Source organism: Sylvia atricapilla, chromosome 3 (genome assembly GCF_009819655.1).
Source record: "Sylvia atricapilla isolate bSylAtr1 chromosome 3, bSylAtr1.pri, whole genome shotgun sequence".
Classification (NCBI taxonomy): Eukaryota; Metazoa; Chordata; class Aves; order Passeriformes; family Sylviidae; genus Sylvia; species Sylvia atricapilla.
Window position 1 is genome coordinate 32,246,381 of NC_089142.1, and position 275,480 is coordinate 32,521,860.

The window sequence follows — 275,480 nt, forward strand, 5'->3', positions numbered from 1 at the left end:
TCCAGAAAGGGAATTCTCATGATCCAGCTTAGAATTAAAATTATAGCAATAGCTAAATTCTAAAGTGAAAACCCTGAATTAACAACTTGCTTACCGACACATTTAGACTAGAGCCCAAGAACTACACTACCTTAAAGATTGCCTGTCTCATAATTATTTGATTGGAAAGCCCTCTCCAAGAATTCAAGACAATAAACTTCAAGTCTTGGAAATCAAATGATTATATGACAGCACCCCATCTTATTGTATGCCCTAATGGAATTTAACATCACACTGCATCTCTATAGAGAAAGACAATGATAAATTTTATTTTGCTACAGAATCCTCAGAAACATCTTTGCTAGATCACAACTAGATTACTCTCTTGACAGCAATGATAAATGGTTGTCATTTCCATGTGTTAAAGAACTTTAAAAGTAATAAACTAGGGATTCTAGTGGTCCAGTAAATAAGTGCACATTTTGTTAGTCCTGCATGACTGTGGGGATGGTGAGATATTGGAACAGGCTGCCCAGGGATGTGTAGATGTCCCAACCCTGGCAGAGTGCAAAGTCAGGCTGGATAGGACCTTGAGCAACCTAGTCTATTTGGAGGTTTCCCTGCCCTTGGCAAGGATTTGGGACTAGATGGTCTTTAAGATCCATTCAAATTCCTTAGCAATCTATGATTCCATGATTCTGTGATTCTCTCCCCATTCCACCAGGGTAAAGTGAGCGTGTGGCACTTGGTTGCCAGCTGGGGTTAAAGAAGTCACAAATTTCTAAGGCACAGGTTTTACAATGTCTTGTGCATACCAGCAGTACATTTCTTTACCTGACAGTGTTTCAGCTTTCCATCTCCTTGGGCAGATGCTTCGAATGGGTTCTCAGATCAGCATGAAGCCTCTGCTGTCTTTCAGGCAGTATGGCTCTGACTGACAGCTCCCAAGTGGAAGTCAATAAAGTAATAAAATATTAGAAACCTAACTCACACCTCTTTAAGCCTGGTTCAGCTGGAAGTACAAAGTCTTTTCTAGTGGGATCTGCTGACATTTCTCATGTGCTGGTTCACCCCAGTAGCTATCTGGCTAGCACACATAGAGTCTTTTAGATGCTTGAGAACAGCAGGTAGAAGCTGCTTAGACAATAAGGGTAGAAAATGAGAACAGTAGGAAAGACTTGCCCAGAAGAACACACAGGATTTTATATTACTTTAAACACTCCTGAGAAATGACCACATGTGTACGTCAATGCAAGAGAAAATATATTCATTGTTCAAATTTATTGCATAATATCTGGGCATTTCTACTAGTAGCTACCTCCTGGTTGGAAAAATGATTCTGTATTTCCTTGAACAAATACGAAATTATTGAAATTTCACTTGCTTGGGCAATCCAGGTCCATACAAAGGTCCAGTCATGCTGAGTTTCATGGAAGGAGTAAGAAACTATTAATCACAATAATGGGGGGCAAAATCAAACCTCTGAAGTGATCATTGAGCTTAATTAGAAGGCCTAAGTCTGCTCAAAAATGGTTTTATTGCTAAATTCACCTCTACAATTTCTCTTTCCCTGAATATAATTTGTAGACAAGTTATCCATCACTCCCATTGACCTGATTCCCCTGAAAGAGCTCCTATACCATCTCAGCTTCCACCCCAAGCAGCTTTTCCCAGGATAATATGTAATAGCTTCTGAGTGGTTTATTCTTCCTTTTTTTTGTTCTGTTCTTACTTTGCTCTCTTTCCACCTGCAGTCAAATGTTGCAGAGGAGTTGGACTTCCTCTGTCAGGGGCAGTTGCCCATGGCAAACATATCTCACAGAGCTCATCAGAGACAGGGTACTCACTGACAGAACTTAGTGCCTTTCTCAAAGACTGGAAGCACATATCAGCATGAAAGCTAAACTCTATAAACATGACTCAAAGCACCCAACTGGATGTAAACTAGTTATTTAAGTCAATTAAAGTGACAGGAATCAAGCACTAATAATGGGGGAAAAAAAGGGTGTCTTAAAATACTTCCAAACAGATTTGCTTCCTCCTATCCTTGCCCCACTGAAGTATATTTATCTGCAATACAGGAGGTTCATTCTTTCCTTTGCTTATTTAAGAAGGACAGTTTTCCACCTTGATAATATATCAGCTGAAAAAGAGGAATACATCTTTTATGAAAGGTCAAACAGAATACTTGAAAATTTATCAAATCAATACTGAGGCTCAAAATGCTGCTTTCAGACAGTAAAACAGAAAGCCCTTTCATAATATGGCAGGACATTTACCATGTTGCATACTTATTTTTGGTGTGAATTTTTCATCAGCTTTATTGAAAACAGCCCTTGGCCTACAAGTGAACTAGGAACATGCATGAAGGCTAAATAGGGTGGTCTAAGCTGTGCGAATAAACACTGTCTTATGCACTAGACTCTTCTATGACAAGAATGCACCTAATCTGTCTGGCCATCATGCAACATCACATATGTACTAAAACCTGTGATTACATCCATTCAAATTTAGTACATTTGGAAATAAACACGTAGTTAGCTAGACCATCAGCCCAGTTGTAATCTTGGATAGGATATTGTGAATCATTTCCCATTTGGCTTTAAGAGATACAATCCCTTTTACAGAGACACTGTGTGAGGGTTAAATATATTTCAGAGAATTGTTGGAAAAGTAGAGAAGAGCAGAACAACTTTCTCTCTGTTTTAGAAAGACTAGTATATTAATTTGGCTTTCATAAATTATTCTTTTTTCTCTTTAAAAACTCTAAGTAAAACCTCTAATTTGTTTTAAAAAACCATAAAAAGGTTTTGGTTTGGAAGCTGAAATATGCCTCTAAGCAGTGAGGAAGTACAGAGTGAGCCTTTGTAATATAAATGATCTCTTAAGAATCTGAGCTCTGTGCCAGAACTGAAAATAGTTTTTACCCAAAGAAGGAACATTTTCTTCCCCAAACAGGAGCACTGAAAGAAAGAAATGGACTCACACCCAACCTATGCATGTTATCATATACCAGTTGGGTTGGTAAAATGAAAGGCCTATTTTTGTAATCTTTTTCTTCTTCTTCGTTGATATACAAAGGATTTGGGAAGATAAATACAGCAAGTTAGGATGGAAAGAGGACTCTCAACAGTTCTTTTGCATGCTTTAACCATGCATTCTCAAAAGGTCTGTTTCTTTTAGAAAAGGAGCTGCTGTCATTAGTGTTTGATATAGAGATTTCTCAGATAATACAAGAAGTGAGAACAAACAGAAAAACGAGAATAATGCAAGTCATCATTTCTGTCCTCAATGTGCAATCCCATTAACAAATGAAATTTACTAGAGAAAACAGGAAATAAAAATCTGGAGCTCTAAAAGCCTGAATTAGTGCTTTTAACTAATGACATTAAATTAATTTTATTCATCTCCAAATCAAGGTATATGGTGCTTGTTTTGCAAGTGTCTGAGATTTGCTATTAAGCAGTACAAAATGCTTTATTACTGAGAGAGAGGAAAGAGGATCTGGTGCTTATTACTCACATTCTTTTCACTGAAATCTGGTATACACTTGCAACGCTTGCAAGTGGTGCTGTTCCCCACTTTGCCTAAGACATTTATCTGCTCTCAATATTGATCTTTCAGACTGCAAACCCATTTTGACAAAATTTCAAGTCATGAAAATATAGGACCTCAAAGATTACTTTATTCTGCTTGAGGACAAAATCCACTTATAGACACACCATTAAAATTACTTCAGAGGATAAAATACTGATTTTGAATGAGTGTGTCATTTACCAATAAAACATAAAGAGATGTTGGGTGGGAAGAACTGGGAGACAGAGGCCATTACTGGGAGACGGAGACAGAGAGGAGAGGAGAGTCCTGGTTTGGAGTAAATTAGGGAAGAACCTCCAAAAGGAGTCCCCTAAACCAAACCTCCACCACCCCTTCCGCCCCCAGCCCTGGGTTCGGGAAGGAAAATACCTCAGAGGAAAAGTGGAAAAAACGATTTCTTGACAAAAATACACTCCCCAACACCAAATAGTGTGAAACGGGTTACTGCGATGATGAGGAGGGTGCTGACGCGTCTGTTGCAAGCCCCGGGACTTCTCCAACTTCTCAGGTCAGGTCAGGTTTGGAGCCGGTTCAAATCTTGGGGGGAAAAAGAAGGAAGGAGGGGAAAAACCAAACAGAAGCAGCAGGGGGAAAAAACGGCGGCAGGGGCAGCCGGAGAGCAAAGCAAAGCGAAGCGAAGTGAAGCAGGCAAAAGCAGCCGAGCTAGCTAAAGCAAGAGCCAAAACAGAGGAAAAAAAAAAAAAAAAAAAAAAAAAAAAAAAAAAAAAAAAAAAAAAAAGAACTGCAGGCTCCCACCCAAGAGGGCAGGATTCAGCTGCGAGACATAACAATGTATCCAAGATATGGGATGGATATATGGGATAGGAGGCAGATCAACGAGGAAGAGGAGAATTTTTGTAGCATATCCAGTCAGATGGGAGAAGTATATTCAAAAACAAAGGTGTAATAGCTCTCTTTAGTTACAGTGAAAATGCTCTGATGGTCAACTCCAATTACCCTCTGACATGGTGATGATGTAAGCTAGCTGTCACTGAAGAATAGTCTGGCCCTAATGTCACCCAGGTTTTTCAAGCAGAGAGATTAGATAGAGAAATAGCAGATTTCTGTTGTCGTTTTTCAGTGGGGTAAAAGGAAATAACCTTTGAAAAAAGCTCCTCCTCCTCCATAAGGAGATTTTCTTTTGAGCTGTTTCAGTATTTAGTCTGAAAAAAAAATTACTCTAGGTGATTCTAGTAAGTGAAAATCTTAAGTGAAAAATTATCTTTCTTGAGTGCAAATTATAACTGGGTACATTACTCTCCCTAACCCATAGCCGTAACCAGCTTTCTGAACTCTGCAGGGCGTGTGACACCATTTGGTGGGCTCCTTCTGGACTGAAGGTACCCCAGGGGCAGAGGACGCCCTAGTGAGGGATGGTGATGATGGATGACATCCCCCCTGCAGCCAGGCTGGTGTGCTTTGCCTGCAGGGAAGGCTCAGAACAGGGCAGAGTCTTTGCACAAGCACAGCTGAACAGCATTTCTGTGGCGCCAGAGCTGCATCTGGACTGTTTCCAAGCTGCACCATACAAGAGCTGCAGATTTGCTATCTTTGCAGCAGGGCTGCAGCAGAAGTACATTTGGAATATGTGTAAACTCTAGTACAAAAGTCAGTTTCAGATGAGGAGGCTCCCCTGTAGCACCTGCTGCATCACAGTGACTCACAGAGCTGACAGCAGCCACAGCACCAAGCAGCAGACATGATTCTACACAGATGTCACAACCCAAAAAATCCTGCCATCATTATGATAACTGTTGAACAGCACATGGGCTTTACATTTTCAGCTTCATTCAAATTTGACAAAAGTAAAAGCAACTGAAAACAGAGTTATACTGGGAAATACAATCTGGAGCTAGGACAGAAGTCAGACTCCAGATTTGGAACTGGCATTTGAAGAAAGACTTCCATATCCTTCTGACTTATATATTTGTATTTTAACTTAGATACAGCTTAAGGTCTGCAGATTTTTCTTAAGTATAGGAGGGATTTCTTGTTTTGCCAAAAATTTCTCAAGACTACTACAAAGATGGGAAAGGGCCTTGAGGAGAAGCTATGTGAGGAAAGATGAGGCCACTTAGCTTGTTCAGCCTGAAAACAGAGACTGAGGGGACACCTCAGTTTACAACTCCCTCGTGAGGGGAAAAGAAGGGGCAGATACTACTGATCTCTTCTCTGTGGAGAAAACTCAAAATCTGTGGAGAGAACTTGAAAAACTGTATGCAGTTTCCATTTTTGTAATTGTACTGCTTTTCCTTTCACTGACTAAGAAAACAAGATTTAAAGCAGATGCTGTAATACAATCAAATCAGGATAATGCAACCCAAAACAAGAGAGATAAAAAAATGCAAAAAAGGAGTTTCGATAGACAAAGCCTCAGTTGTTTTTAACGTTTGTAATATCAAAGGCTGGTAGTTTCAATGGCAGGGCAGAAGCTCAATACCTACTTGGAAATTCCCTGACTAAACCAGTAACACAATCAGGTCTATCAGCAAAGGGAAGGACTGTACAAGCTGGATTGAAGTTGTTTTAGTACTGCAGTAATATTTCTGATTTCCTTCTGAATTCACCAGTCTTACACAATTTTTGTGACCTTGTTGTCACCTACTTTAATACATTCTCTGGGGAAATATAGTGGAGATGAGAACAAATGGTAATGTATTTTTTAAAGTGCCTTAATTAAATGCCCAAATACCCCAAAATTACATGGAAGTACATATAATGGAGGAGGAGGAGAATTCCTCCTCAGACTTGGAGAGGTTTTTTTCCCTTACCTGTTGGAGCCACAGGAATAATGCAACAGCCTTGCTTGAGATAACAACCCACTTCAAACCAGGTGGGTTATTAAGGAGAGGGGCAATTAAATGTAACCAATGACATGAAAGATTACATCATCCATTTGTGAGAGGGTGTACCCAGAAAGGTGGAGCCAAACCATTTCCACACAGATAAAAAGGAGATGCAGGAAGGATGTAACATTTTGTACTCCTATGGGGGTCACACGAAGAATCATGTGTTTGGGAGTCACATGCATAAAAGCTAGATGCATAGGAGGGAGAAGCATGGAAGGTGGATGCATGGAAGCTGAAGGAGTGGAAGTAATTCTGCTCTGCTCTTCATGCTGTAAAACGAAATATGTGTACATATAAATGATTATATATATATATATGCATATACATTTTAGCACATAGGCTCTGGTGCTGATCAGCATGGAAGTAATAAGCTTATTCCAAACCTGTTTGAAGCAGCAGTCAGTTTTGGCTGGTTTTTATAAAGTCATGAGGGATGCTGAAAAAAATGAGAATCAAAATGATAAAACCTTGAAATCAGCATATGTGTCAACTGAAAAGCATTGTTTCTGATTTCTTTAAATGAGTTGTTAAATAAACCCACAATCAATTCATAAGCCTTTCTTCAGTTCCACAACAGAGACCTCAGCACAATCGCCTTGACCCTCACACTACAGTGCAGTCTGTGTCCCAAGACATTATTTGTGCAAATACACGTGTCTTCCACCAGCTGCCTCCTCTAAGTGAGTGCAGAGAGACAAAAACACTTGAAAAGGCCATGGGAATCATGAGAAGGCTTTAACTTACTTTCTAAACATCCATCTAAAACATAATACAGGAAATCTGTGTATTCCCTCTCAGAAAATTGCCTACTATGGGAGAAGTACACTGCCTTTTCTGATTCAGCATCATTTGCCATGTGTTTCAGGTTTGGTTGATGACCTCCTAGCTGGACTGTTATCAAGATGCTGTGAAGAGCACCCCAGTCCTGGTTCCTCCAATGTGGCCTTTTGCACCAGAAATGTATGGTGGGCTGTTTGCTCCATTAGCTGGCTTTGCAAACTCCCTGCGTAGCTGATCCTCCAGCACTATGAAATGCTCAAAACTACACTCAGGATTTCATCTGGGATGGGAACCACTTCAGTAATTCATGTCCTTCTCCCAACACTACTTTCCCTGGCCAGTACTTCAGAGCACAGCCCAGATTTACAACAACTTGCTCCACATGATGGTATCCCATGATGTGACTCCTACTCCATCCTGGCATGTTCCCAGTTAGCTTCCTGAGCCCAGTGCAAAGGCAAGGGAGAGTGGGGCTTTTCTTGGAAGCCTTCCCAGAGTCTTCAGGCCATATGTAGGACCCTGTGCTGTTCACAACCTGCCAAATGAGATGAGAGATCAAACTAAAGCAGATTTACCCGTGATCAATTTACAGACTTTTCAACATCTCCAAGCTATGCAGCAACTGGACAGAATTTCTCAGAGGGCTATTTAGGATGCAAAATCTAATGATGATCAACAATTCTGAGCACTTCAGCTCTCTATCCTCAGCTCACTTTCTTCTCTCAGACAGGTACACTTCAAATAAACAAATAAACAAACTGATATCTAGTTGGGATGTCTCTTTCAAAATGACAAACTCACAAGGAAAAGTACCTGGCATAAATAGTTTAGTACCAACAAAGGAAAAGAGAGAATAAAAATTAAAAGCTCTTATCAAGATTCTTCTCATCCTTCTCTTGTACAAATATAAACATCAAGAAACTTGAATCAAAATTCTTTCCAGACCTATTGAAGACTAGTAGCTAAGACATCCTTTGGAAGGTGCTGTTTAGAGACAAAAGTGATTTTGAGGAAGATTTAGGTTCCACAAAGGAAGACTTCCTCTCTCATCTAGTCCACCATTAATTTTACTTCCCTAATGAGATCATAGTATGTGCACACCTTGGGAAGGAGTTTTGCATTTTAGAATGGAAAATAAATGCAGCTTCTGTGAGATGTCCTTACAGTGAGTAAAAATAAATATCCTTTTAAAGACCAGAGGAGTTCTCTGTTCCTTGGATACATAACTACACAACATTTTTATTAATCAGTAATCTTTCCCTGTTCTACTCAACTGCATAATGATTCCTATGACTAGCAGTACAAGTGCAGTATTCATACAGCCTTAGCACAAGCAGCAGGCTCACAAGCCCACAGGGCTGATCATGACTTCTATGTCCCTATCATTATATAACAAGAAGATACTGAAGTGATCCTGCACACAAAGATTACTGCTTTGCCATAATTTATTATTCAGCAACTTTTGTGAAGTACATTACATTAGTTCCAGGAACTCATTCTCCTCTGATTCCTGAGTTTTTCAAACCAGTATTTTCAACAGGTTTTTCTCAGCAGCAAATCTGGATTTAGGGCTTAGAGAATTAATTTAGTCCCTGAATTATGAATGTCAAGGCCAAGAATCACTGCATTATCAGCAGATCTAGAAGACAGTCTACATATGGAGAACCTATTATGTTGGCATAAAAGGGACAAGGGAAATAGGCACAGTTCCCAACCTGCAACTCCTCACTGAGGTTAAAGGCCAGCCAAAGTAAGGTTTGAGCTAAGTCTCTTCTACAGGTACTTCTGGGTGGTGATTCAGGAATCCAAATTAGGCTCCAGCTGTGAATTACCTTCACAGGATCCCCATATCTCCACCAACCATAGCTGGAGTTCTGGGAGACTATCCTAAATCTCATACCTAGGCATGACTCATATGGTAATGAGTCAAACAGGTTTGGTAGTTCCAGTCAGTCTCCACAGGTGCTGTCCTTGGGTCTATGGCCAACTTACAGACAGTATTCCTTTCCCTGATTTGGGCAAGGAAGCTACTCTTTGTCTCATGGTTTGGACCTTTTTATTTCAACACCATTCATCATCACTCCTGTGACCCAGGAAAGAGTGGAATTCCAAAGATAGTGAACTTCATTAATTAAACCAGAGATTTTTTTTTTCCTGAACTATTACTGCAGTGCATGCAATAGAAATGGCAAGATATCTGTTATATGTCAGGAGGTCTTGCCAAAATATTTTCAAAAATAATCATTTCATGATGCCTGATTAAGTAACACAATTTGAACATCCCTTTCCAAATACAAGCTGTGCCTTTTTAGATGTATTTCTTCAGCTGATTTAACTGCTTCTCTGTCACAAGCTCCACAGTCCTTCTAAGAAACTTCTCTACATAAAATTATCTCATCTGTCTTCATTGGGCACATATAATTATTATATATGCCTATATATTAACTTAATATATATGCCTATATATTAACTTAACCAATATGTCTACTTGACAAAATGCAGTGCTGCACAGAGAATCCCAAAGCAGTTCCAAAGAAATCAGAGAGATGCCTGGAGCTGCATCAGCTTGTTCTTTCCACAAGACTACAATATCCAGCCTTGCAAAAGTCCTCACCTCTCTGCACTAGGGCTGCTCTTCTGGCTCTGGTTCCCAAAGTAGCTCATACAATAAACGACGCTGCATACATATCTTCTCCCACTTGATTTCAAAGCAGACTTTTTTGTGTATGGAGAGAGGTGGGAGCGAACATAATTCTCAATAAAACCAAAGCAACTAGTCCAATATAATTTAGAGAACATGGTGAGTAGGAGACAGCAAATCCCATGGAAACAGCCTCCAGCCGAAACATGGCATCCACTGTTTCTGTGTCCTAAGGTGGTGAAGGGTTCTCTCTCTTGCATGTTAGAGGCAGCCAGGTAGTGACATGATACTTGAAGCTGTGCTGCAAGAAGGGAATGTGACAGTGAGGCATAAATTAACACTAAAGTGAATAACATTAACTTATCTTGAGAAATATTAACTTTAGCTGTTTAAGGCTGACTTTTAATCTGAGTTAGGAAGCTTCTTTTTCCATAGGAACAATTGGGTTCTTTAGGGGCTAATACTCATCCCAAGGTAAGTTTCTAAAGTAAATGGAATGAATCATTATTCCTTTATTTTCCCCTGTTAAGGGCTGCTATAATTCAGATCCTCATTACATGGGTTTTCCTCTAAGACCAAGACAGAAAAAAGTCTTCCTGCACGTTCCCTTCTACACCAGGAGCCATCACACACAAAGTCACTTCTTATTCAAAAGCCTTTCTTTCACTGAAGCCTCCTTCAGTCAGTCTTCTCTCGAGATGTGAACTGAACAAAGATTACCTTTTTTATTTCCATTAGCTGATTTCTATTCATATATGGTAAAATTTTACAACGTCATTAATCAAAACCAAATTTAAATAAAAATCCTATTTCATTATCTTTTATTGTTGGTTCTATTGCTCTTATAGTGCTGAATAATGTTATTGATGTACTTGTGTGCCACCAAATGATAAATTAAAAAGCATCTCATGAGTGGAACTTCTTGTTTTGCATTGAGCCCTGGAAAAATTTTGTTGGATTTGCTATAGTATGGTCTATTTTATTTCAAAATACTTGGAATTTTCTCTTTTATTTCCTAGAAAGGCTATTGACAATTATTTTATGCACAACAGCAAAGAGTTGTAGCCATATACATATCCACACTAATAACCATATTAATAACCCAGTTATTAATATAGTCATGAGGCTGGTAGAACTCTTATGCACATCAATCCTTTTGCAAGTAGTTTATACATTTTGAACAGTACTGTTGCATATTTTGCAAAGCCTCATTCTAACTGCCATCCTTTCATATTAGTGCAGGCCATTTTGCCAATCTTGTTCTTTTTCTACTTTGCTTTTATCTACTTCTCTATGCCTTTTGCATTTCTGTTTGATCCTATTAGCACTGAGATCAATCACAAGATTCCTGCTGGGAGCAGAATGGGATGCTATCTTTGTGATGTCTAAATCCTATATTTGACACCATTTTTCTTTGCACACCTGCTGCAAACTGCTATCTGTTCTTCTAACTCTTCACTTTAAGTCTTCCATTGTTAGCTCTGCTTACCATTTAGAACAAATGAGAATTTAAATATGAAAAACTTTTTGAATAATATCCTTTTCTTAATATCCTAGAATTTTTGTACAGTTACTTTTTTAATCCCAATTCATACATATGCAAGCACACTACTGGTTTATTTACAGAAACTCTACTGGACAGAAGGTCAACTTCTCAATGTTTTTCACAAAACCTGAACAAGTTTACCTACTTGTTCCCTGGATGTTTGTGGGTTTTCAGAGTGAATAAAAAATATGTCCGCTTAGAAAAATGTATCAATATAGATAGGAAAAAAATATCCAAATTCAGTCTCTCAGATGATGAAAAACAATTCAAAGGTTGTAAATAAGTCTTTCTTGAAATTTTCTTATAGACAAACACTTCTTTGTCACAATACTGTGAAATGTCTTGATAAATGGACTTAGAGTCTTTACACAGGGCAGAAGAGAAAATTATATTTTTTCGCTTCAATATAAGCTCACTATTAAAATGGAAGTAATTAACAACTATGCATAGTGTCATATAATTTTTGCTGTCAAAGAGGGTATGGTGCACATACAGTTGCTCATCTCACTGAACATACCAGGAAAATTATTTTAATAATGCCACTGCATTGGTTTTAATCCAGTTATGATTGATAGTCAGTCAAAGAGCTGCAAGGTAAATGCCATTTTAATAAAAACAACTGTTATAACTGATTTCTGCTATTTCACTACTGCATTCCTCTTCAGCAATATTGAAAATTAAAGCTGTTTCTCTGGTGCTGTCAAGACTATCACTTTTCTAAAACAAAACTGAAATACTTTTTGTTTGCTGTTTTCTGAAAAAGTAGTAACTTTTGTTTTGAAACAGATGTCACAAGAAATTTTAAGATGGCTTTTCCTTTGGACTGGTATATAATTACACAATTCACTGAAGTTTTAAGTTCTTATGTTACCACTGAAAGTAAGATATTTCTGACCATAGCATTTCATTTGTGTGGATAGAAACAGCCCCATCTTTCAGGTATTCCATCTCACTTTTCCAAGAATTAAACTCAAAATTTCTACACATTTCATTAGGTTTACTTAGGACAAAGCTGTTGCATCCAAACACGTAGAAAATAAGCCATGAAGCCTATCTGGATATATGAATTTGATATAATTTGGGTCACTGAAGGACTTTTCAGAAGACTGGAAAATCATTAATTGTACACCATTATCCCAAAGGGTAACCAGAAATACAGAAACGAAATGATGCTCAGCAAAACGACAGGTTCACTTAGGAAGGTATAAAACAATCCAAATTCAGATGCAGAAGTAATGTCCATTAAGCTGACTTTATGAAAAACAGCTTGCTATCAAAATCAGTTTTACATCTCTAATACACGATTTGTAGGTGAAAGTAATTACATAGACATAATATGTAAAAATTTTATTATTGTATCTGATTTAATATTATCTCAAAAAACCCTCAGATTCAGAGAGTCTCGCAAAATTTTTCACAAAGTCCAAGAAGAGAAAATGAAGAGAGAACTGAAAAATACATTAAGACATCACTTAGTCCATCCCTGCTCAAAAGCTTCACTGGCCCAATGTCTGCAAGGGGTTTGCCAGACTTGTTAAAATCTTTTATGACAGGGATTCCTTCAGATCTTCCATGTAATTTCTATCCAAGTTTTCTGAATTTTTCTGCACAAGAACATTTCTCTACATTTAGAATTTAAGTATCTTTTCAGTCTATACATTTCTTTTCCTTGAATCTGGAGCTTCAGCACTATTAAGTGAAACCACAGGGTTACCCAAGACCCAGTGTGCTTCCCTAGGAGGGACAGATAGATGAGGGAGTTAAAAAGGAAGACCGCCATCTACAAGGAGTGTGTGTGGTCCTGGGTCCTGTGTAGCACTATCCTATGAATATCAATTCAATTCAATATAATTCAGTTAGAATTTGGACTTGAAAAAAATAAATACTACACAATTTTTACTTACATTCTAATTTGCCATTGGGATAATGAGTCGTGACTTTTGGGTTTTTCACAGCAATCACTAAAACAAACTAATAACTATTTGTGGGTTGGTTTTTTCTTTCCAAAGTAAGTGAATAATCTTCTGTAATTACTTGTGTCCAGGAGCCTCTGACTGAAAAAATAAACCACTGCATAATTTGATAACTACTGCTCTTTATAAAGGAGCTGGCAATTTTGAAATGCAGTGCAGCTTTCCAGAAATAAGTAAGAACTACACAGACATTTTATCAGACAAGATAAAAGAGAACAAAAACCCTCTCACACTTGTTAGCAGGCACAGATGAGAGCAGGCACCACTTGGCAGCTGAAAGACTGAAGCAGCTTCCTGTGTCCCAGGACTGCCCAGCATCTGGAAGTGCTCCGAGTGTCACTGTTGGTCACCAGCAGTGCTGGACCTGACCACGTTCTAATATAACCTGGCCATCAGAAATTGGGGAAAAAAGATGTGTACAGAGAGAGTCAACATCCAGGAAACAAGAGTATATATAAAGCTCTCATCTCTATGCCTGGGGATCATAGAAAAGGTTAGATTAAAAACAAATGGGAATTGACACCACATTCCATACAAAGTCACCCCCTGGGATGACAAGGAAGAGGATAGTCATTGAGATATCCTGCTGTGTCTGTGCATGGTTTAATTCAGTTTGACTGCCACATCAAAAATGCAGCTCGCGTGATATGCTAATGACAGCCTTCTGAAATGTAATGCTCTCAACAACAATTTATTAGCTTGGATAGGATCTAGAAAGGAATAAGGCATTATATTCATGAGAATAATTCAAATAAAGGTTAAATACTGTCAAAATGCAACCATGCTGTTCTCATAACAAATCTGTGGGGGCTTCCACCTCTTTAAAATTTTAATACATTTTTAGAACTCTCTTCAATGCTTGTGGCTAGAATGTTGGAAAATGGCTCCTGGGAGGGTAAGGTGGACTGGTTCATATATTATTCCAGTGCTGTGAACATTTAGCAGCCTCCTGAAGTAATCAGTTATGATGGAGAACTACTTAAGTGTTTCTGTGCTGTAAGACTTATCCAGAAAATCTTAAACATGTGAATTATTAACCACGTCTCATCAGGTCTCCTTGGAGTACCAGGCTTCTCACAAGTTTTCTGATGGAGCTCCTCTCCAGTGTGCACACTCTCCCAGTATGCAAATACACACATACACACGCTGTTAGTGTAATGCGTTTGCCACAGAATTTATTTTAAAAAGCACCATATAACCCATTAGATAATAGGGAATGGTGGGTGAAAAAAAAAACCTGGTTCAATTCCACTCATGATAGTAAGTTCTTGATGCAACATATTTGCTGAAACATCCACAATCAATTACTGAGACAGAAATAGGAGTGCAGAAGCAACTGCCTTGGAATAACAGACTGTTGAAGCACTCAAAACCATTTCTTATTTTTTTCCATAGGACAGAGCTTTCTATGGCTTTTCCTACGGGGTCCTGGGAGTTTCTCTAAGAGCAAGCATTGAACTCTGTTCACACTATGGCAGATTCCTAGTTAAATAAACGGTGTAGGAAGGTTGCTATGAAACATGCCTAAGATCCCTCCCCTTGAAGGAAAAGCTTGTGTAAACAAAAACTGCTAGTGAGAGCAATGAGATGCACTCAAGACAATGCCAGCTTGCTCAGGCACTAACTCATGTTTGTTGGGGTTCTAGCCGCAGGTAAAAATCCTTAAGATTTAGGAGTGTTACTGAGATGTTTTGAAAATGCTGTGTTAGCCTTTCCTACCAGTCTTTTTTCCCAGTCTCACTTTCTATAGCTAAAGCAAAAGAGGTTGTGGAAGAGCAGATCTGTCCTGGCGATTCACTATGCTGCCTGCTTCCCACTTCTGCCTGCCCACACGGGTGGCATCTGCCCCAGCCCCACATTTCAGCCCCTCACCAGAGCTTTGCCTTGGGACTACTGAACACTGAACAAACCACACTAACACAGCTCATTTCCCTTCCCAGCACACAGCTCCAGCATGCAAAACAAAGACCAACTACTATGCAAATAGAAGAAAAAAAATCTTATGGCTTAAATTTAAATCTGTAAACAATTACAGATTTAAAGAAGAAATTGAGTTCACTATACAGGATGGATAACAGAAATAATGATGCTTGTGTTTACTTCTGTGAGTTACGTATTGCTGTAATAAAATGGTAAAGCAAAATATGAACTAGATACTGGCAAATTAACAGCTTATTGATTATGAAATTTATGGAATATTAATATGATTACCGCTTGTTTTCAAGCGCTACTTCTTTCTATAAGTGAGGTTTTAGAATTTTCAGAGTATATGATATTTCCAATCCTAAACAGTTCTCTTTTGTCATTTAACAGAGAGGCAAAGTGCCTGGGAGCACAAGAGCAGGAAACCAGCACTACAGAATTCCCTCTCAGAAGGCATTTAAATTTTATGTAGTAAGCCAGGTCTATGACAAAAGTATGTGTAATGCAGTGTAATTGTATAATTTCTCAAAGTTTTACATAATGACTTTCTGTTTCTAAATAATACTTCATTATTGGGAGCAGGAGAATGTAATTGTTCTCTGGGTACTGCTGTTAGCTCCTAAGGGCACGATCAATCCTGCCGAGACACATAATTCATGCACTGTTTGCTTCTGATACAGCTACATTTACAAAAGCAATGCAGTGATTAGATTCCTCCAGAATAAATGTGTCTATAAATCCCTGTGTTGTGTAAATATTATTAACAGCTACACCCAGTAAAGGACTTGAGCCACTGACATGAGGCTGAGGCAAAACTAACAGACCTCCAAACAAACCGTAATTTTAAAAAATAGTAATAATAAAAAAAATCTCCTCTCTGCTATGGCTTAACCCTGGACATTTACAATCACAAGGCACCCTCCTGTCTACTGTAGTCTACTTAGTGCCTGGGGTGCTGCTCCAGCTTCAGTGGGAGCTTCTCAAACCCTTTTCCCACATGAGGGAGACCTGAGTCATGGCATTGAGCATGCTTTCATTTTTTGAAAGACTGGATCTGATAGATGTTTAGCACAGCAGGAGCAGAATTAGATGCCTTCACAAAAGCAACCAAGGACACTCTTCAAAAAACAGTGGCTATTTTATCAGCCAGTGAGTGCTCATGAAGGGGGATCACTCCCCACAGCACCTCATGACACAGGATAATAGTGCCTTCAGCTACCTCAGGCTAGACATGATTGTAAGTAATGATTCAGGTACTTATAGAAATTACACTACCTGAACAAAGAGTAAAATTCATGTGTACAAATTATGACATCTGGAACAGATCTACCTGGAGGAAGATGAGTGTTTTAGGGCATAATTCATCTCATTTAAGCAATGAACTGAAAACTCATGATGTGCATCACTCCTTGACATTGTTTTTCCCTGCACTAACTATAACTGGAGCCCTAAAAAGCTAAATCAAATATAAACGTATGCACTGCAGATTGCTAAATTTAGCTGAAATCAGTTTTGCACCAAGTGTTTATTAATAATTTAACTAACCAGAAACATAGATGAGAGTGAGTCAGTGCATTGTTTTAATATTATTTATGTTACCATTGGACTATGCAGAGAGCAGAAAGATGAAACAGGGACTGAATAAATATAAATCTTTCCTAATCATGGAGAAAGTCATATTTATGTATGCCCTTGTATCCAGAAATACCATATCGATTTTCCATCATTTCCACATATGCCATTAATATACAGAAATTAAATTCTGAAGGCAGTAATTTTTAAAAGAGAGAGAGAGAGTGAGCGGGAGTAGGACTTCAATAAACCTATAGGATTCCTGTAATAGTCCAAAGAGATTTTCACACTCAGCTTTGTAACTACTCTTGTTATTGGGTTCCATGGACAGTGTCAAGGAATCTTCTCAGGACATCAATATAATCAGTTTGTTTCTGCACATTTCCAGTTCAGTCCTGGAGAAGACTTTCTAACCTTACAGTTTAGAAAGGCTGATTCTTAGATCTTTCTCTCCATTTGCAACTAATGTGTATAGTTCTTACAGCTGTACTGAGTTTTTTGTTCCACAGTGGCCTATTTTCAATGTATATAATTTAGGAAAAGCCCACCTATATGAAGGCATATTTCCAGGGTTCATGTAGCATCTAGTAGCACTGAACCTCAATTCCATCTTTGCAGAAATGACACCTAAATTTCCTGCTGGGTGACATAGAAACTATTATATTTAAAAAGTAAATGAGAACTACACATTTACTGCAAAAAACCCCAAGGTAATTGAACTGTACATCACCTCTCATTGGTGCTACTCTCTAATTTGGAATATGTCCTCATCCACCCCATGAGTCTCACTAGTATGTTTTTTGCTTTCTTTTGACCCATAGCCTGCATTTAAGAGCATCACTTACTGTCTTCTGAGTGTTAAATTCACAGGTACTTCAGACAGGCACATATTGTAATTTTCCTGCAAATGACCCATTTAAAAGAGAGGCAAAGATGTTAAATATCACAATGTCATAGAGAAATAAAAGACAAGAAAAACAACAAAAATCAAGGGAAACTGTTGGCAAATCCCCAATCAGGGTTTGCAGTTCTCATTAGAAAAAATAAAGATAAGAAATAATCCTTAATTGAAAGAAAGCAGGACTGACAGATCAGCACTCATAATTCGTGTATTTCACCTTTGCTTTCTCCCTGAGCAAAACAAGTTGTGGCATAAATAATGTTGACTGTGTTTCCTGTGGTCTTTTTCAATTACTCATGTTTTAACTTCGCTCTTTTTCTTACTTATTTCCCATATTAATCACAGCTTGCCACCTTTCTGTCTTTTTTTTTTTCTTTCATCTGCTATCTGCTGTTAAATTTAATTTTGTTAGTGTTTTTGTTTTCCTGCTTCAGCTAAGGCCCTCCTCATTCTCATGCAAGCCCTCAGTCCAAGTGGTCTCTCCAATGTGAGCAGAATTCAGCTTCACAGCAGAGAGAGGCACACCAGTATGTCTTTTACTGCAGTGGATGAAAAGGGTGTGTCAGCAACAAGGATGAGCATGTGGACTTCAGGGAAGAGCTTGGCTACCCTCAAAAAACACAAGTAGATGAATGTCCATGCAGGAGATGGAATAAGGTAACAGAGATAGTTCTACCTGGAAAGGCAGAGACAGAGCAGGCATCTTGGCTATCTGCCATAAGACAAGATCTCTCTCCTGGCTCTCCTTTTACCTTTCCAGCCACCTGAATGTGCACTTTCAGCTGAATTGCAGAGGGCTTGATATATTTGATTCCCAGTTTGACAGATTGGGGCCCACTCAAAGCTCTGAGCAGTTTGCAGTAGTTACTTAGATAATGCTCAACCAGGAGCATAAATACCAACACATGCTCTTGCATGATCCTCTGTTATCAAATGGAGATGACAACCATTTACTTCACCCTGTGGACAGTCAACATTAAAACCTTTGGAGGAGTATGTGTGACCCCAACCAAACCATATTCAGTGGTGTACCCTCAAACCCTTGAAAACGCAGCCACAGAAAAGCTAATTATGGTGTGCTAGTCCAGATTAATGTGTTGCAACCGCAGGTAGCACTCAAAAGATTTAGCCTCTTAGCTCTCAGCCAGTAATTTCCCTGAAGGAAACAGAACAGTTGTGCCAGCTCCTGCAAGCCTTCCACTATCAGCAGCACACAGCAGCTCCAGTACCCTGCCAGAATCAGTCAGTCTTTAATACAAGAAGCAACCACAAGGGAACATAAAACCTTACTGCCCTTCCGTTTCCCTCTGTACTGTAGGACAGCAGCCTGAAGGAAGCTGAGGGGTGACATGGTCTAACCAGAGATAGCCTGGCCTTGAAGGACACAGGGAAGAAGTCTCCTAAGGTCTCTTCCACCCCTGCTCCCTAGGATTGCTGACTGGTCATATTAGAGAATTCCTAAATGCATGTCTGCCTTCAGATTCTAGCCTCTAACCAATTTAAAATGCATAAGAATATTGTCTTGAGACTTTCCTCTTACTGAAGGATGTCTCCCACTTTAAAAAGATATATTGGCTTAGCAGTTAGATGACATTCTGAAGCCAAGTTCAAACACATATATGGATTGTACTGTTTCCTTAAAAAAGTTTTCACTTTTCACTGAAAGTAGGTAGTACTTTTCATTTTCAAGGGATTTTTTTTTCTGACTCTTAAGGCCCTTGGCAAAGGTAAATAACTGCAAAATAAACCTTTTGAAGAGCAGAGTTCTAGCATCTATGTGTTCTATGAGAAATTGGTTATGAATGTATAATTTAGGGCTTCAAGGAAAATTTTAAAGCTGGGTATAAATTAAGGACCTAATACTGTACTCACTGAAGTCTGTTAGAACATGACTGGACTCTAAATGACCACTGGAGGTTCCTGTTTCCCCACAGAAATTCAATGAGTCAAGCATTATGCTAATTCTTTTCAATTATTAAATACAGGCATCCTTAATATCAGTGACTGCAAATTGCTCCCACACATAACAAGCTTTGTTAATTATGTTCCAAGGTGGCAGAAATCAGGGGCAGGGGAAGTGTATTTGAGCATATCTATACAAGCATAGAGATACGGTTGAAGAAAGATTTCTTGCTGTTTATTATTATTTGTCATTATTGTTTGTATTACTTCAGGACCTAGAAATTCAAACTAGGTTTCTGTTGTGTGAAGGGCTCTACAGGCTGGAACTGCTCTCCAGGCCACCCACAGCCTTAGCAAGAGACAACAGGCGCTTACAGGCAGATAGGAACCCATCAGACAGTATCGACTGCTGAGATGGACAACAGCATCTGCATGCCAGTGACACATCCTCATCAAGTCCTGGCAGAAGTTACAGACACAGAGAGATATTTTAAGGCAAGATCCAAGGAGAGACAATAAAGCTGTTTTGCACATATTTACTTTGGAGTGCACTGGGCAGCATGAGTTTTATTGGTGTACCCCTGAAAGAGGTAAGGAAGTAATACTGATTTTCAGGGACCAGGGGCAGCAACCAACATCCTAAGAAAGAATGAGAGCTGCCAAGCTGATTCCTGTTGGAATGCACCCCACACCCCCAGCAGATGTTTCCAAATAAGGAGAGAATTTCAATTTACCTCTACACATTTTAGGAAGTGTACCTCGAATTTTCCATACCCTCCTGACTGTAACTGGCTCAGTTCCAGCACAGGAGCATGAACTGGGCTCTGAGAGTGTAACTCAAGGCCTGTTGTTAATCTCATTGGGCCAAGAGCCAAATAACCCACCTAAACTATTGAGTAATAAAGAGAGAGAACAAAGAAACTCCATGGTTTTCGAGGTGTTGTAGCAAGTGGGAGACTTGTGTTCGGCTCTGCCTTTGTTTCTGTATTATTTCTTTCCCTTATTAAAACCTTTGTGATTTCTCAAGACACACTTGATGATGCCGTCTGGCAAATCGATTTTAGCCACTTCTCTGCCAAGGGCTGGACCCTCAGAGGTTATGGGAAAACCCATAGGTTCAAATGACTGTTTAACTGTTTGCACTTATTAGCCACTGTGGGTACCTTGTTTTATTGCTTTAACACATCATTTCACCTTAAAGGTTGTAAGAACTTGGGTTGTTTAGGATAGATGTAGTATCGTTCTCCTTTGCCCATATTACTTCTACCTGGAGCTTGTAGTACAATTTTTTTTCTGTGCAGCAGTGGAAAACTTTCTGCTGAAAATTGGGGATAATAGTTCCTCTTTTTATGTCTCACTCATTGGAAGTTCCCTGTTTTCTGGGAAACAGGGGCTGCCTTTTAATTTCCATTTGTGCAATTCCAGTACAATAGATCTGGACAAGGGCCCCTAGAAACTCCTTCAGTACAAGTAGTAAAAACAGTAACAAGGTAATCCTAACCTCTCAAAATAGCTTCAAAGAGTCAACACAAACTTTAAAGTTTTAAGTCATGTCAGGAAAAGCCTAATGGCAGTTTACCCACAAGAACCTGATGCTCTTCACTATTGGCAGCCAGAGGCATCTAATGGCATGTTGGAGGCAGCACAACAAGACAAGATCAATGTGACACAAAAAGAAAAAAAAAAAGTACAGCCCAGTGGTGTGTGGAGAAAGCATTGTGAGGCTCAGGGGAAGCAGCTGCTTTGTCATCTGTAAGGCTCTGTAAAATACCACAATCTGAAAAGAATAGAAGAATTTTAAAAATAGTACTCCATTTTCCCTTCTTTAAAGATTTTTCACCCCCATCATTTTCTCTTCTGCAAAGTTCTGCTCCCTCAAAGCCTTTTAACTTTAATATTAAAGTGACATATCACTTTTTTCCTCTTTCCTTTTATTTGGGGGGGTGTGGGGGAGGATTTGAATATTTTCCTTCACTGTTGGATTTATTTTTTCCAGTCCAAAGCTGGTTTTGAAATTCTAAGCAGGGTTAGAAGCTTTGGTATAAATTCAACAACCTTCTGTTTATCTAAAAAAAAAAAATCTGTGATTTAAATCTCTGTCACACTGTGAAAGAGCATTAACATATTCTTTTCAACTGTTTCACTGAAAGTCTTTTAACAGGTAAAGCAGGACTAGGCACAAGAGAAACCTCACCTTCAAAGGTGTTGGGTCTGGTTGTCTCTCAGATACATTCCCCCAGCACAAACTGCCATTCTCAGTTTGGTAGAAGGATACAGAGTCTTTCTCCTTACAGTTGTCACTTCAAGCCTGGGTGAGTCTGGCAGTCAACATTAGCCATCACCTCATAAACAGGTTCTGAATAAACACTGAGTATCAGACTGTGGTTGATATGAGCCATTTTTTAACCATTCTACCAGGACCTGAGTGGAAATGGTTATAGGTGGGTTCACATTTAGAGTAAATCACTGCTAGAGCAGCAAAAGTCCTCACCTAGAAAACAGGGGAAATTATCCTGATGGAATGAGCAGAGCAAAGGACTCAGGGAGCAAACTGTCCCCACTGGCAAACAGGAAACAAATGGCCTACCAAGGAATACTTTTATTAAAGGCAGAGAAACAAAATGCCTTTAACAGGCAGAGAAACGGGGGGAGGGGGAGAGGGGGGCGGGGAAAGTCATTCTCAAGCACAACTATAATTTATAGTTTTTTCTTCCAGAAAGAGAGCAGCCATGGCAGCTGGATGCCTTCCTCTTTCTCTGCCAGTGTTCACTGTCCATGCAAAATTTTACAGCCTTTCAAGACCCGTCTCAGCTGAGCAGGTTGGTGGTGAGTGGCCCTGAGTTCTGCTCCATCACCCACCACCTCCCATCAATCCTCCTCCACTGCCATGCAAGTATGTCACCCACACAGCACAGGGACAGGGACAGCTCCTGCGTTCCTGGAGGCACTTCTGCCTGCTGCTAAAAAGAAAGCAGATGTCACCCACCTCTGAGAGCAAAGACAAATTGCCCTGGAAGCATAGGGACATGCTGATAGCTTTCCAGTTTCTCCAGAAAAGTGACTTCTGGGTGGGGGTATGTAGTAAAGCACCCCCCACCCTCGAGTGGGCATCTCTGTATAAGGAAAGAGTTTCAGTTTACCTTCAGATATTTTAGGAAGTTTAACTAGGAAGTTTTGTGCCCTTCTCATGGTAACTGGCTCAGTGCCAGCACAGAGGCATTGACTGGGCCTGAAAAGTGTAACTCAAAGCCTGCTGCTAATTTCATTGGGCCAAGAGCCAAATAGCCCACCTGAACTATTGAGTACTAAAGCGAGAGAACAAAGAAGCTTGATGCATTTTCAAGGTGTTGTAGCAAGTGTAAGGGATCTGTCTCTATACTGTGCACGGCTTTACTCTTCGTTTTTGAATTATTTTCTTTCCTTATTGAAACTACTTTGATTTTTCAAGACACACTCGATCATGCCGTCTCACTACTTGATATAGGCTATTTCTCTGTAAGGGCTGGACCCTCAGAGGTATTGGGAGCCCCAATAGGGGTAAGGAGGAAACAGGCAGGGGTGAGGGAAGGAAGAGCAGATGGGAGCTGGTCCCCTGGCAGAAATGCGAATAGTCAGGTCCAGATGTTCAGTCCAGTCACAATGCTGGAACTTGAAAGGAAACAAGAAAACTGAATTAGTGCAATGCTGTTTCTTTTTTGCAGGCCTGGGTGCTCCCGGGGAGTAAAAAGGTAGCCTTCACAAAGCTTAAAAAACATTGTGCTCCATCAAGGGCAGAATTAAAAATAAATAAATAAATAAATAAAAATAATAAAATAATTTAAAAAAATTCCTTGTTTCCAATGGCAAAATTGTTCCTCTGCAATGTACTGCAAGTACATCTTGACAACAAATGATGCTACTGAAAATAGCTCATGCAAAATTTTGAAAGAATGATTCCCAAGATCCTTAAATATTTACCTTATTGGACTCAGTTAACATCTTTGATGCAGAGAAACATAAGGACATAAGGAGACAAGACCAGCAAGTTCTGAACCAGCTCTTGTAAAAGTAGAATTCTCGAGAGCAAATAGCATCATTATTCAAAAAATGGCATTTCACTTATTGTAGGTATTATAAGAGTGTCTACTCTGTTCACAGAAATCTGCTGTTGATTGGAAAAGCCACTTTTCAAAGGAGTGACAGAAATTACCTGCCCCTTCTCTGTGTCTAGCATTTACTTTTCTCCCTTCATTTAGCTGCTTTGATAGCAACACTAATTTAACTAAATTACTGCAGTCTGCTCAGGCAGAGACAGTTATATCAATAAAGAAGTGTTAATATATATATATGTGGTATCAACTAATACTCACATCAACATGGCAGTTATACAGATTTAATATAGCCTTATTTCTTCCCCAATGACTGAAAAAGGTCTTCAGAACAGCTATAGTAAGCATGTACAATAGTTGGAAAACTTTTATATCAGTTCGACATGACTGATAAAATTGAGATGAAAAATTTCATCTGGGATACAAACAGCCAGAAAAGTTTTAAAGGTATAAGATGTTATTTTACTGGTGGATTTATTTCAAGTCTAAAGCTAGACAGATTTCAGACAGTGCGCACTGACAAAATGACACATTCAGTGGTTCTGCTTTGATTCTGGTCATTACAATATTGCTTGATTCTCCTTTCTATTTTTCCAAGGAGAACAAAAAAAGTGTGAGCCTGCCTTTTTGTTTTCTACCTTTGGGCAGCACTAGGACAGGGGAAGTTGGCTCATGATGATGTGAAATAACCAATAAGTAGATGGATATATGACAGCAGAGCTGGCAATTATTAGTCGATAATGGAAACTGTCAAGGGTTATGTAAGAAGGAAACTATGCAGAGTCATGAGTAATCCATAATTTTTTATTTCCTCATCTCCAAATAGTTTAGCTTGTATTCAATATCATATAAAACTGTCGTGGTTTCACGTTCACCAAATTTTGTTTACCAACTGGGAGGTAGGATTTTGGGAGAAAAAGGTGAAACAGGCTCAAAAGTAAAACAGACAGATTTTATTAACATACACTAAGAAAAGAAGGAAAAAAAAATTAGATATTCAAACACCTTCCCCCATCCCCTACCACAAACTGTTCACTTTCCCACTCAACACAGAGAGAAAACTATGATTTTCAGTCAGTTGCAACCATTTAAACACAGTCCTGCATCAGTTTCAGGGAGGAGCCTCTCTAGAGTTTATGGAGATATACGCCACAAGAAAAGGTCTGGTGGCTTTCAATGTCACAAACCTGCAACCACCCAGAATTTTGCAGATTCTGTGCAATCTCACCCATATAACAGTTTCCCAAGCTGTTGATGGGCCTCCGCATGTTTGGGGTACTGTTTTAAGAATGCTTTTCTAGTACAAACCAAGGATTCTCTTCTTCTATCTCAAAAGAAATAAACACCTCCTTTTATGCCCATGAGCCGGGGCCTAATCACTTCCTCCCCAGAATCATCTTTGTCGCAAAGGCTGAGACCTCCTTGTTTTTTCCCAGGAGCTGGGGACATACTCTATTCAAAATTCTGAATTAAATCTCATGTTTATCAGTACACACAACTCTTTGGCTAGAACTTGCATTCACCCAAACAGCATTATGATATTAAAAGAAATAGTCCATTTCTCCATAATTCACATCCAAAGAAGTCCGGTCAGAAATGTCCGCTTCCTCCATCTCTTCTTCCAACAGTCTTTCTCAGTTCTTTCACTGACTTTGTCTCAATGCTGTCTCTCTACATTTCAAATCGCTCTGTCTTCCATGAAGGAGGGAAAAGGGTTAAAGTCTTTGCCCAGAGTCTTTTTTCCTCCTCTCCAGCTAACTCCTGGAACTTCAAGGCCGCAGGTGATGGTGGGGAGAGGAAGGGGGAGAAGGAACATGCTTATGAATGCTGAGGGACGACCTTCCTCCATGCCTGGTCAAATCTAAAGCCACTCAAACTTGGATCAGCTCCCTGGAGCTCCAGAGAAAGATTCTCAAGATTCTCTCCTCCCTCGGACCAGAGGCTCCGGCAGCCAAGCCAAGAGCACAGTCACCTTTGCCCCTGGGGCAGGGCCAGCACTGCCAACCTGCAATCCTCCTCCTCTCTCCATCAGAGGAGCCGGGGACAGAGGGGACACGCCCAGGGGACAGAGGGGACACTGCTGGTGGACAGAGAGGACACGGCGAGGGGACAGAGGGGACACGGCCAGGGGACAGAGGGGACACGGCCAGGGGACAGAGGGGACACTGCTGGTGGACAGAGGGGACACTGCTGGTGGACAGAGGGGACACGGCGAGGGGACAGAGGGGACACTGCTGGTGGACAGAGGGGACACGGCCAGGGGACAGAGGGGACACGGCCAGGGGACAGAGGGGACACGGCCAGCCCCGGCCGCTCTCCCACAGGCAGGGCCCCCCAAGTCCTGGCCAGGCCTGGCCCCGGGGGCCCAGCTCAAAGGTCTGACTTACAAGGGGATGTTAGCTCCTTGCCAGCCAGAAAAGGAAAGGACCGAGTCACTTGGGACTTTTGATTTAAGCCAGAATCTCCAGAGGCATGTACAACACTCCTATTCATCAACCAAGCTGTCAATCCATGCTATAACTTCCTTAGAAAAAAAAAAAAACCTTCAATTTCAAGCTAAACAACCACAAAAACTAAGTTCATAATAAAGAGGCCTTGAGTCAAAGAATTCTTAAAAAACTTGGTCTTGAAATTTTTGTAATATCTTGATAAATTATGGAGTTAATTTGGTTGGTTTTTTCTTAAAAGTGACAGCACTGGCTGTTTGAAGCTCTGAGCATGCAGTAGCCATTCTCACGAAGATGAAAGGAGGACCAGAGAGCACAACTCGCCCATTTCAGATAATGCTGATCACAGATGCAATCAAAGCCATCTAAAACTTCTTTTTGGAGCTGGTGAGAAAATTTTCAATTAACAGTTCCCACCTTGACTTACTAAAAATTGATGTGAGGTTTTATTTGAGGAAAAAAGCTAAAAAATTTTTGTATTCAAAGTACTTTGTTTTAAAATTTAAGCAAAATCATTGTATTCTTTTACCTGAGATGTGTGCTCTAAAGATTTTTAATCCCAAACATTTTTAAGATTTTAATTTTGCACTGTAACCAAACCAAAAATTTTTAAGACTTGAATATACCCTCACTTACTCTCAGGGTTTTTTCTCTCTGACAGCTGAGTTTTGAGTAGTTTGGTTCAGTGGACATAAAAGTCACAAGTGGCTTGCAACCTGCAATATAGCAACTTGCAATGTGATATATCAACATGGTGCCATCTTTCTTCTGCAAAATAAATAAAATTCCAAAATTCAAGGAAAAAATTACATCAATTTTTTTCTTACCAACTTTAAGCATGTTATTCATATTTTCTTCCACTAACATATTTCCTGTTGCCTACCTCTATTTTGATCTCTAGAAATTTGCTGAAAAAGGTTGTCCACAAAAATACTACATGAAAAAGTCAAACATCTGAATAAAAGATAAACTCAGCTCATTAATAAATTTTTGTGCAGAAGTCACCCTTCCCTTGCTGAATCACTGCCATGTGCTACAAACTTACCGTGAATATCTTGAGACAGAAGTCATTACTGTAGCATTTTAAAGCCTCAAAACTTTATGAAAGTTTTAGATATCAGATATTATTGGTCTTACTGAGTCTCGCACCATGAAAGCTGAAAGTTTGTCCAGTGAAAACCAAAGAAATATGTCCCTATAACTCTGATGCACTAAAGCTTTATAGCCACGTTTTTCCAAAGCACAAGTTAGGGACCCTATTAAAGTAAGCATTTAAATTCATAGCTATCTTTGCTTACTTATAAAGGAATAAAACAAGTCTTACTCTTCAACATATTCTTCCACTTGGAAGGCACTTGCAGACAGTAGATTTTAATCTGAGTTTTCCAGAAAGATGATATCTACTTGATCTCTTTTGCTAGAGCTCTCAGTGAAAACAGACATTATGCCAACAGAATCACTTGGTTTTATCTTTGAATGATGTTTTGAAAAAGATGTGATGTTAAAGGTTTATTTCTTAGCTGAGAGAAAACGTAAGAAGGAATGAAACAATTATTCCATAGTAAATTTGAGTCTAGATAATTTTACCTTCCTCTCTGGGTTATGACTTCCATTTCTACTGCCAATAAATTTCGAATTTATTGTGGTTGGTGTTGGCTACCTCAGCCCTGTTATGGCTGGTTATCTCATTCTCACAATCCATTTGATACAACCCAATCCATTAGTAGTCATTTTTCCTCTAAGGAGCACAGCCATTATTTCCTGTCTGATATATGAACAGAAATAAAAATAGCAGAGAAAAATCAGCTGACAGACTTCACATTGTAGATACATAGTCAGAAGCTTTCTATGCAATAAGCAGCATTAACAAAACCTGAATTAATCATAACTGACTTCAATAAATATATATATAAATAAATAAATGAAATATTCAAATGCACCAATGACACCCTGGGAGTAAAGAACAGTTCAAAGTTTCTCTCAGGAGTGACAAATTAAATCACTCACTCTATAAGCAGCAGAGATGATGAAACACGGTGTCCTGCAGATCTGCATCTCAAGTCTCTGCTCTCTCTGGACTCTGACATCTAAGCAACAGGATTTCACATTCACCTGACGGGGCATGAACCCTCTCCCTCCTCCACCTGACCATCTATTTTCACATAGAGGTTTATTATTTTCTCATGGGGTTTACTATTGTTCTTATCTTTACATTTCCGACGAAATGAAACCAGCGCATGTATAAAAATGTTTGGAGCCAGTGTTAGCAGGACTGTGGACAACTGATCACTAGACAAATGCAGCATGTTTTCATATTTGCTCAGGAAAAAAAAAAAAAAGGCAAGCTAAAATAAAACCTATCTTTGAATCAAAAGTTGGACACAACAGTGATTTTCAGGGATAAATGGGTGGGGAAGGGTGGGTAGACAATAAGTGGGATGACACATGAAATTATTCAGAAAAGACGCAAAGAAATAGAGTTTTGACAGAAATTTAGGGAAAAAAGATGGAAAATACCTATATCTAATGGGGGAAAAAAAACTACTGCCATGTTCTTCAGAAATGACAGCAGGACTCTGCTTTCTGCTTCAGCAGCCTGAAGACAAAACTCTGTGGCTTCCACCCCACAAATGGTCTGAAACACATTTGTTGAGAGTGAAAATAAGAGTCACAAGCACAATAGATGCCTTATGCCCAAGTTCTCTTGTCACTCATCTGTTAGCACAATTTTCATCTAAGTGATTCTCAGGAAACTTCTGATCTCACAAAGAAGGGAAAAAAAGAAGTGGGGGGGGCAAAGACACTTGCGTTTAACATCTCTCTTTCTGTCAGCTCTTCCAAGAAGGAAGACAGAGAGCTGTTCCTTTTACTTACCAATAAACTAATGTGAGTAAACAAAGTAACAAGCAGCTTTTATGAACATGCATTCAGTTTGGGTAATGGACTTTCTGTATAGGATATGCACCAACCCTAGAAGTGCTCAAGGCCAGGGTGGATGTGTAGGAAACACTGAAAGTAAAAAGGACTCTTAGGACCTGAAAAAGCAGGCCTCAAACAGAAAAAGATGAAAACTCAGAAGCTTCTGTAACTGAAAAAGTTTGAAACTGGAAAAGATACAGTAGTATAGCAAACAAAGACATGGGAAACAAAGGCTGAGTTTCTAGGTTTAGCTTGAAGAAAATATATACTTGACAAAATAGTAAAAGTTTATAAGCTTAATAAAGGCATTATGTATTGTTAATAGCAAAGCATACAAGTGAGCACTGTTTGAAGCAGGTGTACATGTGCTGTAATTGATTAGTTAGAACAATTGTCTTTAAGATTTAATAGTATGTTATTGGCTGGAAAACTTTTAAGGTGGTTTGTAACAAAGTACTTGCAGCTGCTGCTGGCAGATTGTGACCTGCTGCCATCCTATAGCTATGCAAAATCCTGTAATGAGACTGATGCTTCTTTAAAGATGGAGAAGAGCTGCCCCAGCAGCCCCATGCTGTTCTCACCTGCTCCAACACAGGATGGGGCTTTGAGCAACCAGGTCTGGTGGAAGGTGTCCCTGCCCATGGCAGGAGGGCTGGAACTAGGTGATCTTTAAGGTCCCTTTCAACACAAACATTTCATGATTGTATGATAAATGTGTGTTTGAATGCTACTTCTGCTCACAGTGTGAGTAGAATCATTGCCTCCCTGAGCTATGGTTCTCCAGAGTTTCTCTGGCTATTGCACTGTGCTTGACTGTGGTTGTTCTGGAATAAGAACAAAGAGGAAGACTTTGGAGGACTGGGAAATGACTGACTCAAATCTAGTTTCTGTTAGTGCCCATCTGCTGGCCTCTATGAAATTAATCTATCTCCATAACACTTTATTATTACTTTAATTATTAACTTCAATCTTATCTAGCTGGGTCTTTGAATAACATGTAAATCAGAGTACCACACTAGCTAGAAATGGGCCAAAGTAGTGCCAAAATCTGTATCACATCAAGCTTTCAGCAGGCTCAATTTCAAGGCACAAATCTAGACGGATGTCATGAATATTCTACAGCAGAGGAGGAATCCTGTTTCACAGTGAGTCTTGGTAGCTCAAGCCAAAAGTAGGAGCCCCATTTCCTTTAACTTGGAAATGTTCAACTCAGTCTCTCCTCCCATGGAGGTGGAGAGTGTAAGAAAAGGCCTCACTTTCAACTGCATGATTGCTGTGGTGACAAAGAAGGTATCCATAAATGCTTCCCTCAACAGCATGAGCAGACATATGCTAAGGTATAAAAGGCAAGATGTGAGCTCAAGTGGATCTCCTGCCTTTGCCCACAGAAAGGAAAGAATGTGTTACTTATAATCCACGTCCTCAGTGATAGTTAGGCACCTGCCTTGTGCCATCCTCATCAAGTTATGTAGATATTTACCTGGAAAACTCTTCTCCCCAAAGCAGTAGAGATGAGACACTGCATAGGAGATTAAAAACACAAACTCTATTTAAAAGAAACAAATCAATTTTAAAAGAAACTCCTACCTGTTCCATCCATCTCTAACTAAAATTTACTGCCCTGACATAAAAGTCAAAGTTTTAACAGGGATTTGAAAACTGAACTACATCAACTTTTCTTCTTGAGATACAATCCTGTAAGAACAGTGCATTGGTTCTGTGCAGCATACATGTACTCTGAAAGGGTTTTTGCAGACCTAAGAAATCAGGCTTAGCATAATGGTGTTTTCCTTCCTGAGGTACTTAAAAACTTTGCCATGGACCCAGACTTGGTGATTTGCTGCAGGACTCACACCAGTTCAGCCCTCTGCTTGTCAGGACTGGCAGCATCAGCCTCCTCAGGTCACTCCCATGACTACAGCCTGCCTCATGTTATCCTGAAAAACACTCCAAGAACATGCTGAGCAGGGGAATTATACTGCATGGCCATGACTCATTTATGCACAGGAGTTCTCCAGAAAACATGAGGCAACTATTGGAAGAGTGAGCCCTTGTGGGGTTATGTACATGGCAAATCTCTCAAGCTTTACTTTCATCCCACTCTCAGTGCTGTGGGTCTCTGAACTTCATCAGAAAAAATGCTTATTAATGATTCAGCTCTGGGAACTCCAACTGATGTAAAGGAGAATATGTACCCTTTGAAAAAAGATCTGATAGAAATCTTCTCTTTCAAATCTCTCCTCAAGACCTACCTTTGCTGCGACATCTATCAGCCAGGTAATAATCCTAACATGTTAACAGCAGTCAGGGACAACCCAGACCTCTTATTAAAGGTGTTTTGCAATGACTCATAAACACCATGCTGAGCCTACAGATAATTTATATCATCTTGTGGTTTCACTCCCACCTTCTTTCCTCCCTTATTGTCTCCTTCCTCTTTAAACTTATTTGTTATATTCTTTACAAGGAGGCCCTGTCCTATGTGTATGTGTGTATATATGTATGCTATGTATGTATGTATGTATATATACACATACTTACCTTTCACCTCCACCTCCACACATACCCTTTCTATTCTCAGAAAAATTACCTGGAACTTCCTACAACGAGCTTCCACACACAAAAAATTCACACTTTATATACATTTTTAAGGCTTAGAAATCAAAAGTAAACAGGGGAGATTTTCCTAAGATAATTTCTAGAATTTGACAAGGAGAATATTTTGGTTTTAAGTGATTTAAATTGATTCCCTTAAATATATGGAATTACATTATTTGAAAAATGTAATAGCAAGAACAAATAAGACTCCGCATCTGTCTGAAAAACTCTCTATAAGGAAAATGTTCAAACACAAAACTCTTAATGCTTTTTTCCCCTCTTGGAAGTCACACAAAATAAAACTTAGAATTATATGTCATCATTCTAAGTGAATTTTAGGATTTACAGAATCACTGCTTGTTTTACTACTCCTATATACATTGTAGAATTGCTTACAATATGAAAGATGTTTGATAATAAAGTGGTAGGTAGAGCAGGACTAACTAAAAATGGTTTTAGTCTATTAGTGCTAGAGACAGGGATAGTTTATTGCTATGGATGAAAGCCAGTCCTCTCTGAAATCAGATGGCATTTTACCACCATGATTTAGTCCAGGCTGCTGTTCCAGGACACAGACCGGGGTCTCAGGTCTCAGTTTCACTATCTGGCTTGATTACTTCAACCAGTAACACTGGTGCATGGAAAAATTAAACATAAACAATAATGAAATATCAGCTCATTATCACATTTGGGACAGAAATCTTTCACACAGATGGCCCCATGTGTATATGGCACTCCAATAAAGTCACAAGGATTTTTGAGAGCAGTCCTATTGATGACACAGCAAGCTCCCAGTTCACTCACAAGTGCAATGCACTATTCCACAGGCTACTCCCTACATGGAGCCTACTCAGTCAAAACTACAAACTTCTCCTTTTGGATGTCCAGCTTCCCATTCTTTCTTAGGAGGCTGTCAGTGGCTTTTCTCCAGTGCATAAACACATCTCCTTTAGGACAGAGCAACATGGCCTCAGTCCAATTAAGACTTCAGGCTTCATAGATAAAACTTCTGGTGGAAGTTTTGAAAAAACACTGCTTTCCCTCCCCACCTGAAAGCTCTTTAAAAGTCACGTTCAGTTGAATGCTACATCAGTGCTTTTTAAAATAAGCAACCAAGTGAAGCTGAAATGTGTATAGTCTAGGGGTTACAGTAGAGATTTAGAAAGTCTCTGGAACAGCCTTCTCCCACCCCCATACATGTCAGAGTAGCCTCCCTGCTCACCCCTTCTGAAGCCACCCTGGTGTCCAGGGACTTCACTCACCTGTAGGGCTGAGGGCCACAAACCAGCAACTAGAAGGCAGGCAAAACTGATGCAATGCTTTCATCCTATACAGAAGTTCCCTGAACAAACCTGAATCCCACAATGCCTGAAAAAAAAACCCCAAAAAACAAAAAACTAAAACTGAAACTCACCCAAGTGAGTCTCATGCTGTCCAGACAACAGGAAGCTGTTCTCCCAGAGGAGACACCTCTGTTCACTACTGCCCTCAGATTCCCAAATAGGATTTTCCTTATCAGATACAAGGAGCACTCTCAAAATTCACCATGATCATAGTCCAGATGAGGGAGTATCAAGGTCAGAGACAGCCAATTTGTAAAGCTAAGTTATGCTAAAGAGAACACCATGCTGTATGTTAGATTATGCTAAAACCTTGGCTGCTGGAAGGCCTCTCAATATCTTACTGTGTCTCAGCACTGATCTGAAGGTGAGGATTACTTGTCACGTTCTGTAAAGCAGGCAAATTAATTGGGTGTACACAGTAAAATGGCTTTTTTTAAAAGCCCTCACTTGTCACTAAGACTGAGCAGCTGCTCAGAGGAGAGAAGTAGCTGCTGTGGCTGAGATATTGTCATTCTCAGCTCCTGTTTCAAGGCATTTGTGGTATTCTGAAAACCATTATCAAAATTATGTGGCAGAAATCATTGCAATATACTCAAAGAAAAATAAAAAAGGAACAGCTGCACCAAGCTGATGATCTAAAATATATAAAAGGTATTGAAATCAGGTTATTCTAGTTGTCTAGTTGCTTCTTGGACCATAGGATGTATTTGCAGGCAAATCTCCTGGCTAAGTTATGGATTTTCTTAAACATGTGTCTCTTCTAAAATCCGAGCTGGTACCTTGGACACCTGAGCCAAAAGCCCCTTTCTGTCTCTAATGACACACAAAATTTAAACCAGTAAAATATTTAGTACTGTTGCTGAACTGCAAACCAGCTCTAAGTTTTTGCACACACACTAAATATTTTGCATAATAGAAGAGCTCAAATACTATGTTATAATACAGGAGAAAAACTCCTGACCAGAATTTAAACAAGCTCATTAAACCATACTTGACATGCCTCGAGAACAGATCAAACAAAGGGATATTCCATTGTCCTTAAATATCACTACAAACATCAGAAATTATTTCAAAATAACATTATCTGTGTATGAATCTATCCACCCAGACTGAATTAGGTCCTAATTGAGTATAATGGCATAGACTCATCACCTTCATCCTTTCTTTGCTGGCTCCTAGAGTCTGGGAGGTTTTTTTGATAAACTACAGAAAGAGACAGATGTTAGTGTCCTTCTAACTAGACGGCTTTCCATATATCCTTATATCCACAATTCACCTTCAGCACATTTTAAGTATTGCTTTAATAGCCAAAAAAAAAAAAAAAAAAAAAAAAACCACAAAAAAAACCAAACAAACAAAAACCACCACCCAATAAATTACCTCTGTTCTATTGAAAAAAACTACCTGAGTGTGTCACCTTCCACCTCTTTATACAATCAGAAGGATGAAGGCCATCAGACTACTTCAGAGGCAGTGAGTAGCAAGCCATGGCTCAGTTCCCCAAAGCCCCTGAAACTGGGACAGGGATGAATTCAAAGTGTCCCAAAGAAACCTTTGGGGTTTACCAGTCACCATTCTGGCTGTCCTTTATGTAGCTTATTTCACAAGGTATTCATTTGAGGGGGAAAAGCCTCTGACAGCTTGCAAAAACTGATTAAAGAAATCTAAAGGAAACTGAAGCATCCACCTGGACTCTCTAAAAGAAAAATAAAAGCAATAAATGCCTACCATTTGGTGCAATGCAGTGTATTCCAAGGGCAAGAACTTTTGTTCTTCAGAATTATTTTTATAATGTCACCTCCACCAGGGATGATTTAAGAGCTTCTAGATAAAGGAATTAATTTCATCAGAAGCAGAGACATCACCTCAAGTCTCTCTTTAGCTTCTTGATGAATAAAACACCCTCCCCAGCCCTTTCTAGCACCTCACTGCTACATTCAGAAGTGGGACTTTAAAGCAAAAGGAAATTATTAGTGTCTCAGTGTAAAAGCCATCTTTAAGAAATTAAGAGAGCAAGTGCAATGAGAACAGATGAGTTGACGGCTTTAAGGACCTTTAAAACTACCTTAAACCAGGTGTATCCAATCTATTCTTCTGAATACCTACTACTACATAGCAATGCTGTGCCTGCTGCAAGTGAGAACAAATAGTACCATGTATTTTCAGAAAACAAAGCCTGATGTAGCATTTCAGGTGTCTCACATGTAGAAATTACCACTTGCTAAAGCTTAATTGCCATTGTTACTTGCATGTAGGCATCCTCTCAAACTAATTTATACCACTTCCAAGGGCATGATCTCATGTAAAAACCTAAATAAATCTTCAGTACAAATTTCTCTCTCTGTACAGGGGAGATTTCTGATTAGTCTCACCCACCAAGCCCTTCTTCTCCCAGTATCTACCGGTTCTCCTTAACGAATGCCAATGACCAGCCAAAGGAATGCAGGGGCTGGGAAATCATTTGCAATTCACTCCTTCTGCCAACAAAGGTAGCTGCTAGAAGAGGACATCAATCTTTTCCCCTTGTAACCCTTTTTCAGAGCTACAATAAGGAAAAAGAACACTGCACATTCCCAGGCATGAGGCACCCAAAACAGCACTGTGGTGAGTGGCCACAGTCTGGGCTTGCACAAGTCCCTTGGACAGGAACAAGGATGAACCTGAATTGTCCTACAGAAGTTCCTTCAGTTCATCTTTGGATATTCTACATGTAGTTTATTTTGAACATTGAGGTATTCTTTCCTATTCCACCAGGACCTTTTCACTCAGAGATGGTTAATCTAGAAAGATATTTTGTACATGTCTCCATCATCTCCATAGGATTCAGAGTCATCCCACTTCTAATGTACAGACACTGGAGGAGCAGCATTGTTGCATTAAGCTGTGATAAGGAAAGCCCCAGTTCACACAACACATACATTTCCCAAAAGCTAATGGTAAAAAAAAAAAAAAAAAAGGAACTCAGACTGTCACATGTTCAGAGAATAATGGTTAAAACACTGGAAAAATGGGTATTCATCTTAAAAAGGGACACTATTACAAAATTACTTATTCAGCTCAAAAAAAAAAAAAAAATCTGCAACATCAAGATAGAGGGTGCAACTGTGCTACAAATGCTTCAAGGAGAAAACAATAAAGAAGACCTTTCAAAATTCATGGACACTGTGGACACATGAAGAAAGTGATTACTAAGAGATGAGATTTCCAGCCATCTGGAGACTGAGGTTCTGGAACAGATTTCCAGAAAAAATGTACTAGGAACAGAACAAAACCCCCCAATCAGTTTTCAAGATGGGGCTGGATGTGCTTGCAAAAGAGGGTTATTTGGAATGGTTTCTCACACAGAAATGCATCTCAGCACACTGCCTGCTTTTTCCAAGTTAGGAATAACTTACAGACATTTTGAGGGAATCAGAGCACACAAAGGCTGTTCTAGCAAACCTTTGGTTACATCACCTTTTTATGAGGTACAATAACAAAGTATATGCAAACAGTACAACAAATTTAGGAAAAAAATCTGAAATCTTTAGGCATGAAGAAGCAGAAAAAATTAAAGTTTTAAATGCTCATTTAGGAAAAAGTGCTATCTACAGTGCACAGCATATTGAAAGGCAAAGAATGCAATTAGTGCTTGCTGCTGTATTTCAGGAGTTCTTGATCATTTCGTCTTAGCATGTAATTTACATATTAATACTGAAAATGTCATTTGTTTGTTCCTTGCATTATCACTCTTTGATAAGCACATGTCATTATTGCATACAAATAAGGAGCTTCCACCTGTCTGACAGAAAACACAGCCAGAAGTTATTTACAAAGGAGCCCTAGTCAGTCTGTTTCATGCCATAATGAATCTCCTGTCTCATTAGTGGGCACCTTTCCTTCCTCCACAGCAAGCAGGCAGAGAAAGATCCTGACAGCAGAGCTTGTACTGCTCACTGCATGCCAGGAAGTACCATAAGGTATTTTGCTATAAGACACACAGAGGTGCTGGAATCATGCTCATGTGCCTCCTCAAGGCACCACCTTGTACTTACATTCCTCACAAAGAACAAAACTTAAAACCCATCTTTGAAGAAAATCAAGGTTTGGGAGGGAAAAAAGAAGTCCAGGAGAATGACAGAGTGAAGTGCTGGGGAAGCCTGAAAGCAGGGGTCAGCTCAGCAGAGCCACAAACTCCTGCTAGTAGAAGGTTTGGAGTCACAGCAGCCACCTGAGTCCCCTGACATAGGCCAGCCTTTGATCACTCAGGCAATTGTGAAAAATAGCATTAATTCCATATATTTGACAGAATGGCTATAAGCACAAATATTTTAAGACACTTTGGTCAAACTAAAGGTCCATTCATTCCTGTAGCCAGTCTCTGGCTGTGGCTACCAGCAGATGCTCCTGCCAGGAAACAGGGCACACACAGAGCCCTGCTGACCATGGCTGATATTGCCAGCAAGCAGGTGTTTGAGGCTGCTCTGTGCCAGAGTTGGTTCTCAATGGCCTTGATTCTCCAGATCCATCCAATTTGCAGTTCTACTTTTGCATCTGACACATCATGTAGCAATGAGCTCCTGAGCTCTATTACAGGCTGTGTGGAAAAGTACCTCCTCTTGTTTGTTTTAGGCCAGATGTCTAATAGCACCATTATACTGTCCATACTGCACAGGCAAGGAGAGACAGGGAATGATCATCTCCATCTGAACCCCACCATATACATCTCAGTAATTTAATCTTCCCATGTGCAGAAGCCATTTCAAATTTCTGGTGAACGTTATTGTCCTTCTGTATCTTATCTACTTCTACTACATCATCTTGAGACTACGAGATCAGAGATGAGCTCTATATTCAACACTCCACATATGTATCTGTGACAAAGAGATATTTTATCTTCTATTCTTTTCCTTTTAACTTTCAACATTTGCCTTGCAGTTATCAATAATCATCATAATGATTTTTTTCAGAAAATTATGTATGATAACTTCAAATTCACATAGCTAATAGGGAAATTACAAGTTCATACATATATATGAGACTGCTTTTCCCAGGTGCATTATTTAAAATATCTGGGCCTAGACTTCATCTGCCCTTTCTATTTTACAGTCAGTTAACAGCAAGAAATCCTTCTAATGCTCTTTGCAGTTGGTCTGACTTTTGGTTATTCTGAAATATTTTATTTGATCAAGCAGCAGTTGTCATTACATCACTTATCCCCTTTCTCAAATCATCAATGAATGCACTAAACAGAACAGAGGCTGGAGCTGTGCATACTCCTCTCTATTGTGATACAGAGATCATTTACTCCTACCCTGTGGCTTCTTTCACTTAACCAATTATTAATCTGTGACGTCTTAATATCATCAATACTCTGTAGTTAAAAATATCATTGAAAGTTGTTTTTTTTTTATTTTTTATTAACTACATTACCCTTACACATATATCCTTCACAGAACTAGAATAGATTTGTGAAGCTTAACTTCAGTCTATGAAATCTGCTTTCACCCTTCTCCTCTACGCTGTATTTCACCCATCTGATTTTTCTGTCATTTGTTACAGCTTCTACCAGTTTGTCCAACACAAAAGTCAGAGGTACTGTTCTTTTGTTCCTTGAATTCTATCTGCAACCCTTTGATAAAATCTGGTGTTACATTTGCCACTCCTGAACCATCCAAAAGAAAAAATAGTTTTAAACAATAAGGTAGAAGCTACAACTAATTGTTCAACAAATTCCACCCTGAGTTCTACAGGTGTATGCTTGGCTCATACTGCCTGATATCGTCAGTTTGATTCTTCCTTTTCCACTGAATTTTCTAAAACTCTTCTGGTGTCTTTTTATATTGAAACAGTTCCTCAGAGTTGCCTCCTACAAAGGAAGGTTTTGTGGTTGGGCATATTCCCCAATAAATGCCAATGAAAAGAATTTATTTTAAGCTTAGTCCCCTGCTTTCTCTCCCTGTGGGCTCCCTGTAATTCTCTCCTGCTGAATTTGAGATGTCAGTATCCTCATTCAAAGTCAGTTACTCTAGTTCATACCTTTTCATTTTAGACTTTTATTACTGGCAGAAAAGTATTCATATTCATATGAGTTTTTACAGTACACATGAACTTGATTGAGTTTTCTGTCTCATGCTTTATGAGATTTTTATTTTTAATATTGAGCAGTGAAAAAGGGGACTTTATTTGCCTACACACTATCACTTACACAGCCTCATGTTTTATAGCATCCTATGCCCAAGTGAAGGAATACTGCATACCAGAAGATTTAACCACCTCAAAGATAACAGAACAAATTAAAAATTCAAGACAGTTAGCTCTTTACTCTTCTGTAAATTAGTTGTTCTCTCTTCCTCCCCTTGAATATAAAACAAAAAACATCACTCTCTGTATTTAACTTAGAAGATGAGACTACATTATTTAGGTATAGTCTTAAATGAAGAAGGAAGATTTATGTTTCTGCTCTGGGTTTATCATGGGTCTCTGAAGAACCAGTAAATGTTCAATGTTGTAATTATACTGCCACATTCTGTGATTTTTTCCTGCCTGAGAGACTCCATGGCATATGCCCTCTGCTCATCTGCAGTTATGAAAATATTTTAGCTGCCATTTGTAGAGTGAACCAATAGAAAGGAATGAAAGCACTAAAGAATCCTTTTAAAACTACATAAAATACTCTGGCTGAATTTACCACCACCATTTCAGTGCTTACTTACAAAAGAAGAAACACAGCATTCTCTCTCTCCAATGATACTTTTTGTTTCACCAGATATCAACATTGGATACTGCTTTGATAGTGAAGCTGACAAACTATTTTTATTCACAATTCTACGTCCCCAAATATTTTTTTTTATATAAATAGTAACATTTGCAACTATTTACATTTAAGCACATACCTTCTAGCAGCATTATGTCTAGGCCTATCAACTCTAATGGTCGTTTTATCCAGGTCTCTTAAAAATAAGATGGTGATCATTTCAGACATATTTATCTATTGGGAAACTTCTGGCTTTAAACAGGCCTACATTGATATTTTTATTTGATATGTTGGTGTATAATACAAAGCATTTTTTGTTGGGTCCCTCCCTGAAGAAGTCCACATGGGGTTATGCTCATCCTCAGCTGCCTGAGGCACAAAACCACCAAGACGATTAGTCCCCTGGGTCAGCACTCAGGCATCTACAACTCAAAATTACAGCTCTTACTTTTTACCCTGAGCACACCCAAGTACCTGACAAACCACAATGGAGGGGAAAAGAATATACAGACACACAAATATATACATAATATATGGGAAAACCAAAAAACAAAGTTTGGCAAAGAGTGCATGCATTGGCTAAGCTAGCACACAAGCTAAAGAGTAAAGTCACTCAAACTCCACCTAAAAATGAAACTGCAACTTTTTGTTGTCTCCACGCACAATGAAAATAATATAAATATAGATTAAGTAGGGGGAAGGTTACAGAAGACTCCATTGTAACTTCTGGGATCCATCGATGGGCTGAACCTGTGTTGTCCCCATAGAGATGCCAGTTGGGTAAGAACCTTATTTTATGTTCTCTAATCACCAATGAAAGCCTGAGTAGGCTTTCATTGGTGATTAGAGTTTGTCTGGATATTGCTTCAGATTCATATTTGCAGTCAGTATATTACTGATGGCAATCTCTGAGCCTTAACCTGTCACAGTCTTCTATTACCAGAGTGTTTGATGATGAAGTATACTTACTATTCCATAAAGTGAGAGTTTGAATCCTTCAAGGGTGCTGGCAGCTGCTGGCAGCTGCTGGCAGTGGATGACATACTTGACAAAACTGATAATAAAACAACAAAGAGTGGGGACACTGTCAATGTGTGACCCTGAATTATTGGTCAAACCACCCTCTGACACAGTGGCTGTTTAGTGGGGTCCCTATAACAGAGCCCTGACAGACTAGTCATGCACAAGGATCTCATCTTCCCTGGGGGCACTGTTAGATTGCTCAGATATTAAAGGTTCAAGGAAACATCTCATTTTTACTTGACAGTACACCACTTACAGCCCAACAGCAAGCATTCTGCTTGCAGGTTTGGTTTGAGCTAAAAACCCTGAGGAAAATTTTCACAATTAATATAAAGAAGAGCTATCTTGAAAGCAAGTAGAGCCTGGTCACCACTAACAATAGTGTGTACCTGCAAGCTTCTCAGGCAGCTCACAGGAAAACCACAAAATCAACCTGAGTGTCAATGAATTTATAAAGCATGCACATACTTGGCATCACAGGAACACAACTTTAAGTGCTCACTTCCCTTGAGGTGGGCCAGAGGCATTCCCCAGGCTGAATGCACTGAGGTAGCTCTGCTACCCAGCAGAGTAGGGAATGGAATCCCATTTCTTTGATGAAGAATATTGGCTGAGATAAGCCTTCAGAGAAAGTCCAAATGTGGGGAGAAGGGCCTCCATTCTCAGTATCTCATCCCTCAGCAGCATGAGCAGATAACAACTGAGCTTGGAAAATTTTGGGAGTTCACAGAGCTTACCAGAACTGGGAAAGCAGCACTGAGATATCTCACCTAAGTAAATGCTTCTGCAGATGTGGACACCTTTCTGTGACTCAACTCAGCACAAAAGCCTGCAGCTGCCAAAATACATGACTCTCTCTCACTACTAACCTAAATGGGGCTACTCACAATTAAGAATTAATTGCATGAGAAGAGATTGCTTGATGAGGTTCTTAGACTTGTGTGTTTCCAGTCAAGTCCTCAGTGGATGCAAATTAGCACAGCTTCAAAGAAATTAATTGATTCTGAAGGTGTGGCTTCCATTATTTGTGTGTCTTAGATGGAAGGAAATAGAGACAAAGCAGTTCTGCATGAGAAATTTATGTCTCTACTAACATACTTGTAATAGATAAAGATGGTTGGTATGGCAAAATGTATTTGGATTGCCATTATGTTCTTTTTAAGACTGTTAGGCAAACTAATTAGTCATGGTTTAAACATCAAAACTCTGTAGTGGGATTTGAAACTGATTAAAAGATACAAAGGTAAACAATTTAGGCATGTAAATGGTAAGAATTTAAAAATAGCGGTAGAAGACCAGTACTATTTAGTGTATTTAAGTTATTACTAGTCAGGAGATGATTGTGTGGAAGTCTTTGGAGGTCATAAAAATGTTGAGATGCATCAAGTCTGAAGGAGGTTTCAGGAATTAAAAGGGATGTAATTATGCAAGCAGATAATTGCCATCTCTAAGACAAAGTGATACTGGAACACATTTCTCTCAGAAAGGGTGAGCACTGTCACTAGCAATCCTATCCTTAGAAGCAGCTCGAGCAATTTAAAACAAGCCTCAGCTGATAAGTAGGAGGAACCCATTTCCTTCCACAGAAAACCTCAGTTTACCTGCTCATTGCTAAAGCATCAGTCAAAAATGGAGCATCTTACCCATGAGGAAAAACTAGCAGAACTGAGGTTGTTCTGTCTGGGCAAGAGAAGGCTCCAGAGAAACCTTTCAGTACTTAAGGGGCTTATAAGAAAGAAAGACAAGGATTTTTCAGTAGGACCTGTAGTGATAGGGCTATGGGGAGTGGATTTAAACTGAAAGAGGGCAGGTTTAGATTCAATATTAGGAAGAAATTCTTTATGGTGAGGGTGGGGAGGCACTGGAACAGGTGGCCCAGAGAAGATGTGAATGCCCCATCCTGAAAGTTCAAGGCTAGGTTGGATGGGAGTCTGAGAAACCTGCTCTAGTGAAAGATGTCCCAGCCCATGGCAAGGGAGTTGGAACTAGGTGGTTTTTAAGGCCCCTTCCAAACCAAGCCATTCTATGATTCCCTACCTTTTCCTTCCTCTCTCTACATGCCTCTGCTATAAAATCTGTGGGCTGAACCTCAACCATTCTGCACTTGTTCACAGAAACCCTTTGCAGCTGCAAGTGTCATTCTGGGAGAAGCAGCTGAGTGTACAGGCAAACAGTAGTTACTTTAGCAAATTTTCACATGGCCATTTCACACTTCAGGCACGACAGCTTCAGAAGATGATGGACTCTTGCATACCAGCATTTATACAAAAACTTCTGTTCCCCACTGACCTTGAGTCTTGTATATCTGTGGGAGATGTATGGTATGTAATAACAGCAGTGCTGGGGGAAGCTCAGTCAGTCACTGCTTACACACACAGGTAAATGCATTTTATTAACTGAAAGCTTTTATTTTCTCCTCTGGGCTCATGGGAGCCCCTTATGGCATTTTTCTAAGGAGGAAATGGAACTGAATAATCTTTCAAGAAAAAGACAACATAAAGCTTCCAATTAATTCAGCTCTATAAAATGCCAAACACAGGTTCAAAAACCAATTTAAAATCTTCAACATAAGATCAAAAAATACTACAAAAGGATGTAAGTAGTATTTAAATAGGAAGGTTCTCTTCAGGAGTCAAACCACAAGTTGACAAATTTCTCTGTTCTTAACCAGCAGCTTCCTTTTGAAGTAACTTTCACATTGAGATCTGATGGAATAACTCAGCGTTACAAAACAGGAAAGTACTATAAATTATGCTCATTACTTTGAGGGCTACAAAAATAAAGTCACAGATAAAAATCTCAAGATGTGCACAGCAAAAAAACTTACTAGTCCCTGCCTACAGAGATTCTAGCTGATATATAAGTGGACAAAAATGTACAGGAAAGCAATGCAATAAGAAAAATTAATTCCATTAATTAGCAGCCTGTTTTGTGGGGTCATGTATGAAGAAATAGCCAGTCAAACAAGTATTTGTAACAGTTCCCCCTTAAACCAAATTATGGTTACATTTGGGCATATTTGAAATAGAACACATGCACTGTCAGCCCCTGCCAAATGCAGCCATCATCATCTGAGAACAGCACAAGGTAGAGAAAGAAGTAAAATTCCAAATTCAATCAATCTTGTCCATGAAAAAAAATAGTTATGTCAAATGGCTGAACCATATAGGTATAAACATACATTGAGACAGTGATGCGTATCAGGAGAAAAAAATTCCCAGCATTTTAACATTCCTGTGATATAGCACACAGTATGTATAATAATGTAGCTAAACTTAAAATTGCAAACACATAGTAAATACAAAGTTCAAGTTCTCTGTAATATCAGACAAGAAGTGGTATTTAGGCCTCTAATTAGGCTTCTACACAGAAGTGAATTTTATATACAAAATTTGTATCATATCCACATATTCATATATCCATTTCTCTTGTAGGTTTGTATAGTCACTGCAGAGAACATCATAAATGATGGAGCTTCCCAAGAATACTAAGTTCTTTGCAGCTAACTCACAAAATACATTCTTAAGTTTGTGCAGAATGTGTGCTGAAATCGTGGTGTTTTTTTCTTTGTCATTAGTTAACAACTCTCCCGAGCAAAACACACAGTTGTGGTTGCTCGTGACACCTGTCATACCACTAAGCTCTAATCTGTGAATAAGTCAAAGACATGAAGTTATCAAAAGACCAATAGCAGTTATTTAAACATTAAATAAGAAAAATTTCATACTAGTTCATTAAAAATATAATGACAAAAGTATAAAGTAATAAAAAAATTTAAAAAGCTGTTGTTAATTCTACTTTTGTCTCTAGGACCTCTCTATTCTCACACTGGACTTGCAAAAAAAAAATTTTTCTTTAAAGAGTGCTGTTGTGTCAGAAAAAGAATTAATTATCTGGGGCTATTTCTGTTACTCCTAGAACTTGCCTTATGGGATTAGCTGCCCAGAAATGACACTGGAAATATGGATCCTGCAAAATAGAGTATACTTTTATCTAGTTCCAACAGTATGAACTATTTTCTGCTTGGAAGGAAGGATTTGTTCAGTGAGGATATTGCATCTGATTATGTGACACTGCATGGTACCAGGAATAAACAGACATCAAAGAGAGCACTGTGAATGGAATAGCTTCAGCAAAGACACTGAAAAAACAGGTAGAAAGGACATGGAAGAGACCGAAGCAGCATATATCTCCAAGTAAGTTGTGCCAGAAAAATGGAATGACTGTAAAAGAAGAGGTTTAAGTATTACAATCTTTTAATTGTGAAGAAGTAGATATGTTTCACAAGTTTTCACTTAATTTGGGCAGATGAAACTACAGTGTGAAAGAACCTTGCCTTTCACACACAAGTGTGACTCCTGGCTGCCTGGCCCCAGGCTGGACCAGCTGCTTTGCTCTTTCCCTGGACCCTTATCCTACCGTAACATCTTAAAATTAATTCAATTTTAGGTAATGCTTAAAAAAATGTAACTAGCAGCCCTTTTCCTTCTTTTCTTCTCCATTTTCTTTCCTTTAACTGCCAGATCTGCCAGAGCATCTATATCTTGCTGGCTGGGACATTCACCTAGATGGTGGCAGGCAATTGGAATTCTTTCAGGTGGTGAAGAGAATGGAGTTGTATCCCATATAGAGTATTCTGCCCATTCTTAATTACATTATATAGATTACATGTAAGGAAGTCATTGATAACTTTCTCTGGTTATGTCTTATAGGTGACTACTGTTCCACTTCTAAAGAAAATTTCTGGGACAATCTACTTACTTCAGTATGTCTGGAAGGAAGAACCTTTTGGAGGCACAGGTAGGATGAGCAGGTTGAGTCCAGGCTAGGATGAGGATGTGAGATGGAATCTTACACCCCATAGCCCCTCAAAGTGATTTGAGACAACTTTCCCCTCCAAGTGCTGACATTTCTTACGAGACATAGAGCCCTTCTGGGGGCAGAAAGGACAGGCATTGTAAGGCTGTGGATTTCCATAGGGCAGGAGGTACCTTAAAGCTGGACTATACCCTGACACACAGTTTTCCAGCACCCAAATCTGTTGATGGACCCGGATTAGTGCTCACTTCACTGTGTCGTGTCTCCTGGTGAACCCCTGAGGTTGTCACTGACATGCTATGAGTAGAATGTACAGATATCCATATTGCTGATGCTGCCACATAGGAATTGAAAGGCTTTCTGTCAGCACTGGGACCAGGAAGTATAACATTCTTTGTTAGCTCAGTATTTTCTTTCTTAAAAAATGCTAGGACACTGACATTTAATGCTGCCTGATTTGCATACAACTAAGCTATACAGTATGGTAATTTCTGCTTCGTTGTTTTACACATTATTTCTATTGTTGTCATAGTCTTTTGAGATTTGCCATTTATGCCCTAAGCACTAAACAACACACTAGGATGCCACTTACCTTAATCTTTTTTGGACATTTTTCATATACAACATTCCCTGCATAATGACAGGTTCAGTACTGTTAAAAAAACAGCAGGAGAAAAACCCAATTAAACTTGAAATTTTCCACCAAGAAAGGCACATATGCAGTATGCCCCCACCAGATGACTTGCTCTGTCCTTGCCTGTACAGGACACATCTACAGGAGGATTTTACCCCTTGGGGTAAAATTTCTCATTCACAACATTTCTCATTTCCTAAAACTGCTACCTTTCTGCGGAAGATAAATGTGAATAAAACATAACCATAATGGCATTCTTCAAATATATATACTGAATTTACATGAAGGGCTAACATTTCAAAAGGCTCTCCAGACCTCTGAAAGCTGCCTGGGCTTTTGGCTTCAGCTTTGTTGTACACACTAGAATTACTTCCCATGTTGGTCAGGCAGCTTTGGGGTGCAACCCCACCATACATGGGTGATCATTTAATTTTCACATATGCAGGAGAACATTTTTATATTCATAGAACTGGACTCCTCCTCTGACATCCCATCAGCTCTTTAAAAACAATCATATTAAGGCACTCTTGGTGTGATTCACAGGGAACCCAAACCCCCATTTATAGCAAACCTAGGATGCCATTTGTCTCCCACCAATTCTTCTGTCCTCAAGTGTGGAGAGTCTTGCTACAGAGTGGCTGCATAGAAAAGGCCACGATGCTATGCAGCTGGTTGGAATTTAGGCATCAAGGTCGGAATGCAACAACAGGATGTACATCCTGCTTATGTGATAAGTTGTAGCTGCAAGATAAAGGAACTGAAGGACATGATAAGGAATTTGTGGTTGTTACTAAGAGACATGTATGTAATACTTAGGTAAGGATGTAGGCACCAATAAGAATGTTCGCATATGTATGAGCTAATTACTGTCTGTATAAGTATGATGACTTTAAAGCAATAAATCGAGACCTAGCTGACCATGACAGATGAGGCTGGCCTCCCGCGGCTCCGACACTCAAGCTCAACAATTTTGGCAAGCAAGTCTTCTCCATTTCCTCCATACTCAAAGTAGCATTTTTTGATCTACGTATCTTTCTGCTCAGTGATTCATCAGCTTATCCCATTTCAGGATGGGCTGAGTCATTTGTCTCTCTGTCCAACAATTAAGAGCCTAGATCACTTTCTTACTCAACAATTAACTCCAAAGCAATTAACATTAAAACAGTTAAATCCTACCCTCAATTGAATCATTGTTCTTCAGTTACTATTTTGATGTCAGGAATGATGACACTGAGACATAAATCCCAGGGAACTTGGGTAAAGTAACACTCCTCTGAGAGTGTCCTGGTTTTGGCTGTGATAGGGTTCATTTTCTTGGTAGCTTTTTCAGTGCTGTGGTTTGATATTTAGTATGAGAATAATATTGATAACACACTGATGTTTTGGTTATTGCTAAGTACCCTAGGTCAAGGACGTTTTGCAGAACAGATTTTCTGCATTTACAAATAGTCAAAATATTGCTGATGGCTATAAAGATGAAGAGACTTATTGACTGTGTAGTGAAAGACATGGAAATTTGGGAATCTTCAGGACAATGGATAGTTTTATCTTACTCACCAATGAAAGAAAAGCTGAATGTCTCAGGCTTCTCCATCATTACTGCAGAACAAACAGTAACATTCAGAACTCTATACAAATTCTGTCCAACAGAATGGACAATGGAAAAAATCAGCTGCCTCAGTTGAAAGCTTCAAGTGCATTGACAAAAGCAGCTGTGCCATCTGAATTAAAGAACACAATCACTTGACCATTGCCTTCCTTTGAATCTGAAGTACTGCAAACATCAAGCTTTGGGATGCCAAGCTTTCCCATGAACAGCAGTGGTAACAGTGCTTCCAGTTTCGTCTTTACAATGATTTCCAGTCTTGCCAGTGCATCATCATCTGGAAACTCTGATGGTTTTGAGAGCATTTCTGCTGGTTGTAATCCTCCTGCTTTTGAGGCTACATCCTTGCCTAGCAATTCATCTGCTGTGAACTCTTCAAGCACCACTGTGCTTACAACCTTTGGGACATTTAATGCAGTAGTAGCAACTTCTGCCTCACAGTCCAGCAGTATTTTATTTGGATAGACTGCCAGTGTCTCTGGACATAACATCACATCAGCAGCTTCTGCACTCAAAACCAGAATACATGACAAAATTTATTTACACCAAAGAGCAGCTGAAGAATTGAAGCAATTTGAAACAGAAAAGATTGCAATGGGAAAAATTCCTCTTGAGCCACCTTTGCTAGAACTTTTAAATGTTTAAGACTTCCTATTTTATTTTGAAATAATATATTTTTGTAACTTCTCTTATAGCTCAACTACACAATTTTGTGGTTGAATAATGAAACAAAATGTTTCCATTTCACTTCATTTTTTTTAATCTTCTGCAATAATAAGCTCTCAGGTAAAAAAAAAATAACAACACCAGGTTGAATGAGGATTTGAGCAACCTGGTGTAGGGGAAGGTGTCCCTGCCCATGGCAGAGAAGTTGGAACAAGATGATCTTTAAGGTCCCTTTCACCCCAAACCATTCTATGGTTGTGTCCTTTCAGTTTCCCATGCTCTGTCAGTGAGCAGGTGCACAAAAAGCACGGAGGTAGCAAGGCCAGGACAGTTGATCTGAATTGTCCAAGGGAATATTCCATACCATAGAATGTCATGCCCAGTATCTAAACTGGGGAGAATTGGCCACGAGGGAGATGTCACTGCTTGGCAACGGGGTGGGCAGCAGTCAGTGGGTGGAAAGGAATTGTGTTGGGCATCACTTATTTCTCTTGGATTTTATTTATATCCCTTCTCCTTTTCCACAAATTTTTGTTCTTCTTATTGTGATTATTATCATGTTTATTAGTAGTAATATTCTTATATTTTACTGTATTTAAAGTCTTAAACTCTTAAATTGTTCTTATCTCAACCCACGGGTTTTACCTGTTTTTCTGATTCTCCTCCCTACCACACCAGAAGTGAATGGGGGAGTGAGATAGCACTTGTGTGGTTGATGCCTGGGTTTAAGCCAGAACAGAGTCAAGAGTCCAAGAGTCCTAGGTAATAATCTCTACCCCAACAATATTTACACAAATATAACTAGAAAGCAATTAGATAAAATGCATGACGAGTGATAGAAGTGACACCTTTCTGTCAAAATGTGGTTCTTACCATTACCCAGCAGTTGTCAGGTCCATTTTTCCCCTGTGTCCCTGGAAGGTTACACTTCCCAATATCCAGTGGTCTGTCTGCAGTGGGACAACTGAAGAGAGCATTTACTTAGAGTGGATAATGGCCCAGCAGAAGGGTGTTTTCTATTTTGCCTGTCTGAGAGCTGAATTTTGAAAGAAGAAAAAGCTCCTCTATTCCCCCCCAACATGCACATACATTTCTTATCCAACGGCTCATCACCTGAGCTCATTAAATGGTTCTAGGGCCCAAATCTTACTCCTACCCCAGCATCAAGAGGGTAGAGACATAGTGAAAGAGTTCCATTTCCACAGGGTGTTACACTGTATCCCTGTGGGCTGTCTATTCCTAATACCAATCCTACATACCCAAGAGTCCCTGTTAAATTCAGAGCAGAAATAATTACATAGCATGAGCTTAAAAATTATATTTCCAGGGTGGGTACTTAACACTGGGTCCATTGCAAAATATGATACAGGATTTTGGTGCCCAGTCTGTTTCATGAACTGCTGAATATCACTTCCCTGGGAGTCTAGAGACACCTTGTGTGGAGATCACAGATAGGTACTGTATTTTACAGACAATAAGTGCAAAATCCATGAAGGAAGCCATAGCAACCATGCTTTCAATGGATTGACTTTCATACTTAAGACAGAGCATTTATTTAAATGCATTAAATAAAGTTGTGTGGACAACTTCCTAATGCTCAGATTTTTAAATAGGAATTTCCATCAGATGTTCTAAAAATCAAAGGAATAAGCATACAAATTAAGATGGATATGTTACCTAAATTATCAACCTAGCTTGGTCACTGGGAACAGTGAGATCATATTAGCACTACCATAGCCTACATATTCTGCTCCTCAGCAAGAATGGCTCCCACATCATCCCAGCTTTTCTACCCAGGAAACTGTAGTCCTTCACCTGGACTATCAGGTGAGCAGTAAAGATGGCTTTGTGCCCTGTGATCCTACCCTACAGATCCTAAGTATTGTGGGAAGTATAGTCATAAAGAAAGGGAAAACGATGTAATCCCAGACCAAGATGTCAGGCCACCACAAACCCTCTTAACCAACAGCAGAAAATAAGATAGCCTAAAAAATTGTACACACCAGTGGAAGTCTTCCTGGAGGTATCTCTTGGATGAGCAAGGACAGAATCAGCCAGGATCACTTGATGTAAATGACAATTGCTTACCAAGTTCTCCTTGCCTGAACTTTCTTTTGCTCCTGGAAACCTGATGTAACAATATTTTATTACCAAGGGCACAGCAAAGGAATAGCTGAAATTCAGCAGCTACATCAGCATCAAGAAATACCCACAGAGGAGTGCCCCTCAACCTATGTTCTAAAGGTAAAATATACATCACCAAAGACAAAGGGACACTTTCCCTATTATGCATTCAAAAGATGAAAATTGCATTTCAAAGGCCTGAATGTGCTCCTAGAAGGGAACAGAGAAGGGAAAACAGCTCCTTTCACCTTCAGGAAGTGATCATTTATGCCAAAGCCTTCCAGCTGGGAAGCTACTGCTGGAATCGTATCAAGCATTTGACTAAGGACACAAAAGTACATGAAGCCCCTTTTGATATTTAGGTGACAATGTTTGTTCCTGCAAATTATATCCACCATACTCACTCCCAGCTTTTGTAAACATCAAAAAAAGTTGTGGTTCGTGGAATTTACAACTTTAATATTCAGATACCTTGTTTTGTGACTTTTACTACCAATTGTTATCTCTTATGAACCAGGGTTGTTTGTATCAATGTGAAATCCAAAGCCAAGCTAGCAGAGTCAGTCTTCTATCCCCCTCACCAGAACATTGCACTTGCATTAAAATAATGGCTCAGCATAAGAGCCTAAAAATCTGAATAGATCAAAACTATATATATAATAGGGTTTTTTAAATACTCCTCTTTAATAGCTTAGTTCATCTACTGAGAGTAATGAACAGAACAGCTTATCTAATATTTGCTGAGTTACTGGAGTTTACAAAGCCATCTGGAATCAGTTTTACTTTGTGTGTTCACATTATTAATAAACTATCCAGCTGCATTTTTCTCTCTGCAGGAGATATGTGCTAGGTTTAGGTTTGAATGAAGTGTTTGTATTTGTGGTCCAAATCCATCAAGAGAGAGACAACCATAGTCTGCAATTTTCTAGTTCAACACAGCATGGACTATATGCTCCAGCTTTACCAGAGGCAAAGTGTGGCAAACCAACACAGGAATGGCTATAACTGTTTTACATAAAAATATTTCTCCCTTCCAGTTCAAACCCAATGTGTATGTAATTTTCAGAGTTGAATCTGTAAATTACGCACTTCTTTGCTCTGTATTTCTCAGTTTCAGAAACTTCATGGATTACAAGGAAGAATGTGCTCACCAGGGAGAATTGTTAGCACTTTTTAAAGACTTAGCCTCAAAACCAACTTCAGAAAGAAAGCAAAATATTGTTTCTTCTTGATAAAATATGAGAAAGGATTTTCAATTTACCTCTGGCTTTCTTGCTTTTGGCTGATTCATTGTTGTCGACAGATAGGTTTATAAGCAATGAAGAACATTGTTAAGGTTATTCAGAACTGAGTTTATTAGTCAAGCTAATCCGGAAGCTTTAGAGGAATTAATGCAGGGATTCAGAAAGGATATTAAAATACTCTTTTGATGAGCATCAATCAAAATATCTCTGAACACCAGAAATCTAGGCATTTTCTTAAGACAATGAAAGAGATAAAGAAAAACTTACCTCCATATATTTTAACACTGAAGTATTCCCAGAAGTGCTTAAAATTCTGGCTAATGCAAAAGAGAACTGCACTGAGAAGAAACTGTCTTAATTTTATGTTTGGCAAATGTTTCTACTAATAAGCATTTTAATTAATTATAATAATATTCTAAAATATTTTAAAATACAGAGTGGATAGTTTTATCATTGTTTATATTTTGCTTTCACATTTTCATGAAGACTGCTCATATTAACCTCAGGAAGAAGAATGTCTTCACAATCATACTAAATGTTCTTCTCTATTTTTTGATGTATCCATAGGTTCAGAATCAAACAATGAACAAGTAACTAAAAATAAAAGTAATATTTATATTTGTTCCACAGCTGACCTTTTCTTAATAGCACAGGTAGGATCCAACCCCAGTTGCTACAAAAACAGTGCTTTAAGTTAGATATCTGATTCTGGAGAATCTGGGTCCACATATATTTTAGCAATTGTCAAATTCAAACTAGATATGGTCCCAACACAATGCTCCCAGTATTTCATGAGCAGATCCATTTTATTTGCTGTTATTTCTTCTCTTTTCTTGCCTTGCTGTAACAAATACTTTGTTCTCTCTCTCAGTGATTAAAAAGAATTGGGAAAGAAGTAGATAAACCAAAGTCTGTATCACGAGTGTTGATTATTTCCAAAACAGCTCATGAGTGTCTTATAAGAGATGCTTCCATTTGCACGAATAATTTCCTGAAGATATTTGTTTGCAATGAACCAAAATGTAACACTTGAATGAAGAATTATGGTCTACTTAAAAAAAAGTATTTCTAATCAAATAACTTTCTTTCAAAATGAAGTACAAAATCATAAATTGATTCAATATACAAATTTAAATTTTCAAAAGCATCTAAAATTTAAGTCTCTTAATAGCCTAAATACATTTTTAATTAAATTTAGAAGCTCAAATGTCGTTGGCTCTCAATGACCCAAGATTTTGGTCCTTAAAAAGGCAGTATGAGGTTAAAAAAAAAAAAAAAAAAAAAAACACACCACCACCCACTGTGGAGGAACACATATTTTTTGAACCCAAGTACCTTTAAGAATCAGGCTACTTGTAAAACATCTCCTTTGAAAATGTGAAAAAAATGAACTCAGCCTAACCCAGTAAACAAATAAATGGTCTGAAGAAATTAGGTGTCAGTTTTTCTCCTCTATGGCATTAAACAGAAAGTACATTTTGTTTTGAAGTGCTTTTCTTCTCAGTGAAGGACACAGCTATACTCTGTTCTATACAAGAATATGAGAAAAGAAACGAAATTACTTCTGCATGTATTCTCCTGAATAAATGTTGGACCAGATTTATAAAGACACACATTAAATAAAAAGACAATTTAGTGAGTCTTTGATTTCAAAAAGAATGTGTTACCTGGACCCCACCTCCAATGCAGTAGTTAGAATATATAGGAAAACCTTATTTAAATTCATGCTAATATATTGTTAGAAGGGATGAAAGGAATAATAGGGGCTTTTTATACTATTTATGAAGAAAACAGAGGTCCAGTTGAATCTTGAGCTCTACTCTCACTTTGAGTAATCTAAGAAGTTTATTCAATAGTAATTATTGCTCTTGAATTTGAAAAATCCTTATTTCTGATAAAGGGAAACTTACTTCAGGTCAAATGATGAGATGTCTGTTTCCTAACTGAGATTTTTCCAGAGGAAAGCATAGTCTCCAGACATACCAGAGGTTCAGGGGGGTGCCTTTTCAGGCCATCAGAACTACCTCTTTTACTGTCTTAATGGCTAGGAGGAAGCAAAGGAGAGAGAGCGAAAGAGATATACTTCCACAGATTCCTTTGACAGGAATTTTCTAACTTTATCACCTAAAAGTCAGCTCCCTAAATGTCAGCTAGTCCCCTGGGCTCCTTTATAGTCGAAGGAGAGAAAGAGGCACCTCCAGGAGGTAGTTCATCTCAACCTGAAGTAGATATCTAAGACAGGTTCGATGAATCACTAGCTCATTTCTTTTTTATCCTATGGCTATGAAGAAAATATGACAAGTAACTTTTCGATGTCTGACTTTGTCAAGATGAATTCTGACTTAGTGTCATTTTTCACTCCACTCTGTAATGTCACTTGTGGATTTTCTTTAGCTTTGTGGTCTTTGTGACCTGGTTCCCTTTCTTGCCAAGTTTTGTGATGCCTGACCTGACCTCACTCACTGACATGAGCCAAAGCCCACTGGATGATCCTCTTTTCTGTGAATGATCTTTGGATCAGACCTCAAGGGAAAATCAATATGAGTCATCAAGATTATGACAGAACAGCAAAACGGTTTTAGTCCAGTCATTGTAGGAAAAGTTGAATCTCTAAAACAGGGCCAACGTATTGCTTATCCCATTTCAGTCCAGAAAGTCTAGCAGTTTTTGACTTCATATCTTGTGCTGTCATGCATAGCCTGACAAACTGCATCCAAATTGCTCCATGTGGTTGTCATTCACTTCTGGCCAGTAGAAAGGCCTAAGAAATGTGCAAGATGCTCTCATAAACCTGTACTGCAAGAGTTTTTCTGCAATAGTTCGATAAGAAATGGACTTTCAACCTGAATTCTAGAATTCCTTCTATTCTGAAATTCATCAGAAGCTAATAGATTTGGGTATACATAAAAGTGTTGTTAAAATGTGTTCATGCTTGTCATTGAGGTGAAATCACATGACTAATTTAGTGATTTTTGCCCTCTCCTGAGAACAGGAGCAGATCACCACAGTCAACTATTTTCAGTCTCATACAGCAGTAGACAAGAAAGCAATCATAGTGAGGCTGTATTCAGTGAGAATGTATGAAAAGTCTCAAATTTTCCCTTGTAAGAGCAATGGCAAACATTTTTTACTGAAATCAGAAATAATTTTGTTGTGCTCCAATATACCTTGTATCATTCAAAATTACAGGGAAGAGAAGCCAGAGGTTAAAATGGTCTTGAAAACATGTCATTAGCAGACAGAAATTGTCAATCATGGTGCTGTATTGAATATAACAAAAATGGAAAAAAAAAAAAAAAAGATCTTGACTTGAGACCATCCTTTCTTTCTTTACATGTGGTAAAACTGTCATACAGAAAACTTTCTGATTTCTGTATATTAACAGAATTCTCACTGGAAGACAGTTTTTATCAGAATAAAAACCTGAAATATGGAAACATCTTCATAAATGGCTAAAGATGGGTAAACAAATCCAAAAAAGCCATGGAAGTCTAACTGAGAGCTTCCAATTATGTGGATTCAAAAGGGTAAGAATAAGAATAAATAGCAGCATTGCACCCGAATTTTCAAAAATCTATGATATTAAGAATAACATCAATTTTGTGAAGAAAATCTATTCACAGATTTTTATTTAAAATAATTTCTAAGCAAATTGAAGGAAAACATTTCACACTTTTATTTCACTATGTTTACCAATGCAATGGGATCCTATGAATCCATGTATTAAACACAAAACTGTGAACTTCAGTAACCAAACTTTGATGTTCTTTACACAATTGAATTAAAACTGGGGGATCTTTATCACTTACTCATTAGAATTAATGCGGTAAAGATGCAGTAAAAAGTATCATTATTGTAATATCATTATTAATAATTTATTACTATAATGAAGGAGCATTTTAACACCAAACAAAAATATTAACAAAAGGAAAGAAGGAACTATATTACTTCTAAAGCTACTCTCTTGCAGATTTGGAGTAGATGGATGATTTAAACCTCAAGTTATGCTTCATTTTTCCTACTAGTTCTCTTTTAATGAACACATAGGTTATAAATGGTGCACCCAGTTCTACAGTGCAGAGAAGTTTTTATGCCACATGTGATCAATCCCTGTCCTGAAAAGACATGCAATGGAATGTCCACGTGACCTTCCCAGGAACATCATTATTAAAAAGGGATGCTGAAGAAAATCAGCTGAGTTTTGCTTTTTATTTCCTAAAATGTTGAAATCTTCATTGGAAGCAATGAGCTACATGTGAACTACAGTGAAAGATGAAAATATTCATACCTGTAATCCATCTCCTGGCTTACAGACCAAGGCCTTCAGGGAGCACAGCAGATCTACATCATCTTTCTAAATGTCAGTTTTGTGCTTTGACCTCTGGCTTAGCTATCAGATAAAATTCATGCATAACCACATAACTCCCCAGCAATTACATTAAAGCAGATGCTGAAAAATAGGCATTTTGTTGAGGGAAAGTCATAATGAACTTAGACAAACATAAAGGTCCCTTCCACATCTACCTTTCCCCACTAAATCAGACCTTAGGCAATACCTTGCCAGTCACTTTAGAAGACATTCGTTGCTCATTGTTAGTTGATGTTAATTTTACTTTTTTTGATCAGGTCAAGCCCTTTCTGGTCAGAGGTCTGTACATTTATAAGTCACTTTCAGATCTAAGGACAAAAAGCAGTAGCTAAAAATGCTATCATCATCACCACTGGAAAGGATTCAGATTTTGACTGAGAGGAACTTAAAGAATACACTGGGGCTGCAGAACATATACTATACATATACATACACATACACACATATAATGTAAAGCTGTTACTGAAAATATCAATGCAGACCTAATGAAATCATTAACACTGACAAATTACATGCCTGTATTTTGCAAATAATCTATACATTTTTTATTTTAGCAGTTTTTGAACTGAACAAATCTTACAGGAATCAGTCTCCAGAAATAAAGCTCTCCATTTTTTTGTATAGGTATTACAGGCAGTAATTATTTATATGTTCGAAAGTCATTTCTTTTGCCAGGAGAAGGCAGTTTTGTGTCTCCAGGTCATAAAAATGACCTGGAAAATTATGAGAAGAACCTAGAGCCTTGGTGTCATGAGAGCACCTAACAAAACTTCCCACAGGGCTCACCAGCTTCACCTTCCTGGGGTTTGACTACAGCTGCCAACATAAGTCTGGGCCTACAGCAGCCTGTCCTCCTCTCTGGAGTTCAGCAGTGGATAAATTTAACAGCCCCTTGCCCATATTGCCTCACTAGCAAGGCTGTAAAGCTGCATGTGCATCACTGATATGGTTGTTTCTCCCTACTTTGTTTCTATCAGCACATGACACCATATTTAATATAATGCTAAATTTGGAGTGATTTTCCTACAGCACAGATTTTAAAAGTATAAGCAAAGAATTTCAAGCACTTCCACACAGATGGCAATGCAGTGTGAAAAATTATTCCATTTTCCCACACTCAGATTAAAGAGATTAAATGCCAAATGAACTGGAGATTTTCCTCTGAGGAGAAGAAAAATGCAAAAAGAAAGTTAGAAAAAAACCCAACATCCAAAGGAGGCCAGAAATCCCCATTTATCACCTGTTATACAATCATCTTTATTGCAAGACAGTAGGTTGATTCACTGGACTATGTCACACGAAACCACTGTATTTTGCAAGCTCTTACTGCCATCTTATGCCATGTTTTGTCACTGCACAATCCATAGCATACTAAAAATTGGAGAAAAGAAAAGCTTTTTTACATATAGCATTGCCTTTCACAAGTGTTTTGTGATCTTATCAGCACATTATCAGCTGGCTCTCATCTCTGCACTTTCAGTTCTGCAAGAAAATATTGAACACCAAATTTTCTTTGAAGATGATGAGAACTGAGAATCCCTAGCACTTTTCAGGATGGTGTTAGAGAGGTTAATAAAAAGCTCTCCCCTTCAAAACTATTTCTTCAGTAGCTCATTGCTTTTCAGATATATGGCTTGATTTGCACTGATTGACTCTGTGGTTCCCAGTACTGCTCAGGGATTACAAAATAGATGAAGAAAGAACTGTAGCTTTTGTTCTGTTTAAAAAAAAAAAAAAAAGCACCTTATAAATGGTGAATGGTGTACCACATTCATGGTACACATAATTTGCACTAAAATAATTTATTAAAGTTGCTGATTTTAACAGCACTAAATGACAGAACACCAAAATGAGTAAGACACAAGGAAAAATAATGGTCTATAATGAGCAATCATATTTTATGCCACATAAACTCCATTTTCTTAATTATGCAATCCTCCTAATTATTGCAATCCCATAGCACAATTTCGCAAAACAGCTAAAATTTGTATTTATTTTTCAGTATGTGCTACAATAAGTCCTTTTCAACACACTTCAATAATCACTTTCAAGGACAACACAGTCAAATGAGAGCTGCAAAATATTTAAATATTTGGCTTTCCCTAAAAATGTGGCAATTACTGTTATCTCAGTAATACATCCACAGGAGAGTTATTAAATGTAGTAGGATCCTACTATTTAAAAGTAAAATTACCTTCTTCTGTGCTCAGTTTCCTGAGAGACGACGATTACACCCCCCCCCCCCCAAAAAAAAAATGACAAATTGATGTGATATTCTCCATTCTGGATTACACATCCAGCTCTCCTGTCCCCAGGATAGGAAAGACACTGACCTGTTGGAGAAGTCCAGAGGAGAGCCATAGGGATAATCAGAGGGACAGAACACCTCTCCTATGAAGAATAGCTGAGACAATTGGCATTGCTCAGCCTGGAAAACACAAGACGCCAGGAAGACCTTACAGCAGCATTCCAGTACCTTAAGAGGACCTATTGGAAAGCTGGAGAGGAACTTTTTACAAGGGTCTGTAAAGACAGGACAAGCAATAATGACTTTAAACTGAGATGAGGTTTGGATTGGGTATTATGAAGAAATTTCTTACCATGAGGATGGTGAGGCACTGGAACAGAGGAGTTGAGAATATTCCATCTCTAGAAGTGCTCAAGGCCAGGTTGGATGGGCCTGAGCAAGCTGGCCTAGTGAAAAATGTCCCCACGCATGGCAGGGGGGTTGGACTACAAAATCTCTAAGGTGTCTTCAAACCCAGGCCATTCTATGATTGCCTGGCTGGAGCCCTGTTACAACCCTCTGTTCTGGGGCACACTATGGTGTGGTGAAATCTAAAGTTATAGGTTGTTGCATTCTGCTTAGTTGCAAGGAGAAAGAGTGAAGAATCTCACCTAAAAAATTCCCAAAAGATGCCAGATTGGTATAAACAGAACCATATGGTTAATCTTATAATTATTTATTTTCCTTAGCATTTTTATACCGCTCTGTGATCTGTCTTTTTAAAGTTCTAATTCATTATTCAGGTGCAAAATAGGATCCCTCATGTAAAAGAGGGATATTACAGTCATACATACTCAAGGTCATTCAAAACACTGGAGCTTTTATTATTTTCTCCATAGATCTAAACCTTGTTAATTAAAGGCCTTATTAATACAAAAAGAGGAAGAGTAAATTTAGAGAAAAATAACATGAATTAACTTTTCTGAGAGAACAGGGTTAGGGTTTTCAGGGAAATATTTTCTGAGGAAGGACATAAAGCAGAGGGTGATAACACAGTGAATTGAGGGAACCCCAGAAAGGTGGGTAAAATCAGTAAAAGGTAAAGAAGAAGATGAAACACACATCGGTTGAGTAGAGTGAGCGGGGAAATGGAGGGAAGAAAAACCCAGAGCACATAGACAAAATTCAAGGTCTTCAAAAGTGAGGATTTGAACTCTTATCATGGAAAGTCTGAGAGGTAATTAATTAAAGCTTGCCAAAAACAGAGAAAGAACTTTTCTTTCATTTTCCAGTAACTTCTAATGTGTGGAGAAAAAAGTGTTGGCACAAAAGCTAGGAAGACATTCCTAACACCATTCCACTTACTCTTTTAAGTCTGTCACTGTGTCACTACCTGTTTTCTTTCTAACTTTCATCTCCCTGAGTACATAAAAGCAAATGCAGCCTTTTGCTGTCAGCTGCCCTGGTCTGAGCCTCTCACCTCTGCTTCCACTTTGCATCCAAAGTCCTGCACACCATATTGCAGCTAATTTCTGAATTGCCACACCTCCCAAAGCTATTCCCACATCTTTCTTTCATCATCTACAACTTGATCTTTGGACGTGTATATTTGGAAGAAGTATCTGTCACATGCAACTTTACAGTTTTTTTGTTTATTAATTACTTCAGATCAATAGGCATAATTAACAGTAATCTTAAAGTCATTGCGAAGATCCGTAACAAAACTAAATTTTCATCTTATCGTAAATATTTAAAAGATGAGAGACACCATGCACTGATTTTTTTTTTCCTTCAGAAAAGGTGAAGATCACCCAACGACTGGCCTAGATTTAAAGCGATCAGTTCTTTAACTTTTCCTCCAGCAACTGTGCAATAGCAAGATCTCATCTGCATTGATATCTTGGAAAGGGAAGGTTAAGGAAAAGAACTCTTCAGCCTGTGTGCAGTGAAAATATGGATTTCCTCGATTCAAGAGATTCAAATTTGGGAGTCAAATCTAATAATGAGTGCCTGGGTAATTTAATGAAAGGCAACATTTGTTGCATCCCATACTCAATTAATCTTGTGCTTCAAGACATGAAACTGTAACTTTCCCTGCAGAAAAATAAGTTGTTTTGTCTCTGTGACGTAGTAATGTGACAGTGGGATAGGTTCAGTACACTTTAACAAATAAGCAATATATAAGGAAAGAATGACTTCTAATTTTTAAAAAATATTTCCTAATTCAAGCTTGAATTAAAAACAACTAAGCATTGATTTTTAAAAGTTACCTATATTCCATTGTGTCATTCGCATTACATTAAAAGATTGAGAATGAGCAGACAAATGCCACAAATAGGACCGATAAAAACTGACATGGGGGAAAAACAGCCCCGGGCCCAGACTCTTCAGAGTTTAAGGTTTGTTGGCAAATCAGACTATACCTATCAGCAAAGAACAGGGTCTAGGAACTGAGTCCCAGAAAGAAATTTGGGATAAAAACTCCTTTCCTTTGCATTTCGAAGCTGGGACCAAGGTCTCTGCAACCAATTGTGAGAGAGGGAAGTCACAGAAATGGTGCAGAAGGAATTTTGCTTGAAAAGAGAGACCTCAGCTTGTGGAAAGGAGGAGACTATGGGCTACAGTGTCTCTTCCTTGATGCTGATTATAATTAAGTACTGAATCAATGCATTCCTTGAATCAAAAGGACGTATGCAAACATGAGATGGTGAGGACAGATAAGGATGTGCAAAAACTCTGTAATATCAGAGGGTCTTTTTAGAAGTGGGTAGCCTAAAATCTGCCAAGGGCTGCTGAGAAAAGAATAGATTTGTTAATTTCCAGCCTCTTCTAGTCTAGCATTTTCTGTTAATACAGGTGGCATATAATTTCATCCTTTTTTATCAATAAGAATAATTAATCAATAAAGATCTGCCCAAGAACATCAAGAGGCATCCCATAATATGAAATCTTTCCATCAAGACAGCAGAGTTCCTCAAGAGTTTGGTAAACTCACATCTAAACTTTTGAAAGCTGTGTGGCCTTTCACAGATGTCAGGACACAGGAATTACTTTTGCCCTTAAAATCCAACATTGCATAATTCTCCTCAATTTTATGTCTGCCTCCACAAAGCTTCTTTTAAGTATTCCTGCTGAACATATAATTGCTGTAACTGTCAGGTTCTTGGTGAAATTATCAAGATTTATTGCCTTGCTAAAAAGGAATATTTGTGGAAAATTAACATCCAGATGTTTAGCAGCACTTTTATATGAGAAGCATTCATGTCTGCTCATTCACAGTTATCATGAGCTTCTAAGAAAATATAAAATTATAGACTGGAGAAGATATATGTTCTTCCCTCCAGAACTTACAAAAGCTCAGATAACATTTTAAAGAAATTGTATTAAAATTATTAAGCACATAAATTTTAATGAAGAGTTTAATATAAGCCAGTATCTTAAAATTACATTGCAATTATTACATTCTGTAAGACTATCTTCAAGCTACAGCTTTCTTTATAATTTATTTTTAAAATATTTCACGTACATTTTTGGCAAAGATTTATTTATTTCTTACAGAAAATAATTCCTTGCAAATGCAATTCCAAAGACCACTTCAAGTAGCCACTTTGCCTTTCTGTAGTGTTCATACCTTTGAACAGAGACTGTGACTCTTTACAATTTTAGCTGCTGCTGAGCACAGAACATATAACATTTCAGTGATGTCTACCAGAGGGAATAGATTTAAATCTTAGTTCTACTAGCCTGAAACCTAACTTTCTCTCTGACAGCATTATTAATATCAGTATGTTCAATGATTTAAGGCTTCATTTAGTCATGACTGAAGTCAACCTGTCTCTTAACTGATTTCAGTAGCAGTCGTATTCAATCGTATTAAGCTCTTCATAGTTTTACAGAAACGGACAAAAATTATGTAATTACTTCTACTTTGTACTGTGGGCTTTCAATCAGTAGATTAAATCAACACCAACAGCTAACTACAATCATAGAAGAAGATAATTACTCACCATTATATGTTAAAGTTCACTTTGAAAAGCAGAGTAAAGAAATCTCCACTTGTATTAATAAGACCAATCAAAAACTAGAAAAGGTCAGATTACATCTGCTCTCAGCCTGAGACAGTAGCTTTGTATGGAGCTACATCCAAAACAAATAATCTTGTCAAATCACTACTTAGGAGGAAGTCTATTTTAAATAGGGTAAAAATGTGATGAACGTGTTCATATTTTCCAGAAATACTGGAAAATTTTCCAGCTACTTCCTCTACTCTGGCTGCAAATTCTGAGCAGAGACTCACTAACTGACATCCTGAGCTACAGAAATCATTAACATCCCTTGGAAATTCTGGAGGCACAGCCGAAGTGAGAGGACTGAAGGCATTTCCCTTTCTCTGCAGACCTCTGTATGTTGTAAAGGGAAAATTTTCTCACCATCCTCAACTCCTATGAGCCCTAGTATGCTCCCCTCAAGCCTTGGCAAGTCTGCTTTTCTCATTAGTCCATGAGGGGAAAAAAGCCCTCTGACACAGCTTTCCTTACTATAGGAGATTTTACAGAAATCATCTGAATTCTACATGGGCTCCATCTTATCCAGTAAATGTTGATCTTGAAAATAAAACACCAACAGGGACAGAGCTACTAGTGTTGGTCTCTTTTTCTTCCATGTTTCTTCTTAAAAGATAAAAGATACTCAAGTAAAAGTTTAGAGCTTGCTGGTGTTTATTATTAAGAATTCAGTAATTTAGAATTATGACAAAATAATTTTAGATTTTGAAGGATTATATTCCATTTGTTTGATGTAGCTTTCTGAATTTTGAGTTTCATATGGTTCTGAAAATGAAACAGACCAGGCTTACAGGGGATATTTATTTGCCCTACAGAGCGACTGTCAGTGCTGTGTAAGAAGTGAGTGACAGACTGATTTTGCATAAAAACACTGCAAGGAATAACCAAGTATACTTAAGTATGACACAGAGCCTCTGCTCATTAAATGTCTTGCAGCACAATAAGTAAGGAGCTGAGACACAAGACAATGGAACAACATCAGTCAACATTGCTACTGCAAATTGTCCTTTCACAAAAACAGCATTTGACAGCAGCTGTAGCAGAGATTTCCTCATCACACACATTCCAAACCTTAAAAATCTTACCTCACTAAACAAATCCAGATCCATTGCTAAAAGACATAAGCAATGTAGCACTTCACTGCTACCATACAGAAATAGATCCAAACATAAAACCATCCGTTTCCTAAGGAAAAAGCCAAATCCCACATACGATTTAACACTGTCTCTATTTCTTCACAGTCTGTAGTTAAGTTTTCAATTTCTTAATTCAACGATAAGTTAGCAGAATTATATTCACAATTAAATTAGCCTTTCCAACTCTAAAACAACAGGTTAATCCATCAAATTCAAAGATGCCTCCTACTCAAAATGTAAGTCAGGAAAAGCTTATTATCTGTAGATTTGGCTCTATATTCAAATTCTGAGCGACAGACTCTCTATACACTTAAACCTGAGCTTTGCAATGTATCTTTAAAGAGTAGAAAGGAAAAATGTGCCTATAGTAATTAAATTATCCCTGGTGTATGATGTTCTTTTAGTGTATACTAACCACTCAGTCACATTTGACCTTGTTGCACAGAAAGGTCTTTTTCCATAGATTAGTTTTCATTTCAGGTGATTTTATATCTGGCCTTTGAAAGATCTTCTGGGATTCAGCTAATTAAGCTCTTAGATATGATACCATTTTGTAATATTTCTACAAAACACACTGTGTTCCCCAAATTTTAAAGATCCCACAGCACTGAATTTTGAAGTATGTAAAACCTATGAGATTTCATTGTGTATCTACATACTGAGTACAAATACCACCATAGATTTTGTTTCATATAGGCTGTCTCATAAAAAGGCAAATCACTTTTAATCAATGGTTAAATCAGAATTATCTTGAACATGAAAAAAAATGGAGAGTACATAATTTGGCTTCATTACATTATCCAAGAGTTCTTTAAAAGCTTTATTAATGATTTCTTGATAAGCATCATTTAATACTTAGAGTGCGTCGATTACATATTTAAGTAATTCCTCAACAAATATCTTGGGGGGGCAAAAAGGTACGTACAGGTGTGACAGACTACTTACAAAAGCATTTAACTCTCTGTTTAATTAAATAATTTATTTATGAAGAATATACATTTATCATTTCCTCTGCACTCATTTTCCTTTTCATATTTTGTTTCTTAAAGCCAGCAATACCCAGAATATTCATGCATGCTCTCAAATTGATTTATTTTAAGTGACTAGGCACTGAATTTTTTGGATTTTGTTACAAGCTGCTTCTTTGACTTGTCATGTAACTTTGATCAAAGTCAGTAGCACTCAAAGTTTTAGGAGCCTCTGCTTCTGGTTGTTCCTGCTGGGAAACATGGAGTGTCATCTCCAGAGGTAATGAATACCTAAGAGGTTCACTCTGTTTCATTTGAACACTTTAAGTGTTCAGCAAATACAGAGAGAAAAACAGATTCAAAGGCAGAAGAGTCCAAAAGTTATGAAGCAGGCAGAAGTCACTGATACCTCTTAAGGCAGATGTGATATTAATGACGAGCAAGGAAATTTGTACAGAAGCCGTCTAATGTCAGGACATGAAGCACACACCACACCAAGCAGAGTAATGAAAGAGAAAAAAGACAGGGCTTCAATTAACTCCCTCAGTATTTCTGCTTCCTGACACCTCCAAGAAATCTTCATCTGAGTGTTAAAATCAGATCATGATGTCTTTGCATGTCATGTTTTTATCTAGGAGGAGAGCACAGCAATATTTATCTGTATCATGTAACACAGACTTTCCAATATTTGCAATATGAATTCTGAAGGCTGCAAGACCTTGTATAAACATACAGTACCATTGCAGCCTCTGTGCTAATTACAGATTTTAGGTGATCCAAACACAATGTACCACACTTGTATACAGCAATGACATATCCAGAGTCCTTCCCAAAAATCCTCATACAAACGAGATCAGACATACAGAGCTCATCACTGAACTACTCATTTCATAGTCACTCTGACCAGCTGAAGAACTGGGTTGAGAAACACCTCATGAAGTTCAGCGAGGGGAAACACCAAAACCTGCATCTGGGGAGGAACAACGCTATGCGCCAGTGCACACTGGGGCTTCACTGGCTGGAAAGCAGAAAGAGACAACAGGTGGATCATGGGCCCCCATATGGCACAACAGGCCAGTGGCATCCTGGGCTGGATTAGGGGAAGCATTTCCAGCAAGTCAGGGGAGGTGATCCTTCCCCCTTTGCTCAGCACTGGTGAGGCACACATGGAGTGTTTTCCGGATTCCCCAACACAAGGAAGTTATGGACATACTGAAGAAAGCGCAACAAAAAGCCATGAACATGATGAGGAGACTGAAGCACGTTTCTTAGGAGGAAGGGCTGGCAGAGCTGGAACTACAGCCTAGAGAAAGATCAGGGACATCTTATCAGTCTCCATATACATGCCTGATGGATGGAGGACAAGGAAGCCAGAATGCCTTCCGTGTTGCCCTGTGGCAGGACGCAGTGGATACAGATTAAAACACATGACACTCCTGTAGAAAATAAAGTTTCGAACCGTTAATGACGTGTTTTAATGTTAGGTTACATGGTTGTTTGTTAAAATGTTTCACGAGTTAAGGTGTCTACTTAAGTAATCACTGTTGTTCACTGTTGTAAATGTTTGTATCAACTGTTAATGCTCCTGGTTGCTCATCCCCTACTCAGTACTGACATGAGTTACTGTTCCAAGTTTACTAGGTTAAAGACTTATTCATTTGTATCCCTTATCGTTCCAAGTTTACTTGTTAAATATTGTTGAATAAATTCATTTGTATACTTTTACCCCTATCACTCGTCCCCCACTCTGTACTGCATCCATTTTGTCACTGCATCCTTCCCCTCGGGCACTGCCTCCGCCGCTCCCCGCACACCCCTAATGGAGACAACACCCCCTGACACGCGAACCAGAGAACTCCCACGGACCACAGTGCCCAGAGGAAGTGGAGTGGACACATAAAAACCCCTAGAGCCAGCGAGTTATTACCCGGACAGGACTGCAAACTACACCAGTGAACAGAGAAAACGTCGGGCTACTTGCTGGGGCTCCTTGCCTGGTCACCATGACTCGAATAACACCCGCTCTGCAGGACCACTCCAGACCTACAGCAAGCTAGAGGTCTTCCTGGAGACTCCTGGGAGGTGAGAATACCCGGGTGTGCCATACTGGCGTGCCAGGTGACAGAACTGACTGTCTCCTTTTCCAGGTCATCTTAGGAGCCGTGGAGGTGTGTGCCGGGCCCCCTTCCCCAGGCTGTTCTTTTAATAATAGCTGAAGTCGCTCCGGAGCTAGTCTCCTGGCCTATTCGTAAAACTTCAGGTAAACATAAAACCCCTATATTTTTATTCTGAAGATGGCCAAACGCTGACTTGGGTTGCTCAGAGAGATTCTGGGATCTCCATCCTTTGAAATAATAAAAATTCAACTGGACGCGGACCTAGGCAACCTTCTCCGGATGAGCCAGCTTGGGCCAGGGCATGAACCTCGTCTTCTTGTCCTGTGCTTAGTCACTTTCATGGCTGGGGGCCACGCTCAGGCACTGCCACGGCACCCAGGACACGACAGGAGGACACAGCCTTAAACTGCACCACAGAGGTTTAGGCTGGACATTCAGAAGAATTTCTTCACGGAAAGGGTGATTCCAAATCGGAGTGTTCAGGACGAAGGGGGAATCACATCGGGAGGTGTTTTAGGAAAGACCGGACGTGGCACTCCGTGCCATGGTGGTGCCCGGTCACAGGCTGCGCTCGATGATCCCAGATGTCTTTCCAACCTTCCCGGCGCCGTGAGGGCGCCGAGCGCGGCGGGCGGGAGCGGGCGGGCGCTGTGACGTGGCGCCGGGGTTGCCATGGTGCCGTGAGGGGCCGCCATAGCCGGGCCATGGGGCCGCCGTAGCCTAGGCCATGGCGCCGCCCGCGCCGCCGCTCTCACGCGTCTTCGCCGAGCTCGACCCGGCCCCGTCCCCGCTCCCGGAGGGACAAGTCGGGCTCCCGGCGCTCTCCGAGCGGGAGGTGCACGTGAGCGGCAGCGCGGAGCTGAGCGCCCGCCCGGACCGGGCGCGGGTGTCGCTGCGGCTCAGCAGCCGCAAGGAGGCGGCCGCGGCGGCGCGGAGCAGCGTGTCCCGCCGGCTGCAGTACATCGCGCACATCGCCCGCCTGCGCGGCGTCCCGGTGAGCTCCGCCGCCGGGGGGAGGCCAGGGGGGCAGCGGGCTGCGGAGTTCCCGCTTCCCGGGGCGGTTCCCGGTTCCCGGGGCAGTTCCCGGTCCCGTAGGCAGCCGGCGGGGTGCGGTGCCGTCCCGCTGGAGCGGCCCGGAGGAAAGGCGCCCGCGGAGGGTCTTGGTGCCGGCGGGAAGCGCAGGTTCGGAGCTCCCTGTTCCCTGCCTCGGGAACCCCGGGGACACTGCTGAGAAAGTCTGCCTGTCTTTGGAAGGCTGCAGCCGTGCCAGCTCCAGCGGAAAAGGTGGAATGTCGCTGCCCGGGCTTTCCAACAGGTTGCTTGTAGAGCATGTGAAAGTCATCCTGCTTCCACTCCCACGGCAGTGGAATCGCCGTCCCTGGAGGCGTTAAGGAAAGGCCGGAGGTGGCTCTCAGTGCCATGGTCTAGTTGACACGGTGGTGTTTGGTCAGAGGTCTTTTCCATCCTAATTCCTTGATTTGTTCGTGTAATACAGCATTCCCCCGTGCGTGCGAATGACACTGGTAAAGTTGTACACAGCAGCATAACCTGTACCTGTGTGTGTCAGAGTAACCGTGTGATTACCAGAGCTTAGCAGCAAATACATACAGAGTTCTTTCCTCTCTCTCTCTTCTTTTGTTTTACTTAAGCAGAGAGGTTTTGAAAAACATGGGATATGATCAAGGTAGCTGAAGTGACAGAAGCCCCTTATGGACCCCAAAAGTTCCTTTACTGTAGTGAGTTTTTTAGCCTCTAGAAATAATTTCGCAACAATGAAAAAAGCATAGTCTTGCCTTTAAAGCTTTGTCCAAAGAGTAAATGCTCCATAAGGCTGATATTTGTCCTAACAATTGTGCTGATGATGTTTTTGGATTTCACGAAACAGTTTTGGACAGTGTTTCACACATAGGGCTCTTAAAACCAGGGGGAGGAAGCTGATCTTTTATAGAATAAGTAGTTGTTTTTGAAAGTTACTTCTTATTGAAGCTCCTTAGGAAGGTCATGCCTTTTTGAGTGTGCTCACAGATAAGCTGGGGAAAAGGGAAATGATAGTTTGCTATGGAGACCAGATTATTCAGTGGAGTAAAAGAATTACAGAAGGGTTTTCTGATACTGCATGGATGTTACAGTGCAAGTCAGAGTTAGTAAATGCAAAGTAAGAGAGTACATTACTCTGCCTAAACAGTGATGTGCCCACAGTGAAATTGCTTACCCACATTTCAGATGCTGCATGCTTTTGAAGAGAAGTACTGGCTCCAGCTTTTCATTTCCCAAACAAAATAGGATTACCTGGCTATTTTTTTAGCTGTTATGCGGTCGCTGCAGCATCTATAGAAATTGTTCAGGAAAAAAGAAGGCAATAAAGAAGACCACTTAGCCCCTGAAAAGTTCATATTGCAGCTCTGGGACTAGATGGCAAGGGGACATGGAGGCTGCTCTGGGCTGGGTATTGATCATGGCTGAGGACACATCTGTAACAGGCGGCATTTGTCATGGGTTCCATTGCCATCAGGATGACTCGTTCAGCCTAATTAGTGCATTTTTGTAAGGGATTACAGGTTAAATGCCTTCAGTTTCTACTAAGTGAGTTAGCAGGAGTTAGAAGTGGTGGATTTTAAGAGGAATGGGAGAAGACAAAGCAATTCAGCGTGCATTCATTCTTATTAGTAGAGAAAATGTTAAGCTTTGTACCTACCACGATTATCAGCTACCAGGTTATGGGGCATTTTCGTCCTGACTGTAATTAAATAGCTCTTCATAGAGTGGCTAGTTTAGAAAAGATAGTTGCAGGCATTTACCCTACAGTGAATCAGAACAAATTACTCCCAGTTTTGACCTGAGACTGATTGAATTGGAATATTGCATGGAACATCCAACACTTGCTGGCTGGCGCACAACAGGAGTGGGCAGGGTGTTAAACAGGTAAGTGTACTTTAGAGGGGCTGTGTGCACCACTCCAGGCTAGAAAAAAGGATTGCAAACTGAAATAGGACTTGAACAAACAAATGGTCTTATTTGGGTTTATAACGATCAGGTTCAGAAATGTAATGTGAGCAGGCAAGCAGGGTGGAGAGTGGGCTGTTTTTACAATGTGAGAGCATTCAGTGTCTTATTATAGTTACAGTAATTTCACAGTAATCTTTTTCTGTTTCAGAGATGCTGTGTGTTGGAGAATGGAAATGTTCTTTCCACTTAGTTGAGAGACTGTGAAATGCTGCTTGAGTTCTGGGTTTCTCAGTGTTAGCAAAGTGTTAGCTCTAGGGAACTCTGAGAAAAACAACATGAAGTTATTTTTTTTTTCAGAGTAGTTCCCCACGGTATAATTTTTAGTGCTTTGTTCCATCCAGTTTTAAATCACTCTACTGCTGGAGCTTTTATTTGCCTTGCAGCTTTTCCACTAACAACTCTCACTGCTGGCAATTTGTTCTTAACTGCATTTGCTAACTTTACTTGCAGCTAATACCATTCTAGACAACTGTAAAATTAATCACTCTTCACAACCTCCATATGCTTCTAGTTGTTGCAAGCTTATCTAAGGCCTCTTTAGAAATCATCTAACTATGCTATATATTTATTTTTAATTAATCCACAGGACAATTTCCTTAACCCTTATTGTTGCTGTAGTAGGAAGTTAGTGAGATCAGAAGTGCATAACCTTTGTAGCAGCAGCAGGAGCTTGCATTAGCAGATTGTCAGGATGCCTGGGGGCAGCACCTGATTTCCATATACATTTACACAGGATTTTAATCAGAAATAGATGCACATAGTGGCATTTATTTATAGAGTGCTGTAAGTATATGCGGCACTTCAGAGCACAGAATGTGGTTTCCCCATTGATTTTACTTTCCCTGCAGCCTTCAAAGCAATCTCCCTTAATCAGCCCAGATGCTCAAAAGTAACATTTTCTTCCTTTTCTCTAGGAGAAAAACAGATTTTATATTTGCCACCTATGATTTATTTGGGGAGTGGTGTGGAGAGGACTCTTGTTTTCTTTAATGGCTATATCTCACAGTTGGCATTGGCGCTTTGTTTAAAATAACAGTGATAATATTTGTTGTACCTGTCAGAGTGTTATTGAACAAAACAAACCATCTGGCAAGCTATATCTGGTAGGCTCTGGGTTAGAGGTTGTCTGAACTGGGATACCTCCCTTGGATTTATGTGCAATATTCTCCATATTTTAAAACTTATTCAGGGGTCACAGTTATTTATGCAAATCCATTCAATCAGTTAAAAAAGTTTTTAAAGTTTGCTCACTCAGTTGCAAAATCTTCCAATGGGAGTATATCCTTGAATGAAAGTAAAAACCTGTGTAAGGCATCACCTTTTTTATATTACCACATATTTAAAGAAACATCTCCAGAGTACCCTGCATTTGCTGAATACAAATCTGCTTTTTGTCTTTCTTGTAATAACTGTTATATATACTTGTTATCTCTTCATTGAGCAGCAGAAATTTTTTCACCATAGGTTTTTGGGTAATCGTTCTTTCATCTCGTGCCAAACAGACAAAACAGAGTGAGGGGATGAGAGGCTGGAGCACAGTTATCCAATCCCAGAAGGTGCTCACCATCCTTAACTATCTGCAGACACTGTGGATGAGTGTCAGGAGACAGGAACATACATCAAGGCTCTTATTAACAATTTCCATGGTGCCAAGAACAAAAATGTCATGATCAGATGGAAGAAGCCAAATCTTTTGATTGTTGAGGTATTTTCATAATTTAAAGTTATACTGGATATATCAGTCTAAATGTACAAATAGATTTTTAAGAGATATTTTCAGGTGTCTCCAGATATTTTTTTATTTACAGTTACACACATCAGCATACATTACCCAATGGGCATTAGTGTACATTCCAAACTATAAATGCTTTCCCTTGCTCAGGCTTGGCTTGTGTGTCATGAAAAGGTCTCACAGTTTTGTTAAGTCATTAGCCAGGAGCAGAACACATAATTTTATATGCAGATGGGCTGTTCTCTTAGTGTGTTGTTACATACATATCTCCTCGAAGTGTGCTTTTGCTAACTTACCCATTTATTTTTTTTCCCCTGTTCTGGGGAAAAGGGCAGTCATTCCTATAAAACAGCCTGTGTCATGAAGGGGGGCACAATAGTCCTGTGATGAAGACATTGTTCAGAAGGGTTGTGTTGAGTTGAAAAGAGTAAAATATAAAGCAAAACATATTTCTGGACTTGATATGCTCAATAGAATATTGACTATCTTTTTCATCTTTGTTTATTTTAGAATGCCTGCAGCAGTGATGTGATGGCACATAAAAAATAGGCTTTTTAAGCAGAATTCAAGTGTGATTCTGTTAACAGTCATTCAGTTGAGATACCAATATTGTTATATTTGTTTGATTTAATTTTTTTGTTGTTTTTGTTTTTGTGATTCTTGGCCCACAGATTTAGAAAATGGAGAAAGTTATTCCGGATGTCCAGAACACCCGAAGTGCAGCTTTCTCTAAGTCACAGTGAAAAGTATTTCTTCTGTGGCTATTGCAATCAAATGAGTATTTCCTCAGCCAAAATATGAATAGTAGACATAAACAGTAGGGAAGAAAAAATTTTGCTTTTGAAGTAGTCTCAGTCTTGATTCCAATTTAAAATTCTATTGTCTCCTACCTGTCTTTTCCATATCTTTGTGTGAACATAGTCACAAAGGGAAGGGAAGTACCTAACAGAAAATGTATCAACAGAAGGCCACCTTGTTATGACTTCAGCAATTATTTCGTCCATTTATCTTCAGTAGCACATACTGTCAAATTTGGTGGGATTAAAACTAGCTGTGAAGGAAATTTTTTAATACATGGTGCAAAATGATCTTTCACTCTATAATATCGATCTTGCCATAGCACTTGGTGCCACAGGATGGCAGTGTCCTTAAATACACAGGAACCTTGGGAGGGCACAGCCAAATTCCAAGGCTTGGATCTGCTCAGCAGGAAAGGGAACCTGTTTTTAAAAAGGATTGAAGAGGGACAACAGGGGAAAACAAATGGATTTTTTTTCTATGTTTACAGTTGTTTTACAGCACAGCTATTTCTGTAAGATACGACTTGTAGAAGTTTTTGTTTGCTGTGTGGTAATGTCTATAAGATACATCAAAGTTCTGGGGGAAAAAAATCTTTCTTGACAATTGTAATTGGATTCTATCATAAATAGTAAGATTTGCCCCATTTTGTAAATTAAATGAGCTGTGGGTGCTAGACTTGTCTTGATGATTCTCTAGCAAACCCCAGCCAACTACATAAAAGAAAAAAATACAGCTTTTATGGACTACTGGCCCTTACTAATCCTTGCTCTTACTAGAAGAGGTTTTCTGAAAATATCTAAAAAAAGAAGACTGTTGTGCTTGAATTTGAGCACTACCAATCAGTCATGATACAGATTTTGAAATTTCAATTTTTCATAGATTGCCACACAGTAGTAATAAAACCATATAATACTTTTAAAGGAACATGCTTCTCATAGTTAATGTAATTTGCATAAACTTATGCATGCATGCATGGTGGATGATAATCTTGAAGACTAGAGTGTCTGTAGGAAATAATCTGACACAAAGCATCTTTTGAAATGTGTCAACATTGAAGGCAAATATTTCCTATGCAAATTAATTTAGTAAATAAAACTTGTTTAGTAACTGGAAGGGCTGGGTATCTGCTTTACTGCAGTTCATGGGTGTTACATGCAAAGCTGCAATTAAGCTGTAGGCTGTGCTATATCTGCTGTGTTATGGTAATTTCACAATAAATTGTTTGTTCAAACTTTATTGCAGAAGGAAGTGGATGAATGGCAAGCTGGTCAAATATTCACATGTAACTGCAGTTATTCTGTATCTTCCTGAGTCCAGTATCTTATTTATATGTCCTACAGGATTTGCTAGTGCTCAGTGCAGCCATTATGTTGACCAGTGTAGCTGCTGTTGATGCCAAGGTATCACTGGTGGAGCAGCCTTTTCCAGGGGTTACCATTATGCCAGAATAATAGCTGCTCAGTCTATGTTCATATGACCTTGCTACGAGCTGCTGCTGCTGCTGCAAAAATATCTTAAAATAGGGGCCTAAAAAGCACTTCTCACATACTAACTTTCTAAAAGCAATTGAAGCTTCTAGATTCCTTGTACCAGATGAATTTACAGTTGCACACTAATGCACACAACTTCTACCTAGCAGCCACTTTTATGACCTAATTGTTCTCTTCAAGGGAAGAGCAGCAAAATCATATTATAGAGCTACTGCATAATTGACTTAGAATAATGCAAGAAGTTTTTAATATCCAGCTAGTTTTTAACTGAAAATACTTACGTGGAAAATTCAAAATTTCTGTTGCAAAGTCATAGGTAATATGCCAAAACAATTGATCTTTTATAGGACACCATGTACATACAGCAGAGCCTGATTTCTGTCTTCTAAGGTTATATTCCTCTATTTTGTTTTAGGAAGAAAATATGACTGTAACAGAAGATTTTAGTAGAGTAGAAAATACTTACCAAATGGAAGCAGAGGTATGTATTCAACCTAACCAAAAATAAAAATAAAATAAAAGAATTAGAAGTGTGTCAAGGACCTATAAAATTTGCAAGTCTTTTCTCAGACCAAGGAGCATAGCAGCAGCATAGTCCGAAAAAACTTTTTAAGGACTGCAGTTTATAGCAGAGTTCAGCTGCAGTCTTCTGTTGTGTGCAGAGCTTGTTTTCCTCTCAGATGAATGTGTGCTTTTTAAACATTACCTGATGCTACAGACAGGCATATTTGGTTCTGGGGCAGTATGAGCAAACTAACAATTCTGAACTCTCTTTCACCCATAGCCCTTCCTGCCCTCTGCTTCTTGCAAGGAGTTGGTGAGTTCAGAAAGCTGCCCCAGTTAATAACCTGTTTTATTTTCTCCAGCTCAGCTTTCTTTTTTTCATTATTTTAGCTCCTTGAACTGGGAGCAAATGCAAGATGTGCTTAGACCACAGTTGCACAGCACCTGAATTTGGGTCTGTTCTATACAGCTCTGCCATCAGCTTGCTCTAAGTAAAGCTAAGCTAATTGTTTCCTGGATAATTGGCTCAGAATTTTGTAGGTAAAAAGTGCTCTGTGAAATGCTGATATTATGGGAATAATCCCATTTACTTCAGTATCTGCTAAAGGAAGTATATATTTGCACATTCATGTCATAGTAGGAAATAAATGCTGTGCTTGAAACATTCACTGAGAAAAATTATGTATGTTCAGCTAATGTATATTTTTAGACCATAAAACTTTAATCACTACCCAGCAAGTTTAGAGATTCTTACCAATTAAACCTGGAAGCCTGCAATAAAATGATAGCTGTTTTATAGAGCTGTGGTTTACAGCCCTCTTAAGCAGGTTCAGCCTCCTTAGTTTGCTTGCTTTAAGGCATATTCTCATCTAAATAACACTAATAAATACAGAAATGAATGAGAATTTGGAGAACAAAATTTGGATTTTAAAATTGATCTTAAGATACTTAAATGGTGTGCATCAGTGTCACGTTCTGAATGACTTCAGCTTCCTCATGGAGATACCTACTACCTTGAGAGGTTAAATCACCATGTTTTTTTCATGATCTGACCTTAAAAATTAAACATTAAAAAACCCCTCTATTATTAATTATTATATGAATTATTGTTTAAGCTACAGACAAGCTTAGGCTTACAACTTCAGTCCTAAGTGGTAACTTAACTAATTATCCATCTTCTGCTATGAGTTTTTATCTAATGAAGATTATATGTGGAAAGCTAATTGCTTGGATTTAGTGTTGATCTGTAAGCAGCTTGGACCAGCTGTAATTGCTGTTGCAAAGTTGTGTGATTGCCTGGGACCCGGGGGTTGGAATTGGAAAAATGTGGCCGCAGTGCTGCTGTTGTGGCTGCCCTGCATGCTGAGGTAGCACTGTGGCCACTCTTAATGCAGAGATTAGTCCCTCCTTGCTTCTCCCTTTATCTACATCCTTGTTTCATGTGCAGCTTCATAAACCAATGAAGTTCCATTGACCAGCATGTTTGCCTACTTTAGCAATATAAATGAATTTAAAACTCACTTCCACTCACTTCTCTGTTAAAGAGTTTGCCATTATATCTGTTGTATGTAAAGTCTTGGAAGTCCTGCGTTACTTCACTCTATAAACTACCATTTGTCTCCTGTAAAGAATTTTTAGAAGACTGAAAAATTCCCTGGCAAATAGCTATTTAAAAGTATAATGAAGCATTCAAGATACTCTTTCAGCTGTAAGGAGATAATTTTAATTCATGCTGTAACAAAGGAAAATATGCAGAAGAATGACGTTGTGAATAAGATCTCGAAGCTCTATAATATCTTTATCATAATAGTTCATTTATTGCATGACATTGTCATAGGAGGAAGATTATATTGGTTTTGTGCATTTATTAATACACTTGCCTCCTTATAAGCCATAACTTCTTGTCATTTACAGCCTTATCCAAACCTTGGAACATCTCTTATAGTTTTGCATACCTGATGTTACTTTTTCACACTTATAACCTTAATAACTGATGAAGTTAAAACATTTCTTTGCATTTTAATATTCAAGTATTCTCTGTAATTGTAAGTGGAATTTATTAGATATAGCTGTAAGTGGAAACTGTGATTTTTTTTTTTAGGAGGGGGAAAGCAAAATCAGCTATTGCTCAGTTGTTTTCTGCCATTGAGTGTACCTGTTCAAGTGTTTCTTTTTTAACAGTGAAGTTCCTGAATGCCCAGAAATGGCCCAGTCTGAGCAATTCATCTCCTGCTTAAGACCCATAGTTCTTTTGTTTCATCCCCTAGAAGCAATAAGTCTTATAAATGCTGATGGCAATCTGGAAAACACTATGGCAGTCCTCAGGGTGAGACTATCCACAAAATACAGCTATGACAGTTTTCTGGCAAAGCATCACAGGGGGATGTATGCTTTTTACATGTATGGCAAGAAATCCCACTGAAGAAAAAACTGTAGGTGTAGTCTTCAGTCTCTGTTCAATTGACACTGTACCTTCCAGAGCCACTGAACCAGTGCAAGGATACAAACCAGGATAAGGTTCAGGTACTACACCAAAAGGCTCTCAAGGATAACAAGATGGGAGCATTAATTTCTTTGTGATAATTGTTAATATCTACTTTTTTACCTTACTCTCTATATGAAGAATCCCCCCTCCCTGCTCACTGAGAGACCCAGCTTCCTTGCATTCTCTCATTCTCCACAAGGTAAAATCTCTGGAATGCACACAGGAAGCTGCTGCAGCGCAGCTGACAAGTTGTAATTTGGATTTCTGTGTCATATCCCTTCACTGGGGTAGAGTGGTGCATAGACTGCGGCAGCCATGGGGGCAACTGTATGTCACAGGTGTTGGCAGTAGAATTCTCTTTACTGCAGGTTTTTCTTCCACTCCTGTGGAAGCCGTATTAGTATGCAAAAAGAAGGAATTCGGGGATAAGAGAGAGTGTGAGCCTGACTCATGGTGAGAGCACTGTTCTGGAAGTGAAGATGAGGCTTTAGTTTTTCTAAAGAAAGAGTCAGGGATCCAGGATTTCTGATTCCTGAATGCTGTGTCAGTTCAATATCATTTCTTCAGTCCTGGCAGCTGTGCTTTACCACAGAGAAAAGCTGCCTCCTACCTGGAAAGTTGCTGCCTGGCTACACTTTGCACCAGGAAAACCATTGGGCTATGGATCCAATGCTGATAGTGATTCCTGCTTCATAGCATTTGGGAAGGACCTGAATTTCTAATGCACCTTCATTTAATGCTTCCTAAAGCCAGAGACAGCTAGGTATTTCAATTGTTTTTAACCCAAAGTTTGAAGTGCCCAGTTCCCTCTCAGCACTGCAGTAAGTCTGTTCAGACAACAAAGGATTTGGAGCCCACCGCAAGCTTTGGCTTGGCTTAGCTTAATCTCATAGCTGAGGTTTTTTTAAACTAATGCTTGGAATTAAAATGCAGTTTTCCTTCATGCACAATGTTTTCCACATCATTTTGCATGAGCTTCTGCATAATTAACATCTAGCAATCCAAGAAGGGACAAACCAGGATGCATCCAGTCATGTGCACCAAGGAGCACATTTGTTCTTCAGATTGTCTGCATACCAAGAATGCTGCATTTCCTCAGAAAGGGATTTCTTAATCTTCAGTTTTAAACCATTTAATTAACTTATTTCTGTTGCAGACTTAATGGTAGTCTCTAGGACTATATAGAAGTCTTATAAGTTCATAAATGTTGGAGTTGTATAAAGGACTAGTATCTGTAGTTACCTTATAGATGTCTGGCCTTCTAGTGATTTAAATAAAAGTGTTGAGTCATAGTGGAAAACGAAAATATTACTCATGTGATGTCTGTTCGCTCACTCCCAGGTCTGTATCATATTCAGTGATTTTGGAAAAATGCAGGATGTTTGCAATCTACTCATTGAAAAGTTAGGAACTTCTGTCACCATCAGTCCACCTCATTTCTACCACACACCAGAAGCCACAGACACCCTTCGGTAAGTTCTCTCACACGCCAAAAATCTTACAGCCTCAGTTAATATGAATACATAATTTATGCTGTTTGCAATGGGAGCAAGTAGTTTCCTTCACACCTATTAATATTTATGTTAGAGATTTCAGTATTTAAGTATAACTTATAAATTAATGCTGTTCAGCCTAGAAGATAGAATTTGTTCTTGTCCCTGTGCAAAAGCAGAATGTAATAAAAATTATTTTCCCACTGATTTTCACTGGAGTATAACCTGCTCTGTATCTTAGGTCAATAGAACTTGGCTTTGATTACATCATCATGTGTAGATTTCATTTGTATTTATTCATGAGGGTGCATGTGTGTTATCAGGTGTTGATAATTTTAAGTACCCTTGCCAATTCCCATTACTGTTAGCTGCTGACAGGATCTGGAAAGAACCATGTGTTGCACTTCCTCAGCATCAAAATATGCTGCCCTGAAGCTCCCAACTGTTCACAGTCCAGGATTCTCCCACTAAGTGGGAGGAACAGAAGGAAGTTTAGTTTTGGTTGGGGTTTTGCCTCTTTTAAGAAAAGAGGCCTGGTCCAAAAAGTAAGCTTAATTAGCTGCTGTTAAAGGTTCCAGACATGCCAAAAGTGAAAGTCAGAGGTACCTACAGGAGATCAGGTAATATGGCCAGTGAGGTTAAGCAGGTGCTAGTATGCCTTGCAGCTGAGCCACTGAAATGCCTGGAGCAAGGGTTGAACTCTTACTCTGCACAACTCAGCGTGGGTGCCTGCAGCACACAGGAGTTAGGAATGCTTGATCTCATCTGAACTAGTGAGGGTGCTGGCATTTCCTCCACACACACTCCCCTCAACACCCAAGCTGTGGCCCAGAAGCTGGGGGAAGGTGATGTGCCTTAGCATCTCTGCAGTTACAAAACCCATGACATTAAGAAAAGAGCTTGGCATGAACACTGGTAGGTCAGTTGGACCTGCTGGTTATTGTGCTGCTGCTTCTGCCTCTCAGGCGTCAAGTGTGCGTCACTGCCGTTGGGAACACGCGCCGGAAAGCCCAGGAGGTCTGTCGACTCTTTGGCCAGGCATTGGGAAAGCCTTTACTGATAAAAGAAGAAGAAACAAAAGAATGGGGAGGCCACATAGACAGTCACCTGTCACACTCTGCTGATTCACAGACTCTCCAGGAAAGAATCCAGAACGCTACTGCTTATGCTTCTTGTAGAGTGTTTGCTGTGTTTGAGATAAAGGGAAAAGAAAACAGGAGAAACAAGTTGCTCTAGAAACCTTCAAGCCCTACACATTTCTTAATAAAAATTGTATGCTTTCTTGTGCTTTTTGATGTTTTTTTACTTCACTCTTATGGTAAGTCTATCCCCTAAAATTAAGATTACAGTTAATTCTGAAAATACATTTCACAGTTGCTTATTTTTGTTCCCTGGGCCCTGTAAAACAGCAAGATATTTATGTGCCAAATGTTTGGCACTCCTGGCTGAAACTGTGCTACATTTACACCTTTCCTCCCAAAACTGGAAGGAAATTAATCCCCACTGCTGAGTCATGGCAAACTGAACATGCAGCATGTTTGCTTCTGACAAAATTGAGTGTTCAACATAAAGCCTGCTTAGGAATGTTTTATTTGATCACAGGAAAAATATACATTTTATCCTGGAGTCTCTTTGCTCAAGCTTAAAAAGGACATCTGTTGTCTGGATGTGCATTACATGTACAGACACTGAAGTCCTCAGTCATGAGGGTAGAGTTTTTTCAACCATGGCTGCATAATGTATTTTGATCCATCATATCCACTGAAGTAGGTTTCCATATCAGGGTGATGCACCTGAGAAAAAAATATTTCGAGTTGAAGAAGCATCAGAATTGATAATAAATATAAACTGATACTTGAATGAATTATTGAAGTTACTGCACTGCTTGAAAACTCCTGATGAGTTTTTAATGTACATAGAGGCACTTTCAATGGAATTTTCTGTGTACCATAACCAAATTCTGTCGCAGCTCTCTCCAAGTACTTTACAAATGTTGAACAGATCTCATGAGATGTTACAAGCTATATTTACACTAGCATCAGTGTTTAAAATCAGCACCGTTTCTTACTGAAGCAGTTCCCACTCATGTTGCTCTTACAGGTATCTGGTATTTCTTTTAGCTGGGATCAGTTATCTAATCCAATGAGGCAGCAGGAGCAGTAAAGAAGTGGTGGGTGAAATGGTGAAGACAGACCCAGGTGATGGCCTTAGGTCCAACATGAAGATGCAAACCCACCAAGGACAACCCAAGCCTTGTCTTGATGCAGGAAGCCCACAGTGAGTGGCACAGAACTCTCAGCTGGGAAAGGATCATGATAAGTCTAAGCATTTTCTGATGTCTCAACTCTTCAAGAAATTACCATGCCTATGTAGGCTGTATAAAAGGCTGAGTGAGGGCAGTCCACAGACCTTTTGGAACTTGAGGCATGACTCACCATCTGAGTTAATAATCTCATATAGATAACTTTGAAATACCTGGTTTTGTGAGCTTGTTACCAACAGTTTCTCTAATAATCTGTATGGAGAATTAACCTGCTATATAGCTGAATAAAACAATTCAATACCTTAAAAGCTAATTCCACAAGGTAAATATTTAAGATGAAGTATCTGTTTCTCCCCATGGAATATAAAGTAAACTGAAGGTAGCCAGCTAACTGGCATAGTGAAAGGTGCATTTTTTAGACAGTGTGGGCAGAATCCAGTTTTAAATATTTATGATACTCATCTGTAACAGCATAGTTTCTGCTCCTAAATTCAGGCATGTTGGCATATTCTTTATTAAAATTGGTGGCTAAAACATAGGACTGAACTAAGGCTTCTCCCAAATAAAAGAAATGATTATGTCACACTGTGGTTGAGAGGGGTCTTTTATGTGCAGTGGCACAGTTTTGAGAGAGAGTGTGGAGAGTCTTCAGGCCAGTCTGACTTATACAATTCCTTTGGGAGGATTTTCCAAAAGGCATAGGGTACCAATTTGAATCTGCTCTGTTTTACTAGACCAAGCCTCTCCTCTTAGAGGAATGGTTACACCTACTTGCTGTTATTTTAAATACAGACCCTGCCACTATCCACAAAGAAAGCATCCACAACACCAGAGGAGTCCCTCCCAAAAAGCCATCTGTATGTGGCATGCATGCCTGAAGGCTGTTTTCTGGATCAGAGTCTCAGACTAGTTTAAAAATCCAGTGTGCCTTGCATAAGCTGGGAATCAAAAGCTACTTCAACCCTGATACGCAAAACAGAATTTTTGGCTCCCAAGCAGTTTTGCAGTTAAAAAAGGAGACATTCTTCAGTCTGGGCAGCAGCTGAGCAGGAGCTGTTTGAAATGCAGGATTTTCAGAGTAGAATTGAGAAACCAACATACTTTGCAAGATCCCCAGAAATCACCAAAAAAAGGTCTGTGTCTGCAACAGCCTATACATAATGGAAATCAAGTTGCTCAAACACTTGCAAACCTCAGCAGTTGGGTACTTTAAAGTGGGTAGTACCTGAGTTTGGTAATTTTTCAGCTTCCAAAACCCCATCCTTGAAAGTACAGCAGTAATTTGTTTATCTGCTTTCTCTATTAGTTTTCACTAACTTTACATCCTAGCTAGTATCTATTAAGCCAAAGTTCAGCCAGCTTTTAAACATACAAGATAACAATCAAGTTGCAACTGAATCAAAATAAATATTACCTCTAATCCCATAATAACTGCTATCTCTTCCTCAGGAACATAAGCTGTAGATTTGCGAAATCCATTTGCTTTGTTAATTAGAATTCGATAGTGAGGAGTATCTTTTACATCCTATAAAAATAGAAAGAAAACAGACAGCCTCAAAGAGAGAAGATGACTAAAGATTACATATTATAATCAATTCACTTTCAGTGGGCTTACAGAACCTAAATCCACTTGAGATACATGTGTGTGTGTATATATATATGTTTATATACATCTATACAGCCAGTTCATTTTTATACTTTTACCAATGTCAGAATTAAATAATCAGAAATGCAACACACAAAGTTCTCGGTATATCTGAAACATTTTTTAAGAGTCAGGTGTTTAATTAACCTTTTTTTCCCACAGACCTTGCATGAAACGAGACTTGCAATATCCTTGCTTTTTGCACATAGTCCCCATGGCCATCTGCTACCACCCTTCTTCCTTCACAAGTGACAGCTGAACTCCAGAGAGGAAGAGACAAGTTCAGAACACAATGCCATCTCCAACAGCCATGGTGCCAATCCTGGAGAGATCTAAGGCAACTTCTATGTGCATGTATATATATGAATCTTCCAACAGAGAAGTGCCTATGAAAACAAATCCTGAGCCAGGAAATATGGGCCATGATATTTGCTGCTATCCATTGGCATTTCTGCCCAAAGCAGCCCACAATCTAAACACAAAAAAGTGATGGATCAATACAGATGGAATTTATGAAGCAATCAGTATTGATCACTGAACAGGCAGTGATTTTGTAAAGATCTGGAAGTCAGAGAAAGGCAAAGAAAAGTTGGGCTGAAAACTTGGCTGTTTTGAGGGATTTACAAGGACCAAGCTTAGTAAGCTGCTGCCTAAAGGTCAGAAGGCATTTTGCAAGGTGCTTATGACATGATAGGCAAAGGCAATTAAAATCCCCAAGCCAACAAAAGACAGGTAAACCTCTTGTCATCGCTCTTAATAAAGATGAACAGAGGGCTGCTGAGACAGCAGAACAATGGTACATAAAAATAATCACTGTCTGCTGGGAAATTCTTGGGGGTTTAGCTGGTGATAACACTACTAAGAGGAGAAAAGAAAGCAAAGATGAAGGTGTTTTAGAAGCTAAAGATGAGTGACAATTGGATAAAATTACATCAGGGAAAGAACCAAATGCACAAAATGGGTCTGAATGTCAGTTCCCAGCTGAACATGAATTTTCTGCTATAGGTGAAGATTTTCATGTTTTCCTCATTTTCAGTGCTCTGACTTAATGATTAGTGTCTTCCTGCCACTTGAGCAGCATGTCACTGGCATGCAGAGTATGCAGCACTGCATTACCAGATTGGCACTGTCAACAAAGATTTAGCATCTGATTTTCAAACACAAGAACTTAAGCAAGAGAAATTCAAAGGCTTTAAGAATTCTAACAAAAATGTGGTTTATATAGATTTAGACTCCAAGTAACCAGATCCTCAAAAACATTGCTTTCTCACTGAAACTGATTAAGCACAGAGGATTACTTGCATTTCTTAGGTGCAGTGAAGATGCCACCAATTATGGATAACCAGATAAAGGACTTAACAGTGTCTCAACTTTAGTTACACAGCAAGAGAAACCCATTTAGACATCATAAGTTGACACTGGTACTTTAAATACAACACTGTGTATAAAAAGTGAGTAGTTTTAATTTGAGATATGTCCACTATAGCCCTGACCAGCAAAGCTTAGCCTCTAAGTGGTGTAGAAGCCAAGCTGTACTGGGACTACACTGCAGAAGCAGCACAGGTACCACTCAGCTACACAGGTGATACAGAACTCTGGAGTATTTGCCACTAGGATAGCAGGAAGCTGGTCTGTAACAGTGTTTCTGAGGGTATTTTAACTGAGTTATTCTGTGTATGTATTAATAAAGCAGGAGTTTGGTACATTCAGACCTGTTCCACTGGAGAATATCTGGGTTGTAGTTGTTCTTCTGGAGTGTTAGCTTTTACATCCCATCCTACAATGACTCCTGAGTAGCCAAATCTTCTGTGAATTATTACCTGGCCCACAGAGAACTTAATATATTCAGGCTTTGGACTGTGAACATGAGTTGATTCTAATTTAACAAAGAAAGAGATAAGGAGAAAAGGATAAAAGTTTGATCAGTTATTTAAAACATTTTAACAGAAATTATTCTGACTTCTACCTGAAGAGAACTGACAATTAGATTAATAGAGAAAGAAGAACAGGTGCTTTGTTTTTTCTACCAGAATATTAATTTCTGTATTTTACAAAGGAACTACCACTAAGAAAGAAAGACACTTCTATTTGTATGCACTTGATATTACATAGGGGTGTTAACAGAGTTTTAGAAAGCATTAACAGGTGTATACATTGACAATTACTTAAGCCTCACATACAGTATTTTACACTGCTTACATGTAAGTAGTGTAAAATAATATTGTGACACTATTTTTTGCCAGTTTAGGTCACAGAATTCTTTTGTTCAGTCTGATTACGACTTTTCCAGGAACAAAGTAGTCAATTATTTATTTTTCCTTTTATGAAATTGATTTAAATCAGTTCATTTGAATCAAGTGAAAGCTGTACCACTGTTCAGTACTTCAACACAAAATACATACACTGATGTATTCAGTAAAATACACACACATAGTTACAACATATTGATACTATTACACGGGGAAGAGGCCTTGGATTTATATCTTCTGTTTTGTTTCCTGAGTATTATCAATCATGTTTAGAGACATAAAAAAGGAAAACAGTTGGCCCTTTACAAATTAAAAATAGAAATACACTATAGAAACTTTATAGACAACATCAGGAGTAAAACATGGAAGGATTACAAAAACTTCAATACCTGCAAAATAAGAATGGGGTTTTGCTTCATTGTCACCACTTTTAGTTTTGTTCTCTCCATAGTACCAATTCCTAAAATGTAAAATTAATAACATATAAACAAGTTCTTTAGGAGGTGAGTTTTAGTAGTAATCAGAAGCAGGATACTGCAAAGCCTTTACTAGAAACATCTCTATAACTTGAAGCCTGCATGAGTTTTTCATTTAAAACACTTCTAAGGAATACACAAGAAAAAGGAGGGGGAAAAAAAGATTAAAAAACAAACAAGAACAACAAACCCACTGCCACAACTATGAATCTAATTTCTTTGAATATGTTACTTTACAGTTGCATTAGAAATTTTATATCAGAGGAAACACACTAATTTTATAGAGGTGAGCAAACACTACTGTGCACCCTAACAGTGTGATTCTTCATTATCTTTCGTAAAGTCTTTAAAAATTGGTTTATACTGGTACGGACAAGATGTCTGGCAATGAGTTCCTACCTAAGGCTGCAGTAGGTGTAGTTTTTCCTTCTGAACTAGATTGAATTTCATCTGAATTTCAAGGGTGGGGAGTAGGGCACAGAAATGTTTAGACAGGGGAAACAGCTAACATTTTTCATTGCTATAGTGAAAAATTGAAAGTGTAAAGAAGCAATAAGAAAATGGAACATTTCCTTCTGCTGGCAATGTAACAGCAGCAGGCTATGAACAGAGATGTTTGGGTGACATTCTCCATGCATCCTAGCCAGCAAACCACTGTTGCCAAAGAAATACAGGTTGTCCTAGTCTCCTCCCTCTTTGATGGTGTCTTTCAGTCACTCCCTTCACCCTGGAAAAAAGTGAGAGCAGGTTCCTGTGCAAACAATGCTTTTTACAAAACTTTTGGTTTAGCTCAGATATGTAGAAAGACTTAAGGCTGACAAATACCTCTTTACAGAAAGAGGAATGGGCAAAATCTTAACACGTCCAACTGCTTTATTAAAAGCAGCAGCTGATATAGAATGTTTCAAATGACATTATTTTTAGGATAACAAATCCTTTCTAAAATATTCAGAAGACACAAACAACTATATACAAATAATCAATGGATCATTTAATCTTTGCAGACTTTACCTTTAGATATGCATGGAGCTTGCCACGAAGCTGAAAGGCAATTTATGGTGAACCTAAGAGCACAGTTTCTGATTCCATTCATAGACCATTCCCCTTGGTTTTGCTGGGAGCAAAACTAAGTCAGGATCCCCCACAGTTCAGAGGACTTGGCACCCTTGATTATTGTACATGACTTGAGAATAAAGGACCTTTGAAGGTCCATACAAAGCAAAACCTTTGGAGTATTTCTACTATACAAGAATTAAATCTCACAAATTAGCCCTTCAACGAACCAAATGAAGTCCATGAACAGTCTTAAAATGGTGTATGCATAAATTTTACTTTTTCTAACCAATCAGTTACATGGACAATAATCAAAATTTCACTTCTTAGCCCACAGATTTTTCTGTCTGTGATGCCTAATTCAGATTTTCTTAAACCACAATATAGAGCACAAAATAGTCATCCAGTGCTTTAGCACCTGATCCTACAAACATGTAGTTGCTTATAGTAATTAATTTGGCTAATTGTTCTGCCTTCAGTCAGATAAATTTCAAGGATAGCACACAAGATTACTGTCATGAATTATGTTTAGTTTTGCATGGAGTTCAGTTTTGACATTTGTGTAGAATGTAAGCACAAGGTTTTCCTAAAACTGGTAGAAAGTTCCAGATCAAGAAGCAAATAAGAGTTACTTCCTCTTTGTCATTTATTTCCCCCACAGCACACCTTCCTGCTCAGAACAGACCATGTCTGAAATCTCTTACGTGCAGACAGTTACAACCTACCTTGTCTTTGAGACCCACAGCTTTAAACGATCTATCCACACATCTGGACTCAAGTAAGATCTTGTTGAGATGCTCCAAGAGGCAATTATCCTTTAGAAGTAAAAATTATCATCATATTGTTTTTAAACCTTCTCTAGCATTCTTATACAGATTTTTAATATTTAAACTTTGAAGTTTCACTTCTGTAGCGAAGAGAAAGAAAGGGTCAGGGACCATGAACAAATTCTCCTCAAGATTAATATCAACACTGCAAATGAATAGTCTTTCAATCATCACTTGCACCAGTAAACTGTATGTAAATTTTGGAAAATACCATTTTTCATTACAAGATTACTTCCTTCCTGTACTCAGACCATAGGAATTGTTAAATGATATTCACATTTTGCAGCTTCAAATGTAATTTGAGAATAGTGAGCAGGAGATATTTTAAAAAAGGTGTACATAATCAAAAGACTATTAGAAAAAGCCTACAGGTTTTTGCATAAATCTAAATAATAAGTGATTGACTCATGCCATAAGACCTGAAAATTATTTCACTCTGTGTTTTTATGCATAAGACAAGCTTAGTTCTCTTTTCATCAGGCCAGTCTTTTGCTCTTCCTGCTTCATGCTTTGGAGTTCCACAGATGAACCACAGAGCCAGCACATTGCACAGGCCACATTTACAACTGAGTCTCTCTTAGCATGGCTCATTTTCAAGATTCTAATGGACACCACTGTCAGAAATTTGGATCTGATATAATAGTCTCCAGTTTTTATTTGGAGATACATGTGTGGGATTCTGTCAATACACAGCTTCTTAATTCATAGACAAAATGGCACTCCTTACTTAACTCTTATTGTCACTGCCTTAAGCAATTTACTGTGAGTGAATTTTGTTGGTTAAGAGTCTGTACTGAATCATACTATGCAAGAAAATATTTTATAACAGTAAATGTCAAAAGGTCATGGAAAATTAGAACTAATGTTACTTAATCAAACATTTGATTTTTATCTTTTGAAAGTGACATAACCCTTAGTAATGTATATTGGGATGTCCCAAAAAAGAATGAGATTAAGGCACTCACGCAGATTAATAAGATATTTTTGTGAAGAAAACAACAATTGCTATTTGGATTTTGAAACTATATACAGTCATATTAAGCCACAAAAATGCCTGAGGTATGATTTAAATGGTTTTGTATAGGAATATCCAATCCACCCACACTCCAGCTTTCTGGCACAAAGTGTCATTGGGGATGAGAAAGAGAACCCTTACAAATAAATGCAGTAGGGAAGGTGAGTCTTACAACCTTTCTGTTATTTGGATGCGCTCGGCAGGGTCTGTTCTGTACCACTGAGATATGAAATACTGTGCAGGAAGAGCAAAGAGCAGCACAGAAATCTGCAGAGCTGCAGCTGCATTGATGGGAGGCATTCCAACAGGAAGTTTCGTCACAGACACTTCACTGCTCCCTACTCTGAAAAGAGGAAGAGAAAATTTTTAAGGAGACACAAAATACGTAGCTGTGAGCTTTGCTAGATGTGTAGTACTAAAAAAGTTTCCTTCAGTTTGCTTTGCTTGTTCCCAACATAATGTAAAACAGGTACTCAGGCATTTTGGTTACAGCTGGAGCACACTTAATTTAGCCCACTTTAACTGCATTAAATTTGATGGTACTGATAAAAGCTAATAGAAGACTGAATAAACTGCCTCACAAGACAAAAAAAAAAAAAACAAAAAAAAAACAAAAACAAAAAAAAAAAAAAAAAAAAAAACAAAAAAAAAAAAAAAAAACCCAAAAAAAACCAAAACGCTTTCAAGAATTATACAGGCTTTTTTTTTTTTTTTTTTTTTTTTTTTTTTTTTTTTTTTTTTTTTTGTCTCTAAACATAAAAAAAAAAAAAAGGAACTGGGAATTTGTATGGTTGTCCAATTTGCAGTAAAAAGCTGCTGTTCATGAACCAAATTTGTTGTGCTGCTTTGTCATCTGATTCAGTGCATTGAACATGTCTGGCATACCAGACTGATGGCCTCAAAAATAATCTGTTTGGATTCAGTAATAAGTGCACATCTGACAGAACTAAGGGGTTTTTCTTTCAGGTTGAGGGCACTTACAGCATTGTGTCAGGTTGATAATGTGCCAGTCTAGTCCCACTAGATTAGAAGAGTTTGACATCACCTCTCATTCCCATAGGCGCCTGAAACACCATACCAATGCATACTCATGATTCTTTCCTCCTTCCCCAAATGATCAAGACACTCACCTTTACCTGAGGAGAACATTTAGTGTCTTTACATCTGTGAGGCTTTTTCAAATCAGAACTGAGACATGCTGAAATTTGAGACTTGTGTCTCAAACACAGATGTTCTCACAGTACCCAGGTTTACTGCAGCATTCACCCACTCTCTGTTATCCAGGAGCAGCTGTTGCAGCTCCTACTCTCTCCTGGAGTGGAATACTCAGCCTACAATCAGAAGCAATTCACTACATTTGTGTCCAACTTGCTTCTAGATCCCGCTGTCCTAATTTATGTAATATGCAAAATAATTTGGGTTACTGTAATATACACAACACATGGGCACATGGGAAGGTAGATTTATGAAAAACTGCCCAGCAGAAGTAGTCAAGATCACAAAACAATGCCAAAGGAGGCTCAAAGAATATTCCAAGGAATACAGAACTATCTTGTTGTGTGATGAAGCCTTACCACAAACTGTATTTTTCACTTCTGCATCATCTGCTTTAGAGCCACCAGCAAAGAAAAACATCTCCTAATCTCCCTTTAGACATTATCAGTAGTCGCAGAGTACTTGTTCAGCCTTGTGTGTTGTGAGGAGAGGAAGAGTCACAGTTCAACCAAATAGCCACGAGCACCCTGCGAGGCTGGAGGGCTGGACAGGACCCAGGGATCGCTGTCACACTGCCCACAGCACTTACACAGCACGGCAGTGCAATTTCTGCCGCTGCACACCTTCCTCCTATTTCTAAAATCGGCTTTTTGAGCAGCCGGATCCCCCAGACAGAAAGGATAGCGAGTTAGCCCGAATCAAAGCATTTTTGTCCACGTTTAGCAGCGCCCGAACACCGCAAGAGGCGCGCTGTGCCTTCCCCCTGGAGCGGAGGCCGGCAGCTCTCCGGTACGACACTGCCCAAAGGGACCCCGGGAGGCTCTCGGGTGGGTGCACAGCCGGGCTGTGCCCTGCTCTCGTCTTTCCCTCGCACAAAATGCTCTCAGGGCAGACGGGATCGCCACGTCTTAATCTCAAAACGCAACAAACACCCGCGTTGAGTTTACACCCCGACAGTTTTAAAGAGATTAAAATAAATAAAAAGTTCTAATTTATTTCTGCAGGCTCACCTTAAGAAAATAACATTTTCAACTTCCTTACCTAGGTTTTTTTTTTTTTCCCGTCAATATGGACAAGCGTCTTGAACCGGCTATGAATAGAAGTCCGGCGGTAGTTCTCGTGTGAAGTTTATGCAAAATGTGTCCTAACGCAGCGGTGTAACCCAGCCTCATGTTGTGCCTCTCACCACGCTGTTGGTATTTCAGAGAGCACCTGGGGCGGCCCCTGGGCCGGCTTTGTCACAGCTGGATGCCGGCACAGCTGGAGCAGGAGCGTCCTGGGAGGTTTCCGGGGCGGCCCCAGGGGGGTCAAACCCGGCCACGAGCCTCGTCACGGATTTCTTTGGTGTAAATTTAACAGCAACCAAATCTGCTGATGGCACCGAAATCAGAGCGGGAGCAAACAGGGAAGGCAGTGTCAAACTGCAAATTATCCTGAGAGCAATGGGAACATTACAGACAAGAAGAGAAATTCATCAGTGGGAAGCATGGAGCCTTATCAAGAGAAAGGAAATGTTCTAGCCATCGCTTCTCACTGAGCACAGCTCTCCAAAGGGCAAGACTGTGAAAAAAACCCCAAATGGTATCAAGCCATGCTTAGTGAATATGTGGGAACTAAGGGGCCAGCCCTAGGATGGATTTTTGTTCTGGATTTAAACCTGTGCAACATGGCAGGACTGTCCAATTGAAAACTCACATGAATGCTAGCCTAGACTAGAAATACAAATTCAACCTAAGAAAAATGTTATTTTAATCACAGAATCATAGATGGTTTGAGTTGGAAGGGACCTTTTCAAGGGCACCTAACCCAACCCCCACCCCTGCAATAAGCAGAGACATCCTCAGCTAGATCAGGTTGTTCGGAGCAGCTTATTTGCCTCACACAGCCCACTGAAGGAGGAGACTGGTTGGGGCCATGGTAGCTGTGTTTGTGTCACACCAGCCCAGGCTGCAGTAAATACTGGGACCTACTGGCTCCCTTGAGCCAAACCTCAGGAGCCCTGTAAACACCTGATCCTACCTCAGGGAGGCCAAAGCTTTTAAAGTGTGACTCAAGCCACTTATTACTACCCAAACATTAGGACATCACCTTAATACAAAGTAAATCAAAGTTCAAGGTGAAGATGCTTCTTTTACAAAAGAGGTTACTCCCCTTGTGCTTGGACAAAGATTTTCAGTGCAAGAGCCAGGAAGAAATCAGCCCTATGTGCTCTGTCATGACTCAGAGGTGGGCAAAGAAGAGGCCAAAGGCAGAGGAAAATTACAACTTCATAAATCAGCATGCAAAAAAAATAAACAATCCTGACCATAATACAATTTCGGATTATCTGCCCTTTCTTAAGACAATGCTTATGTGAATTTTCTAGTAGTTTTTCCTAAATAACTACTGATTGCCCTTGTAAACTTTATCAGAAGAGTTTACTATTAACACACATTTTACAGCCTCACTTTACAAGCATTAAACAGCATAAAAGTTTTGAGTTCTAGATAATTAATCTTTCCCCATGTACATGCACATGCAGACTAATTGGTGTCAGTGAAGGACAAGCACAGTACAGACTGCACATATACCCAGCTCCTCATGTGGAGATTCTAGCTGAGTAAAAATAGGCAATATATTGAGAGGCGATCAATAATTAAGGACTTCTAAGTAACTCCTTTTTTTTTAAGTTTTTGACAGCTGTATTCCATTTCTTGGCAGGTCATGGAAGCTTACTCCATCTTCCTTAATGATTAAGAGAATTCAAGTTTTGAATAAGGTGCTCAAATTTAAAAAAAATAACCCCACTAGATTTCTCTGCTATAGAATAAAAATACAATTGTTATTTCTAATACTTTAATATTATAACCAGGTTTGCATTGTAAGTTACTGTCTTTATTGTTTTGACTATCCTTTTCACAGTCAAATTCAGAGATCTGAGACAAAATACAAATAACAGCTGAGGTTGCCTGGCTCTTGAATGGTAAAATTGTTTGAAAATACCTTCAGGAATAGGCCACTGCAGAAATTTGATGCTGAACGAGTTGGTTACCTGCCTCTGCTCTTGCTTCCTCCTCCTTGGAGTTGTTGTTTTTGTCTTGGGGTGGTTTTTTTTGACATTTATGTACCTAGCTAAAGTAAAATGAAAGGCCAACAGACCAAGTTCAGGTAAAATCTTCCCATTTCCGAGACAAGAAAAGGAAGCATGAACAAAATTTGTATGGCTGCAACCAGACTAGGAACATCATTCCCAAATTCTCTACCCTGTCCTCCCTTCAGTGCTCACACAGATTTCAGAGTATAAGAGAAGATCCATAAATTCTCACTGCAGTCCTGTCAAACAGTAAATTAAGCCTCTTGCAAAGACTTCTAAGCACCGTATTTCTCTGAGCTAGAAAAACAACCAGACGTTTTGGGCTTTGTGTTTCCTGTTTACAGTAGTAAAAGCCACAAAAAATATATTTTGCATTATAATTTGTTGTACAGTAACTCAATTTTATGCTATTTAAATTCCAGTCACATTGTCCATTGCTTGCTGGCGCTTGCTTTATTTCCACATTTGCTTCAACTAGTAACATTGATTAATTTTTAAAGCCATTACACTTTGCTCGTTTATCTTTGGGAAAAGTGACAAACGTTTTTTTGGAAAGCTCATAGTGACTGCTAGACCAAGAAAGAACACAGGCTTTGGCACAAAAACTTTTCACTTTGAAAGCAAAATGGCCAACTTGAACGATCACACCATTTCCTTCATTTAATGAGCATTATGATGTGTGCTGGTTAGAGAAGGGGCAGAGTTTAGTGGCACGGGTGTGACCAACTTGCTCTGTAGCACACACAACGTCCCCTGGGGGTGCACTCGGCAGGAAAAGCCAGGCGCCCTCACTGGAAGTTGGCCACTTTTACCTCTCCCGCTCCAGCAGGAGGGTGACAGCAAAAGACCCAGGGACTCCATCCTGGGATACTCTTGTGGGACACGGTGCTGAGGGGAGGCCGTGGCGTGGCTCCCGTGCGTGGTGCTGCAGGGACAGCGATCAGGGGCAGCCCCAAGCCGGCATCCCAGTGGGACCGCTCTCCCCTGCCCTGGTGAACAGGAGCAAGCGGCAGCGAAGGCACCTGCACAGAACTGAGCCCGGCAGAGCGGCAGCACGGCCCCTGCTCAGATGACCCAGCTTCCAGGGGGGGTGTGTACCGCTGTTATCCGTTCTTTTGGGCTGGGAAATGATAGCCACGGGAGCTCCCCACCATACTGCCGTTCTTTCCTGACTACCATGTGAGCAGTGTGCCCGAATGAACATCCCTTTGTCTGGGGAAACCACACGGACGCGACCCACGGGGAGTGTACGCCACCTTTGTTCTTGTTCCTGGTGGTCAATACGTTTCTGCGGGTTAAACATCTTCTCTGTTTTGTATTGTGTGTGTCTTATTCCATCACGTCCTGTTTCAGTGAGTTGTTATCTCTACCCATAGTCTCTCCTTTTTGTCCCTCCTTTACTGGAAGCGGCAGTGGCTGGGGTGTGGCTTGTTTGGAGTTTAATTTCCTGCAGGAGTTAAAACCAAACACGCTCCAACAGCACAGTCAGGTCCCAATATTTCACAGCATCTGTTAATCCTGAGCAAAGTCTTGATTTCTATGGAAACTAAAAGAACCACAGTAGGTTTCAAAGAGATACCTGCCACAGAAATAGGAACAGGGATACAATTGGATTTTAAGGATTCTGTACAGAGTTACACAGAAAAAGATTTTTTAGAGCTTTTAAAAAAACAAAGAAAAAGTTATTAACTGCTTAAGACTATTCTCAGTAACAAAACTAAAACCCTGGACCTGGAGTGGCTTGTGCTTGGATGAGCACACCACTATTACAATTGTGCTGTAATACTGGAAATGCACATTGACCAGAACTACCACCTCCAGCACATAACAGCAGCACTGAAGGCAGTATGTCATGTTTTTAGTATCCTTAAATTATTTTCTCCAAGCAGAATGCACCAGTGAGCAAAACGCACACAATTGGGACAGAGATTTTTCTCCAATAGCTAAAACAAGTCTTGTTTTTGCCAGACTTCACATTCGAGTCTGCAAAGACACAGGGAACTCAATTCATTCCACTGTGACCATTCCACCATTCCCATTGCCCAGAAGCACATATACCTGCATCTGTGAGGCAAGTGAGGGACTCTTCCACCACTTCCTTGTGTTTTCAGTTAAGGAATGTAAGGAGGAAAAGATCATCTGATAAAGTAAATAATGTGAAATTAAACAGAATCCACATTCCCTTTTTTCTTGCATCAATTGAACAGAAGAACATCGACATGAACAAACCAACCCTGTGTTTTTGTGAAAACACATCCTGTGTCGACTTCTCCTTGCATGACCCACTCAGGGCAGCTCGGCTGCAGACCAGTACTCTACAGGCAGGGAGGCAGGGGATTATCTCTGGTTTTAGCTTCTTCTAGAGCTGTTGGGAAGCAGAGATTTCCATAGTTTGGACAAAGCTCTGGTACAAACAGTTGTCACCTGAACAGGGAAGGCTTCCTGGAGGATTAGAGGTGGGTGCCTTGGCACACATGTGAAAGTGAGCCATGAGGACTCAACATGGTGTCTTTAGTGGCAGACACTGCTGCCTCCTGAACTGTGGGGCTTAGAGAAAACCCCTACCAAACAGCAAATTCTGATCTCTGTCAGAGTGCTCCACTTCCAATTTTGCCTGTTCCCACTTACCCACTAAGCCATATTCCCAGATATTGCTATTCCATATTCCACAAGGAATCAAAAGGAGCTGAATATAGGGAGTTCTGAAAAAACACACAACCAATCATCCCATGGCACAGTAAATTACCAGATAGAAACAAACACTGTTGGACAGCTTAGAAAAACATGTTTTCTATTTATTTAAAAATAAGTTTGTAGTTACTACATTGCAGTGACAGTAATTCTTACACATACATTCTAGTTTGTATAAAAGGATTCAAAGTATTATGCATCAAAACTAACATAGAAAGTGTCCACATAACAGTAAAGAAATCTCCAATCCATATGTACAAAAAGAAAGGGCACTGTTATCCTGGTGAGATACTTCAGGTTATAACATGATAATCTAGATTTCTGGAAGGAAAAAAGCCTTGATAAAGCTAAAGAATTATAGTTTTCAAAACTGTTACTCATTACATACAACAGATTTGTGGTTTACATAATTCTGTACAAAAAAAGTGTAATTTTTAATCTGAAAATCTGTCAGTTTTAAAATTAACCTTTCTAGGTAATTTACTTGAAGTTGAGCTTCATTCTATACATACTGAAACATTATGACAGAATGTAATTCACACATGATCATTATCCAGTTGTCCACCACACTTCTGCAGTTTTAGTATGGTCCAAAAATGTAACTTCTGTATGGTCTCAATGCATTAGCAAACCAACCTGTGCAGTTGTACATGTACATCACACAGCACATGATAGATATTTCTTTCTACTCCTAATTTGTGTGACCTCATTCTTTGTTCTTTCAGTGTAGGAATTCAAACTATAGTACTACTTTCCCTCCTTAAAATGTATTGTTTGCATTATTTGAAGTGAATTTCCTGATGTATTTATCTGCATTAAAAAGGATCCAAATGACTACTTGTCTCACTACGTACCTCCTAAAAGCTAAATTTATTCACCCTTATTTTATTGCAGCATATAAGGTTTCTCTCTAGAGTGCCTTGAGGCTGTTACAACCTTGGGGAAGGGGAGGAGGGGGGGCAGGAGGAGGGGAGGGGGGAAGCAGCTAATCACCTTTTTCTGTAATTTAAGATGTCTTTTAATCTGGCTTCCTGACATGTTTCCTCCTCTAGCACACTGTAAAAATGGCATGGTGAATTCCTGCATTAAAATCAGCAGAAACACAAGAGCACCTGGAGGTTAGCTCTGGTTTAAAAGCTACCTGCTGTTTTCCCCCAGACATCATAGAAAGCGAGCAAACTGTATTCACCATTCAAAAACAAGAAGCTACGTAAGCTGTCAATGCCAGATTTGTTATTTGAAACACGTTGTCAAGCCTTGGCCAGTTTTATGAAATTTAACACACTTTCCTCTGCATACAAACAAACATGTATATACAGTAATTTACAGCAGAAAACCAACAGCCCTTTTATCAGTTGAATATCTAGGTCCCCTTGGAAACCAGTCTGTTACAAGAACTTCAGGGATAAAAGAAAAGATATACTCATTTTACACAGTTCATTTGTCTTCATTTAGATCATAAACAGAAAATGAGCTTTTGCTATTTCTAGGTGAGGATTCAAAACCTTCTACTTTCTCTATCACAGCACTGTAGCAGAGTTATAATTAAATGTTTTAAAACACTGTTTAAAAAAAAGGCAAAAAGAAAAACCTTTGACAACCTTTGAAACCTAATATTTTAGAGTAACGTAAGGACTCGGGACGCAATGCAGATATTGTGGTATGGCTATGTTTCGAGTGACCAGCATTGTTATAATTATCTCAGCAAGATTCACATACTAAAAATAAAATGTGAATGTTGATGAAAGTGAGCTTAAAACCCTCTAACCTCCAATACAAATACAGGGTGAAAGGGTCCCATCCAGTTAAGTCTATTGCTTTTATAGAACCAGTCAACTACTTAACATGTGCCTAAATTCAAATTACACACTAAAGCACTTACTTGTAGTCCTTGATCCAACAAATGTAAGCAAAATATTTAAAAATGTGGTGTAAAAATTGCAACAAGCTTGAAGTTACTGAATGGACAGATGATTTTTTATGTTGCATGTAGTCCTTTTTTTGGTAAGACAAAAGCCTCTGGCACAGAATTGGTACTTAAAAATATTTGTACAGCAATACAGTGAATAAGCTGTCTCTACACTACAATTTATTTTTAATAGATATTAATATCTATACGTGCTGCATCAGGGTCCTTTATCAATTAATAGTTTTACAAATATTAAGCCATAGTAATAATTAACCAACTCAACCTTACAAGTCTATCAACAAACTGATCACAGGTACAAACCAGACACTGTACAAATAAACATCTGTCAATCTTAATCACAGCAGTCGAATCAGTGGAGGAAGACATTTCTCTGTAAAGTTGTATCACTGGTCATTGCCCAGTGACAAAGAGCTCTAGTTCAATATTGACAATAATAATGAACACTACAGTGGCAAAATTTCAGTTCAGTTCCCAGAGAACACACTAACAACAGAAACAAAGTGGTTAAAGAGTTGTTAAGTATGTAGGCACAGGTACAATGATTCCTGTTTAACATTCAGAGCACACTTATGACAGAAGGAGAAGTATTTCCTCATTGGTAGTTAAAGAACACACTGTTATCGAGATACCACTCAGCAGCAAATACCAATTTTAACGTTTCCCAGTATAGCATAGAAATACCAGAACAGTATCCTCATATCCATGTCAAATATAAACGAATTTAATGAATAAAACTGAGTTAATTTCTGCCAGATCATTTGCATGTGTGTGACTATGAAGCTATGTTATTCACAATGCAAATGTAAAACAAGCACATGAGGTTTTGATACTCCATTTTCTGAACCAGTTGTTAAGTACTTGAGATGGCATTATAAAACATGCACATAACTATAGTTCCTAAATTATTTCAGAACACTGACCAACAGTTTATTGCTCACATTTAAAAAAACCTAACTCTGTAATCAAAAGCTCTTTTTCTGTATTGGTACAGTATCTCACAACCACCTCGAATAATAAATTTTTCCCCAACTAAACTAGAGTCTGATAGTGACTAAAGTCTCGTAAATAAAGTTTGAAACCTAGTGAAATTAAATTATAAAAAATATAACTTTTAAATAAATCCGGTATTATTTTCTAATAAATTTCTAGCGTTGCTCCTGTAAAAAAAATTGACCCAAATTATCCACAGTTTATTTTTAAAGGAAAAACATTAATGTGTCTAATAAGAATCAAAAACTTACTGGCTAAACCCCACCAATATTACTGGGTGGGAAGCAGTACCCATGTTCTGCAGGTAAGGCCATCTACCCTCGTAAATTAAAATGTACAATCTTCTATCTACTGTTAAGGGAACGCAGATTATTTCAGTCTCCAAAACTTACACACAAGGTATTTTCGATATATAAATATATACATCAACATGCCATATAAAACATTATTACAAACGGAGTAAATACAGAAGATGAATTTTAGATATAATCTATTTTATATATTACAATGCAGATAACATCAGGAAATTACACATTTTCAAATGATTGCCTTCATCAGTGAGATTTGACAAAATTAACAAGTAGAATCAATCAATTTTGAATTGTGAAGTTGTATTGCAACTGTACAAACGTAGCTTGTTATCTTATCCCATGTTTAGTGACTCCATTTTAATCAGATGATAAAGAAAATACTTGTTAGAAAAAATAAATATGCCAACAAATCAAATATAAACTAATCCCTGGCCCCCAAATTCAAATACGTAACAATTCAAAGAGGATCTGGAAAATATCTTGGCTATTTTTTGTAGGAAAATGAACTTCTTAAAACTAGGTATGGTGGATACTAATCTGCTATCCACAGTAGCATATTTCTATTACTCTTGGTGGCAAATACCAATATTCTTTCTTCAAACTTTTAGGCTTTTTTTTCTTTTTTGTAAGAAAATAAAAAATGAAGAATCGGGCCTCAAATACATATACAGAATCTGTGCAAATTTAAGGTCTCTAATTCTGCATGTCCTCCCTTCCAGACATTGCAGATGATGTGTAAAAACAAAACAAAACAAAAAAGTATAACCAGAAAATTTTGGTTACATTTTTGTACCATACCAAATCTCAGTAAATACCACTATTTATGTATTTTTTTTTCCCTTGAAACTGGACAATACTTTTTTTTATGTGATAGAAAATGGCATTAAGGTTTGTTTGCAAAGGTATAAAATAACTAAATGTACCATAAACAAATAAATAACTGCTTTTCTTTTCCAGAGCAGTACATATAACAATACATTCCCCTAAGTCATATAGTTATCATTTACAATAGACAACTTAATTTTAGTAAGGATGCAAGAAATAATAGAATACAAGGCACAATCATTAAATGGAATTTTTCTTTAGGGTGTATATTGACATATGTCAGCGTGATATACCATAAAAAGTGCAGAAAAACACAATGTGCAATGAGACCACTGTATAAAACATGATTGCATAAAAAGTGATTTGGCCTTTTAACCCTAATAATTGAAAATAACCAATCTTCCCCTTAAAATTAAACTATAAAGTATGACATTTTAAAATTTTCAGTTCTAGTGCTATCTAAAAAATCCTGAAAAAAATTTATACCTGGGTAATATTTTAGACATATGTGTTTATGTATATATTAATATATACACATACACTATTCTTTGTAGGTCATTTCAGCCTCTTAAGCATGTCTAAAGTTGCAGAAACAACAATCAATCTGGATCAGAAAGTAAACATCATCATTCCATACACGTCCTGTAATTTCCTTGAATCCTTTAACCAATTATACATTTAGACTAAAACATCTCTGTCAAAGGACCCCACCAGTGCATTATTTTCTACCAGAAGTACCAAAAAGGATACATTTCAGAACAATGTTAATAACTTACTATTTAAAACAAGACACAGCTTTTATCACTGCAAATGGTATGCTGTACTGACACTCAAAAAGAAAAAAAAGGTTTTCCACTGCACTGATTCTCAGTCTTTGGCACAATAAACAGAGATTTAGTGATTGATACAAGAATCAAGGTCTGAAAAATTAGACATTAGTCAAACTTTTTCCAATGTGGATATATATATTTGCGATTACGTTTTTGCTATGTTTGGCAGAACTTGGATAAACAATGGCCTGTGCTAGGCTTCTTTTGCAGCTGAACGTTCCATCACAACTGAAATTAAACATTTTCAGATTAGCAAAGTTTGGTATTGTATTATTTAATAGAAATGCAAGTGAATTTACTGCCACTTTTTGCCAAAGTCTGCCTTCCTAGGCGACTTGACTTCACGATCAAAGCGTACCTTGCTCGGTCAAAAATAGATTTCTGTTTTCAATTTGTGGCAATTAAAAGTTCTATTACCTTTTTTCAATTGTGTAGAGATATTACATATTACTTGAGCAGAGTAGCTCTGAACTCTGTATGTCAGTCAGAAATTACTTCTATTATTCTCAACTGTGAACACAATGACTGTTGAAATGTATAACCTATTTGGAGGGCAATAAATAGCAAAAGTTTAAAATATATATTTCTTTCAAAGAATGTTCTTTCAGTTTATCATTTTGCTAAATTTTTCTCCCCAAATCAGAACATACTCTTCTAACCCATAATAGCAGCAGGGAAGCAGAAGTCTGTTCTGCTCTTCCTTAACTGTACCTGCTTCATAGCTCTCTGGTAAAAATTACCAACCAATTAAATTAGCTTTTGCTTTCTCAGTCAACTTTCGGACTCTGCCTCTGCTTGAAGTTCCAAAAGTTAAGGAGGTGTCTTCAAACAATAGCTGCCTTTGCTCCTCCTCAGAGTCATCTTCATTGTAAAAGGCTGTCCTCCTACCCTGGTTTCTAGTTCTCATGTGAGGTTCAGAATCTTTAAGCTCTTCAGAACTCTCCTCCATAGGCTCATGTGTCTTTTTCCTCCTGCTTCTTGTTTGCATTTTAACATTTGCAGGAACTAAGAGGTCTGAGCCTGGCTGGCGGCTCTTTATCTTCCTTTTTGGCTTTCTACCCCCTCTGCCTTTTTTTTGTAGCAAGTCTTCCTTCACATTATTTTCAGAAAGAGAATTGCATGCAGTAGAAACAGAGGCTTCCTCTGGTAAATCTCTTGCAGTCTGGATTGTATTCTGCTCCGCAACCTTTTGCTGTTCAAGAATTTGTAGCTTTTTTGGTTTCCTGCCTCTTTTCTTGTGCACCACCACTTCACAGCTGCTGTTATTACTGTTATTAGCCTCCACCTTGGGTTTCCGTCCAGGACCTCTTTTAACTGGAGGTTTCAAAGGCTGTCCTCCATGTCCATTTACCTGAATGCTTCCTGATGCCAAAGCATTATTCTTGACATCTGCTGTAAAGAAATAGCACAGAAATGTACACGTCACATAACAGATTTGCATTCACATTCATTCTCGCACTGCCTTAATAAAACCCTTACTAAAATATCTGAATGGATTCACAGTGATTGCCAATCTGTCAAAATCTAAAAAACCCAAAGTTGAGCTCAGAGAGTTTCATTCTAGTATGGAATGAGGACTAACTCCTAGTTAGATTTAGCACATGGTAGCTACAAGGAAAAAAAACCAACCCCAAAACCCAAAAAAAAAGCGAGGAAAAATGCAGGGGAAAAAAAGAATGAAAAAAGGGAAGAGTTGAAGATTTTTTTCTCAGATGATACAACACCAGTGGACAAAACTCCTATTTTTTGTCTGCAGCAGCAAAAGGTTGCTCAAGAAGCATTACTGCAAGGATTGGGAATGCTTCACAGTAAGTCATCTCTGGAGAAATGAATATTTTCTTTCAACACAAGGTAGCATCTTTTATATCAAATTTGTAGATTTCTCACACTAACAGACAGCAGAATGTACTTGCTTGGAGATTTTTACAGGGTAAGAGTTTTCATTACGTGAGGGGGCTTCCCAAAGGGGCATGTGAAAGGACCTCTTAGGAAGATGTTCTGACACCACAACCCTTGCCTAAAATATGGCCAAGAACAGGCTCATTGCCAGCAAGATAGTTCCTGCAGTCCTTTGATGAAACACCCACGCACAGCTTCTGCCGTGTTTGAATGTGCACCATCATGCACTAACAGGCCTCCCCTGTCCTGTGAGTCGATGCAACGAGACAGGACCATGTCAACAACACTCAGAAACCTCTGACCTGACCAAACATCCCAACCTAAAACAGCTACACATTTAGCCATGCAATGAGGGAACAGCCAGGGCCTTTGTGGGAAAGCTTACAAGCAATGCACAGATGATTAACTTATCAGACCACAAGCTACTTTTGCAGAAACACTGGATGAGTAAGAAAGAACTCCTTGGTGAGAGGACTACAAGGAGTAGGCAGATTAATTAGATGGGACTCGATTTGCAGACTACTGTGTCCCCATTTTCAGAGAAAAGATATTTAGTGGATCTACCTGCTTCAAACATCTTCCTAACAGTTCAATACTCCTTCATAAACAGGAAAACTTTCTGACTAGGAGATCTTATTTCAGCCTCCACAGAAGCTTTGAATTTTAAGGTATTCTGTCATCAAAAGACCAAGCAAGCTCACTCGGGAGATTTCATGAACTAGGTCCAAACAGACCATTCAAATATACTAAATAGAAGCAGTAAACACTGCATAGATTTTTTTGCTGTGCCAAAAAATGAAAGAATGAATTTGCAGCTGTGGTCCTCTGATCTTTATGCTTGTTGTTGCACAGAATGTCATCACACTCAGTGTTACTGACCCAAATATAACCCAAAGAAATTTTATGTGATTAAACACACAGGATTTAAAGTGTGACCATGCAGAAGTCTGCTTTGGAATTTAGGAACTTTTAATATGATATTTGTAATAATTAAAATTAAGGTAAAATTATGTTAACATCTCAAAATAATCTAGAATACAGCTATTGCACCATGGAAATGGTGTTAATAGTGGCCAAAACCACACTAATTCATCAAAGAGGAAACTAATGGTGACTGAGTTGTTCCATCAGATTTCCCTACTCTGCTAAATTGTAATGCATTCTACTTTTCCCTACCCCCAAATTACCACAACTCAAGTACAACACTACAGAACACTACAGTTACTGTATCAATAATTCTGAGGGTGAGGAGGAAGTTTCAGAGAAATTTGGTACCTTGTGGATTAACAGTGGAAGATTTTACTTTGCGCTTGATTTGCTTCTCTTTCTCAGGATTTTCTCTTGTGGAGTTATTCCTAGTGTTATGACTGGAATCAGATGGGGTAGGGTTTGATACAATATTCTGGTTCTTGGAATGTTTAGTTGAATTCTCCAGTACTAAAAGGATAAAAAGAAACAAAATTATCAAGTCAAGTAGTTTATACTACATTCAATCTTGTTGGGATAAAACGGAACTCGTGTTTTACTACAAACAATTTGGGTCAGTGATCCAAAAGGGAGAAAGCTTCCTAGATAAAACAACATAGCCTAACTTGTTCAATTTTCCTCTGAAGAGCTTCAAAGGCCCATCAGCTTGAAAACAGAGCCAGTCTTAAATGAGAGAAATATATTAGATTTCCAAAAGAGCCAGTATTATCTTAAAAAACATTCATGGCATAATAATAATAATAATAATAATAATAAAAAAACCACAACCACCACAAACAAACAAACAAACAAAACCAACCCCAAACCCCCTCCCAAAATACACACCACCAAAACCACCCCAACTTGCCTGACTTTCCTGACCCTGCAGTAGTATTAGGCTTTGCAATTAAAGGCTTTATAGTTAAAGGCTTTGCTCCTGAAGAAGTAGATGGTTGCTCTGTAACAGCCACATCAGTTATCCCCCTATTGCTCCGAGTCCGCACAAGAGAGGAGGCCTCAGCGGCTTTTCCATTCATCTGAGGAGGAGCATGTCTCAGTGCTGTCGACCGTGCAGGTGCAGAAGACGATGAAGTGGAAGAAGTTTCTGCCTTCAGCTGAGGTTTTATTAATCTCCTCTTCCTTTCAGGGCTGCAAAAGGAGTAACAATTTGTATCCTGGATGACCACCTTGTCATTTTACAGGAATAAATTAAATTAAATGCTAGTGTCTGAGATTGTGGGAGTAAAACAATCACCTCTGCATGAAGTATGTTAAAAATATGGCATTTACTGTGGAAATTCATGTAAGTTGTGAGCTTCTGAAAAGTGAATCTTTACAATAAATACTGTAGTTATATGACAAAGCATGATGCCATCACTACCCTAACGATGCTGTTTTACTGTACACATTTAGCAGTTATTTGAATTTTAAGCACTTACACTAGGATAGCTCTAAGTAAAGTTTAAAACTCTTCCACATCATAGGGACTTGCATGTCAAAGCTACCATTCTGCAATATAGGGAATAGTAAAGGAAGTATTAAGAAAAAAACACACTAAGTTTTATTGTTTAGGTATGTCAAAATTTCACAGCATTTCATGAGTAGTCTAAAGGAATTAATGTACCTGGATGCAACACTACTGGAAACTGAGCTGCTTCTACTTCTTTTTTTCCTTCGTTTCTTTATTGTATTTCTTTTGTGAAATCGTAGGGCTGATTTATAATCTGATAAAATAGAACTTATGTGTTCTTCAAAGAAAGCAGAAAGGCGCAAGCTCATGCTGTAGATCTAAAAAAGAAAAGCCAGTAAACAAGTTTTATACTTCTCCAAAGGATCCTTTTACTTATTTATAAGTCAAACAATAGCTGAAAAAGAAAAAAGTGATTAATATAGAAATGTTTCAGAGAAATTTACCATCTGTCTCAACAAATATATGCTATAACCATGTGTAGGTTTGGTTTAACTATTTTCATGGTTTTGAAATGTGTATCACAAATGAAGATGACACAGAAAAATTGGAAAAGCCAGTTTTTCAATTGCCTTTCTAGAATGTATCCCTTTCTAGCTCTAACAGAAATCACAAAGAGAGATCCTTAATGTAATTTTACTGTACCTAGGGTCAAGAAATCTTATTTTCTGCTCTATTAAGTTGCATCCTTATATCTTATATTTGAACATCAGTCTATTCCTTTCATAGATGAATTGATACTACAAGTAAGTTGGCTGCAACAGGTACAATAAATGTATTGGAATTATGTAGGTGCACTTTTTTTCCCATCTCTAGATTTCAATGATTTGCAGAGACTCCCAAATTCAGTTTAGATCACAAGTAATTACTTGAGCATAGTTGCTATTAATTCTGGAAACAGAAAAAACACCAAACTGACCTTTCTAGGTACTTTGAGGAGACACAGCACCTTCTATGAAACACAAAGATAATATTGAACCAGTTCCTACTTAATGATACACCAAACCATCTGGGTGCCATACTCAATAGGTTTGACACATTCTACATGTGTTATTGGAGATGGCCTGCAAGAGAATGTGTGTCTGATGTGCAAAACTAAAAATAAAAGAACAACACTGATGACTAGGTTTATTGTTCAAGAAGAACATCAGTGACATCAGTTTACTGTTCAAATAAGCATCAGTGACATAAAGTAAGATGCTAAAAATATAAGTGTATGACAGCAAAAACATCACATCACAACTAACTACCATGTTGCATGCACTGAAAGCACATAGATTCTAGAATATTAAAACTCATGGTATAAGAACTTTCTACTTCTGAGTAAAACAGAAAACCAAATGTATTATTATACCATTGTGTTTGGAAGAAACATGAAAGAAATGAAAATGTCAAAAGAATCTATGAAACCACACAAAGCTGAAGATAATGTCAGGTATGATGAGGTCAAGGAGAGAAAGAAAAACCACAAAAGAATCCAGACCTGCCCCAAAAGCCCTGCCTTTTTCTGCTACTGAAAGAATAATTGTTTTATGGGGTATGGCAGCCTCAACAGTGAATGGACCTGTCTGCTATTGACTGGAGAGTAATCACTGATCCTGCTAGTCACCTACTAAGAAATTTTTTTAAAAGAAAGGTTTAAAACAATGAAGTCGTAATGATTAACTTGCTGTTTAGAACAGCCAAACAAAAAAGCTGTTAATAATTCTGGTCTTAAAACCTAACACATATTAGTAGAAGAAAAGTTACACAGAAGCCATGAACCCACGTAAATACGCATCTATCATTTAACTGCTATCAGATACTGCATCTACTACTAGCAGGACATCTCAGTATGAATAGCTTTGTAAGCTGACACCTTATGTAAACTGTCCTGTTTCCCAGAAATCCTAAGAGCTTCATTACAATCCTACTGCATGTGGTGAACAGCACAGAATTTCAACATCCTCTTCTGTCTATATCGGGATATTTCAGTTTGGGGCAACTTTCAAAGTGGATGGCCTCCTCATGTGTTTGTTTTGAAAATCTGTTTTCTTCCCCAAAATATCAGTTTAATTTCACTACTGTACTCATAATCCTTCTTCTACAGGAATTATTTATTTTCTTATTTTCTTCCATGTGGTAATCCCTTTAGAGCCACTTTCTAATATTTACTTTCAAAACATACATGCAGAACATCAAAACTTTCAGTATTTAAAGAGCATACATTTATTTCCCTTCAAATACAAAGCTGTAATAGTTTCTCAGATACATTTACATTTTAAGATCAGAAATAACTAAACTCGTTTTCTAAAAGCAATCAAATTACACTGTCTCTCTGCTTTTTCAGTCCCATATTTTTCAGGTATGTGTTCTTTCAAACAACATTGTAAAACAATAAAATCTTACCCTTGATCTTTTACTTGGTGTATAGGCCTTGGAATTGCTGAAAATAAGTCTCACATCTTTACATAACTCCATTGGTGACTCGTAGTTGCCAGCTTCCAATGTTTCTCTAACAGTAGCAAAGTCCATAGGAGTGTCAATGATATCTCTATAATCCTGTATAGAAATAGCAAAGCAACTTATTACAATTTTTTTCCCAAGCCTTAATGTATCATTTTCATTATGATGAGTTTGATAAACTTGTTTAACCAAAATGTACACTTAAAATAGGTGTAGAAGATATTTTGCCCCTTTCCACTAATATACAACATACCTCCCTTGCAGACATACTCAGCAGGGTCAAGGTTGGAAGTTAACTGATAGACGATTTAATTCATTTTATAAACTGATTTACTGAAAGGCAGAGCTCAGAATTTTGTGTCCTAAGGGTTGCATTACTGACACACTGACATGAAGATAATAGTGATATGAAAGTGTGACTACAAGCCTTCTGGGTGGCTTAGCAGCTCAAACTTAGGACTAAGACTAATACTGTTCTCACATAACAGCTTTAAAATATGAAGTTTGAATATCTGAACCTGATCAGAGGCTTATCACAACCTTTCTGAAACCTGAGCAGTTTCCCAAATGGAGACTGACAATTTACAAATGTAATGAAGTATTAAAAACTCAACAGGCTTAGGTAGAATCCAATTCAAGCCAATGACAGAACAATTTTTTCCAGGCTATGGAAGAAACAGAGACATGTCCATACAAGAAAAAGCTTAAATACCAAATTTAACCAAAAAGTTTAAGTTAATCCATCAGAGCAAACAGAACCTGCAGGAGAGCCTCTGCGTGTTAAACAGGCTTGTGACACCAGGGAGCAGTGTGTTTCATGCCTAAGCCTAGTAGACTGCTATCAGCTCATTTGAGGATCTCAAACACATAGGGCCACTAGCAGCTGCCATGGCGTAAAGTTTAGTTTACCTCAAAAATAATGGTACCCAGTGGCTCAAGAAGTGTCAAGAAGTGACTTCTGAAAGAGAAGCATTTCTTTTCTCTAATTGAGACAGTTAATTTCACCCAAGTCAATCACCCTGGAGTGATATTTTATAGAACTTAAGATATGCTAGAAGGAAAGCAAGCAAAATCTTTGCTTTTTTACTTGAAGTTTTCATATAATCTTACTTTCAGTATTTATACTCTGAAATGAAACCAGTGATCCCTGATAACACATCACATGCAACAACCAAACATATGCATTTCATATATATGACCATTTTTAGTCAGAAAAGGAAAGACATCTTAATAGCAAAAGCTGTAATTTACTTTAAAAGCTGTAATTTACTTAATAACATAAGCATCTCTGAATATAAAGTATTTTCCAACAAAAGTATTTGAGAGAGCAGAGAAGTATTATTTATTTTGAAATTACTTTAAAAAACAGTAAACATTATTAAATAAGTGATGATGAAGTGCTGAAAAAAATTCTGTCACTACAGCTGCCTGAAGCTTCAGTTCAAAGAACTGAAAAAATGGTCAAAGTTAAAAAAACCCCAAACCAACCCACCACTTAACAACTGGATGATAACCAGTCATCTTGTTCTAAAATACTCACTGGGTATTCAAGAAGATCCACTGGTTGTCGAAATGGTTCAGAGTCTTCACACTGAAAAATGAGATTCAGCAGCTCCTGGCATTGCTTCTTCCATGACTGAATGTCATATGACTGAGCTCTGTTACGTAGCCGCCGCTTCGGCTGATGATCCTTAAATAACAATATTGCCTGGTATATATTAAATAAACCAGCTGCTTTTACAAAATCTAATGGAAAAGTTACCCCACAGGATAGAAATGGATTCAAAACATGCAGTAACACGGACAGAAATACTTTGACATTGAACAGCTCAGTAGAACAACACATCACTAAGTTCAAAATTTTCAAAAAGTTGACATTACACAATACGAGAAATATTTCGGTTTTACATTCTGTTATTTACAAATGCATTTTAGCAATTGTAGCATTAAAAACATAAATGAAAAAATTTAAAAACATTTACCTTTCTTTTTCTAGTGGAAGTCCCCGGCACATTTGTATCTTTCTCTTCTTCCTTTGAGCAAGATAATGAGTCACATAAAAAGGTTAAAAAATAGAAGCATATATGAGTAGGCAAGTTCTTTTATACTTTAAATGTATAATTTTAGTCTTTATAGTCCTACCCCCATCCCTCTGAGAAGCTTTTCACATGACTGTCAATTTTGAGAACACCTCAGAAGTCTAAGCAGCATCCTCCAGCAAACCATTAAAGCTCTCTGCACTAAAGCAAGAGAGGAGGCTAGATTTTCACCCAGTTTCTCACCTGACAAGAAGAAACATTGTACTGACAGAAAAGTACATTCCAGTACTTTTCAGTGACTGAAACCAGTACTCTGGTCTTCCACAGGACAGACAGCGGTCTTGTTTCTCCACTGTGTTAGTGCCACTGCCCAAGACCACTTACCTCATCAGAGTCAGACAACACTTTCTTCTTCATTGCATTGTATAATGGAATTATGTCATAGCAGCTCTGGTCCCTGTAAAAAGAAACACAAGCTAACATTTATTTTCTATCATCATCTGTGGAATCAACTATAATTTGCCTAGGAAAAGGAAAATATTTATGAAGCCATTCCCAAATGAAATGGGAATGTGTTTAGTGCTATGTGAATACTAAAAGAACTGAAGTAATAAGTCAAGCTAACCATCTGCTTAAAAGTTGCAAAATATAGATCACTTAACAGTGTGAGTGTTTTAAAACTAAAATTCATAATCCTTTACCATGCATTTGTCAGCATCAGAAAGATCTAATCCTACACTATATTAAAGATTTGAGGCCCGTCTAGCTTTGTAAGAAGCATTACAGTAAATTTATTGTACAAAAGTGCAATTTAATAATTTAATTTAGCACCCACAATGTATGACATTTGAAATACAAGTGTATAAGGACTAACGCTGTTATTGCATAAATCTGCATCATCAAATCAGCAAAACACACTGATTTTCAATTCTTGATTAACATAGAAAACTCCTCTACAAAGGAAAGCTCAAAGGTGTTCTACTATGCCGTAACACAAACCACTGGGAAGAAAAGTGGTTTCTAACACTTCTACCACTGGTAACTGCAAACACTCAGCAACTCCACACCAGAATCAGAATCCTTAATAACAGGCTACTGCCATTACCACTAGAACAGCTGCCAGAGAAGGTCAAAAAAGATAAACTAACTGCAACAGCCACCCCCCACCTGCAGCTCTATAAGATACTCAGGTAACTTAAGAAACTAAGATGTAGATTCTCAGAGGCATCTAGATATTTCATTCTCATTAGAACCATGGGCTTTACTTTCCATTGTCTAGACCTTCTACCTTACAGGTACAACCATAAAAATAAAGTCTGGGCTTTACAGGAATTGCTAGTTCACTTAAATTAGTATATTATAGACTCAAGTTATAGGCCATTATTAAATAAGAATATCCAAGAATATCCACTAATTTAGCTAAGCCAATTAGAAACACACTTTGAAAAACCCTGAGCTGCTTAATTAATCAGAAAGAAAAAAAAAACCATGTAGGACAAAGATGTTAAAGAATAAAATTCGTAACAGAAATATATAGATATATATTAGATATCTGTTAGATATATATCTGTTCCTAACAGTGCATATTTCACTAAAAATTTAATGTCTAAAGCAGTTAAGTGTTTTACACTCTCCAGCAAATATCAGAAATCACAGGCATTGAAGAAATTGAAGATTTATTTATGGAGTCAAAGTCCTAGATTTCCAAATACTAAACAGAGTTGTAATGTTTTTTAAGAACACACAAAATAAAAAATAACTAGATTCAATTTAATACTGACAAACTAAATCACTAAAAATGGCACAATTTTTATTAAACTAATAAAGTATCTTGCTGTGTCTACAAGGTGGAAACAGCAGTGCCCATTGCGTACAGGCAAACCAAGACAGTGGGCACAGTAAGTCCTTACAAATTTCAGGTCTGTAGATGTGTCAAATGAAAAATCTTAAATATTTGTTATTGAGTTTTTCTATAGCTAATAACCGAATGTTTGGAAGACAGCTAGAACTTCAGTTGATTACAAAGCCTTTAATTTTTACTTTGCATACATATGAAACATCATTTTCACACCTATTATAAATTATAATCTAGATTTTAGAATTATGTTAACATAGCTAGTATTCAAATTCAAAATTAGAACTCCTAACTTACCAATTAATATACTTGTAACTCCCTGAAGATACTCAAACCCATTTTTATCATTTAGGAGAAAGTCTCTGAAAATAAAATGCCATGCCAATCTATGCTACTCAATGTATCACAGAACTTGTTTTGCAAACTTTTTAAGTTTTTGTCAACATAAGCTCCATTCTTTTCTGCCCCAACAGCAGACAACAGGTTTATTTAAAGTGCACAACTATCTAATTTAAATTCCAGTTTTCAAGAGGCTCTTACCTTGGTAAGAGATAGGAATAACAACAAACCTACTAAGCAACTCACTTTATGAAGTGTAGCAGAAGATCTGTGACAAATTTGGCAGATTTGACAATAGGACTTCCAGGTTCATTAAATGTGCGAGTGTTGTGCTCGATGTACCGGACTTCCCACATCAACGAAGAAAGGCGCCTGTATGGAAACAGTTGGAGGAAAAGAAAAGGAAAAAGAAATAAGGGCAATTCCCACCAATGTATATGAACAGAGGAAGAAAACATTATCATCCTTTTTCTCATTCACTGTTGTTTTCCATTACATCCAAAAACATGCACATCGGATATGTTGCCCTAAGCGGCCAGCAGCAGGCAGCCTCCTCTGGCTTCCCATTCTCATGCTATATTCTGTGGTAATATATACAAATAGCTTTAAGAACCTACAGCTGACACCCCTCAGGAAAACTCAGCTTTGACACTTCAGCTTTTATTATTCCTTCGGCATAGAAATATATAACCCATCCTATATCGCCTTTGAACTCAGTTGAGGATTAACAAAATAGTAATAAAAATGTTTGAGAGTATACCTTTTTCTGACAGATAGACAACAATCAGATTTCCCCAGATTTAATAATCTAACTATAGAATAGTCACATTATAAAAAATTATGCACAAAAGCAGAATAACTGAAAAAAATAGATCCAAATCTAAAAAAGATAAAATAAAAAGATAGTAAATACTCTGACAGCATATAAATTACAGTTTTAAGGTAAGCCTCATGAAAAACTACCAAAAATCAAAAGTGATCTGAACAATGCACTAATTGTTAAACACCACCTCCCCACCCCCAAACCCACAAAAAACCCACCTAAAAAAACCGCACCCACCACTGAAAAGCACAACACAGTGTGGTTGCTTGTCACTTAACTAGGCCTTGGCAATATTACAGACTAAAAAAGCCTGATTTATTGAAGTTATGTTAATTACCAAAACTAACTGCTTACTCTTTTGACAAGAGAAACAAAACCCAGCAAAAAAGTTCTCTCCATCTGACAGCAAAGTAGTACATTTCAAAAGAGAAAACTGGACTACCTCATATTACACAATAAACATGGAATTCAATATTGCAATAGAATGCTAAAAAAGCAGAGGTGCTTTTCTGAAAATGAAAAAGCAAATTTAGTTTAGAATTCAGTCTTCATTTAGTATGTATAAAGCACTAAAAATTAACTTTGAAATTTGGACCAAAACAAAATCCTATCCACACTTATTCAAAAGACACTAAAGCGACACTGATTTTAAAATGAGAAATAGAACAAGAACTCAAGGAAACTGTTGTAATTTAAAGAACTATAATCCTATACAGATATTTACTTAAAAAAACACAAAACAAAACAAAAAAAAAAACACCCCATAGCAACTGCAATCACAGTTTAGGAAAACATCTAAACAGTATCAAAAAGCATAAAATTATTTTTGTTTCTGCACAACAACTCAGACATTGAACACCAATAATTTGAGAAGATTCTGTGTAGCTGCTTAAGTGGTGCAAGAATTTTTTTAAAGTATATTAAGACAAAAAAATACTTGAGATATTTTTAAGGTTTCTCTTATTAAAATTATTTTTTAAATTCTTAAAAAAATTATTAAGTGGAAACTGAATCCTGACCAAAAGTCACTTTACTAACCCTGCAATTTGAATCTCACAAGGAACAAGTCATTTGCATAATCAGGAATTTGAATGCCATGTAGTTCTAATATACATTATGGAGACGTTCAATCCTTTTTTGAGTTTTAGAAAATGGAAACCTAGATCAAGGATAGAAGACGAAAGAAAGTAAAAGCCCACACTTATGCCCACCTCCTAGTTTGGTGTGACAAGACAAAGAGCTACCAAAAATACAGCTGCTGGGAGATGGAACACAGCAGAACTGAGACTCGGATCTAACCTGTAAAATCTGCTTTCCAGTCTTTGCTTAATGGTACTGAGGTCTGTGGGATATGCCACGACAGTGCAATACATTGGGTAAGCTTGAAGATCCACTGGTGCCACAAACGCAGAAGCAATATCTAGATTAAAAAAACCCAAAAATATATAAACCACACAACCCCCAGTGTTAGATACCACAAAGTTCCATAGCAGTTTCAAGATTCACCCCTCCTGCAACATAAGCTATTCCTTCATGTTTGAAATGTACAGCAATTTCCCAAAAATAACAGTAACCACTCTAGGTATTCCAAATTATTTCTGATATTCTATTTACAGTGCTTGCTGAGGTGTGTACTGCACAGCCCATTGCTGCAGTGACTGGGTGCCCATTCTGTCATACCTGAAGCACCACACTTCCCAAAGGCACAGCAAGTGCACATTTGAAATATACACATATGAAAAGTATAAAAATTATACACAGATGAAGGTATGCCAGTCAGTATCGTTATTTACAGCACAGGCTCGTTTCATTTCACTTTATACTGCCTCTCTCACATCTTCAAAACAAAGCAATACATTAAATTCCTGTCATAAAAGTAACAGTGCTATTTCAGCCTCTGTAAGACGTGGGTAAAATCCATGCTCAAAGTAAAACGGAAACACTCTCTCCTGTCCCTACCTAAAAGCAAAGAAGCCTTCCAAAACAAAAAATCCAATATAGTGCTAGAGAATTGCTGAGCAACATAAGTCTGTGCATCTAAACAACCTTGCTTTTTCCCCCCTGTACTTATAATCACCATGAGAGCTTGGACATATCATTCTAACCTCTTGTATCTTGAGGAAAAATACTACAATATAAAACAAAAAAACCCATCCCCTTTAGAAGTCTCAAAAGTCTTTAAAAACAGAAAATATGGTCCTGCTAAAAAGACTGCTCTTCGTCTAAAAGCTGTTTACTCACTCTTTTGAATGTTCTGGCAACTGCTACTTTGTACCACTATGCACTATACCTGCTGTAGCCAAATCCCAAACTAAGTGATCTGCCATACACCATAATGCAAAATCTACAACCATTACTCTTAGATGACACAGCAAAACCAGCTCAAACTTCATTTCCTCACTTTTTTTTTTTTTTTTTTTTTTTTTTAAACATAAATCTCTAATTTGTTCTACTACACTTTACAGATAACTCTTTTGTTTAGGGAGCAAAGGGAGGCTTCTTATGCAATATGTCACCAAAGATACCATATGGGATATACAGGTATCAGAATTATTTCAAGAGTTAAGAGGTTTTTGGCTTTTTTGAAACATAAATCTTACATTGCATCAAGTGCTTCAAAAATCAGCTAAACAAAGTATTTATAATTTTTATATTTAATGCATGACCACTGTTAGCCCAAAACCTAAGACTGCAGATTGAACATCCTTTGATCCCCATAAAGACAGACAGAAGACTTGTAATTCAGCCTGTATTTACTGACAGATCTCCATCTGTCATCCATCTTTGATCAGGTAAATTTTGCAGCAATGTGTTAAGCATTTTAACAATTACTTTTTTAGAAGCTGCCTGTAAAGAATAATTCCAAATAGAAAGTAGCTTTCCTAAGGTAAATCAATTACTTTTCCCTCAAAATTTTGCATAATTAAGGAAATGTGGAGAAGAAACCGGGAATTAGGAAAGGCTAATACAGAGAAAATCCACACAAAGGTATTCATTATCTAAGTAAATCTATGCTTTTTTTCTCCCCTCCATCTGTCCATAATTTAGTTAATATTCACTTAATCATAAAGGCTTTAATTTTAACCCCAACATGAGATTCTGGTAGCTAAAGTTAAAAAATCAAGTACTTGCTTTTAACATATAAAACCCAAACAACACCTATCCCCCAGCATATGTTAAATTATCTACCAAAAAGCAAGTTACCTTGGGAAACAGGAAAAAATTTAGGTTTCGTAAGTACTCACTATAAAAATAAACTCTAAAAATGTTTAATGAGAAAGTTTTGTTCCTGTTAATCAAGAGGTTAAATGTATATTTTATCACATTCATTTTGGTAATTTCAGAAGTGCACATGATCATAAGTCTGAAAAATATAAACCAAAACCACTTCCCATATTATTCAGAGTTTACCTAGAGTCATAAGTTGGTTTATCCCCGCAATTATTCTGTCACACTCCTCATCTCGGGTCCTGGAACCCCACTCTCCATCCAAAGGTTTGTAGAGCAGTGTTCTACGTTCGTCATCAGTTAAAGGAACACTGGTTCCCAGTTCTTCTGGAAATACAGCTGGAATGGAATATGAAAATTAAATAAAACATAAATGTTTGTATCTTGTGTAATACGTATACCTGCAAAGCAAAGATACCATGAAATCATTGTTACAAATGCATAACTCTTGATTTGCTCAAAGACATTCTGGATGTATCCAGTGTCCTTCCTGCATACTATTCTGTGTTACGTTTAAATCCTTATAATCCTGTTTAGTGTAGAGGTCCTTCCTGAAAATTTATCCTCTTCCAAATAGCTAATTGTAAAATTTATTTTAGAACCAGCTAAGACACTCATTTATCACAGTTAAAACTTGTGTTTTGGTTTTTGAGATATTCTGTGTTTAAAAGCCAATATTCTTGGTAATAAGTTATTTTGGTAAGGAATGGCAGATGATTTCCAGATTAGAGTTTAAAATAACTTTGACATTGCTGCTAAAATATTCTCCAGGTAGTGGTTCTACATTACCATAGTTTTGAGGTCAAATGCTAAAACCACAGCTCCTGAGTATGCAAATAAATAGTGTTATCACTTTAGCATCCTTGAGGACCTACCAATTTTGACAATTTATACTGTAACAGCAGATTTTTAAAGTATGATGTTAAGCAGTCCTCTTCAACATTTTTAAGAAGGTATAACAAATGTTGGTATTTGTGAACAGAGCAAAAAAATCAGGTACGGTTTAGTTATCTTAATCAGTACCTATTCTTTATCTGAAAATGGTTTCTCCTTTCTTAAGAAACAGGAATTAGTCTCTACTAAAAGGTAAATGGGGTGGTCTATTTTAATTATTTATTTAGTCATGTTATTCCTCTAACACCTGTATTTTACTTATGACAAAGAGGTACCTATTAAAAGAAGGATTGAAACAAAATAAAAAGTTGAAATGAACACAATTACTACTTTAAATAATAAAGAATTATTTATGGTTACTTTTGAGAGACGATATTATTAAATGTTTCATGGAAAACACAAGGAAAAAAATACTGATTCTACTCTGCTTTTTAACAAGAGTTCTATGAGGTTTTAGAAAAACCCAACCAACCAATCAATTAAAAAACTATGGAAAAGAATTACTACATTCTTGTCTGCGAATATGTGAACAGTGCCCATACTATGCTGTCCACTCTGCAGCATGTGCTGGGCCAGAAGGGGAGAAAAAACTTATTACCAAACTCTCTCACAGGCACAGGTTTCATCTGCAATGCACTGAATGTCTGCAGGAATGCTGACACATCTTAGAGCAGCCAGTTTCCTCAAGCTGACCTAGGGCATGGATTTATCTTCCTAATTGTGCAAAGAGTTGAGTTTAATTGTACATTATCTATAGCATTTTTAGTATTATTTCTATTTTCAACATCACACAGTTTATCTAGCACGGCTGTTTTTTAGAGTTTTTATCTTGATTCACTTTTAGTTTAGTAATTTTAGTAGTTTTAATAATTGATATAAAGATATTCTTTAAATGCAACTGGTTTGTAGGCTTTCCACTCCCCCCCAAAACCAGGATTGTTCATGTAAAACCATTTAAGATTCTTTTTCTTAAAATACACTTGTAAAGCAAATTATATTATTCAGGTAACATACCATTACTTGGTATCAGCTCCATGTCCCAAGGGCTCATCTTCTCAGTATCACCATTGTCCCAGCTTAAAAATAATCACACTTAAATTATCTACTAATATTGCTTCAACAATGTAGTTATTTAATGTTTGCAACAAAACTTTAATTTATACACCACAGAATATTATAATAAACTGGTACAGCGAGATGCATGACTAAATTTAATGGAAGAAAATTTTTCAGTCAGTACTTCAAATGAAGTAACTAATTAATATGAAAAAGATTGAAGATAAATTTGCTAACCAGACATTGTAGCACTGAAATAAGCTATCAGGATAATCAGGCTGAAGAGGTTCCTGGCTTTCAATTGTTCCAAACCACCAAGCATCATCTATCACTGACCTGAAACGATCACCTAGGTAAGAACACAAAATAATTTCATCAATATAAGGCATGTTGCCCTCCCAGAAAAGCAGATTTAGATATATCTGGCTTGATCTTGAATACAGAAAAACTTTTGAACATTTACAGCCTCAGCAGATAAGCATGAGTCAATGCTCAGTTAAAAACCAACAAAACTATTAAATTATTTTTGAAGGTTGCTTTTTAACCAAAATGAAAGTTAATATGGCATTTTAGAAACAAAACAATATGCAAATCTACCTAAATATTCTTTACTTATGAATTTATTTCTTAACTTCATATAAAGGGTAAGACATATCAATGCTTTAAGATTCAAATCTACTTGCATTAAATACAACATGCTACCTCTTAAAATCACTGAGCACTATGACACTTCTGTATGGGGAATATTTTACAAGCTGCTGAGCTCGTCCTCCTTAGTTTCTGAAGTGCTTTTTCAGCAATGCAAATGTAACTCAAGAGGTTCATTCTCTTTACTATACAGGCAATCTGACTGATAATAGAATAAAATTTATTAAAGCTTGCTCAAAAGGTTAGTAAAGTAATTTACTATGACTTGCAACAGCTTCACTACCACAAAGCATTCAAGCAGCTGAGAAAAAAGGTCAGAAGCATTATTTAAAAAAAATTACATATGAGAATGCATGTATTACACACCATCATAAATGCTAACATTTTCTACAACACATGCCACAAAATTAAGAAACAATTTTAGGATAATATTCTGTTCAATACAAGAAAAAAATGTAATTCAAGCCTGAGATTCCAAGAACTACATATTTTTATGTTCATGGGATTTGGATATATACACACTCTCAACTGCTGCAGTATTTGTTCCATTTAAATACATCCATCCTCTGCCCAAATGCTTACTGAAATTGTCTGAAATAATAGGCAGCAAATATATTCTCAAAAATGGTTTGCTTTCTTTACTGCATTTTTTTTAATTTTAATTTTAATGGATCACAAGTAATTCAGGACAATTATAAAGCTTCTATTAATAGTCCTAATTGTGCTGAATAGAATCAAGTAAACAGAAAAATATCTGAAATGCAAGATCAAAAATGCAAATAAGGGCTAATGCTTTATTTTAAAAGAATAATTTGTTTTCTGAAGAGCTATAAAATTACAGTTTTCCAATATGGCCTTCCTTGGTGATCAATTTTACAAAGAAACATACATAGGTACAACCAGGAGTGACTTCACTGAACTGAACATTAGGCAGATCAAATCCACTTAAAGGGGCATATACTGGCAGCTGCTTCCAAGTTCTCAAGAGCCACAGCACTCCTACAGACAGAACACTAAAGCAGAAAACAAGATGAGTGAAAGAACCATCTCCTGAATCACTGCTTTCCCCTTTGTCCTCTTTGCTACCTCATCTATGTAGAAAGCAGACCAAAATCTCTCAGAAGAAGGCAGCTCTAGTGCAATTTTCCAGAACTGAGTATCCCGGCATAATGCTTGCTTGAAGATAACAAAAAAATGTCTGTGGAACTCACAGTGGCTGCTATGTAAGAGACAGGTATGCACACCTGTCTAAGACATGAAGCTGAAGTTGCAGGAATACTACTGGAATAGCTTTTAGCCCAAGTATTTAACTTGAAGCTAAATTATACTAAGATAAAGATAAGCAATAAATAGAATCTGAATGTAAATAAGAACCTGCAATTTCAAATTTTATGTTTGTTCCTTCTAAAAAGATTCATATGTTAATGCAAATCTAATATTAAAACATACAATAGATAAGCAAATATTGTTTCCTAAAACAAACAAAGCCCAAACAACAAAAATTCACAATATTTCCATTGGAAGCTTGATAAAAGGTCCTGATACTTCCAAAACTTTCTGTGTAGCTTCAATTTATTCCAGACTGCAAATTTCTTGAAACACAGTACCAGCTCAGGAAGCCTGGCTAGGCTGTTCACAAACTATGGCAATAATTCTGCTGATGCTGCCACGATTTTGTGCAAAAACATGGCATGGCAGAGGAGGACAAGACCACACATCCATAACCGTGAGGAAAGAGCAAAGCTTAGTGACCTATTACTACATCTTCATCAACCTTATTACTTATGAGATCTTTAAACTGAAATGAACTTTAAAGAAGAAATCATGGTTTACATTTCTTATTGGATCAGAAGTCTAGGGTTTTTATCAAATTTCCTATAGAACTGAAGATGAGCTTTCTTTTCAGACAAGCTAGTGTGAAGTATGAGATGATATGGAACTTATTCTTATAGCATCATGTAATTTATACATCTACTGCTAAGACACACAACCTGAGGATACCAAAGGACAAGAGATTAATTAATACTATTGCTGAAAGGTGATCTTTGTCATCATATGGAAAAGATGATTAAGAAATAGATCTGACTGGAGGACTTAACAGTCAAGGGCATTGTTCCAGTATCCAGTATGCTGAAATAACTGGGCACAGGCAAAGTAAAAAGAATCCAAGTAATTCCCTCTTCAGCTGGCAACAAATGATATACACTTCAATGAAGCTAAACCACAGGGTTTAGAACAGAATTCAAAAAGTGTAAGGAGATGGAAGGACCATTCTTGTTGTACAATCAAGACTTATTTTGCAAATTTTGAAGAAGTATTCCCATGTTTTCAGCAGAAATTTCAGAAATTGGGAAAAAAATAATCCTAGTAGCAATGCAGTTGTAGGAGGGCCTTCAATTTAAAAGAAAAAAAAAAAAGTACAAACAATATATAGGCTACAAGAACTTACCAGCTAGCAATAAACACTATATTCCTAAAACCTATCCCTAACTATTTTCTCTGCAAATATACAATTGAAATTTCCTATAAAAGATCACTTTCCTATGAAGATCACTTTCACTATTTTTCTTGCTTGCTGCCACTTTGGTTAAGGACTAAGATGAACTTCCCAGCTAACTATGGGCAGAGCTTACTCTGACTTCAGCTGAGTATTAGGATTTCTTTACCATAAACTATTTTTAAGAAAGTTATCATGAAAATAGATAGACACTTAGAAAAACAAACAAACGAAACCACAGCGCAGAACTTTCCGCACAACTCACCTATATTCCATCGCCTATGCTTCGCATCATCAAATTGTTGCCTTAAAACTAGGAAATCTATGACATCTGGCATATCATGGTACCTAATTACAACAGAACACACAACTATTAAGCGATAAAACAGCAAAGGCATAACATAAAGCACTTACATAAAAAATTCACACTTTGAATTCAACACTTGAAAAGCACAAGGTCAATATAAATGTCGTCATTTAACTTTCAACCTCAACATCCCCCTTGCCATCCCTGTCCAAGAAAACCCCCAATTTGCATACAGTATTCCTTTCCTTACTTCATGGTGAAGGCTCCTCCCGTTAGTTTACCCGTGTCAGGGTCAAGAAAAGCTAGTTTAAGACAGCAGAGAGTAGGCATTCCCACTTCATATTTAATCCCAACTATTTTCATCAGCTCTTGCTCCTAGAATAAACAAAATACCACAAAGTACCACCACTGAAGTTAATTGAAATAGCTTTCTGAAACATGAAAACATGAATGTACTATAATTCTGCCAGATCACAAAAAAATCCAGGACCCGAAATTTAGTCTTCCACAACAAGCTATTATTTCACAATGCAGTATGTTTGAAAAATATTTTGCTATGAAGTATAACATCTCATCTGATCAAGCTGATACAAAAAGTAGTATAGGTTAAGGTCTGATTTCATTTGACTATTAACTTAAATTTCCCCCCCTTATTTTAAGATTTCTAAGAAATTCTTAAGAAATCTAGAACACTAGATTTATTTATATTAGGGACTTTATGTTCACTTAGTTTCCTTTTTTTTTTTTTTTTTTTTTTTTTTAATACTAAGATATAAATAAAAAAGAAAAAGAAGTCATACCCGCAATTCCATTTTATGCCATGGTTGTTTCTTGGGATTAATATGATATATTTTGTTCTTCTTGGCCATTACAACGTATGCTTCGTGACCTTGTCGGAAATAGTAAACCTAAAAGTGAAATGTGACAGTTATCCTACAAAGACTCTGAGGAGCTGAAATGCTAACAAGTCACTGCCATACAATGTGCTTACTTTCTATTTCATCAACTTTTCAGTCTCTTTTCCTGCCAAAGTAATGGGTTCTCAAAAAATTAAGTGGAGGAAAATTTAAAAAGCTATTATAGAAACATTTACAGAAACAAGCAGGAAAGACTTAGAACAATATTTTCTGTATGAACAAAATACCCTAAATTACACGTGAGAGAGATCAACAAAACCAGTAACAAAATCATCCATTTATCATTGCCCCATAGAGCAATTCAATGACAGCAACAAGAATTCCACTAATACACCTGGTTATACATCACTACAGAACAGCCATAATTTAACAATCAAGTATCACTAAATTCACTATCCAGCTTATCATTTTTGAATGAGAAACATATTCTAGAAGCAGAAGTCTGTTATTTTTCTGGTAGGATTTTGGTGTTTGCTTCCGTATCAATGAAAAAAACCTAACAAAGGCTTGAACAAACTAATATAGACATTTCCAGTGTTTACTAATTTTTTTAAACCCTTCCAGTATAAAATTCTGTGGTTCAGACATCTAAAGTCTAACAGTTCTACTTTGATCTCACATGGATGAGTGCTTTTATTAAAAGCCATCACTGTAATGAGGTACTAAGCTGAAACCCATAAACATGAATTCAAGGAATGTACTTGAAATTTGAAACAGAAGTTCCACAAAGTAGTTAGAACAAAGGTCTGATAAATGGCTGCATTCTTGGTACAATGTATGCCAAACAAAAGATCCTCTTCAAGTGTCCCAACATGGGATCTCCATTTAATAGCACAAAGGAAAGATAGACTTGATGTAAATGTCCAACATAACAACAACAACAACAACAAAAAAGAGCAGAGCAGAATCCCTCTAAGTTTCAAAATATACAAATAAACATATTTTTATTTCTACCTGCTTTCCAAAACTCTTGTATCATAAAACATTATAAAGAAGTCTTTGCCAGGTTTCTATATTAACAGGTGCTGAACACTTAGTGTCACGTGGCAAATTTAAGCTTTTTTAAATGGAGAAAGACTCAGCACCACATTATTTTAAATCCTTGTTTTTAGAGTATTCAATATGCATAATATCCTCATAGGGACAAAACACACAGCAGCTACAAAAGGCATGAAAGCAGTGAGAATCTCCTAGGCACTGTCAGAATCTATCTGTCAGAAAAAGGAACAGAGGCTACTGAGATATATCTGAAGCAAATTCACATTACACTCTCAACATTGTGAAGATTGTTTCCCATACATCTCAGTGAATCAAAACAAAACAAAACAAAACAAAACAAAAAAAAAACAAAACAAAACAAAAAAAAAAACAAACAAAAAAAAAAAAAAACACCAAACACTGCACAGGCTACAATCTCTGCTACACTTTAATGTTTCTGCTAAACCACTACATAAATTCAACCCACTCTTTACAGAAGTGAAATATTCTTTATTTTGCAAATGGCTCTAAGCATTGCATCTTCTGTCAGAAGAACAAACTGGGAAGATATCTGTAAAAAAATAATAATTCATGTCTTTTCCCAGGAAATAATATTTTTATTCTTGATGAATTCCTGCTTCTGCATGTTTGTTGTAATACCCAGACAAAACTGGTTTTCATAGTGTTAAGGGCAGAACAAACAACAAGCATGCCTTGTATTTGGGTGTTCAGACAGCAAAATTGCAACCCCATATCTCTGGCGTGTTTCCACCGTTCCTCAAGACACAGGGCAGAGATCTGTCCACAGCACTATTCAGAAAGGGAAATGAGATGATATCTGCTATTCTTATACACTAAGTGTAACTAAATATAGCACTACTGTTTTTTCTTACTGGTTTGTACAGCTTGAAAACAAATTTGAAATACATCTCCTCCCAAATCTTATAAAACATACTTTCCATCCAATAAAATGTTGGAAGGCTACACAATATCTCTTCTCACAACATTTCTCTAGTTAAAACAACCCTTTATTTCTCTGTATTTCAAAACTAACTTTCTAGATAAATAATTTCTTTCCACATATTAAGGAAATCTGGGGATGTAGAGATGAAGTCTCAGAGCAGCTCAGTTACAAACATTCCGTCTATTGCTGCAATTATTCCTACTTTCTAGGCACAGGATACAAAACTTCCTGTTCCACATAAAGCATGTTCAGCAAAAGGACGTACCCTACTTAGATATTCCTGGTACACATTGTACATGCTATTCAGCAGGTGCCAAATCAAACACAACTGTTTATCTTACTAAACCAATACGATGTTAAAGTCTCCTGAGCAGTATGGTACTGATAAATCCTTGGCTGCTTCACTGTATCCAGATGGTATCAGGCACCAAATATATTTATTTGGACTTGATCTTTTGAACAGCAGAGTCTCCAAAACATGCTTACTGGAGGGCATGAATCCATAAGCATTTTCTCTAGCTGCAACTCTCAACTTGAAATGTTCCTTCCCTCCCTCACTAGCTTTGCTGATGTAATTTTTGCATAGCTGTGCTGTGAACTGGATCAGTGAAGTGATCCAGTAAAAACAAAACTGCTTGCACATGCAACCTCTGCTCCTGATTCAGTTTCTAAGGTGGTGCCCACAAAAAGGCTTTAGCTTGGGAACAAAGTTAATCAAATTTGCCACCATGTCAAGTATTTCTCCAACAGCATTCAGAAGGTGTGAGCTATACCACAACACTGTTTAGTACCTCAGAAAACATGGTGCTCCCCAAAGAGACAACAAACTGCCCGTTACAGCATAAGCCAGCTATTTCCTCTTATTTCAGCCTCAGGGGGTTTTAAGAAACAAGCACAGACACTGGCTTTCAAGATTGCGTTCTACCTCATAACTACTTATTCATAGAATTCACTGTAATGTTCACCTGCTACATATTCCAAAGTAGAAACTGGTGTTTTTTCTGCTGTTTTTTGAGACATCTGGGTCGTGTTTACAAAGTATTTACAGTCTGGTTTGTATAAAATACATATATACAAAGCTTTTCTTGTGATTTTCTGCTGTAAGAGACTAGCAGTTTTTTGGTATCAGGAACACAAGCGATAAGGACAATATCAGAGTTTTTCTTCAGAATAAACAATTTTTTTAAAAAATTACATCAAAACAACCACACCAAGCAAATAACTCACAACCGTCCCCAGAAGGCTTAATTCCTGTTTTTTATTCCAAGTCCCAAACTGAAGTATGTTTTCCAGACTTAATTTCATATCTGATTTCCTACCTGTTCTTCAGGATACCAAGTGCTCTACAATTAAGGAGTACTTTCACAACATAAAGCACCTCACACAGCTTGTCTACAGGTGCCATAAGGAAATCAACACACTGAATACCATACAAGAAGGAACACTACTGCAACAGCATGGAATAATAATAAAAATTCAAAGCAACACTATGCTGAATATTTTCTAAGTACAAGGAAGTGAAAGCAAATTTTATCCAGATCAAAGAATGTTTTTAAGAAAATCCAAAATATTTTTTTATAAGTCTCTGGGGAAAAATGCACAGATGAAAATACAAAAGAAGCAAGGGCACAAAGGGAAAGTAAAAACTACAATACCTCATCCCCCATCTGTGGGACAAATGGGCACCGCCGAGGAACAGTGTCGGTAATCCAAGCTGAAGGCAGCCATTCTTCCAGTGTCAAACCATTTTCTGTCAGAACTCCCACAGCCAGCCTCTGAAGAAAACGTACACAGAAGATTAGTACAAAATGACTGCTAGTATGAGGATTAATTTTAACAGTCTTTAGAGATTTTTTGGGGTGTGTGGGGATGAACTCTAATAAAAACTGAATTTAATAACAGTCCAGTAACTATGTCTCATGCCCAAAAGGACAAAATGGAAGCATGTCATTCTCTTGAACTAAATTCACATGGTTGCCTTGGCCAAAAAGGCACTAAAATTATACAACTGCCTCCAATTAAGGAACCTTGCACAAAACAAGGAGGAAGAGATTTATGAGGTAAATCATGTGAAAATTACCTGGATTGAGTACATCCACATTACCCACTGGTATATTTACTATAAAGTGCTGTGGAACTGCGTTTTCAAATATAATTCCACATCACATACTTGTAAGCAATGACACGCAGGGCAGTTGCTGGTCCTAGGTGCACACTGCTTGTCTGTATCTAATAGGTTAGATAAAGCAGAGGTTTGTACAACCATTCAAGCAAGGCTGCTTTGAAATTCCTAACAGGATCTTGTGTGTGTGTGTGTGTGTGTATACAGAATGCAACCCTCAATGGCTGTACAGAAATTCACTTCATACAGCCACTGCTGGAGGCCTCTGCATCTCCAGACTGCAAATAGGATATGCCATGTGTAATTCCATTACACCAATTCCAATGTGCTTCCACATGACAAGTACTGTGATGACTGCACCAGTGAGTATTACAGGAAAAAGCAGACATATAGCAAAAACAAAGACTCACAATTTAAAAAAAAATCAAAATAGAATCTCTCTATTGTAATAAGTCAATAACATAGAAGCACTTTGTGAATTCTGAGGTTCAAGCAGGTCTGACTTGCAAAAAACTGATACACGGCATCACAGCAAAGTATCTAGCCAACTGGTGAATTATGCCAAGGTAAAAAATAGCCTTTAACCAGAGAACCCTCCCTCGTTATAACGTTACACATTAATCATCAGTTTGAAACTTTCTGGAAGCCAAGATTAATCTTAGTTACTCATCAGGAAGGGACTATTCCCAGTGACTTTATTAAATTATTTCTGAAACTCTCCTAAATCCTTTAGTAATTAGTTCCACTATCTGAATACACGCTCAGGTGGCTTTGGGGTGTGAGGGGGATGTTGAATGGAAAAATGGCTCATTTTTGAGCATTGTGTCTGTAACATCAGAAGCTACATCTCACTGTAACAAAATAAGGAAGGAAACCATTCTGCATTTATTCCTTTCTAAACCACGACAGTTTTATACAAGGTTTTTTATCATATCTCTTCTAAACTCTCTCCCTTCTAAGAGTCAATCTTTGTGTCTGACCTAAAGAAAAAAACATGGTCTGTACTTTTGGTCTTCCTGGGTGATCCTTCCTTGTCCTCCTTCATTGCTGTATAATATTTTAGATTGATTTTTGGTAGAGGGGGATTAGAAATGTAAGCACCATTCAACATCATGAAACCCATGCATTAATAGAGATGAAAGTCAATTTTTCCCTGCTCTTTTTAAATTTTTAAGATTCTGTGTGTGGCTACAAAGACAGCCAAGACTTCTTTCTGCAATGAAAAGACCTAATTTTGAATAAGGATCAGAATGAGGAAGAACTTTCTACCAGAAAGACCTGTGAACTCTGCTCAGTAAGGAGGTCAAATGTCCACCACAAGAAACTTCAAAGACTAACATCTTTCAGGAATGACAGGTATAATTAATGCTACCTAGGGATAGAGGAAAGAGATGTGATTTTCTGCAATTACTTCCAGCCTCATGTTTTCTTGTGACTCAAGCAGGTCAGCCTTAAAGTGCAAAATATCTAGGCCTGATACTTCTGGAACCAAAAACATCCCATATCTCAATAGCTGGGACTAAAATGGACGCAAAAGTCCCAGAACACTCAGTTTAGTTTTAATCTAAGTGGAAATACTAGGCTGTCAACCAGTTTTTTGTTTTATAAAAAGAAGCTAAACTACAGGTTTCAATAATTTTAAATGTCCTCCACCATCTATTTTTCTCATCTTTCTTATTCCTTCTCATACCTTTTTTTGGTTTCAGATGGTGTAAATAGCAGTATACTATTAGTATTAACAGTGCAACTAATGACTTTGTACAATACACAAAAAGTAGCCTAAAGAAAGAATAAAGGCATCCTGTATGCCATACCAGAGATTCACGGCTAATCTGACACTGTGCCAACCTCGGTGTTCAAACAGCTGTTTTGTCAGTCTACCTTCTAATGAGGGCTAAAACACTGAAATAATGATCTTAAAGAATGCTATCCAATCCAATAGATAAACAAAATACAGGTATTTAGTTTAGATGATACAGTTAGCTTCCTTGGGTACTGCAAAAATAGAAGCTATATGTTTACAATAACAATTAGCATGTACCAGATAGATCACTTCTGGTACCTGTAAAGAAAGAAGGAAAAGCGAAGTTTGCAGATCTAACAATTAAAAATAAAACGGCCTCTCAAAAAACACTGAAAATAACTGAAGTCACAGAAAATTTCTATGTACTGATTTAAATTGTAATTACATTATATTAGAAAGCAAACAAAATACACACATCAACAAAATCCTGACCAAGTCATATTTCCGTCGATGGAGTCAAGTGGCAAGCATAATGCAAATATCATATATCATAGAATTGACAGAAAAAAATGACATGATTGTGCAGATCTAAAAGAAATTGCAATTACATAGGGAGACAAGTCAGCACAGCTGTAAAAAATACTGGCATGTTATACCAGTACTCAACTGTATTGGAAGTTAAACAATCTACTTCCACAGAAAGGAAGCTTCTGGTCTGAGCAAGGATAGTGATATGGACATTAGAAGTGCTCCTTATGTCAAATGTATCATATTCAGAAAGCATATCACTACAGCCATCACTGGACTTGTAAGAGTCTTTAATTATCATTTGTTAAGAGTAAAAGTCATGACGCATTTTAAAATTAGACAATATTAAGTTGTATTTGTTACTGAATCACTCATCCAATGATTTTTAAGTCAGTAGGAATGAGCAACCTGTAATACACAAGAACATCTAACCTTTTGTTTTCTCTCTTTGGGTTTCCTCTTCTTTGGTGATGTTGATGGTCCATCTTTCTCCTCAATACCCTTTTTCCTTTCCTTTTTAATTTGCTTTCTTTGTTTTTCTGGTCCTTCTTCATCCTCAGAACTACTTTCTGCTTTCTTTGTTTTAATTTTAGGAATTTTCTTTGGTGGTTGCAAATTGATTCCTGCATCTGCCGTCCAGTCAGAATAATCACTAGAATAGTCACTATATGTAATATAACAAAGAAAAAACAAATTAAAAACCCTAAGTTAAAAAAACAATTTAAATGGTAGTAAATCAAATGCCCTGACATCATTTGGTCGTGCAAGAAACTTAACTTACAGCATCCCTCAAAGTAAACATTATGTTTACTTTATCAATTCAAGATGATAAACATTGAAGTCTGCATATTGTTTTCAAGACTTTGGGTTGTGAATAGCTTTGAATGAAAAAATACAGGATGTTTTATTTGCTCTCTAATTTCAAACCAAGGATCACAGCTCAGACTGAGAGCCATAGGAAACTGCTACTACCTGCCTGAAGTGTTTGTGTGCCTGAAAAGAAATACCTTCCTGCAAAACAATTCCGCTTCTAGCAAACAAGAAAAAACCTTCCCTAGTTAGCAGTAAGACTGAAAATTAAATCCTGAAAGTTTCATGTTCTTGTTCACTTCTTCTTCTAAATCTGCACAAATGTTAGTTATTACTCATTAGCTGTTTACAAACATCTTATTAAAGATAGATTTATTTATAATTATAAATTATCATTATTTATTTGTAATATTTATTAAGATTACAAAGATCTTATTAAAGATTTATTGGCAAGAATTTTCTCTGTAGGTTATATTCATTGTCACTTACCTAGAACTGCCTTCACTGTGCCATGCTCTTTCATCATCTTCTGATGTTCCACCACTGGCAACAACTACTTCCCCTTCCTAATAAGGAGAGCAGAGGGCATTGGGAAGAGGCAGAGGGTGAGGCAGAGAAAAAGAAACATTTTGTTTAGAGCTCAAGTTATAATACATGACAATACAATGAAAGCTTTTCTAGGCTTTATATGTGTTATTAACATCTGGCATTCTAGAAGCTTTATGTTAAAAAGGCATTTTAGTTTGCAGATATTTCCTTCACTTTAGAGGACTTAAAGAAGTACGAAGATGTTTGTCTGGCCAGATGCGGTGTAGAGCAACATTTTTTATCCCCATTTGACAAGCCCAGTTTACCCTCTCAAAAATTATTTCAAGTGTTTTTAATGTCATATTTCTATATTTTTTCAATACCTAACAGAAATCCAATATTAATTTTATGTACTCCTCACTCATTCTTTACCATATATACAGAAGAACAGAATAATTGAGGCTGGAAGGGACTTCCAGAGGTCATAATATCTGTTCAAGCAGGGTTACCTAAAGTTGGTGGCCACATTGCTAGGCCATGTGGGCAGTACTGACTAGGCTTACAAATTGTACATAATTTGCAAAATACCCTTACAAATGAGCATTTTTCTCCTTTGTCAATTACTTTTTAAGTCAAAGCTATATATATACACAACAGCATGTGAAAACCTAATACAACATGATTTCTTAGAGGTGAAACAAAATGCACAATGAGAAACGTAACTTGAGTTTCCACTAGAAACATGTGGATTGTTTATGTAATGAAAATGTTTCATTAGCTGAAGCACGAGCTTAATGAGTAGAAATGAAATACATAAGAATGCCTCATGAAAAAGGGTCTTACATCTGAAGAACTGTGTCCATTTTCCAACTCTTCAGGAGGCCTTGCAGTTTCCTCTACTGCATATCTCGTACGGTAGTTGTGCTGATTAGCTGCTTGTTTCTTTGAGTCACTAGCATCTAGTAAATTATCATGAGAATGGTTCTGGGAAGATACAAAAGTCAAAATACATAATTTTTGAGTATACATTTTATTAATACATAGCATTTCCTTTGAAAATAGTATTCCAGGAACAATTTTTGCATTGGCAAGAAGTTACAAGTCCAAAACTAAAAAGCTACTGAAGAGAACACTCCACATGCATAGCTGAATGAATATAAGCACCAAACAGTTCTGTGTATTATGAAAATAATTAAATGTCTTCTCAAAACAATTTTTAAATCTGTAATTATTAAAAATATTCATTCTCTGCAAAGTACATGTCAGTTAATAAGGACTAAAACAAGGGCTAAAACATAACTACTGATAGACTGCTTGTATAAGCTTAGAATTACACTAAAAATGCCTAAGGAAAGGAAGCTCCTAAACAGAAGTCCAGAGTTACTTTGCAGCCAAGGGGTCATATGTGAAAAGAAACCTGTACAGGAATACATCCCTTACCATAGAAAGATGACTGTTAGCAAACACAGACCTTTAAATAGTACAATGATGCATTGAAGAGTTCAAATGAATGAGTCAGTTTTAAAGAATATGAGTTATTTTGAAGCTTAAAAGAATGAAATAGAGCTGTAATTTAGAAACACTTCATGCTCCAGCATGAAGAGATTTTGTTCCTCCTGTGAAATATATATAATGCAAACACTTGCTCTCAACACCAAGTGTGCAATCTTGTGTTAGTCTCCAATCACTGGGAAAAAACTGAAGAGTTATGACCCAAATTGCTAGGGTTTTGTGCTATGGGCGGGGGGGGGGGGGGGGGGGGGGGCAGGGCGGCAATTACAGTTGAACTTCATCCTAGCTCAGATCCAACAAACTAATTTCTGGGCACATTTCTAGGCACCACAAAAAGACGTACACTTCCCCAGTGTTATCTCCTTCTGCAGCAAAGAAAACCTTGCATAGTTGAAAAAAAAAAATGTTCCAGAGATGAAGAAAGCAGAACTGGAACAAAACAAAGAAAGGCACTAATATTTTGACAGTCTTCTAGTAAAACAGACTGCTTATACCTATATTTCCTGATTTTCTTTCTTTTGTTGGAAAATCTTTTCTATCATGTATGATAAAAGCTGGTTCATGAGGTTAAATTTCCTTGAGGAAAATAACTCCCACTTTTTATAGTAAAAACTGCATTAAAACACGATTAATCAACAGCAGCTAAGATGTAGTTTTCCTTAGCCACAACAATCATCAACAAAGTGCAGAAGTCTGGTAACTAGTTTCTCTCCCACACTCCCTGTTAGAAGATATACACCTTCTGCAAGCACGACTGTAAAGTAAGCCAGCACACCAATCTGTACAGCTGTGTTGCAGTTTTCATCAAAGCACAGAGGACCGACACAAAGTGCTCTATGCTCTTTTCAGTAAATACTGTGCTTCTGTTCTGTCTAGCTGGGCAAGTTATCACTGATAGCACAGCTACCAGTCACATTTCTAATGGGATTGCTCAGCAATCAACATTTTAACATTGCCCGAGACTTTTCAGACCTGGGGCACTTGTTCCTCCTTTTGGATTCAAACTGGCAGCACACACCAGATCTCCTCAGGCTGTTCTGACCTCACCCAGAACAGCTCCAAGACAGCCCTAAGCCCAATTGCGCAGCCCATCACACAGCCTTCAGTCCTTCAGCCTTCTGGGGCTGCTCAGTTCTCATCAAGCTCTCATGATTCATTACTGAAGCAAAGAAGTCACAAAAGCCAGTGTTATAGTAACTTGTTTCTGCTTCTGAATGATGACTTTTTCACCATGACACACACTAGAGAAAGCAGGGACAACAGAATTGAAACACATAACCCCAATGAAACAAATCAGTCAAGTATCTGTTACAATAAGTGGGACATATTTTGCAGAAGCTACGTTAGAGCTTTACTGCAATGTTCATGTCTTCTCTCTAGAAGCTAAAATCCTAAAACCTTATCTCCCTGTTTCTCTTCAGACATGAAGTTTCCCACAGTTATCACAAATACAGATTTTCCCATATCAAATAGAACTACAGATGCTTGGAAAACTGAAGCACTTTAGTTTTGAAAAGAGCTCTTTTCTTTTGGAAGTCCAAAGCTTGAATGGAAGAAAAGCAACACCCCAGCCCCAATCGCTCCTTCATGGAAAAATGTAATACCACTGTATAAATATTGAGTCACAGTGATGCTGATGGGTAACAGACTGTTTTGGGAAAGATACAATGCCAAAACAAGAACAGAAAAAACCCCAGGAACACAAAATCACAAGTACTTATCCATGAGTAACAGAACAACAGAATGAAGTTGGAAAAGATCTCTAGATGTCACCCTGCCTTGAAATCCACTGCTTAAGCAGGGATGAGAAAAGGAGCCATAGGTATACAATTGCCTCATCTTGCAAAAAAAACCCCCGTGTTTTAACATCATTCCTATTCAACTTAGCTTTTCAAAATTTGAAGAGAAGCTGTAAGGCAGAACTTTATTTATTTGGGAGAGGGTTGGAGTTGAGTGTGAATGTCTGACTATAAAGTACTATAATATTTTTTCTGACAAAATGTAATTACCACCAGCATGTTCAACTATAACTGAGGAAACACAGCCAATGCCTTCTCTCCCTCAATACATAACCTAAAGAAAGAGCTTGAAATTGTACTCTCAACTCTAATGGTAGGCAGGGAAACAAAGCCAAGATAACCTGTGATTTGAGGTTAAATCATCACTTTCTCTCTCAACACTTTGATGAACAGTCATACATGCTGACAGGTACCTTGTACCTTGTCCAAGGCTTCCAGTCAGGATCAGAGCACATCTATTGATACACCAGAAATTAGAGCTCCTGTCAGAATGGCTTTTCTATGAAATAAAAATTATGGCAATTTCCTGTATTTCAGAGGGATGCTGGACACTGCTGGGAGGGTCTTGGTAACATTATTTGTGAGAGACAGAGTGGAAAGTCAGTGGGGTTCTGACAACTCAGACCACACTGCCTGCCATGGTCCTTATGACTCTGACAGCACTGGGAAGCACAGCTTTGTGGCAGTCTCATGCAGGGCTGAAGCAATTTTGGGAAGCTTGGGCTATGGCAATTTCATGGAATTTCTCTAACCAGCAGCATCTATTTTTTAATATGGAAATGATTACTCCTTCCTTAAGCCAACAGGAATTAACTTCTACTCAAAAGTTCATTGGGGCAAGGCACAAGCATATGTCCAATATCAGAACCCAAAGATGAAACAGGTCTTGCCTGGCATTTCCTCTTTGGCTAAAGAGCACCCTTTCACAGTCTCCTCAAGTCTGAATCAGTGTCTATAATTACTTAGCTTTTACTCTTACCACATCAAATGCATGTAAAAAATTAGTACGAACTGTTTCAAAAGCAGTGAAGATAACAGACACTACGTGCTAGACTGGAGTTTTAGATTTTTTTTCATCTTAACATCTTGATGATTTAATTGGAAGTATTGTTTAAACAACATATAAGTAGAAAAACTTATTTCTGTGGAACACAAATAAGCCACTTCCAGCAGAACAAAGCACACGTTTCTCCTCTCTGGGTTCTGTCAGTTTACAATACAGCCACCTGCACTCACTACAGCAAGAGCCTATGCCTACTTCTGTCCATCCATAACAACGTCCCATGTTAATTTATTGAAATTTTGGCATTACATTTTCACTTAATAATAATGTGAAATATTTTCATTTTTGTCACATTTTACTAGGACACACATCACATCAACCTTCTAGTGTACAGGAATTTCACACTCTTAAATATTTGTCAAAATGCTCTAATCCCAGCAGTTTAATAAACTAATCCTCTTAATTATTTAGACTGAGAGTATTTACCTAAGCATGTTATTTATCTCAACTTTCATCTGCTCCTGAAAACAAGTAATTAGTAAACAGTTCCATTTTGAAGATGCAAAAGTTCCATTCTATCCTCCTTCATTAAGGTATTGGGGTTCAAGTTTTTTCTGTTTGCTTTTTAAAGTTTTTTTTGGTTTTTTTTTGGTTGTTTAATAATAGAAAAATCCCTACTCCTCACCAATGACTTTGAAAGTCAAACCAAATTCATCATTCAGCCTGCAGTCAATGATACTGAATACTATTTACTAAAGACTATTCAGGTCAAAATATCCCAGTTTTCAGTTTCTCCCCCACAACTATATTAGTCCCTTAAGCAATTGTATACAAACACTTTTCCATATAACCTGGGTCAAAGAAACGTGGGCTTTCAGTAGCAGAACACTTCTGTGACTTCCACTTAAATTGCAGATATTGTTACAGAAGAAAGACTGAGATATAATTCTGTACTACTTTTAACACATCCTACAATGACCCTGGATTAAAAATTAGCAGTAAGACTTCATAAGACTTTGTAAAAATTAGCAGTAAGACAATTACAACTGCTCTGTGTTCTTCGTTATTGACCTACACTTTAGTTTGCAACCCAAAATGTTAATAAGGATTATCCCTGCCCATCTTTTCATTTTACTTCTGTATTTTTGACTTCTTTCAGTTACAAGGGAAGAAGGGAACACAAGAAAATACAATTTTATCATCATTATATGAACAGACCTGATAAATTTCTAAAGTTGATATAAAAAGCAGTATTTCCTACTGGTATGAATACAACTGAATTTTCCTATGAAGACAATGTTTTAAATGCAAGCCTTGTTTCACTCTGCTCCCAGAGAAGCTGACAGTACTATATAGTGAGACATTTTCTGGAACTCTTGATGCTGTAGTTCTTGGGTCTAGAGATTACTGGAAGAGAATGTCTTACCCTGTATTTTGTTGGAGGTATTCCCCATCTCCTTTAGATCATAAATTCTCTCATTAAACCTGTAAGAATTCACTATGTAGTAAGGACTATAGTCTTGCAACAGTATCATAATATAACTTACAAGGAATCAGTACAAAACCTATTGGATGTTCTCAAGGAAAAGGATAATTTAAACTGTTCTTTCCAGTTCTGTCTTCAACCTAACACAGTTTGTATTTAAAGTCATGCTGTTACTGGAAAGAACAGCAACAAAAGAGCAACTGTAATGAAGTTATTAATTTCTTTTTAAAACAACCCTAAAAATATTGCACAACAGCTGTTGGATTGCAGTCAATCCTGCTTCTCTTCCCAGGTGTTTATCTTAATATATTGTGAACACTACAGAAGATGACAATTCCAATTCACTATTCCTGTTGCTCAGACACTCCTGAGCAGAAGGGTTGCTCATGTTAACCATAAGCAATGACAAAAATGATGAAAATCTGAGCAGTTAATTTAATTGTGATACTCAATCACTCAAGATCAAACACCTTTTTCTTCTTGAAACGTGCTTATTTAAGCCCATGGGATATCCACTTATTTCTGAATCCCTCTGAAATTTTACTCAAGAGACTTGAATTAGTGTACATCTCAGCAGTCTGAGTCCTCCAAAAAGAGATGTATTTAATGAAGAATCAGCTATTGAAGAATACAACCTTTTTATTCCAAGATGCCATAAAAAAGAATTCAGTAGAGTTTAGGAAGGCTTCAAGTGTTCTGGAAGTATTACTAAGTATATCAGTAATTTTTACATAGAAAATTTGCTGACATACTCCAATGAAAAGACCATGATTGCCTGGGGTTTTTTGTTATTTCCGCAGAAGAAAGGTGAAAAGTGACTAAAGGATTTACCAAGTTCTCTCCCTCACATTGTGAGAATGCAGAATCCAGATCACAGAACCTGCCAGGTGTAAATATATGAAACGGTAATTTCTAAGTAGGAGTTGCTCTGAATTATTTCAAGGACATAAATATCAGCAATGAAAATATGGGGCTCAAAAGATTCAGTGCTACTGTTACAGTTTGGAGACTAAAAAAAATTTTTAAACGGGATTTTTAAAAACATTTGCTTTCTTTGTTTCAAAGATAATATAGAAGTAATTGCAAAAACCCAAATGCTGGACCAGCTAGCCTATTCTGGTAAACTTTCATGTTTTAGTGATATTTTAGAAAAAAACTGTAACCCAATTAAAAATTTAATGGTAATCTGGTATGAATTCACATTATCAGGTAGTATCTTTTGACTAGGCTGTAGTAAAAGACAAGGAAAATAAAAAAGAAACCCTTGAGCAGTGCAACTGTTTAATTAAACTAAAAGTGTATAATTCACCACCAAAATACATGCCCTCAAGACAGGAGAAAACTTTGTTAAAATCTGAATTTGTCAGGCCCATTTTAAATTACTCCCAAAAGAAAAAAAAGAGTTAAAAAGACTTCTGATGTCCTGGTATTTCACTAATGAGTCTTGTCATGTGACATAAAGCTTCCCCCTCAATGTACAAAACCTGGAGACAAACGTGAACAAATTTTTTTTCAGTGTATCTTGGGAAAACACTCAATGTTGGTGACTACAGAACTGACAAGAGTGCATAAGTACCATTTTTAAGATAGCAATGCACTCAAATTTTAATATAAGAAAAAAATTTGAAGGAAGAAGAAAGAAATTTAATAAAGAAATTTAAAGTTAAATTACTGTGGGGACTCTGGGTAGGGGAGCCTTCACATCACTTCTTTTGGAATCTTTACTTTGGTTGAGTATGATAAAGTAGCAAAACAATACTCAATTTTTACATCAAATATAAACTTTCTAATCTCAAACTTACTCTACTACATATAAAATTAGTTCATCGTCATTAAAAATTACAGAATGACTACAAAGCATCTGGAATTTACTTATTTTCAGATTGCTTTTAATTTCAGTTCCTTTCTTCACAAGAAAGCAAAGCAATAAACAGCACAGGCATTACGTATGGTACTCTAATGGCTAGGAGCTGCAGTCATTTTCCTACTTGTTCTTTCTATTTCATTTACTTCTTTTTCTCCTTAGATCCCATAAGTGATTTTTACTTTTTAATTGTAATTGCTCCCATTTGCAGGTGTTCCTGAAGGCTGCATTTTACAAGCTTTTGATTGAGGGTGAAAAGAGTCTTCTCTATATTAAGGATATTATAAAACCCAAAGCATGGCTTCTCCTTTACCGTTGCTAGAATTTAGTTCCTTTATTACAAAAACATAATTGGTTCAGCTAGAAAAGCATAAATAAGCATGTAGAACTCACAGTTAAAACTAATTTTAAACAAAGAAGACATAAAACCTTTCTGTTTGTATAGAATATATATCCTTCAACTTTGTTAACCAGCAAAATATGTAAGATAAGAATTCCTTTGCAAGTTATGTTAAAAAAAAACAAGTCACTTATGACATTTTAATTCTTAATACAACTAATTTCCTTCTACTTAATCTATCCTGTTCTCTTTTTTTCTCAAAATGTACTCCCAGCTCTAGCAAAAAGCATGACTTAGATATATTTCATAACGGCCCACAATATGATTTCTAGGGTACCATGAGAGCAAATACCCAACTCTCTATTTGGAGATGTGTTTAATGCGTTGAAATTAAGAACTGTGACTTGAGCTTTAATAGAACCTTTCCACAGAATGGTACGTCAAACAGACAACAGCAGCAGGGTGTATTGATTAACAGTGACAGACTCCCTACAGCAAATCATGTCCCTAAGACCAGATTTGCAGGGATTTCCCCCCACTTCTGAAATCAATCCGTGTTGTTTATTATTAAGAACATACTAAAGCATCAGTACAGACAGGCTTCCTCATTCTGGGGAGGCAAACAAACTCCTGCACCCTGGTTTGTAAATTTAAAACTGAGAGGAGGAATGTAAATTTATGTGACCCAACTAATTCAATGAAATTTTATGCTTCATTCTGTGATAAGTTACAGGTGGACTGCTTACCTTAGAGAAAGTAGGCATTTTGTTTTCTCTTGGAATGTGACTCATTACATGTTTTCTTTTCTCTTCCGATCGATACACCCTTATTTCTTCTTCTCCCTTTGCTGTTCTCCATTCTTCCTGCCTACTGAAAAAAGAAAACTGAGATGTTAATTTTAAAAGACATTACTACAATGGGAAAATCTATTCCAAACCAAGGAATAGAGACATTCAACATCTATAACATTCTTTGAACAGCAGCTCTCTTCACAGTTAGCATATGGCTTTAAATTAGCTTTTTTCAAACAAAGTAAGGTTTTCATCTTATTCCATTAAACAGAGCAGTTTATGCTTGATTATGGCAAGTAGGTTTTTTGACTTACTGATTTAAGTACCAATCACAAGAGGTAATTACTGAAAAAATTAAAGTTCCAATTTGGAAACCAAAATTCATCTCAGGCACTTAATAGATTGGGTCAGTATTCCAGCCATAAAATTCCATATAATGACAGGAATTAAAACATGTAATCTTATGCTACAAGTCAGAAGATATTGAGGCAACTAGAGTCCATTACCTATACTAGTTCAATTACTGTGTCATTCATTAAATGAACAATTTTTATTCCCAATCCTTCTGGAATTCCAAGATTTTCCAAGTGATACACAAATAAGTGATTTCAAACTGAAACTGACTTGAAAAGAAATTGGAGATAACAAAATAGAAAACAAATGACAATGCGAATGGCAATAGGAATTCCAAAACTGTTTCATTTAAATAAGCTCACCAAAGTAAAATTCTCTCTCTAAGTTTACCTGGCCACACCAGAAGACAGTTCAGGCACTACCACCCTGCGACTCCAAGCCACAAGGTCCCGCTCCGTGGCTATTTCACTTCTTGGTGCATTGCTGTGCATCTGACGCACACCTTCAATTTGTCCACTGCGCCTTAACCCTATATTTGGTGGGGAATGTACTTCTGAGGTAGAGCTTACAGACCCTAAAAAGTAAAAAAACAATGGTTCTTGATCTGAAATTCTTAGGGAAGCATTTGAGAAGAAAAATTAGGAATGCAATGGAAAAAAATAACTTTACTTGACCTGTTACTTAGAAATAAATCATATTAACTGAGTGTAAGTATTTCAGCAGTCTCTACAGTCAACACAATACAGCACAAACAGATACTGGGCCGCAGCACTCTGTTTAAAAATTCACATTGAAAAGAAGCAGATGTACCAAAAATCTGAAGTGAAGCAAATGTTTGCTTCTTTAAAAACACCTTTGAAAGCATTTATGCAAAGCTGACTATTGCTACTGCTCTCTAGATCTGTGTTACAGAACAGTGACCTATCTCACTGAATCAGTGTGCTCCTTAAACAGTCTACCTTCAAAAAAAAGAAAGCCTCAACACTGGAAACCAGGAATCAAGTTGTAAAATTTACAGACAAAGCCCTGAAATGGTAAAGAGTTTAAAAATAACCAAACCCACCCAAAACAAAACCACACATACATGCAAGAGCCTTTAAACACCTACACAATAGAGAGAGAAATTTATCAACATTTTTCCATATCCTCATGCACACAAGCTAATGCTGCCTACTCTAGTAGATTGCTAACCATAATTTTTTAGTTGTTGAAAACTACTCTGTAGTCTAGTGCAAGACACTGAAACATGGAACAACTTTGCATTGAAATAAGTAGTTCCTTCCACTTTTCTTCCTCCCGTGTCTTTATTTGAAAGAAGTCAGATTTCAAACAACTAGATGATCAATTCCAGATTAAACAGCAGGGTCATTACTTCTAAGGGAACACAGCTGCTGCAAATCCCTGAGTGAGGAGACAATAACAAAGATAAATGTGTAATATTAAGAACTCCAAAGTTTTGCAAAAGGCAAAAAACCCCATGGGAACCAGAAATACTATTTTCTACAGCTCCTTTCCATATACCTCCTTTCTACTTGTTCAACAAAATGCACAGATCACGAACAAGATAAAGGGATTTATGTTTTCCACCTCCCAGCCTCAGCACCCATCCCCCAGTGAATCTACCTCTGCTTATCCGGCTGGTGCTACTGGTTCCTGCCTCCCCAGAACGTCTCTGGTCCTGCTCTTGCTGGAGTCTTTGAATCATGCTATCCAATGGACTAATTTCTTGATTTACTTGCTGACTAAGAACTTGATTCAATCCTGTGAAGTAAAATATACAGGAGAACAAGATACAAATGTAAATTTTTAGGAAATTATTGTTACAGATAGCCCATTTAATTTTTAACTTTGAAACAAGTACAGTAAATTATCATACATGTAACTATGGGCTAATGCTTATTTTTCTAACTGCCATTTCTTAAAACAGGACAACTTCTTTTCTTAATATGTTTGAGAACATTATTATTTTCTGGAGCAAGGTCAAGATGACCACATTTCACTTCTAACAAAAGGTTAAATTTGATCAAGTGCCAGCAAGCCACAGAAGCTTAACACAACTGTTGTTTGTCAGTTCAGTCAATGCAAATTGTTCAAATGCAAGATTAGCCAGCCTCAAATACATTAAAAACCACTTTATAAGCTTCAATGAAAGAACTACATCAAGAAGGTCTAACTGAATTAGAAAATAATTATCTAAACTGTAGAACACCAAGCAGTTAAAATGTTTAATTGAGCTCTACATGGACATAATGACCACACAGATCACGTAATGGTAATTTTCTTTGGTATGTAAAACAACCAAGAAACCTCCTTTTGGGTAGGTCTTGTGGATAGAAGAGGGGAAACAGTTCCAAAAAAGTGATTACAAGGTGATAATACTGTTTCTGAGCAGCAAGTAAAATACACTGCACATAAGCATGAACACAAAACCTGGTTTTATACCTAAAATGATCACAAAAAACAGTTAGAGAGGTATAGAGAAAAAGACACGGGTTACAGTGCTGATTCAAAAACAAGTCAGACATCTCCACAGAGAATAGTGAGATGGTGGAGTGTAATGGTGGGAAGCTTTAGTCAAGAGAAAGAGAACTTGCAAAACTTTTAATGAGGAATAACAATGTTCAAAGAAACAAGATATAGAAATTATTTTTCAAGCATGATTCCAAAGAAGTATCACAGTATAAACTGCATTTTGTGAGATCAAAGACTAGACATTACAGTAATTGTGCTATGAAATAAAGAGCTTTGATTATGTGGCTGCACAGAAGCTGTTATCACTTAACAGTGTGCAGAAAAAAACATAAATATTTAAGATAGTGCTCTCAGGCTTTAAAGGTTATTGAAGTCAACTTCCCTAAAGCAGCAGAACCTTGGAATAATGGAATGAGCTCTGGTATAACCACAGATGGATGTTTTCTGACTCATGTAAGTGAGACAGATTAATTTGTCAATCTCATGAGCAGACACACTGTCTACTGAGAACAATGGGAAATACTACTAATAACCCAAGAATGGTCTTAAATAAGGAAACTGCTATCTAAACAAAATAAATGTTTTTATGTATGTAGCCTGTGAGACAATGCCTTAGCAAGAAACAGCAAGTGGTTTCTTTTTAAATGAAATAATAAAGACACTGGTGTATATTTGATTTTTACAAAGCATCTGGTTTAAAGGAGCTTCATCAAGGCAATAAATCAAGTATGACTATCTGAATTCCCCCTACTCTTAGAATTTCCTACAGAAAACTTAACAAGAAATAAATGGTCAGTGCTCTGAGTGAGATGCATCAATCCTACAACAAAGCTTCAGAAAGAAAAGGAACTTATTTAGTGGAAGAGAACATACAAAATATACAAACACTGTTTAGGTCTGCATACAACTGCATTGTTGCTATATTGTATAAAGGTAGAAAAAGGTCTTGTGTCTCTCCATCACCTGTCAATCTGGCAGATGTCTCTCTGCTATTACACAAAATCCTAAGGACATCATTCTCCTAAAGGCATTCATGTGTCATGCAGACAGACCACTAAATTTAATTTTGTTGGGTCTGTGTGCAGAGTCTGACTTGTTTCAAAATATATTGAAGAATGTGCCCAGGACATTTTCAAATTTGGAGAATTTCACAATGCAATGGATTCATACTTTAACAATGAACTAAAGTAGCATTCTTCCCTAAAAATCAAATTTTGTTTCAAAGGCACTAGCTAAGAGATTCACATTCACCAGGAAGGACGTTTTCCTTCTTACAGTTGCTTCTCAGGTAGCATTTCTTCCTGTAATTTTGGAGGAAATATGGAAATCCTCCACTAAAAATATTTAAATATTCACTGCCCTATAATGCTGAGATTTACAAATAAGGATAAAGAGATTTTTTAGTAAAAACACTCTCAGTTACCCTTCCTAGAATGTCTGACACACCACAGGCTTAAGTATCATGAACATATTAACTACAGTTTACAGGAACAGTTCTCACATATTTTCAAGAATATCCAAACAGTTAACAATGCTTATCTTGAAAACATTTAAAGCTAATTTCATCAGTCACTATTTACTTGTTCATGCTAACATCAAACTAGTGACATCTAACAAGTAGCCATTGTTGTTCCATCCCTACCCATGTGAAACACCTTTAGGCAGTTTCCAACAGCCAGCTATTGGCCCAATATATGCATGTTCTTCTCATGCGATGTGCATGAGAATAAAACTTTCAACAAATTTCCAAGATTTTGTATCTTTATCAAGTCTTCAGTCCTTTAACGAAATCACCAAAGCTTAAAATTAATGAATGTCTTCAACTACAGAGGAAGAGAATTTTGCTTCAGATGTCTTCTCATTTTTCCAGTCTTGTAGGTGTTACCTTTTTTAACTGATCTGTGGAGGATCAGTCTATCGCCTAGGTTTTCTAAAGCAGGATATCTTATCCCAAAGAGAACTGAGAGCTCACACAGCATTATACATTGCTCCAGTAATGAAATGAACTCTGAGCTAACTGGTGTTGTAGCATCAACTAGTGATTGATGACAATACTGTAAGTGAAATTGTCACAAACAATCAGTGCCAAAGACATTGTAATTCTTCCACACTACATGAACTACTATGCCCATAAATGAAGAAAAAGGACAAAGTGAAAGTGCAGAACAACTGAAGGTAACTAGATAGAGTACTGCTCAGTGTAGTGAAATTTTCCATACCTGAAGATGTCACTCCCATCTGAGGAATAAGCTGTTCCTCCCTGCAGTTCTCACGACCAGGAACTAGTCTTTGATACCTTGCAGGATGAGGGTTGCCATCCACATCAACCAAAAATGGGGGAGGCATAAGGTGTGGAGCCTGCTGTGTCTGTTCATCCAGGACAAAGTTGTTGGCATCACGGATAAGGGGCCGATAATCACTATGAAAGAACATCTGATCTGCTATCTGTAAACAAAGCCATTTTGCAATTTTTTAAAGAACCTATTACAAAAGCATACAGAAGAGAACTGCCAAAAGTATTTTTAACAGAGGTACCCATGGTCACTTTTGCAAAAACCAGGGCTATAAGCTGATGTGTTTATTTCAGTTTCCAGGGGAACATTTAATGACTCCATTATTATTTTCTTTCAAAGTACTCTTTTCTATATTACACTGCAAAGAGAATAATCCACATGTTTGAGGGTGGGAAGCATTTAAAGAATAGGGGAATGGGGTGATATTTAACTACTAGAAGACATCTGACAGCATTAATACAGCATTAATGTATTAGTTTATAAATTTTCTTCCATAGTCTGAATATATGAATAGATCTTCTGATAATAAAAAATTATGTCACAGACTTGAGATATGGTGCAGGCAGAAGACTAGGGAAAATATTTATTAGATCAGAATGTTGTCAAATATATTAACACCATCTATCTATCTATATATCCTTACTATAATGCTAGGTATTAGAAAAAGTTTAAGTCAATAAAATAAAGTCAAATAAAAATTTAATTTTTCACTAAGTTTTCTTTTTGATTTCTGTGCACCTTCTCCTAATTTATTATAGACGACTTTCCACAGACCCTCAAGACTGAAGAATTTTTTTTTTGTTCAAATAATTACAAAAAGATGCATGCTCATCCCTCACTGGCACATGTATCTCAGTATTGTGTAATAAGAAAAATATTGAAGCACAAGAAGAAAAGAAAAAGTGAACAGAAGAGAAGCTGATGCATATACTACACATCCCAAGCCCACCAACAGGCAAGCAAACTACGTGGCAGCTCATGTATTCAGTTGAACTACAAACAAGTGAAAATCGAATCATAAAATCATCATTCACACAAATTACAACTTCCAGTGCAGTATAAAACAATTAAAATATTGACTCAATGCATAGAGATCTCAAAAAAATCTTATCTTTTGAGCATGGAGAGAGGAATGCCCAAAGTTGTCATAGAACATGCTCTGATTTCTGGAGAGTATGCTCTATCATGACCAATCCAGAACACAGTTTCCAGTAACTTGTTATGTAGAAATCAGTAAGGCAGAGATTATAGCAGCTACTCAGAGGTCTGGTCTCTCAGTGAAAAATGTCTCCCATCCTGGAAGCAAGAAGGCCAGGAAATGAAGATGACAACAGGCCTTTGTCAACTACATCATCAGAAAGTGTACCCATATGAAATGAATTAAAAAAAGAACTGGAATAAATCATAAGAATTATGGGATCTAGACCTCACAAAAACGCAGAAAAATAACAACAGGAAGAAATTGGAAAGATACAAAGAAAGATGCAATGGCAAAGAATTCACTTCAGAGATTCAAAAGACTATTCTTACAAAACACATATGGACAAGGTGATATCCTACTGCAGTAAAAAGCTGACTGGATGAAATATTGCTGCCAGATTCTTTGCTAACAGAGGCTGAATGAGAAAGATAAAAATGCTTTCTTGTGTCTGACTGACAAAAATCAAGGTCTGATTACCACCTTTGTTTCTTCATCCCACAATAGCTCAATATGATAGAGACAGGCCCCCCAGGAGGACTTACAATGCCTCCAAAAAACATAATAGAACAGGCATCACTTACACCTAGTATAAATCTTCCTACTAAGTACTTCCCACACTGAGAAAAAAGACTTTCCAATGGCAAGGTCATACAATCTGTGAGTTTTATGTTGTGTCTTGGCTGTACAGTGTAGTCTGTCTGCATCCCAGGTTTTGCAAGCAAAGGGAAGACCTGGTACAAGATCACAAGGCACTTTGTTGCAATTACACTTCTGTGTACTCTATACTGCAATCAAGCATAATAGAGAGAGTAAATAACAATATTCTACTCCATAAGATAATGTGGCATTTCTTGGAGAACACAGGCTCAAGACAACTCTCAGGTAGAACATCCCTACTGGAAAAATCAGAACAATTAGACATTCCATCAGAAAACCAGCCAGAAGCACTAACAATGAGATTTGTTTATATATTATTAGAGGTTAAATTGATGACAATAAAATGACATCACATCACCATTTGCATATGAGTCTACTATTCATATAACTTCACAAACCAAGCTTGGGAGTAAGCACAAAAGCTTTCCAAAAGTCTGAGCTCTAGACAGATTCTCCTCCAATCACACATTCCAAATGCTCAGTTTCTCCAAATGGGCACAGTTACACAAAGAGGTTTTCCTCAGTACTGCACCAGCTCATCATACATGAACTTTCAACTTGCTGTGGCTTGGGCAGTGTGCAGAAACAAATGCCTTAGAAAGCTCAGAGATCAGGCTCCCCAGGAAAGTGGTCATGGCAAAAGCCTGCCAGAGTTCAAAAAGCATTTGGACAATGCCCTCAGGCATATGATGTGCTTTGTGCAGAGCTAGGAATTGGTCTCCATCCTAGTGGGTCCCTTCCAACTAGAATATTTTATGATTTAAATTCAACAGAATAGTACCTTACACTTCAGAACTGCTAGGCATTCCCAGACAAGTTTCCATCTAATCAAGAACTGCTGAAGTGCACGTGCCCTGTTGACAGTGAACTCAGCTCACCTCTGGTGATGATACACTCAGATTTCAGCTAAGATTGGCTAAAGGAACCCCAAACAAGCAGCACATGTATTCTTTTTATTTTCCCCCACGAAAGAATTACTTCACAAAAATATGTATCATCAAACAAAAACCCCACAAAACCCCCATAAACACCAAACAGAAAACAAACACTCCAACGCATTAATCTTCATTGTGGCCAAGATCACACTGTGGGGGAAAGAAAGCCGAGGCATTGGTTCTAGTCAACTAGGAAATGTAGATACTATCTGAACATAACATGAAAAAACAAAGATGTAGAAAAAAAAAAGACCTTGTTCTCTCAGTAGAGTTAACACTATCACAGCTATAATCACTGTCAATTCAAAAATGCAGGACTACAGGACAGCTTATCATGCTTCTTTCTTCTATAAAATTCATTTCCCCACAGAGATGGGAAATACTTGAAAGGCCAAAAAACACATCTATTCTGTCCTACTAGAAAATAGTCTGACAAGATGTCTGAAACCCTCCCCAGTATCTGAGGGGAGAAAGACAGAAAAACCCCACCATCTCCAGCACGTACCTATCTGCAGTTACATTTTCCCGTAAAACAGGTCAGACAAAAACGGAGCTGATGAAACCACACATGGAAGACACTTCCAAGCAGAGTTTTCTGTGAGTGGAAGATTGAGATTAAAGTGGTAACAAAATATAAGTCCTATCTACTCCCATTTCTTCTATGATTAAGAATGCCAAGAGAAACACTGGCACAGCAACAGCTGTAGAGGATTATTTTAAATCATTCAATAAGGGAAAAATTTAAAACATAATCTTTTCTCAGGGGCTACAGCAAAAAACCCAAGACAGCCGAGGGTCTGTAGAATTCAAGCAGGGAAAAGCAACTGTATTCATTCTACAAACAGATTTAATCCCTCACAGGTAAATCCTCAAATGGTAGTATAAGGGAAAATTCTTATCTATCACAGCAAAGACCAAAAGACTCACTCACAGTTTCAATTTAATTTCCAGTATTTCAAAGCAGCAGAGAACTACATCCTTCCAAAATAACTGAGGAGAAAAAGAAACCTGAAGCAATCCATGGACACGGTAAGAAAAATATTCCTATTACAACAGGTTTAAAAGTCTGGAACAGTAAGAATCTTGAATCCCAAAGAAAATTATCTGATAATCCTGATTTTCCTTGCTTGTGATGTCTTTATTTCTTTGTTTTATTTGGAATGGAAGGGGAAATGCAGAGTTACTAATAACTGAGGGATACCAACAGCAGCTTGAGGACTGTATTGAGGACTTCAAAATCATAGTTGAGAAACAAGGAGAAAAAATAAATCCCCAAATGCAAATCCTTCTGTAAGACTACAGAAAGAAATCCAGTAGCTTACAAGACAAAGATTAAAATTCCTTTTGCTCTCCCTCCTTTAAGAGAGACCCTCTGCACTGCTGTTTGCCAAAATGCTTTCAAAAACAGCCTGAGTCCAAAGATCCAAAGAAAGAGGCAAGACTCAGAAAACAGCACTTCACCAACAACATTCAAGTGTCAGCAACCAGAAGTGGAGATGAAACTGGAGCAGATAGGTCTACTCAAGTCTCAGGAAAAGGGAGAAGAGACACACCTCATTTCTTTCCTGGGCAGTAAAACAAGAACTAAGATCTTGTGGACACTGCAAACTGTATGGTTCCCAGAGCATGTTCCTCCACAAAGAAAAAAAATTACACCATTTATCTTTACAGTCATGAGGGTCTGTGGCAGGACACTCACACTCAGAATACAGAGCGCAGAGACTATGACATTAGAATAAAGGTATAATATTTTAATCACACTAATGGTGGAATATTGCTGTGTAAGCATAAAGGCATCCATGATGGTACTTCATTAACAGATGTAAAATTGCATCACTAAAACATAGTACATTTTCTGTAAATAAATCTCTTACAGACTATGCAATATTTAAATATAGAAAGCAGGAATTAGTTCTATTACAGATCCACTTTTGGGGGGCTTATTTAGGAACCAGAAAAAATACTTCAAGTAAATGTGTAACAATTATCAGTTCCACTGCAGCTTATTCACATTATCCATGTGGATCCATTAGTAGACACTTGTAACTTTGTCATTTAAGAGAACAGATAGTGACTGGTTAATTTTGAAATCTATTTTTAAATTATTATAACTTTGAACTTCCCCTGAAAACAGTAGCTTAACAGAATGTTCCCATAATTTAAAAAAAAGACAGTAAAAGAAATCTCATTGTCAACAACAGGCATCCAAAATATCCCATCCTAATGGCTCAAAATTGTGTCAAGACATGCCCTGTTGAAATGAAGCTCTGAAGAAAATTTTGCACAAATGCATTCAACACAGACAAATATTTTGATTAACATCTTGCACTGTACCTTGTCATACTTGCTACTGGAACCAAAGCCAAAAATCAGAAGGTGACCATGAGAATCAGTACATGCAAAATGCTGTCCATCAGGAGAGCACTTGCAGTCAAAAACTGCACCATGTCCTTGTCCTTCAATCTGAAATACATCAACATACAAAATAATTAACAGAAATTAATAATTTTTAATTATGATTCTCACAACTGTGGTGCTGACATTGAAATTTATTACAAAATCTTTATGACAGTATACTGCTAGATGGAAGTTACTTTAAAACAAAGCTTACAGTTTTAGCTATTCACTTTCCAGTGAATTTTGTAATAACGTTCATGGAAGATTCCAAATTGGTAGCAGTAGAAACTGACAGACTTTATCCACAAAGCAGGCACAGTATAGGAAGTGAAAATAAAAGCTTCCCCTTGAACGTCCTGCTAATGAGCCTAACCAGAAAGCTGGGCCCAGTTCAGGCCTTAGTCACTGCACCCTTTCCATCCTCTGCCTTCTTGCTAAGCTACCCCAGTAGGTGTTCCACAACACCTGCCCCCTGGAAAACGCACTGACATAGACAACCCACATTACACAGCTTAGCAACTAATTCCTGCTTCCAGAATTCCTTCTCCTAAGTTATTGGAGTGGGGAAGGAGTAAATTTGCGTAAAAACTCCACCTTTTATAGGAGAACTGCAAAGATTTTAAAAAAGGATTTTTTACCTGATACTCATTTTCTGTTTTCCAGTTCCATTAAGCCAGAACAAATGGGTTTTTGTTTTTCCCTGCAACCTGTCAATCAAGCAGAGGTGACCAATCACCACTCTGAATTTTCATGTCTTCAGCACCTCTTCAGAAAGCCCCTTTCTATTCTCCCCAGCAAAGCCCTTTTGCATTTTCTTTAAAGAGACACCAAACAAAATTCTTTCCCTAACTGTGGTAGGCCTATATATTGCCAGGAAAGGGGAAAACAAAACAAAACAAAAAACAATGATATTCAGCCTTCAGACAGTAACCCTGTGCACTTCTGCAGCACGTTCCAGAGGCCATCAGCATTACTTTAAAAAGTTAACAACTCAAGCCTCAAAAATCCTGTGAGTTAGGTACTGTTTTCACTCTCTTACAGGCTGAGACAAAGGCAAGAATTCTAAATCTTTTCCCCAGTCTTACAATACATCCACACCCCTGCACATCCCCCCCAGTGAGAGAGGCTGCTATATCTATTGCTTTCAGGTCTTTCTTACTACAAGTAATTTCCCTAAAAGTCAAGTGAGTTTCTGGACTAGTGAAAGAGGAACATAAACCAATGCTAGCTTTACGTTCTATTTTGCCCATTATTCCAGAAGAAATGAACAGAAGTATCTCACAGAAAGAGATGGAAAATAAAAATAGAACTTCAAGCAAGTGACACTAACAACACAATAGTCAGGAATGCAGAATTAATTTAGTCTAAGCAAGATCCAACTACCACAACGAAGTTACAACTTCGTGCTGCTTTTTGCGTATAGAAAGTTCACTGTATCAAAGGGAGACAGTTTGGGAAAGCAGGTGGAAAGCAGACAAAATCTCACCAAAGTAATAAGCTTTGCAGAAATAAAGTTAAAAAATTGCAAAAGAAATATTTTATACATAGAGATTTCTGTTCCCTTACTCCTCCTTGAACTAAGGAAACATCAGTGTCAAGCTTCCTAATGTTCAAATCCTTCATAAATAGAATTTTAGGGTTAGCCTAAGTTTTGAATATCTTTTGCTTTACAAGGAAAACAATACATGTGGGAAGAACTCTTTGCTAACCATGGTGAGGGGAAGAATGAGAAACAGAAGGAAAAATCCAACTACTAAGATGATGGGTTTTTTTAATATTTACTATCAAGAAGTTGTTTGGATGGACCGTTTTCAAGAAATCCCTGGAAATAAGAGTGTTAACTTGGAAACATCCTTTACATAAGAATGGAAACATTCTTATGTAAAGGAAAAGAGAAGTGCTCTACCATTTGGGAACAAGTACAGTGCAAATAGTTTTAATCTAAACGTGCCCAGAATCTAGTTTTAAAAAGGGCTTCTGGAAAGGGCAACTCTAAGACCTTTCAGTAAAACCCTTCAAGTCTGAAGTACAAATACCTGGAAATAAAGATTCTTCTAAGAAAAAAACCTACTGTTGAGGATAACCTCCCAAGATAATTACTAGTCTAAATTAAAAAAAAGTCAACCAGAGTGTGCTACCCAGTAGAATTTTCTTTTCAATAAAACTATTTCAGGATTAATAAGTGACAATTTACAATAGAACTTTTTCCATAATAAGGCTAACATAGAGAAGCTAGTCATTTGAAACAGAAACTAAATGTTAAGTTGCAAAAAGGGAAGCTGTAGTAAATCAGTGAAGTGGTTATTTCAGCAGGCTAGAAAAAGAATTTCATCAAGAAGGAAGCTGCCTTCCCCTCTCCATCCCTTTCAAATCAAAGATGCAGGAACTACATAAAGACTGTATCCCAAGAAGATATAAAGTGCTTATTCTGTCTGGAACCTTCCCCTGCTGCATATAAGGATATCAATTGTGAAGGGAAGAGACTGCTCACAAGTACAGAAAAAGCACTGGTTAATTAAGAGCTGTCACAAAATCATGGAATTGTTTGGGTTGGAAAAGACCCTTAAGATCACACAGTTCCAACCACCTGCCAGGGGCAGGGATACCTTCTAGACCAAGTTGCTCAGAGCTCCATCCAACCTGGCCTTGAACACTTTCAGGGATGGGGAGCCCCCAGTTTCTCTTAGCATCCTGCTCCAGTACTTCAATAAAGGCTGCATCACAACAAAAGGCTGTGAAAAGTGAATGTCAAGACACTCTTGATAGCAAAGCAAGTAGCAAGGATTTTTTTGCTACAAATGGGGAAGAATCAATGATACTATACAATGAGGACTAAGTGAAGATTATTTTTAGTCTCAGCTCCAAGAATTAAGAGTCCAATTTGCCCGTATTTTCACTAGCAAGGAAATGTGGACGTTGGTATATCCCAAAGGAAAGAATACCAATGAAATAAGAGAATGAAAAATGGAAGACTCTTTTCCTCTCAGTTTTGAGGAAAGTTTATCATTTGCCCCAAATCAGGAAGAATAGAGCTGTCAAGCTTGTACACAAAGCAGTATCTTAAATGCATAAAAATTTTTATTGTATGAAAACAGAATAATAACACCTACATAGTGAGCTCAGTAATAAGTCTTTTTGACCTGTTATCTATGGACAATATGAAACAACTAAACTTACTTTTCAACAAGATTATAAGACATAAGAGAAAGTAAAAAAATTCAAATAAGATGAAAATTAATAAAGAGTAGAGAGTCAAAGAGAAATTTAACAGATTTTATTAAGAAAAACAACTGATTTTTTAACACCAAGAAAATATAACTCATTCAACCTAGCTACATTTCAAAGGCATAATATAATATATAAACTTGATTCGAATGATTGTGATTAGTAGGAGAAATGCAGAGTAGGTAAACTTTATAAAGAAAGGATAACACTCATTTTGGAAAGACATACAGAGCTAAAAGGATGTTATCATTAAAGTTTCTCAAGTCAGGCCTTTCTGTTATTGACTAAAGAAAAAAGAGCCCTTTAATGAAATGAACATTAGGGAATCATCCACTGAGAACAGATTTGGGACAGCATAAATTATATCAACTGAAGCAATTAAAAGCCAACAGGACAAAATGCAACAGAGCATGAACATAATAATCTTATCAGAAATAACTTACTAACACATTCACTGCCAGAAAAAAAGAATGGAACTCAGTCTACATAAAATAACAGTTCATATTTCTATAACATCTTCTAACACAAGTCACCAGCACAGTTTAAAAAAATCAGTGACCTAAAGCCTCTACTAGCCTGAGGTAGAAACCATCCTTCATGTTAAGGAACTGAAGCAATTAGTTGGAAACATGGGGGAAAAGATCACTGTGTATTCTTGGCAATATATCACACATAATGCAGCAACAAAAAGAAAACTGCAATTCTAAACCATACCAGAAGGGCATCCAGAAAAGAAAATGCATATGTACTAGACAAAGAGAATGCTAAGAACAAAATCTTCCAAAGCAGTAGATGTATTTTTTGCTTCTAATGTTCAAGATATGAGGAACAGCTACAGAGCCACTCTCATGATAACACAAAGCCAAAGAGCTCAACTTTTTTATATGAACACTAAGAAAAGAGGACTATTTTGTATGACTGTACTAAAAGACCTTTAGCAGGAAGAGAACCGCTATACTTAAAGACCTTAAAGATGATGAGAACTTCTCTACTTACATGCATAGGAACAAATAAATATTAGTTACAAGCAACACTCAAACTTGAAAACTGAAATTCAGATTCTAATGATCACAACAATGGTATGCTAGAACAATCTCTAAAACTAGCAAAAAAGCAGCACTAATTGTTATTAAAACCTTTTTTTATAAGTGATGAAACTACTCAGCCTCAAATCAGCCTCCAAGTATCTGGAAGCTCCTTTGCAGGTTTGTACTCTGCTTTAAGGAACAATCTTCAATCACAGCATGCTTCCATAAGCAAAAAAAATATCTACAGACTTTCTGCAAAGTTAAAGGAGGTTGCTACTCATTTGGAGGAGTGGAAAGCAAACTTACTTTTTAAGTCACTTTATAAAAATAAAAATTAAAAAAAAAAAAAAAAAAAAAAAAGAAGTTATCTTCTACACTGCTTCCAGAGTAGGAACAAGAGACGAAATTATAGGAAGAAGACAAGAAGCAATTATATTCAGAGTAACACACTTACTAAAAATGTTTCTATCTTCCTACCAGCCAAGTCAGTTATTCATTCAGGGATGCTGCATGTGTCTTGAAAAATAAATCTATCAGTTAAAAGGTCTGATAGGTCACCTACCCTGTGGATGCCTGAAGTTTTATAAAGGCTAGATATAAAAACTATTTGCAGCTTTGTTGTTGTTGTTGTTAAAGATTTTTCTTAATATACATCCTGCAAAACTCAGTGGTGGCTTCTTGTATTTGAACTATTAGAGCGTTCTGCTGGTGTTGTTCTCCAGAATCTGTTTCTCAGGATGTGCTCTTATGTGCTATTCAAAGGTGGAACCTCTCAAAAATTTCAAACCATTTTAGTAGGACTACAGACAAACTGATACAAAAGAATGCATTCATAACCTTACTTAGGTCGTTCTGTATTTCACATAACTACAAAACCTGACCTAAAAATACAATCCCACATAATTCCACTGAATTTGAAAGATTTTGTGAAGGCCACAGCATAAAAAAAATGCTGTTTTCACATCTCTAGTTCCCACTGGAAATTATAACACATTGTTCATATAAGCAAGAGATGTGCCTTTTGGACATTAGTCAAAAAAATCACCTTGTGTGGCAGAAAATCCACACACAGAGCACTCTGCTGAGGTGTTCTAAATGGAACCTGATGTTTCACACTGTTCATTTGGCAGGGACTTCCAATCTTTTGGTCTGTCGTTTAGCCTAAAAGTAATCAAGTAGTTGCTAACAAAGACTTATGTAAGCCTGATAGTTTTACTGTTTAAAGGAAAGGAAACAATGTTGGAAATTATATGATAATGCTATTACGGCTTTAGAGTTTGCCAGTTTGCATTGAAAGTAGAAGTAGAAATTGAAAATAAGAAACCACACCACACAGATCAGTGGAAGAGCAGACTTCAGAAGATGGGGCAGGGAAAACATTAAGGTACACAGACATAAGTAACCATAGCATAGAACTGCCTGTAATGAAGTGTCCACTTAAAGCTAAAAAAAAAGGACAGTCAACAACCAGTTCTCTGAAGGAGCAAGAGCACACAGAAAAATCCAATTGCAACTCAGTAGTCTCTGCTTGATTGACAACTTGCAGGAAGAAACCCTTTTGACCTGAATCAGTTAATGCCATAACACTGACAGTAAATTCTAAACAAAACAAGGATTAAACTGCACTAAAACATTAAACAGTCATTAACAGGAAATGTGTGTGCCCAAATTCACAAAAACTAGACATCATTGCCATTATGAAATACATTCCTACTATGACCTCCATAGGGTTTCTAATATTTTTGACTGGTTTATATAAAAACATAAAACGTGTAAAGAGGGCAGAGAGACTGGGCAAGGAGACAACCAACACATCACTGCATCCAGACAGTCTGATTCTTCAACTGTACTGCAGACTCTCCATTAACAGAATTGAACTTACACCCTCTACAATTTCCATTGAAGAAATCAGGAAAATTCTTGAAGCTTGCCATAAAAGCTTGACCTTTTTTATGGTCAAGTTCTGTACATGACTTTCTGTCACTGCTTATGCTAATAGCTCCAAATCAATATAAAACATATCCAAAGCTCTCAAAAGCTAAGAAAGTGTTTCTATTAAATTTTTTCAAAAGATACCTTGTTTAAAAGTTGGAGAAAATTTGTAAGTTTAAAAAAGAATTATGCAATGCAACTACCATATATCCTAGAAAAGTAATTAAGGACTTAGAAAGAAACGCATGGAACCAGGAATAGCACCAGACAACTTTACATTAGACAATCAATTAGCTACAGACTTGGGGACAAAACACTTTGACATTATCTTCAGCCATCTTACTCAATTTCTGTGTAGTCGTAACTTTCAACCTTAACATCATTGTGTGAGATGATTTTACAGTTGAGGTTTTTTTTGGGGTTGTGTATTTTGGTAGGTTTTTTTAATATATACTATATATTTAATATATAATGTAAAAAATTTAACTGCATTTACACACATTTACTTATTTCTGTCTTTGAAAAGGCATATATTCACCATGGTAACTTCACGTAGTGAATGTAAAACAAAATTATCATGAATGTACTCACTTGCTTCAAAGCTTTCTCACTGGATGCATGGCGATACACATTTTCAGTTTCAAAAACAAGTTTAATGTTTTAAACACAATTATTGCTTTGTTAAATTATGTATCACCCCATTTCCTGATTTTATGCCAGCATATTTAAGTATAATGTTTAAGTATGTTTCACTACTACATCACTTGAAGTAAAAGCAGCATTTAGAGAGATACAACTATAATCATCACATAACCAGACGAGCATGACCTTACAAGGTAGGTTAGTATCTGCTTGCTGATTCTACTGCTCCAATTGTTTTCAAAGGCAATCAAATGAAATAAAGAATTTCACAGATCACTTTCAAAACAACCCTATCGAATCTACTTTTTGTTTCTTCAGCCCAAGGCTACTCTACGAAGAAGCAACCTGAAAAAGAAAACTAAAGACGAATACAAGTCAGGGTTTTTCCTTTACTATAGCACAATTGTAAGAGCTTGGGTCTTAACTTCAAGACTGGCCAGGATATCAAGAGAACTAAAAATAAGTTTGTGAGTATTCACAAACAAGTTATATTCTCTTGCTCATATGAAAGCATTCTTCACTGCATAAGAAGTTAAATTGCAGTCAAATGAAAGGTACTACAGCAGAGCTAAAAGTAAATAAAGTTTTAATGAGCAGTCCTGCACAATTCCAAGATCCTTCCAACAGACCTTTTCTTCTATCTAGCTTTTGCAGTGGTAACTGTTAAAAATATAGTCATGTTGTATCCCTTTAAGAGAAAGCAGGTGCTAGAGTCTTATCTTCTCAAGTAAACACAGATATCTCCCAGTAAAGTAAAACTTTTCTTCTTCACAAACAGTATTTCAGGAATAACCAGACATAACCACTACAGCCTTTCAAAAACATTTAGCAAAATTTATTTACAAAACTGTCTCACTTCATGTACCTGACATTGATGTATAGAGATTAAAATTTAATTTACCATTAACTGATTTTAAAGTACCAATAGATAACCCTACCTCTAAAAATTATATAGCACTGAGAGAGGCATTATGCGTGTTTGTTTGAAAACTACGCAAACAAACTGTGGTAAATTTTCCCCTTTGGGGTATATTCTCTTGAATTTGAAACAATTACATTAAGTCAGTCATGCTAAACACCTGGTCTTTATGTCTTGCTAAGAAATCCTGAGCAGCTCTCCCAACCACAGCTCAGTATTTTCACCTTTCTGAAAACAAGCACTGAATCATCCAATTTGAGACTACACTAGAGAAGCCAACCCAAGCTATGAGTCAAATTGGTAAGACAGGAGAAGACACTCAAATTTTACAATTCTAAAGTTGAAAGTAGATGTTCATATTTTATAATTCTATAGCTAAAAAGTTTGCAAATTTTCTTTGTTTGGTTTGGGGGTTTTGTTTGTTTGTTTGTTTTTGCTGGCTTGCAGGTATTTCCTAAGGATTACTAACTTCTGCAATACTTTCCTGACTCCAACCAAAAAGATAAGCAAAAATCCAGCCCTCCAAGTTTGTTATCTCTGATAAAATAACTTATACCTGTTACACTTTATGTTCAACAACATATTTAGGTTCTTTAAAGAGTTTTTCAGTACCAAGAACTTTAGAGTTGCTATTCCCTAATTAATAGAGTTGTTAAAGACAATGACTACATTTAAGTTTTGTTGTGGCAACACAATGCCAAGTCATATAACTTTATCTTGCAGAAAGGATCAATAACAATTTACATAAGGTTCCAGTAAGATGTTCTTTCATCCCTTCAGAAATAATTTTCCTCCCCATTTCTGTTCTAGCTGTCATGATTTTAATTTAGAAGAAAAAAAAAATCGAAAAACAAACATATCTTTGTTAATGCAGTTAAATCCAGACTTTATGCTAAAATTTTAAGTAATTTGCTTCTGGGCTGACAATTTTAAATTAAGCTGGACAAAAAAAAAGTGATGGTAAATTTATACAAAAATTGTAACTGCAAAACTTTAACTTACTAGAAAACTGTCACTTTTCAATTCAGCTGCTTATATTGTACCTCCTTCAATGTGGTTTTTGACACATATGGGAGAAAACTATTCTCATCACGGTAACCAAATCTTTGAATAAGCTATCAACCCTTTTTTCAAGCTAAACACAAAAGTATGTAAATCCTTACTTTATTTTTCAAATGTTCATATTAAGGTCTAGGTTTCATAATCTGTTGAAAATTAAACCACATTGCAAAGAACACATGTAAATCACAAGTCACAAGCTTTCTAGTCGTGGATGCAATGTCTATTTACATAAGAGGTTAGTAATACATTTTAAATGAAAGTGTAATGAAAGTGTAGGACTAGTCATCATTTACATCTAACAGAAGACTGCTTAGAAACAAAGAAAACAGTTAGGATTCTAATACAGAGATTTAGAAAAAAATATGCCCCAGTTTAAAAAAAAAACAACTATCTTTTCTTTCCTGGCACCTGTAAGAAGCCTCATCCTATCTTACACCAACTACAGCTATCAAAGACATTGTTGTCCTTCTAGGTCTCAGTGAAAGAGCATCTTATCTCCAAGATCAGAGTTTTTTTAACAACAGCCAAAAAACGAAACTGTGGCCTCTATCTTTTCCAGTAACAATGCAACAGGCAGCCTGCCCCTCTGGCCTTGCAATTCTAATGGTATATTTTGTTTTATTTCTTTGTCCTGACCATTTCCATAAAAGTGGGACAAACACCAATTCAAGCACTAAGTGTTATACTGCTATTTTTGAACTACCAATATGGTTTCTAGGGCAAACAGCATTTATTAAGTGAAGAGTAAGCATTTACACAGAGGAGAACAGTGGTGTTTCTGGGGGAGATTAAAGCTTTTCTTTCACAAATATAACTGAGTTACTTGTCATTTCAAAGGAAGCTGAAGGTGGGAAAGGAGAAGAGCCAGTTTCAAAACTTTTAGAATTTTTTCTTTTTCTTCCTCCTCCTCCAAAAGAATCAGAAGGTTGCTTCAAATGACTAGTTAAGAGTTCAAATTGTAATGCATTTCTAAAACATACCTTTGGCACTTCTATATGCTCTCATAAAACAAGCTTTGGCATTGAGAAAAAAAACTCATCATACAATTCTCAACAGTTAAGAGATACACATATTGTGATGTATAAGTGTTGAAGGCTAAGGTGGCCTAGCCTTCCAGCAAGTTAGCTAGTCACAAAGGTAGGAGGATTTTGAAGGTCTTCAGATATGTGAATTTAATACTAAATTCTAAAAAAAGATTTTTTTTTTGTATCAGTATTTCAAAGCATTCCTCACAATATGATGAAAGAACTAAGGCCATCTTAGCCTCGAGTTCCAAGGGAGTTCCAGAATTACCCCCCAGAGCATGTTAAGGATACCCTGACACACAACAGTGCTCAGAAAGACTCTCAGCACTAAGGTAATGTCACAAGAATCAATCCCAACAAACACAGCTAGGAATACATTAAGGTCACAAATAAGCAAAAGGCTGACCTTGACAGGCTGTGAGGCACACAGGAGGCACCCAAGGTACACATGTCAGACACAAGAAGGCTGAATGCTGGCTACAGCTGAGCCTGACTTCTCAAAGAAACAACTCATAATGGGAGTCAAATAAGACAGAAGAACAACATCTAGTCCTTAAAGATCTTTTGTTGTCGGTTCTCTTTGGGTATTTTTTTGAAATCTGATCTCCAGGAGGAGAATATTTTTTTCTTTAAAGCCTTCAATATTCCCACTTGATTAATTTCTACATTAAACAAAGATTTCTTAAACATCATAAGGCTTGTCTTTATCAATTAAAATACAGGCTTTCTGTTTCAGTAATTGCAATGCCTGCTTACAGAATCTGCCTAGCCATCTATCAGATTCAGGCAAAGCAATGGCATTCAAAGATACAGTAAGAATTCCACTGTTCTACAGTAACAAAAACTGTAAAAATGCCTGCTCTCCCCCCTAATCTTTCATTCTTGCTATACAGTAGTATAGCTTCATACTTTCAAAAATATACTTTAATGTAACAGAAGTCACTGTATGTTTCTGCAACTGTTCATAGAGCTAAGCTATAAACCAAATTATTTTAAAAAAATTTAGAACAAATTAAAAAAATTAAAACTCCTCAAGCAAACAAACAAACTAACAAAAAAAAAAAACCAAAAAACCCCAACCAACCAACCAACAACAACAAAAAGGAGAAAGAATGGAACTGCAGGCCTGTACATATCCTAAAATCTTTAGGAAATTTCTTTTAATATTCTTTTACAGAGCAGTCCACTCACAGGACAAGAACTATCAGCTTTATCACAGGACAAACCTATACTCAAAGGCCCCAGAAAAAAATGCTTTTTGCAAGCAGTCTGAGTCAGCAGAGCCCATCCCCAAGAGGTTCTGCTTAGAGGAAAATTGTGCTTTAGCAAAACTGCCTAAGTCCAAAAACTAAAAATCAAGGGCAGCATTGTAACACTACAAATGTACTTAGGGTCAGACTCAAGGAACACCAATACTTAATGTCTAAATTACACCACGAACAAAAAGCCCATCACCAAACCAAACAAATACCCATGCATCCACCTGACATTACTGGATATCTCCAGTCAGATCTGAAATATTAAGTCCCTGTAGTTTTCTTTTTTGGCCTTCATATGTTCTCAACATTGAGAAACTTCTATCTAAAGCCTAAGGGCTAAGCTGCAGCACATACCATCCAAGTGCTAACCCTGGCATTCCTAACAAACCAACAACATCAGACCTATTAGGAAATAAATTAGTGGGAACACCTGAAAGAAAACCAATGCTATGACAAGAACTGAGTGTTGTACACCTTCTAGTTATGACCTGACAGAAAATTAATCCTGCAAATACAAAAGCTTGCCTAAAGACAAAAAATTTCTACCACTTTCTAGTTTACCTAGAACATGACTTGTATACTCAAGAAAACTAGCTAGTGCCTAACCCACAAGCTACAAATTCACATTTCTCCATAGTGGCACAACTTGGGAAAACTGGGAAGAAGTCCTGTCTAGGGCATTTATAGCCAACACACTGTCCTGAGTAACAACTGGCAAATGTTGAGTGCTTTACTCGTGAGGACAGAACAGAATCTAAGTGTACCATTTTCTAACTCTAACAAGCTAAATTAATCAAAAAAATTGAGTGCAACCCGCTCCTGTAGACTCCTTTAGGAAAGCAGGGATTTCCCTCATTTGCTGGGAAGGTGCCTTGCCACACAAGGGATCCAGATGCCTCATTGCAGCTTTCAGTAAGGAACTGCATTTCAAATATATCTTTATGTACATTATCATGCAGCTGCTTTCACCAGACAGCCCACCATTCAGTGTATTTTTTCACCTGGATCATCCACCAAAATACCTTTAGCTCATAAAAACTTCAGCAAAATTAACTTCAATTTAAACATTTACAAGAGTCCATGATGTTCTTCTGTAGCAACAAAACTATTTTTGTGAAATACATAAGCTCTGAAACAGTCGGCTAAAGGAATCACTTAAGATTTATTAGCCTGTTTCTTCAGAATGCTTCTTTGTACCTCAGGACTGGTATGAATACGATACAGGCCAAAAACCAAATACCTGTATCTGCACATGCAATTCAAAACCATCTTAAGACTTACTTGCTGAATCTCATAATTGCCTAAAATGCTTCAACAGTCTCACACTCTTGATACTTCTATGGCAATTTTCACTCTCTGGCATATTGAATACATTGCCTGAGTGTAGGTGACTTAAGTCACTGAATCAAACCACTTCTGAATGTCCATGGACTCTGACACCAAGTTATGCAATAGTTACACAGCTAGACCAAATGAAATGAAGACTACAGGTGAAAACATGTAATATATAAAGCATATATACTTACTGAGAGTAAAGCCATGCGACATTAATTTATGGGGTTGAGATTACTAATAATGATAAAGACCAAAATCTGGCAAACAGACCAAAGATGCTTAAAACAGACCCAAAATGCTTCACACATACCAAAGATGCTTCAAATTAACCAAAATTATGACAATTGATTTAATAAAAAGTCTTCAGTTTAAAAGACCTGGGAAAGAATGTTCTGCAGGACCACCAGTCAGCTAGTGGGACCAAACTGCAACCAGCAAGGAACAAAATAAATGGAGGAATCAAAGTTCAAGTTAAATACAAAACAAACAGTATTTTTTGTTACTATGATTTTCTTTGCAATCTCATATTCACTGACTAGATAAAAGAATTAAGTTTCAAACTGTTTGACACTGCTTGCTTCCCTTGGAGTTTTTGGTTTGGGTTGTTTTTTTTCGGGGGGAGGGGCTGTTGGTTTGGTTTGATTTTGTTTTGAGGGTTTTGGGGCGGTTGTTTTTTGGTTTCTGTGGGGTTTTTTTTATGTTGACGATGAAGTAATTTGGGGCAGGATGAAAAGTAATTTAAAAATACCTAACTCTACTTTAGGGATTTGCCACAAGACTTTAGATGTACAAATCAATTCATCTAGGATAGAAATACCTGACTGCACTAACATTAGGCCAACAGTTATCTATGATTTTGCTAATTCAATCAATGCTCCCAAGGTCTGCAGTGTTTTTTATGGAACTCTTGTTAAGGGAAAGCCACCAAGTGCTACTTCTTGTACCACAGACCAAGCAATGATAATGAGAGATTCTTGAACTGTAAAACAGACATTTGCCATTTGATTTGCCCTTTAGGAAACAGAGAAGACTAGCAGCTCTGTATGAATTCATTTACCCCACTGTAGTAAACCAGACAACACTTTGCCTTTGCAGCTCTACAGAGGTGACCGCACAATGTCCTCTGCCTGCCACCTATCACCTAAGAAAACTTCTAATATCCACCTCTATCTTTCGAAGCATCAAACACAAAAGACTGGCTGGTGAAATATTCAATCCATAGAGATGCTTCTCTTGCATACCTGGCTCAGACGGGGCAATTCTTTGGGTTGGGACAAAGAGATTGCCAGATTTACAATTCCCCTCACCTCACATAGCAGGCAGACTTTCTCATAAAAGAAATTTCTAGAACAAAGCACAGATTACTAGCTGCTGAGATCTTCTGATTGTCTACAAATTTCTCTGACTCCAAAGATCTTAAAATGTATGTGACTACTATCTTTTTTAGGTGTTTATGTTGCATGGCACTCTTGAAATAAGTATTTCAGTCTTTCGGAGGCTGCCTAATATCACAGACACCTGTAATTTAGATTCTGATAGCTCTTAAATGGACTTGGCTTAAAAAGAGCAGACGAGCTCAGCCTCTTTTGACATAAACTCCACAAAACCCATCATACATCCATTGTAAGTAGAACTGGAAATGCAAGCTAACCATGCAATGAGAACATACGTCTGAACTGGCAACAGTGAATAACACCAAGTAATGAAGATTTGTGCTCATAGCTCCAATATGTTGTCTTGGATCCTTCATAAGCTCAGTTTCAGAAATCACTGCAGAAAGAACACTACTCAACCTAAGTCATTGCTGAAGGGATCTAGATTGCACTCTCTGATTAAAACTGGCTGGATTTTCTCAAAGAGCTTATGAACTCTATTGTACTGCACATCTCAAAACCTTTCTTTAGGTTCAGTGACCTTCTTGGCTTGCGTTCATTTCTAAATGTTCCTTATCGTTTTGTAAATATATCTGTGGTAGGTCTCTTCTTCAGATGATCTTTCTTTATGCTGATTTCCAAGACTGCCATTCCACGACAGCTGAAGCCCATTTGCCTACTCTCAAGCATTCCAAATGATTGTGGATATTCTACAAAGGCTTTTTTAATTTTGTCCATAAGACAAAGTCTGAATTGCACAATATATCATTATCTTTTTGAGGAAAAAGATACATACAAAGACCCATTTAATATCAAGAAACAGATGAAAACACCTATTGCACTCATCTTGCAGGAGAATTAGTTGAGTGCGGAACAGACCAAATTTGAAACCTGCACGTGGAGGAGCTCTACACAGAAAGGCTGACAGTATTCCATCCAGTGGGCCAAGGCAACGTACAACAACCTTGTACGAGATCAGGAGACTCCTGAACAGCTTTAGCCAGATTAAGAATTAGTAATGCAAAAATAAACCAAGTTCCACCTTGGCTCCCCAGGCAGGAAAAAGAGCACTAAAGGAGGGTCTTTGTACCCTGTCTCTTACTCATAACCTCTGACAATGTAACTAACATTCCAATTTTGTGTGGACCAAGCATATAGAAATAAAGCATGATGAAATATAGGCAAAGAAACAAATTCTAACATTTTACAGATTTACTCTTCACCCCACTGAACTGAAAAGGAATTTCTCGTGACTTCACCAGATGCAGGACCTTGCTCTACACGGAAATCATACTTCAAGATGGCCTACGTAAGAATGTACTAAAAGCAGAAGGTTTAGAATAATTGCTATGACATATCTGTGTAAAGCACAATAATTACCATGTTGAAGTAAGACCGGATTTTGACCCCTCTTGCCAAATCCCAAACTATGACATTTCCATCATGTCCAGCAGAGAAGAGAACTCTTGGATCAAACGGATGAGGTTCAAGCACAAACACTTCATCTTCATGTCCCTGAAAATAAAGACAAAGCAGAATGTAAAAGAGTATTGTCTCACCAAGGACTCAACGTGGTAACACTAGCAGCTGCCACATTAACCTATAAAAATACCCAACAAAAAACTACTTTATCCACGCTTTTTTTTATTTCTGGTACCAGTGGATTACACTCCTTTCTTTCCAGTTGCAATTTCACCTTCCTAAGTAGTATGTCAAGTATGCCACTTTCACAAATACTTTACAAGTCTCAATACTTTCACCAGGATTTTAAAAAGATTAGTGTCCACAACACTTGGTATCTTGGGGTTTTAATACTCCACAGATTTATTTTTTTTTTCAGCAGAGTATCAGTTAGAAATCTAATTTAAACTCGTAAAGAATGAAATATATAACTTAAAGTTAGAGAATAACATTTTCAAAATTAATGCTATATTTTAGAGATTTGCTTAAAATATTTCCATCTCTAAGCAGAGTATCAAGGTTAACCTAGAGTTAGCCATTTTCTCAATCACAAAAGAAGTGTCAGACATTAGTAAAACTGTTGATTTGTTTTAGCTAGAAGACCAATTTTTTGTTCTCACAGAATGATTAAGTTGCAGAAGTGTCTCTGGTTAAAGAGGGCAAAATTACCCATTAACTGTATTTCAAAACATCACATTAAATAAAGATTAAAACACCAATGTTTCCTTCTCTCCTTCAAGATAGAACTCTGTTAAAAAAAACCCAAAACACCCAAAATGTCCAAACTTAGTTTCAAACATCTTGAACAGCAGTGGTTATTTGCAACTTGAAGTTTTTATTTTCTAATAAGCAGGTGTTAGACATCTCTATTACACTTCTTCAATTATCTGCAAACATTTGTCATGGTGATTTTCAGACAGGAAAAAACATATAAGGAGGAATGTTGTTGATGCATAAATAAATTTTGCATTCAAAAATCTCGATAAATCAAAATAGTACACCTTACCATGAGAATGTGAATGAGTTGGCCAGTGAAAGAATTCCAGACTTTCAGAGTCATATTATTAACTGCAGTTATAACAGAGTTGTCATGGCGGTCCCATGCCACCATGGTCACTTTCAGCTTTGTGATTTTATCTTCAACTCCTTGAAAACTTTGTCTAAAACAAAAGAGTAAAAAGTTTCAGTATAATCCTACCTTGCCAAAACAGTTTAACACTACTAGCAAGTGAAAATACTTCTGTATTTTGCTGTATTTTTAAGAATATTTCTTCAAGAAACCAGAGAAATTAAAGATGTTTTCTATAATGCAGCACATACAATCAAAGAATTGTAGATACTTAAACAATGACTAAAGGATCATCCAGAAAATGCCCTCTGATATGTGACGGAGGGTCACACGTGCGGCTGCTGCTAGGAGCACGAAAGGACGACGCAGGCCAGCAGGAGGTCAAGCAGGAGAGCCTCTACTTTATTTTTCTGACTCTATATATATACAAATTTACAGACAGGCCAAGATTGGCTACACAGGTAGCCACCTCTTCGACCTCGTTGGTGACCATCACCATCAATCATCATTCTCCTCCTAGAGAGGAAGAATGTAAACAATTCTAATAATATACATAGTTTACTTGACGCTGCGTGAGAACAAAATGCAAAAAGTGAAAAACAGGCAAACTTGAGGCAACACTGATACACGATCTAACTTACTTAAATTGATATCTACAGTATTTTTTGTGACATCTAAAGAACAAAAATCCAAATTAATCAACCAAGTAACAATAAGTTGTCCAAAAGAATATCTTTAGTAAGTAGCTCTCAATATGGAGAAAAGTATTCTATTCATTTAAATTATCTAAATTCTCAGGCAATATTGAGTACTACACCACTACCCTGAGATTACTTTACTATTGGTAATAATGGCATTTAATCTTGCATGAAACTCAAACAATAGTAATCTATTATATAATCTATCAGAATACTCAGAAATTACATTTTTGGCAGTGTGATTTAAAGACTAATCACTCTTGAATTCTCTAGCACATTTACGTCTATGAAAGCATCAACTAAACGCAACAATAGCATATTACCACTAAGTAGGCAGACAAAATACAGAATCTTCCATATAGTAAGTACTAAAACACATTGCACAATAGTATGTATTGTAAAACTCAATAATAGAAAATGTAGTTAAAGCCAAATTCCCTTCTAGCTCAATGCAGAACCCGGGAGGCTTTATAAGCTGAATTCACTCTTTCCTTTCAGTGCAGCAATTTCATTTTCTTTTGATACAACTGTTCTTGTGCAGAAAAGATCAAATTTGGAACTGCACTTATTCTTCTCATCACAAGGATTAAACAGAATTTTGCTATAGGTGCTTTACCAAAATGAGTATTTCAGTTTCTCAGATAAATTCAGCATTTATGACCACAATGAAGAAGCCGCCACTCCTCTTTTGCCCTGTATCAGTTAAAATTGAGAATTTTTACTGACAGTAACTCAGTCTGTTATCAAAGTACCGGTGTTTTATCCACTCTTGTCCAACAGTTTGATACCTATGTTTTGTTGCATCTGTCCATAATTGACAAGATAATGTCTGATCTTAACATCTAACTAAATTACAGCTTATTTAGCCTTCTCCTCCAACCCTCTCTTGGTCTCCTAGATATCTTTCAAAAGATTACTCCTGAAACTATTATAGGTTTTTTTCTACCAAGTATCCTTCAAAGCACTCAGTATGAACAGTAAGGGGAAAAAGATTTATCCCTTAAACCTGTTACAAATATTTTTAATTTATGTCAACTGGAAAACATCTTCATGCCAAAATAAAAAGGTGCAAGGCATAATTTCTACTAAGTCATTCGCCATCTTCAAGCCTCTTTCGTTGCTTGTTCTAGTGTACAGATGTTTCCCATACCTACAAACACTTGTAAAACTCTCAGATTGTTTTAACAAATGAAAAACCATTACAGAGCAGCAATTTCTTTGCTCTAGTATGCTGTATGAAAAGGATCCAATACTGCTTTTCTGGGCATGCACACTCCACAGTATCTGTAAATATTGCTAAAATGCAAGCAGTCTCAAGAAGAGATCTGCCCTGGTTTTCTTGCTCCAGAAATAAATGTCTATGTAAAAACCATATAAATTTGACCTTCAGTAGGTTTTGATTATCTTTTATTCTTTTAATCTAATCAAAATACTAGTGGCACTATTATCAGGACAAGCTAATTTCCACAGCTGGATATGTGGTCAAAGATTTATTTTCATTGGATTTCAAGAGCTAGATAAGCATACTGTGCATTTACACAGTAATAATTTAAGCCTTCTCTTTTTCTTTTCTCTCACTATCTTTTTTAAAAAAAAATTTTAGTAAGTCAGCAAATTATAACAAAGGCCCTCAAGAATCTATGTGATAGCAGAACATTTTACATCACTTACCCTGCTGGGCGAGTAGCCATGTCTAACAAAATGCTTTTCCATTCTCTTCGCTTAAATTGCCAGATTCGTGCTGTTCCATCACGGCTTCCACTCACAAATCTAACAAAAGGGGGAAAAGGTTACTCAGAGATCAAAGGCAGATCTGTACAGAAAAGACACCTGAAAATTAAAGTCACAGAATTAAGAATTCCAAAACAGAAAGTATGAGTAAGAAATCCAAACAGTGTCAGATTGTACAAGTGGCTTGAGGTTAAAAACACTTCTCATACCAGCAAAAAAATTTTAGGTTTCCAAAAAGTCAAACCTGCTTCTCTATCCTGAGCCCCTTCCAAACTAACTGTTCTATGACCTTTGGTGCACCTTGCTGCGTTATTACACTGCAGTGGCAGAGGGACACCACAATCCAATGAACATTCCAAGGGACTGATCCTACCACACCAGGTCAAGAGGAGAGCCCTACCAGAAGAAGTACAGACACGATTTAAAACAAAACTTATTCCAAATAAGTTAGCATTGTATACTGAGTTAAGTATTATGATATTCATATGAAGAACTGTTTCCCAGCCTGAGTTTCTCTCCCATCCTTTTATTCTCCTTTTTAGAGGTTCTGGGGTAGGAGGAGGAGAAAGAGGTGGGTGAAGCTTGGTTTACAAATATTTGTACCATGAAAAAAGTGTCCATTAGAACATCAAATAAGTCAAAGTGTCACATGCTTCATAATAAACCAAACTCTTTTCTTCAGAACCCTTCATATCCAACATCCAGAACTTGAAATGAAACATTAAAAAAAAGCATTAGGCTATCTAAACAAAATGTTGTTAGATCTAGTTTGATAATTTCTCTATATGCAGCAGTCACTTAACTGAAAAAAGGTTTACACATTAAAATATATCTAAAAGTATATGTATTTGATATGTGACTATATATATAAAACCACCAATTTTTTGGGAAGAAGTTTCAAGTATTTTTATACCCATAATTCTAGCAAATTCAAAATATTTCAATCATTACGATGAAAACAACTGTGAAACTAAGCAGAACCATTAAAAAGAAACAGTGAGACTCCAATAGTCATAGACAATTTTACTGGATGAAACTCAAAACAAAGCTCTTTTATTAATAACTACCTCTGGAAGCTGGTATTTAAAAATGTCTACAAGGTCAAAAAGCTAGCTCTGAATAGTGTGCTTACCTGCTACTACTATTAGAAAACTGAATGCTGTCAACTTTGTCCTATATAAAAAAAAGCAGAAAAAGAAAAAAGAAATCAAATTTCTCCAAATTATCCCCTTTTATCCAAATTATTACTTTAATCAAGAACATATGTAATTTAAAAAAAAATGTATTTACAGTATGAAACTCCAACTCTGATATCTTCTCTGGCTGACCTGATCCAAAGAAATAAACCCTAATGATGTGATCTGTACTCCCAGTGGCCAAAAACATTCCACCTGAGAAAAACAAACAGATAAGTCTTTAAAAAAAAGGGCAACCTACTGTTATCACAGAATTTTCAAAGGGATGTAACTTCAAATATTTCAATTTATTCTCTGAAATTGATAGTTGTAGATCTCATTTCAACTATGCCTGTAACTGACCTTAAGTCAAAACAACATTTAGAAACTCCAAAGTTTAACTGGAGGTGAATTAGCTCACACTTCTTGTCAGTAAATACGCATCAGCAGATGTATCAGAAACATTAGCTAACCAGAGTAATTTGCTTTCAACTAAGCCCTTCAAAGCCTCCCTCTTAAAAAAAAAAAAAATCAAATGGAACCAGAACTCCCGTACATTTTGATATTTTATCCAATTACTTATGTAGCATTCTTCAGTTACCACCTCTAGAATCAATGAAACCCAGACCGTGAGAACTCTGTAATCACCCCTTCCCCATATATTACAGCTCAGATAAAGCTGACTCTGCTAATTATTCTGAGAAAAAGGTATATATCTAACTTGTCCTGAAAAGACTTGCAGTCACAAGAGACTTATTTACAACATTGCATGTTCAACGGTTTGTAGGAATTTCTGTAGCAGCAAGTATTAGTGCATAAATTCTAAATTTCTATTTTAAATTTCTGGGGTTTATTTAACAGCCACTTAAACTCAAAAATGGCTTATTAAAAAGAAATATGCTACAGTAACTGTACTGTACTTTATTCTACACTTCAAATGACTTCGTACACTGATACAAGGAGAGGAGGGAAAAGAGTCTTTTACCAGCACTAAAAGAAGAACAGATCATTTGGACTCCAGGTCGAGGACGTTCTGTAAACTTCGTTGGCCTTGGACTACAAATTAAAAAAAACACCAGTTAAATAATTTCCTAATAAGATTTCAAAAAATAAGTCAGTATCTTAGAAATAAAGGACAGAAGGATAAAATTAAATATGAAGGAACAGATGGCTGCCCATTTATAAACAATTTTGTGTGACTACGCTTCATGATCTGATCTTTAGGAAACTAAGACATCCAGATGGACTAAGTAATCCATGCATCAAGGAGAGTTGTAACATAACTTAAATCCCATTCCCTTGTGATAATGCTATACAAAACATTCTCCTGAAGTTATCAGCAGGGCAGAATAGAGCCAGCTTCCCATGATGTTCAGTTTTAAACTGCTTGGTGTACTGGTTTTCTCCTGTGGCATATGCTTGCTTTTACAAGAGAGAAACAGACCTGGGTGTTCTTTATAAACAAGGATGTCAAATAAATTCAAATAAATTTGGAGTCTTTCACAGTATTAGAACATAAGAGTTTCTTCAAATGACACATATTCCTTGTACGCTAGTTTCAAACAGTATTCAAAATGTCAGGACAATGGTTAGAAGCTTGTAAGGGATCTTACTTTATGGCCCTCACTTTTCTCTTGGCATTTCAGAATGTGATGTGCAAGCAAAACTAAAGACTCAGTGGATCTGGCACTTTAAGGATGTGTAAAACCAAAACAAATCAGATCAAGTTTTTCAATCTTTATTTCAATTCTGTTCATGCATTGCAGCAACCTCAAACCAGTAGGTGGTCTTGCACAGTATGCCATCTGCAACCTTCCCTCAAAGAATTAACTTACGAGAGAACAGCAGCACTACACCCACGAGTGTCATGACTAAAGATTTGCTCTAACATAAAAGAATGCATATTCAGAATTTAGCCAAAATGTTCTCTTTTAAAAGCAAAATGGGCTGTATAATTAATTTCACCTGAAGGCAAATGCACAAGAGATCTTTCTGTGTTAATCAGTTATTGCCATCTCAAAGAAAGTAATAAGTTAAACCTAAATTAAACCTTGGTGATGTTTATGCATAAAACAAAGTAATAAACATCAGCAATCCCAGTTAAGAAATCTTCCTCCAAATAATTCATAGAATATAGACTGTTTCTGTGACGTTTCCTGCAGGAGTTTTAAGGTGACTCCCTGCAGAGTTGTGACAAGGAACCTTCACAAGATACACTAAACAAGACGAAGGTCTTTTTTATAAAACAGTTGAAATGCTCCTAAACTGGAATACTAACAAGAACTATCAGACAATTCAATATGCAGTTTACATAATTTGGAACAAACGTAAACAGACAAATAGGCTGCTGTTTTCTTCCACTGTTGTTTGTGAACTCTGCCTTTGGAGTTACGACAGCTGCAAATTAGAGCAAATATGCACTTACATTCCAGTTTGGATAACCAATTTAAATTCTCAAACTCATGACTCTCCAATGTGTGCTATTTTAGGCATCAGGAGACAAGAGATTATGGCACTCTTCTACAATTGAGCAGATTGCAAAATAAGTTGGGCAATCAGTATTTTTGTGAAGCGTGGGAAGGGGACAAAAGCTGGTTCTCTACAGGACAGTGTTTCGCTTTCCATATATTTTCAATGTATTTATTAAGTGTTTTATTCGTTTATTAATATAATCTGCAGACTAGCCTAACTCTGGTCATGTAGCAGTTAAAGCAAGGCTTCTTCACAGAAAACAGACATGTGATATAACCTCTCTAACTTAAGTATTTGTTCACGAGTTAATGAAAAAGGTTCAGTATATCTGAATTCTGATATGACCAATCCCTTTAACATCAAGTGCCTTCTGCATAAGAAAGTAAATAGGAAGTATCACATCACACTGATGATAATTGAGAAATCAGTTATGCAGCTATCAGTTTCCTTGTTCAAAACAGGAATGTCAAAATCAGCATGTGTTTTTTCTGAGCTTTTTTCATTCTTGTTAGAATTATGGGAGAAAAAATAGAAAAGAGGAAACACAATACACTGAGCTCCTCTATTCAAATCTGTGAGACGCTTCTGCTGCCTTGCTCATATGGTCTGCCAGTAACAGGCTAACACTGGAAACTTGTGATGCAAACAGGTGGCAGAAGGAAAATGAAAACTCAGGATCTTCCTCAGAAAAGATATATAGGCAAATATTTCACAGTGCAACTAATTTAACTATGATGCATTGACCAGTTGTAATAATTTTCCCTTAAACTTGAATTAAGCACATAATTCTTCAATTTCTGATGAGGCAGACTATCTCACTCTTCCCTCCTGTAAAGTGATGCAGGATCCAACTCCTGTATTTACTATTATCACCCAGAAAAGTAAAAGAAGACTAAATGCAGGGTAAAACTCAATTGCCTAAATTTTCAGTTGTTTTCCCATCTTGTTTGAGCTACATTCTGTGAATAATGATAAAAAAAAAAACAAAACAGAAAACACAACTCAGTGAAGTTTCAGAACAAATCTCATTATTTTTGAGAGCACACTGAGCACAATACCAACGCTGCTTTTCCCATATTATATGAAAAAGTTCAGCAAAGTACTAACGGCACTGCCAATCACCTTGAAGTGACAATTAACCACATCATCATCATGAGGCTGCTCACTACCAGGCGATGCAAGTAGTGTTGAATACAAAGAGCAGGAGTGGGATATATAGATATTTTTTACTTTTAAGTAGCTAAAATTTCAAGACTTCACTGCCCATCCCAATTTGAAGCATTGGATAATTCAATGACATGCTTTTATCACTGACAGCAATTGCATTCTTGTAGAGCAGAACCATTCTTGTACTAGAACCAAGATACAGGGCAGCAAGCTCAGAGGCTGACCAACCAAGATCTTATTGTCCCTGCCAGCTTTCCTCCCCTTTAGAAATACTGAACAAAAGCAAGCCTGTATTTTTTTACTACATGGCTAAATGGAAGGATAAACTTCCCACCTTACCAGTGATACTTTCTTCCAGATGGTCTACATGTCATATTTTTAATGTAACTTCAAAAGAGGCCTTATGACAAAAATTACCAGGCATCTTTCTTTCCCTTGATGCTTGTATATTGCTAGTACTTGTTTTCCCCCAGCATGTAATTGAATGTGTGTAGATGGAACCTGCCACGCTTCTACAGCTCTGGAAGGAGAACCACATCCAAGTGCGTAAGGAAGTAGAATCACCTCACTGAAAACTGTTATGACAATATATACCCATTGCTAAGATGCACTGGCCATGCAATGCAGCCTTCTTGTGGAAAATTACACTGGATTGCAAGTTTCCCAGTATAATTTATTTTGGTTTACCGGAATAATCATGAAAAGTTAGAAAAGTTTACAGCTTAGCACAATGAGTAAACCTTTGCCTAACTAACAAGTTCCCTGAACTAGTATACTGTACAATTCAAGAAATAAAGACTCGTCTGTGTGTCCAACTGTTTCGATACCATGAGTGGCATACAGTTATATTCCAGTCCCAAAAGACATACCTGTTCCTTATTTAGATATTTTTATCAAGTTTTAGTTTGGATTAAAAAGCATCAATTACTTCAAATACATTACAGCTCTACTAAGTTTAAACAAAGACTTAAAAGAAGAAAAAGCACACAGTGATGCCTTTTAATATCTTCATATAATGCATAACACCATGACAAAGAGTTTTGTAACTCAGTTGCATGTTTCGTAAAGAACCATCTTCTTCCAATTTGAAAATTGATACTTTCATTTGATACCTTCTAGAACCATAAGGGCCCACAAGCAATTCCTCATTATATTCCCTTCTCAACACACTCATGACTGTACATGACTCATCTTACATGTATTTGTTTCTCTCCAGACTGAAAAAATACAGCTTAATGGCTTCCTCTCTCTTCTCAAACTCAACATAAAAAATATTTCCAAAACAGAAGGTAACAGCAGCAGAAAAATTAGAGTCTCAAAATTCAATCCACACTCTGTTGTTAAGCAACGCAAGCCACTGGCGTGACTTACGTTACCAAACCACTTCCTTGCTGTGCTGCACAAGACAGTTGAACTGATCCCTTTTCTCTATGACCCTGTCTAATCACATCTCTTGAAATTACTTCTACATGAAAGCACTCCTCAACTATCTTCTATTCTTTTAATATTTGTTGAATAAAAAAAATTATTCTACAATTATAGATCACCATGGAAAGGCATTAGTTGAGAATCCCCTATCATAACCAGCACAAAATTTCTCCCTAAGTTTTATCTCAAGACAAATCCCATCCAACTCCATGACTCATTCAAACTTTCATTTCTAAACATTCATCTCCCAGCTTATATATTATAACCTACCTACTCTCAAGGATTCACTATTTTCTAATGACAGAATTAGTTTCAAAAATCAATTCCATAGACTAAAACTTTACTTGGGAAAAGAAGAAAAGAAAGACAAGACAAAGATAAAAGAAAAAAACACGTGGGCTGAAAAGGTTTACCGAATCAGACTGATTTCATCTTGTCAACAAGAGCTGAGACCTAGGAAGCTTTAAGAAAAATAATGTGGTGGCAACTTCTTTCCTTCACACAAAAATAAGCATGTAAGCTATCTCCTCGGGTCCTCAGTAAAAAAGGGGAGTCTAAATTTGATCACAGCATGCATCAGGCAGCAGAGGACTAACAACCTGAGACACATATTCATTTACAGTACAAAAAAAGAGACAAAACATCCAGACAACATCAAAATAGTTAAGGCCCAAACAACTAGAAAAGTACCTAAGCAAGTGTGCCTGCATAACCTCAGCACACTGAAAGAAAAAGATTTTAGCAGGAATTACCTAAACTACAGGGAAATTGAACTCACCTGGGAGGAGAATATAGCCATAAGAACACACCCCATCATCAAAGCTAAATCACTAATGATTACTAAACAACCATTCCCAATTTTAAGCTAGAGATTTTAGTAGTAAAGGAAAATAAAGAGCAAAGAGCATTTGAAAGCTGCTGAGCAAGTCAATTTTAAAAGAATGTGTATGATAGTCCTGACAACATTTTTAGTATCTTTGAGGCAGAAACTTCAGGTACAACTTCAGCCATCAATATATGATTGTCCAGAAATTCTGCCTTCTGCCATGTTACAGCCAAGAGCAACTATGAAAAGATACTATAGATAACAAAAGAACAAACATCAAAAATATCCTATTCTGATTTATACTAGGACATTACTGTCTCCTTTAAAAGTGGACTTTGCAATTTAAATTGCAACAATTTTTTCAACATAATTTTCATTTCATTTAAAATTGCAATGACATCAGAAGAATGAAGTGCCAACTTTGACATTATATTAAACAAAAAAACCCAACAGTAGACTAATTTTCTAAATTAACCAATATACATTATCACTCCACAAAATATTGTACTATCAACTTGGTTTTTAAAAGATAAGCAAGCTATAGCTACATCAGAAATAGATCATACCCAACAATCACATACTGAAATAGTCAATGACAAGCTTGGTTTAGTCAGATTTTTCTCCATATTTGTAAATCATTCTTAATTACATAAACAAAGGTAGCAATAAATAAAATAGCAACTAACTTTATTTTAAGGGTGCCAGCATCCCACAGCCAGAAGCATATAGTTCCATCTGCCCCGGTTGAAGATAAGTACCTCTTTGAGCCACTGCACAGTGGAGAAAACTGGGAAAAATGGGAAGGAATAAAAGAAAATTTCTCCTGTTAATCTGCGCTAAGAAGTTCCACAATTCATCTCATTAAAAAAAAAAAAGGTCAAGTATCAAACCAGACTTAAGGGAAACAGATTGGAATGAATACCAAAATAACAAAAACTTGCTCTGTCACTCCCCCCAGAACAACCCTTCTGGGTAAATTCCCAAAGCACTCCAGGTTCCTCCTCCCTCCCCAGCATCCAAGTTGCACAATAGCATGTAACTCCAAACAAAAACAAACCAAAATACTCGCAGTGACTGCAGTTTTTAGTCAATGCACCTGTGCTCAGAATCACAGCCTGCAATGGGATGGTACTTCAAAACAGAACTGCCCACATGTGTTATGCAATTTTTTTTAAACAAAGACTATGCCTGGGATTCTTCAAATGCCAGGCATTTTGACAATGAACGCATTTTTTCACAATGCATCCCATGCAAATTACTTCTCACTTGAAGCTTAGTTGCCAGGCATGCACTTTTATTACACTGAACATTCTCATGACTCATTTTTGCAAAGCAAAAACCTACCTGCAATGATGTTATAGATGCACTGTGGCCCTGCAGGACTGCTAGGGGTGCACAAGTTCGAAGGCACCAAACACGGATCATTTTATCACAGCTCCCAGCAGCTATCATGGTGTTTTCATAGTTTACTGCCATATCAGAGATTTCAGCAGCATGCCCTCTCAGGGTAGCCAACAACCTTCCATCATCAGTTGCCCAGATTTTTACAAGGCAATCATCTGATCCCTAGAAGTAAGGTAGAAATAATTTCAACCATGCCATTGGCTGTTTTGATGCTAGAGTAAGCACAGTGAAGTGAAAAACAGAACTAGTGACATGCAGATACTCCTACCCATGCTTTTAACAGTTTTCCACACTGCATTCAAAACACAAGTTTATATTGATTCTCAACAGTATATACAAATCATGATGCATTTACAATACAGTCACAAATTGTACAGCAAGTTGGTTTATGCTTCAGTAAGACACTTTTTGCAAAAACCCAGCACAAACTGAGGAAGCTGTTGCAATACATTAAAATGAAGATTAAATAAAGATTTACATTAAATGTGAAAGTGGATTATAAATTGGTACAGTCTGTCATTTATACCCACATATGTCCCTTATCTTCCTAGTTTCATCATCATCATACTTACCCCAACAAGTTAAGTAAAGAGCATGCATAAACAGCTGTTCCATCATTAGGTCAAACTACTACAAACCTACTTAAATATTCACATTAACAAACACCACAATGACCATTCTTTCTCAACACCCTCAAGAGGCTTCATCTATATATTTATACTTAACCCAAGTTTTTGCTGGTCTTCCTGTACAACTCTAACAGCTACTTGCCCATATGTAACAAATTTCCAGCCCTAACAAAAAATTCAGAAATCATTCCTTCATTTTTTATTGCATTTCTGTGCCTTCCTAAAAGTCTGAGGATCTGCACCACATCACAGCTCAATACCACGACATTTGAACACTGCACACACACTGACTGACAAGGTTTACTATAAACATTTAATTCAACTACTTAGGTGCAGAAGAAACAAACACAAAGTTCAGTTTTAACATCCAAAGCATTGATCCGGTACTGGACACACACAGGTGCTACAAGTTACATCCTTATAAAATTTCACCAGTTTTTTCCTATTCCATCTGCTTACAGTGCCTCTGTAATCTAGCATTTACACTTTGAAGACAGCAGAAGGCATGGCAATACTATCATCAACCTTTTATAAAATAGGACCAGGTCTCCTAGGCAAAGGAAACAGTTACAGAAGCTTGTTCATAATTATATTTTTTGCCTCTTGGGTGAGAAGAACAATGATACAGTCTATACTATTTCTACCTATGCATAAAACTTCCATGCTGAGATTCTGTGGAACACATTTGCTTCATCCAGCTACTAGACTGCCATAGTGTCAGATCAGGAAACACAACCAGAGCCTGAGTTACAGCAATTAGCAGATAACAGAATCACAGAATTGTTGAGGTGAGAAGATACTTTGGTCTACTCCAAACTCCCACCTCAAGTAGGGTCAGCTAGAATGTGATGCTATATCCACCACTCAGGTTTCGTTATCTTCTGGGCATCTACTGAAGGCACTCTCTTATTCCATCACCCAGGTCCTTAAATGAAGCATGAGGGACTACCAGTCTCAGCATCAAACCCTGTGGTATATCTCTAGTTACTGTCCTCCAGCTGGACCTTGTGCAGCTAATCAGAATCCTTCAAATCTAAAAATGCCCTAAACTGACAGTCTCACAGTCCACACATCCAACCTGTACTTCATCAGTTTGTCAGTAAGTATGCTACAATTATCTGAAAGCTAGTATCTGCTCATGTGGTTCTGTTATCATGATATGAGACTCTAGAGTATGAAGAAGGTTGTATATTATTCTCAAAATGCAGTCACCACCAAAAACCCAAGAAGCTGAAGGGTATATGTGCTTGCTGGTGTGTAAAACTGCAAATAAAAGCCTCACTGCTGAAGAGAGACTTGAAAGTAGGAGGAGGGAATGGCAGACCCTAAACTATCAAACACTACAATAGGTAGAAAAATCAGTCACAGACAAAGATGCAAAATGGTCAACAAGGAAAAAAATTTAAAAATAGTTGTAGCACCTAATACCACCTGGAGGGTCCCCAGAGGTCTTTTTATTAGCAGCAAACCAAGGAAAGATCAGCATAAAATGGGCCTGCTCCCTGCCAGCTGGCTATAGTGTCACTATAGAGGCACATGCTGTACATCTCCACTGCAGAGAAAAAATATTGTCACCCAAGTTTCAACAATGAAAATGCAGTGGGGGAAGGCAGAAGAAAAGGAAAACAAATGAGAAAAAAAAAAAAAAAACTAAGGTAAGATTGTGAATTCTGTAGCACCTTGGAAAGACATCACTATTAGAGTTCAAATAAATTCATGAGTTTCTATCTGGTCTGAATGGGACAATCCACAACTCTTAAAATAGTGCTGCAATTCTACTAGCAAGGGCATTTGGCTTACACCACAGCTCATGTTTCCAAGGTTATATCACAACTGCCACAAATTATGTACCTATTAAAAAGCATCTGTCAAAAGTGAATCCTAAAACAACTTCAGCACCAAGAGAGAATTGATGACTGCATAACCAAGGTATGGAGTAAAATTGCTTCATTTTCCTACCATTACACACACTTGTGGGATGAAGTGAAACTGCCAAGCAACACACAAATTAATCTTGGGTTGGAAATCTTACACAGACTATTACACAATGCTGTTTATTATTCCCTAGAAAGAATAATCTCAGCAGAGACAGGAAAATAAAGGTGGGGAGAAAAGGAGGTTTTTGCTGTCAGAAATTTAAGTTGTGCAGGAAACTAGAGAAGACAGTATTTGTTTCTATGACCCTGCATGGGTTCTGCAAGTTACACTTTTCAGTAGAACCAGAATACAATCTCTACAGGATACAGGGGAGCAGCTGCCTCACCACAGTCTTCCCCACAGGTTGCAGGGGAATCTCTATTCCAGCACCTGAAACACCTCCTCCTCTTCCTTCTCCACTCATGATAGGGTGTGCAGGGCTGCTTCTCTCACATATTTTCACTCCTCTCCCAGCTGCAGCTGCCCTGCAATTTTTCTCCTCTTAAAATACATTATCCCAGCGGCACAACCACCATCATTGATGTGCTGAGCCCAGCAGTGGGTCTATCTCAGAGCTAGATGGCATTGGCTCTGTTGGACATGGAGGAAGCTTCTGGCAACTTCTCACAGAAGCCCCTCCACTGCCACAACCTTGCTACATGAACACAACAAAGACCAACTAAGCTAGTAGGAAAAATGTATACTGTCCTATTTCCACTATCTTTAGGCAAAATAGAAGCAATGTCTTTCTAGCAAGGACAACATCTCCCAGACGAGTATGACTCAAAAATGTGCTGAGAACACCTTTTCCTTTTAATTTGAAACAGAACATGAACAAAGCTTGAATTTAGAGGCTTTCAATCCTTCAGATGTCAGGTGGAACAGGAAACAATTATGATGCAGCTTCTAGAACCAATTATAAATATAAAACAACTTATCTAACTAACATCTCACTGAAAGGTTGTGGAGTAAAAATGTAATGCAAGAACAATTCCCTACTGATGTATGCAAACTTACATACCACACTAGAGACTTTGGAAGTTGTAGTGATGTAGATCGAAAAGAACTGGCACCATTTCATTATACAGATGCAATTACAACATAACAGTTCATGACTGTTTATCCACTGACTACACGAGGCCAACTACAGCAACTTTACTGAAATGTGGAATACAACCATTTGCCAACAACCACCTAAACATCTATACGAAGAGCATTGGATTTACCTAAAAGTGCAGAGATAAGAAGTTCAGTCCCAGGCCCTCCACAATAAAAATTCAGCAAACACAATTAATATCTATGGTCACCTTATTTAACGCCTGAAGTAATCATCATCTAAACTGGGAACTTTCTTTCAAGCAATTAGACCAGGACACCAGTCAGCAAAGGAATGCCAGCAAAACTCAGAGGTTGCAGAAACATATTGCCCCTCTCCATTACTCATTTTACTTCATGTTGTTCTACTTCTCACTTGGAAAAGAACTGCTGTTACAGTCAAGAGGATTCTCTCATAAAATCTTTAAAGCATTCTGCCATGTCCCATACAAAATAAACCCACATCAGAGAGCACATTTCCTGAGAAGTAAATCACATATAAGCCACAGGACATAAGATTTTAATGCCAGTGATTTAGCTTGCTGATGAAAACGAAATAAATATGAAAATTAGTCTCTTCTATGCCTGAAATAACAAGTAAACAAATAAATAGGCCTGTTCAAAACACTGCAAGGTGTCCTATTCTTTCAACCACATATCTCCCCATGTGACAAAACAAGATGTATGTGGGCAAAAGGGTGAATTATATTTCCATCTGCCTTGAAAGAATTTTAGAAGTTAGGACTGCAAGGGACAATAGTCTGAACAATGCTGATAGAACTACAGTTCAGGTTTCCTATCTGACATGAAGTTAAAGGGACACAATCAAGCTCCTGAATCCCCAAAGGTATCAATTACATCCAGTGTTTGTACAGGAAGGCAATAAATGCAGCCAAAGCATTCTGCACTGGCATGAACTTTGTTTATGAAATCTTTGTCTCCAGTGAATTCAATGAGTTACCAAGAAATCTAAATATTACACTGACATCTATGTGGTTTTATAAATCTCATCCCTTGGGAAACCTGCAATTTCAGTATTGATTTCAGACATCTGTCTAGTGTTTATGACTTAACAACAACAACAAAAAGGAAACTGTTAAAAATACTAAAAACACTAGTATTTAAAAAAAGTTCCTAGGATCTCATAGAGACAATTTGTTGTGAATGAACATTTGTTACAACACACCATGTGATTGTTCTCTCTCTGACTTCCTAATCGAATTCTGTGGTGGCTGTTCCTTGTTTTACTTATGTTTTCTCTAGCAAAAACAAAGCCAGAAGAAAGAACCTACACAGGGTAAATCCTTTCTACTGAAAATGAACAGTTTTCTCAATGAACTACACAGATCAGCAACCACTATCACATCCAGTGTTCAGATACATATGCCAAAATTATTTTAGTGTGTAAACCAGCATGGTTATTAAAAAGCAAACATAAGAAGAACAGGAGTAAAGGACTTATTCTGCTTTTCATTCATAATCAGTGTATCTACCCTATATTCAGGTTTTGGAAACAATTAAGTGATATATTATATGTACTTTAAAATGAAAAAAAATATAAAAAATTAAGATTTTGTACTCACAGTAAATATTCGCCTGCCAGTCCGATCAAAAGTTACACAGTATACAGAAGATAAGTGTCCTAAAATTCGTTTGTGCATCTTCATATGTTGATAGACTGCAGTTGGAACAAGGCGTTCAAGTCTGTATTTTCCATTTAGTTTTCTTGAAAACAGGGTATCCACTACCAAATGGGTAAAGAAAAAAGAACAGACAGATTTATATTGCATTCAGAAACTAAAGTACTTGACAAGGATGGAAAATTTATCTCAACACTGGATCATTTGTGCGTATGAAGAGCTTACTATAGTAATGACCTGATTTTGCTCCTGTTAGAGAAAAATACATACAAAAGTAGCCTATAACAGACATGGAAAAAGTACTGAGCTACAAGGCATAGTATAAAGATGTAATACAACTTCCAACTTTAAGTGCCCAAATACAGGAATACTGAGGCAGCTTCCATGAAGGAGTAATCTAATTCAAATATAAAAAGTGTAAAAGCTTCCACATAGCTATTAGCTGAACATCAGCACATATTGAAATCTTCTCCAAGGTAATCTGTTTCTTGAGGTTTGCTCATTTATCTACCAATTGTAAGACCATTCACTTTTTAAGAATCCAGCTAATCAAACACACAAAAAACCACCAAACAAAAATTTACAAACGAATTTACCAAAACTTACAGAAATTTCTGATTTCGATTAACAAAATGTTGTTTCAAGGAACTTGGTGATATTTTTCAAGTTTAAAAGCTAACAACTTCCAGGAGCAAGAATTCACTTTAACAAAATGGAAATCTTCTATCAAGAATGTCAGTGAAGAAAATAAAGCTCACTGTAATTAATTTTAAACTGCTATTCATGCAAAAATAAAACAATGAAGATACATGGATACATCAACCTTAGTCACACTCCATATCCTCATCAGACCAAAGAATGGCAATGGTGATACATATTATAATCTACAGAACCGTGACAAGGCAGGTAATATAACATTCACGCACAGAATGGTGCTGGAAGATTTAAAGCATATTTGGAAGGGACCATAGTGACTCATCCAATCTAATCTCCCTGCTAAAGCACTGCCATCCTAGAGCACACGGCACAGGACTATATCTAGACAGTTGTTGAATGTGTCCCGTAAGGGCGACTCCACAACCTCTCTGGGCAACTTGTTCCAGTGCATAGTCACCCACACAGGGAAGAAATTCTTCCTCATATTCAGGTGGAACTTTGTGTATCAGCTTCTGCCCGTTCCTTCTTGTCTTATTGCTTGGCACTACTGAGAAGAGTCTTGCTTCTTTCTCTTGGCACTCTTCCTTCTGACACCAGCAGACATTGATATGGTCACCTCTCCATTGTTGCTTCTCAAGGATGAGCAGGCCCCAGCTCTTTCAACCTGTCCTATTTATCTCAGAGAGACAGTCCAGTCCCTTAATCATCCTTGTAGCCCTCCACTGGACCCACCCCAAGACCTCCATGTCTCTCTTGCACTGAAGAGCCCAGAACTGGACACTCCAGATTGATCTCATCAGGCTTGAGTAGGTCACTTCCCTTGACCTGCCAGAAATGCCTTTCCTAAGGCATCCCTGGATACCACCGGCCTTCTTGGCCACAAGGGCACAGCTGGCTCACGTACAACTTGTTCCCTAGTATCAACTGCAAAAGAGCTACAAATCCCTCGCACCACTCAAGTCTGGCCCAGACCAACATAATAATGGTTCATAAGCCAGCACAGGTCAATCTACATCAGATATGTCAATTTTTACAGTGGGATTGTAGCAACTCTGTAAGAACCACAAGCTTCTTGTGTTATAGCCAAGTGCCAAGGCCATTAGCCTCAGGCCCTAATTCAATGAAGTTTTCCTAGTTCAAGAGGCTCTATGAAGATGAGGAATTATCAGCTGTAGAGCAAAGCACTTTTAGTCAAGGAGCAATTGCTGTCTTAAGGCTCTACTGTATCTTCACCCTTTCCTCATATCAGAAAAACATGTGGTTGCAGTTGTTTATGACAAAGTTTTCCCTTGCCAGCAGTCTACTGCAGAGCAGCAGGAAACCAAAATCAGTTCGGGCACAAGATAAATCTAGTTCTGGTACCTGACAAATCATCCTACATTTAAAAATAAAACCTCAACATAAAAGCATACACAGAAAAAAAAAAAAGAAATCAAACAAGTACGCACTAAAGGTCTTTGTCCCAACAAAGTGAATTTACACAATAATCTCAACCTACAGAGAAATTCCCTTATGTCTACTTTTAATGTAAGAGGAATATGGTTGATGGATATCTCAATGCCTTCAAAGGAAACAACAGCTCACAAAAAGTGAAAAAAGTTTAACTAAAAGTATAATTTGTAGAGATGCATCAATGAAACAGAACTGCAGGGAGACTCTTTAGGATAAAATAACAAATGACTTTACATAAGTATGTAATTTCTAATATACACTTGAATTTATAAAAAAACTCTTGAATCACTTGAGATCAAGTTTGAGGGGATTTATGGGAATGGGTTGTTTGGTTTTGGGGGGCTTTTAGTAACTCTGGAGAAGCTAAGTTTAGCAGAACACAAGCCAGTATTCCTAAGAATGGTCTCACTGATGACAATCACCATTGGGCAACTTGCTACTGGTTCACATATCCCTGCGAAACTCAACAGGTGAAACATCCCTGGTTCAGTAACAATCAACCTACCAGAGCAAAGAAAAGGTAATATTGTGACACTAGAAACAAGAACATTGGAATCCATCTTACTCTCCATCCCTGATCAAAACTTAAAATGTGCAAAAATACCAAAACTGGTTAAAAATAAAACTAAGCAAATTAAGCAATCTGACATGGAAAAAATCCTCCACAGTATTATGAATTAATATTCTCTGGGAAGAATTTTTTTTACCAAGTTCACGCAATTAGCAGAGGGGAGGGGAAGACTCAATCTCTCATAGGTTTGAACATTATCCATAAGCACATAACTTTCAAGACTTCCCAAACTGCAGGGTATCTTTTGGTTATTTAAAACAGAATTCTCACATCCATCATTGTTTTTCAATATCCCTTTCATTTAGCAACCTTTAAATTTACTCTTACCAACTTTGCCAAGTGCCAAGAATCTATCCTGATTTCTCTGACCAATTCCCATTATTTATTCCAAATACCTGCAAACTTTGCTAGCACATTAGTTTGGTTCTTTTTTTTTCCCTCCAGAGCACAGGTAAAAATCAAAAATACCTGTGTCAAAAATTCCTGCATTCAAGCAACAAAATTGATTTTTCTTGTCCAAGCCAAGATGAGAAAGGTTACCCACTGTTCATAATAATGCCTTTGTACAAATTATAGGCCCTTGGTTTTATAACAATTCTTACATCAACTCTTGTCAAGTCTCTAACCTATTTAGCTTGATTTTAACTACATTTGGAAAACAATGGATTTAGAACTCTCTACAACAGCAAGCCTAGTCTCTCTCTTTTTAGCCATATTAGCACACTTCTGTCTTTGCTTGGCCTCACACTAATGAGTGAGCATGAACAAAGCTGTTAATCACAGAAAGAACGACAATGTATAAATAGTTAAACTGTTACAGTGGGAACCACAGGGAGTGAAGGAAGATGATACTTTATCCCAGGATCATTAGAGAATGCTGCTTGGCCTCATAGGGAGTCAGCCCACAAAAAGGGAAGGGTTGTAAAGAAGCAAATGACAGAATAGAGGTTGCATGCTCCTTGCTGGAAGGGCACTGTGAAGTGGACAAAGCATTGAAAAAACTATCCAATGCCTGGCTAACCAAGCAAATTCATACTGCCTTGCTGCACAACACAGTATGAAAAACCACCACTTACTCCCAAATTATATTCTGGTATCAAAATCAGAATTCTTCATATTTATCAGTAAAAGCCAGCATCTGAGAAAGTTGTGAATTTGCTGACATTTTGATTTTTTCACAAATTTTATCATTTTAAGTTGCTAACAATTGTTTAATAACTGATTCCAAACAAAATTAAGTGGCCTCTAGTTTTTAATAACCGGGTTCATGTTCATATAACATGACCAGCCTCCAAGACTGAAACAAGTCTACTACCACCCAAACACTGAATGGCAGAGGGGGAAAGAACCTATTTCAAGGTCATCTATTCCAAGCCCCTGCTCAAGCAGGGTCAGCTAGAGCAGGTTGCTCAGGGCTGTCAATGCAGTTTTGAATGTCTCCACGGATGGAGACTTCACAATCTCTCTGAGCAACCTGTGCCAGAGCTCTTATTACCCCAAAGCTGTTTTCTTATGCTTAAATTGAAGGTCCTCTACTTCATGTTGGATTGATGTTCATGTCAGGATGCACCAGTGAGAAGAGTCTGGCTCCATCTTCATATCACATGCTCCAATTCAAGTATTCATAGGCATTGATACTACCACAACCACCCTGCCAATGCCACACTTTCTCTTCTCAAGGCTTAACAAGTCCAGGTCTTTTGGCTCTTCCTTGTATAACAGACACCTCAATTTCTTCATCACCTTTCTAGTCCTTTGACAGACCAGTTAACAGCTAAAGACAGTTCATGTATGTCTTTTCCCGATGAGCTGGATCCAGCACTCCAGGTGTGATTTTATTTACACTGAGTAGAGTGGAAAGAACACCCTTAACGTAATGGCAATGCACTGCCTTCAGCAACCCAGGATGCTGCTTGGGTTTTGTGTGCAAGGGCACATTGTATCTGACACATTCGCCACCAGGACAGCCAGGTAGTTTTCTCCAAAGCTGCATTCCAGCAGGTCAACCTCCACTATCCACTGGTACATGAGGTTATTCTTCCTCAGGGGCAGGACCTTTGTTCTTCTCTTTGTGAAACTTCATTAGAGTCCTGTTGACCCATTTCTCCACACTGTCAAGAGTCTCCTCAACCATTCACTACTCCTGGATTTCAGTTGTTCGCCCAACTTTTTGTTTCATCATCCAAGTTATTATGAAAATGTTGATCAATATTGGCTCTTGCACCAACCTCTGGATACACTATTAGTGATTGGCTCTTGGGCCTGTCACTGCTGATCATAGTCCTTTGACCCCAGCAGTTCTGTCATAGATTTTCAGTTTATCATTGAGAATGTTATGGGAGTCCATTCAGAAAGCCTTAATGAACTTGGGATAAATAACATTCACTATTGTGTGCCCTTCTCTCCAAGCCCCTCATCTCCTTTAAAAGGATATTGGGCTAGTCAGGCATGATTTCTCCTTCACAGATCAATACCAACAACTCTTAACCATGTACTTGTCTTTTCCTATATTGATGTCCAGAAATATTTGCTTCATAATTATCCCAGGGACTGAGATGAGGACTCACCTTTAGTTCTATAAAGTCTCCTCCTCAACCTACTTCAGGTCCCCTGCCCCATTCAGTAGCAGGACTACTGTTCCTCCTACTGCTGATAGACCTGTAAAAACTCATCATGTGTTGCTTCACATCCCTCACCAGACTGATTGCTAGAAGAACTGCAACTTCCGTTACTGCAGAATCACAGAATGGTTGAAATTGGAAAGGATCTCTAAAAATCATCTAATCTAACCCTTCTTTAAAAGAAGGGCCAAATATTGATCAGTATCTTTAATCTCTAGAGTTTAAAAAGGCAAGTGGGGTAGAGAAAAAGCATGCCATTCTGGACCTAAAGGCTCTAAATGTAAGAGTTTAGATTCTTTTTTTTTTCATAAGGGCCACTCAACTTTTTTTTAAATATTGCTTTTGCAGTCACTATTCACTGCTACCAACAGCCTTAATCTCAAAACCACATATCTCAAAGAGTCAGAAACACCTTATTTGTTTGGTTTCCTGTGGAACAATCTAAAAATCAAACAAAGCCAATGGCAATGAAGTAGCAGGAGTTTCCAGTGGAACTTACAAAAGAGTATAGATTTTCTCCCACTCAAAAGACATGCAATAGGCACCAAATGAATGCCTTGAAAGTTTCAAAACTTCTCTAACTTATTCCCCAGCCAAAATAGAACAAGTAGCTCAAGGAAAAATAAAAATCTGTTAAAAGGAAGAAAATTTTGAGGGTCTGAGAGATATGGCAGCATTAGCCCTCTTTTTTTTCACTTGGCTTTCTTTCTGCTTTCTAATTTCACCAAAACAATCAATTCTATTTCCTTATTTACATGGTCTTATCCTTGAATATGGAATATGCCTTAAAGATGGGGGATAGTAATCTGCCTTATCCACTAGCCAGTGATAAATCAAATTTAATTTTGTATCATGTATAAATTACCATGTATAAGTTACATTCTTAAATAAAATGCATACACAATCTTTCATTTTCTTCCTTTTTGGAGTTCCATTTAAATAATGTAAGTTCTATTCTGAAAACCAGAATCCAACTTGGTTCCCCTTCTAGTCACACAAAAATAGAACCAGATTCAGAAGAATCCTGGAAGGATACCCAAAGGATATAATTCACTTACAACTCTTAGCCTTATTGAATCAAGTTTCATTAACTTAAGAGGCTAGACAGGCCTCTAATGAATACCACAGAATTCAGAGCTGTTAAAAATAATAGAAATTGCCAGACAACTCCTTTCATTCTCCAGGCTAGTAAGACTGAATGTATCAAGCATTCAGTTTGGGGCTTTTCCCCCCTGCCCCTTCTTCAAAGATTTCCAAGACCAAAAAATAAAAAACAAGCTTGAACTGACTTCTAACTTCCTACCATTTCTCTGCTCAGCTTCTGAACTCTATACAGTATTCCAAATCTCTTGACTTAGAGATGACTGTCAACCAAGTAAAATGATTAAGCTTGCTATGTTATCAAGCCAGAACTTGTCTCTGGTCACATCATGAAGGTAAAAAAATATCAACTCCTAACTGGAGTATTTCTGAAAACACAAAAATTCTATACACACCTCAAACTTCATACACAATATTCATTTGCTTGATGAAAGCAACTGCCAGCCCTTCCTAATTTAGAGCGGTAAGACATGAGATATTTCAAGAGGCAGAAAACAAAAACAAATGAAACCCACACAATCTCAAGTATTTCCAAATTTCCCTGACTTCAGGACTTGCTTTCACTATATAGTTCCATTGGTATTTTACTCAAAGTTCCATTACTTCTACAGCTCATTTATTCTTGCACACTAGTAAGTCATTAACTTTAGTACAATTCATTCTAGACTTGACCAAACATGTATAACAAGATGTTACTTTTACACAGATCTTTTAATATAAATGCAGTCTTTTCCTTTATTTTCTTCCTATAGTTAACAGAATAAGAGAGTTGCACGAAGTATTCACATGCTAGCTTCCAGGCCTAAAGTATTTACTGTGTTTCTAAAAATAGACATTTACACTGCTTTCAGTGTAATTACACTGCATTCTCTTTACAGCCAAAACACCACTTAATAAACATACTGAAAAAAGTGTAAAATGCTTCAGAACTTTTCTTGAGGTTGATTACTCTGCAAAACCATGAATTACTGGTTTTGAAAGGCAGATATATTTGCTGGTCAGGAAAAAAATCTTCTTTGTCTGGGGCAAATAGCCAGTCTCATTCAGGTCCTCACACCCAAGTTGTCAGCTTTCCCAAGAGTTCTGAGCACAAAGCTCTCAAAGGTTTATGATTAGGTTCGTTCATTTTTCAGCAGTTCCCAAAAATTACTGAAGAAGAGCTCTTTTTCTCTTTCTGCACCGATGAAAATGACACCTTTAGCAAAACAAATTAGCACATGACCTAGCTGCTTTTGTTCTTAATTAAGCACTTCAGCAACTGTTTTTGTAAGATACATTGCACAAGCGAGAGCAACTGGACAAAGACTACTCCATATTCAAGTTTTACTTCTCTTAATCATGTTCTTCAGATACTCTGTAGTTTTCAGGGGAAATACGTATTTGTACAGATCTATTTTAGTTGGTATAAACCAGCTACCTACAAGGCAGTTGGCACAACATATACAAAAACAATTCTAAATAATACCCCATCAGCATCATACTTCCATTGATTCATCAGGCTACGAAATCAATTAATGACTTTGTACTTTCACTGAAACGTAAGTTAAGTTTTTCTGTGTTTTAAGCACAACACAGAAGAATTTCAGTCTTTGTTTCTGTTCCTCAAATATTAGTAGGTTATCTACCTGAAATATATACAGCCTGAAGAATAATAGGTTCTAACTTTTTTTTTTTTTTTTTTAAACATAAAATGTAGTCTCTTCCCAGGGGAAAACTGGAAGTTATTTAAGGAAACGGAAAAAAAAATCTAATTCAATTTATAAAATAAGTGTTATTCAAGTTCCTTATTTCATTGAGAGATCAGAGTAGATAGAATAAACCAAAAGTAAATGCTTCAGCATACAACTCTAAACCAAATATCCCAAAAATCCAAATACACTTCACAGTTGAAAACATTCAGTTACTGGTACTTATATGAATGTTTGGAAAAGGAAATTACTGGTCATGAAAAAAAGTGGTATTTGAAATAACTGTAATTTTGCAAACATTCAGTGCTCTGCAAAAGGTTCAATAAAAATAACATTTATTTATAAAGCCTGACTTGTTCTTCTCTAAAAAGTCAGAAAGTTATTTTTCTTAACATTTCATTTCACTACTACAGCAGCTCTACAGCTTTCTTTGAACTTCAGCTACCATGGATCTCATACACTGATGTTTTTCTCTTTAAAAAGCATACACCAGCTACCATACAAGGTAAGCTACAGTACAACATAAAACAGTCCTCAACCACCCTGATTCCCCCAACATGTTTTAAAACTTGTTCACAAGAAAAGCTAAGCAACCAGTAAAGAAATCTTAGCTATTAAAAAGCTCAGTCACCTTGCAAAAATAGCCCATGATTTTCCAAGGTTATTACAACCAACCATTACAAAACAACTCAAGAAGGGAATTTTCTAACCAGCAACAAGCATTTTCTCCTACACACCTAGAGCACAACACAGAAAATGCCCTCTAAAGGAATATGAAACTCGTGGCTCTAAACAAAACCACATGGAATGATGCAGGTACTGCATTAGTGTTTAAGTGAACCACTTCTGATCAATATGGTACCAGCATAGGAGTTCCTAAAGTTCAGCTCTAAACAGCAAGCAAAACCATGCTCTCATCATACAGTGCAAGCATCTGCAGAAATATCATGGAAAGCATCCAACATGCTTTAAAATGGAAATGCTGCTAGGACACTAAATACTTTGCCATCTACCAAGTCAAAATCGGCTGTGCTCAACCTGACAGTTTAGCTGTAGTATGGCTCTGCTTCAGCTATTAGGAGAGAACTATAATTCTCTGGATTAAGTGTAATGGTGTGTATTTTTAGATTTGATTTTGAGTTCCTTCAACCTAAAAAAAGTACAAATAAACCAAATCAATCTCTCTCAATTTTATATATGTTATATGTATTCATTTAAATTCATTAAAAACTGAGAGACTACCAAAAGCCTCCAAAAGGAGTTTAGAGATTGAAGAATTGCCATGGCAAGTCACTGCATTAAATAAGTCTCTGTTCCAATAGCATCTGCCTACATGTGTATACCGTGATACTATACATAGTGCATGTATACATATTTTTTCACATACACTGTTATATATTAGTTTTCCAATATATCTGCAGTCTTGTCTCTTTTTTTTTTTTTTTTGCCAAGATAGAAACCTTTGTCTTTGCAGCAGCAGCTGCACCTGATCCAGAGCCAATCAACTGGATATTCTCTGCCCACTCTCATCCAACACTGCACATGTATCAGCAACTACTGTTTTGGTAAAAAAAATCCACTCCTTTTCTGGTGTAATACACATGGGCAAATTGGCCTTAATCATTCCCCCTTCAGTGGACATCAATAGAGAAAGATGAAAAGATGCCAGTGATTCTGTTCATTTTTCTATACGTATCAGATTTTCTCTGTAAAATCAGACAGAAAAAAACCAGTTACTAAAATCTTCTAAAATGTCACACCTTGATCCTTCTAGCAACTAAACAAATGTGTGTCTTTGTTCTTAAAACATCAAAGCTAACAAACATTTCAGTGACCATGTAAGAACTTAAAAATAAAAACTGCGATACCTCTGACCTCCAGCTTTCAGTTTTTCAACAATACAGAGAGCACATGCATCCTTCATGATACAGCACAACAGAGCAAGCTAAAGGACAGCTACAAAATTAGTGAATGGACCAGAGAGTAAAAAATAATAACTTCTACAAGACTCAAACTTTGCCAAAGTAAACCATTACCAGTCTACATGACTTACTTTTCCCAACAATGGCCTTATAGGATTGCTGCCCCATAATACCAATTATTTATCTACTGGCAGCCTTATTACATCTTTAAGAAAGAGTTTCATTTGTATGCATTCATTGTTTAAATATATTTTATTCAATTTCATACTTCAAAGTCAAAATTAGCTTCAGAGAAAATTTTACAACATAGAAACACGGTATCTGAATAAAAACACTAAAGGTAAGGTATGTGACACTAACAAGGATAAATGTAAACAGAACTATTATTTATGTCTCACCATCATAATAATCAATTACCCTGAGAGTTAGGTATTACAATGGCAGTGCCAGAATAAAACTGACTTACCTATGCTAGGTGGACTGCCATAATTTACAGGGGACTCTGGAGGCCTTCCACAGTGTAGTGCAGCAAGAGCAGATCCCTTCCATACAACATGTTTGCAACCTGTTTGTTAAAAATCACACCAAAAAATGAAGGCAAATGGGCCTTCTCATGCACAAACACAGGAAAGGTATGAAATATCAAGGACTCTCAGAATTCTCATGAAATTTTCATACTTTTGTTTGTACGAAGCAAGGACTGTCTGCCAGCTCCTAATAATGTCTGCACTCCAGGGACACTCTGTGGAATTTCTTGCTCTAGAAGTGGTCCAAGTCGATGGCATATTTGAAGCAAGTGATCAGGTGCCAAGTGTCTGTAGTATTTCACCTATTATATCAAAGAGCAAAAAAACATTTGAGAAATACAATATTTTTGATGCATTACTGGTTTAATCTTTTTTCCCCCCCAGATTTTTACACAAATTCATAAGAAAATTATCATATATTAAAGGAAAAAACAAATAATGACCTTAAAGTACAATAACTCATTCCAGCTGGTCTTAATTAATTCTTCTACTCGGCACATGCCACTTTGTACAGAGAACTGTTGGTATTTACTGCTTTGTGACTTCAAGGCACAGTTAGTCATACACTAATAAGCCCCCTTATAATCACAATAAAAATGTAAAGTATATATTCAACATTATATTTAAATAGAAGTCTGGTCAATTTAAATTACTGTAAGATAAAGATGAGACAAAGATTGTAAAGACAGCAACATTTACTTCTTTCAAGAATTACAAATACCAAATAAATAACATAGCTTTGTAAAAGAAAATGCAAAAACATTCTGCCTCAATTTACCTAAGTTAAAATACCTTGACACTACACAACTGGCTTGATTTGTTTAACATCTAAAGCTTTTAAACAAAAATCAGGGCTTAAGTAATTCAACTTTTAAATTGCTATATGTCTTCCCCATTCCATCTATAAACATGACAAGTTTTTGTAACAGGTCATAATTACACAGTACCAAACAAGCTCCTATTATCAGCAACATAATTTCTCACCACTTGATAATAAACCATCTATAATGACTGCCAGATAAAAACAGTTTATTCTTTTGAGACACTATAATTCCAGATCAGAAAACTACCTTAAATAACAAGGGGGGAAAAAAGCTTTTGAAATGTGTGACAACAGTAAAAATCCTATCAACATAAGGCATTTGGTTAAGAAATAGCATTTTTAAAATGCATAAACTGTCAACTCAGGCAATAACAAAAAAATTTAAAATAATAAACTAAGAGGGAGAATAGACTCCCTCTTAATTGAATAGTTTAGGATAGAATAATTTTCTCCAATTCTTGTAGAGAATTTGGCATGTAGTCAGTTTGTCCTTCATACAGCCTGGAATACATCTTCACAGTTTTACTTTACAGAAGAGGGAAAAACCCCATCAAAATACTGAAGAAAAGCTTGTGATGTTTTGTCATTGTATAACTAGAGGTCCTGACTGACACTTAGGCAGAATGATTCTTCTGTATTACACCAAATTAATAGAATATACCTCATTCTTCATCAAATGTGCTCCTATCTTACTGACGCACCATAATCATTTCAAGTACGACAACAGTTTGTTAACATAGAGTGCTGGTGTCTGAAACTGAGGCTCCGGAAAATCCTTGTTTACACCAGTAACTCCCACCACCAGCACAATCTCCTACTGAAGGAGAGAAAGTTTTCTCTCTCCTGTCGTGGTCTAACACTGGCCAGGAGCTCAGCCTTCTGCAGCCACTTGCTCATTCTCACTACAGTGGAATTATGGAGAAAATCAGATGGGTAAAAGAGAAAAAAACTGGTGAGTTGAGAAAAAACAGTTTAATAAGTAAAGCAAAATCTGCACAGCAAGCAAGGCAGAATAAGAATTCATTTACTACTTCCCATTGGCAGGCAAATGTGTAGCTGCTTCCTGGAAAGAGGAGTTTTCCTTCTGTGGATTATATTACATTTGTAGAAAGCCTGGCACACTGTCTAAATTTGGCTGCCTAAAAGTCAAATAACTTTTTTTTTTTTACTTGTGTGAATTTTGCAAGTTTGCTCTAAAAAAATACATTAAAATTTATCTTTCAATTAAATAAAATTGCAGCTTATCATAAAGATCAGTTAATTTAAAACTGCTAAACTCAGTGTCATCAGACAGACACACGGAAGAGTGGCAAAAAGTTCATAATCATTATTATAAGAAAAATTAATCAGAATAGAAAAAAATCAACATGCTTTTTTCCTACTTAAAGGAGAAATCACAGTCAAAATACATGCATGAAAGCTCTAAAATACCTAAATGGCACAAGAAGTTATGAAGCTGTATACCATTTCCTTAGCTTCTGTTCTCCTCTGCTCCTATCAAAAGGAGCACAAAAGCTTAACAAACACTGCTCTTCGCTTAATTACATCTGAAACCAGAATTTACGTCTGCAGAATCTGAATTCATCTCTCAAAGATTAATAACTCCTGGGATTTTTGGTTTAACCATAAATAACACAACTAAATACACAACACAGTTGTCATTTTATCCTGCTCAAGACCCTTCAGCTTTACACACTCTAGGAAATGCACAAAATCTAAAGTAAATTAAGTAAATCATCTTTGACACATTCCAAAACTACAGCAAGCTGACATCTTGAGTCATATTTCTCGTGATTTGTCATCAGCCATGTGCTCATTTTTTTAATTTAGCAGAAACTACGTAGACTCAATTCGTCTTGCAGTTTTTAAAGCAAATGTTTTGATAAGAGGTATCTGTCTGTTTTGTTCTTGATCATCTGTATTAAAGATCTCAATATATACCTTACACCCACACTAGTGTCTCTTCTCATTTAAGTCCATTTGTACGGAAAAGAGCTATTTATGCCACATTATGCAGTAGTTGTGTGATGCTTCCTCCCAGTATTTGTCTAAGTAATCATAGTTCACTACTAAGCAGCATTCGCAGCAGCTCATTAACGAACTGATTCGACAATACTTAGCAAGCTGTAGGCTTTGCCAAAACAGAAGTGGCATTGCCCATTTAAGCACTTGTCAGTTCCAGGAAGTTTATAGAGCTATTTCATGAACCATGCACAGTCAACATTTGGCTCCCATTTTCCTCCACAAAGCTAAAGTACACACAAGAAACTGAAATGAAAAGGTAGGTTTCATTTCTCTGTAAAATCAGATAGGAAAACTTATTTAATTAAAGTTTTTATTTGAACTGATTTTTTTTCCTTTTCTTCTTATACAAACAAATAAAATGTGGAACTTGAATAACTTATTAAAAACAGGCTATTAAGTCTTCTCCAGGTGACATTTCTTCACCATGAAAAATAAAAAAAGTCTTTATTTACTGCAACTGCCTGACCACTTCAGGGCTGACCAGAAGTGAAAGTATGGTTAGGGACATTGTCCGAATGTCTCAGACAGCAACAGGCTTGGGGCTTTGACAGTTTCGCTAGGAAGTCTGTTCCTCTGCTGCTTTGTATGTGTGACTATTATAGTGGAAGTCACAAATTAAAAAACTGTGTAACAGAAATTCATCCAATTTCTCCCTTTTGAAAAAGGAAAAACAAGAATTGCAGAAAAGATAACGACAACTTGGTAGCAAATCAAGACAGGAGAAGGTAAGTTTATTAAATACATTAAACTAAAATTATTCAGATTGTTCCACGGTGTGGCCTACCACGAAATGACTTTTGCACAGACAATCAACAAAAATATACCTACAGCCCAAAAAATCCACATCCAGAGTACTTTCAAGTCAGATGTGAGACAAAAAAAAAGTAAATTTTTGTTTTAATGGTAACTTTAGAGGCTTTAGAAGTTTGTCAAAACCAGAAAAGCTCAAGACAACTCAGAATGAAATCTAAAATAATAGAATGAGAGAACAGATTTAAATTTGGTTTGGTATCAATCTCTAATTCCAAGAAGTGAAAGAAAAGCAAGAAAATAACAGATGTACAATTATTTAAAATTCATACAGCTCTAAATGAAAATGAAAACTGGACTCTACAGACAGGATTTTTAAAATTATATGCCAAAACAGGAATGTCAAACAGCATAAAAAGCACAGGATTTTTTCTCTGCCAGTCCCCCCTAGCTGAAATTCTAGCTGTTTTTCTTCCTTGCCCTATCAGACTTTCTTCAATGTCTAATTCTGCTTTGTTCTTCCAAAAGAAATGCATAGAAGATGTGCCTTTAAGGTAAAATAATAAACGCTCTTTTTGTTCTCACAGTCTTCTCATGTAAGTTAACACTTCTAAAGTATTACTGTAACATAAATTAGAACTCTGTTATGAAATACCAGATTTTCAGATCTTAAGCATTAAGTATTATTTTCTAGAAAAATCAAAAGCAGTATAACCCTTAAACCTCTCCCTTTACCAACGACCTCCAACTTCACCTATTCCAAACAAGCAGCATGGGAATACACAAAATGCAGCTACACATACAAATCTTTATTACCTTTGAAATAAACCTAAGTGCTTATATTTTCATTCTGCATGACTCTGCAGCATATTTCAGCATTAGAATCACAATGAATGAAACAAAAGAATTGTGATTTGATCTAGACTCTTTAGTTAAATTTGCAATACATAATGCAGTTATTCACCACCAGTACTTTAGACATCAAGTAAAACATGACCTTATTCTAGTACTCAGCACACTGAAACATTCTCTCAAAAATTGTTCATTTCCCCCCACAGCCTGCTAACAGTCAACATGCTTAACTACCAGGTTGGCTGTAAATATGTTTCAGAAAAACACATTTCCACACAAGAACATTTAACAACAAAACCTACATCAGTCAGCTACCTAGATTCCAAGATGTGAGAGCTCAGTCTTAGTAACACCAGCAGCTATCCCACTTTAACATCCTGCTAAGTAACATATGACCCAAAACAAGCCCCAAATTGAACTACAGTAATTGCTGTACTCTATCAGATCATCAATCTAATAGAGTATCGTGTACCACTAGCCACTGCCTTATCACTTTAAAATTAGGAATTGCAATGAAATGCAAGTAGTTTTCTCTGAAGAATTCTCATTCCCTTTTTTCTTCTTTTTAGGGGGGAGGTGAGGGGTGGTCTGGGAAGACAGGGCAGGAACAACCATCAACAGGGAGAGAGAACCATATTTCCCAAAACATATTTTCTTCTTGGATACTTTCTAATTCTGCTTGAGCTAAAACTATATGAATATTTAACCACTATTTCCAATTAGAATGCCTATCACTTTACTGTGAGATTACTCTAATTAAATGCATCTATATGAAACCAGCCATCCCAAGAACACACTATTTTTTCAACTATTTAATGCTTTTAATAGGTGTGAGGCCAGAGCAGATAAACTCCAGCTTTAGCATAAACAGTGTGCTTACCACATGAGAAGGTGTGAGCAGAGGCAGCATTTATTGCCTTATGATCTAACATGTTCAGCTGTGCCTGTAACTATTAAATTATCTGTAGCTGTTTGCCTTTCTTAAATTTGCTCATGTTTTGTGGGTTTTGTTGGGTTGTGGCTTCTTTTTAAACAAAAGTTACACTTTGGAAGCCTGATATTCCTCTTCATCCCATCTCTCAAAAATGTTTCTTAGTCCCAGTTTGAAAGTACTAGCACTGTGGGAATAGTCTGTAGAGCAGAAGCACTTGTGTTTTAGAACTCAGAGGAGATCATTTGAGTTGATATATGTCCAACAGAAGCACTGTTAATGAGACCAAAAATCTGGCTAAGGACAACAATCAGAATACTAAGGTTTCCTTAGCCACAGCGCCAAGTTTTTCAGAACTCCTCCAAAAATATTGTATAGACTGTCCCCAGAAATACTGTTAATAAAAACTAGGTGATAGTGCAGCTCTCTGATTCAACTCGTGTTTTAATTTTGCCCCCTATTTCTTTGAATATCTTTACAGAACAACCTACCCTAAAGAAACAAACTACTTATTATCTGGTTACTTATTAAGAAACAGAATTTCTAAATAGTAACCACAATTCTGCCTAGAAGACTTAACTACTACATAAAGAAACACAGTATCAATGTACTTAGTGTCCCAATCCCACAGACACTCTTTGCCACTTCACCTAGGTTTGCACCACAAGAACAGTCTAATGGCCTGAAAGAAGTGGTTTGTAACTTTCACGTGAAATCATATTTAGTAATTGTGGCCTAGGGAAGAGAAACGCACAAATGTCAGCAAAAATAAATCATCAGAAGTTCTCAAGACCAAACTGCCTACAAAACATATTGGGCCATCCTATTTAGTGTGGGGTCCCAGCCTTCTCCCTCCACAACCACCATGACTAAAATTCTAATTCAACAGAGAAAATCACAATTACATCAACATTCTGGATAAGAGAATTTAAACAATAGTTGTGATCATCTATACTGTGGTGTTTGTATCATAGAAGACCTTAAAAAACCCCAAAACAAACAAAACAAACCAACAAACAAAAAAAACCCCACAACATTCCCTGTGGTAGCTCTAAATTGTCAATGCGAATCTCAACAGTTGGTTTCATTCAACTCAAGTCTACTTTGCTCCCAAAAGAAGCAACTGCAACACATTCTCCAACCCCTCCTCACCCACTCCTATCATCTCCCTCATGGTGGTGGTAAGACCCATGGTGTAGGCACATAAAAAGAGCTGAGCCATCTTAAAATTACTGTTCATTATTCAGATGGTTCAGCTGCCTCATCCAACTAACCGCACATTTGGATGAGCACTGGCGCCTACACAAAGGATGCAGCAGAAATGCACAGCTTTCATCCACAGCATACAATTAGAGCAGCTACACCCGTAGGGAAACAGCAACATGAAAAAAACAATTACCCTGGAGTCAAATGATGCACCAAAGCTTGCCCGTGCAACAAAGGCCCTAACAAGGGTGTCGAAAAACTTAAGAATGCAACACAGCACTTAAATATCTTATCCACAACATATAAACAATTTTCAGTGCTGCTTTGCTCTGCTGTAAATGAGCTGTTAACTCTGACAATTACTCAGTTTCTGTCTATCATAGTGAGAAATCCTCAATCTTTCAAAAAGAGAGAAAAGCCTCAAGTTTTCACAACAAAAGCAAGAAAACGCAAAACATCCTGAGATCTGTTACTGAAGAGTCCCATCATCCTTGGCAGACCTATGTTGAAAGCAGCCTACCAGGGACTCAATTCTCACCGGGTCTTAGGTTATAGCACAAACAGAAATCTTAATACTGGCAATACTCGAATGAGATTAGCACTCTGAAATAAGAGCCTACACTATCAAAGCCATATTAAAGTGATTTATCTCACACATGCTGACTCTAGAAAAATATAATATAGGAAGACTGAAATTCAAGAAAAATCACTTAAGAATATAATATAAATATAACAGCATTTCTTAACTCGTCTATTTACCTATAGCATTACAAGCATGCACAGCACGGTATCAGCTTATTTAGGAAAATGAAACATTTACTTTCACTGGCCAAACAGAAAAATGAAAGTAACTCGCAAGACAAAAATTGCACCAGAATTAATACTAAGCGCACAAATTAAGTAACAGAAATAAAGCATTTGGGGCTGTGAATTCCAGCCTAATAACAGAAAGTTAACTTTAACAAAAATTCTTAAATAAATGCTTTCAAATGAGAACAAAGTCAGAAACATCATCAGCTCTTGAAAATACACATATATATACATACATATAAAAGGAAGTATTTATTAAAAATATAGGTATGATAGAAGGCATGATTTTGCACACAACGAAAGAGACGCTTGGGATTAAATCCCATCCCAGTTACACAGGGCCCTTATTCCTTCTCAGAGTAAAAGTCAGACATCTAACACTACATTTACTGATCATTTTATTTTTTTAGGCTTTTATCCCTTCAGACCTTTCTATAAAGTTTAATGAAAACTCAGGGCAGTCATGTCTGAGAAATGGTATCAAAACATGGCAAAATGTGCCATCTTGAGTAGGAAGAATTGGCATCTTAAAGCTGGAAAATTTAAAATAATACCAAAACAATAGAAACAATGTTAGCTCAATCATTCTCTATCTCAAAAGCTAAGGATCCTTTGGTTTGAGACAAATAAGTTTTTGTTTCATGAAACAGGATACAGTGAAAAACTCTTGTACGAAATGTAACTGTCACGCTGCAAATACACTTCCGTGCCAGCTTTCACATGCCTCAAATGTCAAGTAATACAAAGTTCACACAGCTTTGACAACTGAGGCAAGAACAAATACAGGATGGAAGAGAAGCATCAAGAATAAAGTAACCAATTACACACACATCCCCTTCCCAATATCGAGGTATCGAGGGAGAAGGGGGAAAAGCACTTAGAAATGTTTATTAGCAAGTCTAAGGAAACTTAGTTATGAACAGAAGACTAGGAAATAGGAAAGGACCTAGTCAGCATCACCTCTCCAATACAAGTTTCCAGCATCAAGCCCAAGTTTTGAGGAAGCACATTTTGTATCATTACATACCTATGCTGACTAAATTGGCATTTACCTGCACTCCACAAACAAAAGCAGTTTCTTGCAAAGGGTCTGAATGAACTTGTTTTTTACCCATTTTTCCCACTTCAACCCTTTAAATGTCCTTTTCCTCACTGTTTCCTTCTTCACAACCTTTTGTATTCTGACTATATAGAAGAAACTCAAATCCATGCTACACTAAGACATGTATCTCCAAGCATTTATACTTTATAGGATAAAGAAAGGTCATTGATAAGTTTTACACAGCAGCTCCAAGAATTGTTTGAAATGGATAAAACAGCTTCACAGTCTTACAAATAAATAAATAAATAAGAATAGCATAATGTATCATGCACTTTAAAATTCCCAGATGAGTTTCTTCATATTTGATTTCAAGAAAGTTCAAGAGTACTGATACATACTCTTATGTTTTCCACAAGTTAACTGCTATCAATTCTTCCACACCATACACATGAAAATGTCTGTGCCAATGCAACTCTTGCTACAGAAAAAAGCAATGCTGTAAGCAAACCTGCTCTAACTACAATAAATACCTGTGCTTCGTATTGTAACATTTGTGATGGAATTAAAAAAAAAGTATATGGCAACAGTCTTTATTGGAGGCATTACAGATAGAAACTGCTCTGTCTCCCTTTGAGCAAGTTCAAAAGTTCTCAACATATCTGTTTCAGAAGTACTGGAGTTCAGAACTAGAATAAGCAACCAGCAAGGGGAATATCTCTTTGATGAGCATCACAAACAGGGTTCAGTCTTTTTCTTACATCGTTTTCAGAAATTTAGAGACTTAATTATACAACAGTGTACCTGCAATGAAAACAATACTAGCAACAAGTTGCTAACAGATACAACTCAGACGCCTTAACTGCAGTTTTCCCAATTGATGTTCACAGCATGCTAGGAAAAAAAAAAAAATCCAGGCCCCCTCTTTGCTAGCCAGAGCTACATCGCAGGGAGTAACACTTTGTTTCATCACTGATCTAACCCGAGAAGAAAGGCACACATTAGGAACTGTTAAAAAAGAACAAACCAAAAATCCACCTATGTCAAATTGTGTGATGCGACCCTGGCAAGCCCGGTTGCTCCCGCGCACCGGAGACACTGTATATAAAAACCTGCAAGCCACAGAACGCACCTCCCCAGCGGGGCCGGCCCGGGCACAGCGGGAGGGCCCCCGAGCCCGGCGCGGCGCCGCCGCGGATCGCGGCCGTGCCGCGGCCATTGTGTGCGCTCGCGGGCGGCCGGCGCACAGCGCCCCCGCACGGCCGCGCGCCACCCGGCACCCGCCGCCGCTGGCCCCGCCCCGCCCGGCGCCGCGCCGCGCGCGCGGCTCTGGCGCCCGCCCGCACCGCGGCCGTGACGTCGCGGAGCGAGCGCGGCCGGGCCCGGCGCGCGCCTTGTTATTGACCCCGCTCGGGCGGGCGGGCACCGGCCGGACCCCGGCCCGAGCCCGCCCCGGGACGCTGAGAGGGGGTGTAGGCAGGGACAGAGCCTGTTATACAAATGTAAAAATGAAGAAAAAAAATTTCCAAAGTTTTCCTGCTTTTTTTTCCCCCTGACTTGCCCTTTTTTTTTTTTTTTTTTTTGCGGGAAATTCAATTTTTTTACCGGGCTGCTCAGGGAGAGTGAGGGAGGGGGAAAAACAACTTTGCACGCCGCAGCGCTCTCTCCTGTTACCAGCGCCTGCTCCTCTTACCAGGTTCTCGTAGCTCCGGGGATGCTCCTTGCCCGTCCAGTCCGTGCGCTTGGGCAGCAGCTGAGGGAGGGAAGAGAGGGCGCCCCGTGAGCGGCTCCCCCTCCCCCGAAGAGCCCCCCGGCAGCGCCCGGGATGGGGCGGGGGAAGCGGGAGAGCGAGGGAAGGGGGAGGGAGGCCGCAGGCGGGGCGAGTGCCGGGTGCACGGCGCCGCTCTTACCTCTTTCTCCGCCACTTCTCGGATCAGGACCTGCAGCAACAACAAAAGCGGCGCGTGAGAAAAGGTCTCAAAAACAGAGAAAAAGGGAGAAGGAGGACGAGGCGGCCAGCGCGCCGCCCGATCAGCCGCCCTGCCCGGCCGCCCCCTCCCCGCCAGGCCCGGCGGCGCCATCCATCCATCCCTCTATCCATCCATCCCTCCATCCCCTACCTGAGCCGCTTGTTGGCATGGTCCGTCCTCCAAAAAGCGAGCGATGAGGAAGTACAGCTCTGCGGGGAGAGGAGAGGCCGTCAGGGCTGGAGCTCGTCCCTTTGCCGCGGGCTTCCCTTTCTTCCCCCTGCCCGCCGCCCCTCTCCGGCTCCCCCGACCACCACTCACCCGCTCGCAGCTCCGCCGTATGCCGGCTGCCGCCGTCCCCGGACATGGCGAGGCGAAAACCGGGGAGGGGAGGGGGGGGAAAGGGGGAGAAGGGGGGTTGCCCGGGCCGCGCTCCCGCGGCAGCGTCGGGTCCCAGCGAAATGCGCCCGCCCGGTCGCTGTCACTGCTCGTTCACCGGGGAGAGTCTCGGCTCCACCATTCAACCCACGGGCAGCAGCAGCAGCAGCAGGAGGAGGAGGAAACAACAACTCGCAGCCGCCCGCCGCCAACGCCGCCGCCGCCGCCAGCTAGCGCGAGCGAGCGCGATCCCTCCGCCCGGAGAAAGAGTCCCCTCCTCCTCCGCGCCCCCTCCTCAGCCCGCACGGCCCCGCGCGCCGCCCCTTCCCCCCGCGCCCCCCCAGTCCCCGGCACTGCCTGCCGAGGGCGGCCAGGCGGGAAAGAAGGGGGGAGCCGGGCTCCCCCGCCTCCGGCTGCCGCCCCGCTGCCGCGGCGGCCCCCGGCGCTGTCCGGCGCTGGAGGGGACAGAGGGGCGAGCGCTACGCGTTTATTAGCGGGAAGGCGGGCGGGCTGTGGCAGAAGATGTCGGCGGGGTGGGCGGGAAGGCGGCGGGCGGGCGGCTGAAAGGCGCTTTCTCTGCGCGGTGCCGGCGCGCGGAGGGATACGACGCACGGGGAGGAGGAGGGGCTGCGGCGGGCAGCGGCGACTCGCGGCGGCGGCGCTGGAAGTTCCCGAGTTCCAGCGTCGTAAGAATGGGAAGCGAGCGAAGCCAAAATGCCCCCGGGGAGCGCGGCCCCGCCGGGGAGGCCCGGCGCTGCCACACGCCTTGCTCGCCGCGGCTTCCCCGTAGCCCAGCGCGCTCCCTTGGAGCCAGCCGGGGACCTCGGGGCGCTGCCAGGGGCTTTGGCATCTGCGCGTAAGTGCCACAGTGTCACGCGTTGTTGGTTCTTATTCTTGCAACATCGTGCCCGGGTTCCTGCCGTGGGTCTGGAGCGAGGGGAAATCCCAGCAAGCCCCGACCAGCCAGAAAGGCGCCTTTCTCCGTTGTTCGCGGGGCTACCCAGGCTGCTCCCCCTGAGGGGTGAAGGGCTCGTAGGGCGACCGCTTTGAAAAAGTCTCTTTAAAAAAACAAAACAAAACCAAAAACAAGGGAGGAAAAAAAAAAAAAAAAAAAAAAAGGAAAAAAAAATGAAGGAAAAAAGGCAACCGAACAAATCCCGACAGGTGATAACGATTTTATTCATTGCTCTTGCCGCCAACCAGATCAGACCTGTGGGACTGACGGATCTTCTGCCTTCCAGGAGCGCTGGGAAAGAGGAGTGTTGTCAGCGAGGACGAGCGATGGATGGTGATGCCAGCAACCTATGGCTGAACTGGAGGTAATTCACTAGCGGATCGATAACCTACCGAAGGTTCCTGAAAGGCTGCAACATTGTGGGGAGCCCGGGTAGCGGTTAAATCGTTGCTTTATTTAATGTTTGCTAGCTTGAGGATACTGAATAAAACGTTCTGGTTTGTGCTGTAACTGTTTCTTTGCCGCTTACAATCAGAAAGAAGATAAAAACAAAGCAGATGTCTGCTAATAATTAGCCTTTTTTAAAAAAAATCCATATCTGATGAGGGATTTAAAGGAGCATGGTTGGTTGTCTTTATGTTTTGCAGCGTCTCTGTGCTTTTTCAGGTCGAGTTGGGGCCTTGCAAGAACGAATGTGTTTGTGAAGAATAAAAATGAATTTAACAGGGATCAGTGTAAATAGGGGAATCTGTCATTTTTTAATATTCCTTTTGCCTCAGTTGTTAACTGATGCAACTTGAGAAGCAAAGACAAAAGTATATTTAACATTATATAGAAATTAGACAAAGAACTATTTTTCCTGTACATAAAACCCTCTGAAATTCTCAACTATCTAACTTTCAACAAAATTTAATTTGAACACCATTTCTGTGCAGCTAAAGGTAACAAGAGTTGAGCATTCTTATACGTGTTTCCAAGGCCTGCAAGCTCAGTGTACGAGCCCGAGCTTTGTGCTCAACGTGGTAAGAAAGCTTTGCTGCAATCACCCTTCTGCTTAATTGAAGAAATGTTTCCCTGAAAGATTAAAGAAAGGAGGCTAAATTATCTCTAATTTCCACTGTCTTATTATAAAAATTACATTTATATAGTGGATGTCTAGAGCCTGTGCATTTTTGACATACAATTATCACATGTCCTAAAAGAAATCAATAAAATCCTAATCTAGATTTTGTTATCATTAGGGTAAATGAATTTTGTAGGCCAGATTCTTAAAAATAAAAAGACCGAAGACTGTGTGTACTAGATTTAAACATTATGTCTGTACTGATCATTATATATCTAAAAACGTACATGTATCTCCCTTTCCCCAGATTTGTAACAATAACTGTTCTGTTTCAGCTTCATTTAAAATCCACGCTGCAAATAATTGAAATGGAAATGAAATCATATTTAATACCTAATAAACATTTTTAAAATAAAATGACTTGAATCTTTTCTTAGCAATGTAAAATATGTATTGTAATATCTTTCATAGGTGATTCTCACAACAAAGGGCTACGTGAGTAATGTGATTAACATTTTTATTTCCCTTGATGTTTACATAAAAGAAAGTATACTTTTGTATGACATCACTGAAATTGTAAACCAAGCAATAGAGAAATTTTAACGGTTAAGGAGTCTGAAAGTAGAGGAAAAACTCTCCTTGATATATTGACCCTCCTTGTTCTTTTGGTGACTCATAAGTTTTCCTGTTGGAGTTCAAAATACAGCCCACAGAATCAAAAAGTTCTTGGTGTTTTGACAATAAAATAAGGATTGTGTCTTTAATTTTTTAGATCAAGCAAAATGAAATCATAGTCCCAGACATGAGCTTGAGCACTGCAGTACTACAAGTAATATTTAATAAACAGCTATTACAAACATACTTACACTTTCTTTTTACAGATGAAATCTGATGGGATTTTTTTGTTTATGTATGGTAAGACATGAAAGTCACACTCAAGAGAAAATGCCTAATTATTATTGTTTGGTGATACATGTTAGAATGAGTCCTAAGAATTCCTACAACAGTAACAAATATTCCATTCATATATCAGAGATATTTAGTAAGATTTTATGACTCTTTCAGTTAAAATTAAGATTTTTTTTTGTAATGTACACAAGTGGAGAAAAATATAATCTCTGAATTTTTACTATCTTTATTGTTTTGCTTTCTGATAATCCCTTTCCTTTCATGCGATCTTGTCACCTTAGGTTATTTTAAAATAAAATACGTCAGTCCTGCTCTGTCAGCAAGATTTAATGTTTTCAGGAGAAATTACTCTGAAAGGTCTTCATTAAAAGAAAAGAAAAGAAAAATAGTAATGGAATTATTTTATTTTGTGATTTTCAAATGTTAATATTCACACAAAATTGTTAAATAAATTTTACACAAAAAAAAGGAAGAATAAAGTTTTATAGATTTTCCTGTTGCTGTAGATTTTGCACATCAGCTATATTAAGCAATGGACTGATCCCAGGGGCTGCTGGTTTGGGATGTCTCTTTTGAACCTGACTTGGCTTTTTTTTTTTTTTTTCCCTTCCTTTTTCCATCCTCCTCTCCTCCCCTAAATAGTGCTCTAAGCTCTTTAAGTGTCCAAACACAGATATATGAGAATTCTCTTGAATTACTGGTTACCTTTGACAGATAAGAATGTAGTATCTTTGGTTTCTTCTTGAATCTTCTGGTTTCTTTTTGCACTTCTGGGATTGGTTGGTTGGGGGGTTTGGGGGCTTTTGTTTGGTTTTCTTACTGATATATTTTACTCAGTGGTATTTTGTGTCAGTATGATTTTGTACCTTGTGCCCAGAAAGTACATTACTTGGACCCTAGTACTTGGCAGTACTTGACATGAAAAGCCTTTCTGTTTCTTTTGAAATTTGCTCTTCTCCTTTTCTCTAGGGACAAAGAAAAGTATTTAGGGTTTGTAAATAGTCAAGCTGAACAATGTAGCTAAATATTTGAAGCATGATATTGGCAGGGGGTGGCTGAGAGCAACATAAAGCAGTGACTAAGCTTTCCTCGAGTTTGCGTGGTTGGTTGGTTACTTGAACAGGGCTTTTTTGGTGGCTTTTTCCACCTCAAATGAAAATAATCACCACTAGTTGCTGTTGATTCTTACTCTTGAAACCAACCATAAACCTTACAAGGGCAGAGAAGTGTGTGATGAGTGCTTGTGAGACCAGCAACTTTTTTTATTATTATCCTTTATGTTAACTTCATGCAGAAAGAACCACACCTGCTAAAATACAATATGGCTATGAGCAAATTCCTTCTGTAGTTTCAAACAATAATTTGGAGCTTAACTAAGTAGCTTCACATCACAATTCATTTAAATACTCACTTGCTCATGCTTTATGCCAAGAATACATGCATATCTTTTCTGCACCCTGCATCAGTAACCTACCAGAACTTTCTACTCTGAAGTTTCTAATAGAGTGCTTAGCTGCTTTGTATTCTGCCCTTATCTGATATTAAATAGTGAACATTATGCTTCTACTTTTTACTATATTTCCCATTTCAGTGTGCTCTTTACCACAGGACGTGCATGTCTCTCCACTCCACTATTTTTGAAAATATTTCCTCTTACTCCTGCTTGCTTCTTACTGATGGTGAAGAGGAGCATAGAATTAGGCACCTGTATTACCCAAACCACCATAAGCACAGACAAATTAACATTTCTTTTAAAAGCACACAAATAGATTAACCTCCAACAAATGTTTTTTGTCTGTTTTCCTCCTGTGCAGCTGGAGGCATAAAGCAAAATCAAGACATTTATGAAGACAACATTAACTTTTGTGTAAAAACAAATAATTAGCTGCAAATCTACTATCAGGCTTTTGAAAGTACATTTATATGTCATTTATATTTTGAGCAGTAAATGAGCCTTATTGGAGCTCATCCAATGAACCTAAAAACCTCTTTAATATGCTGTTACCCAAATAAATATGAATTGCACCAGCCATGACATTCTTTTGGTTTCACTGTTATATTTTTGAGTACAAAACCTTCCCTTTCCCTTACAAAAGGAAACTAAGAATAAGGCCTATGTTATTCCTACTGAATAGAGGAATTCTACTGGTTCATGATAGGGATTCGGTTTTGTTTTGTTTTGGTTTAAAGCAAATTTATTTGTGGTCCTGTGTTTTGTACAAGACTTTCAGTTACATTTCCTGGATCAGTTTGACAGTTCAACTTTCTATGCTGAATATATTCCCTAATTATCTAGAGAATATTGAGAAAATTATTAAACTGCTGTACTTAATTGCTTGCTATTGGGCTTTTCTTCACGGAGAGTCTTGGATATTTGCCATATCTATTTTCACATCTATTTGATGTCTCCAAAGTTTTCTGAGTCTTCTAAGGATTATGTAGAAGGGTTTTTTAATGGAAGCTTGGAAGAAATTAATACACAGGGTATATTTTAGACGAGAGCTACTCCATAATGAAAATGGGAGCTATGTTGCTTTGTATATTGACAATTATTTGCTTAGATTATTACTTCTACAAAAAATTTGAAAATATTTGCTGTTATTTCACTTTGTAGTGAAGTGTTCCAATATGCTAAGGCAAGTGTTGTTGAGCAGAAGGTCTCAAAATAAAGTGTATCATTTATCTGTTTCAGTGGTTTCATGTTAGACTACTGAGTCTAAGGAGAGTTACTTGATGTCACTTCAGTGACAAATTTTATTTAAATTGGTAAATTATAAAGTTTATTAAGGCACAATTTCATAGTGGCCTTTAGCTACTGTTTGTCTTTCCATTTCTCTAAATGAAAATTCAGATTTCTGTTTAACCGAGTTTGAGGACCATTTCCAGTTAGAGGTTTGGATTTGATTTTTTTATTTCCTGTAGTAGCCTGTCAGAAATGAAACTTTTAAAAATACAGATGAGAGATTATTTGCCTGGTTTTCAAAATGGTGCTGGCTATCAGTAGCTTTGGTATAGACTTGGAATTTCTGTGAGTTAATACAAAAGACTGTTAAAGATTTACATCTATGTAATAACTTAAGAGATTCTGTCATATTGTTATCAGACATACTGTCTGATAAACTTGCTAATATGCAATTTAGATAAAAGTAGAGGAGTCCATAAGAAATATCAGTGAGATCTATCCAGAAAGGGATGAGCTGAACAATGTAGGTAAAGTTTCATGATGTTACATTCAAAATAATCTATTGAAGAAATTATATGAGTCATTCAGGCTCCGTACAGGCTCCAAACCAATATATGGAGGAGAAAAAAAAGCCCTTTATTTGATGGCCAGTAGTAAATCTTTTTAAAAGACCATTCTATTTATTACATATTCAACATTGAGAATGTTGTGGGTTTTTTTTTCTAGAACTCTAATATGAAACCAGCGAAACAAAACAATAATACGTCTTCTGTTGTAATACTGCATTTAGTTTTTCACCTTATATCTAAAAAAATTAAGAGTTCAGGAGGAAATTAGGATCAAGGAAAAACAGTTTAGGAATAGGATTGAAGGTGAAGGAAAATCAGTGCATACAAAATTTCTCTGTTTCAGAGAAGATAAAGCAAGACCCTTTATACACTCTAGGGTATAGTTCAAGAATTAAAACATTTGAAAGATTTCAAATTAAAAAACTATGATTTTCCTCATAACAAAATATAGCCATTCTGGCCTCACTTTTGCCTCAGAAGTCTCAATGGCAAGGATTTTAGCAGTCTTCAGAAGGACTGATACTTCTACAGGTAAGAACAGCCAGTGATAAATACATAATTATAAAGATTGCTAGTCTGATCCAACACAGCCTTGGTCTGTTGCCAGTCTAAAGACAATCCTTAGTTTTTCCCAAGTATTTCCTTCTAATGTTGTTTTAGTTTAGACCTATCAAGTATTTTTATTTCTATGCAGTTGAAATATATACTTTCCCCAAAATAGCAATGATGTAGAGTGAGTAGTACCAATATTTGCACTTACAGTAAAAATTCAGGGCTGGTAGCATTGAGCCATTTGGCTGACAGTGCCTACTTTGTGTAGCATATGTGATTTGTCAGTCATCCATGAAATACACATCACTGAGATTCGGATCTCCATTTATTGTTCAGTCTTCTAAGAAAATACTGGTCTGCTGATCCAGATTTCTCAACATTTTGTATTCTTGTGTAGCATCTACTTGGTGCCTGGAAAGGATTATTTTATATTTTCAGTTTGCCCAGCTGTGGTGAGCCACATAGGCATGGGTACTAATTGAAATACAAATTGTGTAAGATAACTGCTGATTTAAAATAATTGAACCAAGCTCTTGATTTTACAGGTTGTAGAGTACCAGAGACAAGAAGTGTGATCAGACCACAAATGATCCCTGCATATACGTGATGCTGGTTGCATTTTTTGTTTGCTTCCTTGTTTTTAACCTAATACTACTGGAAGATGAAAACTGGCACATGTGACTCCCTTTTCCCAGGTGAGGCCCTACCACAAGATTAAAAGATTGTGATCATTCTTGATGGGCTAATCGGTAGTTTTCTCATGCAGAGTGGAGCAGCTTTTTTAACAGATATTAAGAACCCTCTCTTGAGGATATTTTCCCAGGTGGCTAGCTCAGTCTATTCTGAGGTACAAAATACTGATTTCCCCAGAAGAATTTGAACTAAAGTGGGATCCTCCTGCACATCAGAGTGAACTAAAACTGCACAACCCCCTCTTTGGTTACAGCCTAGCATGCTCAGAAAATGATCCATAAATAGGGTGTACAAGCAAGACCAGCAGAGATTTCTGGATCATGAGGAACAGGCAGTGTTAGGCAAAGTAAGAAATATTTTAGACACTCAAACTTACTGTTGGAGAATTAAGTATCTATATTTTGAATGGTAAAATAATGGAAAGATTATTTTATAGTTAGTGTCATACACATTCCCACCTCATCACTGATGGGTGTTCTTGTAATGATCTCTGGACTACAGGCTTAGTGCTGTTTTCTGCACGTGTGATTTTTTTTTTTTTTTTTTAATCCAACATCCAAGATTGAATAAAAAAGGAATTGAACTTGATCTTTCAACATGAAGTTTGACTACTATTAATTGCCTCTTGGCAGGCCCTTATAAGTAAAGCACTAAATAACACTAGAAGTCCATCAGCTAATATGAAGAAACACATCTTATGAAAACTAGATTGAGCAGTTGAAGAAATACATAGGTCATTATTTTTAACATAGTTATAATAAAGCCATGTCTATTTAATTCATGCATCAATTTTTTGGTATATATGTTTGAAGGTGCTTTCCTGAGACCCTGCATAGCCGTTTGTGACAGTTTTAACAGCATGCCAGTCTTGGTGCATCCCAGATTTCACCACATTAAGTATACCTCTGAATTGTGTTGTTCTCATATACTCGTATACCCTGATTTTTCAACTGAAAATTTTCAGCAGCCAGCATCCTCACAATTTTCTCCTCCCCCAGGAGAGCGGTACGTATGCCTTTCAGTCCATTCACTGATGGATAATTCTAATAGCGTAGGACTCTGTAAGAGAGGACAGGTCATCGCATATTTGCAGACAACAAAACTTCAAATTGCAGTACACAGCAGGTAAGGCGTTCTTGATGCTGCATTCCTCTGTTTTAAATTTTACCCGTAATAATAATCTGAAGAGCGCTACTGTCTACTCAATTTCTGGCCAGTTGCTCATGCCAGTGGCCATATCCGTATTGCTGGGCTCTTTCAACCTCCAAAACAAGACAGCTGCATCTGCATTGCCAGCTGGGCCTGAGCTACCCTCAAAGCCATGCCAAGGGTGGCTTGGGAGAATGCTGCTTGTCCTGGACCTAGTGCGGGGACCCTGCTGACAACAATTTAACAGTGTAAGCTGTGGGCTTCAAGTCTGCATCTCTTTTGTGCCCTGGCACATTTTGGTTTGCTAGCATAGACACAGCTTTTGCAACAAACGAAACTGAAACTGCCATTGTGCTTTACTTCTGAATCTGAGATATCTTTATAGTAAGGCATAGTACATAAAACACGAAATTCATCCCAAAACAATGTGCTTTGCTAGGAAGTTCTAGAGGCAGAGATTAATCCTAGCTAGTTTGTAACAAACCTTAAGATGGCTCAGTTCACTTTTTCTCAGCCTCCAAATTACTTGAGTCTTTATTCTGTACACTAAATAATGAGAAAATGCTGAAATGCTTAAAATTATCGTAAAACCTTCTCAGGGGCACACTAAAGATCCTTAAAAGAAGAGTTGATCTGGAAAATAAACCAAAAAATACAAAGTCTCAAGCTGATGAGAAGTTGAAAGAAAACAATGTACCATTATAAGGAGGTTAACAAATTAACATCTCTCAGAGACAGTCTTGCAGTATGTCTCAATCATTGCTACAGTGTTCTGGCCTGATAACTACCTGCAGTTTGTGGAGTCAAGTGGTGGCCGCAGTTTCTCCCAACAAATCTATTTCAAAGTGCTTGAGAGGCATCACAAAGGACATCTTACGTCTTAGAATAAATTGCGTTGGAAGGGACCCACAAAGATCATCAAAACCCAACTCCTAGCCCTGCATAGGTCAGCCTCAAATATCACGTCATGTACCCAAGAGTATTGTCCAACCATTCCTTGAACTCTGTCAGGCTTGGTGCTGTGACCCCTTTCCTGGGGAGCCCATTCCAATGCCCAGCCACTGCCTGGGTGAAAAGCTTTTCCCTATTATCCAACCTAAAACTCCCCAACAGCACTTCAGGCCATTCTGGGTCCTGTCACTGGTCACCACAGAGAAGAGATCAGTGCCTGCCCCTCCTCCTCCCCTCACAAGGAAGCTGTAACTGCAGTGAGGTCTCCCCTCAGTCTCCTCCAGCTGAACAGACCCAGTGCCCTCAGCTGCTCCTCATGCAGCTTCCCCTCAAGGCCCTTCACCATCTTTGTTGCCCTCCTTTGGACACTCTCTAATAGTTCAATGTCTTGTTTACACTGTGGCACCCAAACCTGTCCCCAGCACTGGAGGTGAGGCTGCCCCAGTGCAGAGCAGAGTGGGACAATCCCCTCCCTTGGCTGGCTGGTGATGCTGGGCTGATGTACCCCAGGACAGGGTTGGCCCTCCTGGCTGCCAGGCCACTGCTGATTCATGTTCAACTTGCCATCTGCCAGGACCCTCAGGTCCCTTTACATGGTGCTGCTTTCCAGCATGCCATTCCCAGTCTGTCTGTACATTCAAGGCTGCCCCATCTCAGGTACAGATCCAGCACTTGCCTTTGTTAAACTTCATACAGTTGGGTGATTGCCCAGTCCTCTAATCTGTCAAAGACTTTGTCAGACCTTACTGGGAACAGGAAGACTAAAAAAGAAAGCATGGAAAGAACTGAGAAGAATTTTCAGACAGTGTTTGGCCATAAAGCTTCTTGCCACCTGCTTGTTATCTGGTGAAAATATGACTATGGGGAGGGGGGAAGGTGGAACACCCCTTTTTGAAAGAGGTAATATATAACTGAGTCCTTTATTCATGGTCCAACAATAATATAATCTGCTAAACATGCCAGATGCACTGTTGTTAAGAGATATATGATATCAAATGCTTTGTCTAATTGCTTCATGAATAAAGGGACAGCCAGTGTTTTCCATGCTTGGTATAAAACAAGTCTATTGTTATAAGTGATGAACTGAATTGTTAATTGAATTTCATTAGAATGCAATATTTATGCTGCTGGCTTCTTTCTGTATATTACCTAATGCGTTGTAGGATCTATAAACCTAAAACAACACCCCACCATAAAAGGATTAATCCAATGTTAATGCTGAAGCAGTCATCAGATGAGGAGCATTACTCTTTTCACTTAAAGGAGACAGCATTTAAAAATAAGTTAGGACACCCCTGTGATCATTTGAGTGTGAATGGGACAGTGGTTCGACAGAGCCAAAGACAAGTGCTCTAACATGAGTTGCTTACAGCCTATGTGGCAGTGATCCACCTTGCAGTTTCACTAAGGGTGACATCTATTTGGAAATACAATTTTATTTTTTGCTGTTTTTTTGAGATGTCTTCACAATTATATTCAACTGCTACTGTAATTGGCACTTGCAACTCAATATTTAAAACCGATTTCACACACTTCCCGTAGTCGTAACAGCCTGTGTACTAACAGAGCACTAGCCATCTCTTGTCATTAATTCCTGTTAACACTACCCACATTCACTGTTTTTGAATAGCAATTCTCAACTTTCTGATTCATCCTAATCATATAAGACAACCAGCTGCTAAAAATGCCATGACAAAATCTATCTTTATGCAACTATTTGGAAGTGTGCCTTTTCTGTACTACTCCACATGGGAATAACTAGCACCAGTGACATTGTTGCCTTCAATGAACTACCACTACACATACCTGGGGAATCCAGGGTCCCCACCTCCCCTCTGGCTGCTGAGGCCAAGCAACCCTCATCCTGTGTATGGCCACTATAAAGAAGTCTCAAAACAATGGTAGAGGTGCTAGGCTCACCTGGCCTTCCCCTGGCTCTGCCATCTCATCTGAAAGTCTGGTATCTATTGGCACTGATGTAGATAGCGGACTTCCCAGTAGCCTCTTGATGCTCATATTTACCATATATCTAAACATTTACTTACCTAGTTCCCTTGGGGGTAAAGAAGGCAAAGCTTCCTGAAAGACTCCAGAACTTTCATCAACACAGCCAATAGTTATCCTGCAGGTGGAGATTTGGCACCAATGCACAAATGATATTTAAGTGCAAAAATGCCTTCAAGGAAGTATGGAAAAAAAACCCCTTACAATTACAAGCTTTACCAGGAATGTAACCCAGAGGGAACAAAACAAAAACACTGTGCCCACAGTAACTGGATTGTTGATAAAGGACCTGAGGGGAAAAATAAATCTAGTGACATTCAAGGCTTGTTTGCACATGCAAAAAAATTTGCTGTTTCTCTCTTACTCCGATTCATAGAAAAACGTTTCTCCTATGTTGTGCACGATATCTTCCTCCACCAGCCAGCCCAGATTACAGGATCAGACTACTTCCCTCCTCCTGGCATTCCCAGCTCTCCCCCCTGCCCCCCACCCATCCAGATTGTCTTCCATAAAGAATTGCTGCTGTGCAGTCACTGCAGGGTATTCACACATTGCTCCTACACTCAGCCACCAGGGAACTTTCTTCTAACCTCATTCTGAGATGGCCCCCACCAGCTGCTGCAGAAGCAGCACTCCTCCCTCCTGTGAATAATGTGCAGCCATCTATAAGATGACTATGAACAGAATCACAAAAATTCTCCACTACTGCTAGTCCTTTTTAGTTGTTCTAGATGCACCTGAGATACATCACATGCTTCATCTCCAATAGTTATGAACCGCTTTTTATCAAGAGTTCACATCTTCCAACTTCTTACAGAATATGCTTGACATATGCATATATATATATAAGACATCAGAGACTAGGAGGGCCTTGGTCTGGTTTTTAGAGATTAGATATTATTATTATATTATTACTATTGTGGAAAAAGCTTAGAATAGGCTTCCAGCTTCATGTCACAATGGTTTGCAAAAGTTCTTGTTCCACAACCTTTATTTTGCAAGGAACTAGAGTAGTATTTTATAGCCATTATAGAAATAGACTGAGGACTTTGACAAGATCACTCCTTCTAGTCACTGCATTGTCATCTTAAATTATATTGCTCTCCATTAAAATTTTCATTATTGGAAGATTCATATCCAACAGCTTAGTACCTGAAATTGTCCAGTATAAATTCAGTTTTTATGGGCTTCAAGTCTGAAATTTATTTCTGAATGAGAATGGAAACTGTGATAAAACAATTCCTACAAGTTACACTACCGTAACATAAATGCTGTACTAAAAAAGCACAATGGCCTCACACAATCAGATTTATTTTTTGAGCATGAATTTGAATTACTGGCTTAATCCTTATCTTAGCAGGTATGCAAATATGATTTTCCACTCATATTATTATTAGCATCAATAGACAAAGTTTAAATCTAGTGTTAGTTAAGTCAGTTTTCACCAGAACTCATTTACAGCCACTTTGAAGATGCTTGTGAGGGTATTTTGCCATATTAGTCAAACACCTGTTAGTCCCTGTCATCACGAAGGGCATAAAGTATCAAAACAGTTTATTTCTTATACTGTCCATTTTCTATGGGAAAACTATTAACTATTTAATTCTGATCTATTATAAATACGGAACTGGACATTCTAGAAAGCAGTTGCTGGCAATCTGGCAAGCCAATTTGGCTATAGCTAGGCAAGTAACGGCTTTATGGTAAGTTCAGTTTTAAAAGAAAGCAAAAAGTATGTGTATCGGAGAGAACAGGAATTAAAAAAAATCTTGTTTTACCAAAAATAACGGCACCAAACATTCTAATGCCTCTTCTGACCATTATGTATGCAACAATTTAACTAACAGTGGAAGTATTCTTCACATTTTCCTGCAAAAAAAAGGAAAGATAACAAACCTTGATTCCAGGAGGGTGACAAAGTTCTTGCTATACTGGAGTTGTTTACAGTCTCCTGTGCTTTTAGTGGTTTAATTCACATATAGAAGTTCACTGTCTTATTTAATATAAATGGACATTGTGTGCTAAATTATTACTTTTTTCCAATTCCACTAGAAATTTAACTTGCATGTTATTTATTCTAATAAGTGATCTTTATTTTCTTGCTAGTCCTTTTTTCTTTTCCTGTTTTTCCTTTTTGCAGTTATGAACAGACCAAATAACTCTCAAACTTTTAAGGGTTGAGCAAGATGCACCAAAACAAATTAATTTTCACTGCTGTTTAGCACAAGGGGTAATTTTCCATTAGGATTGCTGTTAATTACTTGCATCTTATCTGCAGTTCAGAAAACTTGCCTTTGCCATTGAACAGACAAAATACCAAGCGTAACCTTGTGCTGACACATGCAATTAGCTCAAGGTCAGTGAATGATAGGGAAATAGTGGAAAGTGACAACCAAGGGGAACTATATAAGGCTAAGGGAAGGGGAATCTTTAACTACTCATGAGTAACTTTTTTTTTTTTAAAATAATTTTTATATCTTGTTTCTCATGCATTTGCCTCCTTTAAATTTTAAAAAAACCCTCTCTATCTTTCTGTCATGGTTTAGGAATGGTCCTCCCCGGTTCAGTGCTCCCACTGAGACTCTCCCAAGCCAGATGCCACTTGCTCACTCTCCTTCCCACACCAGGCATGGAGTTGAAAACTGGGGGCACAAAAAGTGAAAATCACAGGCTGAGATAAGAACAGTTTACTGGGAACAGCAATGAGATAAGGAACAGTAACACCAACAACACCAATGACAAAAGTGTACACAGAGTGGGTGATTTACACACAAAATGCTCACCAAGCCTCAGATAACTAAACAATAAGGGATGAACCATAAGCCCACTGTTGGAAATGGACATGCTTCTCCTTGGAGGAGACAGAGCCCCTTCCTCCCAACCCTGGGACCCTAGCCATGGGGTAAGATGGTATTGAATAACATTTGCGTCTTGGACGCCCACACACAGCTCCAGGCTCTGCCCCCTCACAGCTACTGCAAAACATTAACCCTGTCCTTGGCTGGGACTTGGACACCTTCACATTTTTTAAAATGTACCTTGAATTACCCATCTGTTCCATCCCACAGAGGACAAATACTGCTTTCAGGGATCCCTCCAAACCTTGTGTTCAAGTGTGAAGCAGTCAGTCATTAAATACTGATGATACAAGTTTCCTTATGGCAGAGATGTGACACCTGGCACTTCCAACTGCCACTTCAAAACTAAAATACTTACATACTTCCTGAAGGTGCTCTGCAGATCACCACCTGCCCACGAAGACTCTTGCTACATATGTCTGAATGTGTGACCATTCTAATTTTAAAAACATATTCTAGAACTTGATACAGTGCCTTGAAGATTTCTCTGAGAATTTGACACATAGAGAAAAAATATAGGTAAGCATGACATTTACAAAGCACTTTCGAAAAATCAGAAATGTTAAGTGAATCAGCAGGGTAGTGTGTTTTACTGCACTTTAGCCAAGTGGATATTTTGTTAAATGCTTCCAATGGAATTCTGGCACTGAGCTGAATCTCCTAATCCGGTTGAGACAACAGAAGAATTTTGTGCCAAAATTACTAGGTCAAGATATTGTGCAATTAGTTTAAGGACCCAACTCTTGCCCACCTTATAGCCATTGATTAAAAGAGCTCTCCTTAAATAAGCCTGTCCAGAGAAATGTCTTCTGACACTTATGTTTAAGTTGAAATCTAAGTTTAAAGGGTCATTTCAAGAGCTTCAAGTGTCTAGATAGGATTAGGCAACTAATCTCTTAGTGAGTCACACAAAATTATGGGAGTATATATGCACACACACAGAGGAACAAGAAACTCATAAATTGAAAAAATGCCTACAAATAGCACTTTGATGATTCTGTGAAAGAGTTCAGATGGTTCAACTTCCCACAACCATAGCTTCTAATAGACTTTCAACAGGGTCCATCAGAAAACAAATCAGAAGTAGTGTGCAGGATTACCAAACACATATCACTGGGTAACACTAAGGATTTCGCTTCTCATTGTCTGCAGTGTCCGATATAGGCCTCTGCCTTCCATCACCAACAGCAAAGCATCGATTTAAATTTTCTAACAAAACTAAGTTCATGCTGCAGAGAACAGCCTCCTCTTCTGTGGGTGTAGCAAGCCTACCAAAAAAGTGTAAGTGACATTTATATCAACACAGGTCTTAACTCCTAATCTACCTAGCAGAGACAGTTTTGGCAATCAAGCCTTAATTTTTAAGTGTAGATATGCTTGGCTTCTTTTTGGTTTTAATTAAAAAAGGCAACTAGAGACTTCTTCCCAAAGAATAAATAGAACGCTAAGTCACACAACAGTCATTTATTTATTGACTTAAACAGGCAAAAGGTATCCTCAGACATAATGGCTACAACTTGAGCAATACAAATCAGTACTACTGAAGAACAGGGAACATATTTTCTTTCACCCCTCCCATCCCAGAAGTAACAATAGAAACACCAGGACCCCTAGAGAAAAGAGAAGGAGAAAAATCATAAAAGGTACTTAGAATGAACTGCGGAGTTGAAACGTGGACACCAAAGAATCATTAGCTAATCTACCACATCACCACAATCACCTCAAAACCAACTTTCTTTGTTCCACTTCCACCAGATACCAAATATATAGCACTGTTTAACAGCGATTTCAATGTATTAACAACTGTCCTCAGCTGAAGCAGAACAGTAATTACTATTTATATTAAATTTGAGGCTACATATAGAAAGAAAGGTTTCCATAGACTACAATGCAATTAATGAAAAAGAGTGTGGAGAAACAAAGCTATTTTTAAATTACTGTATGTCTCTAGCAATCAAGCAATTCATTCTGTGCTGATAGCTCATTGAAGACACAGCATCCTGTCAGAGTATGGCAACTCTACTCACCCTGTGACAGTGTATCTGATGAATGTATCTATGAAGAATTTAACTGTAAATCCTCTAAGTTGTAGGCCACTGAAAATCCTAGTTTGCTGCTCCTGTGTGGGTGGTTTTTAATCAGACATCAGCAAAAAAAAGCAAACACACCACATGCAAAACAACTGTTACTAAATCATTTAGTCTTCCTTGTAACAGTCAAAGATGTGAGTAAGGCATTCCTCAGATTCAGAGAAAACATTAGGAGTCTTTAGTTTTGCAGGCAAGGAGACCTTTTATTTTAATCCATTAAAAGAACCCAAAATAGTCAGCAGGTGGCCACATCTATCCATGTTTCATTAAAATCACATAAAACCTAAGTACAAAAGCACCACTGATTATTGCTCTAGAAAAACTGCATGAAAAATTCAAATACACACAGTAAAAACATCACCATATGCACAAGACAATTTCTTAAAGCAAGTGTATGGAATGCTGATCCAATTTTACACATACCTTGCAATATTAAGTTGATATTTATATTAGTTGGCAACAATGGGAATTTCTAAAAGCACTGTTATGAGAAGGGAAATGTTCATATACAGTTTAATATGTCAACTATCATAGTCCTAAAAAAATTAGCATTTACAAAATACTTGATAAAAATATCTTTTAAAAGTTGTCCAAGAGGTACATAAAATCAACCCAAAATTTTCATGGTATTTCATTCATTCTTGTCACCTACAGATTCAGTTTTCTGAGCCTGTGGAGAAGAAAGAGAGAAATTAAATTAGTACAGTGAAACGCTATTAGGTACCTAAATACCCAAGCTATCCTTACTCCTTTGATTTCTTACTTGCAGCAGCTCCAAACCTGTGTCCACAGGACAGCTACAGGAACAGGTACAGTCACACACTTTTCTCAACTCATCGGTCCAGCTTTTCAAAAGCAATACAAGCCTTACCTGTCAGCTTCCATCGTTCACACTGAAAAGCACCACACTACCACCTGTTTCTATTCACTGCACACATGCTGAATGCTCTACCGCACCCTGAACTTTCATTGTTTCAATCTGCCCTTTTACTGACAGTGTGCTGGGTGGGGCACCTCTGGATGTTGAAACACTAACAGTTGAGCGAGATGCGAATCTGCAATAACATTATGGGCAATAAAAAGAAACATTATGAACATGCTAACAATGTCTGAAAGTCTGGATAATTAAACAACACTGATTCAATCAGCAGGAGGTATGTGTGGAAAGTACCTCTTCAGCTTTATTTTCACCATTTTCAGATGGTGTAGTACCTTCCTTTGCAGCTTCTTGCTTTTCATCCTTCTTCCCTTTAGCACCTTTGCTGGCCTTTGTTCCAGGTTCCTTCTGACAGAAGATTAAAAACATGGCCATAGACATTTTATGAGTAGCCAGAACCCTGCATCTTTTTTCAAAACAACTTTCACGTGAAGTAAACAGCAAGTCTTGGCAAGCTTAATGTGCTGGACTGAAACAGAAAACCGTCTAAAGGCTACCCGAAACTGTAAACCCACAGAAGTTACATAGAAACTCAACATTTCTAGAAAATGGTGGTGTCTGCTGCCTCTTTAGGTTTTTCTGCTAATTTTTTCAGGGACACAAAACCACATCAGACTACTTTGGTAGAGCTGTCCTATGAGGTATGTACAGAATATCTGTGTGAACAAATCCAATTGCAGTGTATTGAAAGCTTAATCAGCCAAGCACAAACACCACAGTTTGTGTAACTACAGCACTACACTTTCAATTAACATAAAATATTACATTAGATTTTAAAAATTAAGCTTTTTTTGTTGGCTGTCCTTTTGTTACTTTGATAACATCCGTGATGGTCATTCCATGTCAATGAAAGAACCAGCCAACACACTAGGGAGGCAAACACTCATAAAAGTCCATCTGTAACAACACATAGCGGAGAATAGTTCTTTCCGATAAATTCTAACAGCCACAGCTTCATTTTGAGATTTGCTCTTAATTCATATGCTGAAGTCTATTATTTTTTTATAAATCCTTTCCTCTATGCACTTATTTATGTTCATGATCTAAAGGTCAGCAGAGACATAGGTTAAGTATTTAAAGTGCAATGGGATAAAAATTTTAATGTTACTGCATTTACTATTTTACATTAGTGCTTCAAGTAGTTTTGGTAAACACAGGATATCTTTCATGCAATCATTTGCTCCAAATTCTCCATGCAAAATGGCAATAATAACTGTGAACAGGGATATTAAGGGCTGCCTTCCTACATTTACTACCTTTCCCCACTGATCCTCATACGGGAGTGAGACAGTGAGGAGAGAGCACCAGTAATCCCAGTTCCAGGGCAGCCTGAATTACTCCTTCAACCCCCTCAGCTTCAGTGTTACATAGCAGCTTAATTTGGAAGCTTACAGGTGGTATGAGCATGGTTATAATTCTTGACCTACAAAAGAACAAACTAAGGAAATTCATAACATGCAAGCTTTTAACAATGAAAATTATCTCAAATCTGTACCATCTTTCATTGTTTACTAGCAAGTTCAGAGTACACACTTGCTGTTTTCTGTTAATGAAGCCAAGATCAATATACTCCTTAAAATGTGATCCAGTTAGGGTTTGGAAAAAAAAGATTACTGTATTAAAAAGTTACTTACAGTAATATCATAAAGGATTTCAGTCAGCCAAAATAAGCTTCAAATGTCTCTCACACAGCTTAGACTGGGTCTGTGGCATAGAGCTCATCCCACAGGTACATGAAGCTACAGAAGCTACCACATTCCCTTCTTTATTGATACTTCTTTTAAGAGGGGAACAGGACGGACTCAGCAAGACTTTACTGGTAATTTTATACGATAAACCCCACAGTGTTTAAAGTCAGAGTTTTACTTTCACACGTGGGCTTTGTATCCCGGCACTTGCCCAACTGAGATGACAATAAAAGGACTTGAAAAATGGAAGTGTGAGGAGTGCTACACTCAGTGTCCATCATGGAGGCTTTTTTCCCCAATAAAGCAATTGCTCTTATTCAACATTCCCCTTAGGTGCAAATAAACCTACAGTTTCCGAAGTACATGATTTATATGCAAAAATCCTGAAAAGGTATTTCAAACACTAACAAGATTTTAATTTACTGTAACTGGCCCAGAAAACCCAAACCATTCAATTTAAATATACTTAATTTCACCTTTAATTATAATTGTGCATTCTCAGCAACAGTCAGGCTTCAAGAACAGATAAGACTTTCTCAGTACAAAATGAAGTACTGCACCTCTAGACAAGGAAACAGAATGATACAGAATAACCTCAAATGCTTTTGTAGAAATTGCTAGGTCTCAGGTAGACTTTATTCAACCAAGCCTGTACTTTCCAGGAAAGGTGTAGTAAAGGTAAAAATTCTTCTTAAACCAGCAATTCACTACAATCTAACATGGTCTGCATATCAAACAGGCAAGACATTTTCTTTGGGCCAGTAATGAGGCCAGGAAGGGGTGGGACAGAAAGAAAAGAATGATCTAATTTGTGCTTTTTTTCCAGGGAGGGGGGGGCAGGGAGCTGCAGAGAGGGCAGGGAAGCCCATGCTTAAAAAAAACCCCACTGTGAATTGAACTGTTTGCAACATAAAGAAGGAGTATGACTTGCTTACTATTGACTAAAAGGATGGTAACTAAAAAGGAAGAGTATTTACCTTTGTTGTTTTCCTTGGTTTGGGTTCAGGTTTTGGTGGAGCAGGTTTCTATAAAACATTTTTAGTTGCACAACATGTTAGACAGAAGCCAGCCTCCTCCACACCCTGCTTCCTCCTCCACCCCACACCTTCCCTTAGTTCCTGCTCAACAGTATGCATCTAGAGAAACTCTGAAAAACCTTATTGCACAAATGCACCTCATCTCTGTACACACCTGTTTGCATTAGTTCACTCATCTAGAAGTGAAAGTAATTTGGGAGTCATTCTATGAGTAAAACACGGAGATTAGTAGTACCTATTAAAAATCCCCCCATCAGCTATATTCTAACAGAGAAGAGGAACTAAAACAAAGTAGTAGCAGTGGCATCAAATGAAGTCTTTGAAACACAGCTCCTACTCCTTTCCAGAGAAGTAGCTGCGTTCCCACAACTAACATCAGCCTGCAAAATGAAACAAAGTCAATACTGCACCTAACAGACAGTTTTGCATTGAAGTGGAGAAATATATCTTTTGTCAGAACAACCTGAAAACCTGAAACCAAGAAAACAAAGATAATTTCATTGCTAGAGTTCTTAAATACCCCTCGGCAAGAATAAAAATTGAATCAAGCAAAATGTAAAAACTTGTTTGGTCTGAGAAACCATATGTGCTTAGAAAAGAATATACCAGGAGGTACTACACATACTTACAGCTGACAGTCTTGCTGATCGTCTTGTGGGCTACAGGGAAAAAAAAAATGAACATTTTTATAGGCCTACAGGAAAAAGCATCCAAAGCAATATAGTATCAGTCATTTCATAGGACAGCATAAAATATGCATCTACCAAAATATGTCTCTATTGCCAAACAGAATTCACATCTTCCTCACCTTGGACACTCAAAATTGTAAAGTGTGAGTGATGAGAAAATCAGAAATAAAAGTTGGTCAGGAATTATACCATCTAAACAGATACCTTCTTGGGACTACCTAAAAACAGAGGTCAGACAAAACTAAGGGAATAAAAAGTGCTTGTGTTTATTGAAGGCCTTCAGGTACATTTTGGGCAGACAAAGCTCCCCCAGGGGCTACACCTGAAATGGATGACAGGTCAGGGATTTTCATACTCTTATAAGTCTAGTCCATTTGTACATTGGGGATTAATATTCCAGTTACAGCTTCAGGTAATGAAGTCATTTACCCCAAATTTGCTCCTCTCCAACTTACTTTTGTTTAGATTCTCAGGGCCTGAGACAGTAAGGTGTCCTTGATTTCCAGGCCTAGAGAGAAATTGCTTTATCTGACCAAAACAGGGAAGTAGTTGCTAACTCCCTACATGGAGTTTAGAGTTACACACTAAAGAATTGCAGCATTACAAATATACAAAAATACAAAAGCTAAAATCCTAAGGATCAAAATCTCCCCACAGTTAAATACCTCACACACACATCCCTTTTACAACTGCTTCTGAGTCCCTTCCTGCACTGTGAAAGGTTCACAAATCCAGTAAGCTTGAATACCTGTGCAAAGGACAACCTTTTTCATACACACTTAGAATGATGTTTTTAGAATATAGCAGATGTCACTTGTAATAGTGGGCACAAATACCATCTGATTAACAGCTGAATAAAGTTAACATCCTTCTCTAGAGGATACCAGTGCACTAAAATTTCAAAACATGAAACTAAATCCTTCCACTTCCTCAGTTCTCCACACACTCGCTCTGAAAGTCCAGGTGCACAAAGACAGCTGCAGGATGAGACAGAGAAATTAATTCTTCTATTTCAACACAAATCTCCAAAGGAAAGACTCAAGCCAGATATTCTGCTTCTCTCCAGCTTTCTTTATCACTTCAACACACTTTCCCTATTAAATTTTATTTCATCCTGCTCTTTGTCATAAATTTATTTCTGAAGTCTTAAAAATACTTGTTAGCTTGTTAGTTGTTCACTTGTTAGTTGGTTCACAATATTTTTGTACTAATTAAAACAGATTCACCCAATCACACAGGATGGTTAATAAACTGAGTTAAAGTCTGGTCTATGTCATAAAACTAGAATTACACCAGCGGTCAAAATAAAGGGAAAACTAAACTGTAACAAATACCCAACATAACTCAGCTTATAAAGAAAATAGAAAATACTTCTAATTACATATTAAGGATTTAAGTTGAGCTGAAAAAACATGGCTCTCCACATTCTGCAACAGCAAAAAGCTCTTGTTAATATCTGAAGAATGCTGTAATTTGTGTTTATTGGAGCCATTCAAGAATTCTTAGTGGAAAGCAGTAGTGAATAATTCAAACCTGCATCCAGGAAAATAGAGATCGAAAAAATACCGAAAGATATTTTCAGCTACAAAATACTTATGCATCATTAACAGCAAAAAGGCAAACTTCTCTTTCCTTGGAAATTTTGGCATATCAACCACTTAAAAAGCAGCCTAGCATTATTTTACAACAGGATAAACAAAGCATTTCATTGCTCAGGTAATCAAAGAACATCTAACTGAAGGTATCATCTTTTACAAATCTTAAATAATTCTTAACCAATTATTTCTATCCCTTTAACATTCAGGAGCTGAAATGTTTTGCTGTCATCTACTTTTTAAAGGATAATATGTTAATTTAGGTAAGTTATAATTCGCTGCCCTACCTCCTGTTCCACGACTTGTTTGCCATAAGAAAGTTACCGTGAACTGTAAGTTGTCCAAAAATCCTTGACAGCTAAGTAATTTTAATTCTCATTTGGAGTTCGTATGCATTTTTGTATTATCTGATTGTAAGGAGGGAACTACAGCCAAGTCAGCAAAGGTCACATTTTCATGTGCTTTGGGAACCTCTGTCCCCTCCAAACAGCTGTACTAACCCAGAAATTAGCAGCTCACCCAAGAGTCTGTTTGACACTGGCCCGCTAGCAAACATCTACAGAAAGAATCTATGAAAAGGAGCAGAGAGAACAACTCTGTGCACTCTCCTACTGCACCAGCTTCTGGCAGTCTGTAGTTGCCAGCTTTCCAACCTGCATATCATATACACATCATGTGTTTAAGTAGTCCCCAAGGGTTATTTTCTAGACAAATCTGTTTAATAACATTGTACTGATTTACACTTTCAGTTTCCCTAACATCCTATGTCAATGAGTTCCATAATAGGATTATGCACCATGTGGAAAACAGAAAGCAAAACCTCCCCCCTCTGCTGTCTCTCTTTTTAACTTCATGCCTCTTACTTTCATTAGATTCCTCTTGTTTACAGCCTTCATGAAGAGTAATTCTCTAAGTGCCTTTCTTTGTGTTATTAATTATTTTATCACAACTCCATTATATAAAAAGGTAAAAAAATCTAGAAAAACTGTGTTGTTTGGGTTTTTAGTTTGGGTTGTTTTTTTTAAAGCTGCTCTACATCCTCTATTTGTCCCACTGTACTTGCTATCCTTTTAATTCAATCATGGGCTCTATCAGGAGAGCTTAATTTATTACTCCCACATCTGAGAGCACAACAAATTAATCCTGTGATACACTGATGCTTACTCTGTCCTCTAGCATTTTTCCTGTATTCTAGTTACTTTCTGTTTAGAACTACTGACATTTTCTAGTAACTATTCACTGTGACTTTATGATCTCTCCCCTGATTAACAGCTTGGTGACCACCACTGGGTCTTCTCCTCCCCCTGTGTAATTATTTGCATTTCTCCACATTGTATTTCTTTTGATATTTTTTCACTTGGTTATTTATCAGTAACATAACAGCCTTCTCAGCTGACTACCCTGACAATTTTTGTAAACTTCAGCAAACTTTGTTTAGTACTTTTTCTCCTAGAGATCGTTAACAAATGTATTCAGCAGCAAAAGCCCCCCCGAAAAAAAACCAACCCAGTACTAAACTGATAATCTCCCCTTTCATAAAAATTAACTTTCACACCTCCATTCTCTTCTCATAAGTTTATATGTTCAAAATTCTTAGAAAGATCTTCAATGCTAGTTAGTTTCTTTAAGAGCCTGCTTGGGGAACCTTATGAAAAAGTGCTTTTTACATGCAAGTAAACTATAGCACATGCCAATAATTTACTTGCTATTTTCTTGATCAAATATGCTCCAAGATTTACAAAGAGAGGAATTAAATATTCCCCCATTCTTCTCAAGGTCCTGATTTAAATTTGTCTGCCAAAAGAAGGCAACCTAAGAAAACAAATCCTCATAATTCTCTACCTGTTTAAGTTCACATTAAGGGCTGTGAAAAACAAACTAGCCAACTTCACTGTACATACCAAGATATTACCAGCTGTCTTCTTGCCTTCTCTAACAGAAGTTACTGAGTCCTTTAAACAAATCCAGTCAAAGAAAACACACAAATGTGTCAGCTGCTCCAGTTTAGAGTCTGGTATCTTAAATTCAAGACACCGTCCCATCAGTCACTTAAGCTAAGAATAGTTTTGAGTAGACTGGCTGAGGTGTGTGCATTAACTCTCTTCTGCCAACCCACTAGAGACAGAGCAACAGTTCCAGGCAGTACCATACTACACTTTTACCACAGTATCCACCAGAGTTTGTCTGTGAAAGCCCTAAAACTATATCAAATTTACTGGTGTACTAACAAGTCATATAAATGCCCAGTACACCAAGACAAAATCAAGCCAGATAGGGCACAAATGTGGTTTACTGTCTTTATTCCCACTGAAAACAGCTCATCAGAAGTGCCAGAGAAATGCATAATCTTCTCATATACATGGCTGCAAATCTCCAACTAAAGAATTACATGCCAAAACAAATTAAATATATATACATTTATATATACTTGCCTCTTGTTTAGTTACTTTTGCTGCATCCTTGCCTTCAGCACCCTCTGGAGACTGAAAGAAAATATTAAATCACTGTTTTTATTACAGACTTAAAAGCATGCAGACAACAGCAAAACAAAAATTATGGTGAAGACTGACTGCTCTTTCATTTTCAACAGCTTAAAGCAGCCTGACAAATGTGCATTAGTATGTACAAGCAGCACCATACTCAAACCAATCTCTTTACCAAAAGCAAGCAAGAACCCAGGACTGAGCACATATCATGTCACACACCACCCCTCCAAGTCCCTCTAGCATCCACAGGCTCTAGTGGAAGCTCCATCTTATCAGCTGTTGGTAGCACAACAGTAAGGAACTGGAAATCTAAAGTTTGCTCTATGATGGCTTTTGAAATCCCCAAGAAATTTAACACATTTTTTCCCAAACATGAACTTAACCTATTATGAGATGCAGAGAGATGAACTAAAAAAACTTATCATTACTGAAATGAATGATTTCTTTACTTCCTTTACTCCTTTCTTCTCTCAGCCTCACTCAGCTGGAAGTTTTTAAATTATCCTTACATGCTATCTCACCTCCTCCATGAGAAGAGCATAAATCAGTAAAACACTGAGACATTGACAGGAAAGCTTGAGACAAACATTTATCTTTTCAAGAACAAAGTATCAACTTGGACATTGTAAAACTTATCTTGCACAGGGACTAGAAAAAGGTTGGTTAAATTAAAGAAGATGGGGCATGTAAAATCAAGTTTCTCTTTTGTTTACAACTCAAGATGTGTTACTTTACATTTTGCAAACATTTGTGTTTCCCAAATTAGGAGCAAGCAATTCCTGGATAAAGAGCAAGCACCAACAGGTAGAGGAGAACTACAAGAACGGCATATTTCAAAAAGGCAGCAGAGAAGGCAATTTGGTTGTTGTTTTGTTTTGCCATCTGTAAGGAAGCAGGCTGGTTATCTTTTCCCTTTTCTTTCCATTTCAATCTTAATTCAAACTTCCTTGCAGATTTTGACACAAAATGTCTCAGAGTTAGAGAGCTTTGTTTTGGAGCAGAGAAAATGACCGGCTAGTTTGCTGGAATTGCCCAGTGCCTTCTCGTGGCTCTAACATACAGAAAGACATCCCCCCACCAGGAATAAAACATGGCTTTGTTACTGTGCACTCTCCCGACAGAAAGGAACCATGCCACAAGAGCAGCTGCTTTAAAAAAAAAAAAAAAAAAAAAAGCCGTAGACTGATCATGTAAGTAGCTTGAAAACAGCAGGAAGTTAAGCAGCATCGCACAGTGTAGAGCAACTCAGAATAGCAACAGGCAGGCATCCAAAATGGAGCCTGACTCTTCCCTATGCAATTGCAGCTTCACCAGTCACCTGCAGGATCGTTTCAGGTTTGCATTTCCAGAAGTCTTTCAGTTTGGTTACCAAGGAGTTTCTACAGCCTGATGTTGTGATGCTGGGAGCATCAGAAGTCAGAAAGAAAACAAAAACAAGCTAATCCTTTACCCCTGTCAGTAACGAAGTCCTGTGTCTTACAACTTTCCTCTTCAACTCACAATACAATACAGGATATGCTCTGGCTACAGCTTTTCTGATGTCCATGAGTTCATAAGATCTCTTTCTCCCATATGAATTTTCTCATTTCTAACAAACACCATTTCCCCAAGAGGGAACCCAAATAGCATCCTTCCTGTCCTGGGCATGACCTATTTATATGAAAGTTCTCTGAGATTCTATAATCTTTTCCTCGCAGTGGTCAAGAGACTTTAGATTTACAGGGGTAAGGACAGAAAGATGGCATGATCCATTTCCTTTGGAAGCCAAGCTAAAAAACTCACCATAAGCTAAACGAAGTTGACTGACGCTCCACAACCAGGCTGTTTTACCCTGCTTCCCTTTTAGGAATCATAGAACTCTGACAGAGGGCTAAATTATCCCAAGATGGCACTGCCACATGCCAATAGCCTTACAGAAATTGCACAAGAGCTAACTCTCCACCTGCAATACTGCACAGTTAACACAAAGTAATTTACTGCATTCTCTTTAGCACTTACAAAAGTGAAGTCTACTCCATTTCTGTTAGACAGGGCAGTCTGATTTTACATGCCAACACTACTGCTAGACAACAGATTAAAAAAAACCTGCTCATGAGGCTAACCACAGGGGGAAAAATCATATTAAAATACTCTTAATGCAACCACAACCTCTGTATACTAACTACTGTGATATATTACACAACATACTTCAATTAAGTCAGATAATTAATTATCCCAGCATTCCCTCTCAAGTCAGAAAATCCAACAGCAATTCTGAAGGCCACATAACTTTTCTCCATGGGGAGACATGGAGAATAACAGTAATTTCAGAGGTGTGAATAAGAAGCAAGGGGTTCTGACACGCTCTCATTTCCATTTCTGACCCGCTCTCTCCTCTCTGCAATCACTGCAAGTCCGGCTGTTTGGCAGCTGGGCTCATCCTCCCAGCCTTGGCTCCCCAGTGTGCTGGCAGAGCTGCGTGGGAGACCATGTCATGAGCAAGGTAACTGACCCACCTGAAAAGTAGCCTCCTGCTTAAACAAATGCATAAATATTAAAATATATAGACAAATTATAGCTATATAGTCTTCCCTGCTCCAGCAGAATCATTTTACTGCACAGTTGCACAAACAATTGAGTTAGTACAACAGACAAGAATGCAGTGGCACAGGGCAGCTGCAGGCAGCCTGGGACTCCATCTACTCTATCTATTGCAGCTGATAGACACACCAAAAAAAGATATAGCTGTCAAAAATGGCTACAATGTATTTCTTAAAAGAGGAACAGAAACTTGTTTTCCCCTCTATGAGTTCTAATGAGTCCCAGCTGATGCGGTTCTTCATACCAGTTTTTGCAATACTTTCTCCTCTCCCTGGGGAAAAGAGAGATTTATACACAACTGGATTTGTGCCAAGCATAGTTCCCAAAGAACTTGGCATGCCACAAGCAGAGACTGTCTGCACTACTATCTGGAGTCACAGGACTTTTACATAGATACCACGAAAACCTTAAAGCCTTTGCTCTTAACTCTTCCACAAGAACCCTTCCTCCATTTTTTGTCCTAGCGACAAACTACTGAAGAACCTTTGGTTTCAAAGCAACAAAATGTACTAAGTAACCCCTCCCCTTGGCACATTTTTCCCCATGATGTAATGCCATGGCTCACCATATCTCACATGACACCCCAGGCACATTAATATGCACCCTGAATACTGTGCCATACATCGTAAACCAGTCAGGAGCAGGGATAGCCACACTGCAAGTTCTGTGCTGCAAAAACAGAGACCAATACAAGCACTTGTCAAGGGCAGCACTCCAGCCTCAGTAATTCTTCAGCTGTACTCTATCATTTGCCTGTATTATATTTATAAAGTAGTCCCTATAGGCCTGCTGTGTGTGATGCTGTATGGATGCCTACAAGAGTCAAACATTAAAAGAAAAGCAAATAAGGACATAGACAACAGTGATTTTTTTTTTCCTCACAGAGGTACACACATGGAAAGATGATGACTGGCTATGTCTAAATACGTTTTTGACATCTGTACTACTAGCAAGTTTTAGGTTCAGATGACCACACATTGTGTCACATCTCAATTAGCACTAAATATTGGCAATAAGATTGCAACTTAAGCTGTAGCTAAGCTTTGCAAGATCTGTCACAGCTGTATAACTTTCAAACCATAAGATTGTCTATCAGCAACTGGCTTTTTTTTTTCCGCTTGCTTTTACCCCCATCTATTTTTAAGGGCAACCTAGAAAATTACTTTGAGTGGATTGGAAAAAAACAAAGTAATAATAATATATAGTAGAGAATGTTAAAAAAGCTCTGAAAGAATATTAACATTGAGCTTATTTGTATACACGGCTCTTTCACCAGCTGTGAAGTATACATAAGAACCAGCATTTCCACACGGCAAAGCAATACTGCAGTATCTGCAATGCCAATATCATTACAGAACTGTTAGGTTGAAAACAGAAAATAGACAACTGTTGTAAGTAAACATTTAATAGAAAATACAGGTCAATTTCCTGGGTTTACTGCTCTTAAGGCAAGGCTACTTGGTGGAGATGCAACACAAAACAAACATAAAGCTTCATTTTTTAAAACTAAAACCCTGAAATATAAGCAGTATATAATGAGAGTACAGTAATCCAAAGCAGTGAAGTCACTGATGTATTTTGAGAGATCCAAAGATACACATTTGAACTTGCAATGTCCAACTCTTGGATAAATATTTTGTTTGCAGTATTATGAATGCATTTATTATAAAGAAGTACATTAAAAAGCCTGAAAAATGAGAATACAAATACAAGTAACAATCAGTAGAAGGTTGGTATAAAATTAAATAGGTGGTTCATTCTCTGAAGGATTTTATTACAAGCCGAAATTCAACACCTTGGCTCTGATGGGAGAGAAATTAGTCCTTTCATACTCACATGAAAACAAAACAAACAAAAAAGCAGATACAAATTTCATTCTAACTACCACATTAAGAAGTTAGAAATTAGAAGGGCAGAAAGCCTTAACTGTCCTAGCACATGAGCATTCTGAATAGCATTTCCTCCCTTCTTTGCAAGCTGTTTGGTTCAGCCACATCTTGATACACTGCCTGCAAAGGGATTTGCCCATAGATTTCCTGGCTCACTCTTGCAGCTGCAATTTCCATGATGTAATGCTTTTGGTCATTCCTCCGACAATTTTTTTTTCACCAACCAAAATAAGGTAAAAGCTTGCAAAAAAGAAAAAAGCACGTTGCAAGAGAGAAGCCGATGTCTCAAGTCCAAAGTCTTTTTCAGGGTTTATTGCACTATTTCCCTAAAATTTTTCTACCCCTCATTTCCTTTCCATTAGACTAAATTTAGTGCTATGAATGGTTTCCCCATACATGCTATATATTATAATTATTCTCAGAGCAGCTCTGAATTTTGAGCTGGTTCATAAATGCAATTAAAAGGCTATTTATTTCTTTGTTTAGATTAATGAAGACTACACGTTGTCTAATTTAACACCAACTCCTGCCATAGCCTTCTAACTATTGTTTCCTCATTTAGCTCCTCCAGCATCTTATCATTAACCTTTGTTTATAACTAGTTTTTGATCTGTTTTCAGTGGATAGAATAGTGCTCACTGCCAAGCCAATGTGAATTAGCTTTGCAAGTAAAATTAATTCCCCCTAATAAATGCTTTTAAAAAATCAGGTATTCTTTCTACTATACAGCTTCATTTCTTTTTTCTACCAAGAGTCTAATCCTGCATGAGGAGAAATTATGCATGCTGCTACAAAAAAAAAAAAAAAAAAAACCAAAAAAAAACAAACCAAAAAACCCCACCAAAACAAAAAACAAAACCCAAAAAAACCTCAAAAACAAAACAAAAACAAACAAAGAAACAAACAAAATTCACAAACAAAACCCACAAACAAACAACCCCCCCAAACCCAGAAACAAACAAACAAACAAATTCTGCCAGAACCACAAGGGAAGTACAGATTAAAACTGTTTAGTGGCAGGCTGAATTTTTTAAATACTTATCCCAAATTATATCTGTCTTGCTATCTTCCAAGAAATAAGATTGGGTTTTCTTGTATATATATGTAAATACATCTTTCACAAAAAAACCCAAAAAAACCAAACCAAACCAAAACACAACAACAACAACAAAAAAACAACCCACCAAACAAACAAAACCCAACACAACCCCCCCCCCAAAAAAAACCCAACCACAACAAACAAAACCAATTACACAAGACTACATGATGCTTACATATTTATTCTTTAAGTACATAATATTTTAATATTTTTGTTAATAATTCTTATAATGCTATAAAATGTCAGTTTTTTGAATTTAAATCCTTCCATCCTACATCTATTAAGAGCAGAATACCTAATTTTCTAATTCTTTGGGGGAAAATGTCAAGATCATAAAGCTCTGAAAAGATGAATGGTACTTAAAGGTTTAAATTCAAAGACAAGCATTCATATCCCTTGTATTAATATGCTAACTACATATGAATAGGGAAAAATCAGGGAAAACACTTCCTGATCAAGGTTTCCACTCGTTTAAAGATTGAGGCCAAGCAGAGTGACTGTTGACATGCAATGAATTTTCAAAGAATATACAAGAAAATAAGAATACATAAAAGCCTGACCATAAATAAAATCAGTAGGTGCAGAAAATGCATTTTATTAAATTCCTTAATTCTTAAGACAGGTGACTTCTGTGAGCTTTTTGCTCTTCCAGACAAGACAGCAAATCAAGTTAGAGCTGGGGTACTTCCAGATAACCAAACCCAGACAGAATAAGTGCTTTTCCAGAAGAGGAAATTCCTTCATTGTTGGTTGAGGTTTTGTTATTCCCACTGAAAAGAGGGTCAAAGATTGACAAATATAATTGAAATGCATTTATGTTTGACAGGACAGCTTAAAAAAAAAATCTCACAACTGGTTTGGCTTTTATTTTTCCTTCCAGGTTTCTCTTCCCTGTAGCCAGTTTTTGAACATGACATCTACCTATGGCAAAGTGAAAAAGTAAGAGCAGTTTTAAGAGGCTCAGACTTAAAAAAAAAATATAGCATTGTAATTTAAAATTAGACAGACAGTTCCCTTTTCAGACAGTCAAGTAATCAGCTGCATTTTGAAAAATACAGATCAGCCATGGGAGCAGAGAGCAGCGAGCATTTGAAATTGTTCAGCTTACCCTGAACACCAGACGTGAAAATTCAGCTAGGTAGTGAGTAAATTCTTGTCTCTATATTTGCTTAACCATTTTACTGCCACCATAAAATAAAAAGGCAGATTCAAAAAATATAATGGATGAAATCCAGTCCTTAATATTACTTCTCTAACTTTTAAAGCTGATGACAGTTCTGCAAGTGAGATGAAGCTGCTGAACTCATCCAAGTCTACATATAGAGGCAATTTTTAAAACCTTCAAGAGTATGTTCCAAAATCTGTATTTAAATAGAACTGATCAGATTTGCAAAGTAAAACTAGCACATAGTACTTCTGAAAAAAAATTATCTAAAAATAGAAATTACACTTAGATTAACTACTTTCAATAACAACTGATTCCCTAAAATAGCCACCCCTGACAAACAAAAATACTGTGAAGGACTGAAAAGAGGTGCTTAATTTCTCTTCTGCCAGAGGACATTACAGAAACAAACCCCACAATAATCTAGAAAAAGGACCTCTTTTGTTGTTGTTTTAACTAACTGGTACTAGAGAACATCAAACCTCTGAGATGATGACAGCAGGTACCAAAACCGCAACTGGTACAAAGCCTTAGATACACCCATCTCTCACATCCCAGTCATAATTACAGATGTGCTTAAAAGGAGTATTGCTCTACCACAACAGCCAGAATGAAGAGTTTCACAGGCAACCAAAATGCAGCTTCAAGAGAAGAATAAATTAAAATGTCTCCAAGTGGGCACAGGTGGGATAAGGAAGAAATGCAGCAGCAGTAAAGGATGATTTCCTTCTACAAATAGACCACTGACACATCTCAACTCTGCTTGAGAGGAGCAAAACACTGCAGAGGTAAAAATGTCCTTATATTTTTGTTTTCAATAATGGAAGCTACTACTAACTCAGGTAGCATTAGGTCAATGGAGAAAGCTATGTGGGATGAGCAAACATCCCAACAGTCCCAATAAAGCTGGCAGGGCACATACACAATTCTTTTCTGCAGACAGATTCCAACGTTCTTAGGGAACACAGCATTTTTTATTTGTAGCTTTCACTGTTACCAAGAACACCCACTCTTTACTATGGGAAGACAAGACCTGTATCTCCAAAAACTGGTAACTTCCAAAGACACCAAGGGGGTAAAAACCCACAAAATAAAAACCAAGCTCGATGCCTCCTCCCTCCAGTGCTGCCAGGATACAATTTGAGCACTGAGTTGTTCTGATTATTCTAATGAATTAAAGAATATTCCTCTAAAAACTCTGAGTTAGGGACAATCAAATCAAAGATGAATGCCTGGCTGCTGCTAAGAAGCATTCTGCCCCTCCCTGCCTAATCATTCCTGCCAACTCCAGCTTAACTCTTTGTGTCAAAGTATGGGAAACTAGATCAGCAGCCGGGTCTGCCCAAAAACTACCTCAAATGAATATGATATCCCACAGGTTAAATCAGAATAAGGGCAGGAATGGAGATCTGGAATTTCTGCTTCCATCCTGTATACGCCAGCTTGAAGTATCTGTTGAACTGCTGTCCAAACTGTCAAGTCCCACCCTGCCAATTTTGGTATAAGAGCACCTTACTTCTTTCTTGCATGCAGGCAGCTGCTCATTCCCAGCCTACTCCATTCTAATAGGTTACCTATTATTCTAATAGGAATATATATATTCACTGTACCACTGTGCAGCATCTCTAACTTGGATCAGCAAAATGACCCAGAATTAAAAAAAAAATTCCAAATCATGTTTAAACCTGTTCAGCAGACAGGCTCTAAGAGTCAAGGCCTGAAAGGTGATTTCAGCATACTGAAGCAGCTTTTTGGCTACTGGACCATGGGATACATCACAGTCCTAGCTTAGTGCAGGTAAAGAATAGGAAGTAGATGGTAGCCATGACTATTATACCAAGTGCTAACTTCCAAGAAAAATCTCTGGATCTGATTTACCCACACTCTACAATCCTGTCAAGCAAAATTCAACTTCATACAACTTCTATAAAGGAATGATATATCTTGTAACACACCATTCTTATATACATCTGCTGCTTGGGTATAAAACAGCAGAAAAAATGAAATTTTCCAAGTAGCACATAAGAAAAGCAACCTTAAAGTAAATAGCACATAGGTATATTCTATTTACATACATAACTGCATTCCAATTACACACGGGGCTTTTTTATTTTTTAAACTTAATGATACTGATACTCCAGCACACAAAAGAATCTGAGTGTTGAACTACTATATATAGAAAGATTACATGCACCTAGTCAATTCTGAAGTCAGAGCTGATGACTTACAAAGGTTGTACTACTATGCTTTAATGTGTCCAAGAAGCATGAAAAATAATTTTTAATGGACAATTCAATGAAAACCTTGGAATTTTTAGGCTGCCCATTCATTAAGTCTAATTGTACTTTAGTGTAGTCTAAGAAGAAAATTTATATACATTGCCATCAATTGCTAATAAATGAGTCAGACCTTTGCAGACTGGTATAAAATTACCAGAAATGTTCTAGATCATTAAATTCTTGGTCAACGACCTTTTAATCTCCATAACTCAATAACAACAACAATAACAATAATAGCTAAATTTTCATAATTAGCTCTAAGTTAAAGAGTCTCTAATATAAAGCATCAACAAATATTGCTGCATCTTTAATAGTCCTGTAAACTTGATTTACTCCAATGTGGATTAGCAGCATCGCTCAAGCATGTTTTTTCTTCAGTGCCACTGAAACATTGCTTTATATCCAAGCACTTCATATGCAGATAAAAGTTTTTGATGTTTCTGCTTAATTTCTTCATTTTTCTACAAAAGATTTAGATCCTTTGAGTCAGTCTGGTCAACTGATTTTGTTGGCCTTCTTGAATTAGGCCAACTAGGCAGTTTTCAATTGCTTTTAAATGCCTCAAGATTTAAAATTCTGCAATAGTTACAAATCCAGTACAATTTCTAAAACTGTTAGTGGCAAGACATCCTTCTCCCTTCTACTAGAAGGCTCCTGCAATCTTTTAAGATGCTCTGGCACATCTGTTCTGTTTGTCTTGCTTGAACTTAAAGTGCATCTCTGCATAGCAATCATTTTACCTGTCCCTGCAAGGCATGCTGAAGGTGGAAGTCCACCTGAGGACTCTGCTGAGACATTAGACAGAAACTTGTCAAAGTCAGGGGTATGTCAGTGACATATTCGAGGAACAGCATCTGCTGCTGCTGCTTAAGACTGTTTTCCAGTAGTTACTGAATGGTCTAGGAGTGACCTACCAGAAAATGTGGAAAGAGAAACTACCTTTTTTAGAGCTCTGACTTTTGCTTTTAATTCTCATGGACCAGGAGAAAGAACAAAGCAGTCAGCACGAAGGCAGAGTGAATTCAAGTAAAAATCTGGAGAAAAAAGTGGACAGAATAGGAGTGGGGAGAGGGCAGCAGCCAAGACATCTGGATCTAGTAGTGACTCTCTCTTCCTTTCGAGTCTATAATCACCTACAGACTGCGCCATTTCTATGTCTTACTGCTAGCAGAGAGTCCCTTGTGTTCTAGGATAAACTAAAGAGTGGCTTTGCTACAGAGAAAGAGCTTCCAACCCCCGTGTTGAAACAATTTATTGGGAGGATGCAGATCCCCATAACATCACTGGAGCTTCTTTCCTGCCAAATAGCTTCTAAATGAAGAGAGCCTTTGAAAAAAACCCACTATGTTACATATAGCATATCACATTGATGCAGACTGAATCGCAACTGAAGTATCAAGACATGGAAAGGGATGTGAAATGGAGCTGAACAGAACTTGAGTATACTTCATATTACTGCACCATGAACACAAACTCACCTGCTACTACGCTTTGCACAAACCTAGACTTCATTCCAAAGAGCAACAGCAAGATCCTTCAGAGATACATCAAAAAAGAGCTGTCACCTGCAGGACCTCAGCATCATTCGTTAACTGTCTGATCACATACAAGTTGCCCAAACAAAATTTTAGAGAACTAGTTACTATTGCAAGTTCCTCAGTTTCTATGTACACAGGACAAACCAAGAGAAATTTGGCAAAGTAACAACAAATGCGCCACTCAAAAATGCAGGACGTGCTTATTAGTGGGAATAATACATCAGGACAGACATCTTAACCTGAGAATTCAAGATAAAGGGATCATTCCAACAACTAAGCAATTTACTTCTGTGCCTCGTTTCCCGTATTGGTGGATGAATATGGTGGATATTCTCTTAGAATATTCATGACACTTCAGAAATAAAAATTTCATCACACAGAAGAATTTCACAAAGAGAACTCAGTTTAGGTCCAGACAAAAAAGCATAAGGAGAATTTAGTAGGTCTTGGTTAGTAGGTTTAGTAGGTCTTGGGTAATGCATGCAAGAACATGCATTAACCCCAAAGGTTAGAAAATACATTGATTAGATACCTGGTTGGCAAAACAATCATTAACAATCAAAAAATTAACAATCAAAAATCGTGTGATCACTTAACTAAATGCACTATGAAAGGACAAAAATGTGGTCTCTTCTAACTTCTGCTAAAGCAGCAGAATTACAAGCAAAATACTCAGTGGGTTTGTTTTTCAGCAGTAAATATAACCAAGTACCTTTGACTTTAAAGAAAGTGAACTTGCATAGCAGAACAGGAACCTGTCCCAGATGGTCTCCAATACATCTTCACAGCATCAACTGTACTGCAGAAACTACATTCCTGACTACAAAAAGCCAGCAAATGACCAACTGAAACGGCTAATTAGACCACAATATTTTTTTTATTTGCTCTGAAATAATAACATTCAAAGATAGCAGTGTATATAAATGATAAAAAAAAAGAGATTACTTAAGTTGCACTTAGTCCTCACATCTGATTCAACTGAGTGTTTTCAAAACAAATGAGATGCAGGTGGTATTGCACAGATTCAGATAGTCAGATTAAAGAACAAGTTGGGTCATTTTGGAGTGCAATCCCAAATAAATGACAGGATCCCATCCAATACTGGACAAGTCTCCATTTGACTTATTAATGTCCCTCAAACATGATTCACAATGCAAGTGTCATTCACCTTGATGTATGCTTAAGCACTTATATGTGACCATACCACAATTCTCCTTGCCATCAGGTACAGAATGGTTCCTCATCCTTTTATGAATAACACTGAGATATTTTTATTGGGGCTGTTTCAAGGTCAAGGAGCTTGTCAGTATGACCCAAGAGCTAACTCCACAAAGACAAATGAAAAGCAAAACACCCCAACCCACTTCAAGGTGTTCTTTCTATGAACACCACAACAAGCATTCTGGTTTATCCACACTGCCATACCATTCTTCTTGAAAAAGGCAATGTTCACACCACAACATGTTTTTACAACAGGTGAAGGGTACAGAAATCTGACAGGACCAATCCAGAGCTCAGTCCCTTTTTCCTTCAGCACAGTATTTAACACCATCTCATCGGAGAAAAAGTTCTTCCTTTTCTCTGTGACCCTCAAGCAACGAGTAATGATACCCTGATATCCTACGCCACAGTCCTCTAATGAAGGGGGAGGCAGCTTACACTTTTTTGTTCATACTATTCATAATGAACATAGGGTCAGGGACTTAGCAAGTGACTTGAGTTTACATAGAGATGAGAAACATCAGAGATGAAGAGAAAAGCAAACAAAAAAGAACCAGCCAGCTTAGATAACTACAAATACAAAAATACATACAGGTGGATTTAAGCTCTTTCTGCAATGCTGTTTATTTACCCACCCTTGTAACAGTAAAAATTTCTCATTTTGACTTTTGATGTTTATTTCCTTATAATTTTTTCCCTGTTAGAAGCCTTTTTACAAGTTAGAAATTTTAAGATAAGAACTGACTATTATTAGCTGCATGAGATGTTTTTGTGTCTATGTCAAAACTGGTGTAATTCTTCAGTTACTGCTGCATCACCAACTTCTCACTCTGCAGATGGTATTCTGGAGTAAAACTGACTATTGTAAAATACTACAATTACACTTTTCTTAAAAAGCAAAGCCATTAATCATACACTTTTCCTGGAACCAGTGCTTCCCAAAACCCACACTTTATATATAATCTTTAAATGTAAATCTTTACCCAAACAACAGTAACCAAAATAAAATTCACTGTGCTGTTGAAATTCATCTCTCCTGCTCTCATCCCACATGCAATGGTTTTATTACTTTTTAAAAATAATCTTCTAGAAATGAGACATGTTCTTATGGACTTACTACTCAAAGGTGGTTTCCTTTAATAAGCATTTCAAAACAGACCACAAAAACCTACAAGAGTATCTTGAGCTCTACTCCCACTTAGGAAGACAGCCTGACACATCTGTAGTGTAAGAATGCAGAAGAGCAAAGTAAACAGGATAAGAAGTTCACAGCATTCCAAAAGTTGGGGGGGGGGTTCCTATGGACAAAAGATAATTTTCAAATTTCTCCTGGCGACAACCAAGAGCACTAAAAGCACAGAAGCATGTGAGGGTGCAAGGACAGAAGGGCAAGAGGAAAAAAGGCCCATCATTCACTGACTTCAAGACCAGTTATTCCAATCAACCCCACAGTTGTATTAATTTCCAGAACTAGAATAAGGCCCTCAACTACAAAATAATTCAGTAGCATACTTGAGAATTTGACATTTTGATACCTCCCATAAGGAATAAGCAAAGGACAAGTAAACACCAAGTCACCTGGAAGGCATCATCTACCTGTAACTTTATTAAAACAGATTTCAGCATCAGCCCAGAAAATGCGTATTAGGAGGTCACAGGTGACATTTGGGAAAAAAACACAAATTGCCTTGCCTCGGTTGACCTAGTTAAAATTAAAGGACCGCAGCTACCATTTTTTTGTCATTGCATGTATTAGCGTCAAATCTCTCGCTGCACTCCGTCAGCGCCCAGGAAGGCAGGCAGCAAGTTCTCGACGAGGATCTCCAGCAGCAGGGCCTCCCCGGGCCGCCCACCGCCGGGGCCCTGCAGGGGCGGGCGGGGGCCGGCTGCCACCCTCCCGCCTCAGCCCGCCCTCGGCCAGCGCCGGAGCGCTCCCGGCGGCCGCGGGAGGCACCCAGACACCCGCACACCGCCGAGCCCGGCCGCCCAAGTTTCTCTCTCCGGGGGAAGGCGGTCACGGCGCCGGCTCCCTCGCGAGGAGGAGGCTGCCCGCGCCGAGGAGCCCGCGGAGCGGGAGGCGGCCGGCGGCGGGGGCCCTCAGCCCCGCTCGGCTCCCGGGGGAGGCGCCGCCCCCGCCCGCGGGGCCCTGCCCGGATGGGCACCGGAGTTGGTACATACGGGTCTGCCGCGGGAGGCGAGGAGAAGGGTGTAGTTTGTTTTAAACATGGCTTGCCTCTCCCCTCCTCCCTTTTCCCTCGGAGCCATCGCTCCGGCGCGGCGGGAAGCGGCGGCGGCGGGATACGGCGGCCCCGGGTGGGGGCTGCCTCCTCCCCGCCGCGGCGCCGGAGTTTGCGAGCAGGAAACTCCTCCCGCGGGGGCCAGGGGCGAAAGCCGCAGCTGCTGCAGCGCTTCTCCCCGGCGGCGGAGAGGCAGGAGGAGGAGGAAGGTGGGGGCTGGAGTTGTGATAGCGACTTCACCCCCCGGGGATGGGGGTGACACCGCCCCGCGCGGCACCGGGAAAGTAAACAGGCGGCGGGGAGCGGCGGGGCGGGGTGGAGGGGGCTTGCAACAGGCAGCAAAATGCCCGGGCTCGGGAGCCATCCGCGAAGCCCGGCACGGAGCGGCGGCGGGAGAGCGGCAGGGGAGCGGCGAGCGCCCCCGGCCCCCGATGCGCGTCCCGCCCGCCGGCCGCCGCTCGGCCGCCCCCGACCCCACCCGGGGAGGCAGGACCCGCCGCACGCCCGGGGCGCCTCACCTTTCTCTTCGGCATAATGTCCCCGCTCCGGGCCGCCAAAGTAAAGCGACCGAAAGAAGCACCGGCAGAAGAGCGGGATCCGCCCGGTGGTGGCGGTGGCGGCGGCGGCGACACCGGCGTGGCTGGTGCCCGCAGCTGTGCCCGCGCCCGGTGCCCGCCGCGCCGCCCCGCCGCCCCCGGCGCCCCGGCAGCCCCCGCCGCCAGCGCCCGCCTCGCCGACGGGGCGGGCGGAGCGGGGCGGCCGCGCCTCCCCATTGGCTCCCCGGCGGCGCCGCGCCCCCCGCCCCGGCGGCGGCGGCTAATCGCGGGCCCGGGATTCTCCATCAGCCGTCGGGAAGGCGAACCCGGCCAGCGTCTGGGCGCGTCGGGCAAGTTGCGTGCGGCGAGCAGCATCCGCTCGCAAACCTCTGCAGTGGTCCTCGCTGTACGGGTGCATTATTTCAGCCTGTTTAAATGTGCCTTCGCTTTCTCCTCTGTTCCGGTTTCTCCTCCTTGACTGAAATCAGCCGCAGTCTTTCTCCATCGCTACTGCCGTGCGTGTTTCGACCCGGGGGTTTGTTTTGCCGTGTAAATCCGTTCATCCTCCAGATGCGAGCATGCTGTTGTACCAGGGCTCCTCATTACTTTGCCCTGATAAATCACTAGCAAGACAAACCAGTGCCGCTGAGAGAAACACTCCATTACAAGGTGGGGTAATCAATTCTTCATTTGAAGTTCAAATGCCACCTACCTTTTTTTTTTTTTTTTTTTTTTTTTTTTTTTTCCTTTTAGTTTTAATGAGAAGAATAAAAGGGATTGACTTCTTTACAGCTTGAAACTAACCGATCCCTCTCAAGTACCTGGAGAAGAAGCAGAATGAAAACTAAAGGTTTTCCAAGGGGTTGGCCGCCTGCCTTTTAGCCGAGAGCTGTGGTTACGATGTGCATATGGCAGCCATAGGCCTCATTTTCCCTCTTTACCTGGGGGCGTTTGAACTCATACCTTACTCTCCCACAACATTATTTTGACAACAAACTACAGTATCTCTGGAGCAGGAAAGGTTAGATTCTACTCTTGATACAGTTTCAAGAGCTTTGTTGAGCTTAAACAATTTGTACTAATTAAATAATTTATACTAATAATTCACCAGGGCAAGAACTCAGCTGCATTTGCACCCAGTTACGTGTGTAAACCACTAAATTAGGGAGTCACACCCTCTTGTTCACATGCTATTCATGTATATTTAAATAGTTTGTACAAAGTGGTATAGCTCCACACAGAAAGACTGGAAATATGGCCTTTAAGAGGAGATGCCTTTGTTAATCAGAAATTCAGGCCCACCTTACATAGTATATTGCCTGGATACTGAGTAACATAGGAAAGAAACAGGTCAGAATTACTTAACTTTTCCTTGTTCCTTTTCCCACCTGTTCTCCAGTATTTTTCCCAGGTGTCTTTAATCATTAATGGATGATGGGAGCAACCCACTACAGCTTCACTGTGTACCATCCATTCAGAGGGAGAAAACAGAGCTAGCCCTCCATTAATACAGATGAAATGTCGTCCACAGGAGAATTACGCACATGTGCAGTGATTTATTCCTACGCCATCCAAAAAGTTTGGGTTAGTCCTACATCTCATTCCAAACCAAAATAACTTGGGGGGGGGGGGGGGGGGAGAATTAGAATTTTTGATTAGTTGTATTGCTACCTTCCCCATTTGATTATATTCCTTTACCATTTTTTCTCCCTACTTTTAGACTTGCAGGATGATTCAGGTTGAAAGGAATCTCAGGAGGTCATCAAATAAAACCCTCTGCTGCATTAAAGCAGGCAGCTGAAGACTTTGTCAGTTTCAGAATGTCTCTGCAAACACATATTCCATCATCTTCCTTTGCTGGTTTTTTCCACTCTTTGCTGGTTCTTTCCCTGCATATGCATAAGCTCAATTCTAAAACTGTCCCCACCCTATTTCCACAGTCACTCCAGTTTCTTTAAATTTGCATCTAGGAGACAGCAACAACAATTCCACGAGAGCAGTAGGAGCCTGGTAACAGGCAGAGAGGAAGTCCAGTAGACTTCAAGAGGTAATTTTCCCTGGATTTATGGGGAGAAGCAATCCTGTTGACATTTAATTTGTAGTTATCTACAACTAATGAACAGTATGAAGGAAAAGCAAAATTTTAGCAGTGAGACAGCAAGAAAAAGAACTGGTAGAACCAATAACTTATTCCAGAGGCCCTTTTTCATCAGTTGAACCAAATTCAGGTTCAATGGAAACATTGTACCTTACGGTGAAATCACTCAGGAAAGTTGCTGATGGGTAGAAGAGTCCATCCAGTTGGTCTCTTTCTTCACTCCCTCAGTATTTTCTGTGTCAATAAAATTTTTTTTTTCTTTTCACTTTCTGTCTCTTGCAGGTCCTATCAGATCTCTGGGCATTGGCAGGTTGTAGGTGAAATTCCCAGAAACCTAAGAATAGCAGCAAGTTGTTTTTCTACTGCCCATATATTCATCCCTTTGTGTGACACTTCCTCTGTAACAGAATTTATGTTAAGGCTGGCTGGCCTGCTGCTGCAGCTTTCAGTTAAAAAGCACAGGAATTATCCGGTAGCTTTATCTTTCTGCAGCTGTTGTTTTTCTCCATCATACCTGACCTGCTGGTGTTGAAAGATGCCTCTTGTCTGAAAAGCTCTGATACGACTAACAAGAGAGACACTGATCTCTAGGATTTCAGAGGAAAAAGGCAAAAATGCTCCTTTCCAGTATGTAGTGAAAACTTCTGTATCACAGATGTAGGCTGTGCTAAAAAAGCCATGTTTTGATCATATTTTTGGTTGTCATAGAAATTAGTTTTATAGTTTAACTTCACAACTGTTTCTATTTTTAAGTAATTAGGGAATGCAACTATAGCACACTACCTCTTTTCTGTAACAACATTTAGGAAGGACACAGATCAAAGTAATGTAGCCCTACATCACATTTTGTGTCCAAGGTATGTTGGTTGCTCTACAGAGCCACCCTGAAATATAGCCTTGGAACTGTCAGAAGAGACATTATTGTCATCAGTTCCTTCTAAATGAGTATGTGGCTGTAGGCAAATAATTCCAAATGGTGATGATAAGGGGCTACAGATACCCAAACTAAGGACTCTCCATACACTTCTTGTTCCACTCTGTCAAACACAGGCACTCTGAAGTCTGGTAACTATTTTATTATCATTATCAATGTCTGGTGCTGTGTAGAAATTTCTGTTACTTCAGAATTGTTATTTGTAAGCAAAAACAATCTATGACAGTTATCTTTGCAAAGAAACCTGTTATGCAGTTCAATTGATAGGAAGAAACTCATGTAAACTATTTAAAATTAATTTCAGAACAGCTTTACATTTTATCTTCAAATAGGACAAATGTTTAAGCACTCCACACTATCATGATGTATTTTCAAGGTATCAAGCTTTTGGAACATGTCATAGGATTTAGCAAAGCTGCTTCTACCACTGTTTAGGGGACACCTCTACCACCTTGAAGCACTACAACCACACTTTAAAACTCTTGAACTTTCATTCATTAGTCCTCTGCACAAATACTGCCGGGAATAGCAGAAAACAGATATTTAGTAGCTAATTACTACAAAACAGAAAACAAAACCAACTTTTCTACTGTACTAATCAATAAAGGTGCAATCAGTTTCACACATGTATTAGAAAGGCAGTTAAATTTAGAGATCTAGTCTCTTTTTTGGCCGTTAATTTCTCCTGATTAGCAGAAACAGAGCATCTGATATACACAGTTTCCCTACAAGTCAAGAGGAATCAGATCCATGAAGCTTGGAGTAGAAGTGGGCTAACACATACATACTATAGAACTTGGATTACTTTGGACACTTCCATGCTATGATCAGCTGATGCGTTGTTAACATTCAAGATCACAGGCTCACAGAACTTTTAAAGTCACAGAATGATTGAAGTGGGAAGAGACCTCTGCGCACTGTCTAGTCCAACTCTCTCTTGAAAGCAGGATCAGGTACTGCAGGTTGCTTAGAGTTTTGTCCAATTGGATTTGGGTTATCTTCATGGATGGAGACTCCACAGCCTCCCTTTGCAACCTGTTCCAGTGTCTGACCACCCTCACAATAAATGTTTTTTTTACATTCAGGTGGAATTTCATCAGAGAATCTGAGTTCAGTGGTTAACAAGTCTGTTAGGCCTTGATGTAGCAGCATTCAAGGTCTCTTACTCTATTACATGATTCCATGAGGTCTATTATATACAAACGCATTGGTTTGCATGATTTGCTGAAGCAAGAGCAAAGGCCTTCATCTGTCTCAGCTTCAGCAGCACCACCAGCTGAGGCATTCTAAGTACTACCATGAACACTAAGCTGAGACAAATATCATTATCACAGTGTCTTTTCTCTCCCTCATTTAAAGTCTTACCTTCTGTTTTCCTTGCGTACAAAAGCTGATCCAAGAAAGATTTCACCTTTTGAGATAAACTAGTCTTAAAAGTAGTAAACCTTGAATTCATCTACCTGGACAGGGGAAGAGTCTCATTTCAGTTACACAAGAATTTCAGAGAAGTGATTTTATCATGTTAAACCTTCTGTTGACTAATTCTACTTGTGTTAGTCCTGTCTTCAGTTCTATGTCAGCTTCAGCTCTTTATTAGAGTGTATGCTCATGTTTCCAGTGTGATGTTAGTGTTTGGTTTATGAATGCAGGAAACTTACCTGGAGTACACTGCTTTCCACATTTATTCCTAGCATGTCCAAGCACTTGTAGAATGAAGCAGCTAACAAAAGCACCCTGAAGTGATTTTTACATGGGGATTTATATCAAGCAGGCAGAAGAAGACACGGCTGCTCTTCAGAAGGCTTTAACAAAGGTTTCAGGTGTTGCTTCACCTACCACTAAATCAGGCGAAACTAGAGATCCCTGTCAGATCTACCAATGTATCAATTTATGTGGCCACACCTTAGTTCACTACTTATGAAAGTGGGTTAGGTTAGAAACACAAGTATTTGGAGGTCTTTAATTAATCGAACCACTTTAAAAACTGAGGCTAAGAGCAATCACAGATACAGTGTGGACTTTGGGGAAATGCTGAGCTCCAGTTAATGAGGCAGGGCAGTAATCTGTAGCTGGGGCAGTAATCTCATTTAGCTCCTGCTGGAACTGGCTGCACTTGGAGTACAGCACATGTCCTGCCTTCTCACTGTCAGACAAGGAGGCACCTGCGGTGCTGCCCCATTTCAGTGGCAGCTTTGCTAGGTCGAGGGACTCGTCCACCCCCTTGACCCTAAAAATCCTCTGAAAAGTGCTGCCCCCAGTTCTGCTGGCCCAGTCTTTCAACGAGTCACTCTCTGTTTCAATTTGGGCAAACCAAAATGGACCTGCAAAGACCTGCCACTGAAAGTGAGTGGGCCTGCCTGGTTTCAACATAGGCTGGGGAGCAACCAGACAAGTTACACTGGCAGAACCTGGGAGGTGGAAATCTATACTGGGGGTGGTAATGAGCTGCTAAGAGTTCCCTACTTCTGGTAGCCTAGCTACAGCCAGAACTAGCTGTGTGTACACAGAAAACCAGCATCCCCAGCATCCTCTTTCATTCATGGAGGGAGTTGGGTGGCTGTGAGACATACTTAATCCTGCTAAGGTTCTGAATCACCCTCTGAAGTTGTCAAGCCCACATAAATAGAAGAAAGTGATTCATAAATCTAGATTATTATTTTTCTGATAGTATAGAGAAGCGTTTCTGTCACAGTTCTCTGAAATACTACATCTGATGGACAAAAATAGGGAAAGGGGGCTTCTAAAACTTCAAAATTAAGCAATTTGAAGACAATTTTAGGCTAATGGTAGGTCGTCTCTTAACATACAATGAGGAAAAAATCAAACTAGTGAGTTGTTTCTGTCCCACAGCATTAAACCCTGCTGTCAATAATCTGTAAGAATTTAAATGTGGGGACAAGTACTAGAAAAACCCAAATTAGATCAGCTAAAATTTAATAGTTGTTTAAAAAAAATCGAAATGTGGTATGTATACATTTATTTATGTTCCTAAAATGTAAGAGGATTTTTTTTTTTGGTACAGACACTGTATAAAGCTCATCTTAATTGGAATTGTGAAGAGTCCACCTTGACTAATGACAAAATGTTGTTGCAACACAGGAGCAGTATTTTCTGAGCTTGTAATTTAATGACATTTTGAACAGCTCAAGTCAATGCTCCTAAAGTTCTGTTGAAATTCTGGACCAGCTAAACACAACAACCAGTTTCTCTGCACCCCCCATTACTAGTTCTCTTCAGTCTTTCCTTACAGTTTCCCTGCAATCAGTTCATCTGCCTCAAATTTAAAAAGTGGAGAGAATGCAAAAGAACACAAACTGTAGCTGCACTGGTCTGGCTCAGAGCTCCTGAGTTTGAAACAATGAAATACCTTTTTTCTTGCCTTTGCACTGAAGCTCTATCTGCTTCTGGGTAAGAACCTGCTGTTACATGTTAAATGTGAATCAGTCTTTTGTAAGGCTGCACTAGGGATGTAGAGGTTAGTTTACTGGCTCTTTTGTAGCAAGGAAGTAGTGTAAATATACAATAATTTAATTTAATTAATAATTCAGTGTATATAATAAATTATTATATAATTGTATAATTATATAATAATTTAATATATAGTTTTCCTTTTAGTTGCATGTGCTTTCCTGGGCTAACTGTGCTTATCAGTTTTTATGTTTATTTAATGAAAAAAATCAATTAATTATTGATTTACCTGACAGGAAGAAAAAGACAATGCAATGGGAAACGTTGTCAAATAAAGCCTCTAAATAGACTGGGTAATTTAAACGGGAAATCCTAAATCAACTGCTATATAATGTAGTAAGTAAACATATTAACCTGTAAGCAAACATATCAACCAGACACAAATTATGTCATAAATTATGTTTGTTGATATATCAAAGTCTAGTCATAGCACTCAAGGAACAGTTAAGGAAACCCAGGAAATAAAGATAATGGATAATTTTATGGAGTTTATAAATGGCAGGTTCTAAACATTTATTTTTAAAAGAATAAATTTCAAGAGTGCTGCTTTAGAATCGTCATTGAAAACCGTTACTGCAGGAATGCATGTCTCTGTGTAGTAAAGAGTACACAGTCGTTGCACTGAAAAAGCATTTGTTGGTGAAATTTTGTCATTATTATAAAACCCTGTATATGAATGCAGGAAGGCATGGTAAAGTTTAATCAGATATATTTATAATAATTTTGGCATTTTAGGTAAGGCTGTCTTTACAAACCTCTTTTCTTTACAGCATGCTTGCACACATTCTTTAGTATTTTACTTATGTACAGATTATTTTTTTCTGAATTAGTCTTATAATTGTTCCTTCTAGTAAAAAAGTACATGAGAATATAATTAGTCCATCCTTTTTCTGCACCGTTGCTCCTAACACCCTGAGATAAGTAATACCAAACAAAAGTGAAACAAGCATCACCATCCCCCAACCCACAAAACTTTACATCACGCATTGTCCTCAGACCCAGGAGGCATCACTGGTGGGATTTCCCAAAGATTTGGTGTCAACTCTCTGGTGCTGCTGAAAACATTGAAATCATTGCCTTTGATAGAAGCAAAGTGAAGCCAAAGCTGATCCCTTCAATAAATCTTTTCCCTGACAACTGCAAAGACATAAACCATTTGAAAATATGAATGATATTTAAAATGTTTTCAAACCTGCCTGACTCATTGTGTAAAGGCCTTGAAACTAACTAAACTAAACTAGAAAGAACCCAGTCTTCCTGAAACTTCATATTGCTTCTCCTATTCCCCAAATGCTAAGCTATTATCCATCACAGGCATTGTTATCCTAGGGGAACCTGTGCAGTTGGGTGAAGAGTGAAAGCCAGCAAATCCAGTAACAAGTGTTTCCAGTGATGAGCTGAAGGGATTCTTTACTTGCTAATTTAGACATCTGGAATTTAAACTCTGGAGAACTTTAGTGACAAGAGAGTTATCTGAAGTTGACTGATGGTCTCTTGTTGTTTGTTCATTTTTGTTTAACAGACAGGTACCACAGCTGAGCCCTGGTATGGGCTCTAATGATTTAGCAATGCTAAAGTCAGAGCTCTCTGAAAATTACAGAGGCCTACAACATATATCAACATATATATAGAACTGGGTTTTTTTCCAGTGTAGTGATGATATAAAGCCTTAAGAGATGTTTCTGGCATGCTCTAGTAGGTGAAGCAATATCCCCCATGGGGATCAGCTTTGTATGTACAACTAGAGCGTCTCCTGGGTTTAATTTCCTTAATCCTAATTGCCAGCAGAAGTTGTGATGATTGATTTTGAGGGTTCACAGTGCAGTTTCCAACAAAGATATTAAAGTATTAAAAGAAGTTGGTAAACTGAGCCTAGCTGTACTGATTAAGCGAATTTCTTCTTAACTCTTGTGATACAAAATCAAAGCTACTGGATTGCAGTATGCTAACGGATTCTGAAAGCAGTTCCACATTGCACTTTGTAAAGTCGAACTGCCTCAGTGTTTTACAATAGCACCTCTATATGCCAGAGACATGTATTTGAAGAGGAGGGGAGGTGAGATTGTTCAGCTATACTGAATGCCATTTAGCTTTAAAACTTTCCTTAAATTAGGATGTAAACTTGATTTTATATTCAAACATACGGTTATTTATAGATGCACATCAGTACAAAATGTACAACATGTAAGAGAAAATGTAAAGTAATATACCTTGCCTCACATATATTGTATGTTACTGTAATACATGTTGCATATGATGATACTGTACTTTAGATAGAGAATAAGATATATGTTAAAAAGTTACATTGTTGATTTAAGGTTTCTCTCTGGCTTCTTAACTGAAAATTCATCTTGGAAATGAAATTAACCGGGTCAACCTTCAAGCCCACAGCTTCAAGCCCACCTCTGCTGCTTTGTCTGCTTGTTTCCCTTTAAATAACTTATCTACAGCTATGTATGCAGCTAGATTATGAAAAAGAAATTTGCTCTTATCAGTGTTGCCTTGTAATGCAGAGGCAATACCTCTGTTGTGGAATCAGTGTGCCTGAACAACAGTGTAATACACGGTATATCCTCCATGCTTCAGCAGGAAGCAACCAGCTTCCAGTCAGCTCCACGTGTTAGCCCAATGTAACACTCCTCATTATGTGGGGAACGCATAGACAAGCTCTCCATCACCGACTAAAAACATTGCCAGGTTTGGCCATTACACTGTGAGACATGGAGGAGGGATGCATATGAAGAATGAAATCCTATCCAGACTACAACTAAGGGGAGAAGACACACCTCTCATTGAGTTGTTTAGGCTCAAATTTTAAAAGATACAAGAATTATTGTCCTTTTGTCCTTGGAGAAGGTTGTTGCAGTGTAGATTTCAGAGACATTCATAAGACATATCAAGACATGGAAAGACCTACAGTGTCTGCCCTTTAAATGATACATATTCTCACAACAAATGCAATACAACCACCATCACCGAGAAATCAGTATTTTTCTTAAGAGCTTGCATCTGTATCTGTACATGAACATCACAGTAGTGAAAGTTGCAATCCCTTTGTCTTGTGCAGGACTTATGAAATTTTTGGGTGGAGTCATGCCAGGTTCCTGCACTGTGTGTGGTCAGAGGAAGGTAGCACTAGAAGTTACAGTCAGCTTGCTGTACAGTTTTGGCTTGCTTACACCTAACCAGTGCTGATGGTAATTCCAGCTATGCTCTGGCACTTAGGCACACAACATTTTAAGAGGCATGTCTCCTCTCTTCGGGACATGTGGCAGAAATATCTTCTTAAGAACAGGAGCTGATTGACAAACTTGGAATCAATGGTCTTTTAGCTGTGTTTTCTGAACGTCTGCCACCTGTTGGAGTTGCAGCTGCAACTAATTTATCAGCACCAGAGAAATGAAAAAAGCCTTTGAGTTCCACCCAGTGGAAACGAAGATATGATCCTAGGCTTCAGAGCCTTAGGTCCTTTACCCAGGAGGGGGGAGACCTAGGGTTTTAGTTTCTGCTCCAAGAACTCTTCATAAACTTTCTTCAAAGCATATTTCTTATAAAATGCAGAAATTGTCAAAGCAGAGCTCAGACCCCTGAAGTTTCTCTAAGGTCAGCTAGGCTTCCTGATTATGTTCCCTCTTTTGTCTTGGAGAGATTGAGACATATAATGATTTTACTAATTCAGCTGGTGCAGATGTGACATAGGTGCTCAGATTCACATACACTTTCAGAAGAAAGCTAAAAGATCTGTTTCAGATTTTCATTTTACCCTTGGACATACCCAAGTCTGAGGCCTGAAATAATTGATTTTTTTTTTTTTTGGATATATCAGTATTTTACTTGATGCACATCAGCTGAATTTAGCCAGCGTCACACATAGATGAAACGTCAGAGAACAGAAAAGCGAGACTAACACAATCTCATGGCTGAAAGCTGAAGTCAACAAAACCAGTTAATAATTAGGATTAGATCACTTACAGAACAGAGAACTGAAGAGTGTACTCCAGTTTCAAAACTAAGAGAAGTGTTGCCAGAAGGTAAATGCAGCTAAATTACTGGACTGAAGGACAAGAACTGCAAGACAAATTCCCATAACTCAGGGCTAAGATTAATTTAAACTTTTGTGAACAGTGCTCTGATAAAAGTCTGAGACCTTTATGCTTTTCTAAGTAGACACAACTAGCTTATTCTGCTTGTGTTTGGAATTGTTTTTCAGATCTCTTATGGTTTTAACTGCACTGTTGTCAGCCTTTACTCTGGATGGGTATGAGTCAGCTCCAAACCATAAACAGTGTAGCCATGGTTAGTAAGCCTGAGCTACTAAGCCTTTGCTGATAGCGTGGGCAAGTTGTGCCTGCTTGGAGCACAACCAAGGCAAGCTCACATCTGCTTAAAAAAAAGAAAATACAAGTTAAGGTATTCTCTCTGTTCTTTTCTTGCTTCCTCCTCCTGCCTTTCTCTTTCCATCTCCCTTTTTTTTCCCTCTCTTGTCCCACCCACACACATCCACAAGAATACTCACAGAAACTCCATCTATATAAGCCCTACACCCAGATAGTTCAAATTCCTGAGTGGCATCTCACAGGGCACACATTTGTTTAGAGTGGTAACGTGTGGCAGTGTTTTGGTTATGAGGCCCCTTGTGCAATTCCTTACTATGAACTTGAACACAGAGTAGTTATAACATTCATCTCTTTCAAGAGGGTTTTACTCCACCTATGATGTGTTCATTTTTGCCTCGTACTGCTGATTGAACCCAGAAAAAGGTAATGTAAATTGTGGAGGGGAATTCACAATGCTGAGCTCCAAACACTTTTTGGGGAGATCCCCACTCAGAGGGGATAGACTCATACTAAGTTTCACATGATGACAGGATGTCTGTGTCCTCTCATAGCACAGACTCTGGCTTCAGAAATATCAGTAGCATCCCCGCCTGTTACTGACAGTAGCAGCCAATGATACATTAATTTTGAGTGACTTTATATGTGGCTACAAGACCCAGGTTCTATGGGCTTTTCTTCTGCTCAAAATAAGAAGCAGGTTACTCTTTCCCTAAAATTTTTTTAATCCCTCTTTTCTCCCACTAGCTATGCACTAATTGTGTTGTACATCATCTTCTGCCATTTTTCTGGCATAAGCAACATGCTGGCACAAGTCAGTGGAAATTCAGCATTCATTAAGGTTGACAGTACTGCTTGTGCATCACCTCTCTCTCTCTCTTTATTTTTTCCCTAAGATGACTGCTTTGAAGAATGAGAATAACTATCGTACTAACAGTTTTACAACAGGTAGTCCTCCATTTTAGGCAGCAGAGCTACATATGCATCATCTTGGCTATCATCGCCTTAGATGCCTGGGATTTAGTTTTTCTGAGATTTGGGGATTTTTACCAGTGGGTTTTAAAAAGCATCAACAGTCTTCATCACCTACACATTTACAGGAGGACTGTGTTCTCAAAGAAGCAGTGCTTTTTTGACAGAACTATGAAAAATGCTGAGAAGTGAAAGGATCACCACAGAATACACACCTTTCTCTTTTAAAATGTATAATCCTTACAGGGGATTACTGATGGGTGAATATTAGAGCTGGTCTGCCTTCTAGCTTGAAAGCTTGTTTCTCAGGCAAAGCTGTCTTCTGGCAAATTAAAGGAAAATGAGTTTCTTAGGATTCCATTTCCCTCTGCAGAGGAGAAAGTGATATAAGAGAAAGCAAGCTCACTTACTTCTCTGAATTCTTCCTCTAGATATGTGTGTGTACTTGTGTAATATTTTTATCCTGATGACAAAACCCAGATACATTAGGTGCAGACCCCAGCATTTTCTTTTCTCATACTATCTATGTCCCAAGGAAATGTCAGGAATGTAAAGATGACTCTCCCTTACTCACCTGTTCCTGCTACTTGCTGGATGCCACAGGTCCCAGAGGTTCATCCACATGCTCTGTACATTGGTTAAATGTGAGAGAAATAGAGGTATCACTGTTCTGTTTGGAAGATACGTAGGTGCATTCTTACAGCATAGTCATAGTTTTCAACAAATATATTGTACAAAAATTAATTTCTGTCAGGCAATGGTATTCCCATTCAAGGAAAGGGAATAGAAAGAAAATGTAAATGACTTGCCCAACATTACATATTTCCATGGTCACGGAAAATGACATTTGTCCCCTGGCAGAGCAAGGTTTGATTTGTTTCACAAGCTAAAATAGTGCATCAATTCATTTAATAAGCCCCAAATTGTCCCTTAGCCCTTTAATCTCTAGATCAGTACATTGTTATGGTGGAATTAATTATCATATAGTACCTAAACCAAATATGGATTTCACATGTCTGCCAAGTAGATATAAAAATTTCACAGTATTTGGGCTAAAATGGACAATCAGGATTAGCAGATGGAGTGCAGAATTCCTCACTTTCAAAATAAGTTTTGGGGCTTGAAAAAGTCAATCCAAAAAAAATCACATCTCACAGGATCTTACCTGCTGGAGAAGGTGAGAATTCCATCCCTATATCTTCTGCAAGTTAATTTCCTGTTCCTGCTTGACATCCTAAACCTTCACAGCCTGCACTTTAGGGCTTTGCTATGCTGTGAGGAGGGAGAATCCAATTAATTATGTCCTACCTCGCATTCAGCTTTCAGCAACCAATTATTAGACAAAACCTGGTTGAAGCCCTCATTTGATTTAGGAGGCCTCGGTGTCTTGGCATTCATCAGGATTTACTGATGTTGATAAATTGCTCTTCTCTGTCATGGCTCTAAATAGATATATCAGGTTTGTCCAAGGCTTCTTGCCGAGCCTTGATCTAAATGGTTTTTCATCTAAGAGTATGGAGCAGTTGTTCTTTTATCTGGAACTGAGATATGGAGGTCAGAACTAATGAAACTGGCATTTGTCTAATTATGAATTCCATTATTATTTTCTGTCTTCAAGCAGCTAGGGGTAAATCCACATGAGCCTGCTTCAGTAAAACTCTCCTGAACTAGCGTAGTGAGAAAAATTAAAAGTAGCATGAGCCAAGTATGTCCTAGGATATCTTTATGTGCAATGCCTAAGAGAGCCTGGGTTGCAACCTGGAGACAAGCTGTGTTAGCTCGAGTGCAGCAACACTGAAAGAGGTGGGTTGGGAGTGTATTCTTTGTGCCAAGTTTGGGATGCTGCTTCCTGCCCCCCAGTCAGCACCTGGTTTTGTTAGCTGCCCTTTGAAGAGTGGTGGGAGGAATAACATGCAGGTGCATAGAGCTACTTGGTAGTAAAGCATGAAATGATTGCACTGTTTGGTTTAGTTAAATTTCAAGATAATTGACAGGATGCTCAGAGGCCTGGGGCACTACTACTGTATTTTAAGACAGAGGAAAAACAAAGAAGAGAAAAAACTAATAATAGAATACTTTATTTTTACTTCCTCTCAGCCTCCTGTGTTCTTATCCAGTACTTGTAAAGTACTTTCACTTGTTTTTCAGATTAGTACTTGAGACCATACCCACAATGGGCAGAAGACTCCTCTTTCTTACACATGTAGGGAACTGGAATCACTTGGGATTTTTTCTCCTAAATTTGTTCTAAGTTCTTGTGAGTCACTGTATTACTTGACAGCTGAATTTAATGCATCTGATTGTTAAGTTCCATAGCTGCTAATCTTCAAAGATCACTTATTGATAAATACCACATAATGTGTGTAATAGAGTTGCTGCACATTTGTGTTAAATAACTCTGAGTTTTGTTTGTTAATGCCAGGTAATTCAGGCTAAACTCTCCGTAGGTATGACCAAATATAAAATCTAATCTGTTTTGACTACTTTCCTTCCATGTAATGTCCAAGTTCATGCCAGTTTTATACCAAAAGCTACAGAAAGGGATATTTATGAACCTTCAAATTCCAATGAATTGCCTTGTGCAATTGTGCCTGTAATCCAAATGCTTTTTGAAGGAATGCAGCTTGAAATGCTCATCACAATCATTAGAGTATTCCTCATGGATGTAGCTTTGTGTTTATAAAAGAAGAGCCTGTTTGTTTGTTGTTGTTGTTTTTTGTTTGTTTCTTTTTTCCCCAAATAGCACTTACTATCCATTATTTCCTATCTAGCTGTTTTATAAGTTTTCTCTCTAATAAATAATTAGAAAGGTTGTGAAGACTTACCCATCACAAGTGAAAACCAGAGAATAGTGAGTTTATAATATTGTGGAAAACTGAGACACAATTTTGGTGAAAAAAACCCCAATCAGTATTTTAAAATACTCACTGATTTTAAATCAGTATTTTAAAATACATACAAAATTTGCAACCTGTATGCTGTCCTGAATATTGCTAAAAGATTCACAAGTATAAGAAGGGCTTAAACTGATGAAAAATGATTACCTGAAAAGCATCATGACTGTACAGCCCAGCAGTCTGTGAGCAACTTTCCTGCTGCAGAAATTCCTGTTTCTGAAATGGAAGTTCTGAATGGAACATCACCTGCTGGGGAAATTCACCTGCACCTCCACCAGACTTTTGCCTCAGCTGAGCTTGTGGAAAATGGGTAATCTTTTGACACTGAGTATCTGTATATCACCTGAGGCTTTCTTGTGTCAAAATGTCAGTAGCACTTGGTACTTTTATACTGCTTAATATTGGTATTATTGTTCTTCTATATGTCAGCCTGAAGATATAAGAGTATCATAAAGTGGTGCAGATGTCAAGGCGTTTCATTACTATCTAATAGTTCAATGCAGTTTTCTCTGCTCTCCTTATCTTTACAGTAAAAATTGATATATTTCTTCAGAAATAATTTATTACTTTACATATCTGATTAATGACAAATCAGGAAGTACCATAACATTGGACCTAACAATTAAATAACCAAAAAAAGCCAGTAGCTAAATCCATTGTTTCCTCTTAGAATAATATTTTCAGTAGTAAGTTTTTGTATGGATGATCACAGGAAAAGCCATTCCTGGCTTGAAGAAAGGCCTGTTAAATTTCCAATCTTTATTGACTGCTTAACTATGAATATAAGAAAGCAGGGTTAATCAGAATGACTGAGTGAAGAAAGCAATTGGGAGCTTTTAAAATGGCCATGCAAATTTAAGTGAATGTAAAGTTTTAGACAAATATGTGTATGTTTATTAGCACATAAACTTATCTCTAGTAGATAACCTTCTATAAATATATACCACCTTATATGCACTACCTTTTATAGAGGTAGCCAGAAAATATCACATTCTGTACAAAATCTAATATATAATTTAAGGCAGGTATTCAGACCAGCACTTCATTTTGAGCCAGCATTATCTTTTGTACTTAATTTATAGAAGACTATTGAGGGATAATAATAATTATTATCTAGCAAGTGAATCTCACTACTATTAATTATCAGTGAACCAAAATCTAAGTGACATAATTATCTTGAAAAAATGTCTGCAATAAGAACATGCCACACTGTATCATATCAAAGGCCCCAGTAGCCAGTATCCTGTGTCCAGCAGTGTTTATAGGTAGCATAGAGAATCCACAACCTCATTAGCACAAAAATGGGTGCAATAGTTTGTTTCAGAAGCAACTGGTTAAAGCAGGGCAGCGTTTTGATTAATTTCCTTTAACAAGTTATATGCCATGTAGAAGCTACTTCTGAGATAACTGTCTAACCTCTCTATGCAAAATTAGTCTTTGGAAGGACTAGAAATATTTATTTCTTGTTTGCAGCCTTAAAATGTCTGATTCTCTTCAGGATCTCAAAGAGCAACCTGCAGTGACTGTCTCAGACAGAGTCATTTACATGATTCCCTTCACAGGACCTTGTACTTTAAAACAAATGTCTATACATGCAGGTAGGACAAGAAAGCCAGGGGCACTGCATTCATCTTCTCTGCAAACAAATGCAGGGCAGGTGCCTCAGGTAAAACAACTTCATTCAGACTCATTCATCTGGACATGTAAACCATAGCCAGAACTAGCAAAGCTCATATCTTTTGGGCTAGGAGAATTCACCAATGAGCTCATTGTTTTCTGGGAAAGACTGGTGACGAAAGGGAAGGGCTAACAAAAGTAATCTGTACATGCAGTGAGGATTTCAAATGGGTAACGTTTCATAACCTGAGAAAACTATATAGTGAGGCAGAACGGACTGAAGTGCTTAAGAGAAGGGAAGGCTTGAACTAGATTTTTCTGAAGTCAAAGCTGCAAAAAATAGCATGATTTTTTCAACCAGAAACTGGTATGAAAATGTACCTTCAGAATCAAGGTGGACAATTAACCACATTGAAAGTAAATCAGAAAAAATAGTAGACACTCTTAGTGAAACACGAAAACAGACTGAACAATTTCCTGGAGACCAAAAAATGCAGACTAAATTAAGAAATGCTGGGTGTTCAGATGAATAAGAACTTGTAAAAGCAATTAAAAGAGTAAATTTAACATATATCTTTATAAACAAAAAGAGAAACAGTAAGGAAAGCAGCAGATCTTAAATAGCAAAGCCGATTTTGCTTTTTTGCCAGTATGTATGGGATAAATGGAACAAAATATGGCTTGTGTTCACCAGTAGATTATATGATGACAACACAATTTTTTGAGGACAAAAATATTTTCTCTGTGTTATCTTTCTCTTGAAATGTGATAGCTTTAATCCACTTGGGTGTTGTTTACTCACTTTCTATTCCACTCAGAGAATCATCAGTTTATGAAGAAGGGGCTATGTATAAGAAGTGGAAAGAGTATAGTTAGAATAGATCACAGGGGTTTGTGCTGAAAACAGTCACAATACTAGAGGGAAGTATGTGGCAAATTTCCTAAAGAAAAGAGCAGTGTTGGTCCATATCAATCTCTAATTTCTCTAATATTTTCATGTAGTATGTATTGTCATGGGAAAATGTGCATGTCCTAATGACAGATAATGATGATGAGGATGATGATGATGCAGCAGCAAAATTGAGAGGCAACAATAACATGGAAAAGGATTTGGATATTGACAGTTGTTGTGGTTTGAAAGTAAAACAGGTGAGAGGCTCCAAGTCAGAAATGCAATTTAATGAGAAGAAAAGGGAAAAAAAGATAAAATAAAATAAATGCAATAGTACAAAAAAAGCCCCACTGACAGAGTCAGAATACAACCTTAGCAGGGTGATGGAAGCAGTCCAGACGAGGTGGTCTTCCTGAAGCAGTGATCTCGTAGACAGGTCGGGTAACTCTGGTCCTCTGGGAATGCAGTGAGTAAGGGCTACCTGTACTGTCCCAAATCTCAGCTTATATCCAGGTGAGAATGCTTGGCTCCTCCCCCTGGGTGGAGCATCTCACAATGGGATGATGAGTCATACAGGAGGTCCTTGATGGCCCATTAAAGAGAGACAGCCCCTGGAGGGAGTCATCTATGAGTCATGGCAAGGCATTGATGGGCCATTAACAGAAGGCACTCCAGAGGGAGGGGGACCTGGGAAGACACTGCTCCAACAATTGGATTCATCAGTTCATGAAGATGGTGATAGAATACATCCTATACTACAACCCAGGACATAGTATAAAACAGAATCTGAGGATATGAAAGAGAGCTGGAGAAGAGTTTGAGGATGGAATGGCATGTAGCAATATGACATGCAAAGCAATAGGCTTGGGAACAGAGAACAGGAATCTCTGTTGTTACACAGGTGTTCATCAGATGACCACAGGGCAACATGGAACATATATGATATGACCATGGAAGAGGCAAACACAGCTCCAGGGAGTGTGAGCACCATACAGGAAAGCTGCTCCTGGATTATTTCAGATGGACTACCATTCTTTGGGGTGATTCTGGTGATCATTTGTCCCAGAAGTTCCTTGCAGATAGTTGCCAGGCTTCCCTTTCCTGAGCCTTCACATTCTTCCAACAGTATCCCAGGAAGCTCAAGACATCCCTAGACTCCACTGGGCTGCACCAAGCCCCAGAACAGGCAATAGGTACTTTCACAATCCTGTTATGAAATCAACACTCTGGTGGGCTCTATTCAGCATAATTCTTACACTTGGAGCTAGAACCTCATCCCACCACAGACACACACACAGGGGTGGTGTTTTAGACTCACAGTGTCACACTGCTGTCCCCATGGAGACCTAGCTCAAGTGCTGTGCTGTGTGTGCACGAGCAGCCTGTGTTGAGGAGTTTTCACTGGGCAGTGTGGATGCTCTGCTAATATGAAGGCTCTCTGGGAGGACGCCTGCAGACACAAGTATGGACACAAGCTGCCCATGGACATTCAGGACCAGCATCTACTACCCTGCTATGATCTAGACAACTTTTCTAGCTGTGACTGGAACACACGAATTCCTTTCCTGATCTTTGTTAAATGTGCTGGGTTTGCTATAATTGATTTTTGGTGAAGAGGGAAAAGGTCAGCCAGGGAAGTGATTCTCTGTGAGGAGCTGCTGCAGGCTTCCTCTGTGCCTGCACAGTACCAGCACAGTAATGCAAACTCTCAAAGCAGCTCTTGCAGCTACTGTGGGGATACAGTCCTTTTTCCGTTGGCTGTCTTAGGAAAGTGGGACAGTTGCTGAAGTCCTAAGTAAATAATCTACCCCAACAGTTTCCCTGTAACAGATCTAAAGGAATGTCTTGCTAAAATAAAGAGGTGTGGGACCACTGACTTTTAGTCAGTTATTTTTATACCATACTTAGGTCAAAAGAAAAAGATAAATTATTACTTCCAACTGTAAAGCGGATGTCACAATTGCAACGGGGTATAGAAACAAAAAACCAACTCTCTAATCTACTGGTACCAAATCAACATCTAAGGAAAAAAATCTCTTGTCTACAGTCTACTTTGCAGACACACTGGGTCTTGCAGACACACCTCTACTATGGCAAAGGCACAGGGCCAGGGAGTGTGCTTTAACACTAAACCTTGTGGCTGTCTTGTTAGAAGTTTTAGGGAAACTAAGGGAAGGTGCCTATGTGGATATATAATTGTTTGTCAGCTTGCACTGGGCTCTGCATTTGACCACTCTATCTCATTCTCTGTAAGATAAAAATGCAGACGCACTTTTGGGAGTGACTCAATGCAGAAATCAATCTAGCAGTCACTTAGGATAAGACTATCAGTTTTAACTCCCAGAAAGTCCTCTAGTAGGCTTTGTACCCTTTTGCTTCCTAGAGACCATGATACAAACCCTCCAGTTTCACACTCCAGTGACATGAAAATGACAGGCTGGCATATAGTCCTGAAGTCATTTCAGAGACTTTGTGATTAAAATTTTAAAAAGACAAAAGATAATAATTATGTCATAGGAACTTGTGGGTGATATATAAGATACAGAAGAGACTCGATGCCAAGGAGTCTGTAGTTTGTACATGATCAATTCCTCTAGAGGAGGGGACTGGACCTAAACACTGGGGACTTCTGCTCTTCTGCTAATCCACAATATCTCTCCTCAAGGTCAAACACTGGTCACAGTCCTCCTTTTTTACTAGTGTAGATGTACCCCTCTCTTCACTGATTCTTTCTCTTTGCTCTTCTCACATATTGTGTTCCACAGTGGGAACCACCTACTGGTGCACCATCCTAACTCCTGCAGCCACTGTTTCTTTAAAAGTTTCCAGGGAATCCATTCAGATTCAGAAATCCCGACCAAAAATTGCTTAGTTATACAAGAGATGATCTTCATCCTGGTAATGTAGGAAGAGATTCGCCTTTTCAAGGTTGGAAATGTCACACTGCCAGAGCAGGTGTCATCCATACTAGGCTAACTTTGACTTCACATGTAATAAAACATCTTCCTTTGTCACAACTCTATTACATACATTTCAGTGTGAAGAGTATCTCCATCTACTGAGCTTCTATTTTATATCAACCTGCAAATAGGATAATATACTTTTTACAAGCATTTGTATTATTTTAATACACCCCATTCTTTACAAATTATTGACTGACACAGGAAAAGAATCTTCCATTTTGATGGTAGATAATAATGAGTTTGAGGTTCTTTTTTATGAGAGCCCAAAAACAATTTTGGCTTGGGTAGCTTAGCAAAATAAGAAGAGATCTACCATAATTCAGAATGGAATAGATCTCTGGAGGTGACACAGTTCAACCTCCTTCTCAAAGGTAGACCTAAATTCAAAGTTAGATCAAGTTTATCAGGTTTTTGTGCACTTGAATTGAAAGTATCTCCAGGAAATGACATTCCACAGCCACTTTGGGGAACTTTGTTTGGCAATTGACTGTTCTCCTGTTGAATTGTTTGGGTTTTTTTCTCCTTTTATTCAGTCAGATTTTCTCTGTAACTCTTTGTACCTGTTGCCACTAATCTTGATTTCTGACTGTGTAGAAAAAAAACGTCTTCTCTATAAGCCCCTGGTAATCTCTGAAGTCTTCCATCTGCTTAACAAACCCATGTATAACAGCCTGTCCTCTCTGTTGAACTTGGAGATGATGTCCCTTTCCCCCCTCAATTTTGATTTTCATAGAATCAGTTTTAGCATTTTTGGCTAGGAGAAGATTTTCTAGTATTATCATAATAAATTTCTGGCTGCAGTGACCTCATCAGTGTGGACAGGAGAAGCCTGAGGGTTTAAGGAACATTTGTGAAGTCATTATTTGGAACAAGAATCATACATTTAAGCTGTAATTAAATCTAAACAAATACATGTAAAAGTTTCCCAGTCTGAGGCATTCAGAGATTAATTTATAAAACTATTTATGGCTTCTAGAATGGCTAGATGTAATCAGGTCTAGTTCTCAAGAGTAGAAACTGTACAAATATGAGATATGTACATTATAAAAACTGAAACCAAAATGAAGCGAAATCAAACCAAACCAGACCAACACAAAAGCAAGCAAGCAAACAAACAAACAAACAAAAAGAAAAGAGGGAAAAAGCCCCAACCAAACAAAAAAAACACCTTGTACTGTAGCATCTCAGTACAGTCCTAGAAGCTGATGCCTCACAGAAATTCTTCAGCTTTGGCAATGGGTACATATAAGCCTGAGAAGAGGATAAGAGATTGTTGAGTGTTTCCTTCTGTCCTCTTGCAGAAATGAAGTGCTTTATTCGGTTTACTCCTAGGATCACTGTATTGTTTCACTGGTAATTATGGAAGGAAAAAAGAGAAATGAAGACTGACATGGGTCTCTAAGACCACGGATTACACCTGGGGTCCAGAATGAGCCATGTGCAGCCTGCATACTGCATGTCCTCCACTACACCTAAAAGCGAAGTGTGTGAAATTCAGACTAAGTGATTAAAATTCAAAAGCTCTTGCTGAAGTGGGGAGAAACACAGAGAAAGATTTCTCTGGGCTGACATTCTACCTCTTGTTTATAGCTACTCACCTTTCTTGGGAAGCTCAGCTTTTGCTAAGCAAAGTCTTAATGCAATGCTAGGTGTTGCTGTGTTGAACATCCTCTAGCAGCACATTAGGTTTGACATTAAGAGGAAAATAATTCAGCTAGTGAGCTGTACAGAGCTATTGCCTGCTCTAAAATTTCAGCTATGCTTACTGTGTCTTCTTGACACCAGTGATCACATCATAGAGACTCTACTTTTGTTTACAAATAACTTCATTTTGAATTAATGGTATTGGTGCTGCTAATGTTTTGGGCTGACTGCAGATGCAATAATGTCTTTTTTTTTTTTTTATGTCCAAGCTGATCCATTGGAAATTAACCTTGGTGACCAGGTTCTCTAAGGTGATCATCATACTGGACCCTTGCTAACAGAATGAATTTTAGGAGCATATTTCATTCATGTAAAGCTGTCAATATGGATCAGATTTAGCTTCTACAGTTTTCAGAGACTCAGATGTTAGTAGGAAAAATGCATTTATATTTTCAAGCAAAAAGAAAAGAGTTTGTTCTGAATAGATTGTTGTTGCTGATTTGTTCTGCATAGATCTCATTGACTCACCTTGTTAGCATCTCCTAATGACTTCCCTGCTTCTTTTGGCTCCTACCATGAATACTTTTCTTCCTAAAGAAAAGATGGGTGGTATTATTTTACAGCAGATTCCTGATTTGCATTGGGAAGATGAAGATTAATTACACAATAGAACCTCAGTATCTGAAAGCCTGTGACCCAAACCTCTCCCCTAACAAACTTCTTCCTCTATCATCTTCCTCTTTTGCATCGATTTACATTTAACTGGAAATCCTCGATGTCACCTAACAGATTCAGACAACCAGGATTTCTAGGCAAAGCTATGGTGCCCTAGTAATCTATAACGTTAGAATGTTCTTTCTAGAGTGACATTAAGAAAAACTCTATGAACTTGCATCTCTGTGTCATGGTACTATTATGCTTGTCCATATTGTCATGTTCTATTGCATCAATTGACATAGGAAAGTTTAAAAAAAACAAGGAAAACAAAACAATCCATGAACTGGTTTGTGAAATAGTTATTTAGAATTACTCAGAAAGACAAGAACTCCCGAAACATAATTATATTTTCATAGCTCGTTCAGCTTAAGCAGCAATTTGAGTTCAGTGGGACTTCAATTTATTCCTGAATTGTTTGCTCATCATTTGATATTAGATTGCAAAGTAATATGTTATTCTCTGTTGTTTTCAAAATGTGAGATTATAGTTTAATATATACAGAATGAAAAGGCTCTGTCCAGGCATTGTTCTGTTGTCACTATGACCAGCAAAAGGGGAAGAAATCCACAGCACAGCACAACTAATCACGCCAGTCAGTAAGACAGTCCACCATTTCCCCTCAGGTTTTGCCTTTTTTCCACCACTGTACCTACATTTTGAATCATGATAATTCTTTTTATTTATTATTTTCTGTCAAGTTCTAGTCACTGGATTCTTCCTCATCACTGTTTTACATTCTTGACTTCTTGTTTTACAGAATTTCTGAAACCAAGGCAGCCATAGGAACACTACTGCTTGATCACGAGTTCACCAATGACTGATGGAACCTACTAGAAACTCATTAATTAGAATAATTAAGAAACCATTAAGGAAACATTTGTAAGACCCTTGGTTTTGTAAATGATGTACTGCAGATCCAGTGACAAATACAGACAGATCATTTTTCTTACAGAGGACTCTCTCCTCTATTTTCCTTGTGCATACTTTTCAGCTGTAAACTTGAGCCACACTCTGTCCAGCTTCGCACTCACTCAAATGATTCTTTATTTATTTTACAAAGAACTAACAAAAAAATTGCAGGTATTGTGCTGCTCTTTGCTTAGGAGTGTCAGTCCTCCAGTCACACACTGAATGCTGTATATCCCTCCCAGCAGCACGGTTGATATTTGACAAGAATTACAGAATGATAGAGGATGTGCACCCACTCATTCTCAAAATGCTTTTGGGAATAATGTGCTCCACTTGACAGGGCATTCCTGCTGAATGAAGCTTGAAGGAAATAATGTCAGCTCATGCTCTTTGTCTTTGTTAACAGTCCTCTGTTTTCCATTAACATTAGCTGTGTACAAAGCTCAATATTGAAAGATGACTGTATGCTGATTTTCCAGACTGGCAAGCGGAAAATTGGCCAAAATATATTATGAAGCACATGCTAGACAGCATTAAGCACTAGCAGTTTAAAAGAAAAAGTAAGGACAAAGAGGCATATCCATCTCCAACTGATGGACTTTCAAAGGATGACCTATTGTGAAGAGTCCCACCTGTCACCCTTGAAGAAGCTGCTTTACACCAGCACCATCGTGAGTAGCTTCCAGTCCCAGCAGTTGGAGTGGGGACAGGGAACTTGTGCACTGAGGCTCTCATTCATACCTATGTCAACATTCTGGGTTTAATGAACTGCCTTTTCACAAATCCTGCAAAAACAGCAGTCCTGGGAGGATAGTTGTCTGCAGGGATTAGGTACAGAGCTTGGGATATACACAGGAGCCTTGTCAACAACAAGGTTCTTGTGCATAACAAGGCTGTGAACTGTCCCACAACCACAGGCGAAGTCAAACCTCTTTTATCAATCCCTGACTCCCATTCACCCAGTAGCTTCAGTGCTATCTGGTTTTCTATTACAGGTGGAATGAGAGGGAAGGATGACCATCCTGGAGTGGGAAATGGGATACAATAAAGAGTGACTGGCTTAAATCTCCCATTCTTCCCTTTCCGGAGGGTAAAGATACTGTGAAAATACAGAACTCTTATGTCTGGAGAGGAGAAAACTAAGCTGGATTTAAAAAATCCCATAAGTGTTAGTTAAATTGAACTGCTAATCACTGAAACTTGCAACACCAGAACTAGGGAAATCCACTGAAACAAGTGATAGAGCACCTTAAAGCCTATACATAAAAAAGTGCATCTTTACACATTTGGGTAGTGAACTTCTGTTGCCACAGGGGGCTGTGAGGACAGATGGTATCAGCAGATTCAAATGAGGCTGGACAAATTAAGGCCAAAGGTCTGACAGTCAGAACACGATTCTATGACTACATGATTCAGATAGTAAAGAAAACGAGCAGGCATGTACCCTATGACACAATCAGCGTGGATTATGCAGATTACTTCTGTCCTTGGAGGTATTTAAAAGAAACTTGGAGACATGGTTTAGTGTTGGACTTGGCAGTGCTGGGTTAGCAGTTGGACCTGATGACCTTAGAGGTCTTTCTAACCTAAATGGTTCAATGATTCCATGATATTGTGAGCACTGTCCATTCATCCACGAGTTTGAGATAACTCCAGATTTCTACTTAGCAGCCAAAGATAGCTGGGGCAGCAGCTGGATTGCAGTTTGGAAATGTACCTGTGGAGGTTGTCCCTTCTCTCATTAGGCTGAGGAGACAAGTCTCTGTGCTTGATGGGGTTGCCTTAACAGCTTCACCAACAGCCACATGTGATTATGTTAAGAAAGGCTGTGAAGGGAAGCTAGAGTCAAGTCCTTGTCAGTCTAAGCATGGAGAACATCCTTCCTGATTGCTTCCCTTGAACACAAGAAAATTGTGAATTAATGTGATGCTTTAATACTATACAGCTCTGCTTTGGAAGATTACTTTGAAGAAATTCTGATTTACAGCAATAATCACATAACTAATTAATTTTTTTTTTCAATTGAAGAGAGTGAGCATAATCTTGTTATGACAACTTGTGAAGTGTGTGACCAGTTTTTACACTAAATCCAAACAGGATGACCCAGCTAATTATAGTGCTGACATCCTGATATCAATCCTGGACAAATTAGTGAAATCATTGATATGGGACCTGATTAATCAAGAATTAAAAGCAGGGAATATAATTCATACCAGCTATCAGGACTTTACTGAAAATAGATTTAATCCTGCTGTGTTGATTTTTTAAAATGACATTAAACCTTTAATCTATAAAGATAATAGAGTAAGGAAAAAATGCATGGCCTGGTATACTGCAACCAAAATATACACACATATAAAGTTAACTGATATGTGTTTGATATGGAGTAAAAGATAAACTGTTTCACTGACAGTGTCTCCAAATGTAGTCATAAATTTGGAATCACCAGTGGCCTGGTGGCTCTAACTGGTCCCACAGGGTTCAGCTGAGGGGCCCAGACTTGTAACAAAATTCTGATGCTAATACTATTTGAAGAAGACACAAAAGGGTGTGAAAGCAATAAGTAACAGAGAGAACAAGGCAGACAGCAGCACGGATTGCTCTTTAAGTGTGCTGAACCTGCACTTCAGGACAGTCTGAGGGGAAACTGTACAGCTGTGGGACAAAAGCAGTGTAGGTAATGCTTGAGAGTGGAGGAATCTGTCATGTTGGGCAGTGGTTGTGAATAGAAGTTTGCTGGAAAGATGTAGCTGCCAAGTCTGATAGTGGCCAGTTGTAACAAGTGGTGCAAACTAGTGAGAAAGCTCAAGTAGCATTGCTGCACTGCACAGTCTCCTTTGATTTCTTGATTTTACTTCTGTAGAAAGTGTTTCCATAATGTGCCTTTGTCCGCTTGCTCTTTGTAAAGTGCATCTCTTTTACCCTTTGCAGCCTCAGTAGTGCTGGACTCTTTGTGCATTGACACAGAGCAGGTTCCTGAGACAAGAGAGGATTAAACAGGTTCTGGAGGAACCCATCTCTCTTCACTGAGAGAAGATGAAATCCAGGAACTAGCACAGACTAAGCCTCTTCCTTCTATTAGAGAGCTAAAACTGAGTAAAACTAAGCCTCATTGATAGCCAGAATTTTAGATATGCTTAAGAGGCCACAAATCCATTTGAGTGTGGATAGTGATTGGACTATCTGGCACTGAAATTGATTAAGATTTCTTTCTAGTCAAGATAAAATGACAATACCCGTTAAAATGGCTTGAAGTGGTCATCTGTGTTCCCTGGAGCTGTCTGTGACCCTTCAGACCAAAAGAACTTGCAATATTGAAATTAATACACTTTGTACCACTCACCATATGATGTGAAGGACAAACATAATGTATTACAGAAGCTAATATGCTGCAAATTACTTCCAAGGGCTTCAGTTAGTTTAGCAGTAGAAAAAGGAGAAAACAAACATTTTTAGAAGAAATGCATTAAACGAGTTTTGAATTGAGAAGTCAAGAGATCATTTGGACAGAATTCAGCAAAACAAATGCTGATTACAATCAAAGCTATATGTTGTAAAAGATGAATTGATGATACAGCACAAAAATGTGTGTGACCCTATTTATTGTTCTAACTGGCTATGCCTTGATAAATACCAGGAAATGATTGATCTCTCATCACAGATGCTTTTTGAGTTTGGTGGTGGTGCAGCATAAGCAATTTTAACAGCTGTGTATGGTTATTACAATTCACTAGCTGAAACAGTAATTTTCTTTAAATATTTCTGATTACTTAAATTAGCTCTAAGGTTAGAATGTTGTTTTTCCTCGAGGATACTGCAGGTGCATAAACCATATAGTGAAGAAGTGAAACCCCTCTGTTTCTTGCATTTTGAATGAAATCCTGTCTTGCTGATGTCAATACATTATCTTCAGTGAAGGTGAATTTTCATCTATTTTCCACTATTTCTGAACTTTATGAACTTTGGATAATGACACTGAACACAGTAGTAACACTTGCTTGTGCTTGCAGCGTGGAACCTATATGTGGAGAAACTGGAATAACAAGGGAATATTTTCAGAGCTTGCTCAGGGTTGTCAAGAAAACTTTAAGTGTTAGGATACTATAAAAAAACTCTTTTAGTAAGAAGAGTCTGATTTCAGGCAGTTCTAAATGTATTGAAAGTATATTTGAAATATTTAATTCCATTTCTTGCTCTTGAATATTCACTAACTTCAGAAGAATAACTCATGACGTTAGATTAAGGCCATAACTTCAGGAAATCCAAAGCTTGGAATGACTGACTGGGAGAATGACAAAGCTTAACATATAGTGATAAACATTGTGAAATTCTACTCATTTTGGCCTCAGACTCGACCAAGTTGATTCAACCCACTTATGGAGAGTACACTACAATGACATTATTAAATAACTACAGTGACACGTGTTTCAATTACATCTTTATATCCAGCCTCTTGCCATTCAGTGATCAGAAAATAATGTCTAACTTAAAAAAATATAAATATACAGAGTTATTCAGCTATTATTATTCAGTAGTTATTGAACTACTTGTACCACAAAGTGAAGCAGCAAGTAAATTAATGAGAAAATTAGTGATAAAAGTGATTATTGGTAAGAGAAAATAGCTATGGCAACCTGAATTCAAAACAAACATTTTGAATTTAAAAGAACCAAACAAAAAACCCCACATCTAAGCAATCAGAATAATGTGGTTTTTAGAAGGCTTTGAGAATCTGTTTGGAAAATTTTGTAGACACAAGTAAAACTAGCCTATAACATCTCCCTTGTGTCTCAGGCACAAGATATGGAACAAAAGCGGACAGAGAATATTAAAGGAACTTATCCTAAAGACAGCTAGATGTAGAGATAAGAGAGCCATCCATCAGCATTTAGATTTTGAAATATTTTGCCAACACTTGTATCAATTTGTTGTTGTCCTCAGTTAAAAGGATGCTGGGTCATTGAGAAGCGTATTTCTTAGCAGTATAGAAGCAATTCTGTTGAAAGACTGTGAGTCTGAAGAAGTTATAAATACAAATAAGAGGAACACCAATTCTGATATGTGTGTTGGAAGCATATTACAGGCAATTATTCAAAAATATGTATCATTGCAGAGCTTATGAGAAGGAAACTGGTGAGAATTTTTCTCTTCAAAATTCTTCAAAACTCTTCAAAAATTTCTCTTCATAGCAACAGTGCATGCATTTAAAATAAAAACTCCAAGCCTGTTCTGTATTTATCCCAGCTGGAGAAGAAACTAACATGGACAGTTCAGTTACATTGTGCACCTCCACGAAAAGAGCTGATTGAAACTTTCTGATAGCATGGAAGCAAACTCTACAACCACTGCTGTAGGCTCCCATTCCCTAATGTAATTCACCACATTTAACGCAATTAATTTGGAAAGAAGGAAGTGCAGTTTTCCCAAAGGAATTTCCTGACTGACAGCTGTTGTACATAATCAGTGCAGAAACAGCAGTAGTGGAGCATACTCCAGCTATTACCTCCTAATGGACATTTACTTTGCTTTGTGTGTTTTGCTCAGCACAAAAGATTGCAACACTGATAGGGAGATTCAATTTAAATCCCTTCCCCCATAAAATGAATTTTTTAGCTAAGTGTGTACATTACAGAACCTTTCGTTTTGGGGCAATAATGAGCACCCAGTGCCCTGTCAGTCTGCAAGACACCTAGATATTCCCCAGAAATTCCTAGGTGCACCACAAATGGAGTGTAAGTTCAAAAATCCTCCTTGCCCATGAGAAAATAGTAACATCTTAGCTTCTAACACATCTGATAGTGTTCCTTAATAGTAATGCTATTAGCTTTTCATAACTGTAAGTAAAGAACATATATATAGACTCCAATAATATTTGTAAAGTCATTTGTGAATACTTTTTGAGGGAAACTATATTAATTTTAATAATTAGTCAAGCTTATTTGATTAAATTTGTGGGTGAAATGGTAAAAAACATTATAAAGAAAAAGCAAATAAGAATTTTACACTTTTATATGGCTAAGTTTAGGGAAGAAGGGATGGAGAGTAGTAAATACAAAATGAATCAAATATTTGATTTCTCCTGAGTCACATTTACCTAATCTGTGTCAGGAAAAGAATCATATCTTTCCCTATTGGCTCATATAATACACAGGCAACTTTTGGAACTTGTGTCTTTAATTGTCTATGTTTATTTTAAATGAGACACTGTGTATTTTTCTAAGGTGTATTTGACTAGAACCATCAATTATGTAGGTGTTCTCCCTACACACTGTACGTGTAGGTGTTCAACAGTAGGTGGTGCTCCCAAGGTAAATCATAGTCCAAAATGAAAATTAAGTAGTGTTTATTGAGGAAGGACAATCCTGAGGTTTTTGATATGGCAACTGAAGAATAATTAAAGTGTAAAACCTCTAAAAATATATTAAATATTATACAAACTCTAATTTTTAAATCATATAAAACTAGATGACCCCTCAAATAAACATGGAAGATGTGCACTTTTCAGTCTGTTCTTTTTCTTCCAAATATTCACACAACAAATGGTTCACTCAGTTTATATCCTGGCTATGGAATTTCTGTCCATGTGCTTTATTGCCCTAACGCCATTCACATTTTCTGAGAATGTAAGTATCAAATCCAAATAGCCTATATGATTTTCAGTTGTTAAATGTTTAATGTGTTTTATTGGCAATTGTGCAATTTAAATATTCTTTTTTAATTACATCTTAGATTAATAGCACCTATGATGTGATCTTAAAAATCCTGGAATATTTTCAGCATATAAATAGCAGTAGGACTTAGCATTTTCTGTTTGGTTTCTATGCTCTAGGCATCCTTTATGCAGTATATGCTTGCTTTTCAGTGTTGTTTCTTGAATTTGGTTATACAAGTATGGTCTTACACATTCTTCATATGATTAAGGAGCATCACATGGGGAACAAAACTTAGTATTAGTACACTCAAATTCAAGCTTGAATGGTATTGATGGAACACCCTATGAATTTTTAGTGAAATATAGAACTAAAGTTAAAATTGCTGTTGAAAACATGTCACAAAGATCACGTGATCCAAATAGCTTTCAAAGAGAAGGGTGTTGGTATTATTTTTTTTGGTTGTTTGGATTTTTTCTGGTCAATAATGGATTTTTCTTGCCTGTTTATAATTCTGTAGGAGTTCAGCAATATTTGCACAATATCCTATTTGTGCATACACAATCTGAGAAATATGGTAATTTGTAAACAGTGTATTGTGTTAATTATAGTAGGTGCCTTGCCTATTTACGTATTTGAGCAGCTTGAACTAAATTGAAAGAATAAAACCAATGAGGCAGGAAAGTCAAATTAAAAGTACATTAATCAAATGCCCCACAAATGCCTTTTCTCTCTAATAGATATGGTGGCACTTTATGTTGACTGCCTCTTTGATGTCAATTTGTCCTTCTGTATCTAAGGCAGAATCTTGTTCAGTCAGTGTGCAGTAATAAATGTAATTGTCAAAGGCCTGGGTTCAGATACTTAATTTTATATTTTTATGGATTTTATAGTTAATTTAAATTTTGAGCCTTTCTTCTTTTAAAGATTTATAGTAATCAAGAAACAAAGAGAAATGAGAAAGTGACTACCACGTTAAGAAATGACTATTTGAAAAACAAGCTGCTTTTCATGTACCATAGTTGCAATAGACATTCTTCTCATCTGCACTGGAACAAGTTGAAGTAGGCTCTGTTGGTTTTCACATAAAATTCAAACTAGAAAAGCGCTCTAACACAGCACTTTAAATTTGTTCCCTTGATATCTGGTGAACAAAATTAGCTTGACTGAGCTTCTAGTATAATGCCATAAATCAAGAATAGGTCTGTGGGAGCTCATGTGAAAAGTTTATTTTGTTGCACTGATGCATCTCTCAATAAATAAATGAATACTTGTGGCTGTGCTGAAACACAAGTAAGGTATTCAAGTAATCTGAGAGCTGGATGTGGAATTCCACTTCTTGCTCCATTGCAGCATCTTTATATAAAGCCAGGTAAGACTTTTAGGACCAGATCTCAGAGAGAGAGAGAGGGAAAATAAGGAAATTAAGACAAGATTAATACAGAAATTAGAATCTGGATATGTTCTGTCTAATCCTGGGAATGCTTTTCCGTTCCTTATACACCTAAGCCACACTCCTGTTTCAGGGCAGCCCTACTTCAATCAAGGTTGAGTAGTCTGGTGTCTGCTCAACTATAGGACTGTCCAGGGAAGAGGCAGTTTGTCCCCAAGGAAGCTGTGTGTCTGGCAGGCATTGTCAGCACACACGGAATGCATGCTGACAGGACTGGGCTCCCTATAGAACCCCACTGTACTCACTGCTAAAACATAAACCCTTCAGGGTGGTACTTGGGTGCTATAATGAATAAAAACAAAAGATTTCCAGAAAATGGCATATCAAGTTAAAATATTTCTTTATCCATACAGGGCTGGAAAATCCTCAGAGAAGTGACTGGAGTTTAAAATCTCTCAAGCTGGGGAGAGACCTGGAACCAGACCTTAGTTTATGTTTCTCACTCTAACAACTGTAAAAAGTGAGTCCTTCAGCCTTCTCCTTTCCGGGTGAGAAACAGGGGGAGGGTTGTGAGTGTAAGGGGTGTAGGAGTGTCCCTGCAGAGGGTTATCTGTGGGTGTGTGCATCTCTGTATGGCATGGGAAGCAGAGTCCGGCTGGGATCACAGCTGCACAGGCTGTGCTGGTCGTCTCCTGTGCGTTAGCGCTACTGGTGCTGCACTGAGCGCCACTTTAACTGAGTGCCTGAAAGCAAGTTCCACCAAATCCGTCCTTTGCATCCCTTTTTGACCCGCCCCGCCATGGGCACGTCTTCCTCCAGTTCTAGCTGAGCCAACGGGAGTGTTTTCACTCCACTTCTCCTACCCTCATTCCCCTTTGGGTGCTCTCTCCATACAGACGCACCTCCCTTTCTCTCCTCTTCTCTGCCTCTTTGCACTAGAGATCTCCGTCCTCCTCAGCCTCCCAGCCGAGCTGCTTGTCATTCCTGAGTAGCTGTCAAAGACCCACATGAATTATGCTCAAGCCATTCCAGATAACTTCACTTAAAACCAATGAGGAGGGTTCATATGAGCAAGTCAGATAAATATATTCCAAAAATGAGGATCCTGTAGGAGGCCCTGTCTGATAAAAGACTTCTTGTGAACAGAAGAAGGAAACATCCAAATAAATTTTGGTAGGAGTCTTAAATGTATTGCTTTATGTAGACTTTAAACCTGCTCTTTAATCTTTTTTGTAACAATGCCCCATTTGCTGCACAGGAAAGAAAAAATATTCTATTCATTTTCTTTATTCAAATGACTTAACACAATTGTTTACAATAGCTGAGTATTCAAAAACATGCAATAATATTAACTATTGAGTTTCTCTTCAGTGATAGGATTCTCTACAAGGTACTTCTGACTTCTGAATGAAATTAAAGAGACTTCACCATAAAATTTTATATAACTAGCAATGCAACTACCCATGGTGTTGCCTAGAATATTTGTAACTGGAAAAATAGTATCCAATTTGTTAAGCTAAGCCTTCTGTGGGAGAAAGAGGATTTACAGGAGTACATGTTCAATATACATAATAGATACCATTTCTCAAGATTAAAAATGTGGACTCCTGAAAAGTAAACTTAAACCTTCTGACTTGCTTTTCCTAGTTATCATTAGCAGTTATCTTAAAATAATACAGAGATCGTGGTGTCCATGTTCTCTGTTTACTGAGCGTGGAAACTGAAAAAGTTGAAGGCAGATAGCCCTAAATATCAATGTTTTAATGGTACCATCAACTCAAAATTCCTTAAAACAGTGATGACAAAAATCTGTGAAGAAATAGCAAGATAAGGTCATTACCAATTAATTTTCTTTCACTATATGAAAATCTAAAAGAGGTATATTGTGTTATAAATGAGAGTTTAGTAAAATATGTTCAGGTTTATGGTTGCTGTTTTCATTAATAATGCTTCTCTACAATCTGGCTTGCATTCAAAACAGAAAAAGCGGTTGGTAGTTTATGCCTTTATGCTTTCAGCTAATTTGTTTAAATTTGAAATATTGTACTGAACTAAAATTTAAACATATGCTCTGTGCATATACTCTGTGAAGTACTGCAGATAGATATTCTTCTCATAAGTAAATGAAGATGGTTTAAAAATGTATATATAAGTTCTTTCTAGGAATATGCAGGCTAGGCAAATGTGCCTTGCCTCTGTGGTGTTTTAAAAACAGACTCATAGAGAAGCTTGAATCAAATATTTGATGCAAACCTTAGACACTCAATGAGATATGTCAGAGTAGCTTCTAAGTCTCTTTCTTATTGGCATGTCTTGAAAAAAATTCCAAACCCAGTGGCAAACATTAAATTTATATATATGTTAGTCCATTTTGCCTCCTAGCAAAAATAGAACTCGTTACATATTTATAAAGCACTACATCCATTCCTCCAAAATTCTAGCAAAGTAGTTTGATTTGTTGTTTTGCAGAAAGGGAAGAATGAGGGACCAAGAAGTTGGGAGGATTTGCCCCAAGTCACAGAATGGACAAAAAAAGGAGAAGGAGAGGGAAAACAGAAAAGATCCCTGGCTGCTTATCTTCCACAACAAATGAATCATTCTCTTCAGTGCTATTACTGAATTGCAACAGAGTGTTATATTCCCAATTTTCTTGCCTCCGTAAGATTCCCTCCTTGTCCAGTACTTCTTTACTGCTTAATTAGCTCAATGGTAATGAGAGGCAGGGATCTTGTTCCATAGCCTTAAAAATCTTCTCATGTTTAAATTGAAATAAGAAACAATTATTTAAGCAAGAGAGAACAACAAATTCAGGTTTCTTTCATGAGGTAAAAGAACACTGTAGGAGCCAACTACT

At 38.0% G+C, this 275,480-nt stretch overlaps 3 protein-coding genes, 2 long non-coding RNA genes and 1 pseudogene across 12 annotated transcripts; 3 read left to right on the forward strand and 3 right to left on the reverse strand.

Annotated features, from left to right (window-relative positions):
* The first annotated feature begins 47,188 nt into the window (after window positions 1-47,188).
* Window positions 47,189-48,520, forward strand: LOC136358532 (nucleoporin NUP42 pseudogene; annotated as a pseudogene).
* An 18,979-nt stretch (window positions 48,521-67,499) lies between these two features.
* On the forward strand, window positions 67,500-79,893 carry IRAK1BP1 (interleukin 1 receptor associated kinase 1 binding protein 1). Its single transcript, XM_066315048.1, has 4 exons — window positions 67,500-67,784; window positions 74,235-74,300; window positions 78,150-78,280; window positions 79,267-79,893. The coding sequence occupies exons 1-4, from the start codon at window positions 67,518-67,520 to the stop codon at window positions 79,535-79,537; spliced, it is 735 nt and encodes a 244-aa protein (XP_066171145.1). The 5' UTR covers window positions 67,500-67,517; the 3' UTR covers window positions 79,538-79,893.
* On the reverse strand, window positions 79,874-82,082 carry LOC136358899 (uncharacterized). The gene is made up of 2 exons (XR_010743176.1): window positions 81,979-82,082; window positions 79,874-80,094 (listed from the first exon to the last, which is right to left on the reverse strand). It is a non-coding gene; the product is annotated as an uncharacterized lncRNA (long non-coding RNA).
* A 12,809-nt stretch (window positions 82,083-94,891) lies between these two features.
* PHIP (pleckstrin homology domain interacting protein) lies at window positions 94,892-201,905 on the reverse strand. The gene is made up of 40 exons (XM_066315049.1): window positions 201,630-201,905; window positions 201,462-201,520; window positions 201,252-201,281; window positions 201,035-201,094; window positions 191,057-191,207; window positions 190,845-190,943; window positions 180,310-180,470; window positions 175,026-175,247; window positions 174,368-174,468; window positions 168,774-168,844; window positions 167,904-168,004; window positions 167,746-167,786; window positions 166,554-166,652; window positions 164,122-164,275; window positions 163,035-163,169; window positions 147,792-147,920; window positions 142,590-142,815; window positions 139,522-139,659; window positions 138,289-138,472; window positions 137,500-137,623; window positions 129,593-129,733; window positions 128,711-128,787; window positions 127,844-128,075; window positions 124,673-124,792; window positions 120,959-121,066; window positions 120,409-120,533; window positions 120,117-120,199; window positions 116,944-117,055; window positions 116,665-116,726; window positions 114,940-115,095; window positions 112,828-112,948; window positions 110,952-111,077; window positions 108,896-108,968; window positions 108,455-108,505; window positions 108,013-108,162; window positions 106,416-106,568; window positions 104,184-104,347; window positions 103,428-103,708; window positions 102,869-103,030; window positions 94,892-101,086 (listed from the first exon to the last, which is right to left on the reverse strand). Exons 1-40 carry the CDS (start codon window positions 201,673-201,675, stop codon window positions 100,431-100,433), a joined length of 5,484 nt encoding a protein of 1,827 aa, XP_066171146.1. The 5' UTR covers window positions 201,676-201,905; the 3' UTR covers window positions 94,892-100,430.
* Window positions 201,906-202,787: 882 nt separating this feature from the next.
* LOC136358901 (uncharacterized) lies at window positions 202,788-205,067 on the forward strand. Its single transcript, XR_010743177.1, has 2 exons — window positions 202,788-203,005; window positions 203,308-205,067. It is a non-coding gene; the product is annotated as an uncharacterized lncRNA (long non-coding RNA).
* A 12,454-nt stretch (window positions 205,068-217,521) lies between these two features.
* Window positions 217,522-241,775, reverse strand: HMGN3 (high mobility group nucleosomal binding domain 3). 8 transcript variants are annotated; one of them, XR_010743178.1, is made up of 7 exons: window positions 240,544-241,001; window positions 226,541-226,591; window positions 222,454-222,483; window positions 221,765-221,812; window positions 219,334-219,447; window positions 218,100-218,832; window positions 217,522-217,682 (listed from the first exon to the last, which is right to left on the reverse strand). XR_010743178.1 is itself a non-coding variant. In XM_066315052.1 (6 exons), exons 1-6 carry the CDS (start codon window positions 241,511-241,513, stop codon window positions 218,794-218,796), a joined length of 675 nt encoding a protein of 224 aa, XP_066171149.1. In that variant the 5' UTR covers window positions 241,514-241,528; the 3' UTR covers window positions 217,522-218,793. The 8 variants fall into 8 exon arrangements, 7 of the variants coding, with proteins under 7 accessions (XP_066171149.1, XP_066171151.1, XP_066171148.1 ...); XM_066315052.1 differs by lacking the exon at window positions 240,544-241,001 and adding an exon at window positions 241,121-241,528 and having other exon boundaries at window positions 217,522-218,832; XM_066315054.1 differs by having other exon boundaries at window positions 217,522-218,832; window positions 219,375-219,444.
* Window positions 241,776-275,480: the final 33,705 nt, after the last annotated feature.

Excerpts from the sequence above, each read along its gene's own strand:
- HMGN3 (XM_066315050.1), bottom strand. The coding sequence starts at position 240,966 with ATGGCTCCCGAGCCCGGGCATTTTGCTGCCTGTTGCAAGCCCCCTCCA. Across the intron at positions 222,484-226,540 it reads CAAAAGTAACTAAACAAGAG|CCCACAAGACGATCAGCAAG; the intron begins GCAAGTATATAT and ends TTTTCCCTGTAG. Across the intron at positions 218,833-219,333 it reads GTGAAAATAAAGCTGAAGAG|GCTCAGAAAACTGAATCTGT; the intron begins GTACTTTCCACA and ends TCTTCTCCACAG.
- IRAK1BP1 (XM_066315048.1), top strand. The coding sequence starts at position 67,518 with ATGGCGCCGCCCGCGCCGCCGCTCTCACGCGTCTTCGCCGAGCTCGAC. Across the intron at positions 74,301-78,149 it reads CTTACCAAATGGAAGCAGAG|GTCTGTATCATATTCAGTGA; the intron begins GTATGTATTCAA and ends GCTCACTCCCAG. Across the intron at positions 78,281-79,266 it reads GAAGCCACAGACACCCTTCG|GCGTCAAGTGTGCGTCACTG; the intron begins GTAAGTTCTCTC and ends TCTGCCTCTCAG.
- PHIP (XM_066315049.1), bottom strand. The coding sequence starts at position 201,675 with ATGTCCGGGGACGGCGGCAGCCGGCATACGGCGGAGCTGCGAGCGG. Across the intron at positions 163,170-164,121 it reads AACTCATTCACATTCTCATG|GGACATGAAGATGAAGTGTT; the intron begins GTAAGGTGTACT and ends CTTTATTTTCAG. Across the intron at positions 138,473-139,521 it reads CACCAGCCGGATAAGCAGAG|GGTCTGTAAGCTCTACCTCA; the intron begins GTAGATTCACTG and ends TTTACTTTTTAG.